The sequence below is a fragment of the Cavia porcellus genome, unplaced genomic scaffold (assembly GCF_034190915.1).
Source record: "Cavia porcellus strain 051 isolate PalLab524CR breed Dunkin Hartley unplaced genomic scaffold, mCavPor4.1 scaffold_29, whole genome shotgun sequence".
Lineage (NCBI taxonomy): Eukaryota > Metazoa > Chordata > Mammalia > Rodentia > Caviidae > Cavia > Cavia porcellus.
The window spans coordinates 22,954,712-23,198,504 of record NW_026947512.1 but is presented as its reverse complement, the minus strand read 5'-3'; the positions used below and the strand labels follow the sequence as shown (position 1 = coordinate 23,198,504).

The window sequence follows — 243,793 nt, the reverse complement described above, 5'->3', positions numbered from 1 at the left end:
GGAACTTATCAGCAGGCCACTTTAAATATGGAAGTGAATTAGAGTAAGTGCCAACAGACTTGGCGACACATTCATACTCTGCTTGACTCCAAAAGGCAATCTTGCCTTGCTACAAGCAGAGATAGATGGTAGATCTTATTTAAAAATCTATCAATAGGGGCTGGGGATGTAGCTCGGCAGCACAGTATCTGCCTGGCAAACATGAGGTCATGAGTGTGATTCCTGGCACAAAAAAAAAAATCTGTTAACAGTTTCAGGGATGGTAGTGCACACACCTATAATCCCAGCACTCGAGAGGCGGAAGCAGAAGGATTAACATGAGTTTAAGGCCACCCTGGGCTACATAGTGAGTTCAAGGTCAGCCTGAGCAACATAGCAAGACCCTGTCTCAAAACAAAACAAAACCAAAACCAAAAAACCCTAATGTATGAATAGGGCAAGTGATATGGGCTAAGGCCTATTCCAATACCATTCTGATGATCCCACAAGCCCCCTTAGTCAAACCAAAGTAACAGATCGTGGGGTCATCTCTGTCCCAGTATGATGTTGCCAAACTTTGTCAGCCTCTCTGGGTCTGGATTTCTTTCACTTCTAAATTGAGAAGATTGGAAAAAAAGGGTTGATCTTTTAAGATGCCATTCAGCTCAAACAATGAATGGCTCTCATCGCTCTCTGAGCAGTGTCATTTCCTTGTCTGGGACACTGCCCTGAAGTTTAGATACTAAATGGAATTTTCCTTGACTCTCTTGTTTTCCAAATTTTCTAAAGTACATAGTATTCATACTATGGGAGGAGGGGAGGTGGCGGGGCGGGGGCGCGCACTGCATTAATCCAAAAATTAAAGAGGCTCTTGACTGTGTGCCTCTCTTCCCTCAAAACACGGAGACTGGAACTTTGGCTGTTAGCCCTCTGGGGAAGGGATGAGGAAGGAGTGTGGGGCAGGGAGGAGCTGGCCTTTGAAGGCCCCTGACAAGGTCACTAGAGCCTGGTCCCGATTTCACTCCCACGCCCTGCCTGGCCACAGCTGGCTGTGCCCAGCTGTTACTTCGGTAGTGCATAGTGGACTCTGGACTGTAGGAACCCTATGGTGATACGGCCTATGGGGAGCAAGGGTGAGGCTGGGCGGGGGCAGCCCAAAGCCACCATCCTCCTGAAAGCCACAAGAGGCAGGCTTTGTGCCTGAGGAGGGGTTGGGGGCTTAGGGAAATGGATGTGACTCTGGGTCCTCTTACTTGAGAACTGGAAGCTTCTTGGGGATTCTTCCCTGAGACCACACACACACACACACCCACACCCTTCCAATGACTGCTTTGCACAAACTCAGGAACTGGCTGGATTGTGTCACAGCTGTGGGTCTCGGTCAGCTCCTGAGTACTAAGGGACTTGTATAAGCTGAGAAAGCAACTTGGTTTTATATTTGGGAAACAAAACAGAGCTCGGTAGGAAGCAAAGGGTTCTGAGTGTCTGGGCCTGCAATGACGTTGCAACTTTTCCCACATTTCATCCTGAGATGATGGAGCTGTCTCGGCAACCAGGGGAACACAGGTGGGGCTGCAGTGTCGTGCAGTGGTGTGACAGCATGGGCAAGGTCCCAGGTTCAACTCCCGGCACCAAGAAAGAAAAACAAAGTGTGTGTGTGTGGGGGGAGGGAGGTAGCTTTTAAAAGATTAAATGAAAATCACAACCATTACAGAGATACTTCCTGACAGGAACATTTTATATTTCTGCCTTCACTCTGTAAGTGGTGAGGGAACAAAATGTGTGGCACACACAGCGCACGGGGGTGTGAACTCCGGGCCCCAGGGAAGGCAGCAGTAAGTTAGTGGAAGAAAATGAGGCTGCGGTTGAGCAGGGTGGATTTAAATCCGGGCTCCATCCTTTCCAGCTGTGAGCCTAGTGAATTAATTCACCTCCATTCTGAGACATCCCCTCAGATGAAGATGGCAGCTGTCCCGGGCTCGGCAAGAGCCAAGGGCAACTTCCCTGAATGGTGCCTGCGATGTACAGGTGCTCGGAACATGCAAGCGCCCTCTTTCGGCAGCTGTACTTGCTCTGGCCCCAAGAGGCAACATGTGAAGTCAGCAGGGGAAATGGACACTTGAAACTCTGCTTCCTTGTGGGGGAGCCCCAGACTTGCAGCCCAGGAAGTTCTCATCAGGCTGGACCCAGACCCAGAGGCTGGCCCCATTTACCTACCAACACCAATACCAATTTCCCACCCTAAAAAAGACCACCGGCCGAAGTTCAGCAGCCCTAAGAGGCCTCCCTCCACAGACAACAGTCATTCAGGTTTTATTTATGACAACTTCTTAGAACACACACATTCAATCTAGGAACAGAAATGTACAGCAAGAGGCTTAAATAACTTTCATACACTATGTACAGTCATCATCAGGGGTACAAAACTTATATACACCTTGTGCTAGCCATATCTCAGAGGGGCACACGAGCCTGGGCAAGGGGCGATGGCTAGAAAAGAGCTGGTGGACAGGCAGGGCCTCGCTCCTCAGGGGTCTTCTGACCATCTACATCAAGTAGTTCCTACTCCCTACTTCTTGGCCAGGGCCTTGGGACATACAGTTGAAGTACTAAACTGGGGTGCACGAGGGCTTGCGGGTTATCTGAGTGCGGAGGTAGAGGGTGGGCATAGGGGACACAGCACAGATGCCAAAGAAACAACTTTCCCCGCAGAGTCTACTCTGCAAGAAATGAAGATCTGGGAGCCAGGCTCAGTGAGGGGCACTGGCCATCAACCAGGAAGAGGCTGTGCCCAACAAAGCAAGCAGCGAGCAATTTCCTGTTTGAGATGGCAAAGGGACAATGCCACAAGCTTGGGCTTCACAGTGGAAAGGAATTCACTGCTCCTGCTAGGCAGGCCCTGCCCACAAACACACCAGGCCTGGGCATGGTCTGAGCAGCTCAGGGGTGTGCCTGTGCCCAGCCCAGATTCCAATTGGGGTGGACCACAAGAGTTGGGAGAAGAGTTGGGCAGGGCTAAGGGACATCATGTCCCCTGACTTCACAGCAGCCGCCTGCCCGTCATTAGGTGGTGAGTGAAGACTATCTCTTCACCACGGGGGTTTTGTGCTTTAAACTGCCTTGTGGCCAAGCCACACAGCCCGACTCAGGCAGCAGGGCTGGACAAGAGAGGGAAAGAGTTTCCAAAGCTTCAGCTGGGTGAGCAAGCCACAGCTGTCCCCAAGCAGCTAGTGGTGGCACCCTGACCAGCACAAGGCTTGACTGTGTACCCTGTGCTCTTTCCTCCCCTCCCTCCTTAGAAACCTCCTGTGGCTCCAGGTGCAGCCTCGGGAGATTCTGCCTGTCCTTGAGGAGCCAAGTGCCTCGGTTAAAAGCAAACACTGACCTGGCTAATACTGAGAATGAGGCCTTGGTGTAGGACTGTGCTGAAAAGCTGAAGGGCTGTGGAAGTCAGCTAGCTTCAAAAACAGGGACGGGACCTGGCTCAGGAGACAGTCTAAGTCCATACTCTGCAGGTTCAGCAGGGCTGGCATCAGCCTGCACTCAGGCATTGAAAGACTAGGGAGTACGGGCTAGAGTGTGTCCTGCTCCCGGGGGCCATAGCACACGGATATGACCTGGACCTCAAGTCTCAGGATGGGGACACAATGTAACATGAAAAGCCCCAGAATTAGGCCCAGCCTTGTTCTGAGCAAGGACAGCTATCTATCCCTATATGCATCCTTACCTAACTTGGGTCCTGGCCAACCTTTGAGGAGCCTCCTGGCTCCCAATTTGGCCACAGTGCCTGCTGAGAGCCCTGCCACTGTGCTCAGATCATAACTGGTTTGTGCTTCCAACAATCAGGGTGCCTGTGCAAGAGGTGGAGCTGTGCCCCTTCCTAAGTACCTTGGATGTTCCCAAAAGCATGGGCAGAGATCCCAGTGTTTGTGCAGCACAGCTTAGAGCAGCTCAGGGGTGATCGGCTCAGGGATCCCGAAGGACTTCAAGTTTAGAGTCAATGATACTTGCCGGGACAGGGGAGCCAGCCCTGCCGTGAGGTAGTGACCCATCAGAGACACAGACAGCGATGAGCACCTCTCGCAGCCATAAGACCACACTTTGTGCAAGAACAGGCCTTGAAGCTACAGTATAGTTACCCCAGGCTGGGACACCCCCAGCCCATGGGGGCGGGCAGGTGGACACAAGTCTCACGTGTTTCTGTAGTTTGTAAACAGTCATGCAGACGGGGTCATTCTTACAGGGTACAAAGTCAAAGCTTTCCACTCAGGTAAGGAGGGCTGGATGGGGCAGGATAGGAGACTGGTGGTCATTTCTGAGCACAAAGGGAGTTGCCCAGCAAACCTGGAGCAGCCAGAGGAAGAAGGATTTGCAGTCAGAGCAGACAGACCACTCTGGTTCCAGAAGACCAGCATTTGAGGCAAGTTGTCCCACGTTGGCTCACCAGACCTAATGTCACACCTGGCAGGGGCCACACACAGGCAATACAGCCTCTTCAGCCTCTAGGGTAGTGCCAAGGAGGGAGCAGCCCCTCACAGCCTTCACTGGGCCTGATCCTTCCATGCCAGTGCAGGCTCCAAGGCCCTGGCCACACAAAAAAGGAGCCGAGAACAGAGACGACGCCACTGCTGGGAAATTCGAAAGTCAACATGTCCTCTGAACAAGGCAGGGATTCCTAGCTCTCAGACTGAGGCCGAGAAGCACAAGACCAGTGTGGACACGCTTGGGGGAAAATCTGGGATGAGGGATGGAGCCCGCCCCTCCCGACCCACTGCTGTAAATCCAGCATAGTTCCAACAAGGGACGCCCGAACACCGATTCAGCCCCATGCCTGGAGCTGTGAGGGCACAGTCCCAGGGGAAAAGGAAGCTCCAAGAACCAACAACTGCCTCCTCACCAATCTAAAAGGATGAGCCATGCACTATGCTGGGTTTAAGGCTTAAAAATGTGTCTCCTGAATAGGCCCAGGAAGAAAGCTGACTAGACTCCCTGTCTCAGCGGACGATGAAAACAAGCGCCTTCCCACCTGTGGCAGGAGCTTCCTACCAGACAATCCACTAAGCTGCTTCCTACATGACCATGACCGCATGAGACTCTGGGGGGTGGGGCTCCTGGTCCCGGGCTGCCGGGGGAGCATGCCCTTCTCCCAGGGGTAGAGGGCAAGAGATCTGTGAGAAGATACAGGTGGTACCGAGGGCATGGCTGGTGTAAGGCTGCCCAGCAAGGGGCCAGGCCTGGGCCGAGGAAGGCACTGAAGCATCAGGCAGCCTAGTTGCCAGGGGCACACTAGAAGGGTCCCCAGTCGGGGGCACATTTGGGGCTAGGCTGGAGCTGGAAAGAGTAGAAGCAGGTATTTCCCTCCTCTACAGAGCGCCATGGGAGCAGACCCCCTAAGAGCTGAGGGACAGACGGTGTGGGAAGAAACTTCAAGTCAGTTTCCAGGAGGCAATAGGAAAAAATAATAATAATAAATAACTGAAGAATTCCCGACCATCTCCTGAAAGGGGTCATTCCATAGCTCTTCCATGGCCCTAGTGGAAAGAGCCACCAAGGAAAGGCTGGGGCCTACTGCTGTCAGCTGTTGGTGGACACAGGGTTCAGGCTCAGTTGCAAGCTGATCCATACCTGGTCTCCATGGTTACCTGAGGACTACCTTGTTGGGTCAGAGGCAGGGCAGTGGCTCCAGAAATTGGGCTGTGGGCTTTGGGGGAGGCCAGCTCATCAGAGGGGCACCATGGGGCTGGGGCTACTTTACCTTCCTATGGGGCCTTGCCCTGGGACGACAGTGGGGAAGACAGGGCAAGGCCGGCTCAGCAAGAAATACCATGGCTGGCTGGAGGGGAGGCCAGGGAGTGGCTGGGGAGAGAAAAGAGGGGCCAATGCCTTTGGCTTCACAGCTTAACTCCTCCCCAACCTCTCTCTCACCAAGAGGCTCCCAAGAGGCAGTGGAAGAATAGAGGGAACAGGACACTGTGGCAAGTCCAAGGAGCGGGAGAGGGCCACACCCTCTGTCCCTGTGCAGCTCCCCATCTGGTTGGCCACAGCTCCTTTCCGCACTGTATGGGTGCTGGGGCAGAGGGTCCAGGCACCCCTCTGACCTAACTCCGAGGATGGGCCTCCGGTAACCGCCGTATGCTCCAAAACTTCACCGTCAGGTCACTGGCAGGAAGGACAGAAAAGTAGCTGGTCAGCTCTCAAAGTGGGCCCAGCTGGCTGCCCCTAAAAGTCACAGATGGGCTGAGTACCCCCCTTCCCACCTGTGGCGGGGACAGAGAGGCAGGCACTACATAGGGAGGGTGGACCGTTGGGGTAGAAGCGTGCTGGGCAAGGGGCACCCAGTGGGGTCCTTCTGGGCTTTCCTTTTGCTGTTTTTATTTTATCTAGGCCTGAATGCTCCCCTCCCTCTGCTTCCTGCTACTGGCACCCCGCTTCTGGGCCATGGCCCGCTGTCCATGCTTGGAAGAGGGGTGGGTAGGACAACCTCTCTGGGCTAGGCAGGATGTGAAGGGAGAGGAGGAAGAAAGAGTAAAATAATCTCATACCGTCAAGAAGCAGCTCAGATCGAAGTGGGGATAGACAGGGAAAAGGAAAGAAGGGAAGAAAGAGAGAGATGGGGGACGATGGGGGGGGGGTCAGGGCATGGTGATGGCGCGGCCCTTTATGGCCAGGACCCGGCGAGGAAGGCAGGGGGTGAGTCCAGGGACGTAATTCCACAACTTTACCCGGCAGTCACTGTTGGGGGAGAGAGGCGGAAGCAGAGAGGAGAGGAGGAGGACAAGGGATGGGGGGGGGAGGGACAGGAAGGACATGGTCGGAACAAGAAGGGAAAAGAAGAGACCATCTGAGTAGCACCCTGGGACTGGGGCCTGGGCACTGCCTGCACAGGGGACAGATTCGGGGCTCAGGAGCTGTGGTCTGTGGGAGGCAGGGCTGCTCTGGGATCTGAGAGCTACCTGGATAGGGTGAGGACCGTAGACTCAAGACAGTGGGTGAGTCTTTGCCTGGAGCCCAACAGCTCCCTACTCCCGTCTGCCTCAGTGCCCAGCACACTGGCCAGGCACAAAGAGGAGGGCACCACAGGTCTGCGTCCTGAGCCTCCCAGCTGTCCTTCCCACCCTAGGGAAAGGGCTGGAGCAGAGACAGCCCCTCCGTGCAGCACCCACCTGGAGGCTGTGAAGATGTGCTTGGAGTTGGTACAAATGGCATTGATGGGGCTGTCGTGGCCCTTGATCTCCCCAATGGGTGTGAAGTTGTCCACGTTCCAGACTTTGATAACACCCGCGCGGCAGGCACTCAGTAACATGGGGCGGCCGGGGACGAAGGCCAGGGCACACACCCAGTCCTTGTGCGCATTGGGGATTTGCTGCAGTAAGGAGGATCGGGGCTGGTAAGGGCTGGTAAGGGCTGGTGAATGTGAACTAGAGGGAGGGACCAGTCCTGGGGCTCCAGGAACTCATGCTTGCTGGTAGTGAGGGCTGTTGCTGGGCTCCCCTGGCCTTTCCACAGACCACAGACAGGCCTCCCTTGTGAGTTAGGAGGCAATCTGTGTGACTCTGGGCCAGGGGCTCCAGGGGTCCAGAGACAAGGCCTTTGCTCCTGGGCCCCAAGTTGAAATCTTAAGATTCTGCTCTGGTGGAGAAGCCTTCAGCCCTCATATGGATCAGGATACTCTTGGGAAAAGCCACCTGTGGCCTTCATTTCCAAACCCAAAGCCTAAGGGCTAAGCCTTTGCTGAGAACAGGTGTCTACGGGGACTTATAGAAGCAGGGGAGGCTTCAGGGGAAGAGGCACCCCTCCCCTCCCTCTACCCTACCTGGATGAGCTCCTGCTGCTCCAGGTCCCACTTTTTGATGCCATTGTCCCGGGAGCCACTGAACAGGATGTCTCCTTGGATGGCCAGGCACTCGATGCCGTCGTAGTGCGGGGGCTCAAAGTTGTGGGTGGGGCCGATGGTGCCTGTCACACACTCCCCCAGCTGGAACATCTGTGGGGGCGGGGATAGAGGAGGGGAAAGAGGCCAGGCCTTTGCGCTGCTGTACAAATATTCACCATGGTTCTTCCACCCAATTCCCTTGCACAGCTTCCTTCTAGTCTCTAACCAGTTTCTGCCTGCACCACCAGGCAGCAAACCAAATTAGTGCTGTTTGTATAGTTTGCCCTGCTCTTCCTATTTATGTCTCTTTTTTGGGGTGTGTGTATGGGGGAGGCCTGGGGATTGAACTCAGGACCTTCCCGCTGAGCCAAATCCTCAGCTCTTCATTTATTTTGTATTTTGAGACTGGGCCTCATTAATTCACTGAATTTCCCAGGTTAGGTTCAAATTTGTGATCTTCTTGCCTCAGCTTTCCAGAAGTGCTAGGATTACAGCTATGTGTCAGTTACCTATTTATCCAGCTACCTATTTATCATTTTTATTTTGTTATTTGAGACAGGGTCTTACTAGTAGTCTAGTCTGGCCTTGAACTCATTATATAGCCCAGGTTAGCCTCAAACTCAGAGCGATCCTCCTGCCTCAACCTCCCAAGTGGTGGGATTACAGGCGTAAACCACTGTGCCTGGTACTATTTATCATTTTAATAGTTGACCTTCATCCTGTTCAGATTTTCCATCCACCCACAGATATTTTTCTCCATTTATAAAACAGTGCCGCATTCTGTAGCTCTGCATGCACTTCCTGCCTTCATCAGTGCTTTCTTCAGCATAAACTCCTGAAGTCTAGTTATTTCCATGAATTATCCCAAGGCAACAGAAGATAAAGATGGAAGAGACTGGAAGAAATGACCTGCAGCCAGGCCTCAGGGCAGAGAGGCCTCAGGTACCTTAACGTAGTGGTCCTTGGAACCAGTCACCACAAGGTCATGCTGGTTGGCAGTCTGGGTGACTGTCAGGCACATCACAGGGCCAATGTGACCAGTCAGCTTGCCAATGGGCTGGAACCTGCAGCGGGGAGAAGGCCAACTAGGGCTGGTGGGTTCTGGGGACCCTAGGTGAAGGAGACATATGTCCCGGAACAAACAGACCTGGCCAGAGTACCCCACTCCCCCAAAGCAAGATCAAGAACCTAGACTTAAGCTTACCAGAATCCCAGAGGTCTCAGAGGGACAGCTCAGCTGCCTGGAGGTCAGATGGTAGCTGAAGGCCCGCCCACCCTGGGGTGGGTTATCCCACTCTGAGATGTGGGACTGATTCAGGACTGACCTGTTGAGCTCCCAGATGCGGACAGCATTGCCGGCGGCAACGTACAGCATGGTGCCCGAGGGGCTGAGGGCGATCTGGTTGATCTGGTGCTCCCCCTGGGCACTGGTGATGGCCCGCGTGGAGGTGGCAGCACAGGCATCACCTGAAATGACCTGGCCCGAAGACCTGCCCAGGGGAAGAGGGAAGCTAGCGGTCAAAACTGTCCCATCCTGTGGGCCAGGATACTCATCACACCTCACTCAGGCCAGCTCATGTGACCCACTTTTTTCCAGGAAGCCTTCCTTGCTGCTCCACTCCCAGTAAGATGCACCCCATGTGCCCTGCAGGGGTGCCTGCGCAGGCATAGCCAGACTGTAAGATCAGGGCAGGAGCCTGCATCATGTGAAATCACTTAACCTCTCTCTTCTCAGATATGAAAAGAGGCAATAACATCCACTGTTTCCTGTTTTCCTAAGGTTTTTTTTAAAGAGCAGTTTTAGCTTTACAGAAACACTGAGTGGCACATACAGGCATTTTCTGGGTACCTCCTTCCCCCAACACACACGGCCTCATGCGTTACTGACACACACACCATAGTGGTGCCTTTGTCACGACCGACAAACCTAATGGACACACTTTACATTCAAGTCCATGATTTATGCTGGGGCTCACTGTTGGTGTTGTACATTCTCTGCATTCAGACAAATGTACAATGACAGTATCTTCCATTATAGCATCGTACAGCATAAAATACTACACTAGAAATTCCTGTTTACTTCTTAAGGATCAAATTAAATATCAGACTATGGTATTTCAAGTCCATGGGAAGACAAAACACGACTTCTGTAGAGGGCCTCACTAATCCCGCTTCCCAGCACCTCTTTCAGAGTCCTGGGGTCATAGCCTGCACATCTTAAAGAACAGGAGCTGGCCAGCTGGGATGAAGGTGGGGGTCAGGCAGACCCCAGGCTCACTAGTCTGCTGTCCCAGATGCTGTTCTCAACCAAGGGATTTCAAACCCATGGCCAGGCTGGGCTCTGCTTAGAGGATCACTTGGGCTGAGAAACACTGCCCCAAGCAGCCTGCCACAGTCCAGCGGTGGGACAGGCCAAGAGAATGGGCACTTACATGAGTGTCCGAATGCACTTGGCTGAGTCCCGAATGTCCCACACCTTGATGTAGGAGGTGGACACGGAGAACACGAGTCCTGAGTGGCTGCAGTACTTGATGGAGACCACATTGTTGGGGTGGCCTTTGAGAGCTGCGATCTCCTGCCCAGTCACCAAGTTCCACATCTTGCAGCTGCGGTCTATGGGAGATGAGGAGGGAAGGGATGTCAGCCTTCGGGGACAAACAGTGCACCCTCCAGGGCTCCCAGGGTGAGCAGGGCGTGACAGAGAGACCTAGGGGTGGAGGTTCAAGTTGGAGAGAGAGAAAACCGCATACAGGAGTACTCATAACACACTCGGGGCAAAGATTAAGTTGGTGGAGAGCCCTAGATCAGGGTGAGTTATATGAGCACTGTCAAGGTGACTTGAGCTAAAATAAAATTTCTCAGTTTTTGGTGCCTGTTCCTACAAATGCTAATACTGACAACCCAATGAGCAGATCTTATGGGAAACCTTCGGGTCAATCAGTTACAGCTTGACTGACAGCTACCTCTCCTTCTGAGCTATACAAATGCTTATGTTTCTATTACCTGTGTCTGCTACAGACTTGTTCTTTTCTGGTAGTTAAATTTCTATTTCTTCTTTTCTTTCTTTCTTTTTTTTTAGAGGGGGATATTGCAGATCAAACGCAGGTAATGAAATATCACTGAGCTATAGTGATATCACTGAGCTACATTCATAGCACACCCCCACCTTTATTTTTAATTTTGAGTCTTACTAAATTGATCAGAACTTGAATTTACAGTCCTCCTGCATCAGTCTTCCTCAGTGTTGGGATTCTGCTGGTCACACTTTTGCCCGCACTGTTGTGACAGCAGAAGTCTCTGCGGACTGTGCTGTCAACCTGCTTGGCTAAAGGTGCCAGGTGATGTGGGTGCTGGGTGAGGTCACTGGGGCAGTGGTGTTGGGAGACTGAGATGAGCAAAGGCAGGATGGGTCCCTGAGCAGTTTCTAGGGAGGTCTGGCAGTGCTGGGTGCAGCTGCAGGGGTCAGGTCTGAGGAAGGCAGGCCAGGCTGCGTGTGACAGGAGTCCTGAACTGAGTCAGGAGCTAAGGGCGCAGCAAGTTGACCCCCTGTACCACGCCTCCTGGGGCTCTTTGTTCTGTCTTCCATCACAGCCCACTCTGGCAAGGGATGTCTGGGTGGGTGGGAGACCTGACACCTACCAGGCCTCTTGGGGCACCACGCACCTTTGGATCCTGTGAAAAGCAACTCGTCTGTGGCATCCAGGCAGAGGATGGGCTTGGTGTGGCCCTCGGCCATGGAGACGCACTGCAGTGGGGCTGTTCGAGCACCCTTCACTCCTCCAACCGGGGTAATGATGCCCCTTCCCAGGAGAGAGGGAGAGAGTACACCCGTCAGCAAGGGATGCAACAGCCAGGCTTGCGGAGGAACGTGGGAGAAGGTCGGGCCAAAAGGGATGAGGGCCTCAAGACGGAGACTCCAGGACCTCTGGCTGAAGTCTGCTGAGGCCTAAGAGTGGGAAATGCTGTACAGGGTGAGGACAGTCTGCCTTTTTGTCATTGCTGTACTAGTGATAAAACCCAAGGTCTTTACACTGAGCTATATCCCCAGCCCTTTTTTTATAGTGAGACGAAGTCTTTTAAGTCATTTAAATTGCTCAGGCTGAGCTGAAATCTGGGATCTTGTTGCCTCAGCCTCCCAGAGTACTGGGTTACAGGTGTGTGCCAGGCTGGGAGCCTGTGTTTACAGAAATCTGTAGTCACTACCTTAAACACTTATGGGGAATAAGCCCCATGTGAGCACAGCTGGAAGAAGCAGCATGGGCCCTGCACACAAAGAGGTCTCGTCTGATGCCACTTGATCCCACCTGATCCAGAAACCTGAGACATAAATGCACCCAGGCCCAGTGGGCAGGGCATAGGCCCAGGGGCCAGAGTCAGGCCCTGCAGTGCATATCAGAATCTTCCTGCTGTTTCTGTCAGCCAGTATGAGGAGTAGGAGCAGACACACTCAGACCAACACCTCACAGACAGCCTGACCACTGTCCCTCCATCTCCTCAGGGCTCCCTCTGGGGCCTGTGGCTCCCAAAGGCGAGATGCACGCGCGCACACACACACACACACACACACACACACACACACGTACACACCCCTCCCACAGGCTCCTGTGCCGTCAGACCCACACCTGCCATTTACAAAGGAACGAACCCCTTGGGCCCCAGCTCAGCCTGGGTTAGGAGGTTGGGGGCCTCTCTGGAATGAGGCTCTCCAGACCCAGAATGATACCTCCTTCTTCCCAGCTCTGTGAGGGGAATGGGGACAAGCCAAGTGAGGGCACACAATTTGTGACTCCTGTTTCCTGAAGACCCCTAGGATAATTTTTTAAATTCTTCCTCAGCAAAGGTCTTTTGGAGTGAGAGCCTGTCTGAAGACAGTGACACTATGACTGAAGAGTTAGAAATGACCAGTGTCCCCCTACAGCACTTTCACAAAGGCCCTGAGGACTTGCCCAGGGGAACTGCTGGCAGCCAGGTATATGCATAAAAAGCTCCCCAAGCTGCCCTGCTCCCCACTGGTTAGGGCCATCAGCCTGAGACTCCTATGAGGATGTGTGGAAAAGACAGCACTCGCTCTGATGCGCAAGGCTAGCCCGTGATGGCTAATGTCTCCTGATGGCGGGCTCACTGTAGAGCAGGACTAACAAACACCGCCCCCTGGGCTGGAGCATGGAGCAGAGAGCTCTGGAGGGCTGGTGGTGTGCAGCCCACGGTCAGCCTTCCTGCTCAGGAGCTCGGGACCTGCAGGTCCTGGGCTGTTCCTCTGCTGTGGAATACTGCTGGCTGCAGGGACTGGGCTCTGCTTGTCCCCCAGACTGAGTGGTATGGGAATGCCTGCATATTCCTGTACCAGGAGCTGCTGCCACCCTGCTTGGCCCTCTCAGGGCCTGAAAGGCCCACCTAACTGAGGGGCTCACAAGTGAAGTCATGAAGACCCTTAGCAGTCACCAAACCACCCAACATCTCTTAAAGGAATAGCATCCAGTTGGTACCCATGGCATCTGGGCCCTTTCCCCTGCCCTGGGACACTCAGCATAGCCCAGCCACCCCCAGCTTCCACGCTATGCTCCTCCCTACCCAGGCCAGGGAGGAGAAGAGAACAGAGCCAGCCACAAGCAACTTTGCCCTCACCCCAAACCCCCGACTCCAGCCAGGCCTGGTGCAGCCAGAGGCCAAGTGACCACCTTGGGCAGGAGGAACCATGGGCAGGAAGAAGAGTCAGGAGGGGCGTGGGAGAGAGGAGGTAGGGGGCTGGGAGAGGAAGGGCCGCATGCTGAGGAGAGGTGTACAAGCAGGGAGGGCCGGTGCGGCGGGAGGCACAGAAAGAGAGAAGAGAGAGAAGACCAAACGAGAGACATTCTGTGTGTACCTCAGGACCTCCGACAAAGAGGAGTCGCTGTCATCAGACCTGGGGAGGGCAGAAAATTAGCTGGATTAGGGGAGAGAGGAAAACACACAGGGGTAGCAGAGGTGGCGAGGTGGCAGCAGCAGCGGCAGGGAGGTCAGAGGGCGGTTATTCTCACGAGGAACTGAGTGGAGAGAGGTAGAGGGAGGAGGGCCTTCGGGGGAGAGCAGGGAAGGAGAGGGGACAGGCTGACCAGGGAGCTGGGAGACTCTCCCAGGAGTGAGCCACCAGGGGTCCCTCAGCTAGCAGGTAGGGAATAAGAAGGGTCACAGAAGATAGGGGAAGCCAGACCTACACTTGGGGACATGGTTCTGGGGCTCCCTATTGGTTCCAACCTCTCTGGCTGCCCCACCCCGGCAGTGCTGGTACCTGCCTGAGGCCGAGAGAAGCCATGGCTGCTTGTACCCTTCCCTAGGAGCTGGCTTCTTCCAGGATTTCTTCAGGGCCCATTTTTTTTACAAAGCCCATGGTCCCCAAAGGAGCCTACCGGGACCATGATTAGAAGCCATCTTGTTAACACAGATCTAGGTCACTGGATAGGACCAAGGAGATCACCAGGCTGGGATTGCAATCCTTGCAAAAAAGGGAGCAAGCATCCCCGGCAGCTGTAACAGTAGGGCTGAGAAATACACCGATGGAGGCCTGGGTGTTGTCCACAGCCCCAGCCAGCGCTGGACTGGGTTTGCGGAAAGAGGATGTCCAGGTACTGAGCCTCACCCCAGGCTCAGCATTGGGGGGGGGGGCATTTCTGCAGATAGGTGGGCAGCTGAACACCAGGTACCAGGTAAAGGACAGGTACAATATTATTGTCCCTTGCCACATGGAAGGAGAAAGAAGCTCCAGATGGCCAGGGCTGACCCAGAAGTTTAGGGGAGCACATAAAGGAACACAGGGAGGATGGGGTCCTTCCCCTTCCCCAAGCAGAGTCCCATTGTTCGGGACAGAGAAGGTGGAGGGATTCTGCTCTACTCAGCTACTTTCTAGTTGTAAAGCCCTTGGGCCTCCTCTTTAGGTGATGCAGGGAAGACAATGTTCAAGGCTGATTTACAGTTTAAATGAATCATGAACAGAGGAGCAGATGGTAAAGCAAGGCAAAGGTGCCTTCTGAGTGCAGGGATTGCTGTTAACCGAAATTACAATTAGCAATTACAATTTAGTAACAGAAGCTTTAGGTACAGCTTAAACTGGCTCTGTCTGCTGGAATGCACAAGGAACCCGGGGTGTTAATTAAAGTGTTTGTGGTTGGATAGGGCAGTGGCAGAAGCTGAAGGAGCCTCAGAGAGAGGCAAAGAGTCAGCAGGAGCAGAGGACAGAGGCGGTTCTGGGGAGCCTTCCGGAGTGTCTCCCCACATAGCCATCAGCTCCTGGCTGGCCCTCCCTTGTCTTGGTGGCTTCTTTCCTGCCTTCTCCTCAGGTCCCAGCATGCTTAGAGGCAGGGAAGGCCTACAGTTAGGATAGAGGACACGGAATGTCAAGGCCTCCTGACTCAGCAGGGCTGGGAGCTGCCAGCTACTTCCACACGCCCACAGCACAGCCTGGCCCACCAGCTCTCTTCCCTCTTTGGGGCCCTCCCTGGCCACCCCCCGTCATGCTCTCACTTGTCCAGTGCTGACCCCTGGCTCTGATTACTGGTAAGGCGAGAGAAGACATTGCGGTCATTGCGAGGCCGAGTGGGAGGGGATGAGGGAGGTGTGAATCCCACGTCTGTGGACCTGGTAAGTGAGGACAGAAAACACTGACTGTTAGTGACCACGTGTCTGCCCACAGACCCACATGGGTGATACCCTGACACTTTCTGTCTTGGTCATAAAGCCCACGGGGCCAGCCTGCTACACAGCCATCACAAGCTCAGGTCTTAGATGCTTTTAAAAATCCATCCTCGTATTCATGGAGTATATATTTGGAAATTTATCTACTCACTGAAATTCCCACACCAATACTCCTGGTACTTTTTTTGTATTATTCTTGCACTTGTGTAGAAAAATTTCAGTCACTCTATACATGTTTCTTGCCAAGGTTGTTTCAGTTTTGATTCTGGAAACAAGTGTCCTGTTCATGGACAATTTAGTGCTATACTTATTATTAATATTTTCTGTGCTTTTTGGTGGTGGCTTTGACTTTTAAACTGGTCCCCAAGCACAATGCTGAAGTGCTGCCAGGAGGATGTAACCCAGTAGTACAGTAGTTTCTAGCTTGCACAAGGCCCTGGGTTTGATCCCTAGCACCACATAAGTAAGTTACTAAGTAAATGAATAAATAAAATTGGCTGATAGCACACCTCTATAAATCCAGAACTCTGGAAGACCAGGAGAGGAAGATTGCAAATTTGAGCCTTGCCTGGACAACTCTGTGAAGTCGTGTTTTAAAATAAAAATTAAAAATGGGTGGAGGATGTGGCTCAGTGCTAAGGTTCTCAGTTCAATCAACAGTACTACAAACAAGCAAACAAACAAATACTCCCAGATCCTATTCTTTGAACAGCTGTCATTAGGTTCAGCTGAAACTTCCCTCCTTCTGGAACACCATCATGGGTTCGACCCAAATCTTCAGGCCGCAATTTAAGTATGTTCTCTCGGTTCACAAGAAAAGCAACAGTCTGAAACACCAGGAATACAGATGTCCTTGCAGCTCCTTCCTGCCAGAGCAGTTTTGCAAGGCAATGTCATGGTGTCTGCCCAGGCTGGGAGCTGGAGCAGATCCTGCCCTGCCTCCCACCAGGCCAGACAGCAAGAGGTTAAACTGAGCTCTGCCTCATCAGTTTAGCTGTTGGGGGACTACCAAACCCCTGAAAATTAAGTGCATGACCACAGTCACCCTGCCATGTGTTGAGGCTCTGCAGGGCCTGGTCCATGTATGCCTGATCATGGGAGACTTTGCTGTTCTGCCCTGACCTCTCTGGTTCTTTGATTTTCTCTGCTCCTTTCTACACATGAGGTCTTAAAGGGAGTGCAGGCTCCCAAGGACCCATGGTCATGAAAAGAGGCCAATGAAGCTACTACAAGCCGCCTACACTGAATGCACATTAGCACATAGTTTTTGGTATGTGGCATGGCTTCCTGGATCCAGGTGCCTAGTGGAGACTGTCTTACCTGAGCCCACCCCTGATAGGGAGAGCAACGGACCAAAGGCGAAGCTGAGCGACTCAAGGCCAGCTGGCCCAAACAGAAAGTGTACACAACAAAATAGAGTAGAACCTTACATTCACACAATCATCCAAGAACTACACTGGCAATGACTCTGGAGAAGATTCTGGAACATGTTCTCACCTGATAGGTTGCCCTCGGTCATATGACTTCCTCCGGGTCAGAGGGGATGTCTCTGAGCCTCGAGACTGCCGGGGGCTGGAACAGAAGGGTCCAGTGAGACCCAGACCCTATTTTCTACCTCCCTTCCCCAACTCTGTAGTTCTGCTCCCCTCCTTACAAAGTGCTGCCCCGGGTGGGCAGGCTGACAGTGCGGGAGACCTTGTCACGGTAGTAGGAATCGCGGATGGAGAAGCCCACTCCATCCTCTTTGATTTCGACAAGGGAGGCCAGGGACTTGGTGATGTTCTTGGTAGAGATATCCAATGGGGGTCCCAGGCACTCAGCTGAGACAGCCTTCATTTGGGCAGACAGCTTGGGCTCCCCCTGAGGATACAAGGATGGAAGGAGCAAGTTGCCCAAAGGGGATGGCTTGTATTAGGGAACCAGAGGAGTCCTGAGGAGGGAAATAGTGTAGCTTGGCCTAAGGAAGAGGCACCCATGGAAGGACCCAGCGGACACCACCAGAGACCGTCTTCTGTGCTGAAATTCACAGAAACTAAGCTTGTCTATTGCTCTCAGTTGGAGTTTGCAGAACACAGAATGCCCATCCAGACCTCTTGGCTGGTTACCAGCTAATCAGATCACCCAAAACTCTCAGTCTGCAGTTCTCCTTCTCTTTTAATAACTCATCTAATAACTGATTTCTTGCTGTCAAGTAAATGCCCTTATTGCTGACTCTCATACTGTTGAATCAGCTATCTGCAAGAAAGATAACTAGATAGAGAGAGCTAGGCTTTAACTCGGGGCAAGAAGCAGAGTGTTTGAAAGTGGAGCCTCTGGATATGGTGACGTCCCTAGGAAGCGGAGGCCAGCAGTGGCTTCGTTCTGTTTCAAACAAATGAGTGGAGCAGGTCACACACCTGGGTATCCCTCTCAACTCCAAGTCAGTCTTTTTGGTTCCTCCATCCCAGCTTCAGTAATGTCAGGGCAGGGACGAGGTTGGGATCAGAGCATAGTAAGATGGGGACCAGAGCTGCACAGAGCTTACCTTGAACTTGAAGTCATCATGGCTGGTGGAGCCTTTCATGGTGAATGACTGGGAGAAGCTGAAGAAGAAACAGAACTTAGGATCTTAAGAACCTATCCTCTGGTGTGCTGGTCCCCAACGGCCCCCAAACCCTGGGACCTTATGGTGGCCCAGGTCCTTCAGTGCCTCACTCACCTGCCCTCAGAGAACTCTGAGACTTCCTCGTCAGTGCTGGCATAGCCATTCTCTGAGACGAAGGGAGGAAGGAAAAGAAAAAGGTTTGAGAGACCCCATGGAGTGTGGGGAAGAGGCAATGCCCACCTTCCAACATCTCACCCACTGGGATCAGACCAGCCGCCCGGGGAATTCTGGGGAAGTGACCCTCCCCACCATTCAGGAGCCCTGGGAGGCATGAGCCTTTCTTCACACCTACACGTACCCTGCTGCACATTGTAGATGAGGGCCTGCAGCTCAGGGTGTGCCTCGGCCTTCTCCCTCAGGGCATCTAGGAGCAGGTGGTTCTGGGAGGACCCCGCCATGTCCGTCTGCCTCAGTCGTCCCTCTAGGAGCCGAATCTGGGCCTCCTTCTGGGCTACCTGCAGCCCCTGAGGGCAGGGAACAAGGCCGGAGTCAACCTTCCTGGCTTTGGGGGGAACCCAATTCTCTTTAGCTCTCATATTAGCTCCATGTTATAGAGGTCACCTTAGGGTACACCCTATTATGGACTAATGGGTGTCCCCAAAAAACTTATGTGGAAGTCCTAATCCCTCTGTTACCTCAGAACCTGTTATGTGGAGACAGGGTTTTTAAAAGCTAAAAAGTGTACTGTGAGATCATACTTCTGGGCCCTAACCTAATATGACTGGTGTCCTTAGAAGAGATGAGGACACAGAGACACACAGAGGGAAGACACACAGAGGGACAGCGTAAGAGGAGGCAGCCATCTATGGCCATGGAGAGAAGCATCAGAAAAAAACCACTCCTGCCACCACCTTGACCTTGGGTTTACCAGCATCCAGACAAGAAATCCCTGTTGTTTTGGCTCTTGGTGGCACTTTGCTATGGCGCACTAATAAGTCTCCTGGGACACACAGCAGAGCTGATAGGAGTCAAGGGGGGCAGTCTCAGTAGGTGCATCTGTCCTCAAGACTCAGCCCCAGGAGAAAAAGAAGCACATTCTCCAGCCAGAGACAGAAGAGAGGTGTCCAAGAAACCCCAAAAGACATCTGGTGTTCTGCCATAAACCCTCACAGGCAGACTGGTCCATCTGGCTCCTGCTCCTCTTCCCTGATGTACACACACAGCCCCACCCCCAACAGACACAAGTCCAGCCTTGCTGCAGATGGGCCTGTACCAGACACACAGGGTCACCTCTAATTGAGGCCCTGCTGTGTGCCAAGTGCCATGCTGAGCCCCTTACATGCATCATCCTGTTTGAACCATGCAACCAGCTTGCAAGTTTTGCACTGTCACCTCCCCAGTTTTATAGTTATGGAATCCAGGGCTCAAAGGTTAGCAGCTTGCCCCAGCCTGTGTGTGACGCAGGTGAGGAGGAGCCAGGTCTGTGTGCTCCTCTGTGAGGCACCTACCCTGGGGCCCCCACTCACCTTGTCGATGGACGCCTTGAGGAAGTTGTCCAGCAGGAGGCGAGCTTCTGCCAGAGAGCAGGAGCTGATGACCACTGATGTGTCTGTGGAGTCCAGCTCCTCCTGGGACCAGGAGGCAGGGAACTCTGTCACCAGGGCTGTCACCATGTCCACCCACTGCTCCTACCTCTGTTCAGGCTAGGCCCAGTCCTGCAGGTACCTTGGTCTCCTCCAGCTGCACAATGGTGGCCTGGCAGTCAGTGATGCTATCATTGATGTAGTCAATATTGGCTGCCAGCACCTCCATCTCCTCGGCCAGCTCCTGCAGCCCCTTCTCCTCCTCTGGGCTCTCAGCCTGTAGTCGCTCACGTTTCTTTCGCAGCGCCTCCTGCAGGAGGAACAGCTCCTCCCTTTTCTGGAGGGACAGTGATGGAGGTGAGGCCTCAGGGCGTTGCCTGCCCCTACCCAGAATTTCCACAGGCTGCCAGCTCAAGGTCCCCCAGGGCAGAAGGAGGAGAGAGGAGAGAGAGAGAAGTCGGTGGCAAGCAGGATTGAAGAGAAGGGGAGGCACCTACCTTGATGAGCCGCTCCATGTCAGCCTCCAGGTTGACGATGGTCATCCTCTGCATGACAATATCAATGATCCGCCTCTCCAGTGATTGCCACTTGAGTCTTGCAGCCTTGCTGAAGCTCTGGCTGGCCCCCTTCTTCTGAAACTTCTTTCTGGGAGGCAGAGGCAAAGGTAATTGGGCATGATGTGACTACTCTTAGCCTCTGCAGCCACACTGAACCCCCACCCAGAGCGACAGCCCTGGGGGCCCAACACTTTCTGAGCTTCGCTCTCTCTCCCTGATCCTGCCCACTACATTTCCATCCTCTGCCCACCCAGGCCAGGGCACCACCAGCCCACCTCACCTGACCGGGCGGGTGCCATTGACTGTGTTGGCCGGGTGGTCCCCCATGAAGTGGTTGATTTTGTGATTCCACTGGCGCACAATACTGGAGACGGAGCGGGCCCCCGACTCAGCCTCAGATGAGGTGGTGCTGGCCGACACTTCAGCCCCTGAGTCCTGCATAGGTGGCTTCAGTCCTGAACGCCCTGCCACCCGCTCAGACATGGGCTTGGCCAGGCGCCTCAGTGCAGAAACCTGAGGAAGAGGGAGAGATGGACAGGGCAGAAAAGCCCAGAAAAGCCCAGCTTAGGAGGGGCAGGGAGGGAGAATGGAGTCCACTCTGTGCTGGCCTGGGTTTGGGCTGTAGAAGGAGAATGGAGTCCACTCTGTGCTGGCCTGGGTTTGGGCTGAAGAGGTCACTGATTGAGGTGAGCTAAACACAAAAGATATGGCCACCTCTTACTTTGGAGGAGGTACCCAGGATTGAACTCATGACTTCACGTTTGCCTAATAGGCACTGACACCTAGCTAAACCCCTAGCCCAAAAACTTAAGAGACTTTTTTTTATATCGGGGATCGAACTCATGATTGCATGCTTCAAGGCAGACACTTACGCTGCTGAGCTAAGTCCTCAGCCCCAAGGCCACCTCTTTTTTAAGTGAGCAGGTCAGGCATTTGGGGAGTCTACAGTCTGCCCTCTTGCTCTCTTGCTGAGCAAGGTCCTGACACACTTTGGGCATGACTGTGTTTGCTGAATGATAGAGGGATGAGCCACAGACACAGGCAGTGGGCTCCCCTCTCCCTTCCAGCTCTGGCAGAACTAGGACATGCTGCCCTCACCCCATGTCCAGGGATCTGGGGTCCCTGAAGGAGCACAATGCTTGTGCATGTGCTGCTTGGCAGGTGCCTGCTTGCACGCCACTCCCTAAGAACACTTACCTCCTGGGTTTTCCTCCTCAGGACAATTTCCTGTTGCCGTTTCTGAGACTCAAGGGCCCGGATCTGAAACTGTGGGGAAGAGAGGAGAGCACCATCCACCCTCAGGCACACATACCCTTTCTGCAAGATGGGCACAGGCTACTCAGCTCTGCAGGCAGAAGCCTGGGTTCCCAGGTGGGATGAATCTTGCTACCAAAATGTTGATGAAATGGGACCTAGAGTAAACTCCCTCTGCAGAGGTCACAGTGGAGTCCCTGCAAAGGCAACTGCCTTGGCCTCACCTCCACCATAGTTAGGGATACGGCTAGAGGGCCAGCCTCGCCCTGCTTCTCTCTAGGGCGTGAGCCACATGTCCTGCTCTTCCTACAGGCTGCACTCTGCCCCAAGCACAACTGTTACACTTAGGACAGCAGGAACTGGGGTCCCCCTGGGGTCCAGGGATCCTCTCAGGCTCCTCACCTCTTGTCGCCGCTGTTCCTTCTTGAGCTGAGCAATCTCTCGGTTCCTTTTGGTCTCCACCAGCCGCCTCCGCTGCTGCTCCTCCCGCATCTGCTTCATCAGGGCAACCTGGACCAAGAGGCAGTGGGGTAAGACAGGGCTGGGAAACAGTGGTCCATGTGCGCTAGCAGGTAGCTGGCCAGGGGCAGGAGTCTGCCCAGCAACTCTGGCTCAGGACACTTACCCTCCTTTCCACAGGAGTTGAAGCTACCTGGGCAGCCTGCCTCACAGCCATACTTGTGGTTCAGGAACTCCCACCCTATAGGGCTTAATCTTGGCCATCACCCAAGGCCACCATACAGGCCTGGGTATTCTAGGATAGGTTGAGTTGTTGGAGGCAGGTCATCCATGCTCCTACTGACAGCCGGAGCTGTGAACAGGGCTGAGGTGAAGGTCAGGGCTTTCCAGGGCTAGACTCAGAATGACAGCAATAAAAACTACCATTATTTATTAAGAACTGGCTACATGCCAGCACTGTCCTCATGACTGTCATAGGAGAGAGGCATTATTGTTCCTGTTTAATAAACAAGGAAATGAATCTTATAAAAAATTGCTTACAGTCATAAAACTAGTGACATATGGCCAGACTTGGGGCCCAGGTCATTTTACCTCCCCAATCCTCATCTCTTCCTGCAGCCCCAGGCAGGGAAGACACCAAGACAGTTCACAGCAAGTATAAACTGCCTGGATCCCAGAATGCTCCAAGGTCTGGCCAAGGCACTCAGAGCACCATTAGTGTGGCTAAAAATGACTTAATGTGCTGGGAAGCCACCGTTCTTGCATCCTGCAGTGTCTGCCTCCTGTTTCTGGTGCTCCAAGCACAGAAAGCCAAAGTGTCCAGTCCTACTGGCACTTTTCAAGCACAGGGGGCAGGGAAGTTAAAATAGAGGCTGGCCCTTCCTCTGCCACTGACGTCTGAGACATTATGGGGAATATCATGATCCTGCCTTGCTCGATGGTCAGGAAAGAAAAAGTAACCAGAGAGGCGAGCAGTGGCTGGCAGAGTTGTGTTCTTCCTGGGAGGACAAGCTTGGAAAGGGTGACTCTGCAGAGCAGAGGCAGGTTCACTGCTGCTTGGTATCCAGGGGTCCAGAGTGAATGTTCTTCCAAAGGCCTGGGCCTGGAAAGACGAGTCAGACCCTTGACTAATGGTGGGCTTGTGAACTCTAGCATACGAGCTCCTTGGGTAGGCACTATCTATGTCTCCCTGGCCAAAGGCCCATCTGCCCAATCTGTATGTGTGGCCAAGCTCTGTGGAGGTGATGGTCTCAGGATGGGTGAGGACATAACCAGGCTGAAATGGAACCTGAGCCCAGCTTTGCTCTGCAGCTCTCACGTAGGAGGCAGAGTGCCTTTTCCCTAGGAGAGCCCATGCATGGCTATAGGCCCCACCCAGATCAGTCTGGTGGATCGCTAGGCCCCCTTGCTGGACAGTGTGGGGAAGATCCTCAGACAATGACCTCCACAGCATCTGGTTAGAAACCTTCACTACTGCTCACTCTGTTCCTCCAATGGAAAACCCAGGGCCCTGCTGGGGCACCCCTAGGATGACCCTCGGCTGACTTCCAGCCCTCTGCTCACAAGCACAGTCATGTGGGTGGAGCTGGACACTGGCCGAAGGGCTTCAGCAATCCTGAGACTGACACACTCGTTATATATGGATTCTTCTGACTTCCAAATATATCCTGGGCAGTAGATTATTTTTGCAGGTTTCAGAACCCTGTAAGAATGTTTCTTCAAAATGTTCACCATGGCAAAGGCCAACTGAAGTGAGAGCTGGCCAGGACTAGCTGGAGCCACCCCACAGAAGCAGGAACATCCAGGGAGAAGGAGTGGGGTCAAACACCAGAGAGCAAGCGCGATTCCAGCCGGCCACTGCAGCAGGCACAGGCCATGGGTTGAGTAGGCTACTGCTTCTCCTGTTCCCACTGTGCACCACGAGAGGGCGCTGGGGATCGGCGGGAATCTGTGTTCACAAGTTTAAATGTCAGTGACACCTTACCCACCAGGGGATGCGTGGAAGTGGAAGGGGAAAGTGAGGTGCCTTTTGGCCAGCCCAGACCAAGCTGGTATAAGGCAAGCTCCTCACCTCTTGTCGCCACGGTTGGACCTGTGTCCCAAGCGTGGCCTACCCAGAGGAGGAGACTGGCCGCTGACCATTGGGTGGTCTGCCTCCTCTAAGGGTTGACATCAGTCATCACTGCATCCCCTCTTCCTTGTGTACAAGGTCAGCACCAGCTGACTCAGCGGAGAGGCTGCAGTTATCGAGGGCTCCTAGGATGCAGATCCCTATCCCATCAGCCCAGAGAACTGCTGAACTCCCTTTCCTATGTCTTGACCTCCAAAGCTTGCTGGGGCTACCACTAGTGCTACATTTTGTAGGGATCCAGGACTGGGGAGAGCTGGGGTATACCGGGGGCTGATGGTCAGAACAGAAAGACTTAGGGGGACAGGGCACAGATCTTTAAATCCCGGGCAGAAGCCAAAACATACTCGGACACCAAGGCACAAGATCTGAGCCTTGAACCAGGACCTCCAGGGCTTGCAGGACCTGAGCCTTGAACCAGGACCTCCTGGACCCGGGAGATGAGAATGATCTGAGCCACAGCAAAGCAGAAAAGGCAGGCATTATGCCATGCAGAACGCACAGCAGATTAGGAGGCGGAGGACTGTGTATGTTCCAACACTACCTCCTAGCAGCTAGATTGATTTCACTTTCCTGTACCTAAAATGGGAAAGACAACTGGGTTTCTTTCAAGAGGCCCTCCTAAGGTCTGAATGTGATCAGGCATGTAAGATGACCAGACTAGATCTTGGCCACAGTAATAATGATGTAGTATGATTCCACACAAGAGTAGCACCAAACCAGGCCTCACCTTTGCTTCCTTGTTATGGAGGCCCCTGTGGTGCAGCCTCCTACCACAGGGGGCAGCACTGAGCAGAACGGTCCCCTTCCCTTTGGTTCTGCACCTGGACCCTCCTAAGGGGCAAAGTTGCTGCATTTTGGACAATGCACTCAGCAAAGAGCACAGGGTACATGGCCACGAAAGGACTGAACCAAGCAATGCTTCTTGCTCAGAAGAAAACCCACTTTTGACAGCACTGATTATTTTTGATAAGGAAAACAGATTCTAAGATTCCTGCTCCTCACACCCTCAGGACTACCTTGGCCTTCTTCATCTCAGCCACCTCAGCCTGTAGCTTCTTCAGCTCCCTCTCGTAGCGTGACTGGTTCTTGAGCAGGCGGGCATGCTCCTTCTGTGCAGCCTGTAGCTTCTGCAAGTCCCGGTTCATCTCTCGCAGCTTCTTTTCATAATCGGCCTTGATCTTGTTGGCCTTCTCCTCCGTGTAGCATTCCATGGTACCTGAGGGCAGCAAGGTGGCCATCAGCACGTGTACCTGAGGGTTCCCAAGAAGTGTGGGCTCAGCAGTGAGGGGGACGCAGGCTGGTTGAAGTCTCACTGTGAGCTCAGGTAAGCCAGCATGCTTTGGGCCTGTCTTTTCATTTGAACAATGAGGGGATGGGACGAGCAGATGCCCACGTCCCTTCCTGTTCTGATACTCTAGTGGAACGTGAGGGGATGCTGCATCTTGAGATCTCTTGAGTCCCTAGTCCCCAATTCCCATGAAGGTCCTGCAGCCCACTCATCCTGGCTCAGTTCTGACCTACGATCCAGTGGGAGAGAATGGCTGGGGCCAGTGAAAGGGGAAGAGTTAGCAAGAGAAGACAGAGGGACGTGAGCTGTGGTAGAAGGGATCAGCTGATCCTAGACTCTTGTACCGGAACCACCAACAGACATGACAGATAGAACAGGTACAAACCAACTCCTAAATCCACTCTCACCCTTCATCTCAATTAACATCCTTTCTGTCCAGAAGCTCAGACTCTGAGACATCATTAGCACCTGCATCCTTCATTTCCCCACCCAGGCATCCACAAAACCTTTTAGTTCAACCTGTAACATACTGAGAATTCAACTTCTTGCCCCATCTGTCACAAGCCACCTCTCCTGGGGCCTTTATAATTGTTCCTAAGTGATCACCAGCATTCACTTTAGCTCCCCTAGGCAGCAGCCAGGATGATGTCTCTATAATGTTTTAAAATTTTACACCACATACTCCTTTCAAAATTCTATACCTTCTATGTCTCTCAGAGTATAAGGCAATGTCTTTCCTGTGACTGACACAATCTATGCCATTCTTGGCCCTTGTCATTCCACCAATATGCAAGGGACACACCTAGCCAGGTTCTGGGCATCTTCTGTGCCTCTGCCTAGGATGCTCTTTCTGTGGCCCTAATACTGTCTCACCTGCAAGCTTTTGCTCAAGTCATCTTCTCTATGGAGTCTTCCACAATCATTCCTTTAAAAACCCTAACCAAGTCCCCAGCACTTTGAATCCATCCTTGCTGTAACAAAATACTAGTTACCATCTGATATGCTAGAGGTCCTGAGTTTCTATCTCTCCCCTTTACAGTGCACAACCCACGAGAGCAGGGATTTGCACACACCAAAACTGTCAGAATCTAGATGAACATCTCCTCAGAAGTATTCAACAAATGCTTGATGAATAAGAGGATGAAGGAATTAACAAATGAATAATCAGATGAATAGGCGGGATAGCAGTGTAAAGAGGTAGAATGTAAGAAGGAAGTCAATAAGGATAAACTGGTCTCAGGCAGGGAATTTAGCTCAGTGGCACAAGTGCCTGCCCGGCAAGTGCAAGGTCATGAGTTCGATCCCCAGCACCAAAAAAAATTTTAAAAAAAGATAAACTGGTCTCAAGGAACTGAATGCAGAAGAAAAGGCTGGATGGTACCATGTTCATATACCTAGATATAAAAAGGATTAAAGAATTTGAATATATAAGATGATAGTAAAGTTTAAAAAAAGATGAATTTAAAGTGTAGCAGAGGAACCAGAATCAGACATAAGAACTTTTTAACTGTGAGCCAGAAAGTCCTTTGCACAGAATATCTGGTTCATCTGATAAAATGCTACAATACATTTGAAAAGCAGCCCCAGAAAAGCAAGCTGAGAGCTGGGGCTGGGGGCGGTGTCTAGATATCTTTTCCACTCTGCTGGGCCCAGAGGCCAACATCTGCCTGACTCAGATGACACGAGACCCTACTGCATCCCTGTCAGCTGCTAGGTGTGGTTTGGCAGAGATTGGACGAAAGCAGGGGTCAGGGGCTCACTGAGGTTCTGTAGCACTCGGTCGCGCTCCAGCTGTGTATCACGGATCTTGTTCTGCAGCAGGATCAGCTTCTCCTCATACTGGTGTTTGAGCGTCTGCAGCCGCCGCTGGCTGTTCTCTAGCTCATCAATCAGCTTCTGTTTGATCTCAATCTCACAGGTCAGGTCTGCCAGGTCTGCCTGGAAGTTCACCTCTGTAGGGTCCAGGAAGAGCCAGGTTCAGGCAGGCACCACTCCCAGGGAAGAAGGGATTCTTCTGGCCAACCATGATCAGTGGGTGACCAGAAGTAATCAGAAGTGGGAAACCTCATGCTGGGTAGAACAGTGCCAGGTAGGGCAACACATTTGAAAAGCAAGACAGAGAGGATTTCGGGGCTGGGGATTAAAAAAAAGAAAAGAAAAGAATAGAAAAGCAAGACAGAGAGCTGGGGCTTGGAGGGTGGGTTATCTAGACATCCTTCCCACTTGCTGGGCTCAGAGGCCATACCTCTGGTGACATGGGACCCTGCTTGGTTAGAGGGGAAGAGGTGATTGAGAGCACTTTGCAGAACTATGGACCACAGCTGGCAGAAGGGACACGCAAGCCTACTTAGGGGTTGGGTCTTGGCATCAGCTGGGCCTGTATTCAGTGCCCTGTTTTGCACTGACTAAACTTGGGAGAGTCATCAACCTCTCTGAGCATGTTCAGCATGACCAGGGGAAACCCAGCACCTATGTGTGGGACAGGAGCAAGGACTCAAAGTGGCAAAGCACGGGAAGGGCAGGCATATAAGCACTCAGTAAGGATGTGCCACCGTTGTTACCATCATCATCATTCTTGTTGGTTTTGGCCTAGGAGTTCTGCGCCCTGCACAACTGCTGTGCCTGGGAACTCAAGTGGGCCTAATGCCACCCAAAGGCATCTGAATTTCCTCTGGGCTGAGCTTTGACTGGCAGTCCCACCCTGGTCACCTGCCACAGGTGGTTGCTTTCACCCAGCCCAGGCCCACGCACCCTTCTCCTCCGGGTCAGAGTCGGAGTCTACCAGGCTCTCCTCGCTGCCCGAGTCCTCGTCTTCATCCTCACGCCCTTCCTCCTCCTCGCAGCCACTCTCATCTCGCTCCTCCTCCTCCTGGGTACCAGGAATATGAGGGGTGGGCTTGTCCTCCAAGCAGGGGAACCCAGAGGTGGAGACCAGGCAGATGTGACCTCTGGATATGCCAGGAGGAAGGGACACCATACCCTATGGGAAGAATAGCTGCCCCCCCAGCTCACGGGGTAAGCTGACATCACCCCAGCCTGGCCTGGCCAGTACCCTAAGCAAAGCCCCTGGAGGAGTCTCCTTTCCCCATCGTCTGTTTGGGATGAAGTAGGGACTCGAGCAATGGAGATAACCATAGCAACCAGTCTGGGACTAGGAAACTCAGGGACCAACTGCAGGGAGCCACCTCCACTCAACTGTGCGCAAAGCTGCAACAGGTATTGGGGTGTCCTCACCTCCTCAGCCTCGTTCTCGTCAGTCTCCTCACTGTTTTCCTGTTGGAGTTTTGCCCTCTTTTTGAAAGCTTCCTTCTCTGGGCTGCTGATAGACAGAGAGGCCAGGTTAGGGGACTGACCCTGCCTGGAGCACACAGGCAGGAGGCAGCAGGAGCAGCATAAGTAACGCTCCTGCTGATGGTGCCTGGGCACAGAGCTGGGTTCCTGCTCTATAGAGAACTCAGCTGCTCCTCTCCAGATGCCACCCAAATTAACCTTGGGGATGGCAGCACAGCACTAGAGAAGGTGTACTTCAGAAGGGGTCTGTCTTTTAAAAGGCTGAGCACATTTGCTCCATGATTTTGTAGCTGAAATTGGGGGAGCCCCGGTGGATGGGCCGAGGTTGGGTAGATGATTCTTCCTGAATACAGGGGAGAAGTACTGGGCAGCGGGAGACACCAGAGGCACAGAAGATTCACCTCTTCCTCCGCTGCCTGATCTCCTTCTTCTTTAGCCGCTCTAGGTCCTGCCTGGCCCTGCGGATCACCTCAGACGCGTCCTCCATGGAGCTGGCTGGGCTGCCTCCAAACCCCGGGCCAGCTGGAGATGAACCCAGGGAGTAGGGGCCCCGAGCCGAGGCCCGGGACAGGCTGCGCCGCAGGGACTCATTCATGGCCTCGCTCTCCAGGAGCTTCGTCCTGCATGGGAAGAGCCAGGGTGTGTGGAGGCGGGGTGAGCTGATTTCACCCCAGCCTGGCCTGGCCAAGGGCCCCGAGCTGGCTCACATCTGCTGGGGCTCACATCACCCGGGGCTCACTCACCGAAGCTCCTCAATCTCCCGGATGTAGTTCTGAATCAGAGCGCCAATAGCCTCATTGCCATCACCTGGGGAGGGGAGCCAGAAGGGAGGTGTGGTAAGGAAAACGACTAACAGCAAGACCTTTGGCATGACGACTGGTAGCTTTGTATCTGCCTCTAGCAGGACAGCTGACACAGGCCTTCTAATGGAATTCGTACCAAGGAAATGCTTGAACATGTGCACAGATGTACAAGGGCTGTGTTAGTAACAGGGAGCAACTGGAAGCAATCAAAATGTCCATCCACAGAGAGTTGCTATAATAAATTATTCATCATCACATATGGAATGTTATGTAGTAGTTTAAAAAATTAAGAGGGTTTCAATAGGGAGATTTATAAAACATAATGCAAAAGGAAAAAAAGAGTCACAGAATGATATATATGATCTCATATACAGAAAAAGCCATACAGAGTTACACACATGAATACATGTGGGCATACATTTATATTCAAAACAAATGTGCTGGTAGAGGTGTGAAAAATACGCACCCAGCTGCTCGTGAAGGTTCCTTCTGAGAAGCAGAGAGGATGTGGGTAGTGAGTATTGCAAGAGCATTTTAACCCTTTACTTTATGTCTGACGCACTGCTGGCATGTTTAATGAGGACGTGTTTGTGTAGTATTTGTGTCATAAAAATGCATCATGTAATATTCATGTCATAAGAAGTACAGCAACAAATTGATGTGGGCAGGAAGGGGAAAAGAGGGTGCCCCCATGTGGATGCTCCAATGCCCTCCAACTTACCAGCCTTGGCCAGAAGCAAGTTGGCCTCCTGGCTCATGAGATGAGTGACACGGTTGTTGATGGCATCGATGGCCTCCTGCATGGCCTTCACTCGCAGCCGCAGTGCCCCGTTCTCCTTCTGCAGCATGGCGTTCTCCCGGTACAGGTCACTGTAGCCCTCGGCGCCGTCCTCCCCGATCACCCGCTTGCCCTGGACAGGGCGGGCAGGGAGCAGTCAGGTGCTGAACCTCATAGGGTTCAGTGTCACTCTGCCAGTGTTCTGGCTTTTTCAGGATGTAGAGGCACTGTCAGTCTTCCCAGCCCCCCGCCATCCCTGTCCCATTTCCTAACACACAGCTCCTGTCTCTCAGTGCTCACAAACCTCACATAGCTCCCCTGACAATAAAGTGACCCCACCACCTCAGCTTGCCCACCTCTCTCCGCTCATTTGCCTATCTCCACACAGGCTAACCCAAGGGACAAACCCTGCTGGGCAGGAAGCTAACAGAAATGAGTCCGTTGGGGTGGCAGACAGCAGCCAGTGGGGGAGACTGAAATAAAGTCACAGACTTGGTGTCACAGAGTTAGCCAACTGGTGACTCCAGTAAACGTATGCCATTTGTTAGAGCTTCAGGGTTTCCTGGAAAACCTGAAACTCCAATTTTCAGGATGTTTTTAGAAAGGCTGACAACTAAGTTGCATTGTTTTAAAACAAGTACAAGCCAATCTGAAACCAGTTGTGTGCCAGGTTCCAGCCACAGGCTCTAGTCACAGAGAATTAGACACCTTCCTAAGGTGCATATTCTCCTGTCTTTTCTTTTATGTAAGGCCTGTCCTTTGCCTAGAATATCTGCCCATGTTTATTTATTTATTTATTGGTACTGGGGATCAAACCTGGGGCCTTGCACTAAGCTAGCTATATTCATGGCCTTTCATAAAGAAAAAAAGCAAAGCTGCCCAGGTAGGGCTTAAACTTGTGACTCTCCTGCCCCAGCCTCCCAGAGTGCCGGACTTATAGGCATGCATTGCCAAATCTGTCTCTGTCCACTTGCTTTTAATGCTATCTCATATGTTCAAAAGGTTCCTGCATGAGACCCTTTCTGGTCACTGCATGAGGAGGAACAACTCTCTCTCCTCTGTCACCTTGCAGCACAATGACCATTCCTATGAACTCTACTGTCAACTATGCTGTCGCAGTGGATCAATTTCTTCTGTCCAGTGGATATAAAAACACCTCTGCTCCAGCCATACTGCCATGTAACACAGCCAAGGTGCTCCTCTGCGCCTGACTTAGAATGCATCTAATGGTGCACTCAGACTGCCAGATTCACCTAGAGAGACCCTAGTGTCGGGCAGACATGCCTTGCACACAGAATTGCAAAGGAGTAGCCAGAGGCACACCAAGGAACTCCAGCAAAGATGACAGGGCAGAAACCAAAGGAACACAGGATCCAAGAGATACTGCAGGATGCAGATGGGCAGGCACTCACCGCCTTGTACTCCATCAGCTCCATTTGCAGGCGTGCGATCTCGGCCCGCAGCGCACTGATCTGCTGGCTGGTCTTGTCCTGGTTCACCACTACCTTGTTCTTGATGTTTCGAGCCCGATTGGCATATTTAAGTGTGTTGAGTGTCTCCATGAAGTCCCGATCTGAGGGGCTCACGCAGGCAATCATAATGGTCTGGCTGGAGGTGTAGTCAGGCTGGGGTGAGGGCCAGGAACACAGCCAACCCAGAAGCACTGCCTTGGAGCAGAGGTCCTGCTCCTACCCCATACCCCATGACCTTAGACTCAATAGATCTGGGCATTCAGAAGAGCAGAACTTGGGGCATGAAGTTCTGGACCACCTGGCTGAGAGTTTCCATTGTGAGAGGGTAGCTCCGTGAATGCGCTAGCATGGCAACGATGCCTAACGCAGAACCCTCTGCTTAATGATAAGGACATGCATGGTCTCTGTTTCTACTATTTCCCATCTCTTGTCTCATTTGGGTAGTAGGACTTCCTTTGGGAATAGCTCTCAGCTTTGCAGATAAGGTCGCTGAGTCTGAACATAACTGGCCAAAGGTCATGGAGCATCTCAAGGTGTCTGCAACCCAAGATGGAAGATATCTTCCTCCTCCTTCCTCCTCTTCCTCTTCTTTCTTTGCTTCTCCTCCACAGGACTATCATGTATCTCACCCTCATAGCGGAAATCCCCAGGAACCTCTCTGCCTCCCCTGGGTCTTCCCTGCATGACATCAATTACCTGTTGCCCCCCAGCGAGTCCTGGAGAAGCCGAGTAAGCTTGGAGTCCCTGTAGGGCACATGTACCACCTTCTTGCTCTGGTCTCCCAGGGCGCTGATGACATTGCCCAAGGCCAGCTGCAGGAGACAGACTCAGTAGCTCAACAGTCCCTCAGGGAGGGAGAGAGGGCCGGCACAACACAATCCCCAACCCTATCTAGCTGGCCCCAGTGGTCCTCAGTGGGCAGGTTGGATGAACTGTAAAATTAGGGAGCTGGGGTAAGGGGGAGGGCTGACAGTGAAGGACTAGAGGCCTAAAGGTGATGACTATAGGTTTCCAGGACAGCAGCTGGCAAGAGACCCAAGGAAGCCTGGGCATGCATGGGGTCACAGAGCCTTGGGAGGGTCTGAACCTGAGCTGTTCTGATTGCTGGGACTGTGGATGCTCCGTGTACCTACCAGGCCACAGTTGATGGAAATGCCTTCCTTGGCTCGCTCGCCGGTGGCACCTGTCCGCTTCAAGCGTTCTGAGCCAGCCAGGTCCACAAAGTGAAACTTAGCCGTGAGAGTCTCATACTCGCTTGTAGGAGCTGTGCCCTCTGGAAGCCTGGTCACTGCCTCGTTCACCTGCAGCAGAAGGTGGCATCTGACTTCCCCTGTCGTTGCCCTACCTCACTGGCTCTCTGCTCCTAATTGACCTCCTCATAGAAAAGACACCCATAGGGGCTGGGGATTTAGCTCAGTGGCATAAGCACCTGCCTTGCAAGCAGGCAGTCCTGGGTTCGATCCCTGGTACCAATGAAAAAGAAAAGACAAAAAAAAAAAAAAAAAAAAAAAAAAAGAAAAGACACCCATGCCCTGCATGTACAAGAGCTTCTAATGTGTACACAGTACTTGCAAACACTGGACTCCCATCCCATCTCTGCAATACAACAGTAGAAGTGCCATTATCCCATTACATAGACGAGGTAAATGAAGCTCAAGGAAAAAGAAAAGGAAACATCAACAAGCAACGAGGTGAGCCCTGGCTCTGGTTTGCTGGCTCCTCGCCTTGCCCTCCGTGGGATGCCCCTGGAACATGCAGCTGCTGGACTCCGAGGGCTCCTCACCAGGTCGGGCTGGGCACACAAGCGCATCTGGCACAGGTGGATGGTGAAGATGGCATGGGAGCGGGAGCTCTGTACATTCATCTGGGTGCTGGCCGTGGTGCGAGACAGGGCGCCTTGCTTCAGGCACTGGATCAGCTGGAGACAGAGGCAAGCAGTGAGGACTCTGGACCACTGTGCTGGGAACCTTGGATCTTTCAGGAGACCCTGTACCTGCCCTGGGTTTCCAGAGGACGCTCACCTCTTCCTGGGAGTTGATGAGGCGAGAAGTGACACCTGTGGTGTAGATGCCACCATTGGCATCTTCATGGATCTTGATGTTGGACCTGCGGTGGCGGGTGTCAGTGTCACGAGTGCTATCAAACAGGTCAAGGATCTCCTCATTGTAGAGCTGTGCCAGGAGGAAACAGTGGCTGGGTTTGTGCAGCACACAGTGTAGGGCCCCGAGGGGCTTTGTAGTGTTTATAAACCATCTCCATTTTTCAGAAATAGAAAATGAGACCCAGGAGATTAGCTTGCCCAGCCTGTTCCCCTCTAAGGCTCTGAATTCCAAGGTCCTCCTAATAGACAGGAAAGGAAGATCAGGTGGACCTTAGTCTATATACCATTGCTTCTCTCCCCAGGAACCAGCATCTAGCAGCTTTTAGTCCCAGGTGGGCTTAAGACCTAAAGGGAACAAATGGATGTAGGTCCTATATGCAGAGATGAGGAAGATAGGACCATGATTTGTGCAGATCTCATTATATAACTGGACTGGGAAGAGGATGTGAGCATGTGACTCCAGATAAGAAAGGGCAGTGTAAACCAGGGAGCCACATTCTAATCCTGACTGTTCCTGAGACTGAGGTGAGGACAGTCTCCTATGAGAGGAATGTCAGCTGTGCCCTATGCTTGGGAGAAAAGAGGAACATGGAGAAAGGCCGCTGTGTCTAGACTCCTGGGAAGAACACTGTGCGGAGCTGACCTGGCCAGAAGTGGCCACATTACTTCAGCCTCAGGCACGAAGATTCCTGTGACTGAAACTGAGGACAGGGAAACTGTCACTGCTAAAGCGCTGGGATGGCCAGCAGACAGGGAGCTGGGGCTGGAGAGTGGGCAAAGGGATGGGGACAGATGAGGCAGCCCAGAGAATCTTGTAGGGCAAGAGAGGAGGGGGCCCTTGAACATCAAAGCTTTGATGGCTTTAAAGGGACTGAACTATCCCACAGGAAGTGGAAGAGATGGTAAAGGAAGCGAGACGGTGAAGATGGGGTGCGCAGTATCTCTACGGTGGGTCAGGCATACTTACATCATTTAACCTCTTTTGGTTACCTTTGAAAAGGATTATCAAAAAGTTGCCCTGCTTTTGGAGGTCTCTGTGACAACAGGATGGAAAAGAAAACAAGGAGCTGTAAAGAAAAGCTTCTAGTGATATATAAGGAACAAGATACACACATGCACATGCACTCACGCACACATGCACATGGAGATAAGTAGTTTATCTGAAGCAGAAGTCCAGAAGGACATAGAAAAGCTACAAGAGCCTAAAATACAAGTCCCCTAAGGGGAAGGCAGTGGCCCTGCCTCCTCTTTCTATGGCCCAGCAGGAAGTGACGAGTACAGGGGATGAGGCATGAGGAAGCAAGAACAGGGCTAAGGACACATTCATCCTTCTTTCTAAAAACAGCCAAGGTGCAGTCAGACCAAGGGATGCTTCAGACTTAGAAAATGCCCTAGAGCTGGATCCTTGGGGCTTAGACACTGTGAACTAGTTGCTAACCAAGTGTCCCAGAACAGCAGCCTTGTAAAGCTGTCAGGAGAAAAAGGTTCCAGAAAGCCTTTCAAAAAGGGAGCTGCTACCACTGGTGTTACTGACCTGGGTGGGGCTCAGCACAGCCAGCATCAGAAGCTCAGAGGCCCACTCCTTCACCCCAAAAGCACTTGGCTGCCACAGTTCCAGGATGACATCCTCCCAGAGACAAGTAGGATCAGAGGTAAAAGCAGGTCCCTTCTGGAGGACTTTTCTGTCTTGTGGTCTGAGAACCCTTACAGGCAGGAATCATCTCAGCCCAAAAGGGACAAGCAGGTTGCTCAGAGGCAGAGGCAGAGGCAGGATCCCGTGAAGGCCGGAAGGAAGAGAGAGAACTGGAGCTTTCAGCCCCTGCCAGGCATATGCCCCCCAGCCATCCTCACCAACCCTTACTCAGAGTGGTAAATGACACGCTCAAGATCACAAGTATCAGAGATAGAATCAGTCAGGGCTCAAGGGGTCTGTCTTATAGGGTGTCAACTCCAGCCCCATCTGATACAAGAAACCCTTCAGAGTGTCCCATCAAGTGGTCCTCCACGCCTTGCTTGGATACTTCCAATATTAGGGAATTTGTCACCTGTCAATGTTCCCATAGCTCCCTAGGCTCATTCCCTTGCACTGGATGAGGGTCCAGTGCCTACAGCACCCACCGTGCCTCCGTCTGCCCACCCTACAAACCACAGTACCTCCAAGAACTGAGCGCTGACTTTGAACTCAGGCCCAGCTATGCCCTGCTCCTGTGCCCGCCGTTTGCGCTCAGCGATGCCCCCGAAGAGGTGTGCGATGGCTCTCGGAATGATACCCTGCTCCTCCTCTGATGTCGTCATGTCAAAGCCAGTGCCCATAGTGTACGTTTTCCCAGCCCCTGTCTGCATTGGTAAAGACAGAATGAAGGTGTTACCAGCAGGGCCTGCATCTCGCCAAACCCTCTCACTTATCTTCCTTCAGCCTGGTTCCCCTTCTGCACCCAAGGGAAGTCTCTGACTACAGCTGCCCTGTCACCCAGGAGCGGAGCAACATCTTCAGACAACAGACTAAACTACACAGCTGTCTCGATTGCTCTGGAAGTAGGGCTGTCTCCCACACCAGCGAGGGAAAATCAGCTGACCGACCACTGGTGGGAGCAGAGGGGCTTTACCTGCCCGTAGGCCAACACTGTGGCATTGTAGCCCTCGAAGCAGCCCTCAATGAGCTTGTTCACACACGTTGTATAGATCTGTTCCTGCCACGTGTCCAAGTCGAAGACAAAGTCATAGGTGAAGGCCTTGTCCTTCCCCAGCAGGACCTGAGGCTCCCCTGGGGTGACAGAGGTACAGATGTGACAGCCCTCAATCTTCTCCTTTGACAGTTGGGGCCGGATCCTGCCAAGACAGGAAGAACCCTGGGTCAGGTCCTATTGTGTCATATTACCTGCCACCTTCCACTTCTCTACCAGCTGGAAGAGGAAGGAAGTTAGGAGCCCCCAAACTTTGGTAATTCAGTTATAATAATACGAACATCACCAAAACCCACAGTCGTTAACATTTACAGAGTATTCAGTGTATCCTGACGCTGTGTTGAAAGCATTTTATAGAAACTAACTCTTGTGTGCTTTACTACAAATCCACGCAGTACTTACTGTTTTCCTGACTACAGTTGAGAAGTCTGAGGCTGAGCAAGTTTAAATGACTAGTCCAAGGTTGTATGATGGGAAGTGACAAAGCCCAACCTAGGTCCATGTGACATGAAAACATATACTCCCAGTTAGACCAGGAGCCTAGAAACCAGCATGCCTCTGAGCAAAGGGACAAGATGCTTGCTCACTTCTGGGGAGACAAAGAAAAGGGCCAGTGCGGGGAAACAGTGGGACAGGCCCAGAGGCTCCCCAAATGCTATATCACACGCCTTGAGCCAGGGCTAGGTTCTGTTGTTCCGGTTTATAGTATCTAGATGTCCCATCAAGCCTCATGTGATCACAGGCGGGGCTGTGGGGAAGTGATTGTCTTTTGGGGGGCACTATAGTCATGGGTGGATTAGTCTACCATGAGTTTATAGCTAAATGTGTTGTCAGAAGGTGGCGCCCAGTTGGAAGAGGCAGGTTACTGAGGGCACAGCCTGAGAGGATGACTGTCCCTCCTCAGGTCCTTCCTTCACTTTCTGCTTCCTGCAGCCATGATGTGAGCTACTTTCCTTTGCAGGCCCTTCCTTCGCTCCCCCATTCCTAGATTGGAACAGCTGCCTATATACTGAAACTCTGCACATGGTGAGCCAAAATAAGTCTCTCCTCTTTTAAGCTGTAGATGTCAGCTATTGTGTCTCAGCAACAAAAAAGTGACTAAGACAAAGGGTCCTCAGCCCGGCAGCCCCTTTCCCCAATGCCACAGCCTGGTGGACATTCTCAGGCATAAGCTCTGGTTCTTTCCCAGGAGCTGCAGGCTAGATCAGGTACAACCTTGGCAGCCTAGGTTAAGCCAGAAGATCCCTGTGAATGGCTGGGCCCACAACCCTGATCCTGGCAGGCTCCCCTGTACAGAGGAGGGAAAGTCGTATCAAGACTGAGAAGAGAGCCAGCCATGGGCAGATTGTCTCCATCTAGCCACCTTTCTTCCCTCTCCTAAGCAGCCATTACCATGGCGAGGTACCCATGGCAACCCAGCATGAGTCAGTGAGCATGCGTGTGCAGGCTTTGGCAGAAAGCACCCTCCAAACACCCTAAAGCAAAGGAGCGCTCGTCTGCGATGCCCATAGGCCTTCACAAGCCAGAGCCATTGGCCAGATGCTCACAATGAGTCACTTGTCAGGCTCCCTCTCCCTAAGCCAACATTTACAAGTGGAGAAAAGAATGAGAAGGATCAAGCCACCCAGGGACCAGAGGCACCTAGCCACAGAACCCAGGCCTCCAACCTGTCATCCTGTCCCTATCCTAGGCTGCCTCAGCCTGCAAGCCCACTCAGAGCTGCAATACAGGCCTGGTGCTCTCCTGAGCAATGTACCTGTGCTTTGCTATGAGGGGGCATACTGAGGAGATGGGGAGATCCTTGGCATGAGGTTCTCAGGGTTGGTTCCCACCTAGTACACAGGAGTGAGGAACGTAAGCCCAAGGAGGTCGCCACCTGTTTCCAGAGGGTTCTGCGTTAAGCTAAAAGTAGAATCAGCTTCTCATCCTTTGCCTGACTTGTTTTCTAACCAGGAAGAGAGAAGGTGATTTGGGTATATCCTCTCTGGACCCAGGGACCAGTAACTTCACCCATCCCCCACTTCCACCCCAGCAAGGCTCCTACCTTGACTTCTATCTCTAATCGCAGCAGCAGACATATGCCAGGTTCTTACTATATGCCAAGCAGTGTCTACAGCCCCGACACAAATTAACTTCGTGTGTGTGTGTGTGTGTGTGTGTGTGTGTGTGTGTGTGTGTGTGTTGGGAGGGAATGAGGAATGAGGGTTGAATTCAAGGCCTTGTATTGATGTATTGAGCTACATCCCTAACCCTCTTTTACCTGGGATCGAATTCACGACTGGGCCTTTGCAAGGCACGAGCTTATTATGCCACTGAGTTAAATCCCCAGCCCCGTTTTTGTTTTTTAAGACAGGGTCTTACTAACTTAGTAAGTTGCCTGGGCTGGACTCAAACTTTTAATCTTCCAAAGTGTTGGGATTACAGGTGTGAGCCACCAGACCAGCATGTGTTACTTCTGTGTTATTTCCCCATAACTGATGAGGTTACTACTAGTCATAGACAGTAAGGAGCCAATTTGAGTCCAAACAGTCTGTACACTGCCCTTTCAATGGTCCTACACTACACTGGCTCCAGGGACCAGGTGTCAGAGGGCCAAGAGAAAGTCTCATACTTGAGAAACAGCAGACAGCAAAGGAAAAAGGAGTGTGGCTTGCACATGGCGCTGGCCCTCAGGGCAGGCCTGTGAGCTGGTATGGGGCCAGCAGATACCTCCTCCCAGGCCAATCAGGCACTTCCAGGTAAAACAATGGGCTGCCCCAGGTAGCTCTGAGGACCCCAGAGCTGTGTGGATCTGTAGGAGCTCCTGAGGACACCCTCTTTCCCACGTGTCTGTCTGCAATGGGATTTCTGGATCCAGTTCAAACACCATTTAATTACTGCAGGCAGATGGCAATGCTGGTGATTGGAGGAAATCGAATCAGCATCCCTGGAGACAGAGGGAGCAGGCAAGCGGGAGCAGCAGCCCTGCTGCATGGGCCCTTCTACGAGAGGGGCAGCTTCTCCTTCGGTAAGCAGCCCCCAAACCTGGGGAGCCTGCCTGTCAGGAAGGAGACAGTGGGTAGAACGGCAGTATTGAGAGGAGAATGTAGACGGGTTCCCCAGGGTTTCAGCACCCAAAAGCTGTGGGGATCACCTGGGGATTCACTTTGAGATGCTTGCTTGGCCCAGCATATCCTGATATGGAGCCAGGCCAGTCTAAGTACCAGAGCACTTTGCCAGGGTGCAGGTAAGTGAGCGGCATCTCCTAGAAAAATGGATACAAGCTGGGAGACAGAGAACAAAGCCTGGATGAGTCACTAATTCCCACAGTAAGTGACCTGGAAGGCCAGTGTCAGTTACAGGAACGGAGCAGAAGGAGAAACTGTGAATGTAAGCAAAAGGAAAAGGAAGACTTATTTCAGGGGTGCTTCCTGTGAGCTGGTATGGGGCCAGGCAGCTCCTCAGTTTCCCTACTGAAGGGAATTCCAATCCCCATTTTCCAGAATGGGAAGTCGAAGCTTGAAGTGGTTAAGTCACACACAGGGAACACAGTGAAGCTGGGGGTCAGCTCTTCCATGTCTCTGGCTACCTCCTATCTAGAAAATTCTCAATCCCTAAATTACTAAAGAAATATCCTCCCAGGTACCACCATCAGAGCCAGGGTCTGGAGGGGCTCCCTGGAAGTCCTAGGGGAAGTTCACACTGGGCACTGGGCACTGGGCGGCCCTCTCTTCCAGAGCTCACAGTCCAGGGCCAGCAGACAGTGTCTCCATCCTCTGGGGCTCTTTCCTTACCATACTCTGTTTGGTGGAAAATTCAGTCACTGCCCAGCTGCCACAGACCAGAGATCAGGGTTCTTGTCCAGTCTCTGCCTTCCTGTGGCACCTGAGTCTCAGTGGCACCTTGCCTGGGTTATTTAGGTATTTTCTCAGTCTTCACTTCCAAGTATTCCATCAGTCTCTCCTCCAGCAGCCTCTTCTCCAGGATCCACCCTGGGTGAGGTCAATTCTGAGGCAGGGTGGAAGCCATGCATCTCCCTGGGGCATGGGAGGAGGGTCAGGCGACAGTCAGGGGTCAGGAGACAGTCAGTGATGGTCACTAAGTTCTCCCACTCTGGATGAGGACCAGATGAGGCATTTACTTCAAAGTACACGATATAAGGAGGCAAGAAAAAAACCTCAATGATCAAGAAAAAGCAATGTAATTTTTTTCTTATAAATCGAAGTAACAAAATATAGGTCTGCTGCTTCTTGTCAGTAAAGATATGGGGCCCAAAAAGCCGAGGTCATCGCTGCCAGTGAATCTCGCCCAGGGCGATCTTGCCCCAAGCCCCACCCCTCCGCCCGGCTTTAGCTGGGGACTGAGGGAGGGACGGACAGTTGGCTGGCAGGACATCCCCGCTCAGAAAGGCCCCCGGAATCCCTAGAACAGAGCTGGCCTATTTGCCACTTGGCAACAAGCAGGCTGAGCGGCGGGTGAGCGCGCCCGGGAGCTTTTCAGAGACAGGATCTGGCACCAGCGGCGAGGGCGCTGAGCTTCCTTAGCTCACAATTGAGCAGGGGCCGGTGTGGTGTCGAGCTGTCCCCTAACCTAGAGGTCAGAACGTGCAGTAAGGGACGCGCAAGAGCCCCCCCCACCCCCCCCCCCGCGCGCTCGGTGTCCACGGCGGCTGGGACAAAGGCTGCAAGCCGAGCCCAGCCTGGGCTGCGGGAAGAGCTGAGCTCAGCGGTTCCTCTGCGCTTTGAGGAGCCAGGAGGACAGGGCGGAAGGGAAGGACATAAGACACAGGGAGGAGGCAGGCGGGGTGAGGGGTGCTGAAAAGCTGCCAGGATGGAAAACTGCGGAGGCAGAGGTAATTACTGGGCACCTCCAGGCACGTGCCTGGAGCCCCACACCCAGTTTAGAGGGAAAGGCACGGCCTGCCCAGCCTCACCCCCCACTTCATCCCCACAGTTCTTAGTGACATCACACCCTGTTGGCCAATCACCCCTCCCAAGAGCTTTGCCTGGTGACCTAGGGCGCCTTGAGGTTAGCTAGGCTTCTTAGGTGAAGTTAGCCTATTCCAATCAGCGGGCTAGGGCTCCTCTCAACCGGCCCTCTAAACCGTACCCTCAGGCCCATAAGGGTGCAGCAATTTTTACTTGAAGGATCTTACATCTTAAAGGTGAGATGTAACAGGGTGCCATGAAAATAGCTAGCCAAGAACTATCAAGCTTACCCAATTTTCTTAACAAAGACCGTGCATGGTCTGTAATTCTTGATGCTTTTTCTTTGCTGGCACTGAACCTGGAACCCTAGTACACTCAAGAGTACCAAACTTCAGTTTAGTACTAAACTTCAGAGCCAGACCTCTTGCTAGACGCTGGGATGCTTTGAGTGTGCTGGGTCATCACATGGTATCATTCATTTCAAATGGGGACATTTTTAGTTAGATGTGGTGCTACATGCCTGTAATCTCAAACTTCTGGGAGGCTGAAGCAGAAAGATCCCACATTGGAGGCCAGTCCATGTAACTTAGTGACTTAGTGACACCTTGTCTCAAAATAAAAAAATATGAAAAGGGCTGGGAATCCAGTTCAGTGCAAAGGTCCAGGATGCAATCCCCAGTCCTGCAAAAATAAATAAATAAATAAAGGGGATTTTGCCTGTAATTTACAAATGGTAAATGGAACATAAATTACATAATTTGGCACAAGGTTGGTAGCCAATAAGGAGCAAGGTCTCCTACAAGACCATCCTCCCTAGCCATCAACACCACTCAGGAGAGAGCCCGGGAGAACCAGCTTACACAAAGCTGCCTGCGTGGATGCAGCTACACTTAGGGACTTCCAGGCCAAGGGGCTGCCTTCCTCCAGGCCCTCCCTCAAAGGCTTTCAGAACCAGTGGCCTGGACTAGGACATATTGTGTAGTCAAGGTACCCAACATGACCAGATCTTCCAGAAAAAGTTCCAGAGGACTAGATGCATATTTGCTCTAATATGATTCCCTAAACTTTTCTGGAATCCTGAAAAGGTGACCCCAGAGGGAAACAGGACAGTCCAAGGAGGGACCATAAAGTCAAGAAAAGCAACACTCAATCACTGGTGTGTTGCATCCAAGCCTGAGGAAAAAAGCAAAACTGGTCTAGATGCCTCATACCCAGCCTAGAGGTGGTACATCTAGCTCCAGTGGTGGGCAGCTGGGTCAGGGTGAGAGCAGAGATGTATCCCGCACAGTAGAAGTATGTATTCATGTCTCTGTGTATCTGGGGACCAACAGGAGAAGGACACAGAGAAGAGTCCTGTGACCTCTCGTCAGCCTGGCATGCAGGCTCACTCTGCTGTTCTGTGACCTGCCAGGGACCAGGTCTTCCTCATCAGTGACAGGGCAAGATCAAAGGGAAGCTTAGCTACAGCAGGAAAGACTTAGATAAACTGCAGTGGAAGGGGTGGTGTTGGGGGAAGCTTTCTGCCTACAGAGATTGTTCAATGTTAGGGAAGGGCAGCCTAGGGGAGGCTGTGGACTCCTCTCTCTGAGGTGTCATTCTTCACTGACACCATGCTTGTCTTCTTGGGTGCACTCTGCACCTCCCAGGCTTCATCAGATAAGAACACCACCAAATATCTTTCAGAACCTAGGTGCCAGGCTGATTTATGCACATGAACACAGGCAATGTGTTGTGACAATACCATGAAGCAAGGGATGTGTGCCCCTTTTTACTGAGGCTCAGAAAGAGACATTTAACAAGACCACAGTCACACCATTTGTAATGGTGGAGATGAAATTCAGCCAGTCCTGCTTGTGTGCAATTCCAATGCATCCATCAAGCAACTGTGCACCAGGGCACAGAGATATCGGGCTGGAGAAAAATGACCCTTTCAGAGAATCTCAGGGGCTGATCCTACTGGCAGCTGCCAGCAGAGCCCCGAGTCGTCTTTTGGGAAAGCATTTTCCCCTCTGTGGGGCAGGTGAAGCACGGAGCCTGCTTCTGTGACAGAGAGAGTATCTACATCTATACTTTAATGAGCACCCCTCTTCCTCCTCCCCCCACCCCCCGCCCCTGTGGCAGTCTGCCAACTCTAGGGAAGGCGGCTGGAAGCAGAATCCCTGCTCTCTCAGGGGAGTCTGGCTCCCAGACACTTGGGGGCTTTTGGCTGACTTAGCACAGACCAGGCATCTTCTTCCCACAAGCGTCTTCTCTCAATCAGGGTGCTACAACCCAACCTGGGGTGCTGGCCCTTAGCTGCAGTGGTAAAGTGAGAGGCAGAGCCAGAGCCCCATGACACCAGGAGGGTCTTGTATCTTCCTTCTAGAATTTCACTGGCCTCTCTGCGCCCCTAGCTCAATCCTTCTGTGGCTGCGCTCAATGAAAGGATTCGGGCTTGCCCTGAACCCCCAAACAAGAAGGTTTTGTATTATAGGGTCAAAGGACATGGGTTTATGAGGCCCTGGCAGGCCTGGAGGAAGGGGCCTCCGACCTTCTGTGCCCGACTCCTCTCTGAGCATACTCTGAGAGTGACAGGGAGGATGAAACACTGTAGCATGTTGGGGTGTCAGCCCAGCAAGTAGAGTTGAGAACTCTGACCCTCCTCCCCTGCTGGGGAAGTCCTCAGCCTTACTCTTTAGCTTATCCCACAGTCTGGCTACTGACTTCTGAGTCATGCCCAGGGTCAGGCCAGCAAATGGGAAGGGAGCCTGCTGGAGACAGTTTGGGGGATTAGGGGTGCTGCCACGAAAGGCTGAAGCCAAGCACCAGGAAGAAGCAGCAAGTAACAGGGTGAGATGTCAGAAGCCAGGGAGCAAGATGCAGAGGAGGAGCTGGGAGAAGGGACCAGTCCCTGTCCTGAGCTAGAGGGACCCCCAGCCTGCCCTCAGGGGGCTACTGCACAGATCTGGCCCTGAGCAATACCAGGAACTTCTTGAGCCTGGTCTGACTCCTCCCCTGTCTCTGGGGCCTGGGAAAAAGGGCAGCTCAGCTCTGGGAAGTGCCACTCAGCTGTGCTCCAGCATTTCTCTGATATGTCCCCACCCCCATCACAGGGCATCTGTCGGGGGTTTCTCATGACCTCTTGGGAGGCAAGAGATGCTGCAGAGTTTGTGAAGGCATCTGGTTGGGGACAGTTCAGTGGGGACTGGGCCCTGGGGATGCTCCCCTTCTGAGGAATGCTGAGCAACAGGCAGCTGGCTGGCTGTGGAAGGCAGTGAGACTCTCCTCTACCGCTGGTCCTGTCCCCAATCCCACTGCTAGCCTGGGTGCAGGGGCTCTCCGTGGTACACCTTCCCCTCAGCCTCAGGAAGGACCAGCCCTGCCTACAGAAAGGATAGGCAGCTTCCAAACCCACTCTGCTAGTGGGCTTCAATCAAGAAAGACAGAGATATAAGGACTCAGAAATCTGGGGACAGGGGCCATGGCATTCCTCCTCCTACCTGCTGGAAGTAACAGAGGGCATTCTCCTGAAAACAGGATGCATTCAGCACTCTAGCCACCTGCCCTGGGGTTTCCCAACCCTCCTACAGAGCTCGGTCCTTCCCTCATTGCAGAGGTTAAATGAGCAGATAAATTGGAGGGGGCTGCTCTCTTGAGAGGACTGCAATCTCTCCTCTGCAGCCTAGCACTCTCTCAGGGGCCCCTACAAACTGTTCTAAGAGGGAAGAGCAAGGGCATGTGGCTTTCCTCCTTAGTGTCCCAACATGCTGCTCTCTCAAGGGCAAATGAGAGCCTGGGAAACTAGGGGCACCAGGGGAATCAAAGCTGCCCTCAACTTCCTTCCCCACTGCCAGTGTGGAACTCAGGCAGGAGACAGCTGTGGGGATCGAAGAATGGAAGAAATGTGGAGGCAGAAGCTCCTCAAACACAAAGGAACAGCAAGGACTTAGGACTAGGACTACCGTGGGGTCAGGCAGCCCTAAAAGGCAACTGTGGACTGCTTACCCCTTGCTACACACCTGCACGGCACTGTGCACCTGTGCACTTTCCTGTTCCCGTAACTGTGTGCAGTAATACAGCACTGGAAGAAAGGGAAGCATGGAGAGCACAGTACTCAGGCACCTCGCAGTTGGATCGGAGGCAGTTTACAGAGTCAGAGGAGCCCTGATCTGCACTGAGATCAGATCCAGCACAGCCTCTCATATCTGCAGACGTTTTTGCTGATCTACACAACGGGAGATAATACCAGCACAGAGGCTGCCATAGGGTAAGCTATCAAGAAATCATAGTGCTTAGTTGCTTCCTGGTTCAGTTTCCTTTCCACCACAGTATGCTTTCTGCTCTAAATAAGCAAATGGGCTGGAGATGAACTGTTTACCAAAGAGTGCACTATTATTTAGAGACACCTCTTAGGTATACTGAAATCAGGATTTATCTTTTAAACATTTTATTGATACTTGACTCCTTAGGAGGCCACTTGCATTTTGTTCCCTCCAAGGATTATATTCCTTCTACTTCATCCAGACCACTGCTGTGCACCAGGAACAAATCAGAACATACCAGATGTTCCTCTTTTCCAGTGGATAAAACTGAGGCCAAAAAGGGCAAATCAGGAAGAGGCCCCTTAACTCATCCAGCGAATGAAATGCACTGGTCCCAAACCTGCCCTTTGCTCTCAAGGTTATAAGGGTACGTGTGCCACGCATGTGTCACCTCTGTCACTTCTGTAGTCCAAGCTCCACCCTAACTCCACTCTGAGGTTTTCAAAAGCTGAGATCCAATCAAATTGGCTGGCCGGGTGGTGGAGGAGGGAGGTTTCCGGGGCCTGTGGTTACTACACTCCACTTCCTTGTGATGACATAAGGCCTATTTCTGCAGTGGGAGGCCACCACCAAGATTCTCAGGTCTCCACACAGCCTACATGAGGTCTTATCTCGGCCTCAGTTTCCCAGATCTATAAACTGGACAGCATAGGACATGGCTGGCACTGATTGACACTGGCTGGCTTTGGGGCCCTTAAGATACCCCGCATATCACCCCTACAGTATTTTCCATCCTCCTCACACTCTCTCACCCAACCCCCAGGTGCTCTGGATTCTAAATGTAGACAGTGACCAAGATTTCAGAGTGGCCAGAACTAAGGAAATAACTGCAGCGAAAGAATCCAAATGAATGAGGGCAGGGGTCCAGCTTAGCAATGTCCCTCGGGTCCCCTCCCCTCCCCCATCAGCCTTGCAGTCTCAATGATGGATATGGGACTGGCCAAGGTACCTCTCCCTCCCCAGGAGTCTGAAGGAAGGAAGTTTAGAGAAACTACCTAGGGCAAAGATAAGGGAGGAGAGAGTTAGCACACTAAGGGCTCCCTCATGGTGGGGGCTCAAAAGGGTCTTAAATAAACTCATCATGTGACTTGGCTTCCTTCCCCAATTTCAACTTTGCCAACTTTCTCAACAGTTGCCCCTCTTCTGCTTCTTGTCAGGTCTGTATTTCTGCAGCCTAGGGCAGGTGGAAGCTCAGCCTCACCTCTCGCCAGTTTTGGTGAACATCCTCCCCCGTTCCCAGGTAGGGGCCAGTCCTAGTTCAACCCAGGAAGTTGGGTGTGTTTGTACAAGGGGATTAAAGGCTGAAGGGATCACAGGGCAGCCGTCAGGCACAGGCCTGGAAATCTCTGTGCATAAAGCTGGCTAGCCTAGGTTAGGAGCAGTTGGGCCTGAGTCTACCTATGCCATGGGGCAAGGCTGTTCAACCGTGCATCTTTTCCCCTAATCTTGAAGTTCCAGGTCCCAAAATGTCTTTCCTCTGGCTCTCTTAGAGCCCAGGCCTTTTGTGCAGGACTTTATAGATCACTAGCTTTGATTCAGATTAACGGCCCCAAGCCCTGAGCCCAGGCCTATAACTTCACCTAGTCAAACAGACCAGGCCTCTGTCCCTAAACACACACACACACACACACACACACACACACCACACAATGACTTCCACTGGCCTCCCTGTGCAAAGAGCTAGACTCTAGCTTACCGTAAGTTATTCTCATAGGAATTCACAAAACACTTCAGACAAGAAAGGACTTTTAGGAAGTCAGAAAGACAGTAAAACCTGGCAGGAGGTTAGCAAGTCATGGGGCTGCAGTGGCTCTAGGCAATTCCAAATCCTTGGCCTTTTCTATAAATGTTCTACTTGACTGCAGTCCAACACCCAGTCCTTTAGGTAGGACAAATGATTTTCCGAAGGTGGAAGGAGATCCAAAAGCAAGCATCCTCTATGGTACATCCCTGGTATCATCTGCTCCCTGTCCCAACCCCAGCCCCAGCCCAATCCTACTCTGCTCCCCAGTTAGAAACTGGGCTCCGTACAGGCACTGTCTGCCTTCTACAGCCAGCTGCCCACTGAGATCTGTCGTGTGGCAGGCTGGGTGCTCCTGTTGAGCTAGGGGGGGGGGGGCATTTTCCTGGAGTTCCCCCCCCCCCATACACACAAAAAAAGCTTGGCTCTTCTGATACTCAATTCCTCCTATGCCTTCATCCAGTCTAGCAACTCAAAGACAGCACATGGGGTTCCCTGGGTCCCCTTCAGAGCAGTCTGACAGAGATCCAGACCCTTTGGGACTGGATTCAGAGGACAAGTATAATCCTTTCTCTCAGGATAGGATCCCAGGGACCTTCTGGTGGTGGCAATGGGAAGGGAACACCAGGTTTTTGTTCCCCTCTAACCAGGGTGTTCATCCCCTGAGGTTCCCCAGGTGGGAACCCCCACCACCATCTTACCACACCCCAGCCCAGCCTGGAATCCTAAGCTGAGGTGCAGGGCCTTTGTTTGGCTCTCTCCTACAAGATGGAGTCTAAAGGATAGCCCCGTTGGAGGGGGCACCCCAGCCCCTTCCTTCCCAGCCCTGGTTCACACTGGGTGGGGGTTAGAGCTTCATTTCCCTTTTATGGTGATCGGTCTCTCCCCATCTGCTGCAGATGCCATATTTACAATTCGCTCTCCCACCCCCAGCCGCAGCTCCCTCCTCGACCTCCAAGGGCTCATGCTGCAATGTCAGCCCCAGCAGCAGCCTGGCCCCGCCCCGGCCAGCCCACCAGGCACCTGCGGGGCTCCTCTTTGTCTCAGGCTGCTCGGGGCCAGGAAGGCTGCAGCTCTCAAGTAGTGGTCTGAGTACCACCTAGAGTGCAGGGACGGGGATCTTCAATCTCCTTCCCTCAACCTCAGAGATGGGATCAGCATCAGTGCCTCCTTTCTGGGCTGCCGAGGACTGGCCAGGTAGCTGGGGCATCTTTCTTGGGACTCATAGATGGAAGCTTTTCCAGTGCCATCCCTGACCCTGGCTAGAAGCAACTTGCCAGGACTCCTGAAATCTGGGTCACTTGTAACCCAAGGGAACCAGAGATTTGTCTCCAGGACCCACCCTAGACCTGGAACATGCCCCCTCCCCCAGCATACAAAGCTGGGGCACAAATGAATGTTGCTCTCCAGATCCTTGCCTTGATGGCCAGTCCCAAACTAGTATTCTCTCAGAATACCCCTCTGAAAGAGATAACCCCAAATAAAAACAGGGAGAGGTGGTGTGGTATAGAGCGTCTCCACCCAGCACAAAGAACACAGATGGTTCAACTTTGCAGTATTTCCTGCTCTGCACCTCTGTGTGCCCCTCCCAACAAAACCCACCCAGCCCTGTCCTCTCCCTGCCTGATTTCTGTCAAGAGATGACTCCAAATCCCAGAGCTATTGGCAATGGCGCCCCAGATAAATCTATACAGCCCTCCTCCGCTCAATTTCACCTGAGTGCCCCAGGATGGGCATCAGCCTTAACTCTCTGCCCTCTCACCCCCTCGCCCCATCTCCAGAATCAGCAGGATTCTCTCCTCATGCCCCTGGCTCCACACAGAAGGCCAAGGCAACGATCCAGTCCTTTCATGAGTCCCACAACCAATCTTTGTCTGCAGAACAGCTCTCAGGATGGTGTGCAGGAACAGCTGCCTGGACCAAGAGCGCAGCACTGACTGACTAAGGTAGATGAGGGGAAACATTTTTGCTCTCCCATAGCCGGGTATGAGACAGCAGCCTCGTGGGGAGGCGAAGAGGAAACACACAGACGCTCCGCTCCGGCCTGGGCCAGGGCTGGGTGTGAAATACCGGATTTCCTTGTTTATTCGATTTTCTGATCATTAAGAGCTCCCAAGAGGGGCCCGAAATTACCACCCAAACAAAGCCACCTTCCAGCAGTCCTCTGGGCCTCCGATCCCCCGCGGCAGCCGGGCCAGTGCGCAGCGCCCTCCACCCGGCCCACTCCGGCCCCTCCTCCCCAAGTGCGGAGAATTCCGGCACGAGCGGTGCCCGCGCCCCCGGCCCCCGAGCCCACGCGAGACAAAGCCCGAGCCCTCTGCGCGCGCGCGCCCCTTCCCTGCCGTCGTCCCTACCTGACGGCCACCTTGACGCAGCAGTCCCCCTGGCCAGCCATGCTCCCCCGGCGCTAGGGTCTGGGGGGATCTGGGGAGGGGGCCGGAGGCCAATGCTGAAGGTAGCGGCTGCGACTGCGGCTGCAGGAGGCGGGGACGCGGGGACGGCTGGAGAAGGCTGACGCGGAGGCTGGAGGTGACATGCTCTCCGGCGACAGGCAGAAGGACTCACTCGCGGCCAGCCCCCCGCGGCCGGTCCCGCGAGCCTCCTCGCGCCATCGGGCGGCTGCGCGGAGCTAGCTGACAGCCGGCGGCGCGACCCGCGGCTCCCCACGGCGCGGCACACGCGCGCACACACCTCCCGCCCGGCCCGCCGCCTCCCGCCGCAGCGCGAACAAAGGGGGCGGGGGCCGCGCCGGCCCAGGCCCCGCCCCCGAGCCCCGCCGAGTCCGCGCCGGGCCCCGCCCCTGCACGGAGCCACCAATCCTGGGCCCGAAGGAGCAGCCGGGGCGGGATTTGTGCCTTTAAAGGGACCTCTTGGCAGGAGTCCATCAGGTTGCTGGGGGCCGGACGGCTTTGTAAGAGTGAAGGGTGGGGGCGGAGAAGGCGACCACACTGGAGCGTCGACCCTCAGAGTTGCAGAACCTCAGCCTCAATGAGAGCTTGTTTTCATAACGCAAAGAGGGGAACTACCCAAGGTCACACAGCAGAGTTAGTGGCCAAGAGTGGGTAAGAACCTTGGCCTTCTGACCAGAGCCCTACACCTCAAACGTCCCACAGTGATTAGCGGTTTTTAGTTCGAAAGAGCCAGAAACGCTTCCCTTTACATTTATTCCAGTAAAGTCTCCAACCTTTATTGAAGGGGATTCTTGCTAGTGGCTCAGTAAAATCCCCCACCTCCACCCTACATCCTCTAAGCCCATCTTCTGGTAGGATCCTGGCCAGGCTCCTAGCCCAGGCTGGCCCCTCCCTACTTCGGACCGTGGTCCCATTGACTTTTATGCCCCGGGGGTGACCCCACTGTGCCTGGTGCACACTCGGCTTGTTGTGGAAGTTGGGGGAGAGGGTCAGTGTGGGAGGCCCGAGATGGGCTAGGAAGAGGCCAGAACAAAGGGGGCACTTTCTAGCAGGACACCTGGATAGAAAGGCTGGGCAGGAAGGTGGGTGGGAAGGGGAGGGAGAAAGGAGAAGAAGGAGGGGGAGAAGGAGAAGGAGGAGGAGGACAGCTGCTTGTAGTAATGGACATAAAGGACAAGGGGAGTCCTAGAGCTTCTCACACAGGGCAGTGATGGAGGAGGAAACCAGTGCCATGAAGTCACAATTCCCTTTCCTGTCCTCTTCCCCTCCCTCGGAGGTTGGACTCCTCCTCCCTGTCCTGCTAACTCCCAACATTGGGGCCATTCACAGGGCCCCTCACCAGCTGCCCTCCCTTCCCTTACTTCACCCAGTTCCCTCTGGAAAGGGCCCAAGAGGAGGACCCAGCTGCAGCTCCAGATGTGGATGAAGATCTCTTGGGGAGGGGAGGGAGAGAAGTCTGACTCCAAACCTCTTGCATCACCCTCAGATGATGAAACCATGTCAGGAATTTTGGCAAGGGTGTGAGTTAGGGTATGAGGATACATTTGTTGGTGTCATCTTCCTTCTCACCACCCCTCTGGGTAACCACTTCATCTAAGGGCCCAGATCCCTGTTTGGGATCATTCAAGGACAAATGTCAAGGTCAAATCAACATACCCTTCCCATCCTCAAAGCCAACAAGAGAAGTGCCACCAGCAGTACTGCTGGGGTCCTGGTGGAATCCTGGATACTGGTTTTGAACCTTGATGAAGCTCTCCCAGGAGCCAGTGAATTGCTTCTCCCAAAGTAGGAAGTCAGGTCCTAGACACTGTCTTTCCATCTTCCAACTAAATAGGATGTGAGGAGCAGAGTAGCATCTATGGACCACCTACCTACACAAACAAGATACTTGATACTTCATGTTCTGGTTTCATCCTCATAACCTTGTGAAGTAAGCTTTATTGTTTTCCAACTTTACAAATGGGAAATTGAGTCTCACATAGCATATAAGAGACTCAGGATTTGAATTTGTGCATGTGGTTCTGGACTCTCCAGATTATGCTCAAGCAAGTATTTAGGAAGAGGGAAACTGGGCTGGCCTTGGTTTTTAAAACCTACAATCATGACAGCTCTAGGCCTAGCCTCTTAGATGATCGTGCTGTGTTTTGTGACTCTACTGTCCCTCCCACTCATCTCTGGACTTTTTTGGGGCTGACTCTGGTTTCCTGTCTGCAGGAGGTCTGTGCTGACTTCCAATATTAGGTGACCCTTCTGACTCACAGGTCCACTGCTGGGAAATGCTGCCAGAGCTGCTGCCTACCCCCTCTGCATCTTTCTGGGCCACAGGATGTCCAGCCAGGACAAGAAAAGAGGCACATTGGCTGGATACTCAGGCTTCCTAGAAGTCCTAGCCTCAGAACTTTGGCAACCCCAGCTACCTCAGCAGCTCCCCCTAGGCCATCAGGGATTACCAGGGCAGCCCTGGCTCCTGGGATCTGCAGTCCAGAGATTAGGAGCTAACTGGGCACAGACTATGTGAGGGCACAAGGCAGGAAAGAGGCTTAAATGGCTGTAGTTTAGGAGATTTAGAATAGACAAGTCAGACAAAGCCTAGGCCAATCCCTGCCCTTTTCAGGCTCTGTGCAGGTTCAGTACAGCCCCTGGTTCCTGTCTGTAGTTATCTCTACCCACCTCGACCTCCTAACTGCTCTTCTTTCCTTCCCTTCTTCCCAAACCCTGAAATTTCTTGGGACCAGCTATATAATGTGTATGTGACCCCAATGCTTTCCTCACTGATATAAACACACACACACACACACACACACACACACACACACACAGAGGTGCTGAGCTCCTAGCTGGACTGGAATTTGATTCCCAGTTCTTGTCCCAAGTTGAGACTCTTCCCCCAGGCATCTTGGGGCCTCCATCATCTCTTTTGACAGGAGCTGTGGGCGTCAGGACAGATGGGAACCTGGGGGAGGTGTGGAGAGCCCTCTCAGAGACTGGAAGCTCCCACGCTACTGTTAAAATATTCCAGCCATGACTTGGGCAGCCATCTGGCCCAGATCTCTCTCAGCCACATCCCAGCTCTCAGTAGCAACCCTATAGGAACAAATCAAGGCACTAGAGAATTTATAGGCTCTAGGAATGTCTCTGAAGGTAGCCTGAACTTGATCCCACTTCTCTTTCAGCTTCTTTAGGGTTAGTACAGGTTACCAGTATTTTCAAAACCTCTCTGAGCACTGACCTAAAGTCTTGAGGATAAAAGACACAGCATTCTGTACCTCTCAACTGCACCCTAGCAGCACTCTTTGGGAGAAGAGGCCTTAGCCCATCCTCTGGCAGATGTCCAGCCACAACCTCCAGAGACAGAGGCTGGGCTGAATTTTGCCCACTGACAGAAGCACAGAACCCCAAAGAAGGTACACTGGGTTGCAGACTCAGGAGATCTGAGCATGGACACAGGCTTAGCCTCACTTCCGTTGTTGCAGGAGGAGACAGACTTAGCTACAGAGGAAATTGTTTTAAATAGCAAGGGAGGGAGAAAATTGCTGTGGATTACAAATACGCCATCAGTCTAAAAACAACAAACCTACTTTTGGTTTTAAATGATAATTAGGGTTTGATTAGTGCTCTGTAGCTCAAACATGGCATCCTTACCCACATGTCTGCTTCACAGTGCTTTCTATCACAGTATTAGAGCCAAAGGCAGGAGCAAATGTGAGCAGTTTCTGTCACCAGGTCTTAGAGTTGGAAAGAACTGTTGAATCACCCAATCTGTCCCTTTTGCCTTCTGGTGAAGACACTGACCCAGAGAGGTAAAAGGACTTGTCCAAAGTTGCACAGTACAGCTTGATAGGGGCTGAGCAGGAAGACTGAAAGCTCAGTCTCCATACTCGCAGTACAGGACAGTTTACGTGACAGCATGATAGGAGCAAAAGGGTAAACATCTGAGATTTGTCTCTGGGTGAGCTTACAGTCCTGACAAAAATATAATCTGAATGAAATAACGAAAAACAGACCAGAAGCTGAATTGTGGTCTTCTGAGTCACAGAGATCTGGACTCAGATCCTAACTCTGCCACTTAATAGCTATGCAACCTTTTACCAGTGAGGAAACCATGCCAAGAGTCAGCTTCCACATCAAAAAGAGGATAATCATGTGTACCTCCTCTTGGGACTGTTGTGAGGTAGTGGTGAGATAGCCTGGCTCAGGCATCCAGTGCCCAGCACAGTGTGGTGGAGGTTAATTTCCATTGTGTTTCCTTTGGATTCTCTGTCCCTCCTCATCTCTTACTGGACAGAAAAGTAGTTTTGTCATAAGGAAGTTCCTGAGAGGGGCAGGAAGTCTCAGGGGGAGTCTCAGGGGGAGGCAGGGAGAGAGGGAGATTATGGCTCTTGAGGTGGTCTGGCCCCAGTAATCAGCATGAGGTCCAGAGAGTGGAAAAGGCAGCTCTGCTGAAAGTTTTCTACCGGGCCACTTGGCATTCCGAGGCAGGCAGACCTGGGGCGAGCCTCTTCATGGTCAGGAGGAGCCTGGGCATGCTGGATCCCACTGGAGGGATCCAGGCCTAACCTCCCTGGAGGTCATAGGGGTGGGGGGAGATGGGGGGGTGGTCTGTGCTTGTACCGTCCCTGTGGCCACATGTGTTATATAAGTTCTCTCATCTAAGCACACAAGACTCTGAGATGTAAACACTGTTATCATCTCTATTTTGCAGAAGAGGAAATGGGCTCAAAGGTCAGTTGGCCAGGGTAGTGGTCATTAGTGCTACTCACATATTTACAGTTTTCTGTCTTCTGGTGCAAGGTGGGGCTGCATATCCTTACCCTTCTGTAATAGAAACGGTCCAGGGGACATTAACCAATAAAAAGTGGGCAGGGCTTTGCAGCTGTGACAAAAATCCAAGAAATGTGGCAAAACTGACAGTTGCTACCTCAAGGCAAAGCTTTAAGAGCCACTGGTACCCTCACATGGATGTCATTCATAGAGCGTATGCGAAATAAGCTTTTCTTGTGTGGAGCCCCCGACTTCTGGGTTGCACGTTACCGTGGTGTAGCCTTGCCTCCTCTGATACAGTAGTAAGGGGGTGGAGCTAGAGTTCCGAGGCCTGATCTGGGAAGATGCCAGGGCTTGTTTTCCTACCCAGTCCGGCTCTCCCACCTCCCCCCATCCCCATCCCCCATTTCCCCCCTTACACAGTGAGACGCAAACAAGCATCTTTTGGGTTCTGATCTCCTGGGTTATCAGGAGCCAGTGAAGGAGGGCAGATGTCTTCTCTCCCCACATATGTTCATGACTCATGATTTAACCAGGTTTCCACGTTTCCGAGTTCTGGGGACTGACTAGATGGGTGTGCTTTTGTATCAGTCTCTGAAAGCTCAAAGTTAGATTGACTATGCTGGGTCAAGTTGGAACTCAGTTACTCCCCTAGAAAATGGAGCCACTACAAACAATAAGGAAACTGCTCAGAGATCCTATAGGAAGCCCATTCTAGATTGTAAAGACCTCTTCAGAGGCCCAGACCAAGTAATAACAGCTACATTTCTGAACGCTTTGCAGGGCATTGTGCTAAATGACTCAGGTCTGTACTGGAGTGCAATCTTTACAACAACCCTAGGGGGCAGGAATACTGCTCATTCCCATAAAACAAACCAGGCAATAAAACAAACTAGGAGAGGCTGGGGATTTAGCTTAGCAGCTTAAGTGCCTGCCTGACAAGCACAAGGTCATGAGTTGGATTCCCAGTACCAAAAAACAAACAAACAAAAAAACTTAGCAGAGCAAGGTCATACTGGAATATGTGGAACGTGGAATATGGTTCAAACTCAAGCCAGTGGATGACTGGCTTCATCAGTGCAGGAAGAGGCTACATCTAGGCCTTGGTATTTAGGAAAGTAAGTAACACACCCTAAGAGGTCATCTGCTTTGTGTGATGTATATAGGATCAGAGCATCTTTGTCATAGGAAATGACCTGAATGCCCATGAAGAGGGCATGGATACAGACAATGTGGTACGTCACACAATGGAATGCTGTTCAGCAATAAAAAGTGAACTGTATACACAAAATTACATGATGAATCCTAAAATGTGCTCAGCAAAAGAAGCACAGCGTACACCGGGCGTGGTGGCTCATGCCTATAATCCCAGCACTCGGGAGGCTGAGGCAGGAGGATGATTACAAGCTCAAGACCAGCCTGGGCTACAAAGTGAGCCCAAGGCCAGCCTACACTGCAAAATGAGACCCTGTCTCAAAGACAAGAGAGAGAGAGAGAGAAAGAAGCAGAGCAAAAAAGAACTCACATTGTATAATCCCACTGATACAAAAATTTATACTGGTCTAAAGATGCAGCTCAATGGTAAAGTGCTTGCCCAGCATGTGTGAGGTCTTTTGATCCCTAGCAATGAAAAAGAAAGAGAAAGGAAAAGAAAAAGGAAGAAAGGAAGGACTGAAAGAGAGAAAAGAAAGAAAAAAAAAAGAAGGAAGGAAAGAAAATATAAACTAATATATATTGTCAGAAAGCAGATCAGTGATTGCCTGGCAGGGAGAAGAGGAGTGAGCCTTGAGAGGACAGAAATTATAAAGGGGCACAAAGAAGATTTGGGGTGGTAGATACATATATTGTCTTGGTCAGTGACGTTGCCACAATTGTATACATTTGTCAACACTAACCAAGTTGTACACTTTGAATAATATGATTTATTGTATGTTAATTATACCTCAATAAAGCTGTGGTTTTTGTCCACATGTTTTGTTGGTGCATGTACATATCACATCTGAGTCCTTTCAATTCCTTCTTCTCCTTGCCACTCCCCACCCTGGTACTACTCAGCTATAAAAAAAGATAAATTTGAGCCAATTATAGGAAAATGGACCCACCTTGAGAGCATAATGCTAAGTGAAATAAATCAGACATAAAGGGTTAAATATTGCATGGTTTCTTTTATATGATAAATCCAAAGTATAAATCATTTTTTAAAAAGATAGATAATGGGAAACAAAGGCATAGATGGAGAAGGGGATCTCAAACTGGTTTTGTTTTTCTTTTGGTACCAGGGATTGAACTTATAGCTTTGTGCTTGCCAGGCAGGTGCTTATGCTGCTGAGCTAAATTCCCAGCCCTTGAGCTATTTTTTAAGAAGCAACATGTTAAGCTGGGGATTTAGCTCAGCAGCATAAGTGCTTGCCTTGTAAGCATGTGGTTGTGAGTTCAATCCCTGCTACAGAAGTAAATTGTTTCATTTTCCTTTTTGCCCAGAGGTGAAAAATGATTTGTGACTTTTTCTGGGTCAGTTGACTGGAGTCCTGGTCACCTGAATGGCACTCTCTCCTGAATCATGTGGCCTGTGGGCTCACTGAGAGGCCACTGCAGGGGGACAGTGGCAGGGAAGTAGAAAGCTGGAGAGGAAAAGGTGATGCAAACAGGTCCCTAGAGGAGCAGGCCAGAGTCCAGACTGGGAGGGCCAGGGAGGAGTAGGAAAGAAAGAAACAGAGCCACATGGAAGAAGGGAAGAGGAGATGGGAGATGGAGCCCTCCTTAGACCTGGTGTTGGGGTAGCCTATACACCATCCTAGCCAGGCCCCTCTTCATTAGCTGGGTTCCTTGTAAGTCCCCTCCCTCTGAGTAATTTCACCAAAACCCTTCCTTTCGACCCACCCAAGCTATGATCCTCAGTCCCTAAGGATGTATTATTTCCTTGGATTTTAATAGGCGTATGTCTCTTCCAGATCCCCCAGAGCAAACGGTCAGCAAAAAGCATTTAATGCTTTAAGGGGAGGAAAAAGGGGTTGGCAACAGCATGCAGACGGAATCACAAGAGCTGGCTCAGAGGTGCCAGCTCTCCAGAAATACAGCCAGATGGAGGACTTTAGGGGACAGCAGTGTGTGGGTGCTGGGTCGCACAGAGTGGTTTTAGGAGCATTTCAAAGGCCCTTTTGATAGACAGTTGAGTTGGCCTGAGGTGACATAACTCTTGAAAAGTTTGTCTGTGTTCTCTACCCTCACACCTCCAGTTTCCAGGAGCTTTTAGCAGGACACAGAAGGAATACATTGCCTTGGGGAGAATTAAGGAATTCGGAAGGGTTTAGTGAGATGCAGAGAAGTATGAAGAACTTTTTTTCCCACTTTGGTCCTCTAACTGCCAAACTAAGTTGAAGGATCCTTGTGGAAGACCTGGGCTGGGTGGACCAAAGAGTTGGAGTCATAAACAAGATTAGAAAGAGCCAGAGGAGGGCTGGGGATTTTACTCAGCGGTGTAAGTGCTCACCTGGCAAGTGCAAGCCAGAGGAGACTTGTCCTCTGTCATCCATCTGTCCCTACCCAGTTTGGATAGAGGTCCCTTGTGCTGGCAGATGGGAAAGAATAGGTAGGGGTCCCAGGCATTGTGCAGGCCAGGATTCTTGGTAACAGATTCAGAACACCTCTCTCCATTCTGATCCGTACTGTTGGAAATCGATCCTGCGTAGGACACCTACCTTGGTGAGTGACATCCGAACCATCCTGTGTGACCTGGACATGTGCAGTCCATCCCTGAGCAAGAACCTGGGAGCAGGGGCTACCAAAGGGATTGGTGGTACTCACTGGTGCTGGGCAGTGGGAAAACCCACCCTTAGGATAATAGGTTAAACACTGCAAAACTGCCATCGTGGAGATCAAAAGGCATCAAATATCAGCAATGTCAAATGCTTTGTTGCCTTTATTTAGTAGATTACTTGGTGCAATGTCCCTTCTTTCCTTCCTTCCGTTTTTACTTGCTGAGGATAAACAGTTAGTTGATAACAGTTCAGTCCCTGAAACTTAGAGTGCGCTTGACAAAAACAAACTGCAAAGCCCTAATTATGCTACAGTGTAGTAAATGCTATAGTGCAAATCATTAAGTGCTATAAGAGCACTGAGGACATAGCAACTAAGTGGTGTGTGTGTGTGTGCGCGCGCGCACACGTGTGTGCGTGCGTGTGTGTGTGCGTGCGTGTGTGTGTGCGTGCGTGCGTGCGTGTGTGTGTGTGTGTGTGTGTGTGTAGACCTGTGCAGCTAGCAGCAGGGTTAGCTGACACTGTCCAGGGAGCTGCAGGCACTTAATTGTGGGACCAGACAGGGATGGAGCTGATTGTGCTGTGCTGGCACTTAGTGCCTGTGCACAGGCTCTTGGGGCAGGTTAATAGAGGATGAGATGGGGCGTGTGGGCCGTCATCGTGTGATCCTCATGATAATGCAAACAGAACCCATTAAGAATAGCAGCTAGGTTCCTGTTAGACACTGTGTCATCACGCTGTGACTGAATCTGAATGACAGACAAATTCACTCACCCTTTCTGAATCTGATTTCTCATTGTCAATGAGATTAATAATAATACGTTTTATAGGGGTTGTTGCAAAGATTCAATGAGGTATTAAGGCAAAGAACAGGTGTTGATGAAAGCTAGCTTGTATTGTTCCATAGACAAAGAAACCAGGGGGCAGATTTTAACTTTTTTGAGATAGGATCTCAATAAACTGTCTGGGCTAACCTCACACTTGTGATCTTCTGTTTTAGCCTCCTGAGGGCTGGGCTTACAGGGCTGGACCACAGCACTCAGGTGGACATATTTTTTGAAGGACACACAACCAAAAATGGGAATGGGTTTTCTCCAAGGGCAGGGCTTCTCTTTCATTTCTGCACTGTCTTTCTGAAGCTCTCAGGAGGGACCCTGGGATCTCTTTGGCTCCTCTGGCTGACTCAATGTTGTGTGTGCTTAAAATACTTTAAACTGACACCAGTCAATTCTCCTGCTTCTGACCCTTCCAGAGCATCTGTCCTACCAACCGACTGCAAACAGCCTGTTTTCAGTGGGTGTTCAACACCAGAAAGCTTATTTGCTCACTATTCTTACAACAAGTTTAATTCTAAAATACTCCTGTGCTGTGGTTTCCTCGGTGGGATTTTAAATTTCATTCCAGGGCACAGCTGTGTAACAAAGCTTTGTAATCCTGAGGATAAATCCTAGCTCTGCCACTTACCAGCCAGGGAAACTTGCCTTCCTCCTCCCCCGCCAGTGCCCGGGCTAGGGTGATGAGAGAGGAGTCACCTGGCACTTTGAGCTGTCAGCCGTTGGACAGAGTGATGAGGTATTGGGATCAGGCAACAGAAGAATGGGGCATTGTGGGAGACAACTCCAATGTCTCCTCTTGAATACAGAACAATTGCTGCAACTTGGATTATACGGAGATTTATTTCTTTATACTGATATGTAGAGAGCTGGTACGGTATTTCCTTCTCTCTTTAATTGGCTCTAAGCATTGCAAATAAGGCTAACCAAGGTATTGATATGTAATCTCTAAAACCACCCGACAGTCCTGTCTCCTGGCATAGTGTTCTCTGTAAAAAGATATAAGCACAGGGAGGGATGTTAGAGCCATTAGCTCTAGTAAAGTCAACTGGGTATGAGCCTCAAGGAAAAGAGACTATAACTCCCCAGGGCACAAAAATTTACATATTAGAAACTGAAGTAACAGCCTTCTAAAACAATTCAGTTGTTACCTTTTGAATTATGCAAATTGATCCTTCTGCATATCCTTATCTCTGCATTTTTTTTTTTTTTTTTTTACTTTTTCATTGGTACCAGTGATCAAACTCACGACCACACACTTACAAGGTAGGCGCTTATGCCGCTGAGCTAAATCCCCAGCCCCCTATATCTGCATTTTGCAAAGATGCTTTTCTCCCCACCTGGCTAGCCAGCTTAAGTTACTCACCTAATTCCAGCCATCCTCACTGTCACTCATCCCTGAGCCACCCTACTTCTTCACAGGACAATAAATTCTGGGAGTGGTCTAGGATCAGGGCCTTTGTCCACATGTCCTCACGGAGATTGGCTGCCCTTAACTTGGACTATGTCTTGGTGTCTTTACCCTTGCTGTATTTGCATTGGGGTGGTAGATTGGAATTAATTTGCTGGGATTCCAATGACGTCTCAATGGGATTACAAATACAACTTTTTGGATAGTGAGGAAAACTGGAAAAAGGATTACAATACTTGGATGACTGTATAAGATATTTAGGCTTACACTAGGGCATGACTGTGTGAAATAGGGGTGCAAGTCAAGGTCAGCTCTGGACTAACACTGCCTGCCACCATGGTCTGAGGCCGGGGTGGTCACGCAGTGAAGATCAGTGAGAGGTGCCAGAGTCTTTAAGAGACTTGGCTTGGAGGCCGAGGTGTGGGCTGAGTGTCACTGCTGCCATCACTGCTGCCTAGCTTCTCTTCAAAGTCCCCCACCCCAGGTTGGCTCCCTCCTTCCTAGAGTCTGGCCCTCTCCTAGCCAGCATCTCATAAGACTGAAACTGTAACTTCTTACCAAGCACCAGGTCTTTATGTTGTCACACTCATGCCCTACAAGGACCCTAGAAGTAGAAATTATTCCCCCATTGTGCAGAGGGAGGAGCAACTGAAAAGAGTTTTGCAAACTCCAGTGGCATGGAAGTAGGAAATAAGGTTTGGATCTTGAGAGGTCTGGTTCCTCTCTTAATACCTCGCAGAGTAGTCATTTTCCTTCCATAAGGATCCCAGGAGATGGGCTGGAGTTGAAGATCAGCTTAACATTTGCAGGGACCTGGGTTCAAGCCCCAGCACCATAAACGAATTAAATTTTAAAATACTGGGAGAGGCAGCTCCGCAGGCTCACTCAGCCCTGTCCAGAGCAAGACCTGCAAACGCCCCGGGCCTGGGGCCCCCCTACCTCCCTGAGAATGGACTAGAGCTGGAGGCTGTTCTCCTCAGCCTTTCCAGAAATCCTCCACCTGAGCCTCAGGCCTCCTGGTCCTCACAGCCCGCTATGTAGCTTTGCACCCATGCATCCCACCAGCTGTACCGCTGCTCCTTCTGGCAAATATCTCACCCAGCAGCTGGGCCCCCATCAGCAGAAGACAGGGCCCTGGCAGACACTGAGTCTGGCTAGTGCCCCCCAGTGACAGAAGGTGGCCCCACTCGCTCCTGTGGGGATGCTGTGGCTGTCTGGAGGTCCTGCTGGGGAGGCATCTGTCTCATCCTGAATGTGCCTGCTTCCCGCTCCTTTCTTCATCAGCCCTCAACCTTCTACAAGTCCTCCTTACACTGTATTCCAGGGCCTGGCAGTCCTGGTAGGAGAAATCCCTCCATCAAGTCAAGTGAAGCTGGGGAGAGGGTAGGATTTTGCACACTTTGATAAATTAGAAGGAGAAAGGAAACTGTCTGGACTTTTTTTTTTTTTTTTTGTCTTTTTCATTTTTATCGGTACCGGGGATCAAACTCACGACTGCCTGCTTGCAAGGCAGGTGGTTACGCTGCTGAGCTAAATCCCTAGCAGGTTGTCTGGACTTTTTTTAAAAAAGCAAAGAGCTAATAGGAAACTTTCCCAGAGTCTGTGCGTACATACATTCCTCACAGTCAGGCTACAAGGAATGGCATAGATTTGACAAACAGTATAGCTATTTAGAGTATGGAATTTGGGGCTGGGGATTTAGCTCAGCAGCATAAGTGCCTGCCTTGCGAGTAGGCAGTGAGTTCGATCCCTGGTACCAATTAAAAAAAAACAAGAGTATGGAATTTAACCTGGCATGATGGTGCACACCTGTAATCACAATATGCTGGGAGACTGAGGCAGGAATATCTTACATTCAAGTTCCAGCTTAGGCAACTTAGTGACTTAGCTCAATAAACAAATACATAAAAATTTGTTTAAAAAGAGTACTGAGCAGGCAACTCAGTGCAAAGGTCCTGGGTTCAACCTCTTAACACACACACTATAGAATTTCATGTTAAACACCCTAAATGCCCTTTTATAGAACTTTTAGAGCATACAAAGCACTTTTGCATATCTCTGTGCTTATCTTATGCCCCCTTAGAGATGCGTCCATTGACTGGGAAACAGTGTGAGCTTTATTCGGGGTTTGGTGTTTGGTGGGGACTTCCTCCTGCATGTGGGAGCTGCCATCCCGAGTCTAGCATGCTGCCCTCCAGAGAAGAGCTCTTTCTCAGGCTTCTCAGACACAACTCTGGCTTTTGCGCAGCTTATTTGCCTGGCTGGGACACACAACAGTTATGAGGCTGTCATCACACTGAAACGGGAGACATTGTGTGTGCCAGCTCTCTGGGCCAGGCTTCGGACCTCTGGGGAACAGTGCTGAGGTGTGCCGGATGACCAGGTAAGAGCAGCTCCTGAGAGCCACTCGGAGAGTCAGGGTGAGCAGAGGAGTGAGCAGGGTGGGAGCCTAGGCAAGGGTTCACAAGAGATGTGTAGGGCTTCGGGGTGCTGCTGATATGATAGGGTTTTGTGCAAGGGAATAAAATGGTAAATTCTTCTTTTTTGGTCAGAGAGTGGCAGGGAGGTCAGCTCAGAGGCAGTTGTAATGAATGAATCCTGAGGTTTGGGGGGAGGGCCCTAGAGAGGGGATGTGGGAGGAAGGGATAGGGACAAGTGAGCACAGCATTTGGGAGGCACAGGGTGTGGAGGAGGAAGAGAATGCTCAGACTTCCTGATGAAGAAGAGTGGGCTTCCCCCAGGTCAGCAGCAGCAGTGGAGAAGCCTGTGGGGAAGGACGCACCATCACCTTTGGACAAGGACAGCACAGGTGTGAGTAGATATGTGATTACAGCTGTCTAGAAATCAAGGAAGATAAGAATCTGAAAGGGCCCACTGGACTAGCAACAAGGTTGTTAGTGAAACTGATGAGCATGAAGAAGGAAAGGGATGCCAGATAGACCTAGAGTCCATCTGTCAGGAGACCACCTGAGTAAGTCTGGTCCTTGCTAATATTAAGAGATGATATTAAAAAATTTTTAAAAAGAGATGATAAATAATGGATACAAAGATGGATGGATGGATGGGTAGGTGGATGGATGGATGGATGGGTGAGTGGTGGGTAGGGGGTGGGTGGATTGATAGATGGAAGGATGGTGGATGGACAATACATGAATGACAGATAGACAGATGACAGACTGATAATAGATATATAGAAAGACACATGAATGCTAGATTGATTGATAGATATATGGATAGATGAACAGACAGACAGACAGGATGGCTTCAGGATCATGTTGATCTGGGAGCATCAAGGACATGTTACATGCAAACAGGGAAGCCAGGGAAAGGGAGAGGTAGGGAGACAGAGAGTGGCTGGGGTGGGATGAGGATCTGGTGGGACAAAGAGCAGCTTGCACTGCCTCAGGAGGAAAGAGGAGGTAGGTTCATTAGTGTTGTGACAGAAGCTGAGGGGGACCTTATGGTGGCTTCTGTTTCTCTGTGAAGGAAGGACAAGTTTTGAGGAAGTGCATGGATGTCCAGTGCCCTAAGTGTGAGTATCCTTGCATCTGGGGCAGCCCCAGAAGCTCAGAGCCCACTGGGGTTTGCCAGGAGGCTGCATGGGAGGCCAGCCTGGTTCCCACAGCAACGCTGCAGAGCAGGTGTTTGGCACACACACAATGCAAGTGGTAAGAAGGGAGTCCAGCGCAGGGGGAAAGGGTGCCACAGGGACTCCAGGCTCCCAGCACTGAGTCCCAGCTCTGCCTCTTCCCACTGTGCCGCATATCTTACCATCTCTCTGCCTGTCCATCTTTTCATCAAGATTCTACACCTGCAATGCCAGGCTGTGGTGAAAATAAAATGGGTGTGGTGAGGAAGTGCTCTCTATGTATGTACTGGCACATTGAAGGCACCAGTAAAGAGTTCCCATGTGATTTGTCATTATATCTGTGCGTGCAAGAGCCATGGGACTGCAGGTCTGTGACAACCAAAGCCATAAAGAGCAAGCTAAGCACCATGCTGGCAGTGGACTCTGGCCAAATCATAGCTTCAAAGAAGGTGGGGCTTCTTCTAAGGCCACAGTCCTTCCTGCAGCTACTTGGGCCAGTCACCAGACCTGGCCATGGGCTCCCAGGAGAACCCCACTGTGTACACAGATCTCTCTCTGTCATGTGCAGAATGAAGATCCAAATGGCCCCTCTATTCTTCTGCTGGGCCCAGGGTCCCCAAGGGCTCCTGGGGCAGGAACAGAGGAAGAGAAAGAGGGTCAAAATAGAGGACACAGGCTAGTTTTACAAGTTTGGACTTTACTGTCCCTGTGGTGGCAGTGATCTGTGACAGACATTGGCACTGACCAGGGCTTTTTGAATGGCATCAGAAGCTCCATTCAATCAATGCTTCTTGCTGGGGGAGGGAAGCTGTGCTGCCAACCCACTTCCTCCTGACTTTTTGAGGTGGTTCTTGACCACCCCTTGGCAGCCCATGCACCCACACAACTGGCTGCTGAGAAGAGAGAGGCAGCAGTGCCGAGCTTCCTCTTCTCCACTTTGCAGTCTGTTCCCTGTGCCAGGCCAGCTCTGTGCAGGCCTTCACAGCCTGGAGGGAATGAGGGTCTCCCGGGAGCCCTGATGCTGGTCAAGGCTGTCCACAGAGGACCCGAGGCTCAGGGCACTGGCTGTGCCTGCTGGGGACTGCCGTTCTTTCAGTAGCTCTGTAGCTGCCACTTCCACTTCCTCTGGTTCCATCTGGCAGGCATCTGCCAGGGCCTGGCCTGTTGCCATGACGAAGTTAGCATCAGCAGCCAAGGAGCCCAGGCCCCCTCGAACTAGAGCCTGTGGGGAGGAGAGAGGGCTAGGTGGGGCCTTTGTGGGAAGCCACCTTCTGGGCCCTGCCTCTGTGCCAGGCTGTCTTGCTTGCCCAAAGGTAGCCTGCTGCTCTGTCCCAGCCTTGCCTCACCTCCTGGATCAGCAGGGTAGTAGCTGGAGCTTGGCACCTGGCGGCGCCTTCCTGGGAGCTCCTACTACGATGTGTTTCCTCATGCAGTGACCCTGCCATGGAGCTCTTCTCCTCATCCATAGAAAGCTCCTCTCTGGAATGCTATTCCAAACACATAAAAGCAAAGACCCCAACAGGGATGCTGAACTCCACAATCCAGTGAAATCCAAGCTCATGCCAAGGAGCTCATCCAAGACCCACACAGAAAGGAGAGGACCCAGGAACACAGATTCTTCTGTTATAGATGGAAAAACTGCTACTGGGCCCTTCCCTTGCCACAGCCCCTCCTAGCACCAACTCAGATGGGATCCCTGCATGGAATTTCCCGCCAGGCCTCTGTCCCGTTACCTGGCAGGGGGCAGGAAGTGTCTGGCCTCTACGCATTACCCTCTGGGCCTGCTGTCCTCTCAGCTTTTCCACGAGGGATTTGTTGTCGGCTCCTGTGGGCAAGGGGGTGTAAGGACAAGAGGGACTACTGGGACCCTCTTGTCAGTGCAGTATTGCTTGGCCAGGTGCAGAAGATAGCTTAGAAAGTGCACACATGTTGGGACTCAACTGGCTCCAGACAAGGCAGAACTGTGCCAGCTCCCACTGTCCTACTGTCTGTCTGTCCTTGTGGGTTTGAGAGAGGGGCTCAGAGCCAGTCTCCGGCCAAGCTATCCTTCAGTGTGTCAGTGTGTGTGTGCACGTGAAAATGTTTGTGTGTAAGGGGTGCAGAGGAAGTAGTCCTGTCACCACTGAGTCCCAGAATCCTTGGGGCTCCTACTGTCACACAGTAGTCCAGGACCCACTGAAGGAATGAAAGATCACCTGCTTGAGGGTTCCAGGGCCAAGGTGTCAAGGTGTCCAGGGCTGCCCTTCCAACTGTACTAGGGGAAGGGGAGGCTCCCATGCTGGGGTGGCATGTGTGGACAAGGTAAAGGCCTCATAGAGTGCACCCATTTTTCCCTCCCAGCTCACTTGGCTACATAGCTGGCCCATGTCAATGCCCGGATGAGGAGAGGCCTGGACAGCCTTCCCCGTCTGGATTTCACTGGTTCCCTCTGTTATAGGCTTTCAATCCAGGCCTCCCAGCTGGGTTCTCAGACTCTAAGAAAAGAGGGAGCACCATCGGCTTCCTTAGAAGGCTCAGCTTCTCAGAGGCACAAAAAGGACTGACCCAGGGCCCTGCAGGCTTGGCCAAAGGCTCCTCCTCTGGCTGCAGGTGTCTCTTCTGGAAACTCCCTTTCATAGTGGACACTGAAATGGAAGGAAACATCACTGGGTGAGCCAGAGCAGGCTGCTGGCTCTTCCACCATCCCTGATCCTCTGAGGCCCCAAACACCCGCCACTGTGCAGTGGCCTTCACCCCAGGGCTGATGCTTCCAGCCAGCTCCGACTCTTGGGGAGCAAGCCCAGTGTATTCCTACCTCCTCTCTTTCTGTGGTTTCTCCACTCTCTCTATATTCTGTGCAGCCTTCCTACTTTAGTACAGTGGTTCCCCTCCTTGGCTGTGCATAGGATCACGCTGGGAGCATAGCGGTTTTTAAAAGCTTTCTAGATGTTTCTCTAAAAAAAGCTGAAGCTAGGAACTGTTGTAGACCTTTCCAGCCCCCGGTGATCAATACTTCCTTTGTACTCCCAGGACACTTAGTCTCTGCATTTAGTTAGTCACAGTGATATTATATAACACATTTCCCAGCAGCAGGCCCAGATCTGATGCTTCTGAATTTTCACTATGGTGACCCAAAAGCATGTGCACTCTTTACGAGTTAGGGGCCGAAACTGAGAGACATTTCTGACTGCAAAGGGTGCAAGCATCCCTGTCCACCTGAATTCTCCTCTGCTCTGCCCTGAAACTTCCACGCAGCTGGCCTCCTGTCTAGAACAGAAGCTCTACTTGGAGCTCAGTCCCTGGATTGCAATGGCTGAGCTACTCTCTCTCCCCCACTCTGCTGTTTTTAAAGCACTCAGGCAATCAGAGATTATATTTAGTCTATAGGGAGATGGGAGCTACTCAGCACAGTGAGATCTTGGGACCCCAATCCAAAAATTGAACCTTATCTTCTAGTTTTATGTAGCATGTACTCCTCCCTGGAAGATCTATAAATGCCTGAGGTCTCATCTCCTAGACCAGCTGTAGACTACTGAATTAAAGACCCACTCAGCATTTGACCAGTGCTGACATGACCCTGCCCCCTGCTGGTCAGTGGAGTCTCTTCAGTCCAGTCCTGTTTTGCACTAAGATGCAGAATGATCCCCAAGAGCATAAAGGCAAGTAAAGGGCACCTTAGAAATTTCAGTGTCCCCTTCCAATTTGGCCTTATCTCAGTCCTGTTCCAGCGCTCCTATACCAAAGCTGGCAGTTGCTGTCTTACCTGGAAAATGCCTGACTGTTGCTATGATTGCTGTTGCCACGGGCAACATTGGCATTGGCATTGTTGGCATTGGCACGAGCAAGAGGATTGGTTCTTGAATCATGAGGAAAGTCTTCTAAGAAGACTGGTGACTCTAGCTCCTCCATCTCTATTTCAGTAAACTGGAGGGGTCTCTGGTTGGCCATGACGGGGGGCAAGGAGTTGGTCCTTTCCAGGAAGTTGTCGACTTGGCCAAACAGACCTCCGGTCCTCTACAGGCAAAGAGGAGAGTGGGAGGACTGAAAGTCACTGCTGGGGATCAGGAAAGACAGTGCACAGTGAACCTGGGATGAAGGTGTGGGGAATGATGAGTGATACGGTTAGGAGACAAATCATAGGTCAGAGAAGAATGGACCAAGTGCTGAGATCAGAAGAGGATCCCTCTGTAGCAAGGTCTCAGTTTGGTGGTATAGATAAGACACACCTCAGGAACTGGATAGAAACATGAATATACAGAGGGAAATCTGGGTAGTGGAGGGAACGCTGAATTGAGGGTCTGAAGAGCTGGGTTTTAGGTTCCCTCTGAAGCTATGTGAGGATGAGCACCTCCCATCATCTTTCTGGCCCCCATTTTCTCATGAATAAACAAAAACACTTCAAAAAGGTGACAAGAAAGATCTCCCACAGCTCAAGCAATAGAAAAAACTCTTTACTAAGCTAAGGATGGCTGGGTGGCAGGTTCCTGAGAGATGGACCACGGACAAGGGTTTGTGGGAAGGTGCAGAGGATGTTATGATGACACCCTGGGTAGGGTGGGGGTGGGTGCTACGGTGAGGAGAATGCCTGCAGCTCCCCTGTCCTTCTCTGTGGCCGTGCATTGCGTCTAGGCCACTAGGGGCGCTAGCGGCACTCACCCGGAATATTCCTTCTTCCATCGCAGCCTCTACCATGGCTCTCTCCAGCTCCTCTTCAGCGGTCAGGTCTCCTGAGATGGTGCGGTGGATCTCGGGGGCTGCCTCTTCCTCTATGGTCCGCAGTCCAGCCTGGGAAGGGTGAAGTGACTTGGTGATCGCTCCAGTCCAGGAGTGGAGACCAGAACTGTTTCACTGGCCTTGCCTTTTTTTTTTTGGTGTGTGTGTGTGTGTGTGTGTGTGTGTGTGTGTGTGTGGCGGGGAAGGGGTACTGGTGGATTGAGTCCAAGATCTTAGCACTAAGCTATATCTCCAGCCCTTTTTAAATTTGTATTTTATAGTTTTAAATTTTTGACAGAGAGTCTCACTAAATTGCTAAGCTGCCTGGGCTGGGGTCAAACTGGCAATTTTCTTGCCTCAGTCTCTTAGAGTGCTAAGATTACAGGTGTGCACCACCATGCCTGGCTTTACTCATTTCTAGTCCCTGCATATGGGGCTTTCCCAGAGCTCGCTCTCCTTCATGGCTCATTCAGTGTGGCAGGGCTGTATGAGGCCCCCAGGTCCTGCTCTGGCCTCTTTGACTGTCTACACTTGAATTGTCCCAGCGTCTTTTCTCAAGCCTGTGAGCCTATGGGTAGAGATTTTGCACCCTCCCCAGGACTCCAGGTTGAGAAATCTCTTTACTTGCTACATATATATATTTATATTACCAGCCTTAAGACAAATCAAAATTGGCGTCATCTGATAGTTTGTAATGAGGACATAGGACCACTTCTGTGACATTTTTATCCAAGATGTATATTTATGTCTAGCATAAGGAAGCAACAAACAAACACAACCTCAAGGCCTCTTATGTAATCTTCAGAAGTGTCAAGGTCATGTTAAAGGAAGACTGAAGAACTGTTCTAGATGGAAGAAACTAAGAAAATATGGCAGCTAAATGCAGTGTGACATTCTGAATTGGAATTTTTTGACATAAGGACATTATAAGGAACTAGAGAAACTTGAATAAGCTCTGAGGCTTAGATGGTAACATACCAAAGTTAATTTCCTGATTTCGATAGTTATATATATGGTGGTTATGTGGGAGAATTATGCAGGAGAATATCCCTGTCTTTAGGAAATACACATTAAAGTGTCCTGGGTTGATGGAACATCATGTTAATATTACTCTCAAATAGTTCAAGGAAAAGGTTTTTGCATCATACTTGAAATTTTTATTTTATTTTGTTTTATTGGTACCAGGGATTGAACTGATGACCTCATGCTTGCCAGGCAGGTGCTTATGCCACCGGGCTAAATCCCCTGCCCAATACTTGAAAGTTTTAAAATATGAAATTATTTCAAAATAAAAGTCACAATTGAAATAATTTATCACATATCTCAAATGCATGTGCATTTTTAAACTTTTAAATTGTGTGCATTACAATGGATATGAAAAGTAGAAATAAAAACCAGGTGAGCTAAAACACAAAGTTTTCATTTCATACCCACGGAAGCATTTTAAGCGCGCCTGGAGGATCTGCATCCTTCAGAGCCCACCGTTACTGTCTCACTTGCCTCTCCTGTGGGCAAGGCCTCTCTTCCTCGGTTCCATCATCCAGAGAGGTTGAGCTCCGGGTTCTTCTCATCAAGTTGAAATGGCTTCCATTGTGGATCATCCAAAACTATCATCTCCTTCTCCTGCCTCCTCTGACCTTCCTTCTGTCCTCTCTGTCTCCAACCCCAGCCATACCAAAAGGGACTTGGAGCCTAGAGACCTGGCCAGCAGGGAAGGCACTTGGAACTCGCCTGAGTTAGGCTTACCTGGATCTGGACAGTGTCCTTCTTGGGCCGATACCCATAATATTCCTCCTGGCGCTTCATGAACTTTCTGAAGTGCTCCTGGATGAGGAATGTGGCATAGAACTTTCCCACTGTCACCTCGTCATCTGCAGAGAAGCCAACAAAAGAGATCCTGAGGGCTGGTGGAAAACTCACTCTGGGTTCAGAGTGAGAAAAAGACCCAGACCAGACCTTGGCCTTCCCATATTGTTGAGTTGGTCAGGAGGCACTTTCCACCCTGAGGCTGGCGGTTGCCCCGCTGGGTGCCCATGGGGCCCATTTACAGTATTTACAAATTCTCATAGGACTTCTTGGAAAGGCTCCTCATCCCTTTCTCATCTGCTCTGGCAGCACCTACCTCCTATTGGAGGGATGACCTGGTCCAGGAGTTTCATGCTGGTTCTCTTCCAGATCTTCTTGATGATGGCCCGCAGCTCCTCATTGGCCTGCTCAAAGTTACCTGGGCAAGGGAAGGACAGGAATGGCCCCAAAGCCATTCAGGTCAAGCTCCTTGGTAAGCCCACTGATTTCCCACCCAGCCTCTCTCAGAACCATTCACCAAGCTAGGCTAGGGCTGCCTGCTGGAAGCCTTACCTTCTGTCTTGATCTTGAGGGCTGTGCGCACCAGGGCAAAGAGTGTGGCATTGAAGGTGACAGTGCCATCGCTGTTCAGGGGCATGTTCATGCCTACCAGACGCTGTGCAGGGAAAGGCAGGGATTGATGTGCAGCCAGGACCAGGCTCAGCCTGGAAGGACATCCTTATCCAGTCTGTGGGCCAGGAGGGGATCGGACACAAGGGTTGGGGTGTGAGCTGACCAGGATGCCTTCCACAGGAGGATGGAATGATGACTGGAGGACACTCTTAAAGCTTTAGGTCATTAAGGAGAGACTTGAGGACTTCTATAATTTGGCTCCTGAATGTCTCAAAAGGCCCATGGATAAAGGCTTGGTCTCTAGGAAGTGCTACTGGGGAGTGATGGAAACTTTAAGGATGGGGACTACTGAGAGGTCACTTAGGCTGTGTGCTCAGAGGAGATCGTGGGACCCCAGTCTCTTCCTCTTTCAAGTACTGGTCATGAGATGAATAGTTCTGCTCCAGCATTTCCTTCCATCATGGTGTGCCGACCCCCAGCCCCACCAGAGACCTAAAAGCAATGGATCTGTCTGACCTCAGACTAGAACCCCCGCCCCCCCAACCTGTGAGCCCTCAGGCCCTGGTCAGCTTCCCTGGCCCCTTCTTCCACCCTTGCCCCTCTTCCTGTCCTGGGGCTGCCCCTCCCTAGCAGTGCTGGTTACCTTACATGCTACCCTGTGTGGGCAGAACTTCCCAAAGCCCAGAGGAGGCTGGATCCTTCTCAGCAGGGTCACCACATCCAGATGCTTGATTCTCCCCCTGCAGACAACACAGATCTATACACCCGGTGGCCACCCAGAGTCTCCCCACCATGCAGAGTGGGCGGAAGGGAGGGAAACAGGAGACAGGAGACACTTCCTTACTTTCCAAACATGTTAGGAAGTGGGAGCCTTGTTCCTTTTTAACACAAAAGACAATGCGAATATATAATTGCCCACCACCAGAAAGAGGCTCTCTTTGGGAGCAGAGAAAGGTTGACTCTTAGGAGCAGTCTTTTAGACAGGGGACCTCCCGCTGTGAAATCTGGGTCTCATTTTCCCCCTGCCAAGACATTCCTCAGGTTCTGGTCATGCTGATGGGGGCTCTGGGGTTGTATGAATAGAAATAGAGTATAACGATAAAGAGAGGTGAAAGCCCATCTCTGGAGATGGGTCTAAGCCAGAAACTATATTTTTGTTATGACCGTGACCCTCTAGAATAGACATAAGAGTAACCAGAAAGGTCAGATAAAGAAATGACTAAGGTAAGGGCAAAAAGTACGTGCTGTCTCTGGGAAAATCATTTTAGAAGATCTTACTGGTTTTCACTTCCTCGGGCTGGCTGTGACAGAGATTAGGCATTTTCTATTTGGCTTTAGAGGACTGAGTGAAAAACTGTGGGTGTTTGGCAGAGGCAGGTAGGTTTTTATCTCTCTGATGTAAGCGCTTTAACAGCACGGTTGCTAAGGATGCTAGACAGACCGGTGTTACATCTTGGTACCATCCTTTAGTAACCCAGGGCAACTTAAACCCTCTGAATTTCGGTTCCTCCTCTGTGAGACCAAGATGATCAGGAGACCCATGTGATAGTTTGCTAAAAGAAGGAGATAATACAAAGTGTTTGGTACAGTGCCTGATGCCTGGGGAAGGAGCATTTGGTAAATGTGAATTTGTTACCTTTTTTTTTTTTTTTTAAGGCAGAATGTGTCTCTGGATGCCCTGAAGCATCCTCAATAGCAATGAGGATTCTGGACAAATGCATCTAGATGGGACCTGGATTCTACATTTTAATCAAGCTTGGATGCAGCTCTTCAATGGGGCTTTCTGGGTGGTCACGCTTATAGTTCCTGGTGAGGTACTGAGTTCCCTACTCCTAGCAGTATCCAAGCAGAAGTCAGATGAGAGTTTCCTAAGAAAGTCAATGGTCTTTTCACCTTGGGAAGCTGTAGGATCCTTTCTAACCCTGGGACTCTAATTTTCTTGGCTGGGACACTCAGTAGATGAAGAGTGTGATTTCCTAGAGGACATCAGGATTGGGCCAAGATGTAGGGGTGGACATCTTAGGGAGTGCCCAGCACAGAGCCTACAGACTGTACTCACTTAGCCTCTGGATCATACTCGGCCCAGATGGCCTTGAATTCATCCAGGTGATGAGGGCCCAGGATGGACCAGTCCCGTGTGAGGTAGTCAAAGTTGTCCATGATGACAGCCACAAAGAGGTTGATGATCTACAACAGAAGGATCAATGGCTCCCAGGGGAAAGGCAGGCAGTACAGGGGAAATAAATGAGCTTGGAGGTGTCTTTCAGGCATGGGGGTAAGCTTCTGCCTCTCTGGACCCCTCATTCCAGCCCTTCTACATAACCCATAATCCAGCAAGACTGTGCCTGCCTCTGTGTTCCTGCACAGGCAGGCCTGGCCAGGGTTCTGTGTCCATTCCTTAAGCCCACCCTGAGGGTGTCCTTGGCCCATACTCCAACGTCAGCCTGCCGCCTCACCCAGATGCTCTGTCCCCACCTCTGTGCCCTGGTCCTTGTCTCTTTTGCCACACCTGCCTCTTCAGTCCATGTTGGGGAATCGAGTTGCAGGGTTTGTTCGCATATGGACTCCTGTTCAGGTTTAGATCTAAAAAGTTTCTCAGAATTCTTACATGTGTGGAAGGTGACTGGCTCATGGGGGTGTTATACTCATCTGTGGACTCATCCACCTATAAGCTCAGTAGATGTGTGCTGCTGGGAGGTGGAGCCTGGTGGAGGTGGGTCACTGAGGGCCTGACCTGGAGGAGGGTATTCTTGACCCTGTCTCCTCCCTAGACTCTCTGCTTCCTGCAGAAAAACTGCCTCTAGGCATGGGTTGAGCACCTTTTTCTCGGCCATGCCTCTCTGCCATCCTGTTTCTGCCCTGGACTGAAATTGTGATCCAAATCAAGCCCCTCCTCCTTTTTTTGTTTTTTTGTTTTTGGTACCAGAGACCAAACCCATGACCTTGCACTTACCAGGCAGGCGCTTATGTCTGGCCCTCCTCTAAACTGTGAGGGTCCAGCAATGGGAAAGAGAGTGAGACAGCTCACTTCCTGTGAGCTCCCATGGGGCTGGGATCAGGTCTCACTGGTGCTTCCATCCCCTGCACCCCGCCCTGTGCTTGTCACATATCATATACTCAGACAATGGTTGTGAGCAAATGTAGGACAGAAGTACAGGAATGAAGGCCCATGGTGCCTTCCTTACGGACAGACAGCAATCCTGAAGCTCAGCATGACCTAGGGCTCTGCTTGTAACCCCACTGGGACCCTGTGGAGTCTGAGCCTCCTCATTATGGGGCAAGTTTCTCTTCCTGAGAAATAATTAGGTGTGAATGTCTTCATAGGAAGCCCCTACCTATTTAGGACATGGCCCTGTTAAATGGTTTCCCATTCTCAGTTGCTAGTGAATATACACGTAAGAAGTAAGTACACTATGAATATGATAAAAACATTCTGCAATCCCTCCAGAGCATGAAAAAGTGCTCAAAAAGAAGGCCACACCCAAAATGACCAGAACAAGAGAGATCTATCCAGAGCTTCCTGTGTCCCTGAGACACATGGCTGAAAGACACAGCTGGCCAGGAAGGAGAAGGCAGGTCCTGTCTCCCTTGGCGCAGGACCCCTCCCTGACTCGGCGCTCCAGGCTCTCACCAGGAAGGCACAGAGCATGTAGAAGCTGATGAAGTAGTAGTAGGCAAAGTTGGTGCCGCACGTGTACTCCTCACCCGGGGCGTAGTCTGACTCGGGGTCACACAGCTTCCCATAGCTGCAGGCCAGCAAGATCTCCTGCCAGGCCTCACCAGTTGCACACCTGCAGGAGAGAGGTCCTGTCGGCCTGTGCATCCTAGGGAGGTGGCAAACTGAGCTGCCCTCCACCCAGCGGAGGGGCTAAGGACAAGGTAACAGTGTTGGGCCACTTGCTCACAGATGATTAGAACCACCAAGATGATGACAGGAGAGCATGAAGCCAGGCAGGGGACCCTCCTGTGGAGCTGGCATTGCCAGTGCAGACCAGGACAGAGCGAAGTAGAGACTGCCATGGGTAGGGTGGTGAGGATTCTTGCCTGAAGAGTAGTAATACAGCCTGGGGAAAGGTCTGGAAGTTGTTGTTTCGGTTTATCTGGGTTCCGTCCACCATGGCAATCTTTCCAAACATCTGCAAGTGACAAAGGGCTCTGGCTTCAGAACCTAGACCCCAGTGTGGGGTCTCCCACTGCCTTTTCCTGCTGGACCTGTTTCCCAACTTCATCTCTACCTCTCTCCAACCCTGTCACTTCAGGCCACAGGAGATCTGAAGCCATAAAAACTGGATTATTTTCTAAGCCACCAGGCCAAAGAAAAGAGGAGAGTAGGCCAGTTTTTCCAGCTGCAAGCAGATGTGGGGGGTCACAGTGTAGGTGATGGTCCCCAGGGGAAGAGGCCCAGCCAAAGCCTTAGAGATGACATGGAGATGCTGTGCTTTTGCATGCTGAGGCCTCTCCTGGATCACTCCAGGCTCTGAACACTGAAGCCTCTGGGGCTAAAGTGTTCAATGCCCTTTCTAGCCCTACAGATGATCCCTGGGCTACTGGGAGGTAGAAGGCAGATAGGGTGAGGGTCCAGGCTGTGCACTGATTGGGTCCATGGGTGCTCCCTCCAATGTGTCCACGATTCGTCCTTGGGCCTGGGCCCAGATGCTCTCACCTGCATGCCAATGACAGCATAGATGAAGAAGAGCATGACGATGAGCAGAGCCACGTAAGGCAGGGCCTGCAGGGCCAGGAAGGAGCGTCACTCAAGGCTCACCACCAGCAGTCAGCCCACCCTCTTTCGGTTCAGGCACCACCTGGCCCCAGGGCCCACAGCACTGCACCATGGGCTCAGCTCCCCAGGTGAGTACAGTTCCTAGGACCCTGATCCTCTGGGCAGGACACCCACCTGGAAGGACTTGATGAATGTCCACAGCAAGGTACGCACTCCCTCTGCTCTGCTCAGCAACTTGATCAGCCTCATGACACGGAACAGGCGGAAGAAGGCGCTGGAGATGCGAGCACTCTCATCTGGGTCCTGCGGGGCAGCAGCCCCAGAGGTCAGTCTGGGGACAGCCTCTTGGCAGGATAAGAGGCAGGGCAGGCAGGACATGCAGTGCATGTGTGCTGGGATAACACCTGTGGCAGGGAGGGCTTCTGTCCCACCTCATGGCCCCTCCTGTCCACTAGCTCTGGATCAACATGGGGCTCAGGAGCCATTTGGCTGGGAGAGTGGGTGGACATGGGGATGCCAAGCTGTGCAGAGAGCCCGAGGTTGCGGCCCTCTGGGGGCCTCCTACTTATCTCCCTTTCTCTTTAAACTGGCAATGAGCTGAGGACCCTGGTGGCTGCCTGGGCCTCTGTGCCTAGTGTCTTCAGTGTTAAGTTCCCCCGAAGCTCGGCTGATCTACCATCATAAATTCAACCTGTTCATTCTCTTCTGTCCCCACCCTACTCTTGGCTGTTTTAAGCTAGGCAAGCACCTGCCCTTGTGCCAGCCTTGGACACAAGGATACCTCTGGAAGAGACAACCCTCCCTGCCCTGTTTGCTGTGCCCCCAAAGGCCTTGGGCCTGATGAACTGTCACTGTAGTGCCATGCCAATACAGTCCTCTGGACTGCGGTCCCATCTTTGCAGAGAGTGCTGGAGACCAGCCTCATTTTGCAGTTTTGCAGACTCTCAGGAAGCCACTACATCCATGCATGTTCTACTGTGGAGCCCCCATCTCCACCCAGCCCCAACCCTCAGTGGGCCTTCTCTGGGGAGGAAGCCCTGAGCGCTGGCTGGGTGCACCCCATGCGATGCATACAGCCAGCCCAGCATGCAAGCTGCAGGGCAGAGCCGGCCGCATGCAGGGCAGATTCATGCAGCCAGGAATTACAACGTTCCCGCAGCCTCCACCCAGGCAATATAGTCCCCCGCTGGAGGCCAGGAAAGTCTGTGGAGAAAAGAGACGAGAAAGGGGGAGGAGAGGAGAGAGAGGAGGAGGGACACATGGGAGAGAGGTGAAGAGAGGTGTCAGAAAGGACAGATGCATGGAGAGTTAAAGAGAGAAAAAGAGAGGCAGGAGATGAAAACCCCAAGTGTCTGCAGTCAAGGGCAGGAGGTGAAGAGGGAGGACGAAGCTTTGTGGGAAATGTGAAGCGAGGGAGCGAGAAGAGAGGAAGACCAGACACAGACAGCTCCCTTCTCGTCTCTGAGACGCATCTACAAGTTTCAGGGGTCTGGGTTCTTGTCCAAGCTACTTGGTGCTGGGGAGATGCCCTTCAAGGGTGCTTTGGGAAACCTGTTCATCATCCTGTTGCCCTGAGGCCAGGCTGAGGCCCTAAGGAACGTCCTGACTACAAAAGGCAAAAGTCTTTTAGGGAATCCTGAGAGCCTCCAGCAGATGCTCCTTTGCCTGAGACTGGGAACAGGACCAAGGCTCATGACTCAGGCACCAGGCTCTTAAAGATTGGGTGTCTAGGGGTGCAGGAGCAACAATTCTTCTTGATTGCTCCACACTTCCCCCTCAGGCCACATTTCCTGAGACTTGCTGTTCTCTCAAAAAAAGTCACTCACTGTTCCACTTGCATGTAGCTGCAGGTGGACCCTCAGCTCCCTAGTTTCTCAAGTTAAGCACTCTGTCTGGGGCAGCTTTGCCCTCAGCTGCTGGCTTTCAATCCTGGCTGCATGTCAGGGTCACCCAGAAAGTCAAAACAAAGTAAAGCACATATGTTTGCCGGATCCCCAGCAAAGCCAGCTTCTGAGGGCTGGGGCTGGGCTTCAGGGACTGGAATGCACTGCAGGTGATCCTCACATGCAGCTAGGATGATGACCAGTGGTACAGACCTGTGTCGCCCATATAGCAGACTGGCCATGTGACCAGCAGGCACAGTGGCCAGTGGCTGCTGTACAGAACAGGTAGAGTATGTCTACTGTTCCACAAGACCTGGTGCTAGACCTTTCCCTGATTTATGTACCAGAAATACAAGTCAATCTTTTGTTGTTGCTGTAGTAACTAGAAATTGAACCCTGGGCCTTTGCACTGAGCTACATTCACAGGACCAAGTCTCTCAACTCAGGCACCAGGCTTTTTAATTTTGAGTCAGAGTCTCACTAAGTTGCCCAGGATAGACTTGAGCTTTTGATCCTCCTGCTTCAGCCTCCCAGAGTGCTAGTACAGGCCTGTGCCACTGTGCTAGCTGTAAGTCAATGTAACATAACTTTGAGCCTATATTTGTTACTGGTAAGGGACATCCAGGCTCCTAAAAACCACACAGTGCCCAGTATCACCCTCTGTAACCAAGTAATAACACCCTTCACACCTTGTCCTCCAAAATCAAGGAAATGCTTCAGATGTAGCCAGGCATCCCTTACACAGGCCTCAAGCTTCTGGAAGTAACTATTTTTAATTTGGGCTACTTATTTTGGCCATGGACAGTTCTGTCTCTTGACTGTGCTTGTGAGGGATGCTGCTCTCAAACTGTGAGGCCTTTTAGGATATTACTTACCCCAGAACATACTGAGAAGATGGAGATGCAACACACACACACACACACACACACACACACACACACGTACACATTCTCACACTCACTGGTTTTGTCCAGAGCACACTCTATTCCTCATCAGCTCTAACCAGATGGAGCTCTGTCTGCCCCTTCTGCACTGTGCATGGGGGGGTGACACATCAGACACCCAGGGTGGCAGCTGAGGCTCCTGGTTCCTGCCAGGGCTTGTTTCTCCCTGGACCCCAGCCCCGTGTGGAACACCACCACGGCCCTGGCAAGGGTGGCTCCAAATGTGAAAGGCCCATCCACCTGCTCCCTCCTGCTTCTGCACTGTTGCCCTTTCTGCCCCTGGATGCTGCTTGACCAGTCCCAGAGGGATGCCATCTTTGGAGTTCAGCCTCCACCTCTCAGCTCCCCTCTTCCCTGTCTCCCCTGGCATCCCTCATTCTGACCTCCACCCACACTGCCACCCCCACCGCCAGGCCACACTCCCTGGGCTCTGCCTGTCAGCCTGGGACGTGTGCCTTTCTGCTGAGACCTTCTCCCTGTCTTTCTGTCCTTGTCATCCAGATGCTGTTGCTGCTTCTCATCCCACCTCCAGAGCCTCATCCTCTCCCCTGAATCTCTTGGTCCAGCTCCTGCGGCCCTTTACCTTCTTGCCAGCTCAGCCTTCAAAGCAGATGGAGGATCAGAACACACATCCACGGCCAGCATCTGCCACCATCCCCTCATCTTGGTTACCCAGCCCTACTGTCCTCTATAGTGAGAGCTCAACACAGCAGCCAAGGGGCTCTCATCTCTCTCAGAATAAAACTCAGGGTTGTAGTTATTGCCTTCAAGGACCCAGATGATCTGAGCTCTGCCTTTTCTCCTCATCTCTGCCCTTCTCCATTCCAGCTCAAAGGCCTCCTGCTATCCCTCAAACTCAGCAATCAAGCTTCCACATCAGGGCCTTTGCACATACTCTTCTTGTTCCCCACAACACTTTCTGTGCATGGTTTATTCCCTTGTTTTATTGTGATCTCAGCTCCAGTGTCTTCACCCCACCTTCCCCTTCCCTTCTACTCTACACCCTTAACATCTTTTATTTTTTTATAACCTATCATATGCTAGATTTATGTATCGTTCAGGGTCTCTACAATTTTATTTACTGCTGTTTATTTAGCACCAAGAACCACAGCTGGCACAGGGGAGATACTCAACGAAAACTTGTGGCATAAATGAATGACGGAATCCCTAAAGAAAGGGCCCCTAGTTTTTAGTTATTTCCTGCCCCTCAGACTGATATTTAAAAATGGCCTATTAATCTATGGCTCTACTACAAACCTTTGATGACTTCCCACTGCTGCTTCATAACATCTAATCCAAGCCGCACCTCCCGCCTTACCCTCTCCTTCCATGTCCATCACAGTCACACACATCCACCGACCACTCCACATGCCGGATCCTTCCCTGCACGCCCTGCGCTGCGCCTCTCCCACAGGGCCATGCCTGCAGGGCTGCGTCCCTTGCCACCTTCTCTGAAGCCGTCCCTGACCGCCTGCCCTTTGCTTTCGACAGCAGCTTGCCTTGCACAGTCTGGTACACTCCCTGTGCCCACTTGGTCCTCAGTTACCTGTGCCCTGCACAGGTGTAGTTCCTTGGGGGACAGAAGCCATGACTTGTCATCTCAATCTCTGTAACCTCCAGGGTGCCATGTTGCCCCTGAGGACTGAACAAGTGCTGTCTACCCCGCCCTCGTAATGGCTCTGCTTGCCTGATACTCACATCGATCTCACTAAGGATGACATCTATGATGCTGCCGATGACGATCAGGAAGTCAAACACATTCCAGGGGTCTCCGAAGTAGCCCTGGGAGAGAAAGAGATGGGAAGCCTGTGGGCTTTGGGCGGAGGGAGTTATAGCAGCCAGCAGAGGGCAGTGCTGCTGCCCACAATCCTGCAGATCTGCAGGGGGCAGGCCAATGTGGGGAGGACAGGCGTCCACCTCTCATTGTAGCTCCCACCCCACCACCCTCTCCTTTTGGCTCCTTGATTCTTTCCCTCTAGAGTGAACAGTGGTGAGAGGCTGTTGGGCAGTAAGGATTTGGGGCCTTTTCCTGGCGAGGAGCACTTTCATCCTGGAGCCTCCCTTGAAGTTCAGACTGGGGTGTAACAAAGCAGAATTAACAGAGTGGCTGCGCTGGGTTAGGAGCTGTGACATTCAGCTTGAGAATCAAAAACATAGGCCAAGGTACTCCCCAGGCCTGTGCTTTGAAACTGAAAGGAAGCAGAGGAATGTAGATCAGCTTGGAGAGATGAGGTGTCCAGGTTCTTATCATCGGACAATTCTGGCAGCCTAGAGGTCATTTCACTTAGCCTGCCCCTGGCTACAGCAGGTACAGGTAGGCGAAAGAGTGAGCCAGAGGGAGCGGAAGTGCTGGACAAAGGGACCTGCCGTAGCACGAGGGGATGTGGAACAAGATTCCACGAGACCCCAGCAGGTCACAGCTGCTCTCTGGCCCTATGGCCCCAGCACTCACCCGAGCCTTGAATGCCATGAGCTTGAGGATCATCTCCAGGGTGAAGATGATGGTGAAGGCCACGTTGAGGATGTCTGAGATGTGGTTCATCTGCTCTGACTGGTTGTAGTGCTGCGGAGGGGACATAGGAAAGGTGGGCTAAGAGCCCCAGCCTGTAGGTTGCCTTCCCAGAGGCTCACCTCTTTCCAGGCAGCCCCACCCTCCGTGGGCCCCATATCTACTTTGTTTTAACTAGGATCCTGCTTTAGCAATTTCCTGAATTCTCCCACCTCACAAAGGCACCCCCTCAACCCACATTATGAAGAGGCAATGGAAGGAGAGGGACAGGGGAGGTTTTTAAATTCAAGTCCTGCTGAATGTATTTTAGGGCTTTAAGACCAGAGCTTATGGGATGAGAAGATGGGAGGTCCCTAAGGCAGGACTCTGTGACAGGTTCCATATAGGACACAGGGGCAGGAGGGAAGACCAAGGCTCTGTAGTCGGTGTCAGGATTGGCCATTGGGAAGTGACACTCTGTAAGCTTTCTGTGTCTTTGTGCTGCCCCCAGTGACAGTTGGCATTTTGAGGCTGTCATTTAAATTGGCAACCTTAGCATCCGTGACCCACAGCTATGGACTGCCTTAAATTCTTATGCATCTCTTGCTTTTTTTTTTTTTTTTTTTTAAGAAAGCTGATTAAATCCCATCCCTTCCATAAAACCTTTCCAGGGAGATCAGAAGATCCGATGGCTGCCCCCTGTCCAGTTTTTCCTGGCTTAGCCCAGAGCACAGGCCACTGCTCATGATCCTCTACAGATGTGGGCCTGCTGGCTCAGTAACTTTTCTTTCCATATTCTCATGGCTGGACGACAGGTGGTCTTATTGTTGTATGTATCTTGGGATCCTGGGGCAGGGAGCCTAACTTGCAATTCTGTTTATATAGAGTTTAAATGATCACATCCTTCATGAAGGCTTGATAATGATGTTGCTGGTTGTGCTGTCTGTAAGGGGTGCTCAGCTCCTAAGATACACACCTGTTCTGTGAGCCCTAAGCCCATTTCTGTTGGAACAGAGCCTAGATTCCAACAGCTCACCCCATCCAGATTTGCAGCAAAAGAAGACAAATAGAGAAAATCCTTTCTACTTCCTTCACTGTCTCCTCTTTTGGAGCCTCCTGTTTACAGAATTACACTATCTGTATGCTTGAATTTGCTCCTTAATAAATCATAAATATGTGGTAACAAAGCCTAGAACCAGTGTCCTGTGTCCCGCACAGCACCTCACCATGCAGCCCCTGGCATGAAGCAAGTGCTCTAGAAATATTCATGGCAGGGAATCCTGCCATGCCCATCCTACTCTACTCAGGGCCCAGAGCCCAGACCAGAAAGTCTCATTTCCTGGGAGGCTCCTTACCTGCATGCCCAGGCAGATAGTATTGAGCATAATGAGGGCAAACATCAGGTATTCAAAGTAGGAGGAGGTGACGACGTACCACACCTGGTACTGGTATGGGTTTTTGGGGATGTAGCACCTCAGTGGGCGGGCCTTCAGGGCATACTGCACACATTGGCGCTACGACACAAACAACAGTGAGGTCAACACTGTGACTCCCTTTTCCCCCACCCTCTCTTCACCTACATTCCTGGTCTTGAAGGAGCCCCACATTCTGTGCCAGGCAGGGGCATCTGTGGCCAAGAGCTGGGAGCCAAGGGGCTCTATGAACTCTTTAGAGGGAGGAGTCCTCTGGGTTCTCCTTGTGTTATCACAGCCCATTCTGACCGTACTGCAGCATAGCCCAGGGCTCTGAACAACTTTCTTTCTCTGAGCTGATGTAGGTTCCATGAGAAGACACCTCATTTCACCAACTGCAATAGCTTCAGGTTGGAGACAGAGTGGAGTATGTGCGGGCTGGGACTGGGCATCTGATGGAGGCCCTACGGTCACCTAGTAGGATTCTCTTCTCTAACCAGAACCTAGAGCTCAGGGTGCTGGGAGGCTGCTGGGGCCCTGCCCTCCATGTCCAGCAAGTGGCCCAAGCACCTGGTTTTTGTCCAGCTCACAGTTCTTGTACTCAGTCTCGCCCTGCTCCTGGAAAGTAACGATGACAAAGCCCACAAAGATGTTCATCATGAAGAAGGCGATGAGGATGATGTAGATGATGAAGAAGATGGCCATCTCCACTCGGTTGTTGTAGATGGGGCCCACGTCCTCCTCATTTGCATCTATAGCCTTGTACAGTAGCCTTGGGGTGGATGAGAGGAGAGGGTGAGCCATCATGGATGATGAGGTAGAGTCAGGCTGGAACGGGTGGTCATCATCTCACTCGCCATAGGCAGGCAGGGAGAGGGAGGGGAGAGAAGGCAGAATTTGGCAGGAAAGGCTGGAGCTGATCCTGGAGTGGTCCTGCCCTTACCTGAGGTGCCCTATCTACCCCTAATCTAGCAGTAGGGTTCCCTAATGGGGAGAGAGGCACACAACTAGGGGGAAGGGTCAGAGTCTCAATCAGACTCACTTTGGTGTCAACACACGAGTCCAACCAACACTGCCACAGAGCTGGCATGGTGCAGTGGGAGCTACAGGAAGGCCAGTGGGTTTCCTGGCTCTGCTTTAACTATGCCCCTGTTGGACCCAGGCACCACCCTCACTTACTGGGGCCATCCCTCGAAGGTGGAGACCGTGAAGAGTGACATCATGGCTGAGAGCACGTTGTCAAAGTGGAAGTCGTTGTGTAACCACTGTCGGGGACGCAGTTCTATTTGGGTGGGGTCCCCATCCTTGTACACATAGTAGGAACCCCTGTGGTGAGGAGGCCCAGTCACTCCACTGAGCATAGCTGGACAACCTCTGCCCCATTCATCCTCTGGACCCTAAGTGGTGAGTGTGCGGGGCGGGGGAGAAGGTCCAGACTGGGACCAGAGAGGACACCACTGGGCACTCCCTCCTTGCAGCCGCCCAAGGAGAAGTACCTCCTCCAGGGCCTACTGGCTTGATCCCCCAGTTCCTGGCCCCTCATAAGTGGCGCCTGCCCTGAGACCCCTCCCACCGAGCCCCAGCCAGGGGGACAGCACGCACTTGCACTCCTCTTCTGTCATCTTGGATAAGTCATTGCAGCTGAAGAACTTCCCCTGCATCAGAGAGGGGCGAGGGATGGAGTGTATTATCATGGAGATGGGATGGAAAAGTGGGCTGCTGAGGTTCCGGGAAGAGGAAGAAAGGACGCCAGCTGTCCAGAAGGACGAGCTTCCTTCCTCTCAGGGGAGTCCTTGCCTATGAGTAGGGCCCCAGGGCACCCTTTCTCCTTCACCATCACCCATCCCCACTGCTCTCCCTGGCTTCCCTACCTGGCCTGAACACAGCTGAGAAGCCAGCACCTTCCATGAGCACTTGCTGAGCTCCCCAGGCTGGGCCCCAAGGGATGGAAATGTGAGCACAGTCTGTCCCCTGCTCTTTCCTCCCCTTTCTTCCCTGGATGCTCCAGGGAGCCCCTCCTTGGTTTCCCCTTCACACCATAGGTACAGGGCCTGTCCCATCTCCCACCTCCTCTCTCCTGCCTGTGGGGCAGCCTCCAGGGCCTGCTTTGGGAACAGGAGCCAGCAGATGGCCCCAGTGCGCTTTGAGATGGACCCCAGCCAGGCTCCGGGAACACAATCTATCCTTAGAGAGGAACAGAGGCCCTAGTGGACCCCTCCCCCATGGCCTGGGTAGCAGGCCCTCTGCAGCCCCTAATTGACCTCAGCAAGAGCACCGGTTCCTTTTGTCAGTGTCACATACTGGGTACCTGCAAAAGATTATGCTTGAACAAAAGGAGTTGGTTGCTAGGTCTTCAAGGGGCTGAATTAGGTTTAAGATCTGGACTTGGACCCAGCTTCTTTGCTTAGGGAGGGAAATGCCTCAGTCAAGGCAAGGGCCAGACTTTGCTGGTCTGTGACATTCCTTAGGGTTGCTGGAGTAGAGGGAAGAGGCCGGCAGCAGGGGATACCGGAGACAAGCAGGTTGTAGACCCAGCTACCACTGGGGAGGGCTCAGGGCATTTAAAAGTTAACATCCAATTTAGTGTGGAAAGCAAAGCCAAGCTCTTTCATATGATGCGGAATGCACATGCTAAGTTTCCAGAGTCAAATGTGACATAAACTGCCAGTTGCAACCACTGTGATTCTATGAGCCAGATAGGCAGTACTTGAGGGCTTCTAACAAGAGACTGCAGCACAGAGTTGGGCTGCTGGAGGACCAGCGCTCTTGCCCTGAAGGGACTTGGGGACCAAAGGAAGGGCAGCTCCTTTCCATTCCCCACAGGGAGTATCTGCTGCTTTCCTGTACACCAGGTCCCATGGTCTGACACCCATGATGTACTCAGGGGGGATATCCTCAGGGGGATTTGGGGACCCTAATCCTGACACTGAAGATGAGGAAAAGGGGGACAGTACTTTGTTAGACAAGGAGGTGACAGCTAGATGCAGCAGGTTGGCAGAATGTCCTGACACCGTAGACATCCTTACCCTTCCAGGACAGCAACTAACATGACCCATCCATTTGAAGTCCCTCTAGAAGCACACCCTGGCTCTTTTCTCCAGTGCTTGTTCCCTGTCCTCAAAGAGGAGTACCCCCTCAGCCCTAGCAGAGGACCTAGCCCATTCATGGAGAAAATTCTTTATACCTGTTTGTTGAATGAATGAATGATGATATGATGAATGATGATATGATACCATTGCATATCTGAGGCTGATGTCTTACAGTCATGACTTTAAAAGAGCATGCTTTGGGGCCAGGAATGGTGGAGTGGGTCATGACAGTAGTATGAAGGATGTCAGAAGGTACACTGGTGTACCTATTTCTGTGCCCTGCAGAGGACCCGAGAACCAGAGGCATGCAGAGATCAGAGCTCTATGGAAGGGGACACTAGTTGACTCCTAGAGAGCAGCTGAACAGCTGTCTTCTACTGGGAAAGGGAGAACAGATGCAGGCCAGCCCCAGATACGAAATGAAGGCCTGCTGCACGAGGGCCTCCGGTAGAGAGCCCAACTAGGAACGTGGGCTGGAGAAGGAGGAGGTGGGGCTTGAGGTGGGATGTGTTAGACAGGTCTGGCAGAACAGGAGGCAGGGGCAGGGTGGCAAGGGGAAGAGCGACAGCAGAGCCTGTGGGACAGGCCTGGTGCAGTGAGGACAGTGGCCACAGAGCTGCAGGCCAGTCACCAGCATTACCTAGGCAACTGGATTTAGACTAGAGCCATCTTAGCCTGCACATTCAGCCTGCACATCTATTTGCCCCCTTTTCCTGTGGGGCAAAGTAAGAGCTGGCCTTGGGGAGGGGACTCTGCTGGGGAGGGGCTCACCTTAAAGAGCTGGACTCCAATGCAAGCAAACATGAACTGCAGGAGCGTGGTGACCAGGACGATGTTCCCAATGGTGCGGATTGCCACGAACACACACTGCACCACGTGCTGGAGAGGGAGGGCCAGGCCTGCACCAGCTGCACCCCGCCACCAGAGCTGAGGTGCAAGACTTGCTGCCTCCCAGGGAGCTCTCAGGGAAATATCACACCTGCCCCCACCATGTGACCAAGGGGATGGGCCGGAGTCCCAGCCACAGCTGGGCAGAGTTCTCTAGAGCTGGGGTATGGGGTTCTTTCTCCCCTGCCCTGGCCCCCTCGCACCTTCAGCCCTTTGGCCCTGTTGATGGCTCGGAGTGGCCGGAGCACCCTGAGCACCCTCAGAATCTTCACCACGGAGATGGCGCTGGACCTGGGGGAGGTACATGAGAGGTGGTGGCCATATCCGTTGGCCTTTCACTGTGTGTCCAGCCCTGGTAAGGCTGCTCCCTGCTCGCAGGCTGGGCTCTCACAGATGGACCACACTGTAGAACAGGGGCTTCTTCTCCCAACAGACAGAGTAACCCGATGGTGGGGGCTATGGTCTCCCCGAGCAAAGGGGACTGCTTTCTGTCCTCTTTCCCAGTCCCCTATGACAGGTCTCTGTCCATTGAACACTGCCACTTCAATCCAACTGGTTACAGCCCATGGGTCCCCCCACCCATAGCCCTGAGAGACCCTCCTCTTGGGACATGGTGCCCACCACCAATCAGAGGATAGCATTACTGCTCTGAGGACCATGACCAAGGCTGGTCCCTGCCACTGCTCACTCAAGTCCCATGGAGATGAGGGATACGGCCACCACCAACAGGTCCAGCATATTGAAGTAGTTGCGGCAGAAGGACCCTTTGTGCAAGAAGGCTCCATAGGTGGTCATCTGGAGAGAGAGGGCAGCGTCCTGGGTGGGAGGAACTCAGTGACAGGTCATCCCCATAAAGAAGGAAGGACTTCTTTCCTTGGTCTAACCAAGAAGGGCATTTGCTAAGGCAAATGGCAGCCAGGAGGATTCATGTACCTTAGCTCCTGACAGCCACCTAAGTGCACTGTCCTGCTCTCTGCTTCGGGGTGGCAGGGATGCAGCCAAACTCCTTTGCCTTCCTAGGAAACTTGGGAGGTCCCCTTTGGCCAGGGATTGCTGAACCGAGCTAAGCATCCCCTCCAGACCCCAATCTTCAACAAGGCCTGGACCTTCTCTCTCTTCCTTCTGTATCCCCTTCCCAGCTTCTGCCCTGGCCCCTCCCAGATTTCTTCTCTAACAATCTTTGCACAAACCTCTTGTGCACCTTTAGAGTCTGACTGGAGAAGCCTTTCCTGTCATTCAAGTTCCTATATGATTCTGCCTCTTGCTGTTCCAGCCCCAGTTCTTAGGGCTCCCTGTGTGTATAGTATATCCCAGCTCAAAAGGGCCACTGCCTCCTCTCTAAGCTCACCCTACACCTTACAGTACATTTACCATTGTCTGCCCTCCTAGGCTGCCCAGGCTGCCTACCCCTGACAAAGTTCTGTCTGATTTCAAGGCCTAACTCTAAGGCACCCTCCTCCACAAAGTGCCTGGACCTCAGGGAAGCCACTATCACCCTCTGCCCAACTCAGTAGCAGGGCCTTGTGTTAGGGGCTACCCAGGGTATGCAGGGGCCTGTTCCTCGCTCGCTATCCTCCCCACTCCTTGTTGGTGACAGTGGAGGCTGAGACTACTGGGTTTCAGGCTCAGATGGATCCTTCCCTATCCCCAGCCCACTGTCCTTATAATGGCTTCAACACAGTGTGCCCACCCTTGAGGTCAGGGAGGATGTACAGTGGAGAAGGGTAAAAAGGACACCAAGGACAAAGCTGCCAGGAACCTAGACCAGACAATGATCACCTCTCTGGGGACTCCTGGAGGGAAAGACCTTGTCAATCACTAATAACCAAGGTCTAGGAGCAAATCCCAGCTCCTAGGTCTGCTCTTAGGTCTGCTAGGTCTCCTAGGTCTGCTCCTAGGTCTTTCATTGTGGCAGGAAAGTGGCAAAGGCTTTGTAGACATGGGTGTGCCCTGCTGAGAGGCAGAAGGCCACAATTTGGTTGTACTCCAAGTCCCCGTCTTCCGGCCATCCACCCGCTTGCCTGCTTGCTCTGGCTGAAGTCCTGTCCAGTCTCCTAGCTCCCACAAATCTTTCCTGACATATCCACCTTCTTCCTGCTTTCCCCCACCCTTTAGCTCAGCCCTGAGTGTGCTTGCAGTATGCAAGTTGGAGCCGCATCAGGAAGTGTCCCTTCCCCAGCTCAGCACGGATGGGGTCCTCAGCAGCTAGGGCAGCACCACTGAGCAAGCCCAGGGCTGTCTGTCACACAGCCTCACTCACCTTGAGGACAATCTCCACAGTGAAGACAGAGGTGAATGCAATGTCAAAATACCCGAGGATCTGGAAATGAGGCAGCAGCTAGTGAACGGAAGGTAGACCAGTAGTGTCACTTCCACCACCATCGCCATCATCGCCACTGTCATCCAAAGCACACAGATGGCACCTGCCTTGCTTCCTACAGTGACAGCACACTTCAGGGGCAATGGAGGATCATCCTAGTCCTTCAAGAACTTGAACTCTAAGAAACTTTGAGGCCAGCCTGCAGCCACCCGGAGGATGCAGGGGAGCTCTGGGCACCAGGGTGAGATGTGTGTGTGTTGGGGGGGTGGCGTCCTGGGTCAACAGCAGGGGCCACCATCACCTGGTTCCTTGTGGACTCAGCACGAATGGGGTCCTCTGCAGCCAGGGCAGCACTGCTGAGCAGGATGAACAGCAAGATGAAGTTGGTGAACCAAGTGGCATTGACGATGCGGTGACATAGGACACGGATCCTGGTGTGTCAGAAAGGGAGGACAGAGGACCTGTGGGCTGCTGGAAGCACAGGCTCCACCCACAGCTGTCTTGAAGAGGGACACAGGATCCACTCCTTGTTCCCCCAGGTCAGTGGAGAAGTGTAGCCTTGCATTGGCATGGTCCTCTGCTTGGGACACAGGGGCTCTCTCCCCCTCCCTTTTTGTTTCTTCAGTCTTTTCCCATCTCCCAACTGAGACCCTCTGACACCTCCCCCAATATATCACCATTCTGAGGCTCCCCCCACAAAAGGATGTAACAGGCTGATCTCCAATAAGAGCTGAGTTTTCCCCAGCTCTAATCATGTCCTGTATAAAACTGTTCTTAGAGACCAGCCAATAAGTATGGCCCCTATTAGGTATAAAGACTGAGAAGTTTAAAGGCATTGCTCCTCCCTGAATTTCATTTTTTTAAAGGTTTTCTGGTTTTGGTGTTGGTGCTGATGATGGAACCCAAAGCCTCAAGAATGCTAAGTAAGCGCTGTACCCCAGCCCAACACTAGCACTTTAAACAGGGCACAAGATCTTAAATTCAAGGAGCAAAGTTTCTCATGGGCTAATTATAGGCATGGAGAATGAAGAGGTCTTTTCAGAGCAGGAAAGCAGCTTTCTCTGACAGCCTCGTCTGTCACTGCACATGGCAGCCAGGGGGCCACCCACTTATTGGTAGGGCTGAAGATGAAGAAGGAGCTGGCTTCTGGAATGGGCACTGCTTTCTCTTTCAACTGCAGCTCAGCCAGGGGGCGCGGCCGGGGGCTCACTGGGATCTCAGGTTCATCTTCCTCATCATCCCCTATGGGGAGACAGGAGAAATTAGGGGTGTCTTTCAAACTCTGCAGTGCCCTTTGCTTCCATGCCCAGAGGCTTCCCAGGAGCCCCTGCTGCCATCAAGTGAAGGGCCACTCCGGATGCCATAGTGTTGTTGGGGCCCGGCCTGGGCATCTCCTTGCCCTTCAGGAAGCAGACCTGAATTGCGCTTGTCTGGGGGCTGGGCCCAGGACCTTCTGCAAGCAGGGTCCAAAGCAGGCCAAGGAGTCTCACTGCTGTACCTTCTGTCCCCATGGCAACATCTGACCGGGACAGCAGGAGAGTGAGTTCTGGTCCTGCCTCTAACTTGCCGTTCCAGAGCCTCAGCTTCCTAATTTGTAAAACTGGGGCCTGGAAAGTTGTTGAAATAATGGACTTATGAGCCCCCCTCTCTGCAATTCGGAAAGTAATAATTTCAGAGAGTAGCTCCCAGCATCAGTATGAGCTTCAGCATGAGCTTCAGCTCCAGAACCATGGCAGGCACAGGGTAGAGATGAAATAGGGAGAGAAGAGTTTCCCTATCCTGTTCTCTGGTCTTGGAGACCCTGAATACCTGGAGTCTTTGGCTCTGGGGTGTGAGGACCCACAGATCACACTGTGCACTCCCTGTGATTTCTCTTGGTTCTGTCACTTGGAATTCCTCTTGCCTCCTCCCAGGCCTGGCAGGAACCCCTAGGGAAGCCATGAACTCCAGATTCTTCTCTTTCCCTTGTGGAACCTGTGAGGGTTCCCACATCCATCCAAATCACATCTTCTTCTTCCCTATTCTCCAGAGAAGTTACAACTCTTGCTTCTTCCTCAGAATGAGCATCCTAACACAACATATGCTCCTCATCCCTCCTGGCCCACCATGGATCCTAGAGGCACACTGTCTACTCAACTGCAGGAACTTCTCATTCTTAAGGTAACATCTTGGCATCCATTTCCCATTGTCTATTCTCACTGTATTAATTTTATTCTACATACCTTTTGTCATAAGCCTTTTATAGACAGAAGCTGGATTATAAACATATTCAATGTCCGTGGTAAGACCTCTCTCCTCACTGTCCACTTCAGATGTCCTCTGCCCCTGCCCTCCTCACTGCCCTAGCCCCTTCCTTTCCCCTCATCTCAGGTTCCCTGCAGTAGCTGCCCACCCTCTGTGTGCCAGCCTCTCCCATGTAGCAACTGGTGACTCTTAGGTGAAAGGAATCCAGTCAAATTATTCTAAACTCTAGTAGGAGTTTAGAATACATTTCTGGTAGGTATTTGAAGAGATGTTATCAGTCTTACTTATACTATTCCCATTCTCCCCACATTTGGCCTGCAGAATTCTTTCATATATTCACCCATTCTATTTACTGAGTGCCTATTCTCTGGCAATCTCTATGCCACTTGGAGCACAGTAAGTCCCCTGGGGGAGCTTGGAGTCACTAGGGCAAGCAGCTGGCTCCACAAGGAGCTGTAAGATCACCCAGGGACCCAATGCTCCAAAGAGCCCATAAATGAGTAGAGAAAGAGTCTGATAGCTCTGGGCCCCAGGGCCCTTCCAAGGGGCTTTTTAAGGTTCACCTAGCCTGGCTCTATTTCCTCCGTGTCTTCTCTACAGTCTGATGAGCAGGATTTTGGCAGCAGCCTCTGTGTCTATGAAATCTTTATCTATGGCTATGTCTTCTCTGTCTTTCTGTTGTCCTGCCCTTGTAGCCTCTTTTGGATTTTTGCACAATTTCAGTCTTGCCTCTGTTTCAGAAGCTGGACAGTGAAAAACCTGTGTCATTGTCACATGGATGGAGGGCCCTCAGTTAGGGTCCATTCTGCATGACTGGCAGAGAGGACTTGTGTTCCCAGCAGTTGCTGTGATCTTTGAAAACCAAGTCCTCAGCATAAATCATAGAGTAGACCCTCAGGAAGCACTTGCTGAAAAAAATAAAACAGAATGTGTGGATTTTTCTACCATGTGTGCTGCAGGGAGAGGCAGGGGGGTGGATGGCTTACTTGCAAGGGTAGGCACAGAAGGGACATGGGAACATCTAAGCAGGGAACACACAAGAGATTGCTCTGGGAGAATCAGCACCAGTACAGTCCCTTGCTTAGTCACAGCTCAAGAAACCTCACCTGGGAAGTCAGCTGAGGGGTAGGGATCCTTCACCTCATTGACATTGGATTCGAACTCATCGACTTTTAGCTGTAGGATGGAACACAGTGAAGGTCTTGATAAGGCACAAGCTCAGACAGCATATCTAAGGGCAAAGCCAAAGCCTGTTCCTGTCTGAGCCTGTCCGAGCTCTGCTTTTCTCCAGCAGACAGCTGAGATCCCAGGGTCTCCAGTGCTTCCAGGGCCTGGTTCCCTGGCAATTTGAACTCCATTTCCTTAGTTTCCAAGAATATTGAACACAACCAGGATGGAACAAACATGGCAGTGCTAGCAATGTTGGCAAGCCAGTCTGGGTCTCTCCACAGAGCAGTGGTGTCATGGAGAAGCAGAAGTGCTCAGGGCAGGAATCTGGGACTTGGGGCAGGAGGAAGTCTGGTTCTAAGACCAGGACTCTGTGCCCCTCAGCACAGGGGCCCCTTGAGGAGGTATGTGCACTAACTCTCCCTCCACCAGAAACACAGTGTGATGTCCTTGGCTGGCAGGCAGTCACTCTCCTGCCTCCCCTCCCAATCCACCAGTTTCCCAAGGCATGAGAGGACAGAGGGGACCTTCACTGACCTCATTTCTCATCAGGCCTGTAAAACACCACATGAAAAGTCTCACCTTGGCGGTGGTAGGAATGCCTTCTCCCTTGGGTTTCTGCTCTAGCTTCTTGGCTATCGTGGACTTCTCCTCCTCAGACTTCTCTGGGAGACCCCTAAGTTGGAAAACCAAAGAAATTCAAAATGAATGCTGAATGAGAAAGTTCCCAGTGGTCTGCTCAGCCTGACAACACCCTCATGCCTGTGCTCAGGGGTTCTGTATTGGAAGGATCACTGGCCACCAAATGGGAAGGCAGTGGCCTGGGCAAGTCCTCCTCTGTGGGAAAAGGGAGCAACGCATGGCCTGGCTTGAGGTTTACTGCTCATCCACATTCAAGGTCTGTTGATAGTGCATGGGTAGAACCCGCTAAAACAGAATTTGCATTTTAACAAGGTCTCCAAGTGGTTTGTTTGCAGTTTGAGTTTGAGAAACGCTGTCTGGAACACCAGTCTTTTTCCACTCTCAGAGGAAAGTGCTAGGCTTTAGAGTGATGTGATGGATCACAGCTGGAAGGACCGGCAAAGGACCAGATCAGGAAGCCAGCCGCTGCTTCACAGAGGGAGCATTCTGAGGCTCAGCGAGGACACAAGCCCTTCTAAGCACTGTGACTCAGTAGCAGGGGTTGCCACTCATCAGTGTGGCCTGTTTTAACCTCCCAGGCTCTGCCATCACATCATCTGAGGCCTGTCTAGAAGCCAGCCTGCTTCTACCTGTCCAAGGATTGCTAGTTGGCCTTTAGCAGTCCTGGATGTCGGGGTTGTAGAAGGCTGCTTGCTGGAGTAGGTGCCATGTGGCTCCATGGGGGACAAGCCTGGAAGCAGGAGGCCACAGTCAGGACCCAGCACTCTGGCTCCCCCTAGCTGAAGACGCAGCACTCACCGTGACATTTTCCTACGTTTTCTCTCCTCGGCCTTGGCTTTCTGAGCAGAAGTCAGGCTCTCTGCCTCAGCCAGGTTGTCCACGGCAATGGCCAGGAAGACGTTGAGCAGGATGTCTGGGAGATTTCAGCTGAGGAATCTTGGTTGCAGATGGGAAGCCTCTGGGGCAGAAGTTGTGCCCTGCATGTGTGTTGGCAGGGCCTAATCCCTAATGTAGACCTGGAACATCTTTTGTCAGAGCTAACCACAGGACGAAGTGGCCCTGGGCATAGACTGGAATCCTTAGAGAAGCTCTGTATCCATGATGGAGTTTGAATCCACTCAACCCTGGAATCCTATCCTATACTGACTAGAACCAATCTGAGCTCCCACAGCAGCCTATAGGGGACATCAATGAGGCACAGCAAATAGGATCTCTGCTGCACACAGGAGCTCAGTGGAGAGCCTCTCTGTTAACTCTCATACTGTCAGATTCCACAGTGCAGACACTGGGACTTGTGAGACGCCATCAGCATCTCTCTGGCCCCATCTGCCTAGCCCTCCCATTTCCTCACCTTATCTCTGCCCTGTCTTGGTTCAACTCTTCTGATCCCAGTGCTCAGACTGACCACTCCTGCCTACAGGATAAGGAACTCACTTTCTTCCTGCCTGCTTTTGAATCTTTGGACCAGGCTGCTCACCATCTCCACTGCTCTTCAGCTAACCCCTGTGCATCCTCCACCTGCTCCAAGCTCACTGACCTGCCTGGAATTAATTCCTGCTCCTGTGGTTCTCAAAGCTTTCTGGTGGGAGGCCTTGCTCCTGCAGGGCCCTGTCTTCCCACCCATCCTGGACACTGCCCTCCAACCAGAGGGCCAAGCTGTCTAGCAACTGGGCAGCCTCGACCCCTCCCTTAGGCCCTTCTCCCACTCCTCTCTAGTCCTTCACTGCATTTGCCTCCAAGAGGATACAGTTGCCACACACAAAAAGTATGATGAAGTAAATGCACACAAGCATGCCTGGGTAGGTGGGCCCTCCGTAGGCCATGATGCCATTGTACATCACAGAGTTCCAGTCTTCGCCTGTCAGGACCTGAGGAGAGGGGATAAGGAGAAGACAAGGATGGGAACACAGATAGGCCAAGACTGCACAGTCTAAAACATGGCTTGCAGCCTATCCCAGACCTCCCCCTTCATCCCACAGCACGAGTGACTGTCTCCTGCTCTCCTGCCACCCCTCCTCCAATAGTCTAAACCTTACCAAGGCACTTGAGGACCAAGGAGATTGATCATGGGGTCACCACATCCCCAGCTCTGTTCCTAATCCCTAGACAAAACTGGACTGTACTCCCAGCGTCCTTTATCCCAGACTCCTAACATGTGAAATGTTAGGTCCCTTGGAAGACCTGATGCCTAACCAGCCAACTGGGGCAAAATGGAAGACAGTGTGAAGCCATCCACAGGACCCACATCACATTTCGCCTCTCTGGCTAGTAGCACAGGGTGCTGTGACCTATGAGATTTGGGCTCTAGCTGAGAGAAGAATTTCTGTGCTCCATACTAAATAAGCTCCTCCAGGGGATCTGCAGCTCTCAGGGCCTCTTACTGAGTCACAGCCATCCTCCCTTGGGCAGCTTCCAGGAAACAGGTGGCAGAGGTGTCCCTGAGGCTTTCCCAGCCTTGGAGAGGGGGCAACCTTATGTGGCTTCACCCTCAGGGACACAAACCATATCTGATCTGCCCTCACAGCCCACTCCAACCCCAGCCACACATCCATGGCTACCCTGCTTACTGCAGGCAGTGTCACTCTACGAAGCAGAGGACCAAGACCAGCCAGCTTGGACACAACCCCCGAGGAGGGCACAGGCAAGCAAATGTTACAATGGCAAGAAGCACAGGTCTTAGGGGAGCTTCTGGCAATGTCTATTGAACTCAATCAGCAGATCAGAGAAGGCTTCCTGGAAGAGGTGGTGCTGCCTTGGTCTTGAAGGACAAGCAGCAGACTCCAGCCAGTGTCCAGAAAGAGGTGCACACAGCGATGGGCCTACCTGGAAGACGCTGATGAGGGCTTGGGGGAAGTTGTCAAAATTGCTGCGTCGCACCTCTGTGTCCTCAAAGTCGTACCTGCCCCCAAAGAGCTGCATGCCCAGCAGAGCAAAGATGATGATGAAGAGGAACAGCAACAGCAGCAGGGAGGCAATGGAGCGGATGGAGTTGAGCAGGGAAGCCACCAGGTTGCTTAGTGATGTCCAGTACCTGAAGAAGAGGAGCGGCCAGATGGGGGGAGGCAGAGCTCTCACCAGCTCTCTGCGGGGAGGATGGATGCAGAGGGGAAGGGCTGGGTAGGGCACTAGAGAGCCCTAGGATCAGGCTGCTCTCCTTCCTGTAGGGCCCTTTCTCCTTGGGAGGGCTGTGGATTCCCTTCTAGCCCCTCAACCCTGCCAGAAACTTCCTGAGACTAGATGCCGGGCCTCTCTCGTGCACCCCTGTACGCCCAGCTCATGTCGGGGTTCGGTAAATACTTGCTAACACCAGAGTTCCCTACCTGTGGTTTCGGGTACCTGGGCTTAACTGTGGATGGTACCAAATTCTGTGCACTCAGGCCCATGACACGCGTTTAGAGCGAGAGCGAAGGCCATATTCACATGCATCTTATTAGGTATGTTCTATTAACTCTTCTATTTTATTTAGTAGTTGTTGATCTCTTACTATGCCTCATTTATAAACTTTACCATAGGGTTGTATGAATGGGAGAAAGCCTAGCATAGATCAGCAGCAGCAGCTGCCTGGTTTCAAGCATGTAGCAGGGTCACTCATATATCCTTGTACAAAGGGAATCACTGTAAAGGAAGTCATTTCCTTTCCCTGCTACTTTTTATTCGTTCCTTTCTTCCTTCTTTCTTATTTACATGCCCTTCCTCTACTTCTCTTCCTTTCGGTTTCCCTCCCATTCTGTTCAAAGATTCAAAGGTTGGAAGTAATCTCCTGTCCCCAGAGGGAAGGGGAGGGAGAAGGACTGGGCAAAGGCTGGAGACAAATGCACAGCCTCAGAGCATGGGGAACACATGAGGTGGCCCACATGTTTGCCTGGTAGCACAGAGCCCTGCTCTGCGTGCTCACTTGGTGATCTTGAAGATCCGCAGGAGGCGGATGCAGCGGAGCACGGAGATGCCCAGGGGTGTCATGGCGCCCGACTGCACCAGCAGGAGCTCCAGGATGCCGCTGCACACCACGAAGCAGTCAAAGCGGTTGAAGATGGACATGAAGTACTGGCGCAGGCCCAGCCCGTACATCTTCATCAGCATCTCAATGGTGAAGAGGGTCAGCAGCACCCGGTTGGCGACATCTGTGGGTCAGCAGCACAGATTCAGCACCAGTCCCCTTCCTGTCCCCACCTCAGAGCCTCGTGCAATGCACCTCCCACAGCTCCCCCAGGCATCTTCTTTTTGTTTGTTTGTTTATTTAACCTTCAAAAGCCAATGAAACCTGGTGACTTTTGTCCATTGAAGGAAACTCATCTAGATTTCTAGCAAGACAGGCCATATTGTATTTAAGAGTAAGAGAGTTTAAAATTTGTTATTTTTACTATTATTAATTTTTGCTATTTTATGAATGACACCCAAGGGGACTCTACCATTAAGCTACATCATCAGCCCTTTTTAGTTTTATTTTTTATTTTGAGACAGCATCTAGCTGTGCTGCCCAGGCTAGCTTTGAACTTGCCATCTTCCTGCCTCTGCCTCCCATATGTGCCACAATGCCCAGCAAGAGTTTTGTTATGTTTAATCTCAGGCAGATTCATTAAGCTCTGCCCTCCTGCCATTTTATCACACGCCTTCCCCTCTTCTGAGAGAGAAGGGCTCTCCACTGTCCCCGCCCTCAAAGCTTTGCCCTGCCCATCTCAAAAAGCCACTATCAATGATCCTTCGTTTTTCTGATGTATTTCACTTCATGCTTTCAAGTGGCCCATGGCGTGGCCATTACAATGCCCATGTCTCTCCTGTCCTAGCTTCTTCCTCCCTGTCGCAGCAAACTTTCCCAAAGAGTGGTCAGCCTTGCTCTCTTCATGTTGCACCATGCTCTGCCCCATCGGGTCTCCATCTGTGCCTTGCTCTTTCCAGGGACTCCATTGCCACTACGTTGCCAAATTCAGTGCTCATTTAACCTTTGTTCCCTGCTTTCCCAGCAGCGCTGGGCTCTGATGGCCAGTCTCTTGCTCTTTAAAATGCCTTCTGTCTTTCCCACTCTCTCTTGCTTTGGTTTCTATGACACCATATCTTTTGGAATTTCCTCTGCTTTTCTGAGTTCTCTCTGCAATGCATTCTTTAACTGGTTGCTGAACCTGAGTTACCTACTTGAATACGAACTATTCCCTCATGAACTATGATGCTCTAAAATCACAGCTTCAATTCCATCCCTTGCCAGTGGCTCACAGATTTAAATCTTCTAGAGATCTGGGTCCTTCTGCTGAGTTCCAGACCCAATTTTCCACCTGCTTCCTTGACATCTCATGGGATGTCTCAAAGGCACCTCAAACTCAATGGCCAAACATACTTGGTCCTTGACCATCTTCCCAATCTAACGAAGTGTCACTGTCATTTTCACCTCCACCTGTCTTGGAGGGTAGTGTTCCCCTCTTCTCTTCATTTGCTCACTGATGATGGATGACAAGGTATAGCACATTCAACACTCTCACGAAGACTGGTTGCAAAGAAAGAATGAATGAATGAACAGATGGATGCATGCATCTGATTGGTAGCTTTGTTTCCTATATCCTTCCCATTGGAAAAAATCTTTCCTTTCTTCTTCTTTCCTCCTTCTCTTCCTCTTCTTTTCTTCTTTCATTTTTTCCTTGTTCTTTCTCTTTTGCTAATGAAACTTGCACTGAGCCACATTCTCAGCCTTTTTCTTTATGTTGAGACAGGGTTTTGCCACATTTCCAGACTGGGATCAAACTTCTCCAGCCTCAGCCCCAGAGTGCTGGGATTATAGGTGTGTGCTACCATGCCCAGCTATTTCTTTCTTCCATGAAGTTCAATCTCTTTCATCACTTTAGACAGTCTTTTTTGTAGTGTTCTATTATCTCTGGTTCTTGGGGTTCATAGTTCTCCTTAGTTGGACCCAATGACTCTTCCTCAGGGTGCCTCTGTTCTTTATATGATTTGCTTGCGAGCTCATCATCAGGAAGCAATGTTCCCTGCAAGGAATCTAAACACTTTGGCTTGAGAAGCATCCTTAAAAAATATTTGTGTTGGCTTCTCTTGAGCACCTTGGGGATATCACTTGTTTATGACTAGTTTTTCATGGTTCTATCTTTGTTTACAATCCTTGTATCATGAAAGATTACGCAGATTGGGCCCCATAGCTATACAGGGCATAGATTAGAGTTTAATATTTCACTTGAGATATTTTATTCTTCCTCCTAGGTTTCTAGAAGAGATAAATTTCTAAGCTTCTTATGTGGTCCAGTGGGCAGTAAGATGGGCACTTCCCTTGCATGGGGCATTCTTTGCAGGGCCCTTGGTCCTGCCTCTGTACAGGCATGAAACATCTTGATTTCTATGTCCGAAACACAGTTGGACATTAGCTTATGAGCTCACTGCTCTGTCCATGGGTCCCACTGCTTGCTTTCTGCCACACAGAGGCTTCCTTCTTATTCTTTGCTGTTGCTGTAATGGATGCAGCATTATTAGGCTTTGGTAGTGAGTGGGGCATTTAGTTTGTCTACCACATTGCTGGAATTGGCCATTCTTTTACCTTATTCTTTGTCATAGACCAGAGCTCTGTACTCAAAACATAATGTGATCTCCAGCATGGATGAGGCCAGGCAGCTTACTTTGGTTCAGAGATTCAAGTTAGATCACAATATATCCTTCTTGTGACTTTCCCTTGGCTTCCCTTTGCCCAAAGGTTAAACTCCAACACGTTATGACAGGCCCCCCGTGAGCAAACACAGCTCCTGCCACTCTTCAGCCCACCCTAAGCTCTGACTCTCCGAATTTACTGTTTCCTGGACTGTTTCACATCTTTGCACATACTGCTCCTCCCACAGCAATCTCTGCCTACCCGCGAATACCTGCATCTTGTCTGCTTAGCCTTTCAGATGCTGGAGTTTCAACATCTCTTTTGTGACTCTCCTTTGCTACTGCGTTTCTATCATTGTCCTTCTCAAACAGACTTGAAACTATTAATATCTTATCTTCCTTTTGGTTAAGTATATTCCTTCAGAAGAAGCAGAGCGTCTTCTCTCTATATATACTGAGTTTTCTTTTTCTTTTTCTTTTTTTTTTTTGTGGTACCAGGGATCAAACTCATGACCTCACATTTGCCAGGAAGGTGCTTATGCCACTGAGTTAAATCCCCAGCCCCTATATCCTGAGTTTTCTTTCTATGCTTTACCCACAGTATGCAATCAAGAAATAGTTGGTGAAAGATTGCTGCTTTTGTAGTAGATTGAACTTGGATGCTTGGCACTCTAAATTTCTGGTAATCGTATGTGTAATGATCTTAAATGAAATAATCTGCCCAGTCACCTTGGCAAGCACCTGATAATTGTCCAAATGTATTGCTGACACTACTCCTGGTGAGTAACAGCATCAAGAGGAGGAAAGTTAGGTGTGCCATTTTATCTTTGGAGGTCCCTATTTTCTTAGTGTCAAAAGAGAGGTTAAACCATACGACCCAGCACTAATAGTCAATAGTTTCTAGAAAACAACGTCAAAATAAAATTTATCTCTTCTGCAAACTTTGTGGCGCCTTTGGCAGCTTTTGGCACTGGGGCCTGTGTGCCCTCTGCCTGCCTTTCCCTCTGACTCACCTTGCAGATGGGTCAGCCAGAGTGGCTGGTTGTGGTGCTCTGAGGCAATGGACAGAGTGTTGAGGGCAACAATCAGGATCACCAGCCAGTAGAAGACCTTGGATTTCACTATGTCGTGGCATTTCCAGCGAAAGACGCGGTTCCACTGCCTCCAGTGGCGTCTTAGTGGGGAGACAGGGAGATAGAGACCAAGTGCTGCCGTGCTTGGTCTACCAGTCTGCACTTCCTGTCACCCCACTCCAGCGGGGCCTCCTCTGATCACCCACACTCCCCTCCAGCCCCATGGAGAAAGCTAAGGGTAAGGGGTCCAGTTCATTTGTTAGTTCCTTATCATTTGAGTGAAGATAATGATGATCAGGGTGATTAAAGGAGATAAAGTAAGCAAAATCCTTAACACAGAGCTAGACAGAACAATGTAGTGCTCCACACATTTTGGTTTCAATTAAAACAATGCTGAGACCCACATTTTACCCATTATAAAGTAGTCTGAATAAGGTTTGGAGAAGGAGCCAGGAAGGTGTGGGGAGAAGGCACTTTCATAGCTCGTGGAGCTTTTTTTTTTTTGTCTTTTTTTCTTTTTATCGGTACCAGGGATCGAACTCATGACTGCCTGCTTGCAAGGCAGGCGCTTATGCCTGCTGAGCTAAATCCCCAGCCCCTGCTAGTGGAGCTTTTTAGGTGAGCAATCTGGCAGCATTTACCAAGGTTTACTATCTATCTGTCCCTTCACCCAGCAATTCCATGTCTACAGTTCTGCTCAGCAGAAGTGCTCACACTTTTGTACGACTGTTCCCGAAGCAATGCATGCTTTGCCCAAAACGGGAAAGATTAAGCACATTCTGATGCATGTGTACTGTGGAGCATTTCATATTCAAAGATATACCAAAAATGCATGTATGTTTACAAATAGTACATGTACACACAAGTGTGAAAATTCATCCTCAGTAGATAAATTTTAAGTAAAAATATGTCATGAGATAATGTATATCATATTCATTTATTCAACAAACATTTGTCAATACTCCCTATGTGTTAGGTGCTGAGTCCCTGTAGTGACTGTAGCTAACATACACAACCCCATCATGCAAACAAAAACAAAAACTTCATATATGCATGTGTGTGTGAGAGAGGGATGAGAGTACCAAAAGGATCTTAGAGCGATGTATGTGTAGCTGTTACCATGGTTACCTCTCTTTGAAGGGCACTAAAGGCCTTCTTCTCTTCTTTGATGTATTTCTCTACTGTTTGATCTTTTAAAAGCTGTAATTATGTATGAATTTGTAAAAGAACACAGCCTATCAATCAAACAAACCCTCATCTTAAAGCAAAGACTAGACAGTGTGGAGTGTTTCCTTGTCTCGAGACTCCTGCCAGGGCTACAGCCTTTTTGGAAAATCCCCTGCTGCTAGGCAGTCACCCTCTCAAAACACACAGACACACACAGACACACACACACACACACACACACACACACACACACACACACACACACCAACACAAGCCACAAGCCACACTTTCTGGGCGTCCTAAGGGATACTCCTTGCTTCCCTGTGAGGTGTTTAAATAGGTCATCTGCTGGGGCCCTCTGTGATTGTTCATCCCCTAATGTCTGGCCCCCTCACAGAGTCCTCAGAGTAAGGCCTATCCTACTTCCTTAGAAAGGCCTTTTGTCCAAGGATTTGGAAATTAGCGTGAGGGTAATGCGCTGGACTCCAGCCCCACGCCCCAGTGGGATGGGTGGATACTCACATGAACTGGATGATTTTGTTCAAGCCCTCTATCTCATACAGGCTCTCTGTGTCAGAACCTGTTTCATCCAAAGACAGCTTCCCTGGGGACAGGACAGATGTATATAGTTAGCCAGCCCTGGATTAATGACCCCTGGAAAGGACACCTGTGGCAGTGGTCCCTAACCTTCTGTTCTTTCCCGAGAGGTGATAAACCCACACCTGCAGAGATGGGCCACCGAGGGTCAGCTGCACAACAGTTTAGGAAGAGCTTGGCACATCTAGATCCTAACATCCGCAAATGTAAGGTTTCAGGGGCATCATCGCTCTCTAAGGGCAAATGTTATACCTGCTCAAAGGGCTGCTAGGCTTTTGGAGGGTTAAATGGGATTGTGCTCCCCATGGAGCCAAATGCAAGGTGCGGCTCAGCAGTGGGGAGTGGGCTGCTGATCATGGCTTCAGACCCAAACCTTCTCGCAGATCCTCCACATCCATGACCTCGCCCTGTGTGATCCAGCTCATGTAGCCCCGGAGGTCCTCCTCCAGCTGCTGCTTCTCCCGGAGCTTTTGGAAGGTTCCCCTGGACTTGGCTTTCTCCCGCTCCTTGGTGAATTCTCTGAAGGGTGACAGGGAGACCAGGAAGAAACAGAAGAGGAAAGAGGGGCAGGGGAGAACTGAGCTTCCCAGGGACAAGGAAGGCACACTTTGGGGCTTGATTTGCCCCTTGTAGCTCAGGATGTTGCCTGGGGTCCAGGTGCCCCTCAAGGCAACTGAGGGGTAGGCCCCTCTCACTCCCCCTCACCCATGTCCATCCTCCAGCACACACTGGGGACTTCTCTGGCCCTCTAATTTCTTTCTCCTCATTTATTTTCTTTTCTCCTACTTAGTTCTCCTACTTATTTTCTTTTCTCCTCCTTTACCTTTGGCTGTCGAGGGGTCAGTGACAAGATAGTGCCTTGCTCTGTTGGCAATGGAGCCTCACACTGCCATACCACCTGACATTTTAAACTACCTTGGAAATCATTTCTGTTTATAGTCCTAAGGCCTGGAGGAATTTCTGGGGCTAGAAGCCAGGCTGAAGAGCTCAAGAAAGGACCATGGGCCAGGGGGACACCTTCAGGCCAGCAGAGGGCAGCCCTGGGGCAGCGGGTAGAGCCTGCTGCTCCTCGGAGAGGAGAATAGCAGTCCTGGCTCTGAGACAGACTCAAAGGCAGCAGGGTCTGCTCACTAGGCTGTCACCTTGCCCTGGCAGGCCACTGCTAGTATCACTGTGATTTGTCACCTGTGATCATTGATAAAGGAAATGCTCAATTTCCAGTGACAGTATAAGAAATAAAGATAAATTTCTCCTAACCAACTTCATACGCCCAGAATTCTCTCCACACTGTCTGAGGGGAAGCTTCTGGGGTGGGTTGATCCCCACAGGGAAGGGAAGCGATGTCTACTGTTAGTCTCTTCAGCAGGTTTGGGGTAGGAACATGGCAGGGGGGTTGGCCCAGAGAGAACAGCGCTCACTAATAACACCTGCTACTGCTTAGTGCTTTTTGTGCAGCAGTCTGTTCTGAGTACTTTGGGTGTGTTAACTTTTAATCTTCAAAACAAGCCTATGAAATAAGCAAGGAACCTATTCCTATTTGACAGATATGGAAACTGAGGTACTGAGAGGTTAGGTAACTAGACAAAGCAAGTAGTCTCGTTCCAGAGTCTGTCTGCTTAACCAGAGGCTATGCCATGAACAGCAACTTAGAAATACCTAGGGGTAGGAGGCTGGGATCTCCGGGTCGTTATTCAGGACAGAAAGAAGAACAAAAGACGGCTTGAAGAGAACAAGGGAGAACTATTAAGTCCTAAGGCCCTTCCTGCATCTTCTATCATTTGCTTGCTAAGGCAGAAGAGGTGCCCTTGGCTCAGTTGGGCTAAAGGGGAGCCCAGGGAAGAGCCTCCAGCCTAATCCATATCCATCTATCTTGCTCTGCTCCTCTCTCTTCATCCCCCTCCTCCTCCTTCTCCCTGCAGCTGCCTCTAAACATCCTTACCCACTCAGGACGCCCAGCACCAGGTTGAGAATGAAGAAGGATCCCAGCAGAATGAGGGTGACAAAATAGATCCAGGGCCACTCATTCCCAATGGCATCATTGACCTGGTCAAGGCAAAGGTGTGAGCTCCATCCTCTGACTGAAGGTTCAGTTCCTCTCCCCAATTCTGTTCACTCAGACTCCACCCAACCTTAGGGAGAGAGACCACTTGGGGCAGCAGGGAGACCTTTGCTAGCCTGAGGACCTGAATCTGGGCTGGAAGGGCCTCCTAGTTAAGGTCCTTGGTAGACATTTAGTCTACCTGGCTTGGCCTGGACCGGCCCATTTTCCCTCCAATCAAGAGCATTTCCCATTTGCCTCCTGGACTGGACTCTGCATGGACACTTCCCCAGCTTGTTTCTTTACAGACAAGATTTTCCATAACGAAAATCCTCTGTGGCTCAGACAAGTTGCCTAATGTCTCTGAGCAGCATCCTGTCTGTCTGATGAGGATAATGATGTGTGCGCTTTCCTCAAAGGCTTGTAGCAGAGGTGAAATAACATGTGTGACATTCCTTTGACATGTTTAATAATCTGTTTCTCTAATATAAATGCGTAAGAAATAAATATTCCTCAGAAGGCTTTACATTTGCAAAGCATTTGACAGCTTTACAATTTACCCCCATAGTCAGTGCCACGAAGCATTCTGGGTTGGAGCCAGATAAATTAGAGTTCAATTCTTGGCTCTACTAGTCATTATGCTCAAAATTGTGGGTACATTATTTAACCTCGAGCCTCACTTTTTTTTAATCTGGAAAAAGGTATCAATGTCATCTATTGATGGAGAATTAAGTAAGAAAATACAATCTAGCTCTTAATAAACACCAAATAACTAATACATCTCACCAGGAAAACTCTTCTAGAGTGTTGAGATGTGCTAAAGCACTGTTGGAACTCAGTGAATCTGCCCACTTCCTATATAATGTGGGAAGTATTATTATCCTTATGTTATAGATGAGGAGACTGCGACACTCTAATATTTATAGGGAAATCAACACTGCTGAATGGAAAGGTGAAAGCCCTTCATCTGTCTCATCAAAAGAGTCACACACAGGCTTAGGGACAAGTTAGAGGTTGAGACTGGACTTGTGGAGCTCCTGGCTTCAATTCCTCACCCACCCTCTTCTGTCCTGCACAGACAGGTCGTACCATGGGAACTACACCAAATGATGCCGAGATGACATTCATGGACAGGGAGGCCATGCACCCCATATCGGTGCCCAGACACTCCAGCCCCTCCAGCCCCTGCCCACTCCCCAGCAAGCCTGTGGGTAGGGGGATAGTTCTGCAGGCCCAGGCCCCGACTCACCCAGTAAAGGACGTCAGTCCAGCCCTCCATGGTGATGCACTGGTACACGGTGAGCATGGAGAAGCCAAAGTTGTCAAAGTGGGTGATGCCATGGTTGGGTCCCGGCCATCCACCCCGGCACTCACTGCCATTGATGGTACACGGGCGCCCAGAACCTGTCCTGGCACAGGGCGATGGTTTTTCATTCTCCACCGTGGCCACGATATCTGGAGGCAGAAGGTAGAGCCAGCATCAGACCATGTTTGTGGATAGACAAGGACAGAAGAAAACGTGCTCAGCTGCAGTTTAACAAAATGAAGATGCACTCTGGTGAAAATGAAAATGTAAAAGGCTGCTTCCCAGGGCAAGCAGTGTTAGCACAGACGGAACCCTGGGGCCCAGCCGGCAGTGAGTGGATGGCTCTGGAGAGCCAGGTGCTCCGGTTAATTGTGCTACTGTTACCTGGGAACCTGGAGTGACAGGAGAGTGGCTTTTAGGCTCATTGAGCAGCCAGGCCAGAGTGGAGCCAGGTCAGGAGGCTTGTGTGCTTGGACAGAGTTGTGTCCAGGGCTGAAATGCAGGCACTCAAATGGGGTGTAAGACACATAGGCTGCAGAGCAGGGGTCTGCACTAGGGAGCTGCCCACAGGCCTTGGCTTGGACGTCACTTCTTCCTGGATGGCACTTTTATTGTCTCCAAAATTCTACAACTTCAAAGACATCCGGATCTCCTTTTATCTTAGGACATTAACTGTCTCCTTTTGAGTTCAAAGGTAAGTAGCTCATCAGAACTGAGTGCCCTTCCTTACCTGTGTTTACCACGTGGGCCCAGTGCTCTGCAGGTGGGATTAGGGGGCACATATGACTCCTGGAACCACACAGTCAGCAGCCCCAGTCTGACATGGGCTTTTCAGTGCTGTGGCCTAGGACTTTCCAGGCCCTCATGAGAAATTGGTGAGACTTCCAAAATTGAATGGAAACTTGAGAGAGAAGGCCTCTTCCTACTAGCCTAGTATGCTGGTTGTGGAGTCCACCAACTGCTTTGGTGATGGGAAGAGGCTGAAATGAGAGGCTAGGAGGCTACCAGCTGAGAGTTTTGTCAGTTTTTCATCTTTAAACTGGCTTGGCCCACCGACTGATTGTTTCGTTGTACCAGTGGGCATGAGGAAGCCAGTAGCATCTCAGGTGCACTGTGGTGAGTTGGGTTCCTTTGGGGGAGGCTCATCCTCGAGGAGGTCTCCTCTTTCCTGCACCCCCTTCGGTTCTCTGCAGGCCTCAGTGTGAGCCACTCTGGGGGCAAGAGGGGCAGAGGCCAGGCTGAGGCCCAGCACGCTGCTGTCCACATGGAGCAGGGAGCTTGGGGTGAGGTGTGGAGATCCTCCTGGGGGATCCACGTTCTCAAATCTACCTTCATTAAGCTGTCTCATTCTCTCTATAAGTACAGAGTGGCATTGTACATGGCCTGTGATGCTTATGGTCCTGGGGATTTTATTAAGCCAACCATTCAAGGGGTTTGCAAAGGATGCAAAACACTTCCACCCTTCTCACTAAATACTTTGAATTTTAGAAAATAGAGTTCTTTTTCATAAAATATATTACTCACGGTTCTCATGTCATGGGTTTATTTCTTTTCCTTAAAAATGAATTAATAAGCCAGACATGGTGACACAAGACTGTAATTTCATCTGTTTGGGAGGCTGAGGCAGGAGGATCACACGTTTTAGGCCTGCCTGGGTAATTGAGAGAGACCTTGTTTCTAATTATATTTTAAAAAGGGCTGGGGATGTAGCTCACTAGTACAGTTTTGCCTAGCATTTGTGAGGATCTAGAAGCCTGGTAGTGCTTGGTAATGCAAAAATAAATAAATAAATAACATCATGATATTTGTCTCGGTTTTCCTTTCTAATAGCATGAATATTAATAGACCAAGCCTAGATACGCAAAAGCTCTTGGGTCCTCAGTATTTTGTAAGAGTGTAAAGGGATCCTGAAGCTAAAACTTTGAGAACACCTGGTTTAGAATTTCCCTTCATTCTCCCTGGGCTTCACCTTAAGACTCCTTCTGTCAACCCAACAAATAACCCATTGGCCGTGGGTGCTTTCCTGAGATATTATTCAGACCCTGTGGGCTCCTTAGAGTGGAGCAGCTCAGACTAGAGCTAAAGCTGTAGTTAACAGGAAAGTAGGAAAACAAATTCAAGCCTCTCCCAGGCTTGCATGTCTATCCACAAGTGGCTGAGAAAGCCTGGAAGACACCATATCCTATGCAGGGAGACAGGGGCTGCGGGTGGGTGGTGAATGTTTCAAAACAAGATGTGGCCTGTGCCACACTCCTTGATCACAGACTCTGGCAAAACTATCTTTCGGTCAACGACTCTATGTCTTGAGAAACCCACTTGCACAGTCATCAGGGAAGGGGGCAATGACCTGGCCCAGGGCTTTTTCACTAGCTGATCCCGCCTTCTGAGTTGTCCTTGGTCCCCTCCCATTCTATGGTCAAGGCTCACCTGTCCCAATGAAGTAGCAGGTCTTGTGCATCTTGCCCTTGAAGAGTTCCAACCCAATGATGGCATAGATGATGACCATGAAGAGGACGAGCAAGGCGATGTGGAACAGGGGGAGCATGGCCTTGAAGATGGAGTTGAGGACCACCTGCAGGCCTGCCATGGAGGGCAAGGACAGGGAAAGAGGCGTCATCTTCCCTCTTTGTCTCGTGGCCCTCCCTCTCTCTAAATCATAGAAAGTTTCTGGGGCACCAAGATGGAGGAACAAGGGAATAGGCTGTGACCAAAGGAAGGAGTCTACAGAGGCAGCGCCACCTACTGGGCACTCCCGACACCAGCCGGAGCGGTCTGAGCACGCGGAAGGCTCTCAGCGCCTTGACGTCCAAGCCAGCTCCTTTGCTGCTCATGGGGGCTGTGTTGCTCTGGATGATGTTAACCTGTTCCAGAATCACGGTGAAGACCCTGGAGAGAACACGGAGAGAAGAGGACACGGGCTGGAGAGAAGCAGCAATGAGAGGGGACCTGGAGCAGATTGTAAATACAGTTTGCCATCTGCTAACTCTGATGATTCAGTCCTGCCTGTCTGGAGAATTTTATTTGAAAGGATTTTGAAGCCAAATTCAGACTCTATAAAAACTGTTGGGATCCATTTGTGACATCCATTCGGGATGCTCAAGGGAGTTTGTGGGTCATGTGCGCAGGGGCAGTTCAGGGGCCGAGACTGAGTGCACCAGTGGTGAGTGGAAGGGCACTGGCCAGTTCCACGCTCAGTGGTGACTAGAAAAGAGAGCCCAGGGCAGCTCCTCCTTGGCCCTTTCCTCGCACAGACTCTCTGCTGACACCCTTCCCTTGTCCCCCTCCCTGTCCGCCTCCTCTCAAGTCACTCAGAACTCTGCTATCCTCTGACATTCTCCTCAGTCCTCTGTGAGTCCTTCTTCTGACACTGGGGACACACTGGTGTGAAGCACTGTGCAGCACTATGCTCTGAGTCTATTCTGCAGGGTTTGTCTTGGCTTCCAACCAGGCCAGCTCACTAGGACAGAGGCTGTCACAGAATTCTTCTGTTTCTCTCCTGGTGCTGAGAGCAGCCCTGGATAATCAGCAGATAGCCACTATAGCAGCTGCTCAACTGAAGAACATCACAGTAGTGAAGAATACAGCCACGGGAACCAAGACTGCCTTGTTTTGAATGCTGCTGGCTAGCTGTTTGACCCTTGCAGGTTGCTTGACTTCTCTGTCCCTGAGCTTCCTTAGCCATAAAATAGAGAAAGCAGAAGGACTGTTAGGAGAATTCGGTGAGATGTTACATGGACAGCACTGGTAAATGCTCAGTGGTGGCTGCTGATGGGACTTTTACAGGCTAAACAAAATTCATATGTTTATTAACTAACCTCCGATATATTTCTGAGTGTATTGTCTCTAGAGATCAGGTCTTTAAAGAGGTGATTAAGTTAATGGGTTCATCAAGGCAGGCCCTAACCCAATTTGACTGCTGTCCTTTTAAGAGAAAACCTGGCACACACAGACACCAGGATGTGCATAAAAGACCAAGTTGAGATGCAGGGAGAAGTATGCAAGCCATCTGCAAGCCAAGGAGAGGAGCCTCAGGGGAAATCAAACCTTCCTGCACCTTGCCCTTGGACTACCAACTCTGGGGCCCCAAGAAAAATCAATCTGCACTGTTTAAGCCTGCAGTGAGTGGAACCTTGTTATGGCAGCCAGGGACACTATCGCAGGCTGCTAAATGTCCATTTTCGTGAATCCAAACAACAGGTGCACAATGCAGGTATATGGAGAGTGAGTGAACTAAGAACAAGGTCTAAGAAAGGTGAGGCCTGGGAACTGTGGCCGGTGGAACCCACATCATCTCCATGGAACTGAAGAGAAGAGGATAAAGGTACTGACAGCACCTTGCTGGGAGGGGTGTGGCACAGGCTGGCAGGTGGCAGGAAGCAGCGTTTCCCTCCCCACCCACGGTGAAGGCACCCAGGACGGCCTCTAACAGAAGCTGGGCTCTAAGGGAGGCCACTTCCTGGCATGGCTAGCACAGTTCTAGAGCTCCCCACTACCCCAGGATGCTGGCATTGGGGGGTGCCAAATCTTCAGGGTGCATCTGACTCCAGTTCCCCACCTCCTGCCAAGCCTCACCCCAGGAAGACTATGATGAAGTCCAACACATTCCAGCCGCTACGCAGGTAGGCGTCTTGGTGGAACAGAAAGCCATAGGCGATGATCTTCATGGCAGCTTCAATGGAGAAGACGATGAGGAAGAAATACTCCAGTTTCTCCTGTGGAAGCCAACATGGTCACACCTCTTCTCTGCTCATGCCCAGTGACCCCCAGCCCATCTTGCTCTCCCTCCAGCCATGCTGGGTTCCCCTGTCCCTCCGCGCAGCTAAGTCAGGTGTGCTGCTCCCTCGGAGAAGACCCCTCCTCCCAGCACCTCACATTCTCAGTTGCAGGTTCCCTCAATTCCAACTGGTCATTACTCAAAAGTTGTCCCCTGCCCTATGAATCCCAGCTACATGGGAGGCTGAGGCAGAAGGATCACAAGTTTGAGGTCACTCTGGGCAACTGAGGTCCTGTCTCAAAATAAAAAGGACTGAGGATACAGTTCAGTTCTCCCTGGTTTCAGTCCCTAATACCAACATTAGAATATAAACTATTAAAGTATAGGAGAGATTTGTCCTTTCTTTTTTTACTCCTCTACTTCCAGGGTCTAGGATTGGACAAATAAATCAATGATCCGGGGTGGTCTCCACGATGAAGTACCCCAGACAGTTTATGGTTTGAACATCTTTCTTCTGCCACCATCTAGAGGGCTCGGGACTCCAGATGACCCTCTTTGCTGGTCAGGATCTTGCCTTTTAATTCATTTGCCCTCCCTGACCCTACCTCTGGGCCTACATTGGCTGCCTGCAGGCAGAACCTGCTAGGCAGGGTGATTTGAATGTGTGGTGCACTGAGCATGTCTCCACAGGGAAGAGGCTGAGCTCTCAGAGAGCCCTGCTGCACCCCAGACAACTGCCCCTGGGTAGCCTGCTCCTTGGGGCACCTTCCTCTCTTCTGGGCCCAGGCAAGAGCTATTTCTAACTGGGGAACCAGGGCCCTTCTGTCAGGACTCCACGCTGAAACTGCTCTCCCAGCAGCCATCTGAACCCTGGTTTGGCAACTCCTGCAGCTCTGTTTCCAGGTCTCCCCAGTACCCCAGGGCTTCTCCCCACCAGGGAGCTACAGGACCTGACTCACACTGAGGCTCACAGTTCCTTTGCTGGCAGAGCCAGAAGAAGAACTGGCTACTCTATGAATGATCTGGGAGGTGATTTTTTTTTTTTTTTTTACTCCCCAGGGCATAGTTGTAGGAGGCAAAAGAAGTGATCTTCAAAGGGCTCTTTACTAGGGATGTGACCCTGGCAGACTCAAACAAGCTATTCAGAGAATTACCCTAAAGTATGTATTTTCCTTCTTGTGGAAGGGAAAAGTGAGGAATGCACAAACTAGGCCTGCTTTTCTTAAACTCAGCCCTCTTTCTTTCTACCAATGTGTAATTGCAGAGCTTTCTCCTCCTTCCAGAAACGTTACATAATAATTAAAATGCAAAGCCACAGCCTTCTGCTAAGGGGATTTTTTAAAAAATCTTTTTGTTTTTTTTTATCGGTACCGTGGATCGAACTCACGACCACCTGCTTGCAAGGCAGGTGCTTATGCCGCTGAGCTAAATCCCCAGCCCCTAAGGGGATTTTTAATAGAGGCTGGACTCAGCATCATGTGGGCAATATGGGGCAATCTACTCCATGCCATGAGACTGCATGGGGAGGTCCTGACAGGTCCATTGCCAAGGCAAAGGGTGGACAGGGAAGTAAAATCAGGCATAAATGTTTAGGTTGCTGCATCCCAAGGGAACAGGCTGAAGTTGGGAAGGGAGGGAAAGAAAAGGGAAGGGAAAACAGAACTTGGAATAGCTGCCATGCTCCCAGGCCAGGAGCCAGCCATGCACACCAGAGGGCAGCCTGCACCTGCCACTGTCTGTCCATTTCCACTAGCTGCAGAGAAAGTTTCTCAGGGACTGTGGGCCTCCAATACAGTCACTGGGGTTCTTCCACAATCAGCTCCAAGGCCCAGTACTCTTTGCCATCCTTGATACTGGCTATTCTGAAGTGCCTGGAGTGACAGTCCACTACTATAGGAAGTGTGTGTGCACAAGTCCGCACGCATGTGAGATATGGCCTTTGCCTGAACGATGTGGAAGAGGAAGATGTCCATTCTTGTGCCGTGGGACAGGATCACAATGTTACACTGCGTTAGCCTCATGGCATGTGTCAAGCACAGAGGGATGAGGGATCATATTCATTCCACTCTTATTTATTAAGCTCACGACCTGATTCCTGGGCAAGGCCTGGCTGTCTCCCCAAGATCAAAGTCATGAATTTTCCAAAGCCCCACATTTCTTTCGAAACCCTTGAGAGGTTGCCATTGGTGGACAGAGGCAGTAGGCATATAACAGAAAGATTCTCATTGGCTGTTTTTTTGTGTGTTTGTTTTTTGGCCCACTGGCCAACTTCCTGTCAAGTAGCATAACTTTCAGGTCACCCAGTGGTCCCAACCTTTGACCCTCTACTCATCTGGGCCCTCTGTTTAGAGAGTCCTCAAGGCATGCTAGTTTCTAGGCTTCTGTGAACCTCACTTTCCTGGTCTGAAGGAAGCTCTCAGGACTGAGTCAACAAAAATTACCTTGAAGAGAGGTCTCCAGGGTGGAATGGTGTCTGTAAGGAAGTGTTTACCATTGCCTGACATGAGACAGATATTCTGTAAATCACAGATACCCAGGCCCTGGTGAGGGCTGTTTTTGCCTCCACTGTGCTCTGTTGGCTTCCACAGAGCTGCCACATGACATCATGTTCGAAGGTGACTTATCAGGGTTTCACACCACTGGACCTTAAACTCAACATGCTTGGACATGAACCTCTCTTCCCTTTCATCCATTTCCCATAAAAAAAATTGCAGCTCATGCCAGAGTTCATTTTCAGTGATCAAAAATTAGTGTATTTTGGAAAGAGAAATACCACTACTAAAAACAGAGCACTATAAATAGAATGTCTTTTATTTCCCAAATGATTGATGTAAGAGCAATGTAAAAATAATAATAATAGTGAGATATTTTGTGGTACACTTTGGTGGTAAAGTTAGAGCTGTAATCTTTGAGTTATCTGGGGGTAAGCAGCTGCAAGCGCCATCTTTGAGCATTCTCAGGGCCAACAGGAAATACTTTCTCTTCCTCACCTGTCCCTGCCCAGCCCAGTGGCACCCATTTGTCTACACCAGTTCCCAGGGGGCTTTCTGAACTTGGGTACCACTGCTCACCAGGTCCAGACCTTCCTACCCCAACACCTGCGGTATCTCCTCCCCGTCCACGCTGCAGCTGCCCTTAGTCCCCTGTGTCATCTGCAGTCACCTGCTGCCTTCAGCATCCTCCGCCAGCCCCTTCTCCACAAGGACATGGCGACAACCTCCACTGCTAGTTTACAATTGCTCCAGGGATCACCAGGCAAGTCTACATGCTCTCTTCTTGCAAGATGCTATGCAAGACCCTCCACTATGCAACATGACTGCTGACCTACACCTGTCTGGCCTCACTCCTGGCCCACTGGCCAACTTCCTGTCAAGTAGCATAACTTTCAGGTCACCCAGTGGTCCCAACCTTTGACCCTCTACTCAGCTGGGCCCTCTGTTTAGAGAGTCCTCAAGGCATGCTACCCAGTTGACCTTTCATCTCATAAAACCCCTCTGACTTCCCACAGAAGAATTTGCCCCTCGAGTCTTCTACACTTTTCGGGCACTGTGCGGCTCTTCGCTGCCCACTGTCTAGCTGCAGCCCCCTGGAGGTCAAGTCTTCCTCACGCATCATTTTAACTGTGAGGATTCCCGGTGGGTTTTCTGCCCCAAGAACAGGTGAGGTGGGGTGGTGCCCCATCATGGACAGTATTTGGGTATGGAGGCCAGAGTACCCCCTCAGAAGACTTCTGAGAGCTTCTGGGGGGGGGGGTTGAAACAGTCCCTGCTGATGATTCCACTGCCCACCCTGGGCACAGGATCCCCTGCATCAGTTCAAAAATTCCAGACTCAGAGATTTCCCCCTTGTTATCTCCCCTACGAGGCTCCCCAGATACACCCACATGCTTGCTCTCTTCTTTCCGATACTTGAATGTCAGCTTTTTACTGAGACCTGCCCGGCCACCCTCTCCTCCATATATATTCCTTATATTGCACTATTTTTCTTTTCAGCCGTTGCTGAGACCTGGCTTGCTACCTATTTACATGGACTGTATCTGCAGACCTATTATCAGGTTTATGAGGTCAGGGAGTTGCTTTGTTCTCTGCTACATCATCTGCATCTGGAACTGTGCCTGACATATCAATGTTGGTGACAATGAATGAATCAGTATCTTCTGACGTCATCATCCAAGATGCAGACCAGGCTGGGCTGGGTCCTCAGGCTTATATTATCGCTCTGAGGTGGAACAAGTATTGTATAAGCAGGAATGAGTTTTAGAGTTTCACTGCAATTTCCAGCAGCTTCCAAGCTCACGGGTGAATTACAGTCAGATCTGAGTCTGTCAGAGTCACTTGGTAAGTCTCACTTGGCACAAGCTGTGAAATGATACATCCCGAGGAGCCGCATATCATCAGTCCAGGGCAAATGGATGTTAAAAACAATAAACTGATCTTTCCCTGCAGACTGGCCTCTGGGAAGCGCTGCTCTAGAATGCATCAGACTGCTAGGCACACAGGTACTCAAGATAGGTTGGTTGAGTACATGAATGCTGGGAAGTTGTGTTTTCTACTGCAACACACTGCAAAAGCAGGGGCACCCTGAGGCTCTCCTGACACCGGGGCAGGAGAAACAATGCCTATGTTGAGTCCTGACTTCCAGAGGTTAGGGAGGACCAGTAGCTCTCCTGACTGTGTGGGCTGAGTCTCCTCACTGTTTCCTCCAAGAGCCTCATCACCAACTCTCCGTGTACAGGCCTCCAGCCAGAGCCCCCTGGAGCCACCCTAGGCTGGGGGTACGTTGCGTGTAATCCTGACCCCCTGGCCTGACACAGGCCCTCCCCAAGCCCCTGGCTGAAGCCTTCACCCTCCCACTGCATCTGTTCTTCTCTCCAAGGTCAGCCAGTTCCCACTGCTCCCCTCACTCTGTTGTGCTTTGGGCTTGTGGGAGATGGCGGGGGCTGCCTGAGCTGCCCTCCAGAGGGACCTGCCCAGCACTGTCTGGCCCAGAGTGACAGCTGCCACCACACCTCCTTCCTCTGCCTGTGTCCTTGCTCCTAACACTATAGCCTGCTCTGGACTCCCATCTCTGGGTCACCCATGTCCCCTCTGGAGGGCTCTAGATCTAAAGAGCCCATAGGAGGAACCTTAACAGGGCTGATAGAAGCCAGCAAAAGCATCAGAGTGGCTATAAAGTCACTGCCACAGCACTCCTGCCCCATCCCTGAACCTGAAAAGTCTCCTTTCTTAGGGTCCAGGGATGTGCCCTGCACAGACATGAATCCTGCTGCTGCAAGAGATTGTCCGGGTGCTTTCTTAGTTATCACATACTTGTTCCAAGCAGGCAAAGAGGGGCTTCCTGGTGGGAGGAAGAGGGTAGGTACTAGCGACCATTCAGGGGAATGTGGAGGGGAGATCTCCCACAGATGCCCCTGTGTGTCCCTTTACTTCTTGGGCCTCCTAGCAGGTACTCAAGCAGGCTGGACAAGGTCAACCATCAAAAGACCCCTTAACAATGGTGATGACTGTTTAGTTCCTGGATTCCCTGAAGCAGAGGGCAGGTCAGGGCCCCTGGCTTTTGTTTTCTAAAGCCTATGATTTTCCTCAGGGCCAGAGATCTCAAGGGTGGTACTCACAGTGCCCTCAGGAAGGGTCGGATCTTTGCGGGAAGGAAGGAGCTGAGGCCCTTAGGAAAACAGGTCCACCGTGCTAGGATCCTTCTCCCACTGAGGGCAGAGAAGGCCTGTGACCCTCATGACCTGGCACTGCCAGGACACAGGACCCCCTCCTAGGGCAGGTAGGGTTACCACAGCTGCCAGTGGGAGCTCCTGTGTTCCAGGGGTGACAGGCGATAGCTTGGAGCCCAAATGAAGTGAGTTCATAGGGAAACACCACATTTTTTGCTCACCCTGATGTGGATGGAGGTTGGGACTTGCTAAAATATTTTTCCTATTTGGCAGATGAAGAGAGTGAGACTTGAGGGCATTGAGGTGCCCTGGGCTATGGGCTCCCCTCCCACCTGCCAGCCTGGACCCTGTCTTTCCGTTTAGCCAGCTTGGTGTGCTGGCCATGGCTGCCACACTGCTCTCCAAGAGCCCAAGGCCCAGCGTCTCCCCAAGCCCTCAGCCTCCAGGTTTGGAAAGTGACCTGTTGAGTGAGGAAAGGAGCTATATTTAGCTGGATGAACCCTTCCCCAAGGGACCTGACTTGGTGGGTCTCTCCTGCCATTCTGCCTGCTTGGCGGGACCTTCATTCTCTCTTTCCTCTTTCCACACTGGGTACCCATGTCCTCGGGTCCGAGGGCGCCTCATGTGCCAGTGCTGTGTGGACAGGGAGACAGAGGCCTGAAAGTCACAGGAAGGAACCGTGTACTTGGGGGCAAGTAGGGAAGAGAGGGGAAGACAGAGTCCAACCCGGGCAGCAGTGGGGCACCAGCACTGCTCTGGGTAATAGTGATGATAATGGCTGAGTCTTAAGCACTCCCTACCATGTTAGACCCTATTTCTATGCATATATATATGTCTACTTCTCACCAAAGCCCTGTATAGTAAATATTCTTACTCCCATTTTACAGATGAGGAAATTGAAGCCCAGAGAGGTCAAATAATTTCTCCAAGATCACATAGCTATAAAGTGGCAGAGCTATATGTATACAGACAGTCTGGTTCCAGACTCCATAGTCTCAACCTCCATGCTCTGTTAGGCAGAGAGAAATCATGCCTGGAACACCTGGATGCATTTGACACAGCCTACCAAAACCTGGACCCTGGGAGCTGTCACTGCAGATCAGGCTTAAGCTCTGGCTTCATGTGACTTGAGCTGTGGGTGCTGGAGGGGAAAGGAGGAATGAGTTTCCATCCTGCAACGCCGGCCAGGCTGGACATGAGCTGTCTCACTCCTCGGTCTCTGTCCTAATGTGTAGATACTGCAGGTCCTGTGCAGAGAGGTTCGGGAGCTGCTAACAAGGGTCTAGTGTGTTTGATTTGCAAGCTCTGTGCTTTTCCCTCTTAAAAACTGCACAGCGCGGCTCAGCTCTGGGGTCTTCCAGGGCCTTAGCTGCTGTGTAATAATATTATTATTACATAGACTTATAATAATATTATATTATTATAATAATATTATTCTAATAATATTATTATTACATAGACTGCTGTGTGCACACTCCTGCCCTGATGCGAAGGGGCACAGGTAGGGGGATGTTCACAGTGCCAGTTAGGAGCAGAGCCTTTTTGGTGGGGAGAAGGATGGCTCCCAGGGGGCACAAAGAGCCAGCCTTCTGCTTTAGTTTGTTTGTGGCCCTGGGGATTAAACACAGGGTCTGGACATTGCGCTATTTCCCCAGTCCTTATTTATTTATTTATTTATTTATTTATTTATTTTTGTCTTTTTGAGACAGGGTCTCGCTATGCAATTCAGGCTGGCCTTGAGCTCACTTTGTAGCCCAGGCTGGTCTCGAACTCACAACAGTCCTCCTGCCTCAGCCTCCTGAGTGCTGGGATTACAGACGTGAGCCACCACGCCTGGCTTATATTGTATTTTGAAACAAAATTTCTTAAATTGTAAAGTAGCCCAGGCTGGGCTCAAATTTGTGATTCTCCTGCCTCAACCTCCCAGAGAGCTGGGATTACACAGGAGTGTGCCACCGTTCCCAGCTCAAGGTTGTTTTTTATTTTGACATCCTGGTTTTGAGATCCTGGTTGAGAAGCGCCAGTTCTGTGCACAGTTCTGATCCTTTGTGCCCTGCAAGTCCTGGATCTCTGGAGGTCAAGGCCAGGCTTGGGGTCCTCCTGAAACCCCAGCTTCTCCAGATAGTGAGGTGGAGTGGGCTGCTGGCTGCAGGAATTGGCAGTCACATTCCAGACCCTATAAAAAGACAGGTGCCCTAAGGAGGCTTAGGCGCCAGTCTGGGGGAGGGTGTTGAGCAGCAACCTGAGCCCTAGGAATGCAGCAGGGGCGGGGAGAGTCCATGATCCTTAGCGGTAGAGGCTGCTCAGGGGGGCGAGGAGGGGCCAAGTGAGAGACCACACCAAGCCCACCCCATCCTGCCCCACTCAGGCACAGGCACAGGCATGGGCAATACTTATGAGATGGGTAGTTAGACAAACGTCCCAGCACTTGGCAATAAGTCAAAGGGAAGGCACCATGCCCTGGTCATTCATGCTGGCTCCTTTTCTAAAGGCCTGGCCAAGGATGACTGACCTGACCTGGGCAGTGTTTGTCAACCTCAGCCCTAATGGGCATCAGGGCCAGGTCATTCTGTGTTGGGGGCAGGGCTGTTCTGTGCATTGTTGGATGATGAGCCGTGTCCCCAGCCTCTGTCCACTCAGTGCCAGTCTCACACGTTCCCAGCTCCCTCCATCACTCCACACAGTGCTAAGTGTCCCTTGGAGGGCAGAACTCTGGCCCTTGAAAGCTCCCGACCTGAGGGGCGCACCCCAGCTTCAGTTTTGATGTTGGGTGCCATAGAGAGGTAGGTGGGCTCTACTTCATCCAAAGAAGACCATAGAGACTCCGTTTTATTGGCCCGTAGGGCATTAGTGGGTACAGTGTCTCGCCAGGCAGCCCTGGCCCAGCATTCCTTCTGCACTTTCATACAATTCCTGTTCCTCTAATCCCTTGTGAGCCAACTCTATGTTCCTGCTTGTTCTGTTACAATATCAATAAAATATTACTGGATAATATCTATTATCATATAATTATTAGTATTATATTATCATATAATATTATATAATTATTAGTATTAAAATAAGTCATATAACAGTATTTTATAATACATTATAAATATTATTATTATTACATATCATAAGTATTATTATAACATACTGAGGGTTGAACCCAGAAGCACCCTATCACAGAGTTACATCCTTGGCCTAATTTTTTTTATTTAGCAGTGGGGTCTCACTAAATTGCTCAGGCTGCCCTCGAGATTGCAATCCTCCTGCCTCAGCTTCTTTTTGCCTCTCACTACAAGCCCAACTACATTCAGCTTCAAATTAATCTTGGACACGCGTTCCTTGTGTATTTTAATCAGATGTAGGTTTTCACATTTTGAAAATCATCCATCCAAGTAATGGAATCACTGTGGCTTTCTTTTGATGAAGCAGAGCCCACCCGCTTCTCTATGGCACCCAACATCAAGCCTGAAGCTGGGGTGCGCCCCCCAGGTTGGGAACTGTCAAGGCCAGAGGAGATCTGCCCACCTAAGGACACTTAGCACTGTGTGGAGTCACACGGAGGGGCTGGGAACGTGTGAGACTGGCACTGAGTGGACAGAGGCTGGGGACACGGCTCACCTTCCTGCAGTGCTTTGGGGAAGGAAGGGAGACCATCTCTAGTCTGTGTCCTATAATTCCTAATGCATTGCTTCAGTGTGTTCACATGGCTCTCCTCCAGCTGGCTTAGACTGCTCTTCTAGTTGGGGGTCCCTCTAGGAGTAGAACTGTTTAGATGTTGAGGTCTAGGTGAAGTGAAAGACGCAAAGCTGGCTCTGGAGAGTTTGGGGCTGAGCTGGGAGGGAAGACCTGACTTTTAGTCTCAGCTTCCAGGCCCAACTCAGGGTCGATTCCAGCCTCCCACTTCTCTGGCAAAAGGTCTGCCTTTGTGACATCACCCTCCCGGAAGAGGTGTGTGGGGTGGTAGTAACAGCCATAGACACCTCAAGGTAGACTTCTCTGTTAGATAAATGGAGCAGGCTTGGAGGCTGGACCTGGACACTCTGCATGTCCATCATGGTCTGGACTCCATGGTCAGGAGAAAGCAGGATTACAGCAAGGGGCTTTCCCACAGAAAGCAGAGAGGGCCTCTCCTTCCTCCTCTTCTGATGTCCAGGAAGCCTTCACTAAGAGGCCCCCACAAGGGGCAGGCCTTCCACATAGGCAGCTGGGCATGTGTAGTGATCTAACCTCTCTGTTTCAATTTACTCATCCGTACAAAGGAGAGAAAGGACTGTACCTGCCTTAGGGACATTAGGCACATAATTTGAACAGTGCCTGATACAATGCAAGTACTCAGTAAGGGCTGGATGTTCATGGTGTTGCTCATGGTGATGACAGTGATTTGCTGGAGGACAGAAGGGGTAATCAGGAAAGCCGTTCAGGCAAATCGGATGCTTCAAAGAGGGAAGACGAAAGATTAAAGAGAAAGCAGGGACAGGTGGCAGGTGGGGTAAAGGGGAATTTTTACTTGGCCTTACTCTCTGACATAGCTTTGAATTTAGAACAACCTGAGAGTGTCTATGGCCAGGGAGTTCCTGGCTGTGGTGCTCACTTTGGAATACATCATGAGACCTGCAGGATGGAGTTGCTAATGTGATGGATTTGGATCTACAACCTAGGAGTACTCATTAAGAAGCGTCTTTCAAGTGTACAGTGCTATTCTGTCACAGAACAGAGAGCTTACATAACTTGCCCAAGGTCACACAGCAAGTATATAAATCAGCCTGGACTCAGAAGTGTATGTTCTAGCTCCCTAATCCATTCCCCAGCCACCACATAGTACTGTCCTTTGGTCTGGCTGATTTCAGAGGCCATGCCTCCCTCTAGCACAGCATCACATGACTGGCCAGGATGCCAGCACCCTGATCCTCTTCTTGGCACCCTCTGACCCACTGTGCATTGCCAGAACTCTTTGTCCTCTCTGGGCCTCAGTTTCCTCTCCAGTTCAGAGAGGATCCCTGGCTTCCCCACTGACAGAGAGCAGACTGAATCCTTCACCAAGTGCTGGAGGGAAGGGGAGAAAGAGCAGGAGAGGGACCAGGGAAGATCCCAGCAGAGCCCATGCCTGCAGAAAGGTATCAGGGTGCCCCTCCCATAATCATGGGAGCCAGTGCCCCCACTCTGCTTGCAAACGGGCAGTCACCATCCCAGCCTTGGCTATGCCTCAGTGAGTCTGGCTTGTGCCTAACTGAGTGATGCTCTGTCCTCAGATGCGCAGACCTGCAGAGCCACCTGCCCTTCCAGGAACACAGGCATCTGTGTCCCAACATGGCTAAGGCCAAGCTTGCCGTACTCCTCTTCCACGCACCTCCAAGCTGCTGCCTTGCCCAGTGACACCACCGTCTACTCTGTCCCCTACTCTGGGAGCCAAAGGACATCTCTGAATTCCCACACCTCTGTCCCTGTCCCACATGCAGTCAGTCAGTAAGTCCACCCCAGTCCATCACTGTCTGTACTTCAGGCCTGGATATCAGTGGCTTCTTCATGTCACTGGGGGACCCAGTGCAAAGGAAGCATGGAGCCCCTTGTTCAAAATGGAGAAAAATCAGTGCTGATAAAGCATAAAGCTCTTCACTTTCTTTTACAGTCTCTTGAACTATTGTGGAGTTTTTTAAATTGCCAGTGGATGGAGCAAGTGCAGGCCACAGCAAGCACCTGCTTCCTGCCGTTTCCCAGGACTCTTGCCATTCAGCCACCCAGCATCCAGGGGAGCAGGCATCCCCGCTTTGCACAGACCAATTAGCATAACCCCCTATGGTCAGGCAAAACCTGTGTATCACAACTTACACTCCGGGAGACACAGGACATGAACAAGGGATGGGCTTTGCAGAGCTATCCACTAAGTGAGCTGTGGCACACTCATCCAGAGTAGGGACCACCACAGCCGTACCCTTGCCTGCCACGCCAGAGGGCCCCTGGACTCAACCCTGAGCCTCCCCTCTCCTGTGCCCAGGTCTCTGTCTGGGGGTCTCTGAAAACCCATCTTTTGAGGCAGAAAGGTGATAGCAAGACCATGGTGTGAACCAAGTCCCCAAGTCCCAGTACATGTGCCATTGTCCCAGTGAATTTCCTTTACAAAACATAAATTCAATGATAAAATTCATTAAAATTTCAATACCATAACCACAAGCAGCATGGTGGCCCGCTGCACTCAGGGCCTTGTGCAGGTCATGCAGCCACAGAGTCAGTCGTGTCCTCATCCTTCAGTCTCAGGTTCGTCTCATACCCTTTGGAGAGCATCCCCTGGCCCCAACACCAACTCGGGTTCTCTTCTGGTGGAGCATCAGTCTCCCCACCCTCACATATGGCCCAGTTCATTTTAATTACTGGTTTAATAGTAATTACCCATTGAGTCAATTTAATTAAGCTCTACAAAGATGAAAACTGTGTATTTGATTCACATTTATAGTATGTACCATGGATATAACAGGCACTAAATACACATTTATAAAATGAACGAGAATGCAGAATTAGTTCTCAACGTGTTTTCTTAAAAGTGACGGGCTATTTTGATAGCTAGAAAGTCCCCAGCCTTTCTCAGATGCCTACCAAACAGACCATACAGGCTGAGGAGGAAATAAATATTTAATCTCCCTTCCTCCTGCTCTGTCTTCTTTCATTCCCTCTTGCTGGGTGTCAGAGATGAACCCATGGTCTACAAGAGGGAATGAAGAGGCCTCAGGCAGGAACTGGTCTGTCCTTTCTGGAAGTCACAACAAAAGGGTCGGATCAGAGTCCTTCCCTGATAGTTAATATCCCACCTGCTAGGTGACATTTGTGGCTTTACAAAGGTTTCTGGTCCGCCTGCCCCCTAGCAGGGAGCTCACCAGCCTGTGTGTATAGGCGAGTGTCTACACCTGATGTGAGACTCAGGAAAAGCACACGTGGGCCATTTGAAGAGCCTGAGACGGCTGTTCTGTTTCAAGATGGAAGATGAAGTAACCACTGAGGTGTAATTTAATACCTCCAGGAGTTTCTTGCATATGTAGTCAACTTCTTAATGGAGCCAAGGCCCAAACTATGGCAACCTGAAGAGGGGGGTGGACCCCGGGCCCTTTAAATCCCGCCACATGGAGAACCTGGGCTACAGTGCAGAAGCCACAGGCCTGCGGGCCCCTTCCCTGCCAGTACCGGGGCACTGGCCCTCTTGGTCTCACTCTCCTTCCACACTGGGAGCTGTTTTCCACTCAAAGCAAGTACACATTGGGAAGGCCAGCTTCTCCCTTTCTCGTCTGATTCCCAGCAAAGGAGAGACAGTCTCTCCAGTCTCCCTGGCCCAGATGCATTAAAGAACCTCCACACTTTCTAAAAGCCTTGTTGAAACGATGGCTCCATTTTGTTTTTGTGGTGCTGGGAATCAAAGCCAGAGCTTCAGGCATGCTAGACAAGCTTTCTCCTGCTGCCACATCCCCTGCCCCAAAGGCACTGCTTCTAAGGAGGTTTCCTTTAGAAAATCTCATGCTATCATCATTCAGCAGTACAGCAGGTACGGGAGTGGGTTTCAAAGTCAGAGAGGTTGGAGTGTGAGGCTCTGCTACAAGGCTTGACCAGGGTGACCCTGGCCAAGGACCTAAACTTCTCCAAGTCTCAGTGCTCTCACACTTCCAGCCCTAAAGCATGCTCTTTTGTTGGACTTCTGGGCCAAACTTTGCCATAAGGCAAGCTCCATGGGATCTAGTTTTTTCTGGATTATATCCAGGGAAAGGAAATCAGCATTCAGTATCCATGGCTCACTAGCTGACCTAAGGCTCGATTTCCACACCTGTCAAATGGGACTACTTTTCAGGGGTCATTGTGAGGATTCAATGTATTTATTCCTGTTGGGTGATTAGCACAGTACCTGGGCACAGTGGGTACTTGCTCAATGCTGGCTAGTGATGTCACACAAGCCCCTGAACACTTCAGCAAACCCACAGGTTGGAAAGACAAGGTCTAAGAGTCTGTGTTGTCAATCTAAATCACCAGTGTCACCACCAGAACACAGCTTTCCAAGGGATGCCCCAGCCTCGGGCTGCCAGCCCACAGGAAGTGGGATAAGAGACCTATCTTACCAGGCCAAGGTTCAAGGTGTTGTTGTCATCTTCAGGCATGGGCAGGTATATAGCCAGAGCCACACAGTTGGCAAAGATGGTGAGCAAGATGATAGTCTCGAAGGGTCTGGTGCCAGGGTTAAGGAGACCCCCAGTGAGATGTGCAGTTCATAGGATTGAGGAGAAGAGCACTTAGGGTCAGTGGGGACTGTGACTACAATGTCATAGGGATGGGGCTGTTCCTGGGGACTTGGGCCACAGGGTCCGTCCCTGCTGTCCTGCGGGTTCTTAGCTGGGGACCTGGCTCCCTTTCCTCGGGAACAGGTAACTTCCTCTTAGACTCCCTGGGGACCACAGGGCCAGAACCTGGCTGAAACCCAGGGGTCCTTGCTTTTCCACTCCCATTGCTGGTCCCTCCCAAGGAGCCAGGACTTTCTGAGACAGTGGTCAGGCAACCCTCTGAGGGGGTCCCTCAGGAAGATGGGGTGGCAGGGAGCAGATGCAGGTTTGGGTAAAGCTCCCACAGGGCAGGCCTGGAGAGATGGAGAACAGAAATGAAATTGGGATTTTCAGAGTTGTGTGCTACACCAGTCTAAGTGTGTACTCACTCACACCTCCTGTCTCCCTGACACAGGGTCCTGTCTTTCTTGACTTGCTGATCCGTTAGAAAGCAAGAGTTCGGGGAGGAGTTAGGGGTGGAAAAAAGGGTAGGTAGTGTGTGGTTTGGTGGGAGGGCACGGAGAGGCATCCTACAGGGTGGGCTGGTTTGAAAAATTCCACTTCCTTCCCAAGAAGTTCCAGTGTTGAAGAATAGAGGAGGCCTTGTGACAGAGGCTTGTGATGGGAGGAAGCTTGGAGGAGGGAGGAGGCACAAAAGGGAGAGGTGGCCCAGTTGGCCTTCTCTGACCAGAGACAGACAGAGGGAGAGGCCTGCAGCCTGACGTGGGGAGCAGGCTGACCTGACTCCACTGTTTTCTAGTTTTCCCTCTTCCTTTCTTCCGAAAGGCAGCTGGAGGGGGCCCTTCTTCCACAGCCCTGGAGAAGTATTTCAGGCATTCCTGTCTCTCTCAGAATTCACTCAGCACAGGCCTCCTCTCCTCTGTAGCTTCTTCCTCCTTTCCCCAAATAACTCAGATATTTTCATCCTCCTCCTCCTCCTCTCAGAGCTCAGGCAAATGCAGACAAGCATTTGAAGTCCCTGTACCCTGGGCAATAAGTCTGAGCCAAAGCAGCCATGTTTGTGGGCTTATGTTTTGGGGCTGCTAAGTGCAGTCCCTTCCTTCAAATTCAGCTCTCTTTTAGCTCTGTCCCCAGCTGGCCCTGGATCCAGGGGAAGCTGTCCCTCAACTGTCACATACTTCACTTTGGCTCCTCTCAACAAAGGAGATGACATTCTCAGAGGGGCCATAGTTCCCCCATGCCCACCAAATACCAAACTGGGACCATGGCTTCAAAATGCAGAGGCACCCCATGGTGATGTGGACTGGGGCACAGCTGAAAACAGTCTCCTTGACATAACCCCTTCCTCAGAAGGATGATGGTCTCTCAGGTGGGCTGCCCATTCAAACCCCAGGAAGCTCTCCAAACCCAGCCCTGCTTGCCAGCGTGGTGGGGGTCTTCCTCGCTTCCTGAAGGCTTCTCAGGCCCTGCTGCGGCAACTAACCCCAGTCCAAGTCCTCAGCCACCCGACCCTCAAAGTCTGCCCTTGGTGACCATCCTCACATCACACACAGTCCCCCACTGCTGACCCCCAAGGATACTTCCATTCCACGATGCTGATGCAGGCCTTCCTCAGGGGGTTCTGCAGAGTCAGGCAGAACAAGGCCCGGGGCGGCCGTGGCAGGATCTCAGGAACAGGCTTCTTGGGTTGTTTCTTCTTCAGGCTCTCATCCTGGGGTGAGGATGGCTCCATGGCTTCCCTGGCAACCTCGAGTTTCCCTGCTCCCCTTCCCCACTGCCTTCTCCTCCCTGTGTCCCCAATGCCCCCCGCCTTGGGGACTGGGCCTGGCTGAGCCCGTCCTGCTGAGCCAGCCTGGCGGAGGGCAGGGCTGGGGGTGGAGGATTAGTCTTCCTGCTCCCAGTGAGTAAAATTAGCCTCCACTGGCTCCCTACTGCCCAGCCTGAGCTCCTGAGGCCAGGCAGCTGTCACTCCGTCCAGCCGAGCCACTGACAACCCAATTCGTCCCCCGAGGAGGGTGGGGGAAAGGAACTTACACACAGGCCTAGGATGAAACAGGGGCACTGGTGACTGACATGAGGTTTCAAGGCAGGGGTAACAGAGTCTAGAAAGGGGAGACAAAGGGGTGCACCTGCAGACTTAAGTCTGGATCTTGTGGCACTGTCTTGAGAAGGTGCTCAGCGCAGCTCCACAGCACCCCCTACCCCCATCTCAGTACCTGCCGAGATCTGTGCAAGCCTCTGCTCATCCTCACCTCAGGCCTCTGTCAGGCAACAGTGAACCCTTCCTGGCTGGGGTGGAAGGTTTCCAGGACAACCACGAAAGTGCTCGCCACTGACCCCACACCTGCCACACTTTACAGTGACACTAGGCCTCCTCCCACCCCTAACTGCACAAAGTCCGAGACTCTGCACTGTGCTGCATGCAAGCCCTCAGCACATACTAAGCTCTGTACATGTTTGTTAGTGCATGAGCTAAGAGCACGCCCCAACACCCTAGCCCAGGTGCTCTGAGATGCGAAGATACATGAGAAAGGAGCCGGGTTCAGGGTCAACAGAGACAATGGTTTAGAAATCACAACACTCCACAGTCCTTTTATTTAGCTCTCTGGTGCCAAAACAGTGCCAACAGACCCAGAGGCTTGTAAGCCTTAGAGCAGAAACTGCACTCAACCTAGGAAAACCCTGGAGAAGGCCACACTCAAAAGCCGGGGTGTGTGTGTCGGGGGGGTGCAGTCACCCCCCATCCGAGACGCCAGAGAGATCCAGGAGTGGACACGCGTGGCCTCTTTAGAGCATCTGAGACGCTTTCACGGATGGCCAGAGCATAGTGCACTGGGATCAAAGCATGGTTCGGTCACTTCCAGGGGGTTCGGGGAAACAGGCCTGCCCTGCGATGACAGAGAACAGGGCAGAGCCTCTAGAGCCGGGCTGGGCTCTGAATTTCACCCCAACGCAGGCTGACGCCAAGCAGTAGTCTGACCCAATGAGTCAGTCCCAGGTGGCCTCCTGCAGCCCAGGACTGGGGGAGGGAGGTGGGGAGATTGCTGCAGGCAGTGCAGGCCCAGGTGTGGGTGGGTGGGGGCAATGCGTTCTCGAGGTGCTCACTTCACTGTGCCTCACTCGACATCTCAGGCCCAAACTTGGGTGGGGTTGGGGTGGGGTGGGGTGGAGAACGCCACGGACCGCCAAGCTTTAGGCCCCCGCCCCGGGAATGCGGGAGAGGGGAGCATCCTCAGAGTCCGGGGAGGCCGACTGATCAATGGCTGGATTCCTCTGACTCAAAGAAAGGAGAGGACGAGAAGCCCGAGGATTCCGACGGCTCGGGCACCAGCGAGGGGGGCGCCAGAGCCTCGCAGTCGCCGGGGCAGTTGGGCCGGGAGTCGGTGGGCGGCCCGGGGCCCGGGGTGCCGTCCGGGGCCGCGCTCAGCAGCTCCTGCAGGTACTTGATGTAGCGGATGGCGGCGCGCAGCGTCTCCACCTTGCTGAGCCGCTTCTCGGCCAGGGCGCCCGGCAGGTGGCCGCGGAGGCGCGCGTAGCCCTCGTTGACGCACTTGACGCGCTGCCGCTCGCGTTCGTTGCGCTTCTGGATGAAGGCGGGCTCAAAGGGGCAGTCGTAGACCCCGAAGGCGCCGGGGAAGGGCACGTAGGGCAGCACCCCAGCGTAGCCGTCGTAATAAGCTGCTTCGGTGGGCGCCGGATACAGCAGAAAGGGCACGTTCCCCAGGGGTTCAGCGGGGGGCAGCGGCGCCTGCCTGGGCGGGGGCACGACGCCCAGCTGCATGCAGCTAGGGGGACCCACGGGCCTCGGGTCCACCAGGGCCCGGCAGAAGTTATTGTTCATGGTGTCGCGGGGAGCCAGACCCTGAGTGAGAAGGTTCCCGAGTGGCCCCTGCTAGGGGTCTGCCCAGTTCTGACCACGGGGACGAGTCACATCGCCAGCAGAACCTCTGCAGCGCTTGCTAGGGCCTCTTTTTGTCCTTTGGAGTAGCTTCAGGGGACTTTCTAACGCGAGCCATTGCCCTGGAGAAACGTGGTCCCTCGCAGAGGCTCAGCAGGCACATATTCCAACCCTGCTCATGGTGCTACAGATCTCTGAAGCCCTTACCCTACTCCACGCCACTCACGGGTGGGTGACAGGGCTGAGTGCCCTGCTTCCTGAAGCCAAGCATGGGCACTTCCTACTGGCACCAGCCGCAAGCCTCCATGTGAGTGTATGTAGGGGGATCTCCAGTGTCTGGTTCTTGTTCCTGGCGCACTTTAGGGATCCCCAGGCTGTCTGAGGGTCCTGTGTTTACAGCAGCTGTCAGGAGTGCACCCGCTTAACAGATGGGGTCTGGGGGAAGTGTTTCTAAAAAAGAGAAGAGAGAACTGAGTTAGGGGCTTTTTTGCATCCCTCTCAGCCTCAGGAGGGATTGTAGCATTGAGAGAGGAGGCAGTGTCTTCTGGAGAGCTGCGGATCAGGGCTCAGATCACCTCTTAATAGTTGGGTAGCCCTCCTGGAGCTGTGGTTTCCATAAAGCAAACACTGAAAACCTCCTTCACAAGAGATCAACTAGATATGAGAATCAAACATGGCACAAGGTTATTCCAAAACACCTCCTACAGGATCTGGCTGAAACAAGTGTCTAGGGTTTCCTTCGCAGCCTTTTCACTAAGTATAAAAATGCCCAGTTACATCATTTCCTTTGAGAATTCCGATCAAGTTTCATCACTGAGCCTCCCAGGGCCTAATATTTAAAAGGGGCTCAGAAATGGCCAATTAATCATCAAGACTGCAGCAGCAATCACAGGTTAACCCTCGACACAAGAAACTCAGGTAGTGTTGGCACTTTCAAAGCCCCCTGTCCGGTAGAGAGTCGATGGCCAACACCTTCCCTGCCCAGACTGTGGGAGTCCCAGATACACCCTCCATCCTCCCTCGGCCTCTCTTCATAGAGGGGTTTATTCTTCCGCTGTTACATTCCTAGAGCCCAGCCCAGGCCTCCGGCAAATAATAATGTTCCACAAACCTTGTTGAATACCTGAGAGGGAATCAGGCAGGGAGGTGGGCTTGTCAGGGTGGGACTTAATTACATGTAACCTGTCCCAGTCTTTAGGAGGTTGTTATTTTAGAAATAATTGGTCTGTGTTGAGTTCAGATGCTACCAAGCCTCATCACCAGTGGTTATCAAGTGTTGCTTCTAGTAAGCCACTCAAGTAAGCCATCTTGTCCCCCTCTCTTGTGCATGTCCTGGGTCCCTAAATGCTATTTTAACACTTGTCAGGCTACTACTGTTCTTCTCTTGTTTACTGAATGAATGCATGGGTACTGCGTCCCACAGGAACAAAGCAGTGTCAAGGCTTCTCTATGAGACAGAAAGGGGCCAGCTGTCTCCCTGATGAGCAGGTCAGTGGCAGACTCAGGTTCCCAGGAGTGTGTTCTGTGCCCTCCCACCGTTGTCTTTTTTGCAAACCTCAAGCCTGTTCCCAGCTAGCTCTGTCTTCCACGCTGAATGAGAACCTAAAACAATCAAGGATTCAAAGTATCATGGGACTTGTGCTCATTCTCAAGTAGAAGAATATGCAGGAGATGGCAGGACCGATTCCCGCGTGCCTCCCCTTCTCCACAGCCTCTGAGGGCTCCGCAGCATTTTAAAGAGGAGGTTGTGGAAGATTTTCTTCCCCAAAGGAGTGCTTGTTTCCATCAGGACCCTGATGCTTCCAATACTTGCTTATTCCTCACATTGACCCTGACTCTGGCTTTGGGCCTCTGTGCCCAAACAAGGTTGCTTTGTCCAACCTTGTCATCCATAGGAGAGAGGTAAATATAGCTTCTGCAACACAGTGCAGAAGCTCCTAACAGCGGCTTTCAAAGCTGTGCATTGTGAGATTCATTCAGAGCACCCAGAGTGGGAGACAGAGCTGGGGATTTGCTTTTTTGGTGCCCTGCTCCCAGTGCCTTGCTCAGTGCTGGGCATGTAAAGGCTGCTCAAAATACCTGCTAGCAGCCTTCTTCTGTAGCAATTTGGGATCTAGATTCTTCTTTCCAACATGGTGCCCATCTGGTCATGGTCAACTTTATTTTTTAAAATTTGATCTGACAAAGGTCAGAAACATATTTACATTAATGACAATTTTAATAAGTATAACAACCTCTGCTTGTGCTTCAATACACATAGCTTATTTATTTTTAATTAATTCATATACTATTGACATTGTTTTCATAAAACTGGCTCAGACAAAAAGCCTCATGGCAGAACTGTGTGTTTCTCTATGAGTTTGGCCTTTACTATTAGAACAGAATGGATAACTTGCCAGGGAAAACAAGTGGGAACACATCTGTGAGTGAATAGTTCCTTCCTGTCACAGACACTCTTCCCCGTACAGAAGCCCAGCGAAGCTGTGGAGCCCATCATTACTAAGCAGCATGATGCTCTGTAGCACTAAAGGTCTTCCACAAACAGGGACTACACCAGTGCTGATATAAAGCAGTCAAATAGCATTGTCATGAAGTACCTAGAATCACAGCTATTGCTTATTATTTACGTTATGTAAGACATTGCTAAGTGCTGATTATGAATCATCTCATTGATTCTCACACCATTCTTGATCATATTATCCAGCTTCACAGGTGAGAGAACAGATATAACACAGAGGTTTTAAATCAGTTTCCCAAGGTGCCATAGCTACTAATCAAGGACCAATAAATAATCAACTTTCTCTTCTTCCCCCAATATTTCTCCTAGTGTCTTCACCTCTGATCAATCAAGAAGGTTTGCACTGATCTAACAAAAGTATCTGATTATGATTCCTATTGGATAGGAGCCCACTGCAGAGTAAAGATATTGCTCTGCTGTGGCAGGAGGAACATGGCAGGTCACCCTGGTTATCCTTGGGAAGATAAATGCTCCGTGGAAGATGTTCTTATCAGCATGGTAAGGGTCCTGTTCTAGGAAAAGGGCTGAGTCAAGCAACAGGAACTTACCGCCCGGGAACCCCTGTGCCTCACCTTAGGAAAATGGAGCAGATGCCCTGGCAGGACGCAATTTGTCAGCAGCCTAAACCTACCCATAGGCAGTTTAGTTGCCAGCGTGGAACCAGCTGTCAACAGCGCCGCAGTGCGGTGGGAAGAAGTAATGTCAGTAAACTGTGGGTGAGGTTCCCGGTCCTGACCCCATGGGGCCGTGAATGGAAGTCCTTACACGTCTTCCGGGGTTGTGTAAGTCCCGGGGTGTTCTGGAAAATTCAGACTAAGAAAGGACCCTCAGGGAAGAACTACGCGACTTTCTGTCAGTCTACTAAATTTGTCCCTCGAGTTTGTGAAGGAATTCACATCACTTTAATTTTCCGTATGCAGATAAAATAGGTACAATTAAATGTACTTAAAAAAAATTAAAAACAGTGCATTGTTTCAGTATTAGGCAGCTTACAGGATACAAGAGGGTCTAAAACAGCGTGTAGCAGCTTTCTCCTGACACATTAACCCCAGCGGCCACTCTGAAAAGGCACCGGAGACACTGCTTCACCTGGGCAGTGGCAGAACAGGTTAGAGTCAGAGCAGGCAGAGTAGGTCAGGAGGGCCTGCGTCGGGCAGCAGGTACCAGATGTCCTGCACACAGCTTTCTCAGGAAGCACGCTCCACCCACCTTTCTCTTCATGCTCACAGCATGGGCACAGTTGTGTCCCGTGCAGTTTCTATTTTGTTGGAAGTCAGCTATCACCAGATATTGTGCAAAGAACTTTATAATCTTCAATCCACTGTGCAACAGAGAGTAAATTGGCAGTAGTGGGGGGGCACCCCCCAAGGCCTTGATTCCAGTGCCCTCTCCTTCTAACTATGCAGCATGTACTATCTGCCTCACCAGCACTAGCCCCTTCTTGTCATGTGAAGCTCTAATTGTGACCCCTCCTGAAGGATGGGTGGCATGCAGTTATAACCTCCTGTAGATGGCTATTATAACTAGCCTACTGACCCTTGTCCTAGCCTCCTCCTGGGTGCCCTGTGTTTACTAGGATCCCTCTCCCCAGTCTTATATTCCTGCACCTCGCTGGCAAACTATAAACACAGGAACTCTTGTCTTATACTTCGGCTGTGAGACACACAATTCAGGATTAATAAATGCTTGTTGATTGACACTGGTAGGACCCCCTGCGATGGGCTGAACTTTCATTCAGCAAAAGCAGATAAGATCTTTGATAGACAACATCATTTACTTTCTTTATCTTTCTCACTGCTTTCAGGGGGCTACAGCCAGAGTGAGAAGTCTGAGATCAGAAGTTCGCTGCACTTGTCCCTTCCAACAGAATACTCCTGGCTCCAGAATTAGCTTGGGTGAAAGTGAGCTCATCACGGTGCCTTGCTTCCCCTGTGTGTTGAAAGGTCCTCTGCAGGGGCTCAGCTAGCGCTGCTCCCAAAGCCTCCTCAGTGCCCTGAGGAGTGCCCAGTCTGCCTCGGTGCCCTGAACCAGGAAAAGGGCTCAGAGCCCAGCTTGGCTTTGCAGCATCGTTTCCCACGTCCTCCTGCCTCCAGGCCAGGCAGTCACTAAAACCTTTTCCCATGCAGCCCCTCAGTTCAGTACTCAGGGCAACACAACTGGGAGTCACCCTGCTGGCAATTCACAGGGCACAGTTGCCTCCTGGAGGCCTGGGGAAGTCCAGCAGTTAAGACACCTGTCTGCCTTTAAACCAGAATTTCCAAGTGGACTATGGAACATGTTTTTTTAAAAATCCCTAAACCTAACATCAACTAGAATGTACTTCAAGAAATTCTGCCTTACCAGCTCCAGAACAAACCCTTTTTAAAAAGTTATGATGTGTCACCACCTCTGTTAAGGGTCTACCTGTTGGCCTGTATTCCTAGGACAATCTCTCCACTCTTACTGTGCACATATCGCATACCTCCATATCCATATTGATCGAGTCATTTCAGGATCTTGGTGAGAATGCATAGGGTGTAGCATTTGCAACCATGGGGTCAGGCTAAGGAGACCAGGCACCGTGAGATGAGCTGGTGTGCACCTTCCACTTCCACCTCTGGGTGGATACACTCAGCTCCCTTCCTTGGCCTCACCAAACAAGGCCCCACACCTGGTAGCGCCATGCACTGATCTTGGGACCATCCCTTGTCCCTCAGCTTTGGAAACCTCTGATTGCTCCCAAGCAACCTGTCTGTAGCCACTGTCACCAAGAGGAGAGCATCACAGAGCTTTGGCATCCCCAGGCCAGAGGTTTAGCTCAACAGCACAAGCACCTGCCTGGCAAGTGCAAGGTTGTGAATTCAATCTCCAGTACAAAACAAAAACAAAAACAAAAACACCACCAAAACAAACAAACTAACTAACTCAGCAGAGTCCCTCTCCTTCTCCTCTGTTCCCAGAAGCAAGCATTTTGGGCCAGGAAATTCGATCCTGGGTACCAAACAAAACAAAACAAAACAAAAAAACAAAACAAAAACAAACCCTCCCCCAAAAAACAAAAAACACAGAGCTTTGGCACAGAGTGACCCAGCCATACCCACAAATAGTGTCACCTTGCTGAGAATCTCTAAGAAGGGAAAGGAGGTGCGGAAGGGAAGGCCGGTGTGGATCAGGTGCCTGCTGTTGTGTTTAGTGCTGTTTTCTTAACCCCATGCAGTCCTCTCACTCAGAGGACGTGGGCATCACTGTTTCTGTCTTACAGAAGAGGAAACTAAGGCTCAGAGAGGCTGAAGAACTGCTCAGGGTTACACAGCTTGGTTGTTGTTTACCAGGGTGGTTGGGTTGATACATGAGGACCTTTTTGGGCAGACAGAGGTCTCTAGCTTTTTATAGGATTCACGATTGTTACAGGATTTTGGAATGGGGATATAGCTCAGCAGCGCAGCACCTGTCTGTCAAGTGTGAGGTTCCAAATTTGATTCCTGGTATAAACAAACAAGAATCAGATCCAAGATCTCCCAGAGCCAGAGTTGGGTGAGTGGCTTGGTCCTTCCTAATGCCATGACTATAATCTGGTATTTGCAATGCTAAGTCACAGGAAGACGTTCTCAGAGGCAGCTACCTCCATTCCCCAAGAAGGATACCAGGCCCCCACCTGTGAGCCTCCGGGGTGCTGGGAAGAAAGCCTCAGAGCACCTCCTTGCTCAGGACCAAAGGGCTATATGTCAGTAGCCACGCTGAACACACACCTTGTGTTCACTTGTATGCCAGATATTGTAGTAAGCACCCCAGGATTCTCACTAACCCTTCAGTGTCAGGACGGATACTTTCCCCTGCTTGCAAACAAGGAGACCAAGGTCCAGAAATGTCAAGCATCTTGCACAAGGTCACACAGCTGGTACAATTCAGAGTTAGGATTTATACCCTGACAGTTGGTCTCCTGAGTAAGCGCCGATCACTATATACACAGCAGAGCCCAGGCCTATCCGAGAGGTGAGAGTAAAAAGGAAGCCAAAGAAAGGACACTGCCCACCCGACATGGGGGAAGGGAAACCTGCTGTGCTCCCATCTCAGCCCTGCTCCTGACTTTCTAGAGCTGGCAGGAGTGGACAGTACTGTCCAGGGCTGGGGGCAATGACCAAATGAGTAAGCAAAATCTTTTTGTGAACTGCAGAGTTTCAGACAGAGACCAAAGGGCTGTCATTGTTGACCTTTGTGATTGTCATTTTAAAGGTAGAAGCCACCACCAGGTATGATCCTCTTTCCATGTGATAGCAGACAATGTAGGGACTACTTCTGTAATATTCCTACAAGTATGCAATGAGCTTTGAGGAAAATGCTTTTACGCATTTATCACCAGCAGAACTGCTACATTTACCTTCAGAAACAGTGACCTGCTTGCTGCTGGCACCAAGAAGAGCTTAGGATTTGGAGCATGCCTGGACCAGGGAACAGCTAGCCCTCACATAAGACTTCTCCCATGCCCATCACCAATGTAAATGACACACTTGTCTGTGTGTGCACGAACATATAGACATTAATTTTCATGACAAGGTGACTACTGTTTTATAGACAAGAAAGTTGAGATACAGAGAGGTAAAGTAATTTTCTCAAGGTTGGACTGGGGATTCATGAGAAGCTTGTGAACAATTTGGGGCCAGTTAATCATCATCGTCCTCTCTGGGGGCAACTGCTTCTCAGCCCGGAAGAAGGAGGAAAACTGAGGTTCAGGAGACAGAAAGTCCAATTCGTACCTTACTCTTCCTTTGCCCTATTCTTTGCTCAAAGAGGAAGAAGCGGCCATGGTTTAGAAGCCAAGCCAGCTGGAATCATGACCCCAAACCACCTGGCAGTGTGTGAGTGTGACTCAGTGGACAACCAAAGAGAACTACCCCTTACCATGGATTTCAGCAAGTAGGCAGATCTTTGAAGGAGTCCAGCAGCCCTGGTGGACGGGGAGGGAGCACCGCAGAATGGAGTGGGGAGGGCGGGGTTCAGGACTGAGCCTGATCTCCCGCTGGGCTGTTACCTACTCTGTCCAGATGCACATTTTTCTCATCCCTGTTCTGAGCACCACTGGCACAGGATAGGTGCTCACAAGTACTTTTGAATTCAATGCTTATTTTTAAGAAGGACAAAGAGAAAGGAAAAGCATCCTATGGGCACCCTGAAGGCATGTTCAGAGAGGGCCAGGCAATTCTGGGGAAGAAATCAGCTTTGACTCCAGAAATTCAAGCTGGACTGGAACCTCCCTTGGTGTAGAGCAGGCAGTCTTGGAACTGGGGTTACAGGCTGAGAAGTCAGGGAGGTGCATGTTGGCACTAGTGACGCTGACCCCAGGTGCTGCCCAGTTGTCCTCTGGGACTCTGCTCTGTGAGCTACTCACCATCACCATGGCCATCTCCTGCCCTAGCCTCCTGATCTGGACTCCAGGGCTGACCTAAAGCACAGAGACATACTCAGGTGTATCTCACGAAACAACTCAAGGAACGGAGGAAGACCTTAAAGGATTCTCTCGTTTCTCCACAAAAGGAGTCTCCATGTAGGTGATGTGTATTCTGTGGGGGGAAAAAAGCCCTTCAGAATACACGGAAGAAAACACTGAGGTTGCCCCAAACTCAAAGGTCTATTGGCTTTGGTCATAGATACAGAGAATTGCTGGGTAGAAAGTGATCACATGCTACACAGTTTAAGGGATCATGGCACCTGTCCACAGGGAGGGAAGGGAAGAGCAAGAAGCAACAATGTTGAGCATTTGTGATGCGTCACACACTGACTGTCATCTGAGTCTCAAGAGGTCCCTGCCATGTCCTCAGCCCCCTCCATGTATAGAAGCAGAAAGCAAAAGAGCTGAGACCTGTGGCCAGATTAGTCTGTGTCCCTGCCTTCTCCACCCCACCCTACCCAGGTTCCTCGAACGGGGCGGCCAAGGTCCTTGAAGCTCCCTGCTCATCCAGGATGTCTCTGGGATTTTCCCACCTGTCTCATGTGATCTCTGTATCTCCTTGCACCTTGGAGACAGCTGGATATGGCTTAGAATCAGGCTTCGCTGATTACAGCCATAGGACCCTAAGCAAGCCTCTTCTTTCTCTTCCATAGCACTGACATCCTTGGGTCAAGATCAAGGAGCTCAGGGCCCTAAGGCTACTCCACGAGCAGCAGGCACAGTGCATGTACAGGTTAACTCCTTGCCCTGAACTTGCCCCGTATTAACTCCCTGTGCGCACTCCAGATTCATCTTCTGAAAATACTGTCCTGCAGACAGTTACTACCTTCCTTCAGGCCACATCTCCTTGCTTGACACATAAGGTTCACAGGGGGCTGCTGGTCCCTTTATCCCCAGACTGTTTGCCTTCTCGCATCCCCACATCAGCCGGCCTGTCTCTGCATTCTCTGTTCTTCATCAGCTCCCGCCTTTTCCCCTCAAAGCCTGCTTTCACAAGCTCCCTCCCTCCAGGAGCACCAGCTGTGCACCTTTCCCCCCAGCCCAGTCCTCCTCCTCCTGGAACTGTTTGACTCTCTCTCTGTCCATGCAACCTTCTCCTTTGTCTAGTCTTTCTTTCTTCTCTGAATCCTAAAGCTTTTGTGTGTTGGTCCCTCATTAATCAAAGTGTCTTCTTGCCTTGCCGTGTTTGTATCTTGCTTTTTTAAACAGTAAGGAGTTCCTGGAAAGGCAGAATGGCTCTCTAGACACCTCTGCCTCTGACAGGGTCCAGCACCACACTCCATAGCTTTCAGCTGTCCAAAACTCAGGCTCTGGTGGAGGAGTGAGCCAATCTTCAGGCCTACAGTCCTACGTGAGTGTCACGGACCCCGTACATAGTTATGGCAAAGCTGCCACTCTCACGAGCCACATCTGCTATTCCTGATGTCTGTGGTGGAGCAGCCAGGCAGAAGTCAGAGGCCTGAAAATACAAAACTCATCCATGCCAGCTGCTTCCTCCAGGAGCAGGGTGAAAAGCACAGGCATCAGTGGGCTTTACCAGAGTGGAATCTTTTTTTTTTGGTACCAGGAATCGAACTCACGACCGACCTCACACTCACCAGGCAGGCGCTTATATCACTGAGCTAAATCCCCAGCCAACAGAGTGGAATCTTGAGTTGCATCACTGGGAAGGAGAGGAGATGGCTCTTCCTTGGACATCTAGCTCTTATTTAATCTCCTCAGGTTCACTTCCAGGTAGTAACTTTGTACCCCTTTTATAGATGGAGAAACTAGCACTCTGAGAGCTAAAGTGAACTCGGGGAGATCATACTTCCAGTAAATAGTAAACTTAAGAACAGCAAAAATAGGCACAAGAATGTTTGCCTCCTGTGAATGAGGCTGTGGGTTCAATCCACAGTACTGTAGGAATGGAGAGAGACAGAGATAGAGAGACAGAGAATATGTAGAGAGAGTATTTGCCCCGTACTATTAGTCCAAGTGCTTCTCTTGTCTGATTCTCACAATAGTTATATGAGACAGATACTGTTATTAATCCACTTAACAGTTACTGGAACAGAGACCCAGATAAGCAGATGGGCTGTAGTCATACAGCTGCTAAGCTGAGCCCAAGCAGTGTGTCCAGGAGGCCTTGGCCCTAATCATTACCCTGCACCTCTCAGAGCTGGCTCAGACTTACAAGTTCGGCCCTGGTTTAGGCCCTCGCCTGCCTGAACCCGTTATGTTTTTGCTCTTTCCCAAGAAAGCCTCCTCTCACTGATTCCCACCCAGAAAATCATTATAATCTCTGGACACTGACAGGCATCAGACCAAAGCCAGTGGGCTCTTCAGGGACAGCGCAGGCTGATGGCGATGGCCTTGGCAGCACAGCTAATCTGCCCTTCTCCCCTCGGAGATGGCAGGGCTATCTCCTTCCCTTTGGGTAGGAGAGTCACTGAGGGTGATTGAGCCCTGAGTAAACAATATTTCTGGCCTCCCTCCTCTCTCTATTTCAGGACCCAACTCCGACGCATCCCTCAGCCACCACGTTCACACGGTTACCGGTTGCTTCTCTGGGATTCGCTCCTCCAGCGCAGCTGATCCCAGCCAGTGGTTCTCAGGGGACTGCAGGACCTCCCGAGCAACCTGCCTGCCCTGCAGCACCTGCGGCGGCCTCTGCCTGGCTTCCCTGCCACAGCACCAGGAGCCAGGTACACTTTACCTGATTAAGCTTCAAACAGCGGGCGACACACCCAGAAGGGGAGGGAGTAGGGGTGGGGGTGCCTCTGATCTGGGATCAACTCCCAAAGAGGAGAGAGGGCCATCCTGGCCTGCTGTGATTGGCTGCCCCGAGTCCAGGCAAGAGACACACAGCTCCTGGCTGGAGCCTAGGAGAAGCACAGATGTTGTGCCGGGGGGAAGGCCAAGGGAGGGATGATGCATCTATCAGCTCCTGGGGTCAGGGAAGCACAGTGCCCTCTGCAGTGATAGTCTGCATCTGGAAGGGTTTTGATTAGCATTAGGAAGTGCTGGGAACACAGAGGGGTCTCTTTGTGGGAGGAATACTGATGGTCCAGGGAGGGTGACTACCTCTTGAGTGGCTTTCATAACACCAGGTTGGGAGGCAGGGCTGGCAGATGATGACTGATGGAGGATGAAAAGGGCTGCAGTGGCTCTTCAGGGACACAGATACCGGGAAGGGGAGGGCTTTGCAGGGTGTGAATGGCACATCTGCCGATCTGCTCAAAGGCAGGGTGGCAGGGGCCCTGGAGGTGACCCAGGCCACCATGGTTGGGGGTGAGCTGAGGCAACTGAAACCTGGATTAGACAATCATCCCAGGGACATTTGAGAAGCTCATGGAACTTCTGCAGAGAAGCTCAGCTTCATATAGCGAGGGTTGCTGACCTAGGGAGGAAACTTGTGCTGGAGCTGGGAGACCTGTGTTCTATCCCTGGCCTCTTCACCGTCACCCCAGTTGCATTCTATGCTGCTTCCCAACAGACAGGAGCCTGAGGATTGGGCTGAGGAGCCAGTGGAGATCCCTCAGCAGCAGTGGGGAAAACTTGCTTCTCACCGCATAGATACACATTAAGAGCAATGGACATCTGTAACCACCGAGCATACACACCAGGCATATTGCACACCTGTGTGCACACACAGAGATCCACACATACTTGTCCCCTACAGTCAGTCCCCTATGAGACAAATCACAGTTCCCACTTGTCAGTTGAGGAAAAGAAGATAGCTTGATCTGCCTAAGGTCACACATGGGGAAGAGTCAATATGGGGACTCAGAGTCAGGCAGGCTGGCTGTGTCCATCCTCTGGCCACCACAGCAAGGTGCCTTGGTGGGCTGAGAACAGTGCAGAGGGTCAGGTGTGAGGTTCTTCGTGGCAGGACAGCCTGGCGGAAACCTCTCCTCTTCTCACCCCATTCCATCAGCCAGGAGCCTGACACTGGGAGAGAGCAGGATGTCAGCTCTGAAGGTATATTAGAGGTAACTTGGCTCCAGGGCACAAACCTACATCTTTAGTGCACAGTGGCTTCCAAATTTCCATCATGTATTGTACCATTTCTACTCACCATTTGCCTAGTATTTTTTTTAACATAAGCTCACCTCTCAACCCCTTTTTACTTGTCCTTATCAGTTTTCACAAAATCATAGAGACACTAATTATGTTTTTTTAATACACATTAAAATAATCACGTAACTATTTCAGTATAAAGGATTCTTCTGGGTATTCACTCAACTCTCCTCACTTATGTGAACCAAACTTCTGGAAGCCATGGGCCTCCTTGTCTCTTTGAAGCAAGGCTCAGAGAGAAGGCTCACTCTGTTGAGGTCAGCAGGATTCCTGACCCCCAGCCTGGAACTTTGACCCTCCATGTCCCCTGTGGTGCACTAATCAGTGGAAGCTCTCAGCTTCTGTGAACTCAGCCTCCTCAGAGCCTTTTATCCCCCAACCTCACTTCCTGCTCATCTCTGCCCAGGAGGGGAGACAGGAAGCCATAGGGGTACTCCTCCTTGAGAGGCCCAGAACTGAACGTCAGCAAGGGTGGGATGCAATAGACAAGAAGGATTCCCTCGTGTTGAAGGAGCCTCAGATAACACAGAGCAGGACGTCCCTGTTTAATCTGCAGGACCTTGACTTGATGGGCAGGAAGTTACCCTGTAACACAGTGATGTGAATGAGAGTCACCCACACTCACGTGTGGGGTTAGAAACTCTACTCAAAGCTGCCTGGCCAGGTAGAGTTTGCAGCCAGCTATGAAGCTCAGAGTTCAAGCTCTAGTGGCTCCACTTGTTTTCCTAAGTGGAGGACAGGGCTGGGAGGCCTCTGCCTAGCCTCCTGGTACCACACTAGCCCCGCCTCTGGTAGCTACATTTAAAGAGAACTTACTTCTGGCCAAGGCTTGGGCAGTGGTTCTCCTACAGCTAGGGGGACTGGCACAGGGGCGCCACAGGACTGCCAGGGCTCAGCTGGGTGGAGAACTGAGGCGGATGCCAGCTTCTGGGCTCCCACTCTTCACTCCACCTACTGACTTGTCAGGCCTTTTGGAGGTGTCTGTGCCAAGGAAAGCAGAAGCTTGTACCAGACTGCAAGCTCAGGTTTGCGGTGTTCCTCTTCTATTCCTTCAGTTCCTTCTTCCAGCTCAGGGCCCCTTCAGCCAAAACCCAGGCCAGGGATAAGAAACTGGGGGCTGGTAGGGAACAAGTCTGGCAAGAACCAAAGCCTCGGGGGCAGTTTAAGACCATGGCTTGGCTGGGATTGAGGGCCTGGCACCCACCTACATGAGCTCACATCGGTAGGCTCATTCACACTTTAGGAATTAGGGGCCCGAGAAGTTTTGAGAAAGGAAAGTGACGTGGGCAGATTAAATACAGTCTCTGGAGGTTCCGGACAAGAGAAATGATAAAGGCTTGAGCTGCGTAGTGATGGAAGGGAGGACGAGCAGGGGTGGAGCCCTGAACTACGTATTTGAAGATAAAGTTGATGGGAGCCTTTAGAAGTGAGAGCTACAGACAAGGGAAGAATCAAGGACTGATGGGCTGGGGATACAGCTCAGTGACATAAGCACGTGTCTGGCAAGGGCAAGGTCCTGAGTTTGATTCCCTGAAACCCAAAACTTAAAAGATAACCAAGAACCAGTAGCCTCCATGTTTCTGGCTTCAACATGTTGGTGAGTGGTAACACAATCAATTAAATTAAAAATATAAAAGGAGCTGGGGGGCAGAGTAAATTTTTTTTTTTTTTTTTTTTGGTACCAGGGATTGAACTCACAACCTCTTGCATGCCAGGTAGGTGCTGATGCTGCTAAGCTAAAGCCTCAACCTTAGCTAGAGTAAATTTAAAAGGGAGAAGAATCAATGGTGTCAAATAGCAGTGAAGGTCAGAAAGGTAAGAACCAGGAACATTCTCTGTGCCTGGCAATTGCTGAGTTGTCACCTTCCTAGGAACATGGGGTCAGCCTGCAGGTGGCACAAGGTAAGTGACCAACAATGTACAGCAGGGGATGGTGATAGGGGAGAATGCATGGTAGCCGGAGCTGGATGTGGAGCCTAGGAAAGGTTCTTTTTAGTGGGAGACCTGAGCACATTAATAGGTTATAGGAAAGGGTGCAGGAACAGAGAGGTCCTGAAGTCCACCATGGGATGGTGAGTCGGCTCTAAGTGGGAGAAACATGCTATCTTCAAGACCATATTAACATTGGTCAAGTTGAAGGAAGAAAAGTTTGCAGGCAGGGATAAGGACATTAAGAGATTGCATCTAACGGCTTTGATTTTCTTGACATGCAGTAGTTTCCAAGATCTCCTAGGGTAAGCCAAGGGGAAATACAGAAACATTGCCTCATGACCTCTAGAGTGAGGCTTAAGAAAAAATGAATGGCCCTATTGGGAACACTGTGAACACATAATGGTCACACTCAGTCTCTCACAGCAGCATCAAGGAGCCCAGGGAGGAGCAGTGGAGCCAGGCTGGGCTCGGGTGTGGCCAGCAGGTGCATGAGGATGGATGCCAGGAACAGTTGGTTTGAGTGAGGAAGCCGGCTGGACTCTGCCTCTCATTCCCTTCCCTTTGACTGCAGGAGCCCTGAGCGCTGGTCTCTAACTGGGGACTGATTCCAAGATGCTGGTCACCAGGGCCAAATGCAACCAGCTGGTGGGGTTTGATGAAAGACAAAAAGGATTTCTGGATACAACACAAAAGCTCTATTCCTTTGCTCCCAGATGGGATTTGGAATGCTCCTGCTGATCATTTCCATTGCTAACTAACAGGGTCTTATTCTCTGTTCCAAATGATCACCCAAGCAGAGAAATCTACATGAGGGTGCAAGGTTGTGGGATTTGCTGTTCATTACTTACCAAAAGAAAATGAGGTGCTCTCTGAAATTCATGTTTGAAAATCAGGCTTTTTGTGTGTGAAGTTGGTGTATATTTAGACATTCGGTTACTAGTTGAATCCTCATGTAAGTGAACATTCACTCCTACCCAATGTCATAAATTTTCATGGACTGAGCTTACTTATGGTTGAGCTTCTTTGCAGTTAGCAGTTGTTTGCTTCAGACGAAGTCCTTAAGACACCCCAAGCCTGGCTGGACCTCTGCAGAGCTCTGTGGCAGTGTGGCTGGTGTGGTTTCAGAGGGGCGCTCTGGCAATGTCAGAGTCAAGCTTCAGAGTGAGGTGGGTTTTTTGCTGTTGTCACGTTTTGTTTTGTTTTTTGGCAAATTAAGGTGCCCTTCCGCCCACCTTTGGAGAGCACTGCTTTTATCTGCCTCTTAAAATAAGTACATTTTTATCTTCAAAAGGTCCAATGGGCAACTGCTTGGCTCTCACAGTTGCTGAGAAATGTCAGGGGAATAAACAGGATAAAAATGTGATCGGTAGCCATCTGTCTATCCCAGCCTAGAATTTATGATGCGTATTTTTTCCATTCACTCCCCTCCCCACAGACCTCATGGCAGCCAAGCAAGCACAGGATCCCAGTCCTTGGAGCCCTCTCACCTGTGTGCCTTACTTGCTGTCTTTTTTTGTCTTTTTGAGACAGGGTCTCCTACAGTTCACTTTGTAGCCAAGGCTACACTTTAACTCACTTTGTAGCCAAGGCTGATCTCGAACTCACAACGATCCTCCTGCCCCAGCCTTCTGAGTGCTGGGATTACAGGCATGAGCCACCACACCCGGCTTTACTTGCTTTCAAAAGTCAAATCCAGTCTCTTTTATCCTCCTAGAAACTCCATCTGAAGCCACCCACTCCCATTCCCGTTAGTACTTAAATCAGCTCTGAATGTTGGAACGTCTCTGCAATCTGAAGCTCCTCAAGTTGTTTTCTTGCCTCCTGTCTCTTCGAGAACCCAGCAGGGGCTTCAATATGTTCATCTGGACAAACCCAAGGACAGAGGATCAACTTGATCCTCTGGTCCCTGAGATGTCTTGTTCCAACTTGCCCTGCACTTCCCAAGATGGGTGCCAGGATGCTGGTTTTTTGTTTGCCTTAGGGCCACTCTGCAGTTGGCACCATTCCTTGTGTCTGCTGAACACAGGGGTGACAGGCACTGAGGACAGTCCCAGAAAGAGGCAGCAAACAAAATCTCAGAACAATTCCCAGAGCCAGTTCACCCTCTCTTAATGAGGGGCCTTATGTAGCAGCCCTCCCACCCTCCTGGTCTCCATCCTTGGTAGGTGACAGGAGCTTCAGTGAACCCTGGGCTCCAGCTGGATCCCACCATGGCTCACTCACAACACTTGGGTGCTACAAGCCTCTGCTTGTCTGCCAGCACCTCCCGAGGACAATGTTCTCTATGCCCTCTGGACACTGTGCTTACCAAGTCACTTGTGAAGCACTCTCTTATTTAAAAAAAAAAATCCAGAAAGTGAGAGAAACAGAACCATTTAATGATGGCTTCCTTGATTTATAGACAACAGAAGGACAAACATTTATCTCCATGCACTGGTACAATAACATTCAGGGACACGTGGTGAACCAGGAACAGGAGCTATGATGTTTCAGTCCACTGCTCAGCAGTGTCTTTTTGGCTCAGCAATGGCAGACACTAGGAGAGAAGAGGACCTGGCCAGCTTCCCAGAGTGGAATGAGAGGACATACAGTGCCGGAGGCAGGAATGTCCAGCACTGCCATGCACTGGTGGATGAGGAGCCCAGGAAGAAACAATCAAGCTTCCAGGTATCCTGAGAACCTCACAGGCTCAGCAGCACTGGCTTGTCCACCAGTGCCATTCCTGAGGGCGGAGGCCTGGCTGTGCTTAGGACCAGAAGGAAGATCAGAACCACAGCAGACAGAAGCCCAAGCTGAACGCTGGGTCATGCGTTCTTCTGATGACCCAGCTCCACCTTCCAAAGGATAATACAATCTCTCTCTTATTACCCTTCCAAAGGGTAATAAAATCTCCAAGAGGTGGAGCTGAAACGGGTGGCAAAGGTGGAGCAGGAAGAAACCAATTCCTCCCAACCCTGAGGCCACTTCTGATGTCTCCATTCCGCTCTGGTCTGCCCCCCTCTCCTCTACCCCAGAGACCTAAGGAGCCGACGGAGACTGGCGGCCTCATAATACTCCCTAATCAAAACAGCCACGTATGGCATTTCTATAGAGAGAGGGAAAACGAAAAATGCCACAGGCTCTGCAAGGGAAGACCCGGGGAAGACAGGCATGGAAGGCAGAGGAGAAGTGGCCCTGGCTCTGTTCAGCCCTGGAGGCGGCGGCCACGGCTGGGGTTCTTGATCTGCCAACACCAGCCCATCTAGCTGAGCATCTTGTGTCGGTCGAAGACCGTTTTGCGCTGCTCCTGCACCTGCAGCTTCCACCTTTGCTGAGCACCTTCCATGCGCTCCAGGACGGTGTTGGCTCGGGGTCCCCCAAGGGATGCGGCAGCAGCTGCCATAGAGCGTGCATCCTGGAGTGGAAAAATAAAGGAGAGGTGTGGCACAGCAAGTCAGAGGGGCCAGGGGCTTGGAAAAGTCTAACACGGAATGGAAGCCCCACGAGTGATGCTGAAGTCTGTTCTCTCCCAGAGCTGTGGGCTCCCTGGAGACCCTGCCTCAACACCTGCGGAAACGAGTGGCTTGCACAGTAGCATCTACAGGCTGGGGCTTCATTCCTCCCTGGGGCGGCAGAGTATGTTCTCAGACCCCAATTACTCCAAGACAGCTGGCCCAAGTCTGAAGCCCACAGGTCTGTCACTACCATCCGAGAGGAATACTAAGTACTGTCTTTGAGTCCTCACACAGGGAGGCAGGATCTGCTCTGATCAGTGAGGGGACAATACACACCAAGCTTCCTGTGAGACAGAAGATGTGACGTCACTCCAAGAGACCAGCTGGAATGACAATTCCAGGCCTGACCCCAGGGTGCCCATTCCAGAGCCTTCTGCGCCCTGCTCCCTCCTCCAATAGTCCGAGACAGCTTGGCACCTGCCCCGCTGCCCCACCATGCTCCCCCTTCCCCTTTGCTCTCAGACCTGTTCCTGTTGTCAGTCCTCCCTAATTACCACTTCTCTGCCTCTGAAGCCCCAGAGCCCATGCATTTCCTGCAGCACCCGAACCTGATCTTTGGGGGGAATTAGAGCTGAGGGCCAGGCCCACAGCCCCATGGGGATTTCCTCTCTAGCTCTCCTGTCTTCTCATCTCCTGCCATACATCTCTTAAAGGATTAGTGCACCCCACTAAGCCCAGAGCCGCCCAGTAAATGTAACTTTGCTTCTAATGCCCTGAGCTGGCACAGCTTCTGTCGTCAAACAGCTGCCAGGCTGGGGAAGAGGGAGGGCAGTGAGGAGAGGGCGGGAAGCAGAGTGGGCTGGTACAGCAGGGAGGTGGCTGGCTAGAGAAGGGACCCGGGAGAGACTTCATCACACTTACCACACAGCCGAGTCATCTGCCTCATGCACACTCATCTAAGGTGGACACTGGCCTCTAGGAGCCCTTGGACCAGGACATTATCCTGGCCAGGACCAGCCTGAGGAAGGCTTTCCTGGCCAGGAGAGGTGAGGCTGTGTAGTGCTGGCAGGATCCGGCAGGGTGCATCAGCTTAGAATCAAGACCCTTGGGTTCCATGCCTGGGCCAGACACTACCTGCCCCTCTGGCCTCAGACTCCCCTGTGTCCATTTCAGATGGAACCACAGGTCCACATAAGATGCTGGAAGGATGAGGCATGGCCTTAGCCAGCTGGCAGCTGTGTGTCCCTGGACAAGTCATTTTATTTCTCCAAGCTTCAACCTAATAAACCTAGTCTTTGAAACTTTCTTCCACCATGCTATTAGTGGGAAATATAATTACCTGATGATCTAGGATTCACACACACATGAAATGAAAAAGTTTCTAAATCAGTACTGAATATGATGCATTGTGATATTCCCTGTTCTGCTGTATTTTGGGGCAGGGATGTTATTTTTGTTTCTGCAGTACTGGCTATGGAGCCCTGAGCTTTCACACTGAGCTACACTTCCATTTATTCATTCATTCTAGACATGGTCTAAAACTGTTTCTAATGTCCAGGCTGGGCTTGAATTGGCAATCCTTCTGTCTCAGCCTCTCAGAGTGCTGGGATTATAAACATGCATCACTACGCCTGCTCATTTAATTTCTTAAAAATCCTGGTCACATCACTTCAGCAGCTTATGATCCACCGTGTGCAAAACACTGTTTTATGATTAGTGAGGCCTGGCTAAGTTAAGTCATATATGACGCACTTAGTAAAGCGGCAGGCACAGAGCAGGAGCTTAAGAAATGCTTCATTTCTTTTTCTCTGTAGTTTTGCACAGTGGTTAGAGAGACGCTGGAATCAAACCTGACTTTGCAGGTTCTGACCCCTACCAGATATATAATGGGAAAATTATCTTCTTTTTGAATCAATTTCTCTCTCCTTCAGAAAAGGCAGCTTCGTGGTAAGACACTGAATCACAGCCTTTTGAAGCTCCTGGCAGGCAGGAAGCTGTCAATGAACTATAGCAATGGTCAGTATTAGTCCCTAGTTCTGGGACCCACTTAGGTAGGGGAAGGGGTGGAAAGCTGCCTCTGGACAGTAATTACAACTGATGCACGACCTCCCAGCCTGGCCCTCCCCAGCTCAGCTGTACTACCTGCGCTGTCTGTGCTCAGGACGTGCCTCTGCTCAGTTCTTCCTCTGCATGGCTGTCAGGATGAGATGTGCACAGAAAATCCATCTGCCCGGGAAGCTGCGGGCCACCAGGACTTAGCTACGCTGTCTTGAGCACCAGAAAGGCATCTGTTCCTCCTCATTCCCAGTCTCATCCCTCCTGGGGCCAGCATGCCCTTGCATGGCTCGGGGAGGGGTACCTGGCTGTGACCTGAGAGGCAGGCGGTGCGATCTTCAGGGACAGGCCTGGAAGAGTGGGTGAGTGTGGGCCCTGCTTCCTTCTACTGCTCTGCTCCCAGGGAGCGTGTGAAGGCGCGAAAGGCAGGGAAGCCAAGAGCGGGCATTAAGGGAATGTGCTGAAATTCACCACATTACCGCAGCGTCATTTGTTAGCCCTTCATGTAAAGTCCTAGCAAACAGCTCCTAAGTGGGGGAAAGCCTCTGCAGAGGCGCCGCGTTCCCACTGCTAATAGTCTGATTAAAGGTATTAAAGACTCCCCATCTGTCCTACCCGTAGCCCACTGCGGCACATCCCCGCCTGATGTGCAGCAGTGATGGCAGGTGATGGCAGAGAGAGGCGATGGACTTCTACCCCTTTTCCCTCTGAGGCCGAGTCTCAGGGTACACAGGGGTGGGGAAGGCAGTCGGGAGAGGGCCGGGCTCTGTGGCAGTGTGGGTATGGAGGGGTTCCTCAGAGGTCTCCAGGCATGGACTAGCGTGACTCTGAGAAGTGACCGCCAGGCCTGGTTACTCCTGGGCTCACTACACCAGCAAACGGCCAGTGTCATCCCCATCTGTGGGTGGGGAAACAAGCTCTGAAGGAGCAATCAGTTTGCTACCCAAGGCCATGCAGTCCTCCAGCGCTGAGTTGGGACTTGCCCCATGTCTGGGTCTCTTATCCTGGGACTTGGCTGCATCTTTCTCTGGCTGGTTTCTCCTGAGAGGAGCCCACGTGGACGTCCGAAGTAGCAGGCAGGTTTCTTCTCCCAGGATTCAAGTGAGAACAAAGTGCCCGCAAAGGCCACATGATCAGGAGCTTCCTGCAAGGTTCTCCTCTCAGGCTCGGGAGGACTCTGCACTACGTGGGTGACTCCATGATCTGGGGATACCCTCTGCAGTGCCCCAGGAATACTGGCTAGCAGTGGGCACCAGACTAGGCCTCACCTGATGACAAGCAGACCAACCTGCCTGTCCTCCTCCTTGCTCCCCAAACCAGGCATGGAGGCAGAACCTGGCACTCTCAATCGACCCAGGCACGCAAAGAAGGGCCCCAGTGCTAAGCCCTTTGGAAAGGCAACTACACAATCTCTCTGGGTTGCCCCAGATTTAACACTAGCTGTTCTTGCTGCAGCAAACCCCTCTGCATCTCTCTGCTCCCAGGCTCTCCCTGACTCCAGCATCTGTAGCCAGTCACCTTCCTCTGCACACTGACTAGTTGAATAGTCCGTTCCCCTGCTCAGAAACGAGGCAGGGACCCAGCTATGCAAAGGTAAACACCTGCTGAGCACAGCCCTGGCTCAGACGGTATGAGTTTCGATCTTGGCTCTGCCTCCAGCCCACCAGCTGTACACTCTGCCCCTTCTCTACCTGCAGTGGCCTCCTCATCCACACCCTGCAGACCCTGCACCTCAGCTTTTCTCCAGCAATCACCATGCTACTTGCAGGCTGAGACCTGACTGCAAACTGCAACACCTCATCCTTAAGGATGGTCAAACTTGGTAAAGCCTCCATGTGCATTAACACAGCAACCAAGCTGAGGTAGAAAAGACTGTCTGCTCCAGACTGAGACACCTAAACTTTAAGTTCAACACCCAGGACAGTGAGTGACAGAGTTGGACTGCATACTGGAACCTCGCAGCCCTACTCCCAGCTACTGTCCTGTGCTTCCCCTAATAGGCGTTCTTGAAAGGTCTTTGAGCAGTGCCTTCCTTGGGCAGGGAGGCTCTGCGTTGCCCTTATCAGCACGTGGCTTCTCAGTGATTCACTGTCAGCCCCCACTGCCCAGATCCTCCGCACATAGCTGCCTACCTGGTCTCTGCCAGGAAAGGGGAACAGGTTTTCTTCTCCCAGTCCATACACGGTTCCTGTGGTCATCACCCTTACCATCTTTGATTCTTCTGTACACCCCTTCACACTGGGCTAAGAACTACACCCACTGTCCCATAAGGATAAGAACTTTCAAAACCTGTTTTGAAGGCCCTGTCAGAGATTAGGGTAAGCAGCAGAACCAGCCCGAGCCACAGAGAAAACCCTCACTTTTGTCTCTTCAAAGAGGGCCAGACCTGTACATCTAAATAGCTTTGTTGCCATTTCTGTCCCAGAAAACATGCTGGCTTCCTCCTTTCAAAGGGCGTCTGAGCCCAGGGATTAGTCCTAATGCTGCTGGAATCCCAGGGGAGGCACAGCACCCAGCAATCAGGCCCACTGAGGCTCTGCCAGAGCTTTCAAAGGGAGCATGACAGGCTTTTATCTCCCCTCATGGACTTGGGCTGAGCTGAGCTGAGCTGCGCTGCGCTGTGGGGAAGGAAGGCCCTTCCTCTTCCAGTCCTCTTGCCCCATGGTAGGAGAGCTCCTGGCCAAAGGAACTGGGGAGATGGAATCAAGAAGGCCCTAGACCTGATAAGTGCTCCATCTTCCAGATCCCACCTCTGACTGCATCCCAGGCTGTCAGGGAGGGGCTGGAGGTCTAGGGTTTTCCTTTGCAGTCACCGGTCACCAGGCTGTGCAGCCTTGGGAGCACTCAAGGAACTGTGTGATAGGGATCCTGCTAGAGATGAGGCCCGGGATCACTGCACACTCCCTAGGTCAGCCTCACAGGCACCCCTTCCATACTTAAGGACAGGGACTACACTCCTACTTTCTTCCTCTTGGGGTGAAAGTGAGATCCTTCCAGCCCAGGGACACCTGGTCTTTGCTGTTTCCTTCTTATGAAGAGCTCTACACCTTGCCCTTGCTACTGTACCGCTGGGAGGCCTTGGGACCTCTCTCCGTGGCCCTCAGTCCCTCACGTCCCTGCCTTAGGTGCACTGAGAAGGTAGTAGATTATTCCCACTGTCCAAGACCAGCATCATTGGTCACCATTAAGACAAGACCCTTGGTTCTCTCTCCAGCTTAAAGCCACTGTCCTTCTAATGCAGTAAGCACTCCCTCTCCCATCTACCGTCTGAGTCAGCTCTGAAGGTCCCCTTCTGCCAGGAAGCCTGCCTTTGCTGATCAGCACAAAGGGAAGGGCAACTTCCCCCTGTCTAGTCAGAGGCTCCTCCAAAGTACCCAGCTTCCTCATCTGACTGCTTAGGTAACAGTCAGATCTTACCAATCACCTTTATGTGCCTGCCTATTCACCTGGCTTTGGCTATCTTGGCTCTGTCTGCAGGCAGACTGGGTCTGGGCAACTCTGAGCATAGTACCACCTATGGGATGTCTGGATACAGGAGAGAAGTGCAGCTGCTGGACCACAGGCATCTGCATCTGGGCCACATGGCATCACCCAGGGCAAGGAAATGTAGAGGTGATACCAATCCATGGGACTAGAGTATTTCCTAAGCCACTGTAAGAGCACCCAGTGAGCTCCATCCTGCCCCAGCCCCCAGGTAAGTGGGCCATCAGCCAGAGCTGGCTGCACCCCCAGTCAGGGTCTCAGAGAGACTAAACACAACTTTACACAGCTCTCCTGAGCCTCAGAGTGGGAGGACTCTCCTCTACAGATGGGGCAGTGGCTTACCAGTTCCAGCTCAGTGCTACCTGTGACAGCCCACATCCTCACAGGCACCCTTCTATGTGGTTAAGCACAGGGACCCCAAGCCAAACCCACCCAGGAGACAACCACCCTCTGATTTAGGTCATGTTTTCAGAATGAGATTGACCAAACCTAAGCCCTCCTTCCTCCAAGGCCGCCCACAGACAGACTCCAAGTGAGGAGCACCCACATCTCTTGCAGGAAAGAAAGCGGGCTCAGACCCAAAGACAGCAACTGCCCTTCCTCTGGCTCCACATTTAGGACGGCAGGAGACACAAGAAGGCTGTGCCCGAGAGTCATGCATTCCAGGGAAATCGCAGCACAGGCCATGTAATCATCGGCTGCCTTTCTCAATTACTCCTCGGCCAGGGCTGCAATTAGCACATTACCCCTAATCGCTGAGTGTTTATTAGCAATGTTCCTCTCTTATCAGAGGTGCTATTACTGTACATTAATAACTGGGTAGGTTCACAGGCTTTCCTCTTGAGCACAGACCACCCAACTGCCAGCCCCACCACCTTCCAGGCCCCAGCTCCTTTGGCCAAATTCATGCCAGCAGGAGGTTGGGGACAGACTGGGAACAGTCCAGGCACATACCCACAAGAAGTATCGAGGTCAGAGGAAGCAGGCAGGCCTTCCTCTCTTCCTCCTGACCTGCCCTTGTGCTCCCTGCCTACGCTGGTCCAGACCCAAACCACCTGGGCAGCTTCATGCACACTCATGCCCCAATTCTCTTTCTGGTGGGGAACTTGCCCTTTCCCACTTCCAATTTAGGGCCTGAAAAGCTTTAAACTCTTAACTGCCCAAGAGCAGCTCAGCCTATCCCTGGTCACCTCTAGTGACCCACAACTCACCATCTTCTAAGGAAGCCCATACACTCCACCATGAGATCATGCTGTGTGCTGGACTCTCTCACACTGTCATCTTAAACCTCCTCTAACACCCACCTGTGGGCCCTTCTATCACTGGGGACTGGGGAGGGGTAGACTCTGCTCTACAGATAGCTGAAGGCACTGGTGTGTGCCTCTTTGAGTTTGTTTTGTTTCCTTCAAGCTAAGTATCTCCAAGTTCCTTCAACTAAATCTTCTAGAACATGACAGAGGTAGCCCCTCACTAGATGCTCCTTTGGATACTGGATACATGTGAGTTCAGATCTTACTCATTCACACTGCACAGACAGGAGTATATTCCAGCAGTGAGGCCTCGGAACAGAGTGCAGCCACACAGTTTGTCCCTCAAGATAGCATTTTCAGGCTGCCTGGTGTTAGTGACCGCTCATATTCCTTATCACTTAAAGTCAAAACCTCACAGCTTGCCCTTTGAGGCCTTTATTAATCTGGCCTCACCTTTCTGACCAGCTCTACCTGCTGATATTCCTGGATGCCTCCCCTATCCCTGATGCTCAAATTCCTCACACATGCGCAGCCATCACCCTCACTCTTAGCCTCCTGCCTTATAGAGCAACAGACCGGTGATGGCAAACCTGGCACAGCTTTCAGTGCACACAGTTCACTGTGGCACTGTTTGACAGGTCCACCATCGCTGCCACGGCCATCTGTGCAAGCACCGACGCACAGAATAAACTGAGGCCTCCAAGTCTACCCAAAACTAAGCCGGCAGGATGTTATATGTCTCCACCCATGGCTGGCCCGGGTTAGCTCACTTCTTTCTGCCCAGCAATGTGGCATATCAGGGAGACACAGCTCTCCCACCTGTGCTCTGAGGCCTTGCACTGGGTCAGGAAATTTTGGGCCACCTGATTCTTCATCAAAATGCACACAGGACAGTGCCTTGCTTAGTCTGGGGACATGAGGGAAACCTGGAACATGAAGCAGGCTGAGGGACACCAATCCTGGGGATGCTCTTCTAGATTGTGCCCTAAGGCAGGCTGGAACTAGGGCCTGTTACCTCATTCTCTTCCTCATTATGCAGTTGTTCAGTGTAAGCATCTGGCTTTCGGATGAGAGGGTCCACCAGCATCAGGAAGGCCATGTAGAGCAGGAGGGCCCCCACCACGGACAAGTAGATGACGATGATGACCTGAGGGAGACACAACTTACCCTGTAAACCAACATTCATGGTGACAAACCCACTTCTGGACTTGTTCCACCTGGGTTCTGTGGCTGGTGACCCCTCAAGGGCTGCACCTGGAAGGACTAGGTGTGGAGGGCAAGAGCACCAGGAAGGGACAGAGATGACCCACATCAGCTGACCAGCTGTGTCCTACCCAGGGGAGTCCCACAGTGAGTGCTCTGATGGACATAAAGATGGCAGATGGACTCCCAGTGGCTCCCACCATGCGGGAGGGGTGAGCACCTCGATGTAAGAATAAGGCACAAGGGCTGGAGGGCAGAGGCCAGGGAGAGTAAGCCTGGGTGGGAGGGTACAAAGCCCACTCAGGGTACACCACTGTGCAGTGTGGGACAGACAGGCCAAAGGCTGTGCACTGGAGGGCTATGGCCAACCTACCATCCCTGGGGGAAGAGGCAGGGAGGGCCATCCCAAGCTTGAGAAATCATTTTACAGAAAGGACGGGTTTAATGAGGCTGCTTCAGTGTTTCTCAGTAAGGTGCTGTGACATTCAGCCCCCATATTCCTTGTAATGATGTCAGTAATGCCTCTCAGTTACTGGGACCACAAAAGCATCTTCACTCATCTCAAAATGCCCCTGGGAGGGGACAGTAGCAGTTTACTGAGAATTACCAGGCTACATAACCCATTCAAGAGCCCAAGACTAGTCAAGCTGTAACTTGAACCAGATTTGCTGACTTCATCTCAAATACCTTTTTCCCGCCACAACACTTGACCACCACTGGCTTCTGATTTGACTGTAAAGTGGGATAAACATAAAAGGAGAATCTCAGGTCTTTCAAATTTGTTTTCCAACTTAGTTATCAGTCAAGTTCAACACATTCAACTTCCTGCTGGACTGAAAAGGCCAGTGCTCATGCCTCTCTGAACAGGGTGAATAATCACACCTCTTGCCTCTACCCAGGACAGGCAAGGAGAATGGAGGTTGAGTCTGTCTGCGTGAAGGGGGCTGGGCCCTAGACGAAAAGACTGGAAGCAAATGCGAGGGATTAGGAGGCTGTGTCTTATGAGGACCCTACCCTGGCAAGCAGGGAGAGATAACATCTGGCTCTGAATTGCAGGTCTCAGGTATCTGCTCTCCAGAGGGTCGGGCCCCTGGAGCAAGCTCAGAGGTGGTGAGACTCCAGAAAAGGCTGGCCCAGAAGCAGGAGGAGGGACATAGTGTGGCCTGCACAGCCTATAGGGAAATGGTGGGATTTGTAGAGAGCTGCTTCCCATTTGAAGGGTGAGAACAAGAAGGCGCTCATAGCTCAGGGAAGGACGAGGGTTCTTTGGGGCAGGCAGGGAGGAATGCCATGAGATCCACCTCCCCTCCGTTCATGGCTCAGAAGCTAGAGCCTTCGGGAGGACACAGCAGCATCTTGAAACTCGTAAGGGTTATTTGCTGATGCAGTTTCTACATTTATCAGAGGATAAGCAAAAACAAGCTTAATTAATCTAAGTGCTTTGAGAAAAATAAATAAATAAATAACAAGCTTTAAAAAAGGAAGGTAGTTTCATGGTCCCTGGTTGAGTCTTGCTTGCTAGCAGGGAAAAGGACAGGGACCTTGTTATGGCTGAGATCTAAAATGGTCCCCAAAGCTTCGTGGTTTTGTAAAGTGATTGGATTAGGTGGGGTCTGGTCAGAAAGGTGGGTTACTGAGGGTGTGACCTGGAAAGGGTCGTCTCCCTCCCCAGCTCCCTTTCTTGCCCGCTGCTTCCTGGCTGCCATGACGTAAGCAGCCTTCCCCTGCCGGCCCCTCTGCCACGCCGTTTCTGCTTGGGGCTCTGCTGACCACAGACTGAACCGAGAACCACAATAAACCTCTCCTCCTGAGAGCTGTGGGTGCCAGCTGTTGTGTTTCACTGATGAGAAAGTGATGAACACAGACCCTGTGACCTCTTCCCCCATTCCCTATGGTGGTGGCTGTGCTGTCACCTCTCTTCCAAGTTCACCCAAATGGTTGCTGAGAACATGGCTCAGGAGAAAGCAAAGGAGCTCAGGGGCCAGTACCCAACACCAGCGCTTGTCCAACAGGTCTGTGGACTGGTCGCAGGTCACACTGTGAGCTTCAGGGGGACAGGCTTCCCTTTCTATCCCAGCATGGCGCAAACACAGGAGGCACCCAAAAGACAGACACAGAATGTACAGAAGAAGAGAGAGGAAGGAAAAACTGGAAAGAAGGGGAGCAAAAAACAGTTGCAAGCCACCCTCCCATGACTCCCACCTGCCACTAGACGGGCACCACTGCTAAGACATCAGAGAAGACAGCTCCAGAAGTGTGGCTAGGGCACCCCACAGAATAAAGCAGAGACTGTGGGGGCGGACAGCCAGGTCTCGCACGGCGTGCCCACCTCAGGGATGGGTGAAGGTACCTTGATGGTGGTGGTGCTGCGCTCCTCGTATTTGCACTCACACAACAGGCAGTAGGCCTCCACGTCATGGCCAGGCACTGGCATGGGCTCCACCACGTGCAGGCAGTTGCTGTGAAAGACAAAGGGGCCACGGGGACCATGGGGCAGACTGTGGATGAGTGGGGCCGTAGGACGTCCTCACTGCTTGAAGCCCAGGAGGCAGGTAGCCAGGAATAAAGCTGTGCCAAGGGAGGGTGGAGGGCTTTCAAGGGCAAGCCTGGCAGAACCTCTTCCTCAGTCACAGCCTGGCAGCCCTTGGCCTGTGTCCTTCAGATGGGGCACTCTGAACTTCACCCCCAGTGCCCACACCAATGTGTCAGCGGTCCCCACAGCCCTGACCTCTGCTGCCTTCCCTTCTTGTGCTAGGCCCTCCCACGTGGCCTCATCCATCCCAAAGGTTTCTGTGAAGAAGCTGGTGTCCGAGCTTTACGTCTCTCGCCAGGCCCCCTTTTCTCTTCTAAGCTGAACTCTTAAGCACAGCGACTACAGGATTCACTGCTGAGTATCCTGTGGGGCCACAATGCCACACTTGTACCAATGTGCTCTGCCTAGGGACCCAAATCCTCTACTCTGGCTCCATGGTCCGTGTTTCTACAGGTAGAGGACACCTCTAGCATGCACTCCACTGGCCAAGGCAAACCCCGTAACTCATCTTTCACACTGCCTTTCCTTCACCTGTGAATCCATCAAATGCCTTACAAACCTTTAAAATCCCTCTCGGCCACATGGTACCCTGTGTAATTCCAGCACTCCAGAAGGTCAAGGCAAGAGGACTAAAAGTTTGAGCACAGCCTGGGCAATTTAGTAACTCAGTCAGAATAAAACAATTAAGGGTGGTGGTGGTGGCTGGGGTTTTAGCTCAGTGTGAAGACCTGGAGTTTAATCTCCAGTATCAAAAAGTAAAACAAAGTAAAATTTATCTTATCCACTCTCTCCCTCTGCTGTGGCTCAGCTGAGGCTCTCCTCCTCGCTTCCCCAAGCTGTCCCACCTCTCGTCCAGTCATGCCTAACATATTTCTGCATAGTGGTCAGTGACTGTACTATTGCAAATTTCCCAGTGTGAAATCCACAGCCCCTTGGCAAACTAACTAAACTGCTCTTCTGGGTGCTGATCACCTCACTCCAGCACTGCCCCCCTACCCAGCCCCACCCCTGCCACTCCTTACCCCATCTGCACCTTCTGGCCATGCTGACCTGCTGGCTTGTCCTCTGCAGCAGCCACTTCTCTCACTCCCGCCAGGAATGCATGGCTCTGCCACTTTACTTTCTCCATTTTGTGAGGATTCAGCTCAAGGTCTAACCACTGCCCCTGGCTTAGTGAGTGAGCGGCAGCCAAATGCGTATGCATGTACGTGTGTTATGAGTAAGCTCCTGTAGCCCCATCACTTGGCAGTGCTCTTGAGCAAAGTGGACTAAAAACGGCAGGCCTTGCAATTAAAAAAAGGGAAACAGAGGTATGCATGGAGCCACAGGCCTATAAACAAAGCCCTTGGGAGGCTAAGGCAAAAGGATTGCAAGTTCAAGGTTAGCCTGCGCAAGTCATCCAGACACTGTCTCAAAATTTTAAAAAGGGCTGGGGATGTAGCTTAGTGATCAAGTGCTTATTTAGCACATGAAAGGCCCTGGGTTCAGTTCCCAGTATTAAGAAAACAAAAACAAAATAAACAAATAGGGAAGGGGCAGAGGTTTAGCTCAGCAGAGTAAATGCCTGCTCAGCAAACCTGAGGTCATGAGTTTGATCCCCGGCACCAAAAAAAAACAAAAAACAACAACAACAAAAAAAAAACCAACCAACAACTAGGGTAATGGGATCAGGAGGGCAAAGTGGCAACTCTACCATGGCATTGAAGACAAAGACCCCGATCCAGGCCCTTGGCCTCAGGGATGCATGCCTGTATCATGCTGCAGTGAACAGCCGGGTCTAGACTGTCTTGACTTTGCCACCAAGTGTCCATGACCTGCACCTGTCCTCTCCAGTAAGATGCCATGGTTCTATCAGAAGTTCTGAAAGAGCCAAGCACAGCTCCCTGAACACGAGAGGCCAGATCTGCGCTAGAAGGGTGGCTTTCTGGCAGAAGCACAACGGGGAGGGATGTGACGATCCTATATCGAAATAACAGTGGGGGCCCTTGAAAGACTGTTCCCCCAAAAGTTCAACGTGTGGCATCTATGAGCTTATCCAGGCCTCTGACAATCTGTGTGGGTACCAGCTACCCACACTGCTCCCCGTGAGGAATGGGTCTCCTCACTGTACCTAAGGCTCCACTTAGGCCCTCTACATACTTCCTTCCTCTGGGAGGAGCTGATGGACAGGGGCAGTCTGAATGGCTACTATTCCAGTCCAGTGGGACTGTCACCTTTCTTTCTCTAGAAAGTCTCCACAAGCTTCTCGGGGACCAAATTTATGTTGTCCCTGAGCCACATGGGTCCTAAGTTTGGAAGGCTGCTCTGTGATCCCCCCTTCCCAAGACCGAGGTAAAGTGTCAGGGGCAGCGGGCAAAGTCAGCAGAGTTCTTTGATCTGGGGTCCTGCTGGCCAGGGAAACATGCTGTAATGGAGAAATGGGAGCAGTAACAAACAGCTTCTGTATTTCTGCACTCTGGGGCTCCTAGGAATCAGTGAAACCCTAAATCTTTTCTTGCTGCCCTTTTGGGGATCAGTCATATAAGACTCCATGGACTGGTCAGAGGACATAAAGGGGAGCAGGCTAAAGAGAAAGCTAAGTGGGGTTTAGTTCTCTGCTCTCCTGCTTACTCTGTAATTGCAGTACTTCATTTAACCTCTCTGGGCCTCGATTTCCTCATCTAGGATGGAGGCTGACTCAGTGCACATCTTTCAAAATGCCCTTTCGGGATGGCACAGCGAGCACTGCAGGAGGCTGGCAGTAAGGAGGGGCTGAACGACCATGCAGCCAGGGCAATTCTGATTCCATTTACACACTTAGTTCCCGCAACAGATTGTGTTTGTAGAATATTTCTGTATTAGCAAGTTTGAAAGGCAATAAACTAATCAAGCTATTAAGGTCCTTCCTGCTCTGGGACTATCTCTGTAACACACAGGGTATGTTACAAGGTATTCAAGCAGACTTGCCAATGGGGCAGCACTGCTGGGGTTTCTGCCTTTTTATACTCATGTGATTATAAACTCTCCACACTAGATGGCAGAAGATCCACAACGCAGGAACATACTTGGGTTGGCCATTAACCCTGACAATTAAGCCCTGTACTATCAAAGGGAAGGGGACAAGTATCACTCCAGCATGGGACTCATGTGACACCAAACTGAAAACATGGCAGAGATCTGAAGACCCAATCAAAGTGGTCTCCAATTCTGGCCCCAACATTGAGGTACTAGGATCAATACCAAGGTCCTACCCCACTCTTACACTGTCAAGGTTACTGGGTCCCCAAATCCTGGCACCTTACCTCCCAGCCTCAGTTTCCACCCTATTTCTAAATGGAACTACCTCAAGGATATAAGGTTGCTCATCAAGCAGCTCCCTCATTCTAACTTCTAAGGAAGAAAGAAAACTACATCTGGAGCAATCTAGACAGAACTCTGTCCTCTGGGCATCCGAGTGTGGGTTTTCAGGCCATACCATAAGCCCAGCATAGTGACAGTGCTACTAATGTGCTAGTGCTTACTTGTACAGGACAAGGGATATAGCCTTGTTATCCAGATGGTGTTAAAAGACCCCATTAATGTCTTTATATTTGAAATATATAAAGATATGACATAGATGGATGAGTAGTTAGATGGACGTCAGTGGGGCCCTTTCTAGGCCTTTATGTCGCAGGACTTTGTGAATTCATCAGCACAGTAAAAGCAGAAAAAACAGGCTAGTTCTTTGGGAGCAGTCCAAGTTCTCCGGGGCTACAGTGTAAATTTGATAATGTGGTCACTAGGTATGCATGATGATATATTAATAACAACGGCTAACATTTATGTGATGCTTATGATGAGCCAGGTATTGTTCTAATACTGACTATTCTTAATTCTTATGTATATGCACAAATACACATATACATACACTGTTAACATTCAAAACGTCACCATTTTACAAATAAGAACAAAAAACCAGTGGAGACTCAGTAATTTGTCACACAAGTAACAAGTGGCAAAGCTAAACAGGAAGCCAGAAAGGACAGCTCCAGAGTCTGTCACAGATAGATCATCTTAAGAGTTAGAAACCCAACTAGTTTCAAAAGTCTCAAATGTTACTCTCAATCAACTGTATTATGAGTGCCGAAAGAACAACTTTAAGTAAAGGTTATTACCTCTCCCCACTCACAGTTGCTGAACCGAAATCTTAGGTAGGGAGGAAAGTGCTGGGAGTCTGTCTGTATGTTCTGAAAACTTGCCTGATGATCCTAATGCACAACCAAGCAGAGGCAATACTGACCAAGCACCTATCCCATGTTGTCCCTTCTCCAGTGACCTTGCCCCATCCATACGCTGCTCACTCCAAGGATGGGGCTTCCTAGTCCTGAAACTACCTGAAATAGAAGTGTTCTCCTAACTCATGGTTATGGTTTCCCCAAAGCTTTCATCCACTGGCCTCCACTCTACACCAAGAAACCACACTGAATACATGATCTCCTCAACACCCAATCCTGTGTGCTCCACCTCCTCTGGAACAACAGCCCTTTCCTGGTCTTGAACACGGTGATTTCAAGGTCCTCTTCAGGCTGTGTCCAGTTTCTTAAACCATTCCTTCTGGGACAATGTGCTGAAATTTTCTTTTTCCAAGTTGGCCTCTTTTTTCTGATTAATTCTTGTTTATATTCTCTCTCTCTCTATTGAGGATTGAACTTAGGGTCTTTATCAAAGAACTTGCTAAGTTGCTAAACTACTCAAGCTGTGCTTGAATTTGTGACTTTTTTGCTTCAACCTCCCAGAATGCTGGAATCACAGGCATGTGCCACCTTGCTCAGCTTTTGTTTTTTAAAAGAAGATTCTAAGAAATGCTTTCAAGTCTCTAGGAATATAATTTCTTTTGGGGGCCTAAGTCTATGCAATTATAAAATGAGAACTACATCCATCCCATTTCCAGCTGATCCTATAAGGTTGCTATAAAACTAGCACAGAATAACATGTGAGGAGAGCAGAATTTTGAAAGAACATTGAATATTACATAGTAAGTCCCCAAGTTATGAACACTGAAAACGTCAACTTTCAGATACTAACCTCACATTATGAACATTCAGAGATACAAACAAATCATAGAAATATCTTACATGCCTGCTTTACCATTTTAAGGTAACTGCAAAAGTGGTTTACTTACAGTTGTATTGTACCTTGCTCCATCTGTGTTCTTAAGGTAAAAGTAAAAATAGCTTATTTCGTAGTTTTTTGTGTTTGGTGTTTTTATGTTTTACGCTGTACTATGCTTGTATAAAAAATGTATAAACCTCACTGTGTGACACTTATGAATGAATATGACTTATATAAACATCCTCCTGGACAGAACTCATCCATAAGTCGGGGACTTATTTTAGTCCTATTACCTACCTCTTTCAACCAAGAATTCCATGGAGGGAACAGAAGCAAGCACTGACTCTCCATGTTGCATATATCAATTAAAAACCCAAATTCAAAACTGGTTCTTTAAAAAAAAAAAAAACTGGTTCTTTAACCTGGAACACGTCAGCTGGACAAGACTGTTAGGTCCTGGTTCTGCTGAACAAAAGTATTTCTTTGTAAGACTCTCCATAGAAATGGGGGAACAAGCTTATCCTCAAGGGGATCCAAGAATACTAAACCACCCACCACTGCAATGAGGTATAGCATCAAAGAGACAGCCGGCGCCCAATGTCTTACCAGTCCTTCTGGGACACATTCTGGTTGTAAATGTGCCCACTGATGTTCCTGTAAGGTGGGCAGATGCATTTGCACCGGATGTCCTCAGAACTCTGGAAGAGAAATCTTGTATCAGGAAGGAAGGATTCCTATGGATTCAGATACTGGCAAGGCAAGAATTTTAGAATTCCAGCAAAAGTAGACGTTTTAGTTCTCTGCTTAGTATGCTCAAGTTCAACAAGGGAGGATGCTACATCATGGGGTCCTCAAGACAAAAATTGTACAGGTGGCAAACGAGACTCACAGGAATCTACTTAGGCTGCCATTTCCTAAGAGGGGTGCTTGGGGAGGATGGGGAGCAAAATAACAGTCCTGTACCCTTAGGCCAAGACTTTTACTTCTGTACTGTGGGCTGGCAGCCCAGCCTCTTCCTCTAATCCTATCTCTAACCTCCTAGGTTAGGACTGGGGGAAAGCAAAGGGTAGGGGCGAATAAGAAAAAGTGTACAGTTCCCTTGGAAATACTCAAGCAATTTCTTTAAAAGTTCTTCCCCCCTGGAATGGGTAAAAGACAGCATTACAATTAGGCATTCCCTAGAGGGAACAGAAGCAAACCTTTACTCAGCACTCCTACAAAACTTTGATCTTCAGAATCTCAGATTCCACAGCCCCACCCACATTAAACTCTTGATCCTTTAGAGTTATCTCAGAAGTCCACCACTTAGGTGGGTCCCTGTCATAACAGAAACTTCCATTTGTATAGGACTTTATACTCGGGGAGCACTTTTGAACTGCTATGTCATTTGATCCTGCCAAGCAGAGCAGTAGATATAACCACTACCATTTAACCCGGGAGAAGGTAGGAAAAAATTAGATAACTTTCCTAAACTTTCTTGCTGGATTTCTGTCACAGGTCAATCTACCCCCGAGCACCTCTCTGCCTTGTGCACTATCCTACTCCTCCCTGCAGCTTGTGCTGAAGACTTTGCCCCCTCCCTGGTGAGTGAGGACCCAAGCTACCTGGTGGGGAGCCCTGCAGGCGGGGAGTTAGTGCTCAAGGTGCTGTTGCTTCCCTTCCCTCACCTTGTAGGCTTGAGCTGGGTGCACCAGCAAACACCCGGCAACAGCCACTAGAGATAGAAGCTTCATGCTTATCAGGCTTGCTGGGCTAGCAGGACCAGACACTGAAAAAAAGAAGAAAAAAAGAGCCATGGAGTCGGAGACGGAGAAAGTGGCACACCATAGCCTAAATCTTTTTGCCAGGATGTGGAAATGGGGCTGCGCTCCAAGACACTACGGCCTCTTAAACCGGGCCGCTAAACTCGCCTTTCCCTCTCTCCCAGGTCTCCTGCTCCCCACAGACCACAAAGCGCATCCCGCAGAGTCGGGAGCCGAGAGTCCGCCCCTAGGAGCCCCCGGATGTTCCGGCCGGCCCGCGCTCTAAGCCTAGCGTCGCGTCCCACAGTCCTCCGCCATCTCCGCCTCCGCCGTCTGGCAGCTCCTCCCCGCTGCCGCCGACCGAAACTCCAGGTGCAGATACGGGGTCCCTAATCCCACAGCAAAAGCCACCGCCACCCTTTCCTGGGGACTCCGGGCTGGGCCGGGACCCCTGAAATCCCTGCTGCCCCCCGGACCTCTCCCTCAAAGCCTAGTCCACAAACCTGCAAAGCTCCGCCGCAGCAGCCCCAGGCCGAGCTGTCCCCGCCTCTCCCAGCTTCTATTGGCTGGCCAAGCAGCCTCTCAGCCCAACCTCGCTATCGCCAAGGCAACAAGACCCACCTTCGCCTCGGCCTAGAGACTCGTTTAAGGGATAGGCAGGCAGTTATCAAACCCGACCAAGCAAGAAAAGGGATTAGCAGATATTTCTCAAACCCGACCAATTAAGAAAAGTAAAGGCCACCTTGCCAATTTGGTGTGACTTGTTAGAACTCCTTGTGCAGTGCTTCAGACTTCCCGTGTTATAATGTTCACCTGGGTCCATCTTGCCGTCTTTAAAAAAATTACTTATTGAAGGAATGCAGGATAAATGATCTAAAGAGTTTTTAAAATCTGAAAATACAACAATTTCAAATATTCAGAGGGTTGTCATGTAAAGAACGAAACATTTCTTCAAAAGGTAAATTTGAAGCTATGGAAAATAAAAGCAACAGATAGTTGGCGGAAGCACTGTACAAAGTGTGTTACTTGATTTAATAGCTTCCCTCCTCATACAATGCATTTCATACTTGTCCCTTCTTCTGAAAGGAGATATTAGAACTTAATACTTCTCGTGGACATCAATAAATCGCATTTTCATGACAAACCATCCTTTGGTAACAATGGATACCCTCACACTTATTGGGGAAAATCTAATGGTAACAGACTAGTTTGCTTAGGAAATGGTCTATTTGTTCCTTAGCTACAATTCACCATTCTACCTTAGTGATTCTTGGGGAGGGGAGTGTTCTCCAGAGCAATCCTGGTAATTCAGGTAGTGCCCTGGGGACAGCCTTCCCCAACTTCCATAGCATCACCACAGCCATCTCCAGGGGTGCACATGGGAGTGCAGTGTGTGCTGGTGTGTACTCCAGTAGCCTGCTGAAGTGGACCATGGACAGCCACGATTCTACAAGAGGCAGGAGGGAGAGCTTCTTCGTAAGAAATATAAACTAACCACAAAATACTGACAGCCACAAGTTGCTATATATCACAGAAAGAGAATTTGCCAGAGCATAAGGTTTAAGGGCAAAATATATATAATATTCTTTATATTATTCATCATTTTATCACCCAGAGAATAAGGCTGAAATGCTTAATCCACCCAGTCAATTGAAAATTAAAATTTTGGCTTCCTCTATTTGCTGCTTGGCATGATTCTGAAGGTGGCTTTTGAACTCAATGATAAGCTTTCAAGCAAAGCCATGTAATCAGTCAGCCTGGCCAACTGCCATTTATCAGGGACCTGATCAGTGAGGGCTACAGTGAAAGGATGAAATAAGAAACAGAATAAGGAACACATGACAGGGAGCTGGGAGGTCAGTACCTCAGGATGGGCAAAGACAAAGACACTCAAGAGCCAGCTACATTATTGGATGTATACAGTAAATGGAGAGATTATTGGATGGCTCAGAGGGTGGCAGTGTCTTTATGCTAATGAGAATCTTTATGGTTTTTTTTGTTTTGTTTTGTTTTGTCTTTTTGAGACAGGGTCTCGATAGGCAGTTTAGGCTGACTCTGAGCTCCCACTTTGTAGCCCAGGCTGGTCTTGAACTCCCAGTGATTGATCCTCCTGCCTCAGCCTCCTAAATGCTAGGATTACAGGCATGTGCCCCTATGCCCAGTGAGGATGTTTATGTTGATGTGGATGGTAGAGAGAGATGGCAAGTTAAGAAGAAAGCTGTTCTTTCCCCAAGGGGAAACACCATTTTTATTACTACTGGATTCTCCACAATCCAAGTTTTCATCATGCAATCTTCCCCTGGGGCATCACAGTATCAAAGAACCTTTGAGGGCTCCATTAAGGCCTGTGGATGCTCAATTTATAATTTGTGGTCCCCAGCAGCCATACTAGTGGGAATTGGCACAACAGGGGCAGACTCTGACAAAGGAATAATTCTGTTAAAAGAAATGTCTATGGCACCTGCAACTGGCTTTCCGGACAAAAGAACAATTTCTTGTGGTGGAGTTGACTTACCATCCTTGTTCTCATATATTTTTCACAGCCTCTTTTACAAAGAGTCCAACAGACTGTAAAATCACCTGAAATTAGGGAGGTATACTCTTGCAGATTTTATAGCAGTTGATATCCTTTTTCCAAAAATATATTTGCACTATTCATGTCATTGTGGAGCAAATATAAAACTAGAAATTGGTCATACACTAAGGGTATGTGGCAATTCCAGCTCAAGGCCCCCAATTTTAAAAGTGATCCAGCAATTTTTGTTTTTGTGGTACTAGAGGATTGAACTCATGACCTCATGCTTGGCAGGGTGGCATGCTGCCACTGAGCTATATCTCTGGCCTCTGACCCAGCAACCTTTTAAAACTAAAGGCATTTTCTGTCATTAGTACCTCTGGCATGTCTCCAGCTGCTACTGCTGCTCTGGGCTTCACCCATTTTGCTGTCTTAAACAGGAAGCATTTTATAAACACTAAACTTATAACAACAATCATGATAAAAGGAGATTAAGGGTTTTGGTCCTCATTCAAAGCCGAGAAATGTTTTTTAGGGATCCAGCAGTGTGTCTTAGTGTTACAGGGTTTCCAGATGCTGGAGTTTACTTCTGAATGTAGTTTCTCATTTCATTCTGTCCTGAGCAAAGAGTTGGTCAAGACAAGCACAAAGAGCAGCAGTTTTATTAAAGGTAGAAAAAGATACAGGTTTTGCAAAGCAAGTTTGGGCCAAATAAAAGTAAGAAAAGAAATACACTGTACAGCATGAGTTTGGGCCGCCATGCAAGAGAGAACACAGTGGCAAAAACACACTGCGGACTGTCCTTGTTGTATCACCTCGTCCTCAGGCTGATATCAGGTGTAGACCATCCTGTGGAAAACCTGCTCAGGGTCTTCAGAGAAGTCACGTGCAAGGCTTTGGGAACTGTTCTGCACATGTGTCCGGGATTTCATCATGCCTCCTTTGTCAGACAGTTTTAGTCACACCCTATCTTCCTGTCTCTAGCTGTAGAGGGCTTCTGGGTCACTGCTTCCATTCCGGTACATGTAGATATACAAGTGCCAAGACACACCTGAAGAGGAGCAAACAGGACCTTGTCCCCCGTGCCATGTGCTGGATCTAGACCTGGCAAGTCAGGGTAAGATACTCAAGACCAGCCTGCAGGAGTGGGGATAGCAGGTCTCAGGCTGCTGAAAGGCAGGCGTGAATGCTTTGCCAACTGTGAAGGAAAAAGGAGGTGTCTGAGCACACCAGACTTGGTGTGAGGACACCTAGGCTTTGATCTTGGCCCTACATTGAAGTGGCTGTGTTACCCTGGAAAAGATAGCTCTGCCCTCTGGGCCTCAGCTTTCTTCGCATAAAGTAAGCTGGCTGGATTCTAAGATCCCCTTCAGTTTTGATAGTTGAGCTCCCTGAAGGGTGGATTCATAGGTTCCAAATTTAAGGAGCAGTCATATGGCCAGAATGTAATTCAGTAATGAAAGTCATGTATCATAGAAAGTTTCTCTCCCTAAACTATTTTTTTGAGCACTATCCTAGAAGCTGAGTTTATGCCAATAAAAAGGACAATTCCTGTGCCCGTTTTCATGGAACTTAAAGTTTATTGCAGGTACTAAATGCAAATCAATGAGCAATTATATTTCAGGGTAGTAAGAGCTTCCTGGGGAAAGACTGCAGAAACCTGTGTGAAACCTTGATTAAGGGCAGGGAGAGCTTGGGAGAGTGGAGAGGAGGCTTCCTGGGTAGTGAGGGCTCCTTGAGCTGGACCACTGTGATAGGAAGACTAATGCACCCCTGAATGTTCACATCCTAATCCCAGACTCTGTGAATATGCTATCTTATATAACAAAAGGGACTTCACAGATGTGATTAAATTTTAGGATTTAATTCCCTGGAATGTAGAGAGTATTTTGGATTATTCTAATGAATACAATCAAGTTAGAGGAGTCTTTAAAAGAGGAAACTTTTTTTGGTGGAAAGAAAATTTATTTGTACTTTTATAAAAAACTGAGTTGGGCTGGGGATATAACTCAGTGGTATAAGTGCCTGCCTGGCAAGTGCAAAGTCCTGAGTTCAATTCCCAGTACAAAAAAAAAAAAACAAAATTGAATTATACAATGTAAACTGCCAAAGAGTCAGACGGTACTGTAAAAAATATTTTTACTTCTTTTTCTTAGGAGAAGAAACTTTTATATATGGAAATTTTCTCTTTGTTTTCTTTATACCTCCATATCCAAAGTTAAATGTAGATTGTAAAAGAGGGTCCATCATGCCTTCTGAACTGAAAAACTAGTTGTGCACCTTTCTTCAAGCCTTTGCCACTGGGAATACAAAGTCTCACTGCTATATATGATTCTACAGAAGAGTGAAAAAAAAGTATAGTTCAGTAGCTACTCATCCTCAGAGGGGAATAGAGTTTCATCACTGGACTCAAAACTGTTGGTTCCATGTACCACTCTTTCAACTAAGTACAAGATGCACTCACAGATTAGCTGCTGCACAAGCTGCTCCTTTTTTAGAAGAACAAAAAAGAATATTTAAATATGAAATACCCAAAGACTTCCGAAAATGAAGTGAATGACCTCTTCCTTCTCTAGAAGGAAAAAAATCCCTCCTTTTTGTCCAAAAATACATATTTATATTTCACATAAGTATATGTATTTGTACAGAATCTGTGATGGCTTATTCACATATGAAATCAACCTTGGTATATTTTTGCTTCTTTATTACATCAAAGGTTTAAATGCAAGAGTGGATCTTTGTTCTTGTCCAGTAAATCTACGTCAGGAGGAGCCTGGACTTGGAGTCAAGTGTGACTATTTAACATTTCAAAAGTAGAATAAGTATCTAGAAGTTACTGCTCTAGACCCATAATAGTAGCTGAAACTAGAAGACAAAAAGGACTCTGAGTCCTTTATGCTTGCTATTTATTTACTCTTCTTGCTTAAAACAAAAGTAAAAGGATTCACAAATCCTATGATCAAGGTACCTTCAAACATTTTCTGGCTGTGTTCAGAGAAAGATGTGACTGTAGAAGCAGCATCAGATATACAGTACGCTGTTATCTCTAAAGAAGAAAGAAAGGAGCGGCAGCCATGCAGGCTGCTAGGAGGAGAAACAAGAAGCCAGCCCCTTCCTGTGAGCCAGTGGTGGGCTGGGAGACAGGAAGAGATGACATCTCCCTTCCATCATAAGCAACTAGCTGATCCAGAGAAACACCGGCTGAGATGATAGCTGCTGAAGTAAAAGTAATCAAATAGCTTAGTGCTTGCAGTGGTTAGTGTTTGATTGAATTCTCAGGCCTAAAGCCACTAGTCAAAGCATCTAGTTAGATGACAACAATATGCAATATAGCAACCATGAGGGGCTTCCTTCTGAATATGATAGCCATTGTTAATTCTCTATTATCTTGTTTTAAAGTCTTGTATCATTTTAATTGTTTGGTTTGGTTTTATTCTGTTTTGCTTGATTTTATTATATTTATGGCATGGACAGCTGTTTCAAAGATAACAAGATATAGTATAATAGCCATTGTTGATTTCCTATTATCTTGTTTTTGAAGTCCTATATTACTTTCATTGTTTTGTTTTGGTTGATTTTATTTTGTTCTGTTTTGTTTGATTTTATTCTTTTTAAAATAAAATTTTAAAAAAGAAGGAAGAAGGAGCCATAGACAAGGAATGTGGGTACCCCAAAAAGCTGATAAGGGCAAGGAAATGGATTTTTCCTAGAATTTCTAGAAGCCTTGCTCACACCTTATTTTAGTTGTTTCCCTTGTGTCAGACTTATGACCTACAGAGCTATAAAGTAATATATTTATATCATTCAAAGCCATGACGTTTGTGAAAATTTGTTAGAGCAGTAACAGAAAGTGAATGCACCCCGGAAAGGTAGCTAAGATTTGGAGGGTATTTGGGGGAAGAGGATGTAAGAAGCACAGAGCCTTGGAACCAGAAAAATGCAGGGAGATACATGTAGGCAAAGAGCATGACTCAGCTTGGCTGAACCCAGGGCAAATGAAGGAGGAGGAAAGAAGGAAGATAAGTCATGACCAGAGCTTTATAACATGGGATGTGAGCCAGGCGATGAGTCAGAGACCCTGGTTTACAGCTCCCTGACAGCATGAGGACCAGGACAACCTGGGAAGAAATGTGTTCTCTCCAGAAGAAGAGGCAACACGAAGCTCTGAGAGTACCTGCTCGTTCCTCCAAGGACTATTAGTCTTTATCCCGGGCCTCTGCTCCCACTCCCAAGTTGGAGTTGTAGGACAGAGGCCAAAACCCTTCCCTCAGCTCTCCTCTTTGGTGCCTACTTTCATTTCAACAATCCTAATGTCAGTTTGGCCTTATAAGGTCATCTTGGCATCTATGGCAGAGCTGAGGAGCTGAGTTCCTCCTTAGTCTATCTTTACCCTTGGTTTTCCCGGGATAGGATGGGATAGGATGACTGACACCATCCACAAACTGCCCGATCTCCCTGGCATCAACTATATGCTTGGTCTCCAACAAAGCTTATCAATTTAGTGTCCCATGCCTTTAATCTAAGATATGATGAACCACCTCATTTTTACATTAGAAACTATGCCTTAGCTAAAAACAAACAAACAAACAAAACCCAAAAATATCTAGTGGTAAAATCCACTTATAAGATACTCAAGGGGCAATAACTTGGGGTACTCAGGAGCCTTTGATTCATTTGTTATAGGAAGTGGAAACTGCCCACGGTTGGAAGATCAGGTGTCTAGGATGGTATCATTCTTGGATATCCTGAGTATATCCATCTCTCTGATCAAAACAGGATTTCTCAGACATCACGAAAATGGGACACTGAGCTGAGGGCAGTGGGGGCCTCCTGCACGGCACCCTTTCCCAGCTTGATGCTGGCATGGACAGGTCCACTCTTTATATCCCAGGCTCCCAAACTTGCCCCTCACATACCCATGGTATTTCTTGTATTTTTTTTTTTCTATCAGTACCGGCGATTGAACTTACAACCACGTACTTGTAAGGGAGGCACTTATGCTGCTGAGCTAAATCCTCAGACCTACCCATGGTACTTTTTTTTTTAATTTTTTATTTAAAGAATGATTAAACAAAACAGAAAATAGGTAGAAATAGTGCATACGTTCAGAGAAAAAAACGGTAAGAAATCACTAGTTGATGTTGTTTTACAAATAGTTTTTCAAGGTACAAAAATGGAACATGTAAAATGGGAATTCAGAGAGACTGCAAAAAGTTCTAATCAACTGTCCAACAAAAACTTAGTAACATGGTTGACAATGCTATACATTTAAACATACACGCAGTTATCCATATCTTCATTTATGTTTAGATTAAACAAACTAAAGCAGGTTAAAATCATTCTGAACAAAGAATAATAGTATTGCTGAATTTCACATCATGACACTCCATGATCAGCAATGGGTACTGTAGTGTCTTTTTAAAAAAAAACTAAATAAAACAGAAAGTGGGTAGAAATAATACATAATTTCAAAGAAAAAATAAACGGTAAGAAATCACTAGTTGATGATTACAGATTGGCTTCTTACAAATAGTTATTCAAGATACTAAAGTGGAGCATATAGAGTAGGGATTCAAACAGTGAGATTGCAACCAGTTCTGTTCAACTATCCAACAAAAACTTAGAAATATGGTTATCAATCCTATACACTTAAACATATATGCAGTTACCCATATCTTCAATTATGTTGACTTTGAATAAACCCAAGCAGGTTAATATCACTCTGAACAAAGAATAACATTATTGCTGGGTTTCACATTATGACGCTGCAGGATCAGCACTGGCTATTTTAGTATCTCCTTTTCTTCAGAGTATGTGTTCATTTCATCATCATAAGATCAGTTTTCATAAACTGTTTATAGATTCTACACATGCATGAGTCTTAACATGTATTTTTTTTTAATTTTGAAAGTAGTAAAAATGCAACAGCACAAGACAGAACAAAGCCAATCGAGACAATGCAGTGAAACTGGTACAGGATTTCACAGTAGGATACTGGGATAGTAGTAATAAGTACTATGGTATATCTCTTTAACTTAACAATAGCTGTCCAGTCAATTACATATTGTAAAATCAAACCAAAAATAGAACACTGTAAAACCAATTGAGAATACTGAATAGAGCAAAAGAAACATAACAAGACAGTGAAAACAACCTATGCCTTCAAACAGAAAATAGAAGGAAATCCCCCAGATTTGCTATACTGCATATGGTCATCCTCCCAAGAGATGTTGAAACATCTATCCCCAGGAGCTAAGGGGGGAGGGGGCAGGTGGGAGAAGGGTGTTAGATTTTCAGCTCGCGTGGCAGTAGGCTCACAGGTAATGGTTCTTCTCCAGGCCCAAGCTGCAGGTGCTTACCAAGAGGGCAGGTGAATAAGCTGCCTGAGTCCCTCCATGGCCGGATCTCTGGAGCTCCACCCATGGTACTTCTAATACCAATAGACTAAAGCTATGCTTAACCAAAGAGCAGTTGCACTTCAATTGGACAAAACTTGAAATAAAAGCATTATTTTACCCAAAATTTAATAAATAACATAAACTCTTCCCAGTGGACTATGTGCGCGCGCGCACACACACACACACACACACACACTTGAATTTAAACCCAGGAGCCTCTTTCCGCCAGGCATTCCTCCCGTCCTCACTCACGAGGTGCCACGGTGTGCACAGATCTAGGGATGGAGTGTTCCTCTCCTATTTGTCTTGGTTCTGCCCTGCCTTCTGCACATATGCTTCTGGGTGCAGACTTCATGGCACTGCATAAGGATAGGAGAACAGCTCACTTTATTGTTTCAATTTCCTTAACATAAAATATCTTTTTGTTGTTGTTGTTGTTTATTGCTCAGTGCACAGTACTGAGTAGCTGACGGTGATGTTCTGCTTGGTCCAATGGAACCAACATTTACAAGATTTAGAGTCCAGTTTAAACTGACTCCTGTGAGAGAACCAGCCTACGGCCCTCAGATTTCCCTTGAGAGATTTGCTTAGAATAGCATATTTGCACCTTTTTGGCCTTACATACTTTTACACTCTTAAAAATTATTTAGGACTCCAGAGAGGTTTTGTTTCAGTGGGTTGTCTCTAACTGTCTTTATAGGATTAACTGAAACTTAAACAGAAAAATTAAAAATATTTATCTTAATATAACAGTAAACCTTTTACATAGATAAATGTCTTTTGATTTTTTTTTTTAAACCACTTGTTCTAAAAACAAAACTGAGTGACAAGAATGGCATTATTTCCTTTTTTTTTTTCCTGGTAAATCCCCTTCATGTCTGATTGATAGAAGACAGCTGGATTCTCACATCTGTGTCTGAGTTTCATCAGTTGTGATGTCACCTGCCATCCAAACTTTGAAAAACTCTACTGATGCTTTGAAGAAAAATGAGAATAAAAAGGCGAAAACATGTATTCATAGGGAAATAGCTTAACCTTGTGATTCTCTGAAAGAGTCTTCACAAACTACAGTTTACACTTCACAAGTGACATCTTCGGATTTAAAGATCCTTAGGTTTCTATATGATCTGTCACTTGATGATTTTTCTGAGAATACTCCATGGTGATATTTTTCATCATATAGTTCAGAGAATACACACCAAAGTGTACTATCACAGAATGTTACTCTAGATAAAATGCAACCTTTTAGTGGGAGAAATGTGGGATATGTTAGGGTAGTAATACATATTATGGCCTTTTTTTTTTTTTTTTTTTTTTTTTTGGTCCAGCACTGAGGATTGAATGCAAGGCCTCTGCATTGAGTCATGGAAAAAACTGCATACATTTTAAAGTATGCAGAACTGGAGCCTGGGAGTCAGGGGTGCTGGTCTTCACTAGCCCTGCTGTAAAGCGTGAATGGAACTTGGACTTTAGTGTCTCTAACCAGAAGGTGAAAGTATTGAATTACAGTAGTATTTAACACAATGTGGTATGTGCATGGGAGATGATTCATGAAACATTCATGGACAGTATAGAGGAACATTTTTTACTTTAATAGATATTCACTTGTGTTTATATTTACTTCTAATTAGCATGCAATAAAGTACATAAATCTTAACTGAACAGTTCAAAGAATTTCCATCTCTAAGTGCAAATATAAACCATTTCCACTTCCTTACAAGTCAGTTCATGCCTTAACCCAGTCAGTACATATCCTGCTCTCCCAAGGCAACCAGTATTCTGGTTATATAGATTGCTTTTACCTGGTTTTGGACATCACATAGTTATGTCACATATGACCTATTCTTCATTTGCACCTGGGTTTTGTGTTTTTTTCGTTGTCTGTGAAAATGATCTGTGTTGTTGCATGCACTGTAGGTCATCGTCTGCACTGCCAAATTGCCAGATTTGGACCACAAATCCTGTGAGAGAGATGAATGAAGATTCCAGACAAAGAATGTGTTTTTCAGGGGACCAGGGACCTTCACGGTTCACAGTGAAGCCCTGAACTGACTCAGACCCCTAGATTTATTGAGGAACAATAAAGACATAGAGTTTTGCTGAGTACAGGTGTTTGTTTTAGGTATCAAGGCAGTCAAACAAGGCAACGTGATAATTTGGCTGAATGATTAACTTTTATCTGGTTGTCCCCTTGGGAGCAATCCTTGTGCCCCCCGCCCCAGCCCATCTCTGCCTGAGCTGGCAAAATATCCTGTCTTTAAGAGGTTTCAGCTCCTAAAGATTATCAGTCTTTTGCCTCCTGATTCAACATGAGCACAAAGACCTCTACACCAAATAGTATTCCACTGAATGAAAACACCCCAATTTACCTCTCTGTTTTACTATAGGTGGACATTTGGTTTCCTGTTTTAACTATTATGAATAAAACTGCAAGGACTATAAATGTTTATTTTGGTTTTTGTTTGTTTGTCTTTAGGTGGCCATATACACTCATCTCTTGTGGGTATATATCCACAAGTGGAATTGCTAAGAACAGGGTACTCAGAATCACATAATAGAAAACCTTGTGTAAATATGTGAAGGTACATTAGAAGGAGGGCATAGGGGTGTTCTCATAGAAGGGGAGCCTGACTAAAAGGGGTTTTAGTGTGCTGGTAAGCAGCCCTAGAAGAGAGAGTTTTTGAGGGATACATTTAGGTAAAGGACTTACAATGAAGATAGAGCACGTGTTTCACAAATTGCAGAAAGCACAAAGCTGTGTACATGTGTTGAGGTGAGTGGGTGAAAGAGGGTGCAGAAACAGCATATCAATCCAAAAAGATTGTGTAAGGTTGAAATGAAGGCTGAGCCTCAGTTTACCATTTATACAAACATAAGATAGGGGAGATAAGTAAAGTAACTATGGATAGAGCACAGTGATGTGACTGACAAGAACAAATGAGCTAACCTAAACTTGGGCTGGCTGCACTTAGGACCTGATACCTCATTTTATCTAGAGTAAGGGCCACCCCACTCTGCAGAAGGAGCACACATCAGGGAGCTCTGTTCCACTTCGGGACATAATCACAAAGCTCACACAGAGGAATACACTGAGGACAGCAGCCTGAGCTTGATGAAGGACCTTGTCAAGTGAGCAGCTGGAGGAACATCGTCCTGGGAAAGAAGTCTGGGGGGATTGTTGCTGTCTTGGGAAGAGGAATAGAGTTTGTTGTACATGACTCCAATAAGTAGAAAAAGAGGAGGGGCAGTTTTCTTTCAGTTTTGCATCCGGTTGTCTAAACAAGGAATGATTCCCACAGTGCTTTGTACCAAATAGATACTGACTTGTTAAACAAAGGGAAATGGGATTTGCTGGAAAGAAGTGGGAAATTCCCATAGTCTAAAAAATGGCTGAAGGTGAATGGGAAGGGTCACCTAGCCAGCGTGCTTCAGAAGAATTGTAACTAACAATGAAAGAAACTGGGGCCTCCTGGAAGAAGCAAAAAAGATGGGCGGAGAAAACAACAACACAAAGTCCCCAGGTCCCAACTCTGAAAACACTGACCCATGACAGGTAAATACAAAGGAGAATGAGAACAACAAACATGCAATATCAGACACAGCATCAGTGGACATAAAGAGATATATTCGGGACCTCATAGATGAGTTCAAAACTGAAATATTTAGCCAAGTAAAGCAAGATATAAGAAGATTAATAAAAGAGATACTAAGCATGCCTCAAGCAGACACAGATGGAAGAAGGGAGGAACTCAAACAAAGGAGAGAACCATTTAATGAAGAATATAAAAAATATAGAATACATGAAGCAGATTCAAAGAGATTATCAGGAAATTAAAAACTCTATGGAAAGATGGCAAATCAGCTTGAAAGACACTAAGGATACATTATCCAAACTGGAGAACAGTTTTGCAATGTGGGATTATGAAAGGGAAAACTTTTAAAAAATAACAAGGAAACAAGCAGTAACAAGGCTAGAAGACAACAAGAGGATCTATAATTTGAGAATAAAGAATGTGAATGAAGAAGCAGGGGTACAAACAAAGGAAATACAAAGGTTATTCACAAAAATAATTAAGGAAAACTTCCCAAATATAGGTAAAGGAAATGATATTCTGATATATGAGGCATACAGAACTCCAGCTACCTACGACCAAAACAGAGCTACACCCAGGCATATAATAATCAAGATGCCAGAAATTCAATATAAGAACAGAATATTAAAAGCTGTTAGAGACAAGAAACAGATAACCTATAAAGAAAGGCCCATTAGAATAACAGCAGACTTCTCAACACAAACCATCAAGTCAAGAAGAGCCTGGAGTAAAATATTCCAAGCCCTGAAAGAAAATAACCTCCATCCCAGATTGATATACCCTGCTAAACTGTCTCTAGAAATTAATGGAGAAACAAGATGCTTCCAAGACAAAGACGAACTTGGGAAATTTGCAACCACCAATCCAGCTCTACAGAGAATACTGCAGGGCATTCTAGAGAGAGAGAAAAGCACTAGGATTCCAAGAACAGTGGCAGAGAGGCCTCAATGAATAGAGCAGAAAACAGAATGAAGAAGATAAGCAGACAATTGATGGCAAAAAAAAGAGTATAACAGAAATGAGGCAGAGAAGATTTTATTCAAAACTGATATGATTGATAGTATCAAGTCTGAGAGTATAGGCAACTACACTGAAGATGACAAGACTCTACGATACACATTGTGGTTTGATAACTGCCGGTTTTTGAAGTTCTACACTATATATAAAGTTGTGTTTTTATTAATACTGTTATGTACTCATATTCAATTATACTATGTCTGATGATATAGCCAGTTCTGTTGGAGATAACAAGAGACAACACAGAAACCATGGTAGAACTGTTTGTACAATGGTCTTATATGCTTTTATTTTTTATTTCATGTGTTTATAGGAATATGTTTTGTTTTGTCTTGCTTTGTTTTGTTTCGCCCTCTAATATAGAAAGGATAGAAATACATGTTAAGACTCATGCATGTATAGGATATATAAACAGTCTATGAGAACTGATCTTAGGACACATGATGAAATGAACAGATACTTTGAAGAAAAAGAGACACTAAAATACCCAGTGCTGATCCTGGAGTGTCGTAATGTGGAACCCAGCAATAGTATTATTCTTTGTTCAGAGTGATATTAGCCTGCTTGGGTTTTTTCAATCTCAACATAAATGAAGATATGGATAACTGCATGTATGTTTAAATGTATAGGATTGAGAACCATGTTACTAAGTTTTTGTTGGACAGTTGAACAGGATTGTTTGCAGTCTCGCTGTTTGAATTCCCACTTTACATGTTCCATTTTTGTATCTTGAACAACTATTTGTAAAACGACAATATGTAAACATCAGCTAGTGATTTCTGTTTATTTTTTTCTCTGAATGTATGTATTATTTCTACCTATTTTCTGTTTTGTTTAGTCTTTCTCTAAATAAAATTTAAGAAGTTAAAAAAATACCGTTTAAAAAAAAGAAATGGCTGAAGGCAAGGCATAAAGAGGGCAAACATGAGAGCACCATTCATGCCATGCCTCAGGGGGTTAACTGGCTGAATGCCCCTATCTAGGCTTAGGTTGTTATTCAGTAGGCAAAGTCCAGAAGAGAAGAATGGTAGTTCCCTGGACCAGGCTTAGTCTCATGCCTGCCGGTTGGCATAAAGGTCAGGACATCTCAATGGTAGGCCAAGGTCAACTCCAACATGAAATCAGAAGCTCTGACTAGTACAAGAACCAATGAACCTGAATAGCATTACGGTTTTGATTTGTTTGCGCTGACTTTAGAGATGGAGTCTCAGTATGTTGCCCAGGCTGGCCTTGAACTCTCTGGCTCCAGTGAACCCAGGGCCTCTGCCTTCCAGTAGCAGGTAGCACCACCACACCAGCTCTGCTGGTATTACCATAGAACTCATCTTCAGTCGACCCTAACTTATCTTAAAAGTGAAAAATGCGCCCATCGGGTTGCTTAACTTTTTACTAGTAGCAGTAATGTGAGCCACCATAACCCAGTGATGAAGTGCCTACTTCCCTAGGAGACGGACAAACTGATGGATTTGTATTTCCAACAAACAGGTATCGAATGCCTACTATGTGCCAAGCCCTGCGCTAGACACCCAGATTCATTAAGCCTGGGTAAAAATGGAAAGGTTAAATATTTGCGGGTGTAGATGCAAAGGGCAGGCGCATTGCTTTGGGGCTACACAGCAGGGGGTTGGCTAAGCTTTGAAGAGAAGCCCACCCTAGTCCCGCCCCCGAGTGACCGACACTGCAGCTGCCCAATCCTCCTCATCTCATCCCACCGGGGCTCCGCCCTGGGTCTCCTTTGCTGGCGTCTTTTGCAGCCCTGTAGGGCGACATTTCTCTCAGGCCAGCAGCTGTCACCTGAGTAACATTAAACGTCTTCTGCCAGGCGACGACGAGGCTTGTTGTGCCGGAGACTGGCACAGCTCACATTTCTCTCCCCGTGGTAATTAACCTGGGGAACAATGTGACACGTCTCCTGAGGCATCTGTCCTCCAGCCCGCTGCCCACTCACTCGGGAATGGCCGAGTCAGGAGGGTTTCTGGAAGGGAAGTCCAGGCAGGAGGCATCTCTGTTTTCTCCTGGGGTAGGGGTGGAAGGTGTGTGCTTGAGATGGTTCCGTGGGGGGATGTCCTGGAGTCCCAGGCCCTGGCGCTGTAGTCCGGGCGCCAATAGGCAGAAGTGTTTCAAAAGCTAAGGTTTGTGCAGAGAGCTGGGATCCACGCAGGGGTGTGCCGAGCACCTCGCGCTCCTGGCGCCGGGCCGAGGTCACCACCCTGCGTGTCCGGGCGGAGGCCGGATCCTGCTGACCCCGGGAGACACAGCAGCACGGACACACTAATCCGCCGTTTTTACACGTACTCACTTCACACGCGAGAGACTGCCTGCTTTGCATTGCACTCATAGCTGGAGGGAGCTGTGGTTTTAAAGGCTCACAGGGGCTTTGTAGGACTGAGAGGGAGGGACAGAGGCCAGCTCACAGCCTAGAGGGTTCTAATCTCCCAGCTGCATGTTCAATTCATTTTCTAAACCCTGTGGATCTTACTACCCTTCAGGGATCAGAGACTCCAGAATGGAAAGATAAAACCCCTCAGAAGTGAAAGAATTTCTTTGGGCTAGGAATCTCACATAGTCTTCAGGCAGAGAGTGTGATTTCATTTTTTTAAAAAATGTTTAGAATGGACTTGAAAAAAGCCAACCTAATTGCTTGGGCAGATTGGGGGAGGGGCGGTAAAGGGCTGCATATTTGTAGATATTCTCTCAAGGAATGAAGAAATAGTAGGATGGAAGCCTGGACTGTGTGTGATTTCTGTAAAGATTCCCGCGATCTGAGCCAGTGTTGAGACTTCTTTAGCGCCAAGCTCTCATTTAATGGATAAGCAAACTGAAGCTCCCACTGGGAGAAGTGACTTGTCCAAGGGCATGAATCTGGTGGCCTGAGGCAACTCCTATCTCTTTGGTCCACAAACTCCACCCCATGTGAAACCAGATTTTAGGACTTCTTGGGCTTTTCCTCCAGAGAGTTAACCAGGCTGTTTAGTATTTGGAAAGCATTTTAAGCATCTCTGGGAAAGTCATTCTGAGATCATGTCTCTATAGTTAGGGCAAACAGGGCTTTCAGGGGTTAAAGAATAGTCACTAGTGTGGGATTTAGCAGAGGTGAGATGTTCATGAGCATGATGTACTTGATCAGTTTACAACAGGCTGTTAATAGAGGCCATTAATCATGGGCAACTGCAGCTGGCTCTGCCTGGGACAGAGACAGCCCGCCATGCCATCTTTGGGATGGGCAGACAGGAATACCAGGGAAGGGCCTCCTACAGTTACCCTGACGCCTGAAAATCAATCTCAGGAGCTCAGCAGCACGATGTTGTTGGTGCATATAATTGGTGTCTCATTCACTCCTGCCTCAAATGTCTCAGCCCAAGTAAGATGTCTGATACAGTGTCTGGTACACAATAGGTAATTACTAAATACTTTTTTAAAGCCTGGATTTGGAAAATTTTGCTCCTAAACAACAAGAGAGAGGAAAGGGGATGAGGAGAGTTTCAGTGGTTTCAACTAACATCTGCAGTTCAGAAACCTAATGTAACTAGCTCCCCAATACAATAGAAGCTGCCCCTGGCACTTAAGGGCAGATTTTCCCCTGTGAGGGAGCTACAGGTTGGGAAAACAGGCAGCTTGTTGGGCTCCCAATGTCAGCATCATGTCTGAGAGTTTGCTTTTTTTTCCGTGGCCTCTGATGGGGTACATACCACTAAAGTCTTGGACATCCATAACACCTCCACCTAGAGATCACAAGTCTTCTTGGATCTGTTTTGGTCAATAACAGGATTCTCGTGGTCTAGCCTGGTGGACTCCCAACAGAGTCCTAGTTAGCCTAGTACCAAGGAGCAGGCAGCCTAGCCAGCAGATCTCAGAATGCTCAGATTGTATTCGTTAGCCAAACACTGAGCCATCTGGACCCACTACACTATTGAACACCAGAGGAAAATATCTCTTGCCTTTTGCTAACTATTTATTTTAATCTTGAACCTAGCACAAGAGCAAGTAGATATAATAATTTAATATCTTGGGTAAATTTAGCAACTATCCTGTATGTGGAACTTACCACCCACCAGCCACTCTTTTCCATAACTATACAAATAGCATTGCATTTAAAACTGTGAAGCAATTCTTTTTTTTAATTTTATTTAAGGAGAAAAAGAAAAAAAAAGCAGAAAAGGGTTACAAGTTATACAGAATTTCAGAAAAAATAAATAGTAGGAAATCACTAGTTAATAGATTACATATTGTCATCTTAGAAATAGTTGTTCAAGCTACAAAATTAAAGCATATAAAGTGGACATTCAAACAGTGAGACTGCAAACAGTTCTGTTCAATGATCCAACAAAACCCAGTAATATGATTATCTATCTTATACACTTAAATATACATGCAGTTATGTCCTTTAGAGTACATTCTTTTCCTCTCTTTTGTACAATGACAATTACACATTTTGGGTTTTATTACTCCCACAGTTCTTATTAATTTTTTTTGAATAGAGTAAAACCAAATGTGACATAACAGAGCAGAATCAGTCAAATCAAAAGGATGGACATAATACATAATGTAAAAACAAAATACAAGGTGATCAACAGTGGTTACCATAATGCCTCTTGCTATCTTCAAAAGAATTGCCTATATCATCAGTTATAATAAAATTGAACAAAACAGTAAAGAACAAAACCAATAAAACCAAAACATTGGAGACATTACAAATCTTCAAAAGAAGATAATAGTCAACCAGAATGGGTGTCATAATGAATCTTACTGTCTTCACAGTTGTTGCCTATACTTTTGAACTTGGTACTATCAAGCAAAACAGAATAGAGGAAAATCAGTCAAAACAAGATGGTGAGAGCAATACAGGGTTTCAAATCAGTTAACAGGAAATCAAAGTGGGTTAATATAATATATCCTGCTATTTTTATTTATTTTTCCCTTAACTAAAAGGATAAAAATAAAAAAGTAAATAATAAAAAAGGAGATTGAGATAAAAGAGGGCATAACAACAAAACAGCACAGGTCAAAACATAACCTTTTAAGCAAAATAGTGTTTCACCACAAGATATCCCAACATAAAAGTAGTTACCAGAGTGTCTCTTTCCTTGAAATCTTTGAGTATAACTTCGTATACTGTAGCATCAAACATATCAAGACAATGTAAAACAGTTCAAGAGAATGACAGTATTACAGGGTATTTAGAATCAACTAACAGAAAATGAACAATGGTTTCTGTATAACCTCCTTGTCTATAAAAGATTTGTTTATATTATTACATATAATAAAATCCAATAAGATACAACATGTTAAGACTGATGGACACAGAAGAATAAAAGCCTGATGGGACTTCAAAATCAGCACGAGCTATTATGATGTCTTGTTTTCTCCAAAATAGCTGTTCCTACCATCTAACCTTCTCTGCCTCATTTCTGTTGAACTCTTTTTCTGTTACTAGTTGTCAGTTTGTCTTCTTCATTTCACTTTCTGCTCCATTCATTGTGGCCTCTCTACCACTGTTTCTGGAATCTTGGTAATTTTCTTTTTTAGAATATCTTGCAGTATTCTCTGTAGAGTTGAACTGGTGGTTGCAAATTCCCCTAGTTCCTCTTTATCCTGGAAGCACCTTGTTTTTCCCATCAATTTCTAGGGACAGTTGTGCCAGATATATCAATCTTGGCCGGAGGTTATTATCTTTCAAAGCTTGAATTATTTCCCCCCATGCTCTTCATGATTTGATGGTTTGTGCTGAGAAGTCTGCTGTAATTCTGATGGGTGTTCCCTTGTAAGTGATCTATTTCTTGCCTCTGACAGTTTTTAATATTCTGTTCTTATATTGGATTTCTGGAATTTTGATTATTATATGCCTGGGTGTAGCTCTGTTTGGGTGGTAGGTAGCTGGGGTCCTGTATGCCTCATACATCTGAGTATCTTTACCTTTGCTAAATTAGGGAAATTCTCCTGGATTATTTCTGTGAATAGCTTTTGTAGTTCATTTGTTTGTGTCTCTACTTCTTCTTTTATGTTCTTAATTCTTAAGTTATAGATTCTCTTATTATCTTCTAGCCTTTGTATTATTGCTGTTTGTTTCTTTGTTATTTTTAAGAAGTTTTTCATTTCATGCTCCCACCTTACAAATCTGTCCTCCAGTTCAGATAATCTGTCCTTAGTTTCTTTCAAGCTGTTATGCTAGCTTTTATAGAGTTTTTACTTTCCTAGTAATCTCTTTGAACCTGCTTCACGTATTCTATGTTTTCTCTATTTTCTCCATCAAACAATTCTCCCCTTTTTTTCTGTTCTTCCATTCCACCATCTGTTTTTTCTTGGGCAGTGCTTAGCATTTCTCTAACTATTCTATTTATGTCTTGCTTTATTTCGTTAAATACTTCACTTTTGAACTCGTCTATGAGGCTCCGGAGATATTGCTTTATGTCTATTGGTGCTGTGTCTGATATTGCATGCTTTCTGTCCTCATTCTCCTTTGCATTTACCTTTCCTGGATCAGTGTTCTCAGGATTGGGGACTGAGGATCCTTTCTTGTTGCGCCCTCTTCCCATACTTTTTGTTTCTTCCATACAAGCATATATAGGAGGACCAGTTTCTTTCTTTGTTGGTTACAGTTTGTTTGAATCCGCCAGTGAGGTGTTCCCGCCCACTGCAGTGTACTAGGGAAACACAGACCTGGACAGCCTCTGCTGGGCCCACCTCTCCAGGTCAACCTAATGAAGGCTTCACTGCTAGGGTTCACTGCCAGGCGCTGGGACCTGGTTTGGGCTAGCCTACTGGATCTTAGTCCATGGCATCACCCAGGCCAAGTGCTCCCCACCAATCCCACCTGAAAGGGGAATATGCAACTAAAGTCACTGCAGTATCCTTTTCTGGCTAGTCTGCCCGGTCCCAGAATGTCCTCTGTTGGAGCCTCCTAGTCTATGGAAGAGTCCCCGTTCCTCTCACACACCGTAGGTCGATGCAGGGCTCCCCACCAGTCCCGCTCTCAACTCCGTTTGCCGCTCTCAGAGCTTTCACACGTCTCTCTCCCTGCTGTGCCAATTCAGATGCAACAGTGGTGGCAGGAAATTCAAATCTCGGTTTCCAGGGTTTCCAGTGGCACGGGTTCCAGCTTCCATGCTGAGATTTTATCTGTTCCTGTTATAGGGATTGCATTTCCAGTTGGTTTCTCTCAGCTTAGTTCATTCTTGGGTTGGCAGGGTATATTCTCCCCTTGCTTACCACTCCTCACACCACACCATACCTGGATTCTAAGCTGGCAATCTCAGAGAGCCTCCATAGCTGCTGTTATCTGTCTGCCATGTTCTCCCACCAAAGCAATTCTTTTATCCCCTTTACAAATATGAAAACAGAAATGTAGAAAGGCAAACTTATTTGATCAAAGGCACAGAGCAAGAAATGGCAAAGCTGGGTTTCCAACCCAGACTACCTGGCTCCAGAATCTATGTTCTGAACCACCCAGGAAGGATGGGCCTACAAAGAACTTTCCAACAGTGCAATTGAAGCCTCATGCTTCATCCACCAGAAAGATCCTCCTTTCTTTAGTCAGGAGAGTGCAGCTCTCCCAGGAGAAGGGGGAGATGTAGATGATCTCTGGAGCTGAACAATCCTCCGGCTCCCTGAAGAATTCACTTGCTTCTTTTCCTCTGCCATTCAACAGTCTGGTCTACATTTTTGGACTGAATTCAACTGTCATTATGGGGTAAGGGGTGAAGTGTACAAACCCTTCAGGATTAGGTATTGGTAAGGCAGCCATCAGACAACAATATCACTTGACATGGCCTTATCTTAAAATTCCCAGGACCAAGCATGGGGGGGGGGGGCCCTCTTTCTCTTCTCTAGTATCCCTGGCCTCCCCATGACCCAATCTTTGTCTCTGTTGATCTTCACTCACAGCAACTATATGTTGGTACTGTTTTGTGAGACTTTCAGTTACCCCCTACTAAGCAGGGTCAGCACGCAGCAGATTGGAGAGTCAGGGGCTCCATGTCCTGTTGCTCTGTAGGACCTTATCCTGCATGTCCAGCTGAGAGCTCTTCTCAAATATATCCACGAAGGAGGTTCTGCATGTTCCTTGTCTTGGGGCTGACAGTTTTTGAGGCCAGGACATTTGGTAAACCGGACTTGCTGGAGGCAAATTTTCAGGGATTGCTGGGGGCACATGCAAGAATTCAAGGGTCATGGTTTATGTAGCCAAGCATGCTGCATAGCTTCTGTAAGGACCAGAGTGTGAATATACTCAGATCATATTCAGTTCTGCTGTTGTAACACAAAACGGCCACATTCACTTAAATGAACAGGTGTTATGTTTTAGATCTAAAAAGGTTCCCAAAGCCTCAGATATTTGGAAGGTGGTTGGATTATGGGGTGGTATAGCTGGCCTTCTGTTATTGGGAGACAGGATCTGGTAATAGGAATTGGAAGCGGCCCAGAGGGTTTATCTTCCTTCCCAACTTCTCCTTTCTTTCTCTGTTTCCTGACCACTGTGAGGTGAGCGACTTTCCTCCACCATACCCCTCTCTCTTGGAGCCAGTTAACTATGGATTTAAATATGAGCTTAAATAAACTTCTCCTCCCTCAAGTTGTGGGTGTCAGGAATTTTGTTCCAGCAACAAAAAGCTAATCAATGGATGTGGTTGTTGCTGATACAATTTTGTTTACAAAGTAGGCTATGGACTAGAGTATGGCTTGTTGCTCCTGGTGAAAGTTAATCTGGGGACTGGTTCTGGGTGGACCCCCTAGCAAGCACAGTGGTGTTGGGCAGCCTGTGTAACATTACTGATTGGCTAAGGTGTACCTTAGACCCCCACATATAGAAACACCTTCCCCACAGTTCATGAGTGGACAGAGGTCTTGGAGAGCCTTGCTGCTCCCCAGATCTGAGCACCATGTTCAGTCCTCATGACCTACTCAGATGGCTGCTACCAAGGAGGGACCCCCACATGAACCTTATCACATACAAACACTCTTCTCTTCCACTCCTGGGGTTGTGACAACTCACTTCACCTGTCCTAGTGCATTCAGCAGAAACCACAAAGCAAACCTTATAGGTTATATGTGGCTGCTGCTGTGCATTTTGTCTGGAATCTAATGCTCAACAGCTTCTGGGGAGTCCTTGCTGGGAAGGAGCCTTAAGGAATCATCACAGATGTGATGGACTTATTTTGTTTCTTCTAGGACATCCTTCTTTCTTCTATCCCTGTGTCGCATACTCTGTTTTCTCTGCCTCTTCCTTCATCTCCTCTACTTAGCCAAACCCTCTTTATCCTGCCAACTGTTCCAAGAAGCTCCCCAGATTGCTCACCTCTCCTAAGTCTTTGGTGGGTCTCACTATGTGCTCCTATTGTCCAGATAGTATTAGAATCCTTTGCTATAATTATCAGTGTCACCACTGGGTTCATCAAGAAGGAAAGAGTTACTCTGGTTCATGGTTTTAGGGGTCTCAGTCCATAGTTACTTGGTTCTGTGATTTCTGACTGTGGTAAGGCAGAAGAACATCATAGCAGAAAATCATTAAGACAGCCAGGAAGCAGAAGGGTTAATAGAAAAGAGCCAGAGAGGAAGGGGATGGGGACCAGAAATAGCTCACAAGGTCATGTTCCTGTGACCCACTTCCTTCAAACAGGCCCCACCTCCTGTTTCCATTTAACTCCCAATAATGTCATCAGTTAGGATATCATCAATGAATTAACCCACTTGATGAAATTAAAGCCATCATCATGTAATCACTCTTCAAAAAGCCCACCCAAGCCAGGCATGGTGGTGCATGCTTGTAATCCTGGGACTCAGGAGGCCGAGGCAGGTGGATCACCATGGGTTTGAGGCCAACCTGGACTACACAGGAGTTAGAAGCAAGCCTGCACTGTAAAACGAGACCCTGTCTCTGGAGAAGGGAGGAAGCCTATCAGTTGGCAACCAAGGAAGGCTTTGTCACAAGTGTTTTAGGGGACATTTAAAATCCGAACCATAACAGTCTATCCTTTGCAAAAATGTAAGTTTAAAAACTGAAAAGTCTGTAAGGACAAGGACTTTAATGCTTCTCACAGTATCTGAAACACAGAAACTGCTCAGTAAGTATTTATGAGGTGAATGAATGCACCTTACGTCACTGGGCAGAACTTTCCCTTAACTGTTTTGAAACCGGATGTGTCCACCATATTCTTTGTAAACTCCAAAGAAGTCTGAGGGAGGAAAGGCCCTTCTTCTGGTTATAGAACCAACATTTCCCTTGTAGCTTTGGATTCCATTAATTAAGGTGTTTTCATGGAAGCAGATGTCTTAGAGAACTTCACAGGAGGGAGGTAGTAGAAGGAATATTTTCTTGGGCTCCTTCTGGAAGGGAGACTCCTTGTCCTCTATGTTCTGGTACCATATTATTTCTCTGTGACTTAGTTTCCTCCTTTATAAATAAGAAGGTACACTGGTGTGTGTGTGTGTGTGTGTGTGCCTATGAAGCAACCCTTTGTAGAGGGAACATTGTTTGAGCAGATTTTCTCTGGGATGTGAGTTTTTGAACTTACCGTGCTCTTCAGAAAGTTCACCCCTAGTTGGGATTAGGAATTTCACACCAATGCAGTTTAATGCTGCCCTCCACTCCCATCCCCACCCACCAGGGAATGAGCTTGGGCTGAACTTGCAGTCCAAACAGCCCTCAGCTTCAGCAATTGTCTCCCAAAGAACCCTTCAAATATCACCATATTGACCTTCTCAGTGTCCCCAGAAAGGAGAGGAGAGACCTAGAATGCTGATGGAGTCAATGAGAATTAAATTCAAACAGCAGCCACCTTCCCTTCCAGATACCTGACTACAACTAAATTCCTCAATCCCTCCATCCCGGCTGTTGAAGGCTGTGGCTCTGCGGGCCTGGGTTGGCTGATGACCACCTCATGGGTAGATGGGAGGGAAGAGAGTGAGAAAGGGAAGATACGTTTCTAGCCTGTTCTGATGATTGCTCCTGATCTTGCCCTTCTCTCCTGGCTTTTTGATTTTTATTTTATTTTATATAATTTATTTATTTATTTTGAAAAACAATCCTGATTACTCTTTTCTGTGGGGCTCACCATAAATGGCCACAATTATAGCCCTTAGTGTCAGGCCTGTCACTGGAGAACTGTTGCTTCTCTCAGTTTCATAGTTTGTGTCTTTGATGGGAAAGCCTTTGAGACAGTCTGGCAGGAGAGGGCATACAACTGAGATGAGCCCGCTTGGCAGCCTTACCAGGCCCCAGTTATGAGAAAAGCAGCCCCTTGATTGCCAACAAGGCATGTGTATGGGCTATTAAAAATAGGATTGCAAACAAATATGACATTCTCTTTCTATTCCTGGCTCTTTGTCTCTGAGCTCTTACCTTCTCGGACCTGATTTGCTCAAGGCCCCTTTAACTCCAGCATCTCCCTAACTGCCTGTCATAGAGACCTGCCCTCCTTGTTCCCCATAGTTCTAGGTTTCTTTCCCTTCTCTCCTCACCAGAGAGTATTCCTGGCACAAAAGCTGACAAGGCAACTGGGCCTGGGCCGCTCATTCATTGCTAGAGTAAGAAGAGCTAAACCTTGTCCAGCGGGTTAAGGGCAGTTGCCTGTGGGTCATTCAGTAGGGAAGGTCCGTCTCAGGTTCTGGGATTGGCCTTGTCCCTTGTCTCTTACTACCCTGCCTGCCCCTCTCCATTCCTCCACAGTCATTTGGTAAGCATGTGACACGCATGCTTCATCTGTTCTGGTCTCTGTCCTTAAGGATCCCTCTTCTGGCAAAACCCTCCAGGGCTGGGTAATCCTTGGCAGACCCCTGGCTGAGGTATTATGGGGAGAACAGAGAAAAGAGACTTCACTCTGTCTTTGGGGACCTCTTGGATACCATGGATGTGTGGGCAGGGGCTGGCAGTTCACACAGGCCCTATCCTTGGCAGGCTCCTGTGCTTTTGTACAATGCCAGCACGGTAGCTGATGGTGGGGAAGAGGGAACAGGGAAGAAAGGACAGAACGGAACTGAGTCAAGAGGAATTAACCAGGCAGGGTTTCTGCCAGAGATGGGCCTTTCACAAACTTTGAAGAAAGAGATCCAGAGTCAGGGCTGATTAAGTGACCTAAGAACAGGACTCAGAGGTAGCAGAGAGGCCTTCAGTTAGAAGAATTAAAATAAAACCTCATAGATATTTTATGCTAGAATGAAAATCCAGTATCACTAGGATTTCTTCTCTCTAGATCAGACACTGGAGAAGAATCATGAAGCAAGATAGACTTCACATTCCAGGCAAGAATTTATGAGATTTAAGACTCAATCTCTGACCAGTCCAGAGTTACCCAGATCAGGTACTCAGATGTGTGTGTATACATTCATGGATGTGAGACCATCAAATGTGCAGGGTTCTCTATGGGTAGGCACTGGAGGAAGCAACATGCATGTGCATGGGTGAGGTTTGGTTCCAGATAACAAGGTGAGCTGGGGAGGCAAGGTGAGCTATGGCGACATCTATGAGCCCAGACCTCATTTTCCTGTGACCTACTTTCACATCATTCTTCCTGTCTGGCTCTGGGATTCTTCAGGTCACTAGCTGAATGTGTTCTTCTCCCACCTTTTATTCCCCTCCGCTCCATCCCCACTTTCCCATCCCTCTCCCAGACTCCTTTATAAGGCTTCAGCTCTACTCTGGCCTGGGCTCCAGCTGGTGTGCTGTAGAGTCAGAGACCTTCAAGGCTGGGGAAATAGGAAGGGTAAGAGATCACTGGCTCAGGGACAGCAGACTCACCCACCAGAAGAGGTTCAGGTCTCATTCCTTCTCTCACTACCATTGTTGAATAAGGCACAGGGCTGGAAACTCATCAATGGATAAGATAAATGTAATATACAATACTCAAAAAGCAGTTACTCAATTATGTAAACTGACATGCAGCATCTCCTGTAGACTCTACCTTCATATACATCTGGAATCTGACCTGCTCACCATTTCCACCACTACCTCATGGTCCTGGAGGTCATTCTTTCTCACCTAGATTATTTCAGAGGCTGCAAATCTTGTCTCTCTCCTTCTAACTTATGATTCACCTATCTCCAGCCTGGTAGCTGAGTAGTCCTATCGACATGAATCAAGTCCTATCATCCCTCTGCTCAAAACACTGCAATGGTTTTCCCTATGTTTTTATGAATAAAACAAAATTTACCTGCCCAGGCCTTATGGCCCTATGTGACTGCTGTCTGCTTAGTTCTCCCATAAGATCTCCTTCCACTCTCTCTGTCTAGTGCACTCCAGCCTCATGGCCACAAGCAATGAGTATGGCATTTAAATGTGGATCTGTCTGGTTCAAAAGTTCTTGCACTGTCCAATATTTTCACAAGTGAGGAAATGGGTGTTCAATGAGTTTAAATCACATGACTGGGAAATGTCAGAGTCTAGATCTGAGCTCAGGTCTTCACAATTGTCAGTCCTTGGATAGGCTCCATGCCAATTCTTTTGGAGGATCCTAAATACCCAACGATATAGCTGAGGGAGTTATTTTGGCTCACATTTACAATCCCTAGTTGCCTGGCTCCAAGGCAGAAAACAGCATGGCAATGGGACATGGCAAAGGAAAGCCACTCTCACCATGGTGGCCAGATGCAGAGAGTAGGGAAGAGCTGAGGAGGGAGATACATACTTCCAGGGCACATTCTCACTAACACATCTGTAACAACCAGGCCCTATCCCCTGATAGCAAGTCAGTTATATGGCCCCCATGGTCCAGTCCTCTTGCAGCGGCCCTGCCTATGAGCACATGAGCTTTTGGAGGACATTCTCAATAACAACATTTATCATGTCATCAGTAAAAACACCATGGAGGCTCACAAGAAAGGCCATGAAGTCAGATACCCTTAGTGAGGACCCAAGGCTTAGGGCACATTCCCCCATTCATGTGTTAGAATACACCATGCAATGATGAGAAACAGAGAGGAAGGTCCTGGAGATTTTGCTCCTGCATGGAGTTGAATACCAGATATACTGATTCCACAAGGGACACAAGGCTGGACCAAGAATGGGCCTCAGGTCCTCAGATTCTCACTTCCATGATGCCACCATGTGGTTTACTGTCAAGTGGTTCCTGATCAAGTTCCTCCAGGGGTACAAATCAGTCACTGGACAGCAAAGCCCTTTCCCACCATTAATGAGATCCAGTAACTTTCATTAATCTCCCAGGAGCGACATTTTAGGTCCTAGGCTGACAGGTGGCCCCCAGAGACGTGCTCTAAATTAGCCCAGGGACTGCCTGGGGCATTTTCCAGAATTCACTCCAGGGAGGTAGGTGGCAGGCAAGGGAGTTTTAGAAAGAGGGAAGTGGGGACCTAAGAGGGAGGAGCACACTGTGGGAGCAGGACATCACTTGAAGCAGGCTGGGCATCTGGGCATAATAGCACCAAAGAAGGGCATGGCATTGGATTAACCAGAGGACTTGTCACCTGGCCTTTGGGCTGGTAATGATCCTGTTCCTCTGGTGGTAGAATTCACTATTTTCTTTCACTTTTTAGCCCTCTCATCTTTCCTCCTTCCTTCTTTCCTTTTCCTTCTGTCTTTACTGGTTCTCTAAAAGGAAGTTCTATAAAGGAAAGTTGCAAATAAGCAGGTGGGATCTCACTCATTCTGTAGATGGAGGTGACCACACTTGGAAAGAAGAAGGCTATCTGCCTGGCTCCATTCCCATATCTGGCCCTGCATCCGTCAGGGCTCCCTTTGTAACCTAAATTCCCTTCCCCTCTTGTCTCAGGTTCCTCATCTTCAAAACGTGGACAGAAATCCTTCCTTGTAGGGTAGTTATGGCAATAGAGGTGCCATATGTGTAAGAGCCCAGTACAGCTGGCACTCAATTACTGACCTGAAAAAAGTCTTCATGTCCACCTCACCTCACTGCCATTCACTGGACTCTGGCAGCAGCACAACTCTTCTGGAATGCTGGATTTTTTTGTTAGAAAAAAATCTCACAATTTATTTCTAGCCATTTTTGAGAAATTAAATGAATGGGGATCGATGAAGACAAATATATTTGGGGGAAGAGTTTGAAGAAAAGATGTGAATCTAAAACAATCAGACCTCACAGGCTGGCTTTTCACCCTGCAGAGAGCCAAATGTCTTATTCTTTACCAAACACCCCACCAATTCTTGTACTTACTCTATAGTCAGTACTGCTCCTCCAGGACTGAAGGTTTTACTTCCTTTTGCTACTCTTCTATGTGTGTTTGGGACTATTCAAATATTTTATGGTGTTTTAACACTTTACATTTTAAATTTTGGTTGGGTCCCTGGCTGTTCTTTCTGAGCCAAAAGCAAAAAGCAAAGTTTGACTTGAGAAGTCTTGAAGTCTAATGAAGTGACTCAGCTGAGGGCCAGTGTCCTCACTTTGTAAGCATCCTCGTCCTGTGCAAGAGACACAGAAATGGTGCGAGTACTATACCCACCAGGGGGCGGGTAGCCTGCTTACCGTGTAAGGGAGGAAAAGAGGCTTGCTCTTCTCCTCCTCTTGTGTTCTTGTTTTTGCTGTCTTCTGCCACCTTGAACTGTTGCCCCTCAGTCATGCCACCTTGCCTTGGGGCCAGCTGATTATGGACTGAAACTTCCACAAATTGTGAGCTAAATAAATCTTTCCTTCTTTAATTTTAGATGTCAGGTTTTTTATCCCAGCAATGAGAAAAAAGTAACCAACACAGAATTTAGTACCAGAAAAGTGGGGTTGTTGCTGTGGCTGTACCTGACCATGTGGTTCAGGAGCCGTTGGGAATGGCTTGTAGGAAGAGGTTGCAAAGGTTTGCAGATGTCTTCTGATAGAGTAGAGCTGGAACACCTTAGGCTGTTCTGTATGGAAGATTCTGGTCAGAGCTCAGAAAACCAGAAGGCTGATAAAAATCCTATCAGTAAAGACTACACTCAGGAAGTTTTTGCTGGGAAGAAAGGCTTTGTTCTTGATCCTTTGTATCCCACCTGTATGTAACTTTTGGAATGAAAATGTTTATCTTTTGCCATTAAATGTTGAAAGTTTAACTTTTTATTTGTACAGGGACTTGCAGCTTAGAGTTTGCCTTACATCTCAGAGGAGATTTGGGACTTGGACTTTTCAGCAATGCTGAAACTGCTAGGGCTTTGGCAACTCTTAGAGATGGACTAAAAACCTTTTATATAAAGGGATATCCATGAGTCTTTGAAGGACCAGGGACAGAATGTTATGATTCTAATGTAATATACTATTGATGGACTTAATACTGGTTCTTAAGGATTGTTAAATCTGTGTTACAATGTTCAAGTTGTGAAATTATAAGAATAAGCATGTTTTTGTACCTGGAAACTGGTTTAAAGAAATGTGTCTGGTTGCCAAGTTGACAAGGGATGGCTGGTAATGGTTGATCCATTGTGTCAGCTTGAGAAGTCTAGAAGTTTAATTGAGTAGGAGGCCAGGATCCTCACTTTGTAAACATCCTCACCCTGTGCAGCAGGAGAGCATGAGATGGTGTGAGCACTACACTTACTTGGGGTGGGTAGCCAGCTTACCGTGTAAGGGAGGAGAAGAAGCTTGCTCTTCCTCTCTTTTCCTCTTGTTGCTTTTGCTGTTTTCTGCTGCTTTGAAGTGTTGCCCTTCTGCCACGCCACCCTGCCTTGGAGCTAGGTGATAATGGACTGAAATCTCCACAAACTGTGAGCTAAATAAATCTTTCCTTCCTTAATTTTGGGCACTGAGGATTTTGTCTCAGCAATGAGAGAAAAGTAACTAAGACAGAGATTGTATCTTCCCAGGCAGTGGATTGCTCTCTGTCTGGGCTCTGCCTCTGTTCGCATAGCTGCAGGGCAGTGCTATGCCCTCCATCAGCAGAGGAGCCTCCTGAGAGTAGGTACTGACTCTTCCTCACTCTTGAAGGAGGTCCTGTTTCTGGGTTTTTAAAGCGGGCTATGTTCCTTCCCATGGTGCAGTTACCCAAAGATTTAAGGGACCCAGCAAGCCCCAGCCAGATCGCTGCCCAGCCAACCAGCCTGGTCTCTATCTTTGGTGGCCGGCATTGCTCAGGGCTCCAAGGCCAAGCCACTGGTCGGGGATGGGGTTTCAGCCTGATCATTACCACCAGCTGCTTGTAGCTAGATTTCTGGGAATGCAAGAAGTTGGCGCCAGGGGGAGGACAGTTGATCCCAGGGAAGGAGTCATGCTGGAGAAAGAGAATTGTGTCATAGAGTCCCATCCCCAGGATTCTGGTTTCAGCTGGCCAGAGAGAGTGAGGGACAAAATTCATCCCATTTGAGCATCAATTTCTAACCCAATATACAGGTCAAAGAGTCACAAGTATGGAGTTTTCTCTAGGTGTGCATCCAGGCTTAAGCACAGTTTGTGATTCCTTACCCCTGCCCTTGGGACCTCCCAGTCTGAGGGATACACAGCCCCTTGGGAGTGCCAGTGTAATGAAGGATACAGGTTGTGGAGTTGAATTTTTTTTTCGCCTTCAAGCTTACCAATATACAATAACTAGAGGTTCTTTCTGAAACACAGATGTTATTTCTCAGCCCCCAAGATTCTCCCCAGCTCCTCATTCACTCCAAAATAGATACCAAATTTCACAACAAGGTACAAAATGTATTTTACACATTCTTGGGTAGGATTCCAGCACACAGGGTACATTGGGCCTGCTGTTAAAGGGCTCATTCCTGCCATGTCCAGGAATTTAATCTGCTTGATATCAATATGGGTGTCTTCTATTGTGTTTGTGCAGGAGTTCTTTACTTAAAGGGAATGCCTCTTTGCAGGTAGAAATGGAAAATGTGGATATTGCTTCCTACAATTTCCCACCTTAGGGATGGTGTTGGACAACTGAAGACTCCATCAGAGATGGAGGTATGCTATGAGCAGAGCCCTGTCCTGTCTTGGGGAAATGTTTCTGGGAAGGAAATGCCTGTCCTGGTTCTTGAGAAATGCCTTGGACTCACATGGAGGCAGGCTTGCACAAAACAGAGGTGGATCAGTGTGGTCACAAGAGCAGCAGGGTTGGGGATGGGGAATTAGCATCCAGCCAAGAGGCAGAATGAAGTAGGGGGCAGAGCCTACCTTGCTGAATTGGTGGGAAGAAGCCAGAAGGCCAGGTGTAGAGGCTGATGAAGAAATGGAAAGGCTTCAAATACTGTGAACAGATTAGATTTGTGTGGTCAGGAGAGGGTAGAAGAAGGATCCTACTCTAAACCCAACCCTGATGATATCTGTTTCTAATATAGAAATCTGAGTCAGTCTGGTCTGCTGAGGCTTTTGGAAGCCAGTTTCAGGACTAGTCGGCTTCAGGGGATCCTTTAGATTCTCCTGGTTCCTCCAAATTGCCTCAGTGCTAGTTATCCAGCATTCCTACATCCTTCCAGACTCAGTTTCTTTATGATGAATTCTTGAAAGTGCTCAGGGCTGTGATTTAGGTGACAGCCAGGTGCAGATTCCAGGGGACTAGCAAAGGATATGTCCAAATCAGTCCCCGCTGCACCTGCCAGCACAAAGCCTCGCTGGGTGAGAGTGGCTGTGCTGTGACCGCAGGAGAAGCAGCAGCAGCAGAGACTCACAGTGTGGCTACCACAATCACATGGTCACATTTCTCCTACCACCTGCTTCCTGCATACCTGATGTCACAGGCCAAGCTGTGATGCTGACTCTGGGTCCTGGAGAAAGTGGGGATGCCTCTTCAGAGCTTGATGTGGAACCCCTCCTGGGGCCAGAGAGGCCAAAATCCTAGAAAGGCCCCCAATATCATCTCCAGATGACTTATCCACACAGTCACAGCATAACTGCCAAGAGGAATGAAAGAGAAAACTCAGATTATACCATTAGCTGCACAGTGTCCATTCCCCTATCTGGCCACTAGCAAGGACCTGCATAAATCTGGTAATAGCCAATGAACAATGTGACTACACTGCAAAACATTTTGTTTCTGTAAACTAAGTGTAAATATTCAAAATATACTCTCCAATTTTTATCCTTGTTTTATCATTTCTTCTATGAAAAGTAGTGGAAGAAAGCAGCCTAAATTAAAAGTAGTCATGTCCCTTTCATCTTCTGATAGTTTCTGGTAAATATTTTTGAAGATCAGGTTCATAATCAGAGGAATAAAACCATGCAGTATGAAAAATGGTAACTAGCATTGATTTTTTAAGATTCTGAATATCTGAGCCAGGAGGCTTTGTAGTAGCACCTGACTCTGCTCACATTCTGACCAGTGCTCTACTAGCTATGAAACAGTGGAGGTGTTATTTAATAGCACTTAGTCTCTACTTCCTTCTCCTTAAGAATGAAGACAGTAAGTTTCTGCTTCATCAGGTGTTATGTGGAATGAATGCCACCTTAGCAAACAGAGCGGGTTTGCACCTTGCATAAGAGAGGTCAGTACACCCTCCCTAACGGAGACTTCACTGGGGGCAGTATTCTGGTATGACTTTGCATTGGCTGGGGAGGCAGAGGCAGATCTGGCTGCTCACCACAACACTGTGTGACCTCCAGCAGGTCATTATCACCTCAGTGCCCGCCTTGAAAGAGGAGAGTGCTGCATTAGGTCCACAGAATACTAGTCCTTTAAGAGTGTGGATGTGGCACAAGACTACTTTGATTCACACCCTGTGTGACTGCTCAAATTACATAATCTCTGTCTCAGTTTCCCTTTTGGGAAGTGGGACTAGTAATCCGTTGTACCTTATGGATTTTTTGTGAGAAGTTAAATGAGTTAATATCTCTAAAGACTTAGAAGAATGCAACAAGAGCTCGGTGTCAAGTACTGTTATTTTTATTGTTTCTACACGCCTTCAGAAGTCCAATCCAACTCCAGTCTTCTGGAAGATTCTACTCCAATAAAGAGCCTGTGGTGGCCTCACTCCACCAGCCTCTACCCGCCTCTGGGAGTTCCAGGTGTCAGTCACCTTTTTTAGTCCTTGGGCCAACTATGCCTCCTGGGCAGGCCTCTGCAGATTAGAGAACTGGATTCTCACTTAAGTTTCTCCATGACTGAAAGGTGCTTTGCAAGTATGAAATTGCCATTGGGGTCTCCAAAGTCTTTGTTCCTCTGAGACTATACAAAATTCATTACCTTGCAGGCAGTGTGAGGAAGACACGAACTGATGCTGACCATGGGCTCCACTGGAGATAGAGAGGCATGCTAACCAGACAGGTAGCTGGGGAAGGAGGCAGCATGGATGGATTGAAAGAGCAGGAGACCAGAAGGCAGCCCTGAACAATGGCCCAGGGAAGACAGGAGCAAAGCACAGGGTTAAGTATTGTCTGTCTCCACCAGCCCTCACAACTTCATCTTCCAGGGTGGATCAGTCAGGGTTTACTAGAGAAACAGATACAACACAAGATATACAACTGTATAAGAAATTACAAGATTGGCTTACAATGGTTAGCCATAAAATTGAATAAGGAAGGGAACATGCAGAGGATGTCTGCATGCTACAGGTTGAAGGGTCTAGCCCAAGGGCATTAGCTTACTGCAGTGTCCTGTGCAAGGAGACTGATGTATCTATGATGGAACACTGAAGAATCTATGATAGGAGACTGAAGAGTCTATTATGAAGGCTGAAGAGTCTGTGGCAAAGGCTGAAGAGTCCCAGGCAGAGGCCAAACAGCCTGTGCCAAAAGCCAGGAGAGGACATCCAAGCTGAAAATGAAGGCTGGAGCTCCTCCAAAGAAGCAGCAATCAGCCCTCATCATTTGCAGGCTGCTTCGCTGGGGTGGATGTAGCACTCACACCATCAATCCCAGTGCTAAACAGTGAACCAATCACGAACACTAGATTCAGCCACGTCCATAATTGCGTGAGGCTTGGGGAGGCCACTTAGACATTAACCATAACACAAGGTAAAAATTGTGGCTAACCAGAGTCCCTAGAGGAAGAAATGGACCCAAATCCTTGAAGCCATTTCTATGGTCAGTACATGGATTTCTCTCTTCCACAACAGTCCAACTGTGTTGGGCATGTGCACATCCATGCATGCATATATGTGCATGTGCATGCATGTGTGTATGTGTGTGTGTGTGTGTGTGTGTGTGTGTGTGTGTGTGAATGTGTATTTGCTTAAATGACATTTTCATAATCTACTTCTCTGGACCCTAGTTGGGTCAAGAGAGGATACTGCTCCACGGAGAATGTTCTTTTTGGCTTTGGGGTAAAGACATTTTTATATCATGACATAGAGACAATGGTAGTCTTTCTCCTGACTCACACAGAATTCTTACTTTTAAGCCTATAGGACCAACTTAGCGTGTCCCAGGACTACAGGATGTTTATGTTGGCTGGAATTTCAAAGCCCTTGACACGGGGAGCAAGACAGCCCCAGAGGGAGACTCCAATGGGGCCAGAGCCTCTTGCTATCTGCCATATAATGCGTTTCCCTCTTGCAGGGACAGGAGAGTTTTAATAGATTATAATTCTGTCCTTACTCAAAGTCTCCATGCCCTTTCTATAAGGCAGTGAGAAAGAGTAAATGATACACACAAATCCCTTGCCCAGAGTTGTTCTGACATATAAATTGCAACAACTAATAAAAAATTCTTGTTTTTATCTCCCAAAAGAAGAGTCTAACAGGAGATGTGACTGATTAACATGTGGGTAATAGGGAAGACCACTGGAAGAGTCATAACATCTGGTTTCTTGGCTTGAATACTGGCCAAAAAAAGTCTTAGGAGGAACTGGGTTCCAGATTGGGCCCCTATTTTCATTCCTAACTTACTGCCTGCCAGTCACAAAGTGCACACCCAGTGTCTGGGACAGGAAATTTGGGAGGATTGAAAATTCTTACCTTCATATGGATGCAGGATATCTAGGCACAGTCATGTATCACTAAATACTACATTTGATAGAGGTTAAGTGGTGGGTGGGAAATATTTGACTGTCTCAATTCTTTGAAGTCCTCAAGTTTCCACCTTTTCACAATGACAGAGATCCAAGTATAATACAGAGTAGAAGAGAGGCAGCCCTAATTGGTGGGTATTAAACATACCTGGACTTATGGGCCTACTGGTCATCCACAGGCCTCAGGGAAGAGCCCACTAGCTCCTTGGGTTACCATGGAGGAGCCTGATATGTTGTAGGGTTCCACATTGGGTTGTGTTCACAGTTTATCCCTGCCCTTCTTGGATGATGCAACGGACTGAGTCATCAGGACTCCCAGAAGCCAAGACCCCTGCAGGCCAGAGCCCCCCCAAAAAGCACAAACACCTTAGGGCTATTAGGTTGCCCTCCTGGAGGCCACACTCTGACATCTCCACTGCCCTCCAAACCCTTCTCCTCCCTGTACCAGACTGAACTTTTAAAGAACACACATTGGATCCTGTCACTGCTCCAGCTTAAAGGAACCTCAGTAACACTTAGCAGAGAGGTCAGAACTTTTCAGTGGCTTTCAAAGCTTTCCTGTCCAAACTTACCTGGTGCCATTCTTACCCTGGCTTCCTAAGACCCAGGTTCCCAATCTTCTTTGCTCCTTCTTAGTCTTCAGCAGAGTTTACAACTCAGTAATTAATGTCTGCCCGCTCCTATTGGGCCATGAGCTTCATGAGAGGAAGGTCCTGTTGTTTGTGTTCCCAGAACCTGAAACACACAAAGAGCACACACAAATGCATGTAACACAAGTGTGTAAGAAATCAAACTTCCCTTCTCAGAGCTCATTCAGAAGGAGCTCCTGTACAACTGGTGTGGTGCTAATCCAACTGTGGAAATACTTAGTATCCTTCAGTGGAAGGAAACATTAGCACCATTTCCACCTTTAATTTCTATTCCACCTCACTCTTCTTTTGAGATGGGGTCTAAGTTGTCCAGGCTGGTCTTGAACTCCTGGGTTCAAGTGATCCATTTTAGCTTCCTAGGTAGTTGGGACTACAGGTACACATTTCCTTTACCAGCTTCTCACTTGAATCCTTGATCAATCCTTGCTTACTGGAGATAACAAATCATGTCTTTGTTCTAAGGGAGAGAGCAGATACTGCTTCCAAAGGAAGCCAGATGGCCTCATCACCTTATCTCCTGGAACTCTCCCTCCCTCCCCTCTGCTTTGGAAGGATCTGTGGCCACCACTCTGCTTCCAGTTTCCACCTTCCATCCATGCATCCTCAAAACCCCTTTCATTTGCCCTGCCACTTCTATCCCCAGCTCAGTTGGCCAGGCCACCCCTCCTATGCTGTACTTTAAAAATCTCTAGATTGTGCTCACCTTCTCTAGATCTCCTGCTCTGCTCTTCCCAGGGTCCCCAATTTCTTGCCATTCTCAGGCAGTCTTTGGGCCCACACTCTCCTGGGTCTGTGACTAGCTCTCAAAATTCATTGGCTATGTGCTACCACTTTGAGGTAGGATTCTCCAAAAGAGAGTGGCCTTGTGTGTCTATGTGACTTATGGCTGGAAGGTCCCAAGGGATGAATGTAGCTGAAAATGTAAGGCTTTGGATGATGAAATTGTCCCTGCTAAGAGCCATCAGTGAAAGGAGGCATCAGAAGCACACTTACACTCAGCTGATCTGGCTAAGGTTTAAAGGTTTGCAAAATGAGGAGCTGAACAGGCAGATGTCACCAGACCCTTCCATCTCTGACCTTCTTCAAGGCTAGCGTTAGCCCTGGGGGGCCCTGCCCTGCCAAGCCTGGGTGAAGGAGGAGGGAGGCAGGGTGAGTGGGAGGGGCGGAGGGAGCTGAGGCGCCTGAGTTGACCTACATCTGCTCCAGCACTGCCTGGCCACTACCAGACGGTTCAGAGCCTCTGGCAGTGTGCTGCAGCTGGACATAAGGAGGGGACGGACAGGAGGCTGCTGGTGTATCCAGGTAAGTGGGTACTGCACATCTGGTTGCCTGTTCAGGCCAGGAAGGGCAGAGACAGAGACACTGACATATTCTATAAGTTTTTTATCCATGGAAAAACAAAGGGCAGAAGATTAGCCCCAGAAACATTATCTGGCTGGCTGATCACACACTGGGGTGCACCTGTATGTCTCATAGATATCGCTGAAGAATATTTGGAAAGATAATTTTGGTTAATCCTGTCTGCATGATTCTTCCCTGGCTCTAATTTTCTGGGTACTAATTTGTTCTGAGTAACAACCAGATTAAAAATCCCACTAGCAGTCCTAAATTGGAACCTCAGGACTGCGATTTGTAATATTTTGATTAATAACTTGATCAGAGCAGTTCTGAGAAATTTCACTTGATTCTTCCTACCAGTTGAGAAGTTGGAGGTAACAGGGATCTGAATTCCGGGAACAGAGCAGCAGTTGGGACTGGGGGTGGTAAGAGAAACAAATCATAACGAGAGGACATAACCAGGGGACATAGCCAGGGGGCATATTCAGGGGTTCCGGCTGAGAGACTCAGTGGAATGAGCTGACAGGAGGCCATAAGCTACTGTGTTTGCTGTAAGGTATTAGGATGCTTTTCAATTGTGCGAATGAATCACGGAGGAAAAAATTCATTTCCTTTCCTGCTCCCTTCAGTTGAGCCTATATCCTTTTAGTCTCCAACCAAACAGATCTATTAGCCATTGCCATTGATCTTGTACTCAATCTAGCATATTCCTGAAGAAGGTAGAAGTCCGGAGCGTAAGGTAGCTTCCCATCAGACCCTGAGTTCCCTCTTCTGCTTTTCCAGCCTCTTAACTTGACCTGCAGGAAGCTAAGGAAGGGGCTGGCATTGACGTTATATTTCTCATGTGACAAACAGCCCAGGCATCAGCTGATCACGAGCTGGGGGTGATAATGATGAAGAGAGTAACTAAGATAGCTGTGTTGGACTCAAACTACTTCAGGGCGGGGGTCATGGCTGTCCTGGGGACAGGATGGGATGGAGAGTCTGGTGTCTCCCCCAGCATGGCCCTCATTAGCAGTGCCCTCCTCTGTCCTTTTTCATGACTCCTTCCAGTACAGTGGTGCCCATGACCACTTCGAAAAGTGGCTGGCACATCATGGGATTCCAGCATGCCAGAGGGCAAGTGCTCATGCTGAAAAGAAGATGCACTGGTTCAGAAGTACCAGGGGGTAGACAGTTGTGAGACTGAAGTATACCCATTGGAGGGCGTTATTCTTTCTGTTGTCTGTGATTCTGTATTGACCCCTGGGCTTTCTGGGCAGGAAATGGAAATGCTTGGCTATGGATCAGCCACACAGGAAGCAGAGTTTCTAAAACAGTTCTTTCAAGTTTTCCCCAATTCCATGCTGCCCCACAGGCAACTTTCCTCCCTCTCCTATGTGGGACTCACTGTTGGTCATAAACAGATAGTTGCAACTGAAAGGAAAGTGGAGGAGACACTGGTGGTGGTTGGGTGAGGCTGAGACACATGTGTGTTCACCTGACACTATAATTTACTGCCTCGAGGGGAGCGGATGGATTTATGGTGATCCCATTGGCCTGGGCATAGAAGGGCTCTTAAACCGCCAAGTCAGGGACTCTCCTCCTCCATAGACCTTGAGACCTGAAAGACTTCAGATAATTTGAGGATGAGAGGTAAAGGGATGCCAGGCTCTGCAGTAAATCTCAGAGTTGGGGAGGATTCAGGAGGCTGAAGAATTTCCTTAGAGGATTCACACTCCAAAGTCAAGAGGTCAAGGCTGTTAACAGCTGGAAGAACCCTGAATGAGCTTTGGAAAAGCTGTGACTCACACTCTTGGGGGTCATGGGCCCAGGTCCCACCAGAAGGCCAGGCTACCAGTCCAGTAGGCAGGCTCAGCACTGTGGTTTCCTTTACCTGGGAAACGTAAATTGGCATCAATCTACCTCCTGCCTTATCTCTGGGGAGCTGGTTTGCTGGAGCCAGGGAATTGTGGGAAAATGCAGTGCCTGCTTGGGGTTAGGTAAGCTCTGGCGTAGCAGTTTTCACAGTGTATCCATCTAAGATACTGGAGAGTGAACTGATGGTGTGGGAGGGGTGGACAAGACCTGTCTGGACTTCTCCTAAGCAATTTGTCTTCCATTCTTAGGAGATCAGTTTTCACCTCAAGAGCCAAAGAGCAGCCAGAGTGATGGCAGGTGAGAGGAGAACTGATCACCCCTCCAGCCCCAGCCCTGTGACTCTCCTCATCGGGTGGGGAGGAGACAGGGTAGAACCCACGACATCTTTGTGTTTAATTGTTTTTCTTTCAGTTTTGGCTTTCTGTTTTGATTTGTTTTCCCAAGAAAGGGACACAGGGCTCCCACATGGGCTCCTACTTCCTGAGAAGGAGCCATTTCTCATCTCTCATTCCTAGCTTTTCCCTAGTGACACACTGAGGGTCTTCCCAGGGTGCTCCTTGTCATTTCCTGGGGGCTCCTTTCACACCATCAGATTCCCACTGGAAAGTTAAAAAGGAATATTCCCGGAGGGAGGATGGACAACCCTGCTCCAACAATGGGGGAGAGAAGGGGCTTTGCTCCTTGCTTGAGTGGGTGGGCGCTCCAGGCTGCTGAAGGGCATCTACGAGACGGGAGGGGGCAATCTTCCTGTCTCCTGCTCTCCAGGGAAGCCCGTGAAGAAGTCCACCCTTCCTGGGGTAAGCATCCGGCAGCTGGTGGAGGAGATTCCTGAAGGCTGCAGCACACCGGACTTTGAGCAGAAGCCTGTTACCTTGGCTCTGCAGGAGGGTGAGCCCTGGGGCACTGCTGAGGGAAGACGCCTTCCCTGTTCTTCCTTGTAGCAAGCACAAAAGGAGAGAGCTTGAGTACGATCAGTGTCTATACCATCACCAGGATGTATCTTATCTCCCTTGTGTGCTTGAAGGGTGTCTGCCTGCCTGGATCCCAGTTAGGGGCAAGAAGCCTGGGAGAAGAATACACAAAGGACATGTAAGAAATATCAGACAAGGATGGGGAATGCTGAGCTGGGGAGCAGGGACAGGTAGTAGTGTTTCCCGGTCTTCCCTTCCCCTGCCTCCTTCAAAGCCACTGCTGCAAAGATACCTGGTCAAAACTGCACCTCTCAAGCTTTCATCTGGTTAGCCACATGCCCAGTGGCCCAAGATGAGGCTCAGGAAGGCCATTCTAGAAGGCTATGGGAAAAAATGCCAGAAAAGTGGCAGAATCCAGGGTTTCTGGGGAAAGGCTGGAAGCTGGTATTCTTCCCCCAATACAGGGTCTTGCAATAAATTGTAGTTCATGACATTATGGTATGAGATAACAGTGCTTGTCATACCAGATGTCATTCAGAGGGCCAGTGATGTGGGTCATAAGAGAATTTACCAATAGACAAGAGTATTGGAATCACAGAGTTTATTTAGGTCAGTGAGTGCACTGTCAAAAGGGGCAGCAGGTGAGTTTCCAAAATAGGAGCTGCGTGCCAGGCTGAGAGGCTGGGGTTTTTATGAGAGAATGAAGATGGGGGAAGGATTTGAGTTGGCAATGTGGGTATTGTAGAAATGCATGCCCCCGGGCATCCTGTCCTTCATTAATCTTATAGGAACACCTGCATCGTAACTACAGCGGGAGACCAAAATTGCAAATTATAAGGCCCCTCACTTAGGCCTCAAGAAAAGCTCTTTCTGTTTAGCCAAGGGTATACCTATGTGTTTTAGCCTTTGAGGGAAAAATATAACTTTGGCTCAGTGGAGTGTTTCCTGTACTGACTTTTTATCTCACTCTTTTTTGAGGAGCACTAGTGCAAGGGCTTCTTGACGGCCCAGTGTGTGCTGGGCAAGCAAGATCTCAAAGAAGTTTGGATGCTGAGATCTTTAATTCTTTTCTCACATTCTTTTCAACAGGAATCTGTTTTTCTAAATCTGACTTGCCTCTCCTCACCACAGACAGTCCAATCCGACCCTTCTCATAGGGAGCCCAAAACTCCGTAGTCCAAAAGCCAGGCCTGTGTTGCTTCCATGTGCCTGAATACTACACCTTTCCACTTGACCTTATGAGTCCTGAGTCCGGGGGAGGACACTTGGTACCCTTCCTGGAATAGGCGATTGAAATTTCCAAGCTGGGTGTGGGGGCGCATGCCTATAATCCCAACACTAGAGTGAGGCCAGAAAATCTTTGTGAGTTTGAGGCCAGCCTGGGCTACATAGTGAATTCAAAGCCAACCTGAACTATATAGCAAGATCTTGTCTCGAAAAGCCAAAACCAAAACAAAACAGAAGAAGAAATTTCCAGAGCAGGGAGGATGGCATAAATTAAAATCTCTGTGAAATATACTGTCAAGCACCCTCCCCCTGCTCACACACACACACACACACACACACACACACACACACCTTGTTGGTCTCTCCAACCGCCATTTCTGGTTGCAGGGAAAAATGCCATATTCCGGGTCGTGGTCTGCGGAGAGCCCAGACCTGAAGTGCGCTGGCTGAGCACCAAAGGAGACCTCAGCAACTCCAGCAAGTACCAGATCTCCTCGGCCCCAGGCAGCAAGGAGCATGTGCTGCAGGTGAGCCCTGCAGCTTGTCTCTGACCTGGCTCTACCTATCCCTTCCTGTCCTCTTGCAGGTCTCCCAAGCAGCCTCCAGTGCCCAGTTAAGTGCATTAACTCTGTCCCCTGGCCCAAGAGTACCTGAGCCAGGAGTGGGATTGGAGGCTCAGAGATGCAGTTTCTATATGTAGCCCAGGAGTGGCTGGGCTGGAGCAGAAGAGTTGAAATCATAGAACCAGATTGCCCAGTTACAATCCCAGTCTACCCCTTTAGCTTTGGAAAATTACTGACCCTTTCTATCTCTGTTTCCTCATCTGGGAAGTGGGGTAATATTATAATACCTACACTAAAGAGTTATGAGGATTAGAGGTGTTTACATAAATTGTCTAGCCTGTGGTTGTCTCTATGAGTACAGTCTTCAACTTGTGATGGTTTGACTTACAAATTTTAACTTTATGATGGTGCAGTAGTGCAGTGCATTGCATAAAATGTACTTTGACTTCTGCATTTGGTTGTTCCTGGGCTAGTGATAAGAAGTGTCACATTATCAGTGTTACATGTGATCACAAGGGAAGACACTCATCCTATAGTGTGTTCTATAGTGTATTCTGGTCAGTGAGTTATATAACACATCCAGTACCTTATTAGAAAATAGGTTTTGCATTAGATGATTTTGTCTAAATCTAGATTAATACAAGTGTTTGAAGCACTTTTTCATGTTTGGCTCTTCACAATTTCATCTTTGTTTTTTAAATTAATAAATTTTTATTAGCATGCATTTTTGATATTAATGGTACATCCATCATGGGGAGCTGGTACATATACATATCACACCTTAACCCTTCTTACTCCCCTTTCTCCCTTCCTTTTCTCTCCATCTCTAGATCTCTTTCTCATCTGACAAAGGTGTATCTCCCTGTTTCCTATTGTCTGTCTTTTATTTTTCTCTTTAAATTACTTATACTTTGGGTTTCTCATACAAAAGTAACCTTGAAACTTTTACATCTTTTTTTTGTTTGTTTTTGTCTTTTTTTTTTTTTATTGGTACCAGGGGATCAAACTCACGACTACCTGCTTGCAAGGCAGGCGCTTATGCCGCTGAGCTAAATCCCCAGCCCCAAAACTTTTACATTTTAGTGTCTGATCTGAGTACAGCTAAGGTAGGCTAAGTTGAGTGGTGATGTCCAGTAGGTTAGGTATATTACGTGCATTTTAAATTTATGATATTTTGGGCTGGGATGTTAGCTCAGTAGCATAGACACCTGCCTGGAAAACATAAGGTCGTGAGTCCAATCCCCAGCACCACAAAATAAAAAAACAAACAAACAAATAAATATATGATATTTTAAAATCATAGCAGGTTTATTGGGATCCAACTCCAAAGCAGGTCAATGAGCATCTGTATTCAAGCAGTCTTGGTTAGTGTTGGTAGTGATGTACATCCCAACCATGTAACATTTTTGGGCCAGGCAGTGGGCTAACTATCTGATACAGATTACATAATTTAATCCTGATCAGTCATTACTTTCTGACCATTACTGTCCCTATATTGCAAGTAAAGATATTAAAGCTGAGAGAGGTTGGATATTTTGCCCCAAATCCCACAGCGAGGAGAGGTGTTTTCAGTTCCATATCTCCCTGCCCACAAAGCCAGTTCTTTCTGCTGTTCCACATGTCTTCTGCCAGGAAAGACAGCCGTCCTATGTCCAGGTTTTTGGTATAATGGTGGAGGCGGGGTGTCTGTATTTCTTGATAAAGAGTGGGAGCTCCTTGAGGACAAAGGCTGTGGGCCACTCACTCCTCTTTACGTGACATTGACGCACAGCTACATCTAGTAAATGAACGAAGGGGAAGCTTTAGCCCCTTTTCGCTGTCCTTGATCGCTGCTACAGATTAACAAGCTGACAGGAGAGGACACAGATCTGTACCGCTGCACCGCTGTGAACATGTACGGAGAGGCCACGTGCTCAGCGAGACTTACTGTCATTGAAGGTGGGCTTTTCTCGGAGGCGCCCATCAGGGCACAGGGACCACAGGTCTGGTGGGGGAGAGGCTGCCACTGCCTCACCTGGTGCTGGAGCCCTTGGCTTCCTCATTACACATAAAATCTGCTGGTGATGGCAGAGACACGAGCCTCTGCAGATACCCTGTTGCAGGTGCTCTGAGTGACGCTCTCTTGGCCTACGAGAACCAGGCCAAAACCTGCAAGTTTGTTTCTAGATCTCTCTGAGCTTCAGTTTCCCAGATGTACAGGCCTATATCAGAGGTAAAAACACACCACACAAAGGGAAAAATCCTGTCTCAGATGTATTTTACTTTGTTTGCATGGTGTTTATAGTTTTTAAAGTTGTCTGTCATCATAATGGGAAGGTAGATATCTTTTGAGAAAACAGATGCTATCTCTCAATGAGTCATGCGTATTATTGGTTTGTCTACAAGTACTAAAAAAAAATCCTGGGGCTGGGGATTTAGCTCAGCGGCATAAGCGCCTGCCTTGCAAGCAGGCAGTCGTGAGTTCGATCCCTGGTACCGATAAAAAGAAAAAGACAAAAAATTTAAAAAATTTAAAAAAATTTTAAAATCCTGCTAAAATAATCCCAAGGAATAAATATATTTCATCACTTCACCTGGTAAGAGTCTGGGGCTCATTCTGTACATGAGGGTTGGCGCTGGGAGGGAAGAGGTGGTCCCAGATACATTTGCCCCTCTTATTACGGAAGAAACACCTTTTTCAGGAATCCTTGGGGAGTTTTTGCTTAGGCCTTATTGGCCAGAACTGTGTCACAAGGCTATGACTAGTTAATTGTAAGGGAAACTGGGAAAGCAGGCATGTAGTTTTTCCAGCCTCGCTAGTGGAAGCAGGTGATGGAGAAGAGGATTACAAGTGACTGCAGGAACAGCCAAACAGCAGTGCCTAACATATTTGGCAATAGTGGGTCTTTTCCCTGGAACACAGCGAAAGAGCAGCTGTTCCTCTAGATGCCCTTCAGTCCTCTGTGGCTGCCAGAGCTGCTTCACTTATTTACACCACCTCCCTGGCCCCTGTGGACATGTGAGTGGACTTCTCCTTCACCAGGTGATATACCGGCTGGTTTCTTGGGTCATGTGAGGTCTCTGGGGTACCAGAGCACCTGATGGATACACCTTTGTCCTGTTCCATCCCTCCTGCTGGGAGGCTATCATGCCTCAGAGGACAGGGCAGCTCAGAGCTCTGGGACTCAGTCTGTTTCTCAGACAGATCACTAATATGTCTTGCCTCTTTCCCTGGCTGTCTGCATCAATTCCTTCCTCTACTCCCTGATGGTCCAGTTGGCTTTTGGAAGAACCGGAAGAGACAGAAAGAACCCCAGGAAGGTAAATGAACTTACCCAAAGGCTGTGGGTGTCTGTGGGGTTAAGCTGCTCTTTGCCCAGTGTTCCCATCTGGTCCAGCATCCTACCTGTGAAAATGGTCTTATTCTTCTCCTTTTCTAGACATCAGGAAGGAAATCATGGACTTCAGGAAGATGCTAAAAAAGAGGTAAGTCTGGGCCTGTCCTGGGGGAGTTTGGACCTCTTGCTCCTTCCATAAGTAAGCTGCACTCAGGCTTTGTCTCCTCCTCCAACAGACAGGGAGCTGGGTTTATCCCATGGGAGGATGCAATGAGCACTGAACTGAGATTTTCAATCCAGCTTAGTCATTTTAAAACCCTCTCCTCGAGTTAGTCATCTCTTCTTTCTGGGTTCTGACCTTATTTGCAAAAGGGGGTGTCCCACTACAACTGTGTTTTCCAAAAAGAAAAATTTAAGCAACGGAACAATTTAACTCCACCCGTATCCCTCCTCAAAAACATCCTGCTGAGAAATCAACAATTCAAGTTATTAGGAGCCAAGTTTTCCCTAGAAGCTGGAGCTATGGCTTGAGGCTTGCCCCTTCCATCTCTGGGTCCTTCCTGTCTGGTTAGTGGTCAGCCCCACAATTTCCAGTCCCTGTATCTGCTTCCTCAAATGTACCTAGAGCAGCTTCTAGGGAATTCTGGGAACGTCAGGAGTGTTGGCCAGGAGGCCAACACTTGAGGCTCCTCTGGCCTCTCACCTGCCAGCCCTGCTCCCTAGGGCCCCACCTCCAACTCCTGAAGAGAAGTTGGAGTCTGAGCAGGTGTGGCAGCTGCTGATGCATGCTGACCGGAAGGACTATGAAAAGATCTGCTTAAAGTATGGTATCGTGGACTTCCGGGGGATGCTGCGTAAGCTGCAGGAGATGAAGAAAGAACAGGAGCATGAGATGGCAAAGGTACCCTCACCCTGCCCCCAAAACCACCCCTGGCACTCAGGGACCTGGAGGGGCACTTGGAGTTGAGCATTGGGGTAACCCAATGTAGTTGGGAGTCTTCCTCCACCAGCCCCCAGTGAGGTGTCTTACCAAGGGCCCAACTGCCAAGTTAGCATCCAGGCTTTGAAACCTGTTTCTGATATTTACTAAACACTAAGGCTTTGTATAAAGTAGGATCTCTGTGTCTTGTCTCCCTCATCTACAAAATGGGAATTATATTCACACCTAATTCCTACAGTTATTAGAGCACAAATGTAAGAATGTACTTAAAGCAATTAGCATAGTGCCTGACACATGGTCAGGGCCCAATGTCAGCTGTCTTCATCACCAGACAGTGTACATACTTTATTTTAGAAGATTTCCAGGAAACAGAATTTCACAATTGCTATTAGTACTTTGATTCTAGTGTGGTCAAGATCACTTAGGAAGTTCTTTTCTGTATCTACAATAACTGTAAGCCTAATTTTTCTTCTAGAAATAGAAAACAGCTAGTTTTCATTATCCTGAAAATAGTATCTTACCCTTTTGAAGGTGCTTACTCAAACCTCCCACCTGGACCTCAACTCTCTGAGCTTTCTCATCTGCTTTAACACAGGAATCAGCACAGAGCTTTTGTGTCCATGAGCTGTCCAACTCAGGTCTAGTAGCTGGAAGAACAGATGAATAAGAAAGCCCTAGCATGTTCTCGGAGCACCTGGGCACCTGTGATCCTTTCTTGTCTGCTTTTCAGATCTGTCATTCAGAGAACTTCCTGTATTGGGAACTTAAGTCCTCCTGGTCCTAAGATGGGCAAAGGCTTGCTCGGCTGGGACACTGTAGCCAGCAGTGGAACCAGGATCTGTAAGGGTTGGAATGCCCAGTGAGAGCTTCAGAGCTACCTCAATGGGTTTGTCTTCTCTATAGTATGTCCACGCTATCTCCAATTTGAGGCACATCAGAGTCTCCAAGGAGGGGTTCGCCGCATTTGACCTGGAGCTTGATCTCAAGGACCTCGAGAGCAAGGTTTACTTGTATAAGGTGAGGCTGGAAGGGCCTGTGGGGCAGAAGCTCTAGAGGGAGACTGCAGGTCCTAGGAGGGAAAACAGTGGCTTCCGTGGGTCCCTTGTGGGAACACCAGAGCACCCATAGAGCTCTTGGTTAGAATTACGTTAAGCTCTGGTATAGACAGTACGTCCGCAGGGCTGAGTGTGATTGTGGAACAACAAAGCATAACAATTCTGTAGAAAAACCCATCCTTGTCCCATCACTTAACCAACTGTGTGACCCTAGGTAAGATATTTATCTTCCCAGCGCCTCAGTTTCTTCATTTATGAAGTGCAGGTAACATGGAGCTGTCTCCCGGTGTGTTAAAATGCAAGTGAGATCAGGCAGGAGTTGCTCCTCCCCTCCCCTCTCTCCTTACCCCACCTCCTCGTCCCCTGGTTCCTCTACTCCTTCTGCTCTGGCCTCACTCACCTCTTTGCTCTAGCTGCTCCCTGGGCCTGACACAGTCTTCCCCGGCACCCACAGGGCAATTCCCTCACCCTCAGTGATGCCACCCTGGATGGCCCCATGTGATTCTGCTGTGTTCCCCTCGCTCTGCCTCAGCACACCTGATCCTTTACCCTTTTTTCATAGTACTATGTTTTAAAACACAAATTGCTTGTTTATAGTGATTATAATTTGTCATAAGATTTTAGCCCCCTAAGGGCAGGGGTTTTCGTTTTATTTAGCTATGCCCAACACTCTGTGGGCATTTGCAAAGCATTAGCTATTGTTAATATTTAGCAAATAGTGAATCTGTGTAGGACTTAGTGAAAGTGGGTATGTGTATAAATTACTGGATCTTGTGGAACCTTAAATATATTCTCTGAGATTTTCCTTTGGTGAATGAAGGAGCTGGGGCCCCAAGGGACATGAGTGTCCTTTCTTCCTCCCCTGATAATATGATAGGGCTATTTGGGCAGTAACTGTCCTCCCTGCCTAAGCTGGATCAACAACCCCAGGTGCCTCTTAGCATAACACTTGGTGTAACACTTGGCATACCATGGGATGTTCTGCTGTGTGGTAAGAGGCATGGACATGCCTGGAACATGTATTCCCACCCATCTCTGCCAGGTTCTGCTCTCTGCCTTGCCCCTCTCTGCTCTTATGGCTCCTGTACCATTGTGTGGCCTGGGCCAAACAGAGAAAACTGATGGCTGCAACCAGAGTAGAGATGGGGCAATAGGCTTTGGGGACCAATGGAACCCTAAGAACCCCTTTTCCTCTGCTGACCTCAGGATGGTGAGATGATCCCCTATGGCTCCAATAACCAGACCAAGCACTGTCTTCGGCGGCTGGGGAAACGGTACTGCTTCCAGATCCTGGACCTGCAACCAGAGGATGCTGGCCTTTACCAGGTCAAGGTGGAGGATGCTGTAGTCTTCTCCACAGAACTGGACTCTGCTGGTGAGTGTGAAGGGGGAGATCTGTTCCGTGTGGGGGCTCCACTGCTGCTATATTGAGAGGATAAATGTGACATGGCTCCGTCACAAAGACAACCCAGGTGAAAGATACACACCCAGACTCTGCCTTCTGTTGGGGCTCAGCTGGGCCCCACTGGGTTACAGTCATGCCGAAATTGACTGTCATGCCCCTGACCACAGATCTTCTGCCACAACTAGTTGTTTTCAGATTAGATCTAAACTAATTCCACAGCTTCTTGCTGTAGCTTCTCTCCCTTCTGACACATGGCCTTATGGCTCACACTCCCTAACCAGAATCTCCACCTAGGTTGGCCACACCTGTACCTTGCACAGGTCTTACTCTACCCAGATTTCTGTGCCTTGTCCTCAACTTGGAGCCACCGTTTCTGCTTCGTAAACTCTCCCCCATACCCACAAGGGTCTGTGTCCACATCAACTACGACAGCTTGAGGGGGCACTTAGAAATGCCTGGGGAAAGAGAGTTTGGGGTCAATAGACCATAAAGAACATGGCTGAATCAAGGTTGACAAGAGAGAAGAGAGTGGGCTATGAAAAACCTGAAATCAATGTGGGCAAAGGAGTTATCCAGACCTGGGTGTGAGTTCTGCACCGGTCCTTGATTTACTGGCTTCTTTCATGTACCCTACTGTTCCTAAATAGAACTTTTGAGTTTAGAGTTATGGAATTCCCGACCTGAAAATGGCCATGGTGACCACAACCTCACTAAAACTCTTCATTCTATGGCTGACTCCCCAAATAAGGGAGTGACCCATTCAAGATGACACAGGGAGCCTGTAGCCAGGCTGATCCAAACCGGGGTTTCTGAACTCCCAACCCCACTGCATGAGTTTGCACTGTCATGGTGCCAAACTGACAGCCTCATTTCTGCTTCCTTGCAGCCATTCCCCCCAGAATTGTGGTCCCCCTGGCTGAAACTCACTGTAAGGAGAAGGAAGATGCAATATTTGAATGTACTCTCTCCAAACCCTGTCCCAACGCTACCTGGTATTTCCAGCACCAGCCACTCCGGCTCAGTGACAAATATGAAATGACTGTGTCTCCTGATGGGCTCACCCATCGGCTGCTGGTGAGAGGGGCTCGCCTCTCAGACAGGGGCCTCTATTCGCTGGGCACAGGACTCCATGCCTCCAGTGCCTGGCTGGTGGTTGAAGGTAAGTGGAGACACCCTTGGCTTTTCATGGCTCCCCATAAAGTCCTCAGGGATGACACAGTGGGGTTTCCCTGTGGTCAGTCATTTGCTGCTGAATACATCCTTACTCAGAGAGACCCAGGAGCCTCCTTAGTTCTATACTTGACCCACTTCCCAGATACATTTGGTCTAGTAGGCTTCCTGGAGTACTCTGGGGAAAATGGCCCTTGGGTTCTGGAAGAACTTGAGACCATCAAGCACTGTCAAACCTCCCTAGGGATTGGGATCTGGGTTAATAGGATCCCAGGAAACTATAAATATCAGGCTGGTAGTAGGATAAGTGGATCTTTTAAAAATTATGCAATTGCATATGGTAAGTAAATGATTTGGCTTATGTAGTTATGTGTCAAGATACTCAAGACCAGCCAAATGTTGTGGCACACACCTGTGATCCCAGATACCTTGGAAACTGAGAGAGGAGGATCTTAAATTGGAGGCCAGCCTGGACAACTTAGTGAGACTCTGCCTCAAAATTGATAAAAAGGCTGAGGATGGAGCTCAGTGACAGAATATCCTCTGGGTTCAATTCCTAGTATTGGAAAAAAACAAATCAAATATACCACCAAAACTGAAGAACCATGTAGCAGATAGAGTGGGATTGGGGAAAGCAGTGATGGGATTTATCTGTCAGTCCACTGGAACATCATGATTTTCTTCCCATGGGTCAGCTTGCTTCTCTACTGGGGAAACCGTGGGTCAGGTAAAGCTATCTGGTCAGGCAGGTGCCTTGGCCTGATTTAATGGGGTTTTGGTCTTTTTTCTTGTCTGTCTGTGGGGGCATTGACCACGTAAATAACACCTCATCGAAGCTGGGAAGGAGAAAGGCCTTCAGACCACAAGTGCTGACCGCCAGCTGCAGACACAAGGAGCTAAGGCCTCAGATGCAGAAGACTCCAAGGGCATCAGTGGCGAGGGAGGGAAACCCAGAGAGAAGGGCCCCACAGGAAGCTCCCTCAAGCGGCTGGAGCCAGCTTCTGGGCTCCAGCTCACTATGGGCCCAGACTGTGGTGGCCCTGGCAGGCATGACTACTCCTTGATAGAGGGTGAGGGGGAAGCTGACTCAGCCTGGATCCCTGGGCAGGAGAGAAAGGACTTTCTAGAAGCAGAGAGGAACAGAGCCATTCTTTCAAGAGAAAATCAGCCTTACCTAGAAGAAGACTGGGATAAGAGCCTCTTAGGGAGGTCTCATTTGCAGAGAGAAGGCCCAGAATCAGGCTTGGGCTTCAAGGAAAGAGAATATCAAGGCTGTGGCAGAGAAGGTCATGGGGACAGAAGCTGGGGGACAGAAGGAAGCTGGGAGGCTGGGTCCAGTCATCCTCAAGCTGGAAGACTGGGGAGTAGCAGGGAAGGAAGGGATCCCAGAAAGGACAGTGACAGTCAACTGGACATACATGGCCAGAAACAACTCTGGGATGCTCAAGTGCAACCTGGAACAGGGAAGAGGGCCCAGTGGGGATACCAGTTTGATCCTGAGAGATCTTGGCCAAAAGAGGAGGGGACAGGAAGGATTCTACAAGGCAATCATCTGAATGAGATGGAGAGAAGAGACAGCCCAAGCAGGGGAAGGGGGAGGGGAGCAGCAGGGGGAGCATGGGCTGGAGGCACTGGTGTAGAGGAAGCTGGAGAGAGCAGTGGCATAGGAAGTTCTGATATCCTGAAGTTTCCCAGAGGAGGAGGAGGTTCCAGCTTCAAGGCAGGCATGGGTCCTGAGTCCTGGAGCTCTCAGAGAGATGGAGATGCTGGTCCTGAGGAAGCCAGGGGCTCCTGGGGGCCAGGGGAATATTCAGGACAGACACCTAGAGACAAGTACCTTCAGGAACCCTCCCTAACCAGAGGTGAGAAGTTTATCCCAGGGGACAGGAGTCCTGAGACCGGAGCTGAGGACTCACTGCAGGGCACAGATGACCTAGGGTCTGGGAAGACTGAAGTTAGAAGAAGGAGCTATAAAACTGGCCCAGGGGGCCTCGGAGATGCCAGGGACTGGGAAGGTGACCAACAAGAACTTCAGGGAAGCAATGGCCAGTTCACAGCTGGGGCCTTAGGTAGAACAGAGGGTGAATCCAGAAGTCTCCAGTTTCCCCAGGGCTGGACATCAGGGCAGAAGGGAGCAGGGGAGCCTGGCAGAATAGAGTCTGAGAGCCCAGATCCTCAAGATGATACATGGTCCCATGTTAGAAAGACCAGGACCTACCCCGGGCCTGCAGTTCGGGGGCCCAGTGGTAGAGGAGGAAATGGGACCCAGGCAGCTGAGTTGATGGAGCCTGGTCGGGCCGGAGATGCCAGAAGTCACAAGCTGGTTAGGGTTCCAGGTGAGGGTACTCAGAAATATGGAAGAACGCAAGGAAACACCAAAGGATTAAGAGAGCCAGGGGCAGTAGGACCCAGCCCGGATTTCTGGAATGGGTCAGGAAGCATCAGGGAAGGACCCAGAGAAGAGATGGGCTTCAACGATGGCTTAGAAGGCCCGAGAAAAGTGGAATCTAGGTATGAGGACAGTTCAGGGTATTCTGGAGAACTAGGTCCTGGAATTGGAGTTGCTTATAGTGATGGCACAGAGGTGCTGGGGAAAATGGGGTCTGGTCATGGTGCTGGGTATAGTGTTGTCTCTGGGGCACCTGTTGGAACAGAGTCTGAGGAAGAGCATGCTTACGCACATGACTCACAGGTGCCTGGGGGAATGTGGTATGGAAACAAAGGTCACCGTGGTCCTGCTGGAAGTGGGTCTGGAAGAACCACCAGTCTCAGAAATGGTTTGGGGAGCCCCAGTGGGCTATCCAAAGATAAAGCCTGGGATTGGGGTCCATCGAGGAGCCAGAAGCAAACAGGCCCTGAAGGAGAGCACTGTTTTGATGGCTTAGGGGGCCCTAAGACAGGAGGGTCTGTGGGTATAGGTGATCTCAAAGCCCCTGGAACAGCACAGACTATTGGGGAGGGACGTGTAGAAGCAGGAGGGGGTTCTGCAAGAATAAGGCCTCAGGGTCAGAGTGGAGATTCTAGGGGCTTCAGAGCCACAGGAGCTCTGGGGACCTTTGGAAAAGGTGGCTATGAAAATGGCATTAGGGGCCCAAGAGCCACAGAGCCAGGGTCTCTGAGGGCAGGAGGCAAAGATGGTGATGGAGGTGAGACAAGGGCCACTGGAGCTACAGCTGAGTATGGGGACAATAGCCAGCAGTGGGAAGCCCTAGGGCCTCATGCTGGGACCTCTTCTAACAGCCAGTGGGCTGAGGGGTCTGGCCGTATGCTGAGGTATGGGGATGGATCTGAAATTCCAGAGCCTCTTGGAACTGGGGAGAGAAGAGCTTATGGAGAAGGGCCACGAGGACTCGGGCCTGGGAAAACACAGCCAAGAGATGGGGCAGGCTACAGAGATGGCTCTGGACAACTCAGAGGAATGGGACCTGAGAATGATACAGGTTACAGGAATGCTATTGGGGCTTCTGGGGAAAGGGGATCAGGAGGCGAGGCAGGTTATAAAAATGTTCCAGGAGCTTCTGAGAAGATTCCATTAGAAAGTGAGGCAGCTTTTAGGGATGGTTTTGGAGAAACTGGGGAAATGGGTTTGCAAAATGAAGTTGGTTTCAAGGGAAGATTGGGCAGATCTAGAGAAAAGGGGTCGGAAGGTGAGATGTGCTATGGAGGTGACTCTGGGAGGTCTGGAGTATCAGGATCACTCACTGGAATGGGCCATGAAGCCATGGAGTGTGGGTCAGAACCTGAGGGTGGCAGAAGCTCTAAGCCAGGTTCAGAGAGAAGCAGAGGAATGGAGCTCGCCAATGGGACAGGTCTTGGAGTAGGCTCTGGGATGGCTGGAATGCCTCATAAGGTTGGTGCAGCACATATGGACAGCCTCAAGTGCCCAGGGGCACTTGAAGGGTCAGAAGGATGGGGTTCCAAAAAAGGTCTTGGGGGCTATGAAACCTCAGGAATCTCTGATTCCTTGGGGACTGTTGATTCCAAGGGGAAATTGGGTGTCAGAGAAGGGCACCATGGTCCTGGGAGGAGCTCCCAGTGGAGAGGAGCTTCTAGTGGGGAGGGTGAGTCTGCCGATGAAGCAGGGAGGATGGGAGCTTCCAGGTTTCTTGATGAGACATGGGCAGTGAAGGATGAGACCCAGACAGGTACTGCTGCTCAGGAGTCTGGACACAAACAGGACTTTTGGGAAGTAGGCTCAGGGACAACAGACAAGGTTAGATTTGCTGACCAGGGAGGAGCAGCAGCTCAGGGAAGTGTGGACTCAGTGCCAGGAAGCAGAGGGATGGGAGCAGGTTCTAGGAGATCATCAGGGAAAGGACAGAGTGTGTGCAGCAGTTCTGTGCCTCAGGGAAGGGGCAAGTCACCATCAGGGCCAGCCAATGAGCAAGAGGGGAGCCATGCTTGGGCCCCAGGCTGGGAAGACGAGGGGAGTGGCCAAGGCAGCATGGGTGCTGGAAACAAACCTTCAGGCTCCCAGACTTCCAGTTCTCTGCAAGAGAATGATGCCAGTACCAGGAAAGCCCACAGGAGACCAGGGGGCTCTAAAGGCAGGGAATTTTTGCCAGGTCAAGAGGCTGCTGGTGAATGTCCAGGTCCATGGTCCCAGGACAGCGGAGGTTCAGGTCCCAGGAGAGGAAGGTCTACTGGTGCAGAGGACTCAGATGTCCTGGGAAAGGAGAATTTCACTGAGTCAAAGGATGGTCTCACCCCAAAACCTGTGGAGTCAGGACCCCAGGAAACCTGGAATGGCTTAGATGTTTCCTCTGGCAGAAAAGTCTCTAAAGATAGATTGGGAGGGATCCAGGGCCCTGGTTATCATTCCAGAGAAAAGGGGCGATTTGAGGAGCAGGGGTTCCTAGAGGGCAAGAATGACAGGGCCCAAGGTCCTGGGGGCCTAAAGGAGTATGGAAGGCAAGAGACAGAAGAGTTTGGCAGGTCAGGCCAAAGGTCTGATCCCCGCAGGAGCAGGTATCAGGGACAATCAGGGTCTGAGGTTGGACCAGCAAAGAGAAGGGATGCAGATGAGGCCAGAGGCATGAGGCGGAAGCCTGGCAGTGAAGATGAAGGGTACCTGGGGGAGACTTGGAGTGAAGACGGGAGCCGGGGGTCCCCCAGGCATCTTGGCAGCAGGAGAGGTGCCAAAGAGGGCAAGTCGGATGTCTGTGATGAGGGGCGGGATGCCACTCAGAGCCCCAGATCCAGATACAAGGCCAGCACTGGCAGTTCCTCCACGGAGGCCCAAGGTAGGTCTTCCCAGCTGGGCTGCTTCCATGGGGTGGAGCCAAGGGGAGCTCCTTAGCCACTGGGGTGCCTGGGTCAGTCACCATTCCACCTCCAGCCCTGGGAGTTTGTCCCTATCAGCTGCCCAGTTTCAACCTTTTGCAGGTTCAGGAAGCAGCCTTTTCCTCCTTTGCATGCAGGATCCTGGCTGCGTGAGGCTCAGAGGTCTTGAAACTATGTCCAAAGTAACAGAATTGTTGGCTTAACTCTGTGTGGGTGACCCAGACCTCCCAGCTGTGTGTCTTGGGGGCCTCTTCATGTACCTTAAACCCCCAGATCTCCTGCATTAGCCACAGTCCTGCTTTGAAAAATGGGAAGCTTGGCTTTGCTGGCATTGGTTGAGCCCAGTTGGCAGGACCATGGTTACCTCCAGGGTTCAGTGCAGGCCATGGCCTGGGAGGCTGGCCCTTGAGGACTGTCTGTGTCTCTCCAGGACACACAGGCCACTTCTCTCAAGGCCTGGCTGACATGGAAGTGCAGCAGGGTGAGGCTGCCGTGCTTTCCTGTACCATCACCAGGGACCTGGGACCCGGCGCCTGGTTTAAGGATGGAGTCAAGGTACTGGCCTCCTCACATCTTCCCTGGGGTTGATGGGGTGGGGTTGTGGTAATAGCAACAAAGCCAAAGGAAGTACATGGTAGAGGCGTCACAAAGAAGACTTTATTCTTCATTGATGATCCAACCTACATTTTACTAAAGGGAAGTTTAAGTAGCCAGCAATTTAGTGTGTTTAAAAAGATGTTTAAATGAATGCTCGTCCTATTACTTCCTTCCTTGACCCATCTTTATTCTACCATCTAAAATACCTGTTCCATAGCCACCTCTGCTGAATTCTTCCCATTTTTCAAGACCTTGTACAAACCAGGCAGACTGGCTGACGCCATTATAGCGTTTATGTCAGGAAGAGACACAGCACAGTATTTCAGAGCACTGGCCATGTCATCAGCGTCATCTGGCTCCAGACTCAGTTCTACTGCCACCACTTGGCTGACCTTGGATAAGGTCTTCAGCTATAAGATGGAACTAAAGTAGTAACTACCACACGAGGTTGTTGTGACAGTTAAATGAGATACTAGGCACACACAGTGTCAGCCCTGCCAGTGTATGATAAGCATCCCTTCCATGCAGCTCTAAGGGGTCTAGCAATTGCTCCACCAGAGGACTTAGTTAGCAGCTAGAGCAGCAAGGTGAGGGTGGAAATGACCATCTCCACTGTGGCCTTTGTCTCCAGCTCTCCTCCCAGGATGGCGTCATCTTAGAGCAAGACGGACTTGTGCACAGACTCCGGATTGCCCACGTGCAAGCAGCCCAGGCTGGGAAGTACACATTTGTAGCAGGCAACCAACAGAGTGAGGCCACCCTGACTGTTCATGGTAAGGAGGCCCTGCCCTCCCCTGTCCTATATTCTCTGCATCGGCTGATACACTCCATTTGAAAGTCCCTGATGTGTAGCTGTCTGACCTCTTTCCTTGTCAGGAAATCCTTGGTCCCTCCTGCTACAGACAAAGCCATTTCCCTTGCTCAGGTGGTTGGGGTAAGGGGTTCCTTACTCTGAGCCCAACCATCCTTCTGGCTCTTTCTGTGCTCCCCAGGGGCCTTGTGCATGGTCTTCCTTTACCCTCTTGCTCTGTTTTTTCTCTAGATCCCCCCACCATATCTCCAGATGTGACAGAGAAACTGAAGGAGCCACTGGTGGTCAAGGCTGGGCAACCAGTAACAGTGAAGATCCCCTTCCAGAGTCGCCTCCCTGCTCAGGCTTCCTGGAGGAAGGATGGGGCTGAAGTGCTGGGCAGCAGCCACAGAGGGGCTCAGGTGGCCCTGGGAGATGGCTACACCAGGCTGTGTCTCCCTAGCACCTCCAGGAAAGACAGTGGCCAGTACAGCGTGACACTGAGGAGCGAGGGAGGCTCTGTGCAGGCTGATGTCACTCTGCAAGTCATAGGTGCCAGCTCCAGGTTCTCACCAACTGAGACCCTAGAGTTCCCATGTTCCCAGGTCGTTCCTCCCCTTCCCAGGGCCCCATCTGAGATCTGAGTGAGGTCTCTGTCAGCTTGACCATTATTTAAATGCTATTTAAGATCCAACGCCCCACTCACTTATCCTCTCCCTTCCCTAGACTGGGTAGGGAGAAGGAGTTGGGATACACAAGGGCTGGACTCCAGCTTCTGTGAGCCCTAACACACTGGCCCTAGGGAAGTTGTCAGGTGGGACAGTGGCCCCCAGCTCCAGTGGTGCCTCTGCACAGAGGTCTGAGCAGATGCCCATTCTGGCCACTGAACAATGGGGCAGGGCACAGGCTGGGGTGTTCCATGGTTCCTCCCTGGCTGTGTGGAGAGACGGAGGACAAGGACAGCTGTTTATGCCAGGAGCTATCTATGCCTCTGGGTAACCTGGGAAGCTCTCTGGGTCACTTGGGAAGTACTCCCCATTGCAGCCTTATCTGCTGATGGGCAGGGGTGGGGACCATTCTTCTCTAGCTTCTCTGACCTGCTTTTCTTCCTGCTCCTCCTGGTGGGTCCCCAGACAAGCCTCAGGCCCCACAGGGCCCCCTGGAGGTGCAGGATTGCCACAGGGCTGGCATTTGCCTCTCCTGGAGATCCCCAAGGGAAGATGGGGGCCGGGCCGTGGAGCACTATATGGTGGAGAGGCGACAGGCTGGCAGGAGCACTTGGCTGAAGGTGGGCGAGTCTCCCCCAGACAGCACTACCTTCACAGACAGCGGTGTGGAGCAAGGCAAAAAGTACACTTACCGCGTGCGGGCTGTGACCTCGGAGGGGCCTGGGGAGGCTCTGGAGTCTGAGGAGGTGCTGGTGGCTCCTGATGGTGAGAGAAATGGCTGGGACTGGGGTTGGGGTATACTCTCTGGCTCCCCACTGTGCCCAAAGACAGGCAGCTCTGCCCTGTGCCCTGAGGATCATCAGCTTGTGTCAGGGGATCTTGAGGACTCCTACTTCAGATTTATTAGGGATCTGATAGCAGGTCAGGATCTGAGATTTATAGAGTCTTGGCAATAGGCACCGAAAGCCCACTCTCTCAGGATGCTGCTGATGGCCAGCGTCTTTGTCTGTTAGATGTCCCTAGTCTGGAACCTTCTATCAGGACACTGGAGCCTTCAGGACTGACTCTAAAATATAAGGTCAAAATGAATTCTCTGTCCCATCATTCCTACCATTACAGAGCCAGAACAGTGCCCCAGACTAGCTGTCTCAGCCCTGTTAATAGCTTCAAAAGGCAGTGGGTGGCCCTGACCCCATGGCTTCTACCCAGAACCTCCCCATGGACTGGCACCTATCTTCAGCCTCTGTCTAACCACCTCTTTCTCTGTCCCCAGCTCTCCCAGGGCCCCCTTCTGCCCCAACCATTTTGTCAGCTTCTAGCCAGGGCATCACTATAACATGGGCAGCACCTCATGGCCGTGGCAGTGCCCACATCCTGGGTTACCTGATTGAGAAGTGCAAGAAGGGGAGCAACACCTGGACAGCTGTGAATGACCAGCTCATGTCTGGTAAGCAGACCTGGGCAGCAGATGTTCTTGTGCTCCTGGTTCCAAGATGCCTTAGTGCCTTAGACCCCTCCTAGTACCAAAATCTTTTGGTATTATCAGGCTGATTGGTCTAACAAAGTGGGTCTCATCTGGTGTGGTTTTGTCCTCAAAGAGGATGTGTTTGTCAGTTGCTTGTTGCTAGGACAAAATACTTGTCATATGCAAGTTTAAAAGAAGAAAGCTTTATTTTGGCTCACAGCTTCAGAGGTTCAGTCCATGGTCAGCTAGTTCCAAGGCAGAAACAATATGGTAGAAGGGCATTGTGGAAGAAATCTGCTCACTTTATGGCAGTCAGGAAACAGAGAAGGAGCAAGAGATCCAGAGAAAAGGGGCTAAGAACAGGATGCACTCTTCAAAGGTACACTCCTGTGACCTACATGCTCCAACTGAGTCCCAGTCCACTATGAACTCATCAGTGGATTAATCCCTCAATACAAGGCCTCAATATGTGAATCTTTGGGGGACATTTTATATTTAAACCATAACGGGACATTTGACAACATTTTGAGCTAATTTTGTTTGTCACAAGTGAATGGGGAATAGACACTCAGAATCTAGTGCAAAAAGGTCAGGGATGCTGCTAAACATTCTACATCCATTTTTAAAAAAGAATATTCTGGTGCATGAGGGAGGGGCTTGTTAGGACCCTGAGCTTGGATTTCTTCTCAGAGGTACCAAGGTATCTCCCCAATGCCTGCCCTACTGAGGGCAGGACTGATGAAAGTGGATTCTTCACAGAAAGGAGATGCACCATAACAGACGTGCGGCAGGGCTGTCAGTATCAGTTCCGGGTCACAGCGGTGGCTCCCTCAGGCCCTGGAGAGCCTGGGCCCCCATCGGATGCTGTCTTTGCCCGGGACCCCATGAGTAAGTAGGGCACTAACCCAGGATGGGGATGGGGTGGGTGGTAAGGATGAGGTAAGTCTGAAACCAGGTGGGACAGGACAGAAGGTCACAGTTCAGGGGCAGTCCTGAAGGAAATGCTTAGGAAAGCTGGAGGGTAAAGATAGAGCAGCCGCTGGGGAGAGATGTAACTTGGGGGCTCCAAACCAAAAATCAAACGGCCCAGAGGCCAGGCAGTGGGAATTAGAGGACTCCTTCCTAAGATTATGTCACGCTGGGCCTCTGGGAAGATTAGTCCTCAAGTGGCACTTGTCCCGGTCTTTTAACTATCTACCACTCCAGTAGGGCAGTATCACCCTTAGGAGGCAGGTTCTCTACCCAGTGAATGTTGCTCATCACCCACTAGATGGCCCACATCGTGCCAGGATCTCAGTCCACTAAGCCTGTTCTGTGCTCTTGAGAAACTGATGGTCTAGAGCCATTTCCCTATCAGTGCTCTCAGAACATCGGAGAGGTGCCAAGTAAATGTTCTCAGGACGACAGACACAGCACAGAGGACTGGGGACAGTGGCACATGCCTGCAATCCCAGCACTCAGGAGGCTGAACCAAAAGGATGGAGAGTTTGAGGCTAGCTCGGGTTATACTGCAAGATGTTACCTCAACACAGACCAAGCCAAACAAAACAAATGCAGAGTTGAGGAGTGCTGCTCTAGGCCTGCAGTTTTCAAACTTCATCACATATTTAGAAATCTCGGAGGAGCTCCTGTACAAATGCTGGTGCCTTGCTACACCCCAGAATCTGAATCTCTCTGCAGCTGGTCTTTGGGTACCAGGACTGTTGAGCTCCCCAGATGTATCCAACTGCTGCTGGGCTTCAGAGTCGGAGCTCCAGGCTGCTATGTGATTTCCAAAGGCCTTTCCCACTCATCACATTGTGCCTTTTGCTTGTTCTAAAACCCCTATGCATATGTAAGGTATTACTATCCTCACTGGACAGATGAAGAACTAAGAGTCTTCACTCAGTGCTCCAGATGCAGTCTCCACAAAGAGTTTACAGTTCAGAATACAAAGAATTCTAGTCTTCTAGAGGGGATAAAGAAGCCTAAGAGGTCATCAACTAATATGCCAGTTTTCAAGAATTACAAAGGATGCTTAGGGGAAGGGGGTGAGCAAGTTAGTGGAGTGGAATAATGGGGGCTGGGGGGGAGGCTTCCTGGAGGAGGTGGCTTGGGATCTGTGTGTGAATAGCTGAGGCGCAATACCGGCAGGAAGAAGAGTTTGGTTGCGTATCAGGAACTGCTAAAGGAGAGGAATTCTGCCTCCTGTGGGAAGACTGATGATTGGCCTCCCTCAGGAGGGCTGATGCCATTTGTGACATTCTCTTGGTGCTTGGCCAGGATCCCCAGGGCCTGTGCAGGATCTCCGGGTCACAGACACGTCAAACACCAGCATCACCCTCAGCTGGATGGGGCCGGATCCCCAGGACGGGGATGATGCCCAGGGGTACCTGGTGGAGCTGTGTGGCTCTGACAGTCTCCAGTGGAGCCCATGCCATGCAGGCATGGTGTCAGGCACCACCTTCACAGCCAAGGGGCTCCGGCCCCAAGAGGGCTATTTTGTGCGGGTGACAGCAGTCAATGATGAGGGATGCAGCCAGCCCAAGGCCTTGGACACAGTAGTGCACGCCACGCCTCCCACTGGTGAGTGTGCCCCCTTGCCCCACTGCAAGTGCTGTGGCCTTTCTGAAAGAGTCCTGATCTACCACCGTGCACTTGGCATGTCAAGACCTCAATTCCCTCCCTCCACCCCATCTCCAGCTTAAGGAACTAAGCATAGCTCTCATGCTGGGTGCTGGACTGAGAAGGCTCTTTTTAGAACGTATTCTTTACAGTCTACATCTATCTTACAAGTTAATTTTTTTGGTTCCCAGTTGACAGAGAAGGAAACTGAGATTTAAGGTGCTTTGTCCACCATCTCACTGGGGGTAAGAGGCAGAGCCAGGATTTAAAGGGGTGACTCCAAGTCATTAGTGCTGTACAGCTCTGTCAGTGCTGGTCCCACATAGAAGGTGGACTGCTTTTCCCTTCAGGCCTTCATTGCTAGAAGCTGCTGAATGGTCTTTGACCTAAGCTGACACAAGGCCATCCCACAGCTATCTCTGTGACAATAAGGAGATAAGTACAGTGGGAAAACACACATTGCCCAGTATCTGAAATCTCAGCATGTCCTCCAGGTGGCTGTCGGTAACCTAACTGAATGCGTCCCCAGGCAAGTCAGGCACTTCCTGTCTGCCACTGGTAATTATCTCATCTGCAGAACAGAAGAGCTGGGCTGCTGGTCACCTTCTTCCTCATTCCAGCCCAAGCCTGGCCTCTGCTCCTGTCCCTCTCCTGCCAGCATGCCCGCCAGCTCCTGACCCAGCCCACGTGATTTCAGCCACAGTCCGCCACCCCTTCCCTCTGCCCCAATGGTAACCTGGGACAGTGAGGGGTGACCGGCCGTCTTGTGTGTTCCAGTCTGTCCTAAGTTCCTCATGGACTCCAGCACAAAGGACTCCCTGACAGTCAGAGTGGGGGACACCCTTCGTGTGCCTGTCTCCTTTGAAGTGAGTGGACCCAGAAGCTTGTGGGGGAGGGGAGCCCAGTGTGGCCAAGAGTAGCCTGGGTCCTCTTTTCTTCCTTGTTCTTTTTTGGAGCTGACAGGCCAGATATAAGGAAGAAAGGAGTGTCCTCTTGGAAGGCACAGTGTATGCCAGGCTCATGGGCAGCCATTTGGCTCTCCGTCCTCAGTACGCATCACCTCCTAGTGGTAGCTCCCGGTACTGCACCTCCAAACCGCAGTTTCCACTTTTTCCCACCTATCTTTGGAAATCGGGATGAGGGTTCAGAATGTAACTTACCCATCCAGCTTCTGGTTCTTTCCCACCAACCTCTATTATCCCCACCCTCCATGCTCTCCCCACTTGGCCACTACCTCATCACCAGCCTGCTCCCGAGCAGGCACTTGCCATCTCCGTGTCTGTACTCAGGAATTTCCTTCCTGCAGTGTTCTTTCTTCTCCCCACATCTACCCTCAACCCCAACTTCAGTGCAGTCACTTCCACAAAATTCCCTCATCCAACTTCTTCTGCCCCTTTCTTCCCAGGCTGCCCCCATGCCCGAGGTGACCTGGCTGAAAGATGGCCTGCCCTTGCCCAAAAGAAGTGTAACCACCACCAAGGATGGCATCACCCAGCTTCTGATTCCTGCAGCCAGCCTCGCAGACAGCGGCCGCTATGCCGTGGTGCTGAGGGACCCTCAGGGCAAGGAGTTCACCTACAGTTTCCTTGTCAGGGTGGCAGGTGAGGCCGGCGAGGCTCTGAGCTCTGGACTGCAGACACTTGCCAAGCACGGAGGTGACCGCCAGCCTGGACACAGGCCTCAGCTCAAGCCAGCAGGCCTGAGCATCAGGCTGACCCAGCAGCCATGCTCCCCTTGTGCTTGGAGGTAGAGGGGAGAAAGGGGGCTGCTAGAGCACCGCCGGTGTGCTCAAGTCCCTGGGCTTGACCCCAGCACAAAACAGAAAGAAATGAAGGAAGAAAGGGAGGAATGAAGGACAGAGTGAGGGGAGGGAGAGAAAAGAAAGAAAAGAGAAATGAAAGAAAAAGAAAGATAGGCCAAAAAGGAAGGAAAGGCCCAAGGGTCCCTGTAATTGGTTTTTGAAAGCCTCTATCTCTGCCCATATTGTGTCTTTTTGCCTATAATAAATTCAATTGAATTAAAATATTCTTTTAGAGCCTGTGGTACATGCCTGTTATCTTAGCACTCTGGGAGGCTGAGGCAGGAGGATCACAAGCTCAAGCCCAGTGAGGGCAATTTAGTGACTTAGCAAAACCCTGTCTCAAAAAAAACCCCAAATATATATATATATATATATATATATATATATATATATATATAAAAGGGCCGGGGTGATAGCTCCGTAGGAAGGTCCTAGGTTTAACCCTCAGTATGGGAAAAAAGAAAAAAGAAAAAGAAAACAAACCTAAAGCATTATTATCTTGTAAGAGGTTTTCTACCCTCTAAAGATAACTGTATGGCCAACTGGGATCTCCCTGCCCCAGTTACCTGCCTGGAAAGACTGTAATGCCCAAGACCTTGGTTTCTGAGAAGACTTAAGGACCTGGGTGAGGAGGACCATGGTGGGGGCCTTCTCTGTTCCCTACTGCATAGCTTCTCCTTGTCCTGTCTCCCACAGGATGGCCACAGGCCCCTGGGCCCATCCACCTGCAGGAAAATGTGCCTGGGACAGTGACAGTCCAGTGGGAGCCCTCTCCGGATGAGGCCCAGGGCATCCCCTTGCACTACACAGTGCTGATGCGTTCCTCGTCACATGGCTCCTGGCAGGAGGTGGCTGACCGTGTCCACACCAACCGCTTCACTCTCCTGGGTGTCCTCCCTGGCCGTGAGTACCACTTCCGGGTGGTGGCCAAGAGTGAGCTGGGTGCCAGCAGGCCATCAGACACCACCCAGCCTTGGTGCCTCCTTCGACAGCGAGGTGAGTGTCTCCTGGGGAGGAAGGCGTTAGCTGGCTCCCCTCTGTGGGGCAGCCGTGACCCCTAGAGATGAGCATGCAGTGGGGGACTGAGCAGTAGCAATGGCAGAGATGGCTTAGGGCCCATCCAAAGGACCACCTGGACATGAGCCCAGACAGAGCCTTTGCTCAGCTTCTCATGTCCTGCCTGATCCCACCTCTACTGATGTCCTCTGCATCCAAACTCAGGGTGGGTTCCACACCCACTGGGGGGACATTTGGAGCCTGGGTCTGGGTGTCTTGGATGCCTTTGGGTGACTTCTCAGAAGCAGTGGTGGAAAAAGAGGAAAAGAAGTTAAGGTCCTATGATGACAAAGTGCACTTTACGACCAAATAGATGTAAAAGCAAACTATAAAATCACAGAGTTGATTTCATACACAAAAATATCTACATGTTGCTACACCAATGTGTTGGCCGCAGTCATAGGTAGTGAAATTACGGTTGGTTTTTATTCTTACACTATTTGATTCTCTTATGTGCTCTAACTGATCCACAAAGAATAAGTATTAGGCTATACCCCCACCCAATCCCCAAAGAATTTCAGGAAAAAGATAAAAACAATCAGTCAAAAAGTGCAGGTGAGATGTGGTGGGAGGTCAGGGAACGCCTCTGCAGGACCAGTATCTAGACTGGCCCTGCCAGGGCTTTCCCCGCTTTCTAACCGTGTCCGGCACTCACCACAGACAAGTTCACAGTGAAGACACCTCGCTACCGGGACCTCAATCTGAGCCAGAAGCCCCGCTTCCTGGTGGGCCTTCGGACCCACCTAGTGCCCCAGGGCTGTGAGTGCCACATGACCTGCGCAGTTCAGGGCTCACCCCGGCCCCACATCACCTGGTTCAAGAATGGCCAGAGCCTGGAAGGACACAAGACAGCCTACAGCACTGACATGTTGGGTGTGTGCTCCCTCGTCATCCCCAGCGTCTCCCCTGAGGATGGAGGCCAGTACAAGGCAGTGGCTGAGAACCCACTGGGCCAGGCTATCAGCACTGCCACCCTCATTGTCATAGGTAATGGTGGCTGTCCTGGGGTGGGCTGAGCTAGCCGGGGCAGGGCAAGGGCAGTCAGCCTCTCTTCTGTGGAGGGATTGCCAGGCATCAGGGGAGCAGCAGTCCCTGCTGTTGAACCTGGCTGTCACACCTTGACGTACCTGTTTGTACAGCCAAGGAACTGAGCTACTCCTGACTGTGGAGCCATGTGCTGCCCACACAAGCTCTGGGCCTGGCTTTCCACAGGCCTCAGCATGGGAGCTGAGTGGTTTCTTCTGGATATCTGTCATAAATCACTCCCAGACATAGACATTTAGTGCCAGAAAGCCGAGCTGGTGGGTTCCTTCTCAGTAAAGGAAATATTATGAGTTGATCAAAATATATGGTGAATGTTAAATTAAAAATGTTACTATAATAAGAGACACATTCCCACAGATCCCCCTTAGAATACTCCCTCACTTTGAACAATTTATCCCATCATTCTTTTCCCTTTGTGAAGCAGTTCTGCAACTCCTCTTTCATGAGTGTCTTTATAAGCTGATAAAAAAAGATGGCGAATATGATTGTTAAGTACCAGCTCACAAAAAGACAGGTTTGTAAGAATACTATGGTGTCTCCTCACCCACCTTATTCTCTAGATCTAGCACCATGTGGCCTCTTGCTTCTTCCCAATGTCAAAATGATCATGAAAGGTAAATGTTTTGAATTAAATCAGGGCATTAAGGCAGCCACGATAGCTCAGCTAAAGACATTCACAGAACTAGATTTCCAGAACCACTTCCAAAGGTGGGAAGAAAATATGTTTGAAGTAAGGGGAACATTGGTATTGTATTAATATTTAAAATTTAAACATTCATCATACTTCTTGATCATTCCCTAAACAGTCCTGGAAAAAAGTGAGCAATTGGGGGTAGTTACTGTTGCTAAAGGGGATGTGGAGGGACTTTGCCCAAACTCAGGAAGCATTGTAGCAGCTCTGGATTTGAGCTCATACCACTGACTGACATAGAACCCACGGAGCTAACCCCAAGCTGTACTGTCTTCACAATGGGACAGGTGTGGGAGGCACAGCTACCCCTAGGTGCCCTTTCTGGACCAGCTGGAATATCCCATGTCTTGCAGAACCCAGCTCCTAGGCCCACCTTGCTGGGATGGCCCTGCCTGGACCCATGGCCTCGGAATGGATGATAGATCTCTACAGCTTCACTCCTGACACTGATACCAGCCTGGGGAGCCAACCCCCATGGATGGAAGCTGTGCCCAGAGGCACAAGAAGACAGCAATGAGGGGCCCTCTGGAGAAGCTTTGCCTGGAGGACATGGAGTCCTTGGGGAAGAAGAAGAAGGATGGGCAAGGTAGCCCTAAGCTAAGCCACTGCACAGGATGACCGCACCCTGCTAGGCCCTGACCACATGGATTTCTTTATTTTATACTTCAGGAGATCTGGACAGAATCATCTGTGGGAGGGAATCAGGCTCTTGTTTGCTAGGCCCCTTGGAGGGAGGGTGAGATCAGCAGAGCAGCTGTGACCACAGTGGGGGAAAGTGAAGAAGATCAGAAGACCTGGCATCAAGGGCTTGAAGTATGTGTGTGTGGCGGGGGGGGGGGGGCTTCTCTCTCTGTATTTGCCTTTATTAAAGCATCAGACTAAGAAAAGGCAAATCCTTTGTAGATTAATTCAGGCTTGATATATTGGGGGTGAAATCTCAAAGAAAGATTTTTTTCTTTCATACCAAGTTTCTGTTGAGAGGCTGAGTGAGCTCTGAGCAAAGAATGGAATCAGAATCAGACCTTCTGCAGGCCAGGCCACACAGCAGATTGCAAAGCAGGAAGCTAAGAAAAGTTAGAGGCTCAGTGTGACAGAGGCCTCTCCTCATCCTGGCTCCTGCCTCCTAAGTGTCATTGTCCTTGCAGCAGCAGGGCTAGAGGCTTCCCCAGGTCTTGCAGGTCTAGAAAACACAGGGCTGGTTGCCTAGGATGCTCTGCACCTGTCCTCCTGGATCCAGGAACAGCCTGGGCTGGGAGAATCCTATTTGGGAACTGCTCTGTGGACCACTGCCACTCAAGGTGAGAGACCCAAATAATGCATGGAGACTTGGCTCCCACTCAGGGCTTTGTGGGGACTCCTCACCTTTTCTGTAGCCCCACCACCAAGAAGCACATCTCTTAGATCTGCCACCACCTTCCCACCCCCAACCCCAACATTCGCTTTTCTTCATCCTCAGAAGTGTAGTCCTGCATCTCCAGGGCTCTCAGGAAAAGGAAGGGCCCTGGGAGAGGCCAAACCCACCCTGCCCTAGCATGTAGCTCCCAAGTCTAGCAGTCCACCTCCCAATCTATTCTTCCCTCCTCCCGATAGGACCATGGCTGTCAGAGAAATCACAGCCTTTTGGTCAAATGCCAAAGGGAAAAATTCCTATGGCAAGTGAATTTACTATTACACCCTATGGCAAGAGGGTGTGTGTGTGTGTGTGTGTGTGTGTGTGTGTGTGTGTGTCTGTTTACCTTGTGGAACAATAGCAACTGAACATGCAGAGTTCTGGCCTCTGGAGCCTGGGACAATGGGAAGCCATGGTCTACTTTGGGAATAACCAGCAGAGACCTTAAAATATATCTCAGGCAAGTAGGTGTGTGTCCTTGAGATGGGCTTGCAATCTCCATAATGGTGCTAGACTATGGAGACAAAAACAGCATCACAACATTTCCACATAAAGCCTTTGCCAATCAAGTACATGGAAACTGAGCAAGAATTTGAGGCTTGGAAAACCAGTTGTGCTGATAACTAATAGTGTGTTCTCCAGTAAGACCTTAACCTATTAACAACTGTTTTCTCACTTAGAGATTAAAGTTGTCTGACCCAAAGTCTCAATGGTTCCTTTAGAAGTTTTATCATTTTAATTCTTACATTTTTAGTGTATCCATTTTGAGTTAATTTGTGTTTGAGATACGAGATAAGAGTGCACAGTTCTTTTCTTTCATTTTGAATATCCACTTGGTCCAGCATCATTTTTAAAAAGTTTTCCTTTTATGCATTTAATTACCGTGGAATGTTTGTTGAAAATTAACCATTCATGTATGTGTGCGCTTGGGACACTTTGTTCCTTATTCTTCTTCTATATTCTGGAAAAGGTTATACATAATTGATGTTATAGCTCTCTTGAATGTTTGGAAGAAATTACCAATGAAGCCACTGGGTCTGGAGTTCTCTTTGTGGGAAGGATTTGGAGACAAATTCAGTTTTTTTCAATAATTATGTAAGGCAATCTAAGTCACAAACATCTTCTTAAATGGTCTTTGATCATTTTTGACTTGCGGAGAATTTGCCCATTTCACCTTGGTTGTTGAATTAATCTGCATAAAGATGTTCGTGACAGACGTCACAGTGCTTCTCCTGTCCTGTCGGCTGGCTCTGTAGTGACATCGTCGCTTTCATCCTTGAGGTTGCTGACTTCTCTCTTTTACATTTAGTCACTGTGACTACAGATTTAACCTTTTTATCAATCTTTTAAAAGAAACAGCTTTAGGTTTCAATGATTGTCTCTATTATGTTTCTGCTTTTTCCCCCATTGGTTTCTGCTTTGTTATTTCTTTCTGTCTGGTTCCACCGGTTTTAGTTTGCTGTTTCCCCCTCAGAAACTACTAAGACAAAAGTCTAGATTATTGTTTTAGACCTTTATTTCTTTCCTAATATAAGCATTTAGTACTATAAATTTTCCTTTAAATTCTATTTTAGCTACATTCCATGTTTTTCAATTCTCATTTAATTCAACATATTTTCTAATTTGTGTTATTTTTTAACCCATGTGTTGCTTAGAATTCTGTTTACAAACATTGAAGTAGGTATGATTTTTCCAGATGTTCCTTGTGATTTCTACTTAAATTCTATTTGGCTTGAGAAAATACATTTATGATTTTAATACATCCATAAAGGAATCCTGTTTCATGGCCCAAAGGGTTTATCTTATTTAGTGTTCTTTTTGCTGATATGGGGGGTATTCAGCAAAGGTCAGTGAGGCCAAGTTGGTTATAGAGTTGTACAAATCTTCCATATCCTGTTATTTTTATAGTTCCATATGGAAACACAAATCCTGGTATAAACACATTGATATCAAATAAAACAATCTTTACACCAGGTGTATTGGCATATGCCTATAAACCCAGCATTCAGGAGGCTGAGGCAGGAGGATTTCTGAGTTCAAGGCCATCTTGGGCTACACAGTGAGTTCAAGACCAGCCTGAACTAGATGGCAAAACCTTGTCTCAAAAAGATTTTAAAAGGGGAAGTGGGGAAAGGGCCTGGGATATAGCTCAGTGGCACAGTGCTTGCCTGGAAAGTGCAAGGTCATGAGTTCAATTCCTGGTACAAAAAAAAAAAGTAATTTAAAATGTTTGTTTCACCAGAAAAAGACAACAATTTTGAATTGACATATAGTTAAAATATGGTTCCAAAGTATATAAAGAACTATTAAAAATCAGCAAATAAGCTCTGCTTCAGTAAATATATCAAGTAGGAAAAAAGTAGTAACAAGGGTGTAGATGTGACATAACCTGAGCTCAGTGGGTGAACCTGAGCCAATGGATAGACATCAACTTCTGCGCTCGCCACTGGAGAACAGACTGCTTTTGAAGCACACGTAACACATTTATAACACTTGCCAGGGATGAGATCGTAAATGTCACCTGAAAAGTTTCCAATGATTAGTGTCATGGAGACTACACTGTTTGACCACAAATGCAACTGATTTGGAAATTAATAATGGAAGACATATAAGAAAAAGGTGCATATATCTGGAAATTTTGAAAAACACCTTTAATCAACTATTCAAGGAAAAATATAATGGAAAAGAGGAAAATATTTAGTACTGAATGATAACTTTTAAAACCAATAACTATTTTTCAAAAATTGTAGCATCAACAAAAAATAAAACTGCAGAAAAATTTACACTCATATGCTTATTCTGAAAAAGAAAAACAAACTCAATAGTAATGTACTAAGGACCCGTGTCAAAGATATTTTCCTAACTCCCACAGCTAAGTAGTTAAGAATGACTGAGTCTAGCAAATGGACCATGGGCAGAAGAAATGGGAATAACTTCGTGGTCTGACCCTAAAACCTCCTGTGAAAACATACCCACCCCCTTCCCTCATCTAGCATTTATAAAGAATCCTGTGTAGGGCCCTACATATAATCCAGAGTGTGGTAAAGCCACCGAGACAAGGAAATCTCCAAGTTCTCCCTGCCACTGAACTGTGTAGGTAATACATACCTGAATTGGGCTACAAAGATTTGAAGCTCATTATAGCAAGTACCTATCCTGACTAATATAGCAAATAAAAATGAAAACCAAAAAAAAAGCTAAGTAAATTTAAGGAACTTGAAAGAAAATAACAAAAGTAAGAAATTAATTAAGATACATAATAGAAAAGATAGATTCAAATGTTTAAAAAGTAACTATTAACATTGACAAATCTCTTATGATTAATCAAGAGAAATGTGAAAAATAAATACTATGAAGAATGAAAAGGAGAACACATGAAAGATTCAGCCAAGACAAAAGTGACATTTAAAACCGTATGTTAATACTTTTGAAATTTTTGAGGGGAGGTGTAAATGCCTAGAAAAAATTTATTTGTCAAAACAGACTAAAGAAGAGATAGAAAACTTGAATAGTCTTATATGAAATTAAATTGGTAATTAAGAATTTTCTCACTAAGAAAACTCTACTCAGAAATGTGACAGTCTTCCAAATGTTTGGAAGTTTCCAGTAGTTACAGACTTCTTCAATAGCACAGAAAAAGAAGACCCACTTCATGTTATCCTCACTGTGGATCATATGTTTGGTCCTCCAGTGCACAGATTTGGACCCCTCAACTCCTGAGGACAGTGTTTGGAGATAAGCCCACTGAGAGGAAATGAGGGTTAACTAACTCATGGCAGTGGGGACCTCCAGATGGGGTTAGTGCCCTTATTGGAGGAGATACCAGAGCACTTGCTTGCTTATCCCTCCTGCATACACCAAGGAACTTCTAGGTGAGCAGTGGGAGAAGCCAGCCACCTGCAAACCCAGGAGAACCATCACTGGGAACCCAATTGATCAGGACCTTGATATTGGACTTTCCAACCTTTATGACAATTAAATTTCTGATGCTTATGCTACCGCAAGTCTATGGTGTTTTGTTATGGCCACTGAGTTGACTAAAATACTCTTTAGTTAATTAAATGAGTATAGTCTTTCTTGTTACTAGACTCACAAGGACAGTACCAAAGAGAAATTGAAACCACAGATGATGGTGCACACCTATTATCCCAGTATTCAAGAGACTGAACAAGGGAGATTGTGAGTTCAAGACAAGCCTGTGCTACTTAGTGAGTTCAAGGCCAGTTTGGACTATATAACTATACCCTGTGTCACACACACAGTAACTGTATTGGCTAATCTAATTTATTAATGCAGATGTTGGATTCAGTTCACAAACATTTGTGAAGGAATTTTTAAGGAGGAAAAATATTTATGGATCGTGACCATATAGATTTGCTGAATCAATATTGGCAATGACTAAAGTAACCACCACATTGGTAAATTCAAATAGCAAAGCCATACTATCATCCCTATAGATGGGCATAAAGGATTCAATAAAATTCATCATCCAATCAGCAGTGGTAGAGAAAGTTACAGTGTGGACTCTGGAGGCAGATAGCTGGTTTTGAGTGCTGACTCTTCCATTATAGAGCTTTCTGGCTCTCAGCAACCTATTTAGCTCTGAGGCCTTCAGTTTAGGTTTTTGTGCCTTCTGTGTAGGTGTGTGTGTGTGTGTGTGTGTGTGTGTGTGTGTGTGTGTGTGGTGCCGGGGATAGAACTCATGACCTCGCGTTTGCCAAGCAGGCACTTATGCCACTGAGCTTTAAACCCCCAGCCCTCTGTGTAGATTTTTGTGATGCATTTGGAACAGTCCCTCCCTGTAGTAAAAATACATGATTGCCATTATCATATTAGTGCTTAAAAACAATTGAAAGCTCTCAGAAAACTAGGCAAAGAAAGAAATGTCCATAAGCTGGTATTTGTTAGCAACCTTCTGACCACTTGCAGAGTTCCCTTCACTGTGATGCTGGAGCAAAAAAATACACTCTCCCAGAGAGAGGACCTGATTCAAGATCCTCTTGCTCTACAGACACCAGCAATGCTACCAGAATTGTAGAGTGGTGGGGCTGGAAGGCCATCCCAGGCCAGTGCACCTTGGACGGCAGGGAAGGCTGTCTAGATGCCCCATGTCCCCAACAGCAAATGCAGAAACTCAGTTCCAGGTTCCCACAAGTGTCACATGGGAAGAGTAGGGACTGAAAGTGGCAAGGTTGGGAATCCCCCGCCTCCATGGAAGACCCCAGCTAAAACCAGAGGAAAGAATAGAATGGCAAGGTCCTGTTGGGCAGAGATGAGATGGGAGGAAATCTGTAGAAGGGCCTAACATTTTGGGCCAGGAACCTGCGTGTGCTCATATCTGATCGCTGTATTTTAGGGGGAAACCAAGAGACCTGCTGCAGAGGTATGAGGCCTGGGTTTACTGTGGGACGGGCAGGGTAGGGATATGGCGCATGAGGAGAAAGCCAAGCAGGGGCTCTATTTTAAGTGTCTTCTGGGTCCTCCTCCAGCCATCCTTGGAGGAGTTGCTTATTGCATGTGTACATGTGTGTGCACATGCATGTGTAGAACGGTGACAAGGAGCTGTTTCCTTCTGTTTCCATTCTTTGTGCTTCTGCATCATCCACTGGATGTTCTCAGGGGCATGTTTCCTACACAAGGCCACAACGTTTCTTTCTCTCTACCTTTGTAGAGATCAAGATGGGGTGGTGGTTCGCTCTCTCCTTCTTTCCTTCCTTCCTAGCTTGTGGCTTGGGGATTGAGTCCAGGGTTTTTCCACTGAGCTACATACCCAGCCTTTTCATATATATATATTGTATTTTTATTATTAAATATATTATATTTATATATTTTATCAATGTATAGCATATATTTATTAAATACATATTTATTTTATTCTAAATTTTTAAAATTTGGAGTCAGAGTCTTGCCAAGTCACTAGGTTGCCATAGCTGGGCTGGAAGTTATAATCCTCCTGTCTCAGTCTCCCAGAGTGCTGGATGACAAGTCTATGCCTCAGTACCTGGGTTCTCCCTTGTCCTTTCATGCCCAGGATGATATGTACCTAATTTCCCTGGAGCATGACTTTCCCTAGAGTCCATTATATCTCAGTGTTCAGAAGTAACCTTGTGCGCCCCCACACTGCTGGATGGTAGACTCATATGTACCTGGAGTCACTTGCAGCTGCTCCTTGGGGCAGGAAGAGCAGGGGTCTGAAGAGGAGAAGTCCTTGGCTTGGGCTCTGGGCACAGGCGTCCCTCAGAGGCCACCTCAACACAGTCTTCCTGATGCCCTTGGAAGGACTCAGAGTCACCAGAGGAACAGCTTCAGCTCTGATTTCAGACTCTAATTTTCCTTTCTGAAGCCTCCATTGTGAGTGCAAATTCCAACACTCGGTGAGCCCACTTCCTCCTCCCTGTGGCACAGGAAGGAAGGGAGGTCACTGTTAGGTTGGGCCTGTTGGGCAGACTGCACACCCACTCTGGTGCCTCTTTCTTTCTCAGCCTCAGTTGCTCCTCTGCACCCCATCCCATCTTTCCCTCCAGTACCCATCAGCATCCAAGTGTTATTACCACACATGGGCGCAGTGTATAATTCGCTTCTGTGCTCTCCTGTTCTCATGCAACCAGATTCCACAGCCTCCTTAAACCAAACTAAGATCTCTTGATAAAAATGGCAGCTGATGTCTGCATAAATCTCTTGCTGGAGCATGACTTCAGGTCTCAGGTCCCTCTCCTGCCATGAGAGCCATGGGCAACCTCCGTGGGTTTGGATTCCTTGGAACCAGAGAGGCACGAACACAGAGACTGCGGTTCCCACACACCTTGCTGGGCTGGCCTACCCCTGTCACTCTTTGCTTACCTCACCGTGCCCTGCACATTGCCTTCCAGCTGCTCCTGTGGCCACCTTCTCCCCGCCAAGCTCTGTGGCTCCCACTTCCATCTACCTGCTGAGACTCTAGGTGTCTGAGTTTCTCCTTTCATATTGGCTACCCATGGCCTCCAGAAATTTCCAATAAGAGGTCAGGAGACTGAGCCTTCCTCTTAGACCTAATCCTTTGCTTGTCACATCATTCTGGGAAACTGAGCCTCTCCCATGACACTTCTGTCACATTTACTTCTCACTTCTGTCACCAAATCCCAGGCACTTTTGTTTCCATCTGTGCCTCAATGGCATCCTTACATCTGTGCCTACCTCTGCTACTGTGGAGAAAGGTTCTCGTTGTCCTGCTGTCCATAATAAATGGTATTTTTATTGTATGGTTATTCGCTTGCCATGTCCAGCACCACTCTTGAAGCTCTGAGGGAGGATGGTGGGGGATGAAGAAGGAATCAGGATACACAAACTGAGGTCAGGTGGGGCCTCTCTCCTGAGGGAAGAAACCTGCACAGGCAGTGTATTTATTTATCTAATCAGCATATGAATAGGTTTGAGGGAGGGTGAGGTCTGGGAAAGGAAGACTGTCTAACCTACAGCAGAACAGTATGTCTTAGTGGCTTTGTGAGGAACAAGAGGAAATTGTCTATATTATTCCAAGTGAAGGTCAGGTCACTTTGTGCAGCAGCTTCCTTAGCTGTGCAACTTCTCATGGGGCCCTGGAAACTCATGAGAAGCAGTGGCCTTGTACTAGATACCTGAAGGACAGACAGCTTCATCCCCAACACCCACTTATCCCCTAGACACTGTGCACTGCTGTGGTTCCTGTGTCCTGTCCCTCTGACTATTATAGTTGTACCCCTTGCTGAGAGCCCTTTGCAGGTTCCCTGTCACCCTTGGGATGAAGCACAAAGTCTTTGGTGAAATTTGAGGCCTTTTCCTGGGTCAGCCTCTTGTTCTAGTAGCTTCTTCCCACACGCCTTCCCTAGATCTTCATGCTGTAACACAGGGTTGTGTAAGAAGTATACATGGTCTCTGCTCCTCTCCTGGTACGAGACTCTTAAAATCTTTGGAGATTCCCAAGCAGTATTAATGTGTTCTCTTATGCATAAGAGACAGTACTTTAGGATATCTTCCAGATGGCCTTCCCAATGAAGATCAAAAATCTATTTTTTCTGGAAATCACTAACACTGATCTTTATTCTGAAATATATGCAAAGGTCCTCATAGAACTTGTTTTCACAATTTTTATTTTTTATCAGTATCTGCTTGCAGTCCATAATGGTCGCATGCCCCCTGGAGAGCTGCTACACTACATAACAAATTTTACTTCTTTCTCATCTCCTTCCCCTCTCCCCTCCCTCGCTCTGTCCTCCCCTTGCTCTGTCCTCCCCCCGCTCTGTCCCCCTCCCAGCACAGACTTCTGACTCACATCTAAATGGGGGACATCTTGGGACTGAGCCCTCAACCCATGGAATCGGAGGCTGACTCCAGGTTGGGGGGTTCCAGGCTGACATGCGTTCACTCCCAGGGGACAAACCCTTGGTAGTTTGTGGGCCAAGTGCCGACACAGCTGGCCTCTGCCGTGGTTTGAACATTCCCTGCAGAACTCATGAGGAAATGTCATTGCCCTGTGATGGAATTAAGAGGCAGGTCCGTGAACCAGTGATCCTGACATGGATGGGGACGCTGCTGTCTCGGGACTGTGCTCCTGACAGGTGGGCAAGTGGGGTCCCCGTCCCCTTGTAACAGACAGAGTGAAACGGCTGGAAGTTAGGATTTTTTCCCATTAGCGATGAGCTGCTTCTCCAGCTTCCTCACCTGGAGGGTGTTGATGATGCCCCCCTCCTCCCTCAGCTCAGAAGAAGGAAGCCAGCAGTGGAACCTGAGACAGGGAAGGAGCAATGAGAGGAGCACGGCCTTTCCACAGGGGAGGGAAGCGCCTGAGGAGGGCCAGGGGCTGGAAAGCAGCTAACTGTCCTTGTTTACGGCCCAGTCTGCTTCTCCCCACTCACTCACAAGAAAAGTCCTTGCACACCTGCCACGGAGGGACAGAGGTTTGAGGAAAAGCCCTCCCTGTCTCTTTGGGAGACACCAAAATAAATCACCCTCTGCAGATGGGAAGGGAGGTGGGGTGCGGGGGGGGGGGGTGGCAGGCCTTCACTAACAGCAGTACATTAAATAAACAATACTCCCCCTGTGTTTCCTGGGGAGCAAAGGTGGTCAGGAACGGGATTGGTGAGCCATCAGGGGGGCCCTGGCTCCTAAAGACCTCAATTACCCCCTTCCCCCATGTTCCCACCAGGAGAGCCTGGTGAGGATGGAGTGGGGCTTCACACTGCATCTTGCAGCCCCACACAGTGTGAACCCACACATACCCCATCACTCTACCCCTGACCAGCAAAGTACTGGAATCCAGGGCTGGTCTCACCCCCACTGGTTCCGGAATTCTAGGGCCTCCATCTCCTGGAGACAGCAAGCAGAACACTGTTGGTGCTCAGTGCTGAGGCTGCACAGACCTTGGAGCTGCTCCTTCCTCTCTTGATTTACTCCTCTCTGGGACTCACCACTGCTCCCCTTGTGACCCCAAGACCCTGGCTCTGAGTGTCTCACCCTATCCCTAACACGCCCCCAGTGACTCCACAGCCACACTCCACCCTCCAGGATGCGGACCTGGATATGGGGACTTCGCTTCCCCCAACCCAGCAGGTGCTAGGCTGGTGTCCCCATCAAAGGCCTCTGGGGGGTCAGCACCGAAGTCCTCCAAGCTGGCGCTGCCTGCCTCAGAGGGAAGGTAGGTGACCTGCAGTGCCCACGATGCTCAGTCTTCTCCCCTGGCCACAGAGGCCCCTCTGCTTGGCTTAATATTGGGGGTTCTTTCCATGAGCAGCATGGGTGTCCCAAACCAGTGCAGGTCTGGAAGTGGTTAGAGTTGGGAGAGGGAGTGGTCAGTGAGTTAAATAAACCTTTCTTTCCTTCACTTTGAGGGTCCAGTATTCTGTTCCAGCAACGAGAGAGAAGTAACCAAGACAATGTCCAAGGTGAAGGTGAAGACTGGAGCTCCTCTGAAGAAACAGAAGGGAGCCTTCCCTCTGTTCCCCTTTATTCCATTCAGGTGTAAGCCTATTGGTTGGTGCCACTCGGGTTAGGGGTGGCCATTCTGACTTCAGTAAATCCCTTCAGCCACACCCAGAACTAAGCTAATCCAATCTAGTTGCGTGCTTCTTACTCAAACTGACACAGTTAACAACCAGGGATTTAGTGAGAGGGAATTCTTACATCGAAGAAACTTTAGCCTGAGTGCAGGGATCAATAGTTACCTCCTCTCTCCCAAGACAAAAACCTCTACTAGGACTCAAGTGGGCATTGATGCTGACCAAACTCCTTAGGGCACCCACAGACCTGGGGCTCCCAACAAGGCGGCAGTGACCTCTAGGGGGCACTGTGGGATGGTTTGGAGCTCTGAGTCTTCAGTAATTTAAGTGCAGGTGGCCAGAGTTGCTGGGCATCAGGAAAGCCCAGAACACTGTGCAGCAAACCAGTGAGCTCTTATGGCAGAGCTCTTGAATACCTGCCGTGTGACAGATCTGTGAAAGAGGAAAACACCTGTGTTTAATTATCCCTAAAACCCATTTTACGTATGAATACAAAGTATTGTTGTAATTTTAATGAACACCAAATTTTCTTTAAATTGAAGATGAAGTCCTATGATAATAAATAATTCAAAAAGTCCTTGAGTTTTGTCCAGCTTTGTGTAATATATGTGCCTTAATGGTTACATATTTCCGGTGTTTATTACTAATGACTTCCTATTTAAAAGAAATCCTGGCAGCTAGTCTGGGAGCTGTGCCAGGCCAGGAGCCATTAGCAGGTGTGGGGCCTGTTCAGGGCTTTTAGGAGGCCCTGGGTGGCCCGAGACCCCAGGAACCTGAGCTGTGATTCACCCCATCTGCAGTCTCCTCCACCCCCCAGGATGCATCTCCATCTCTGAGATCATCACCAGGACCACGAGGCCTACAACTGACCCACCACGTCCAGCTTGCCTCACGGCTGCACAGCTGCAAAAACACTGTTACACAGCTGGAAGACCCTCTGGACCAAGCTAGGACAGCTCTACAGAAAGTGCAGGAACTGCTTCTTTTAAAAAGCCTGTTTTTTCTTAATCTACTTCTAAAGGTTTTTAAATTGTCTCATATCTAGTCAAATTGAGAGTTTTAAGAACTTCATTTTTCATTTGCAATAAAACATTAAACTTTATTTTTCCCTAAAAAGTCAACAAACTGCAAGCACCCATTAAGAAAAATTTTATAGGTAGCAAGAAAACTCACCTAGATCTAAGACCTTCTACCACTCCTTCCTTGAGTTGTTTAAAACTATCTTCCATAATTTCCAAATATATGCACTTTTTTCCTATGTGCTTTTCATTATTGAGTTTAAACCCAATTGTCTTTGTGGTAAAACAGTGTAGTCTACATGACACCAATCATTTGAAACTTTTCAGGTATCTTTATGACCTTGTAGTAGCAGGTATCATAAATGTTTTACATGGGCTTTGAAAGAATTCTGTTCTCCAGTACTGGCCACAGTGGTCAATGTCTATCCATTAGCTCAGGCTCATTCACTGAGCTGTCACGTCTTCTACACCCTTGTTACTACTTTTGTTCTACTTGATATATTAACTGTTGAGGCAAGAGTGGTACAGTATCACCTATTTGTTCATTTATAATTCTGTGAAGTTCAGCTTTAGATTTTTTGAACCATATTTTTAGCTGGATATCAGTTCACAATTATCTTTTTCTGGTTAAATAAACATTTTAACCTCGTAATGAGTTCACGTATAGTAATCTTTAAATATTATTTTACTGATATCAGTGCGGTTACATCAGAATTTTTGTTTTCACTTGGGGCTAGAAAGAAAATCTGTAAGAATGTATATATATACATTCCTGAGCTAATGGATATATATATATATATATATATATCCATTAGCTCAGGTTCATTCTCTGTGAATTTGAATTGAACTTAGAACTCTCAGCACCTTGAACGCTGTTAACCGACCTGACCTCGTTGACCTTGGCAGAACATTCCCCGTAGCAGCAGCGAGAACATCGAATAAATTAATCCCTTTCGGGCCATGAAACAGGATTCCTCTTTAGAAGGGTTTAAGTCATAAAATCTTTTTCTCAAGCCACATTAGAATGAAACTGGGTATCCCTAAGGAATAGGGATGACTGTCCCAGCTGCCAAACTGGATCGCTGGCTGAGTCTCGCTCCTGTGTTCCCAGGCCTGTGTCGGCCTCCTCGCCCCGCCACAGCTCGCTATTGGCTCTTGCTCCACCTGGCCAGGCCCGCCCCCCGGTTCTCCTCTCTCATTGGCCGAGGGACCCGTCAGCTACTGCCCTCGCCCCAGTTTACTGGGCTTCCTGCCCTGGCGCACCAGCTTTCGCCGAAACGCTGCGCGGCCGGGACCTGCGCCCTCTGAACTTGGGGCTCGGTGTGGCTTTGTCCCCGGCCGGTGTAGTGGCACCTACCCCGCTGCAGCGTCGGCGTCGCGACGCGCGAGCCAGGAGACGCCGAGGAGGGCCCCGCGCGCTCCTTGCCGCCCGGGCCGTGGCCGCAGGGACCCGCCGCCCCCGGGCTCCCATTGCTGCCGCCGCCGAGGGCAGCGCGGGCCGCGGGGCGGGGGCTGCGGCGGGTCTGGCCGGGGCGCCCTGAGCAGGAGGGCGGAGGGCGGAGAGGACGCTGGGCCGCGGGGAGGGGAGGGAGACCCTGGTGCAGGGGCTGCGTCTGCCCTCCCCACGCGCCTCCCTTGCGGTCCTCTTCCGCTTTGTCCTCGCCCGGTGCTCAGGGGTAGTCCAGGCTGGGCCACACCTCCGCGGCTCCCGGGAGGGCTTGGCCTGGGTCACTTAGGCAGATAGATGCTGGCTCCTGAACTGAAACTTCACCACAGCTAAGTGAGAACGCAGGGGTTTGTCCCCCAAGTACGGGAACCTGGCTCCGAGGCTGGGACGCCAGTCTATGAATGCCCTCGAATGTGGCTGGCGAGGCAGCATTTGCTGTCTGACCCCTTCACTCCGAGCTGCCCGTGTTCTCACCCCGCTACCGGGTGAGCTGCAGTGCCTCAGGAGAGGCAGGGCCACCGTGCACCCACGGGGTCTGGTGTCGGTCAGGGTACCCCATCGTCTTGCAGCCTTGGAAAGCCTCTGCCGAATGGAGGTGACCTGCAGGAGCGGCAGCCCTAGAGGGAGGGTGGTGACAGGCGGGCTGGCGGCTCCAAAGAGCGCCGGTCCGAAGGGCGCCTCCCTTGGTTTAATGCTCTGCTGCTGTCAGTTTCAAGTTCTTAATAACTTTTTAACAGAGAGGAGCTATGTATTTTCACCTTGCACAGACCACAGAAATTTATGGTTGGTTCTGGGGAGGAGGGACACCCTGAGTGGTAGTTCCAGGATTCAGTGCACATCAGCATTACTCTGGGTGCTTAACACTGAGTTATCATTGATGATAATAGCAACCCTCCAGAAAATAATTATTAGCTCTGGAGTGAGACTTGAGAATTGGACTTTTCCAGGGGACCGCCCCCCTAAATGATTCTAGAAGGGCTAAACCATTACTTAGGTGCTACCTTGATTGGCCATTGCTCTGATTCTCCCATGTAGGAAACAAGCCCAGAGATCAGAAGGCTCTTGTCCAAGT

The 243,793-nt window shown here is 49.5% G+C and overlaps 5 protein-coding genes and 1 long non-coding RNA gene across 19 annotated transcripts; 2 read left to right on the top strand and 4 right to left on the bottom strand.

The window, feature by feature from the left end:
- Nucleotides 1–2,267: 2,267 nt before the first annotated feature.
- On the bottom strand, nucleotides 2,268–50,180 carry Kif21b (kinesin family member 21B). 9 transcript variants are annotated; one of them, XM_063240130.1, is made up of 36 exons: nucleotides 49,809–50,179; nucleotides 36,428–36,650; nucleotides 35,976–36,158; nucleotides 33,742–33,891; nucleotides 33,504–33,638; nucleotides 32,854–33,021; nucleotides 32,417–32,532; nucleotides 31,661–31,856; nucleotides 30,192–30,381; nucleotides 29,411–29,474; nucleotides 29,069–29,287; nucleotides 28,611–28,695; nucleotides 28,128–28,245; nucleotides 27,137–27,328; nucleotides 25,105–25,304; nucleotides 21,901–22,008; nucleotides 21,442–21,510; nucleotides 20,525–20,757; nucleotides 20,185–20,332; nucleotides 19,830–20,024; nucleotides 19,631–19,732; nucleotides 18,463–18,628; nucleotides 18,219–18,270; nucleotides 18,045–18,102; nucleotides 17,175–17,380; nucleotides 17,018–17,092; nucleotides 15,350–15,463; nucleotides 13,716–13,754; nucleotides 11,516–11,652; nucleotides 10,285–10,465; nucleotides 9,178–9,342; nucleotides 8,799–8,916; nucleotides 7,793–7,963; nucleotides 7,143–7,342; nucleotides 6,522–6,711; nucleotides 2,268–6,138 (listed from the first exon to the last, which is right to left on the bottom strand). In XM_063240130.1, exons 1-35 carry the CDS (start codon nucleotides 49,847–49,849, stop codon nucleotides 6,612–6,614), a joined length of 4,917 nt encoding a protein of 1,638 aa, XP_063096200.1. In that variant the 5' UTR covers nucleotides 49,850–50,179; the 3' UTR covers nucleotides 2,268–6,138; nucleotides 6,522–6,611. The 9 variants fall into 9 exon arrangements, with proteins under 9 accessions (XP_063096200.1, XP_063096201.1, XP_005005971.1 ...); XM_063240131.1 differs by having other exon boundaries at nucleotides 28,611–28,692; XM_005005914.3 differs by lacking the exon at nucleotides 6,522–6,711.
- Nucleotides 48,408–49,613, top strand: LOC134474001 (uncharacterized). Its single transcript, XR_010044529.1, has 2 exons — nucleotides 48,408–48,651; nucleotides 49,236–49,613. It is a non-coding gene; the product is annotated as an uncharacterized LOC134474001 (long non-coding RNA).
- Nucleotides 50,181–64,891: 14,711 nt separating the features above from the next.
- Nucleotides 64,892–126,394, bottom strand: Cacna1s (calcium voltage-gated channel subunit alpha1 S). Of its 4 annotated transcripts, none has more exons than XM_063240291.1 (44): nucleotides 126,081–126,394; nucleotides 124,342–124,447; nucleotides 110,457–110,596; nucleotides 108,628–108,770; nucleotides 108,312–108,464; nucleotides 105,828–106,033; nucleotides 104,480–104,583; nucleotides 102,914–103,059; nucleotides 102,466–102,547; nucleotides 100,717–100,877; nucleotides 97,020–97,245; nucleotides 95,948–96,155; nucleotides 94,872–94,992; nucleotides 93,923–94,037; nucleotides 93,065–93,158; nucleotides 92,422–92,491; nucleotides 90,181–90,313; nucleotides 89,373–89,502; nucleotides 89,012–89,089; nucleotides 87,440–87,546; nucleotides 86,955–87,042; nucleotides 86,635–86,742; nucleotides 84,377–84,429; nucleotides 83,954–84,100; nucleotides 83,345–83,546; nucleotides 82,718–82,876; nucleotides 81,327–81,437; nucleotides 80,573–80,656; nucleotides 77,194–77,250; nucleotides 76,222–76,350; nucleotides 75,988–76,053; nucleotides 75,369–75,460; nucleotides 74,956–75,115; nucleotides 73,384–73,511; nucleotides 71,968–72,064; nucleotides 71,265–71,367; nucleotides 71,029–71,130; nucleotides 70,653–70,777; nucleotides 68,850–68,978; nucleotides 67,957–68,207; nucleotides 66,759–66,838; nucleotides 65,948–66,039; nucleotides 65,561–65,701; nucleotides 64,892–65,436 (listed from the first exon to the last, which is right to left on the bottom strand). In XM_063240291.1, exons 1-44 carry the CDS (start codon nucleotides 126,230–126,232, stop codon nucleotides 65,194–65,196), a joined length of 5,622 nt encoding a protein of 1,873 aa, XP_063096361.1. In that variant the 5' UTR covers nucleotides 126,233–126,394; the 3' UTR covers nucleotides 64,892–65,193. The 4 variants fall into 4 exon arrangements, with proteins under 4 accessions (XP_063096361.1, XP_003474895.1, XP_063096362.1 ...); XM_003474847.4 differs by having other exon boundaries at nucleotides 89,012–89,071; XM_063240292.1 differs by lacking the exon at nucleotides 77,194–77,250.
- Nucleotides 126,395–127,064: 670 nt separating this feature from the next.
- Nucleotides 127,065–139,060, bottom strand: Ascl5 (achaete-scute family bHLH transcription factor 5). The gene is made up of 2 exons (XM_003474696.3): nucleotides 138,880–139,060; nucleotides 127,065–128,848 (listed from the first exon to the last, which is right to left on the bottom strand). Exon 2 carries the CDS (start codon nucleotides 128,339–128,341, stop codon nucleotides 127,757–127,759), a length of 585 nt encoding a protein of 194 aa, XP_003474744.1. The 5' UTR covers nucleotides 128,342–128,848; nucleotides 138,880–139,060; the 3' UTR covers nucleotides 127,065–127,756.
- A 5,632-nt stretch (nucleotides 139,061–144,692) lies between these two features.
- On the bottom strand, nucleotides 144,693–163,743 carry Tmem9 (transmembrane protein 9). Of its 3 annotated transcripts, none has more exons than XM_005005913.4 (6): nucleotides 163,609–163,743; nucleotides 163,031–163,131; nucleotides 161,970–162,061; nucleotides 156,111–156,219; nucleotides 153,573–153,704; nucleotides 144,693–145,729 (listed from the first exon to the last, which is right to left on the bottom strand). In XM_005005913.4, exons 2-6 carry the CDS (start codon nucleotides 163,094–163,096, stop codon nucleotides 145,577–145,579), a joined length of 552 nt encoding a protein of 183 aa, XP_005005970.1. In that variant the 5' UTR covers nucleotides 163,097–163,131; nucleotides 163,609–163,743; the 3' UTR covers nucleotides 144,693–145,576. The 3 variants fall into 3 exon arrangements, with proteins under 3 accessions (XP_005005970.1, XP_003474894.1, XP_013013493.1); XM_003474846.5 differs by lacking the exon at nucleotides 163,609–163,743 and adding an exon at nucleotides 163,311–163,469; XM_013158039.3 differs by lacking the exon at nucleotides 163,609–163,743 and adding an exon at nucleotides 163,274–163,413.
- A 36,526-nt stretch (nucleotides 163,744–200,269) lies between these two features.
- Igfn1 (immunoglobulin like and fibronectin type III domain containing 1) lies at nucleotides 200,270–229,698 on the top strand. The gene is made up of 24 exons (XM_023567090.2): nucleotides 200,270–200,372; nucleotides 202,517–202,565; nucleotides 203,034–203,156; nucleotides 204,794–204,933; nucleotides 206,808–206,907; nucleotides 208,225–208,269; nucleotides 208,389–208,434; nucleotides 209,010–209,187; nucleotides 210,130–210,243; nucleotides 211,488–211,656; nucleotides 212,573–212,845; nucleotides 213,693–218,099; nucleotides 218,570–218,694; nucleotides 219,368–219,509; nucleotides 219,779–220,078; nucleotides 220,660–220,959; nucleotides 221,468–221,641; nucleotides 222,419–222,547; nucleotides 223,922–224,224; nucleotides 225,041–225,129; nucleotides 225,669–225,864; nucleotides 226,761–227,060; nucleotides 227,781–228,107; nucleotides 229,209–229,698. Exons 2-24 carry the CDS (start codon nucleotides 202,559–202,561, stop codon nucleotides 229,220–229,222), a joined length of 8,001 nt encoding a protein of 2,666 aa, XP_023422858.1. The 5' UTR covers nucleotides 200,270–200,372; nucleotides 202,517–202,558; the 3' UTR covers nucleotides 229,223–229,698.
- The last annotated feature ends 14,095 nt before the right edge of the window (nucleotides 229,699–243,793 follow it).

What these genes read in the sequence shown, in the direction of transcription:
- Ascl5 (XM_003474696.3), bottom strand. Translation starts at nt 128,341, where the DNA reads ATGAACAATAACTTCTGCCGGGCCCTGGTGGACCCGAGGCCCGTGGGT.
- Cacna1s (XM_063240291.1), bottom strand. Translation starts at nt 126,232, where the DNA reads ATGGAGCCATCCTCACCCCAGGATGAGAGCCTGAAGAAGAAACAACCC. An exon ending in AACAAAATCATCCAGTTCAT is followed by an intron (nt 100,878 to 102,465) that starts GTGAGTATCCAC and finishes CTCCCCACTAAG; the next exon opens with ACGCCACTGGAGGCAGTGGA. An exon ending in GAGTATGATCCAGAGGCTAA is followed by an intron (nt 72,065 to 73,383) that starts GTGAGTACAGTC and finishes TGTTGTCTGCAG; the next exon opens with GGGGAGAATCAAGCATCTGG.
- Kif21b (XM_063240130.1), bottom strand. Translation starts at nt 49,849, where the DNA reads ATGGCTGGCCAGGGGGACTGCTGCGTCAAGGTGGCCGTCAG. An exon ending in AGCTGATGGAGTACAAGGCG is followed by an intron (nt 30,382 to 31,660) that starts GTGAGTGCCTGC and finishes CGCCCTGTCCAG; the next exon opens with GGCAAGCGGGTGATCGGGGA. An exon ending in TCAGAGTTCTCTGAGGGCAG is followed by an intron (nt 18,103 to 18,218) that starts GTGAGTGAGGCA and finishes TTTCTTCTTCAG; the next exon opens with CTTCTCCCAGTCATTCACCA.
- Igfn1 (XM_023567090.2), top strand. An exon ending in GGTTTAAGGATGGAGTCAAG is followed by an intron (nt 218,695 to 219,367) that starts GTACTGGCCTCC and finishes CTTTGTCTCCAG; the next exon opens with CTCTCCTCCCAGGATGGCGT. An exon ending in TGTCACTCTGCAAGTCATAG is followed by an intron (nt 220,079 to 220,659) that starts GTGCCAGCTCCA and finishes GTGGGTCCCCAG; the next exon opens with ACAAGCCTCAGGCCCCACAG.
- Tmem9 (XM_013158039.3), bottom strand. Translation starts at nt 163,322, where the DNA reads ATGCGCTTTGTGGTCTGTGGGGAGCAGGAGACCTGGGAGAGAGGGAAA. An exon ending in GCAGCACCACCACCATCAAG is followed by an intron (nt 153,705 to 156,110) that starts GTACCTTCACCC and finishes TGTCTCCCTCAG; the next exon opens with GTCATCATCGTCATCTACTT. An exon ending in ATAATGAGGAAGAGAATGAG is followed by an intron (nt 145,730 to 153,572) that starts GTAACAGGCCCT and finishes TTTCCACTCCAG; the next exon opens with GATGCACGCTCTATGGCAGC.